The sequence below is a fragment of the Nycticebus coucang genome, chromosome 1, assembly GCF_027406575.1.
Source record: "Nycticebus coucang isolate mNycCou1 chromosome 1, mNycCou1.pri, whole genome shotgun sequence".
In the NCBI taxonomy this organism is placed as follows: Eukaryota; Metazoa; Chordata; class Mammalia; order Primates; family Lorisidae; genus Nycticebus; species Nycticebus coucang.
In genome coordinates, this window is record NC_069780.1 from 96,753,196 (window position 1) to 97,041,553 (window position 288,358).

Genomic DNA, 288,358 nt, shown 5'->3' on the forward strand with positions numbered 1-288,358 from the left:
AAAAATGCTTCCTGCTTGGTGGGTTTTCTGTGAGGAACAGATTTAATATTTACAAAACTTGCAGCCTAGTGCCTGGCACACCCTCGTCTGCTAAATAAATTACATTGACTGTTATTACACTATGCTTAGAAATTATAAATGATGTTCAATACAGTAAAACACAGAACAAAATGAACCAATGAAAACAAGATGTTCTCTATGCCCCTAATAATTCTCTGAGATTTTAGGCTTTTGAAAGGTGCAATAACTGCTGTAGATTGCTGTTTGTCTGAAGGACAAGACCTGTTCCCTGAGGACAGTCGGGGAGTCTGATTTAGGAGGCAGTTCCTACATTTGAAGATGCTGTGAAATCATACATGTTCTCTCTCAGAAACCAATGAAGAGAGAACCACTGATTGACCTCAGAAATCAGGTGCAGGCATCAGACAGCCTGCCCCAGGCTGTAGGGAGGATGCACTTTGGCATGAGAGTATGAGTCGGGAAAATGTTACTTTGGAAGATTCTTCCGGAAAAATGCAACCAATCTGGAGAAGATTTGGTAGGATCTTTGCAACATATCACATATGCTCCTTTTTGTTGTTGCTTCGACTTTGTAATGGTAGGTTCAGTCTGAATCCACAAGAAGAAGTTTGGGTCAATTCAGTTGTTTATGCTGAATCCCAGCACTCTGGGAGACCGAGGCAGGAGTTTGAGACCAGCTGGAACAAGAGTGAGACCCCCATCTATGCTTAAAATAGAAAAATTAGCTGGGCAGATGGCTAGTGCCTGTAGTCCCACCCACTCAGGAGGGAGGCTGAGGCAGGAGGATCACTTGAGCCCAGGTGTTTGAGGATGCCATAGCACTCGACCCAGGGTGACAGAGTGAGACTCTGTCTCAAAAAAAAAGTTGTTTATGCTTGAGTTCTTCACACACTGAACTGGATAGAAAGCAACAACTCATTCCCCAAAGAGAATAGTAGCTACAACCCCAACTGTTACCCCTCAAAAGATATATGGAAGTTTCTAACTCCCAAAGCCCATTTCACCTTGGAAATAGGGTCTTTGAAGATGTTATCAAGTTAAGATGGCTTAAGGTGGACCCTCATCCAGTGACTGCTGTCTGTATAAGAAAAAATTGAATAAGGACACACACGGGAGAATGTTTAGGTGATGATGGAGGCAAGGATCACAGTTAGACTACCACAGCCAAGGAATACCAGAAGCTAGGTAGGTAGAAGCTGGGAAGGAGCCTTCCAGGGAGCCTGCAGGGTGAGCCGGGTCTGGCCAACATCCTGATTTCAGACAAGGTTGAAACCTCTGGAAATGAAACAAAGTTTCTGTTGTTTTAAGCCATCCAGTTTGTGCTACATTGCTATAGCAGCCCTAGAAAGTAAATATAATAACCAAGGCAAAAAAAAAAAAAAATTTCTCACTCTGTCACCCAGGTAGGGTGCAGTGGCATCATAGCTCACAGCAACTTCAATCTCTCAGGCCCAAGGGATCCTCCTGCCTTAGCCTCCTGAGTAGCTAGGACTATAGGTGACTGCCACCATGCCCAGCTAACCATAGCAATTTTGATGAAAAAAAAAAACAAAATGAGGACCGTGAAGGTTAATCACATTGCTCAAGATCACCTGACTAGAATGAGGTGCTCTGAACCTCAGACATGGGGTAGCCTGCAGATTAAAGCTCTTTCCCTTTGGTGGGTGAACAAGTTTCTAAGATCCAATCTGCTGGCTTTACTTGGCCTCCACATCAAACCACAGACAAAACAGCCTGGCTGATTCACATAAAATGTTTCAATTTCATAAATATGCGACCTTGATAAAGACCAAATAAAAATTGCTTTGGTGCCTGTATTTCTTCTGTTCTTCTTTCCTCTTACTACAATTTGCAACTAATAGCACTTTCCCCCTGGTCTCATGTAAATTGAAAAAGTCATAAAGAATTAAAAATTTCTTTACAGGTTTGGGGTTTTTTGCTTTTCAACCACATTTGTGACTTGGTATCAGACTTTTGGATTCTAGTATGTGTACCATATCATAAACATGGGTTACTACGAAAGTTTTGAGACAGACTGTTATGGTCCCTTGTTTCCCTTCCAAGAAACACAGTGGGTGGTGTCCTTTCTGATTCACTTCTGCAAGGTCCAACTTTTTCAGGTCCTCGCTGTTGCTGGATCCACGCAGATTTTACGTGTCTCAATTTTTGTGTATCTCAAAACTTTCATAATGACCTACATGTTATTTAGGCCCATTATAATTTTGATAGATGAATCTCACTGAATAATTAAAACCAAAAATGCTTCTAAAGGGCAAAAGATGCGCCCTCTAATTTTCCTTTCTCTGGTATTTGCACATTTGGCTGCCGAAGGCTTTGGTATTTGCCTTTATAGAGTTTACAGAAGCTGCCAAGTTTCGCCCTGTGCCTGCTGATTTGGTCCAGTGGTTCAGGTGAAACCAACAGCATTTGTTTAAAATGCTTCTCACCAGGTTTTGTTTGCCGAAGCTGATGTGTTTTTTGTCACTAATTCAATAATGCTGTGACGGCAGAGCTGGGCATTGTGGCACTCTGCCTGGAAGTACCTGGGAGTCACTGTTTCCACAGGACACAATGCTGGGTGGAAAAGGTCACTGGGGATACAGTCTCCTAATTTGGTCAGAGAGTCTCTCTGGGGAACAAAGCATGGCTCCTCACAGGAAGGGGAAAGCCACCTGTCCTCTTTCCAGGTCTCTTTTGAAGCTCATTGTCATGACATACAAACAATCAAATTCCTTGGAAGCAAGGGCAGCCTTCTCTGTATTGCTTGTAGTCTGTCACCCTGTGGCTTAATAAAAGCCGAGAGGGCTTTGGTTTAGCTGGGACAGCAAAATGTACATTAGAACCTCTGTAAACTGACCACGTAAGGGACTGTAACAAGCTGGTCAGCATACAAGGGTGGTCACCATAAGGAACTAGCCCTAGTGTACTGAAACAGGCACGTGGTATATGTCCAGGCTATGAACATTAGGTCGACTTAAGGTGGTGGTCAGTGGAGGGAGGTGGTCAGCTATGGAGGTTCTACTATATTTGGGCTTGGGGGTAGTTAATAGGGTTGTAGATATGGGAGGGCTGTAAATTGTTAGTTTTTTTCTTTTTTTTTTATTGACTAACACCATAATTTCCCCCCATGGTACTCACATACATTAATGTTTATCCGAAAGTACTTATTGTAAATTGCTGCAATCACAGTCATTTGCAAAACTAGAGTTTGATAAATGTGAAATGTTTTAAACAGCATTGTCATTATTAATCAGTCAAGACCAGTTTCTCCAGATCAGGGCTAGCTAAGCCTTCTTCCTACATCTCTTGGCATACTTCCCCTATTCCTCTTAATCTAGAGAAGATACCAAACTTCTAGGGGTTCCTTCTGGGAACTACTAATGGATTTTTCTTCTATGATGCACCTATAATATTTTCATGTTAATAGGTTTTACTTAATTTCCAGTTTGGGGAGTTTTTTTTGTTTTTTTTTTTTTTTTTTTTGCAGTTTTTGGCCAGGGCTGGGTTTGAACTCGCCACCTCTGGCATATGGGGCCGGCGCCCTACTCCTTTGAGCCACAGGCGCCACTCTAATTTCTGGTTTTTAAAAAAAGTTCTATATTGCTGACATTTACATTCTTATTTTTCCTCCGGTGAAGTTTTGTTCTTCTGCAATCATTTTTCTCATTTTTAATTCATTCGCTAAGTGGATTTCCATCCACCCTTCACTCTGCTGGGTTGGTTTTGGTTTCAGATCCCTCTGATTCATTAAGGACATTCTGGATGCCAATCAGGGTCAGACTTTCTCTGAGGATATGAGGGCATTTGATTCATTGACTGGGGGCCTGCCTGCTTTCCAGTACATTTTGGAGAATAACCTTAGAAATAACCCAGTTTGCTTTACTGAGATTATTCCAATTCTCTTCCTAACCCTGTCCAAGGTAGTATCACACCTACCTCTATGGTCTCATTTAGGGACATCTTGTTCACGTCATTGAGAAAATAACTAACGATGCAAAGTTTAGGAACAAACTTCAGGATGTTTTATTTTATTTGTTGTTAGAAATTAGAAAATTCAGTCTAAGCTTTACAAAAGTCTGTGCTACCCCATATACAAATCATGTTTAAATTCCATTCTGCAAGTCATACAAAGAGTTCCTTCGTTGTACCAGAGACTGGATTCTTTGGTGGATGCCAACTGTGGAGTCTACAGAATTAGATGTGATGGAGAACATGTTGCTCAAGCAATGGTGAGCTTGTTGAATTTTTACAGCAATGAAGGAACCAGACTTAGGATTTCAACATGGAGACCAGAGACAGACAAGTGACTTATGATCAGGCTACAGGGAAGGAGTAAAGGGGAGGAAATAGCAAACTTCTTTCAAGAACATGTAAATGCTTCTAGTACTTTCTACTATGGTAGTCTCTTAATAACAATAATAATAATAATCCCTGGGGCGGTACCTGTGGCTCAGTGGGTAGGGCGCCAGCCCCATATACCGAGGGTGGCGGGTTCAAACCCGGCCCCAGCCAAACTGCAACAAAAAATAGCCGGGCATTGGGGCGGGCCCCTGTAGTCCCAGCTACTTGGGAGGCGGAGGCAAGAGAGCTGTGATGCCATGGCACTCTACCCAGAGCGATAAAGTGAGACTTTGTCTCTAAAAAATAATCCCCATAGTTACTCCCTAACTTATCAACTTCTTTAATTTCAACTCTAATAAACAGTCATGTCCCTACCAAGTCATCTGAACCTTGAATCTGTGTGTTCTAAATGCTATTTTTGTTCTCATTTTATTTCATTCTTTAAAACTCTTTATCTTGAAAAGAAAAAACTTCAGTCTTACAGAAAAGGGGAACGAATAGTAAACTGGAAATATTTTTCACCTAAGGTTCACCAGATGTCATAATTTTGTACATTGTGCTTGCCCTCAATAGATGACGGATGATGGCAGGTGAGCCACAGATTGATGTGTGAGTGTGCACATGGTATAATTTAACTCTTAAAGTAGAAGACAGATAAGAGCTATATATATTCTAAGAGCATTATATGTGCTTGAAAAATATTTCTAAACAGATATTATATATATATGTGTGTGTGTATTTTGAGACAGAGTCTTACTTTGTCACCCTCGGTAGAGTGCCATGCTATCACAGCTCACAGCAACCTCAAACTCTTGGGCTCAAGGGATTCTCTTGCCTCAGCCTCCTGAGTATCTGGGACTACAGGTGCCTGCCACAATGCCTGGCTATTTTTTTGAGACAAGGTCTCACTCTGGCTCAGGCTGGTCTCAAACAAGTGAGCTCAGGGCAATCTACCCTTCTCAGCTTCCCAAAAATATTATATTTGTTTGAGAAAGTCATGTTGGCTTAGCACCCGTAGCACAGTGGTTATGGCGCTGGCCACATACATGCAAGCTGGTGGGTTTGAACTTGACCTGGGCCAGCTAAACAACAAGGACAACTACAACAAAAAAAATAGCTGGGTGCTGTGGTGGGCACCTGTGATGGCTGAAGTAAGAGAATCTCTTAAGCCCCAGAGTTTGAGGTTGCTGTGAGCTGTGATGCCACAGCACTCTATTGAGGGTGACATAGTGAGACTCTGTCTCAAAAAAGAAAGAAAAGAAGGAAGGAAGGAAGGAAGGAAGGAAGGAGTGCTGTGTGCTTTCACCCGGGAAATCATTTCTGGGTGGAGTTTTTTCACCCATATTCTGCATTTCTCTTTCATAATAAATACCAAAATAATTAGCGATGTGAATTATAGGGTTCTCTTTGTATGTCGATGGACATCTTATTAACTTTTAATCATATAACAGATTTAATTATAGGGTTTAAATATACAAAAAATTTTCAAATACTGTTTATGACCATTTTCATTTAAAATTCCACACTGAGGGGCTAGGAGCAGTGGCTCACACTGGCACTCCTAGAACTCTGGGAGGCTGAAGTGGGAGGATCACTTGAGATCAGGAGTTCGAGACTGGCCTAAGCAAGAGACCGACATCCCCCCCCAATCCTCCACCTCCCACCTCCTATGTCCCACCAGTCCTCGTGCTTACTATCCCTTACACCCCACTTTCACATACCTCCACCCTGTCTCTGCTAAAAATAGAAAAACAAGCAGGGCCTGCTGGTGGAGCCTGTAGTCCTAGCTACTGGGAAGCTCAGACAGGAGGATTGCTTGAGCCCAGGAGTTTGAGGTTGTGGTGAGCTATGATGCCATAGCACTCTACTGAGGGTGACAGAGCGAGAGAGTGAGACTCTGTCAAAAAAAAAAAAAAAAAGGAAAGAAAAGAAATGAAAAGCCCCCCTAAAATAGCAAATGAACTTAAGAGTTTCGTTGATATCTATTTGTAGTGTGCCAACATTTACTCAAGAACGCTAAGTTCTTCTGCAGTGATAAATCAACAAATGTTGGGATAGTGAAAAGATGAACAAACACAGACTTCACGCTATCCAGTCATTCAGTACAGGGCTGTGTGTCCTCAGCCAAAATCTTTTGAAAACTTGGAAAATTCCAAGCATGGAAGACATATAAGACATGGACCAGGTTGGCTTTCTGGGAATTGGATGTAAAAGAAAAATTGCTCACAAGTCAACAGGGCATGACAAGTCCTGTGAGAGTAGAGACAGGTCCCCTCTAGAGGGGAGGAACACCAGAGGCCTCTGCCAACTCCACCCAAGGGTGTCATGAATGAAAGTGACCCCTCTGGGAAAAGTTTCAAAGACAAAGGAGAAGGCAAATCAGGATGCAGGTGAAAGGTCTGATGGAGAACCTTCTAGATAGCAGTGTTCACACAAGCAAGGAAATGCCTTATTTATAAAACGCGAAATCAGTGACTACTAGCAAATGAAAGAAGGGCAAAGTATTAACACGAGTCTGTCAAACAGACTGCTAGAAACAAAAATAAATGGGGCAGTGCCTTGAGACTTCTATCAAATAGAATATGGCAGGTAACACAGTATTGAAAGAGAAGAAAGAGCCAGGGAGTTTACGGAAGATTTAAATTGTTTATGGCATTAACCATGGGAGATTCCCTGAGGAGGAGAAATTTTAAGGAAGGGTGGAATGTGATCCGTCTTACTAAGGAAGTAGTTTTATTCCTGCCTTGAAGGTAGTGTTTAAGGTGGAAGGATGTTTAATTAGGTTTGGTTTAAGTATTTTTTAATAACAAATAAATTAAAATTGAGTTCAAGAATCATTTTCTTTAGTAGAAACAACAGGTATTTTTTAAAAAAATTAATTGTAGGGCTTGGGTGAGGTGGCTTAGGGCTGTAATCCCAACACTTTGGGTGGCCAAGGTGCATAGATCCCTTGAGCTCAAGAGTTCTAGACCAGCCTGAGCAAAAGCGAGACCCCCACTCTCTACTAAAAATAGAAAAACTAACCCGGTGTGGTGGTGAACACCTGTAGTCCCAGCTACTCTGGAGGCTGAGACAGGAGGATTGCTTAAGCCCAGGAGTTTCAGGTTGCTGTGAGCTATGACGCCATAGCGCTCTAGCCTGGGGCACATAAATAAATAAATTAATAAAAATTGTAAATTGTATAACAAACATATTAAAACAAGCAGGTAAATGGAACCATAAATAAGTGGATGCTAAAAGATCTTGTTAAAATGCCCTACCCAATTTGGTTATGATTTTGACCCCATAAACAATTCATACGACTTTGTTTCAATTAACTGGCTACAAAGATTGTCCTTCAAAACAAAACTGCCTCCACTTGCCAGGCTCCTCCGTACCCGTTTTCTGCCTTGAAGGTAGACCCTGTTTTGACAATGCTTCCAGTTAGCGTCTCTCAAGTGATTTGCATATTATTAACCTGGATTGGCACTAATAGGTCTGCATTGGATTTCCTTTAGTAAATAGCAGTGGGTCCCAGAACAAAAAGTTCTGCGGGAAAGCCGGAAAATCAAAGCGCTTGCTGTGGATGAAATGCACAGAAAAAGATTAGGGCAACTACCCTCCTAAAAAATGGTAAGTTTGATGAAAAAAAAAAAAAAAAACCAAACGCCCCAAAACCCTCCCGGGCTGTGCGCGCGCTCGCTGCACTTGACCTGCGGCGCCCGCGGCCCGGGTCTGTCTGTTGGGTGTTGCTATGACAACGAAAAGCCGGAGGAACCCAATGAGCAGTCTGCGCTGCGCCGGGAGGACCAGCCATTTTACTTATGGAAAACAGTGTGGCATATTCTGCTGAGCTTACCCCTGCAAGAGCGTTTTTTTTTGTTTTTGTTTTTTTTTTAAACATCTATTGGCCGGGGGCATGTTGGTGTACAATTATGACCGCCACGCATGCCTGCAGGAGGCCGCGTGCACCGGCTGCTGACTGCAGTTGCAATTAGCTGATTGGAGAAGGTGGAATGCAGGGCGCATCTGCATATCTGCTCTCGGGCGGCAGAAAGGGGTTTTGTCTGGTGAAGGCGAGCCTCCTCTGCCTGCACTGTCATCTCCGCGGCTCTCCCTCAGCTCCCTCCCCTGAAAACTAAGGATCCAAAGGCAGGGTGTTGCCTTCAGCTAACTGTGTGCTCCCGGGGCGGCGCAAGTGTGGCGGGTCTGAAAAAGCAGGTGTGTGCCTGCGGCCGCTGGACTGGAACGCAGGGGACGCGCTCTGGGTTACCTGCTTCCTGGTAGCAGATTGCTGGCTCCCCAGGACATCTGCCTGCACGGCGGAGGCCGAGCTGGCGAGAGGGCTTCGCGGCCATCCCACTAGACGGACAGAGGTAAGCCTTTTTTGCCTTTTTGAAAACACAGCATTAAAATAATAATAAACGATGATAATAATAACCGGAGCAAAACTTAACCTGAAAGATTTACCTTGATTGTGTGGTCTGGATTGGCCAAAGACAGACAGACAGACAGACACACATGTTTTTACAAAATATTACTAGGGGCATAAAGTTGTTTCAGCGAATTTAGGTTCTGGAAATTATGTGATAAAAAACATTATTGCTGCTGTGCCTTGGGGTTGAACAGAAATAGGTGTTGTTTGAACAAATTAAGATGGCTTGCCATTCTGGGCGGTCTACATAGCCCACAACATTTCTCTCTTTCAAACAATGGATTCTTTTATGACCTGCACTTTGACATGTGTTAAGGGAACTGCATGGAATCAGCCGGGAAGCATTTCTTTTTCTGCCTTGTAAATGGTTTATTTAACTCTTTACACGCCTATGTATTGAAATTAAGAAATTGCTGTCCCTAGGCTGGTCTCAGTGGCTGGTGGGTTTTGTACTTGTTTATTCTGGACGGAGTGGCTGTGCTGTGCTGTTTGCTTTAGTCCTGGGTAGCTGCAGGGCGCAGACACACTGTGGATCCTGGAAGCTGTTTGCACCTCCGTTCCCAGTACCGTGCGCGCCACGCCAGGCCAGAGGACAACACCCCCATTGTGTCCCCCAGCTCAGAATCCAGGGAAAGAAAGGAAGTGAAGGCTTGGCCTTGAGTCCAGCACAGCTATAATATGTGGCGGCAAAACTTCTTTTATTGCAGGATTTTTCTCCCAAGCAGATGAGTTTCAGAGGTAGTGAGACCCAAAACACCACACATCTCCTGCATCTGTGCACGAATATTTGCAGTGGATCTTTGCTGTCCGTTGCTTGGTTAGACTAGGACAGACTTTGAAAATGCCATAGAAATTGCCCTGTTGTGGGTATTTCTTTGATTTATAGACTCTTAGGAACAGAGCTATTATGGTAGATTGAAACTGTTCAGTCAAATCAAAGTCCCCGGTAAGGAAGTGACTAAATAATGATTAAATTCCCTTTCAGCAACATTTCAGCTTTACCTAAATCAATTCTTTACTTTTCTTTAGGGGGGATGGGGGGGAGGCTGGGTGGTCTACCAGAAATGTCAGATCATTTATAATGCTATTGAAAGTATTTGATGAAAAATATTTGGTTGAAAACTTTGAAGAAAACCTCTCACCTGCTAAAGGTGAACTCTACCATGAAATTTAAAATAAGTTAAATCTATTTTAATTGCAACTGAGATCTGTTTCTAAGAAATGATGTTTTATTTGCTGCCTTCTTCCTCCAAAATATGGGCAACAGAGTTTCTTCAGAATTTTAAGTACAGTGTAATTTTCACTGATACTGTGAGCAAGAATCACTTGTCTCATAGAGATAGCTATACTAATATATACTCAGATGAAGGAATTGTAAAGCATAGGAAGCATATTCAGCAAAACTTTTGTTCTACATGTTACCAATATTCAAGATTTAAAGATGGACTAGGCAACCTCAGTGGAGAGAACCAATTGGAACATTTAATGCTGTCAACCACTAGGATTATGCCTGTGTGAGGATGGTTGTTTGGGGCAAAATGGTGCAGCGGTGGCCTCGTACTTCACTTACGTGTAACTTCCAAAACTGAATGAACAAACTTAGTTTTCAGTCAAATTCTATGAGTGAAAGTATGGGCCAACTACATGACTCTACTGGAGGAGGCTGAAAGGAAGAGTCTTGCTCCCCCAGCCCCCACCATGTAACTCCTTTGGGAGCTGAAGGAATTCTTAAAACTAACACGGCTCAAAAATCTGAAGCAAGAAAATGATTTCGTATAGTTTTTTGTGGGGAGGGGGACTCTGTATTTTAGAAGAACAGGCATAGAAACCCCTAAGGCACCTGGCTGTTGAGCCCTGTTGCCTTTTTTGGTAGTCATAGCTGTCCTTGGCCCATGAGAAGAATGACACACTTTTTATACCTGTGCTATTTTTTCCTACACTAATGATCTTTTTAAGGTGATATGCTGTGAAAAGATGAGCTCTCTAAACCCAACTCTGCACAGCTCTTAATTTAACAATTTTGAGATCCATACTCAGAGATGCTCCTTTGCTGCGTCTGAATCTTACGTTTACAGCACCACACTTTTGTCTCTGCTCAAACCTTCCAGAGTTTACTACCTTCTGATTCTAAAGTACTTTTTCCAGTGTCCAGAACTAGGCATTCAGACCCGACTTCGCTAGCTTCTTATTGGTTACTGTAAATAAGGACTTAATCTTGAAATAGAAGACCTGATACTGTCTTTTATCAAAGAAATTCAAAAGGTTTAAAAATAATAACAACAATGAGGCCTTAATTTGTCTGATATGAAAATGTGGTTTTAGGATCACATTTTAATACAAACTATAAACGTCCTATAATAGATCATAATTTTCTGAGGGAAAAATTTACGACATATAAATTTTAAGCAAAATAACTGGAAAGTTTTAGTATACAGATAATACTACTTTACTATCCTTAGGTATAGTATAAGCATTTACAGGTGAAAATAAATATAGAAAATAATCTAATTTGAAATTTGCCATAAAATCAGACTATTTAAAACTAATGTTGAATTGATGATGATTGGCAGGTGATTATATGGAAGATACTTATGAAATTGTTTTTCATACTGAAACTAGAAAAAAGTAAAGGCAAAGTGGAGACTAAATAATTCAAATAAAATCTGCAATAGCAGATTTTTTTAAAAAAATGTTTTTGAGGGGGCGGTGCCTGTGGCTCAGTGAGTAGGGCGCCAGCCCCATATGCCGAGGGTGGCGGGTTCGGACCCAGCCCCGGCCAAACTGCAACAGAAAAATAGCCGGGCGTTGTGGCGCGCGCCTGTAGTCCCAGCTGCTCTGGAGGCTGAGGCAAGAGAATTGCATAAGCCCAAGAGTTAGAGGTTGCTGTGAGCCGTGTGACGCCACGGCACTCTACCGAGGGCGGTACAGTGAGACTCTGTCTCTACAAAAAAAAAAAAAAAAAGAAATGAGGGAACTGAGTCTCATCAAAAAAAAAAAAATGTTTTTGAGACAGAGTCTCACTCTGTCATCTTGGGTAGAGGGCTGTGGTGTCATAGCTCACAGTAACCTCCAACTCCTGAGCTCCAGCGGTCTTCCTGCATCAGCCTCCCTAAGAAAGACCTAGGACTACAGCACCTGCTACCACACCCAGCTAGTTTTTGTATTTTAATTAATTAATTAATTAATTAATTTTGAGACAGAGTCTCACTTTATCACCCTTGGTAGAGTGCTGTGGCATCATAGCTCACAGCAACCTCAAACACTTGGGATCAAGCAATCCTCCTGCCTCAGCCTCCCCAGTAGCTGGGACTACTGGTGCTCACCATCACACCTGGCTAGGTTTTTTATTTTTAGTAGAGATGGGGTTTCACTCTTGCTCTGGCTGGTCTGGAACTCCTGAACTCAAGGGATCCTCCCACCTCCGCCTCCCATGAGCCACCGTGCCTGGCCAGAAGAATTTCTTTAAATTTCCCTTAATAAACCTGAAGGGTTACTGATAATAACTCATTATATTATACTTCCCTATAACTTGGATTATTCTTATTAAAAAGCATCACTCTTGATACAGACACAGTTGGGGTTGAGGAGACTTTGTGTACCTTGCTCTATATTTGATGGAATGATTTTTTTTTTTTGGATAGACTTAATCTCAGTAGTTCTGTTATGGAAAAAATTGCCACAATTCTATAATCAAAAGTAAGAATATATCAGTAATTTTGTTAAGAAGTAACAAATGGGGCGGTGCCTGTGGCTCAGTGAGTAGGGCGCCGGCCCCATATGCCGAGGGTGGCGGGTTCAAACCTCAGCCCCGGCCAATACTGCAACCAAAAAATAGCCGGGCGTTGTGGCGGGCGCCTGTAGTCCCAGCTACTCGGGAGGCTGAGGCAAGAGAATCGCTTAAGCCCAGGAGTTGGAGGTTGCTGTGAGCTGTGACGCCACGGGACTCTACCCGAGGGCGGTACAGTGAGACTCTGTCTCTACAAAAAAAAAAAAAAAAAAAAAAAAAGAAGTAACAAATGCCTCTAAGATATCCATGTTGAAAGCAAAAGAATGGGTTATAAGGAATCCAACAAGCTATAGCAAAAATAGACTCATAACTAAGAGTTCTGACACTTGTAAAAATCTTTTAAGGGCTCAGCAGGGAACAAAATGAAGAATGGTACATTTTTTTTTTAATGTTCGAAAACCATACACAAATGAAGTTTTGGCCATGTTGCAGAAAGTTGCTTCTCCTTTTTCCCTTTTTTTTTAAATTTATTTATTTTTATTGTTAAGTCATAGCTGTGTACATTAGTGCCAGCAAGGAGTACAATGTGCGGGTTTCATATACAATCTGAAATATTCTCATCAAACTGTTCAACATAGCCTCCTGAGGCTGGAGGTTCCTGTAGCTACAGGAACCCTACAGTTCCTGTAGCTGGAGGTTCCTGTAACCCACACAATGCCCAGGTAATTTTTCTATTTTTAGTAGAGATCGGGTCTTGCTCTGGATCAGGCTAGTCTCCAACTCCTGAGCTCAAGTGAGCCTCTTGCCTCAGCCTCCCAGAGTACTGGGATCGCAGGAGTGAGTCACTGTGTCTGGCCAGAAAAGCTATTAGTATAAATGTTCATTCTGTCCTCCTCTAAAAAGAAGGTCCTATCCCTCCTTGTAGGTGAAGATAGCCTCCTTCTCAATGGTAGGTGGTCCTGTAAGAGGTGAGCATTGCAGAGATAGCCACCCTACTGAGAGAAACCTCAAACTCCTGGGCTCAAGTCATCCTCCTGCCTCAGCCTCCCCCGTAGCTAGGACTATAGGCACCTGCTACCACATCCAGCTAGTTTTTCTATTTTTAGTAGGAACAGGATCTTGCTCTTGTTCAGCCTGGTCTCGAACTCCTGAGCTTCAGGGATCCTCCCTCCTCAGCCTCCCAGAGGGCTGGGATTACAGGCATGAGCCACTGCACCAACCAGAGCAATTCTTTTTAAGTCATCAAACTTTTCCCAACAGGGTAAATCACAACACAACCAAAAATCACTTGGCTTCTTTAAACCACTAAGAGATATTTCCCCTAGAATTTAATCTCCTGAGCAACTTAACTACATATAAGTTATATCCAACAATTATGAAAATAATCAAAAAGTAGGAAGGCACAATTATCTTTGTCACCAGAAAAACCATTATTTATTTATTGAAAATACGTCTGTCTTGGGAAAAGGGCTTTCTTAGGTCAGTAATTCAGATGACTAATAACATATCTTGAATTCCTTCGCCCTGACTTTACTTAGAAGCATAACTTTTTATATGATATGTTGTCTGAAATCTATCATATGAAAACTTTTGGAAATCGACCAATACCTGGAAGTACACCACCTACCAAGACTTAGCCAGAATGAAGTGGAAATATTGAACAGGCCTATATCAAGTTCTGAAATAGCATCAACTATACAAAATCTCCCTAAAAAGAAGCCCAGGACCAGATGGCTTTACGTCAGAATTCTACCAAACCCTTAAAGAAGAACTAGTACCTATATTACTAAACCTCTTCCAAAATATAGAAAAAGAAGGAATATTACCCAACACATTCTACGAAGCAAACATCACCTTGATCCCTAAACCAGGGAAAGACCCAACAAGAAAAGAAAATTATAGACCAATATCACTAATGAATATTGATACTAAAATACTCAATAAGATCCTAACAAACAGAATCCAACAACACATCAAAAAAATTATACACCATGACCAAGTGGGATTTATCCCAGGGTCTCAAGGCTGGTTCAATATACGTAAACCTATAAATGTAATTCAGCACATAAACAAACTAAAAAATAAGGACCATATGATTCTTTCAATTGATGAAGAAAAAGCTTTTGATAATATCCAGCATCCCTTCATGATCAGAACATTTAAGAAAATTGGTATAGAAGGGACATTTCTTAAACTAATAGAGGCCATCTACGGCAAACCCATCTACGGCAATTCCTATATCGTATTGAATGGAGTTAAATTGAAATCATTTCCACTTAGATCAGGAACCAGACAATGTTGCCCATCGTCTCCATTGCTCTTTAACATTGTAATGGAAGTTTTAGCCATTGCAATTAGGGAAGAAAAGGCGATCAAGGGCATCCACATAGGGTCAGAAGAGATCAAACTTTCACTATTCACAGATGATATGATTGTATATCTGGAAAACACTAGGGACTCTACTACAAAACTTTTAGAAGTGATCAAGGAATACAGCAATGTCTCAGTCTACAAAATCAACACCCATAAATCTGTAACCTTTATATATACCAACAATAACCAAGCCGAAAAAACAGTCAAGGACTCTATTCCTTTCACAGTAGTGCCAACAAAGATGAAATATTTGAGAGTATACCTAACAAAGGACGTGAAAGATCTCTACAAAGAGAACTATGAAACTTTAAGAAAAGAAATAGCTAAAGATGTTAACAAATGGAAAACCATACTATGCTCATGGCTGGGAAGAATCAACATTGTTAAAATGTCTATACTACCCAAAGCAATATATAATTTTAATGCAATTCCTATTAAAGCTCCATTGTCATATTTTAAAGATCTTGAAAAAATAATACTTCGTTTTATATGGAATCAGAAAAAACCTTGAATAGCCAAAACATAACTCAGCAATAAAAACATAGCAGGAGGAATCATGCTGCCAGACCTGAGACTGTACTATAAATCGATAGTGATCAAAACAGCATGGTATTGGCACAAAAACAGAGAAGTAGATGTCTGGAACAGAATAGAGAACCAAGAGATGAATCCAGCTACTTACCATTATTTGATCTTTGACAAGCCAATTAAAAACATTCAGTGGGGAAAAGATTCCCTATTTAACAAATGGTGCTGGGTGAACTGGCTGGCAACCTGTAGAAGATTGAAACTGGACCCACACCTTTCACCATTAACTAAGATAGACTCTCACTGGATAAAAGATTAAAACTTAAGACATGAAACTATAAAAATACTTGAAGAAAGTACAGGGAAAACTCTTGAAGGAATCAGCCTGGGTGAATATTTTATGAGGAGGACTCCCCAGGCAATTGAAGCAGTATCAAAAATACACTACTGGGACCTGATCAAACTAAAAAGCTCTGCACAGCCAAGAACATAGTAAGTAAAGCAAGCAGACAGCCCTCAGAATGGCAGAAAATATTTGCAGGTTATACCTCTGATAGAGGTCTAATAACCAGAATCCACAGAGAACTCAAACATATTAGCAAGAAAAGAACACGTGATCCCATCTCAGGGTGGGCAAGGGACTTGAAGAGAAACTTCTCTAAAGAAGATAGACGCATGATCTACAAACACATGAAAAAAACCTCATCATCCTTAATCATCAGAGAAATGCAAATCAAAACTATTTTGAGATCTCACCTAACCCCAGTGAGAGTAGCCCACATAACAAAATCCCAAAACCAGAGATGTTGGCGTGGATGTGGAGAAAAGGGCACACTTCTACACTGCTGGTGGGAATGCACACTAATATGTTCCTTCTGGAAGGATGTTTGGAGAATACTTAGAGACCTAAAAATAGACCTGCCATTTGATCCTATAATTCCTTTACCACGTTTATACCCAGAAGACCAAAAATCACAACATAACAAAGACATCTGTACCAGAATGTTTATTGCAGCCCAATTCATAATTGCTAAGTCATGGAAGAAGCCCAAGTGTCCATTGACCCACGAATGGACTAGCAAATTGTGGTGCATGTATACCATGGAATATAATGCAGCCTTAAAGAAAGATGGAGACTTTACCTCTTTCATGTTTACATGGATGGAGCTGGAACATATTCTTCTTAGCAAAGTATCTGAGGAATGGAAGAAAAAATATCCAATGTACTCAGCCCTACTATGAAGCTAAATTATAGCTTTCACATGAAGACTATAACCCAACTATAGCACAAGACTATGAGGAAAGGGCCAAGGAAGGGGAAGGGAGGGGGGAGGTTTGGGTAGAGGGAGGGTAATGGGTGGGGCCACACCTATGGTGCATCTTAGAATGGGTACAGGCGAAACTTACTAAAGGCAGAATACAAATGTCTACATACAATAACTAAGAAAATGCCATGAAAGCTACGTTGAACAGTTTGATGAGAATATTTCAGATTGTATATGAAACCAGCACATTGTACCCCCTTGATTGCACTAATGTACACAGCTATGATTTAACAATAAAGAAAATAATAAAATAAAAAGTTATGTTTGTAACTAAAGTCAGATTTATTATCAGTTACTGACTTCCTTTCTCCCATGAATTTAATTTTATAAGACTAACATCACTGATTCATATAATAGTAAATATAACATTTTCCCTTAAAAATATTTTTGGCTAAATTTAAAATTAAGTTTTAGATTTATTGACAGGAAAGAGGGGTTACCATCACCTTCTTCTTATAAAAGCAAATGACCATGAAAGCCATAAATAATATAATTTAGTTTGAAAATCACCAATTACCAAATGTACATTCAGAGCTTCATACTGATAGTTATCTGGTAAACATAAATTGACTTGGCCTATATATTATTTTGTGGTCTAATATTACATCATACTTATTTTGAACCCTAAACTTTTGCTTTCTTTGGAATGAATTGGGAAAACACACCCTCAGAACTCTGGTTTGCTTGCTTTGGCTCTGACATTTAATTTTGTTAACTGTCAAGAAAAGAAAGATTTTGACTATAAAATGATGTTTCCTGGGGAAATGTTCCATTCATGAATTGCCTGCATCTCAGACCCCTCAGTTGTTTTATTGCATTCTGCTTCCTACCCTGTGGGAAGAGGGGCTGCATTTCTATGGAACAGATGAGGCCTTTGAGGAGGAGAGAACACAAGCTTAATGACTGAACACCAAGGACTCTGGCCCTGGAATGTTTGTTGTCAAGGGGGTCACTGAACCCACAGAGCTTTTGAATTCACTAAGCATTAGGAAAAGTGTTGATTTGAAATTGAAATGTTTCAGTTTCCAACCAAAAGTTAAGCACCTTCCAGAAATGCATCTCTGAGTAAAGAATAGGTCGGTGACATGGAGGAATGTTACTTCCCCAAAGGTCAGATCATTAATTGGTCAGTATATTCTCTTGGGAAATGAAATCAGAATTTCATCTGACAAGTATAATGCCAGGTGACAAATGACGCGAAGGCTATCATCAAATTATATTTGCCCAACAAACATATCTGGGCTTAACCATAGGATGACAAGTTTTCTCACTTTCCTTTTCCAGACATTCTTAGAGTATTGTCTCAATTTTTAGTACATTAATTAATATAAGTCAGCTGGCTCTAGTTAGGCTTAGAAAAACTCTATAGGTACTCCACACCAGAAGAGAATAGATTACTCTAGGCAGGAGGTTCTCAACGTGTGGGTCGAGACTCCTTTGTAACAATGAAAATACATCGTGGCATTAGGAGAGTTGAGAACCACTGCTCTAGGCCAAGATTAGGATATAAAAATCTAAGTTATTGGGCAGTGCCTGTGGCTCAGTGGGTAGGGTGCCAGCCCCATATACCGAGGGTGGTGGGTTCGAATCTGGCCCTGGCCAAACTGGGTGTTGTGGCGGGCACCTGTAGTCCCAGCTACTCAGGAGGCTGAGGCAAGAGACTCAATCACCTACGCCCAGGAGTTGGAGGTTGCTGTGAGCTGTGACGCCACAGCACTCTACCGAAGGCGATAAAGTGAGACTCTGTGTCTAAAAAAAAAAAAAAAAAATCTAAGTTATTTTGTATTTTAGAAGGGGAGGAGAGAAAAGGAGCGTGCATCCTAAAAGAACACCCACCCTGAGGCCCAGTGGGCAGCTGGATTTAGGGGGGACAATAAAAGTAATCATTGTGAATTTACAATGTATTGGGAAAACTGGTCCATGGGCTTATCTGTGGCAAATTGGAAGACATACGGACACAGAGGAACTACTGGAGGCTTATTGGAACAGATTCTAAAAGACACAGGGGCTCGTGTAAAGAGAATTTACGTTCTCTTTTGGTCTGCAGGGCTCCTCAATGGTTTGTGAAAACAGAAAGAAAGGCAGAGAGATAGATTTTAGTCCTAATTGAAAAAGTATTTTCTCTTATTTCACTACAAAGACGACCATTCTTACAGCCCTGCCCTTTCTGATTTTACCTGGCATTAAAAAGGCTTTAATAAGAGAACCTAGAGAAAAATCCTAAGTTCTGGATGTAACTGAAGGAGAGACCAAGACCCAAGTGTAGACGTCAGAGTTATAATTGTATATTGCATCCTTTATATATTCACTTATCGTAAAACCATCGAGGACCTTCTATGTGTTTAGGTTGAAGGGAGAGAAGAGACAGTAAGGCAGAGAACCAGTAAAAGAACTTACAGTTTAGTGAAGGCAATGACAGGAAGGCTACCACTGAATTACTGCCATTGAAGGTGACAAAGTGCTGTCAGGGATGATCAATGGCTTTATTTATTCCTTCAGAAAGAATAACTTGCCAACAGAAATTCTTTAAGTGCCTCAGAAGGTAAAGTTCTAGCAGGTGATAATGGCTCAGAGAAGGGAGGTATTTAAATTAGGCTTTGGATAAGCAGGGCTTTGACAAAGCTTGGAAGAGCAAGCTCAGTAGCACCAAGAATTGTTTCACACAGCTAGTGTTTACTTAGCATTCCTTCAGAGCTCTCCTGTGAGTTGTTTACTTGGCAATAGGACCCTGTGAGGTGTGTGCTGTCATCACTATTTTGCATGAGAAAAGAAGAAACTGAGGGTCAGTGAAAGGCTCCTTGGATTCTACTGTTACCAAGTTAATTGGGTCTTGGAGAAGCCTTTCACTCCAGGCTGAGGTAAAAGCACATCAAAAGAGTATGTTAGAAGCGAGTATGTTTTTCAACTAAGAGAAAAGAAGAAAACCACACACTCACACACACACACACACTAAACCCACAAATAATTCAGTTAATAACTGGTCAAAGAACCAGCGTAGACCTTTTTTTCCCAAAAAAGACCTACCAACAGGTGCGGGGAAAGGTGCTCACCATCACCAGTCATCAGAGACAGGCAAAGTGAAACAGTGATGAGACAGCCCCTCACACCTGTCAGGATGGCGTCTCAGAAAGGGAAAAGATCACAAGTGTGGGTGAGGACCTAGAGAAAAGGGACCTTTGGTAAGGTATTGATGGCAATGTAAACTGTGACAAAACAGTACAGAAGTTCCTCAGAAAATTCAAAGTAGAGGGCGGCACCTGTGGCTAAGTTAGTAGGGCGCCGGCCCCATATGCCGAGGGTGGCAGGTTCAAACCCAGCCCCGGACAAACTGCAACAAAAAAATAGCCAGGCGTTGTGGTGGGCACCTGTAGTCCCAGCTACTCGGGAGGCTGAGGCAAGAGAATCGCGTAAGCCCAAGAGTTAGAGGTTGCTGTGAGCCGTGTGACGCCACGGCACTCTACCCGAGGGCGGTACAGTGAGATTCTGTCTCTACAAAAAAAAAAAAAAAAAAGAAAATTCAAAGTAGAGCTAACATATGATCTAGCAATTCCTGTGTCTGATTATATATCCAAAGGACTGAAAAAGAAATGGAAACAACACAGGTGTCCACCCGTGGATGCATGGATGAAGAGAACATGGTGTATACACATATGTGTGTGTGGGTGTATAAACACATGGATGTTTATGTCCATACACATTTATTTGTATGTATGTGTACATTTGTACGTACATATATTTATATATACATTTATATGCAGTATATGTACACTTACGCATATATACATACACATATGCATTTATAAATATGTATGCATATATATACACACAGACATTGGAAAATTATTCAGCCTTAAAAAAAGAGAAAATCTTGCCATTGGCCTTAACCTCAAGGTTGCCATGCTAGGTGAAACCAGTTGGGCAGAGAAAGACAAGTACCACGTGGTCTCAAGTCTATGTGGAATGTCAATGTCAAACTCCTAGAAACAGAGAGAAGGATGAATGGTGGTTGTCAGGAGCCCGGGGGTCTTGGGGTCAATGAAAGGTGTAGGTCAAAGGGTACAAACTCTCAGTTCGAAGATGAATAAGTCCTGGGGATCTAATGTCCAGCGCAATGAGCATCGTTAGTGATACTGCATTATAGACTTGAAATTTGCCAGGAGAACTCGAATGTTCTTGCCACGCACACACAAAAGTGACTGAGGTGAAGGATGTGTTAACTAATAGGATTATGCCAATCATTTCAAAATCTAGATGCGTATCAAAGCATCACGTTGTACCCCTTAAATATAGACAATCTGAATCAATCTTAGAGGAGGGACGGAGTATGTTTTTGAGGATGCAGAAGAGATGAGTAGACTGGGAAATGTAGGGAGCAACCGTTCCCAGCTGAGAGAGTAGAAAGAAAAAAGAAGAAAGGGAGAGAGGGCGGCACCTGTGGCTCAGCGAGTAGGGCGCCGGCCCCCATATGCCGAGGGTGGCGGGTTCAAACCCAGCCCCTGTCAAACTGCAACAACAAAAAAAAAATAGCCGGGCGTTGTGGCGGCGCCTGTAGACCCAGCTACTAGGGAGGCTGAGGCAAGAGAATCGCGGAAGCCCAGGAGTTAGAGGTTGCTGTGAGCTGTGTGACGCCAGGGCACTCTACCCGAGGGCAGTACAGTGAGACTCTGTCTATACAAAAAAAAAAAAAAAGAAGAAGAAAGGGAGAGAAATGGGGAAACTGGCTTGCAGGGGCCGGCAAGGATGCCAGAGGGGGTGGGGCTGCGCCAGGAGCTAGAGGGCAGCCAGGAGCGAATCCCAATCCTGGGGACTGACCCTCAGCACAGGCCGGGCGTGGGGGCTCCCCTGTGTTAGCCCAGCACTCCAGCAGGCTGAGGCGGGTGGATTGCCTCAGCTCAGGAGTTTGAGATGAGTCTGAGCAAAAGTGAGCCCCTATCTCTACTAAAAGTAGAAAAAAATAACTGAGCATTGTTGCGGAGGCCTGTAGTCCCAGCTGCTCTGGAGGCTGAGGCAGAGGACTCCCTTGAGCCTAGGAGTTTGAGGCTGCTGTGAGCTATGACACCACAGCACTCTACCCAGAGAGACAGAGTGAGACTCTGTCTGAATAAATAAATAAATAATAAAATAAAATAAAAATCATCAGTGTAAATTGCCATGGTTTTGAACATCTGACAGAGGCGAGATTTCTCCCATCCAGCCTTTCTCGCTGGGTGGGGTATGGTCCAGGCTGGGAGCTCGTGGTTGGCAGCAGGGACTCTGGCCCCGCACAATGTGAGGTGGGAGTTCTGATCTGAGCGCTGACTGTGGGAAGGTACTAGGCCCCCCAATCCCCCAGAACACAGAGGGCGCGTGTCGCATGCTGCTCACAGCTCTGCGTCTGATGTCAAGAAGGCCCGACGTGTCAGGTGCTGCTGCCGTGGGTTGTTGGTGGAAGGTGACAGTAAGCTATGGTCCTTTGGGGTCCTCTGTCATACTGAGAAACCGCACACATTCGTGTGAGGGGAGCTGCCCTGGGGCAAGATCCCGCTCACCTCTGCAATGGTGAGAGATCGAGGGCTCAGAGAGGCTCTCATGTTCACCCTTCAATCTGTGGGTTTGGGGTGTTATAAAACTTGGGCTTCATGGGGATCAGGTAACTGGGCAGGTGGTGATCTGTTAACCAAAATGGAAATGGAGAAAACCTTTCTTTGCTTTGTTTTTGATCTAGGGGAGAAATCGTTCAGGTGGGTAGGACTTGACATGCTTGTTGGAAACATCTAGCTCAGTGTTTTTCAATCTTTTCTATCTTACAGCACACTTGAACCTATAAACTTCCGAGGCACACTTAAATGATTTTGATCCTTCCCGCCCCCCAAAAAAAAGAGTGAAGAAAAGAATATACAAACTGTGCTTTGAACTTCTTCAAAAATAATTTAATGAATGATCTTTGAAAATTTTCGTGGCACACTGGTTGAAGATCAATGATCTAGCTGAACACACCTGGTAGGCAATTGGAAATACTTTTCTAGCTATGAGAAAGAAGCAGGGCAAATTCTGGGATGATTTGGGACATCCAGTGTAGCCTGCATTACCATATGAACTGATGCTGCGTACAGCTTAAGCACCTGCACAAAAGCCATTTTTCTGATAAGAATATATTTAATCAATGATGTCTTTTTAGTCACTTTGCAGAAAAATATCCACTTTTTTAAAATGGGGGGTTTTATAAAGCTATTAAATGTGGTTGTTAAGTACACTTGGGTCAGATGTTTAAATTGTGTCCATGAGTTATTATTTCCCGTTTGTCACACATGAATTTAAAAGCAAGTAATAAATCTTTCTTTGCTTAAAAAAAAAAAAAAAAAAGATAAAGGAGTAGACTGGTCCAAAGGCATTAACTGGGAAAAATAATGCAAATCAACAAAACCCAGCCTATTTGGGGGAGTTTAGTATTGAGCTAATTATTTCCTTCTATGGAAAGTATAAGAATTGTCTGGAAAAGACAAATATGGATTAAAATGATAAATTATTTCAAAGACTTCTGCGGGGATTAAATGAACTGTGCACTTTTTGTTTCTTTTTGAGACCAGAGTCTCTCTCTCTTGCCTGGGTAGAGTGCCCTGGCATCATCATAGCTCACAGCAACCTCAAACTCCTGGGCTCAAGGGATCCTCCTCCCTCAGCCTCCTGAGTAGCTGGGAGTACAGGTGCCCACCACACCTGGCTAGTTTTTCTATTTTTAGTAGAGACGAGGTCTTGCTCTGGCTCAGGCTGGTCTAGATAGCCTCTTGCCTTGGCCTCCCAGAGTGCTGGGGTTACAGGCGCGATTGGCCTGGACTGTGCATTTTAATTGTATAGGAGAAGGCCTGGCATGTAGAAGAGGCCAAAGACGTGTTTAGTGTTGTTATCTTTCTTTTTTTTTTGGCCAATCTACCAGCAATATGTTTTATTTACTTATATTTTTATAAAGAACAGCTTTATGTAGTTATAATTCATATACAATACAATTTATCCATTAAAACAGCAATTCAGTGTTTTTAAAGTATATTCACAGAGTTATATAACAATGTAACTATGTAACAATTTTAAAACATTTTCATCACCCCAAAAGGAAACTATACTCATGACTAGTCACCACCTATTTCTCCTCATCCCCTCCAGCCCTAGGCAATTCCAAATCTGCTTTCTGTTTCTATGTGTTTGCCTATATGGAACAATTCGTGTTAGTGGGATCATATGTTATGGTTATTACATTCTTATTATGCAAATGAGTTCATTGCAAAGGCCACCCCTGTGCACCTCTGTTCCCCAGGCTGTGTGAGTTTGGGGGTTACTAGTCAGAGTTAGTGCTCTTGGGGACTCTTCAGCTCTTGGGAGCAGGGAAGGGCAGCCAGTAGTCACACAGCATCACAGATACCCAGACGGAGGTGAGAAGTACTCCAGGAAAGGCACAGAATAGGGCAGATCAGCGATCCTGCCTGGACAACGCTGGACGTGTGTGAGGCGAGGCAGAGGCAGAGGTGTCAGAGGTGGAGGATGTAGATGGAGAGAACAAATGTGCACATGAACTGGGCATGAAAGAGCACTGGAGGCCGGTTGGTGGATCTGGAATGTAGGAACAGTAGGGGGAACAGACGGCTTCGTAGCCACTTGAACTTAAAATTCATCTCCAGCACTGCACTGATAACTTAGAATATCTGATCTTCCCTGGAACTCTGTTTCCCTGTCTGAGGAGAAGACATAACAGCACTCCTGCTTGAGGATTATTATCTTTACGGCTAAATGAGATTATTGTAAAAGTAACTTTATGGTGCCTGGCACATTGTGGACACAGAATGAATGGTTGCCATGCTTATTTTTATCACCGGCATCAGGAACAGCAATGTGCTAAGTAGTTTGAATTAATTCTTTAGGGGTTGAAAAAAAAAAAAAGAGAGAGAGAGAGAGAACCACTGGGGTTTCTTTCAATGGTAAGAGTGATGGTCATACATGTATATTTTAAAATACATAAAAATTGGGGGTGGGGGGCGGCTCCTGTGGCTCAAAGGAGTAGGGCGCTGGCCCCATATGCCGGAGGTGGCGAGTTCAAACCCAGCCCCGCCTAAAACTGCAAAAAAAAAAAAAAAAAAAATATATATATATATATATAAATTGGTAACAGTGTATCAAATGAAGTATGGGAAGAGAACTGGGAATGGGTATTGAAAGACAGTTTCAGTAATTTGGTTAAGAGCAAAATGTAGGCAGAGCCAAGGCGGTGAGGCAGGAAGAAATGGGTAAGGTGGTTATCCTGTCAAAACCTGCTATATGGGTAACACTTCCAAGTGACTGGGATGGTGACTGATGTCTTAAAAGTCGGTAATTCCAATTCAGTCTGGAATTGAATTGACAGAAGAATAGGGGAAATCTGGGACGAGCCTGTATGGCTTGGAGGCACCACAGAGGAGGTGTTTGAGTGGGGCCCATCTAAGATGTGGGCAATTGCTTTGGAATGTGGTGAGCCCCCACAGCCAGGGGACAGCATGGGTGGAGCGTACAGGCACAAAGGGACTTGGCCCTGAGCACTGGAAGCCATTGGTATGCCTGGAATGCAGATATAGACAGATAGAGAAAGTATAATTAGACAGGGAGACCAAATTGTAGTAGAGTGGAGAAGTCCTACCAAGTTAGAAGGAAAGGCACCGAGGGATTTCCAGTAGGAAAGTGAGAATTTAAGATTGCCTTTGTAAAACTCAGAGTACCCCTGAGGTGGGGTGGGATTGAATTCAAGAATTTCACATAGAAGGATAGTGTGGGAATCCAGGAAGAAAGGGGGAAAGGACTGGACAGGAGGCCTGCAGAGAAAGTACTGGAACCTTGGCATCACAGAGATAGAATCAGTAGGCATCTGGGGTGGGAGTGCAGGCAGGATTTGACTAGTAGGTTTCTATCTTGAGAAAAAAAGATATGGGAATCACATCTTTGGAGAAGATAATGAAATTGGTTTGAGTCTTTCTGAGATGCAAGTGAAACACTTATTTGTGTTACTGGAGGAAGAGGGTCTGGCCACCTGTCACTGTCAGCCAATATGCAGAGATGGGGATAGGTGCACCAAACTTTGTCAGAAGACCGAGATTCTGGAGAACAGCGACACTAGCTGTTTTTCCATTTCCAAAACCACAGTTTTATACATAAAGGTTCAAACCAAAGACCATATTAACCCTTACTTTAAATAAGAATCAGCACAACTCAGTGACCTATTACAGCATTTCCCATTCAGAAGTTAATTTCCTAAATCAGTCCTCCTAAACAGCTCAAGGTGGGCATCTTTAAGGTGGGAGCTAAATTTACAAACAGCAAGAATGGGAGACAGGAGGTGAAGGTCAGGAAGGACCTAAACTGACCAGCCCAGCTGTGTCAAGTTTGTCCCAGCCTGCCTCACACTTTATTTTCACCACATGTGTTCTCATTTGGAAACATGAGTAAAAAATAAAAACTTCTAGACCAATAGAAATATAACTTGAGCAGCCAACAGAAACTGCCTATATAGTTGTAAATGTTCTAGTAGGCACATTAAAAAAATTAAAAAGAAACAGAAACATAAATATTTAGAGCATTGTATTTAGCACAATATATCCAAAATGTTGTGATTTCATTACGGAATATATTTTTTTACTTTTTTTTTCATGTCTGGTGTGTACTTGACATACACACACATCTCATTTTGAGCTGGGCACCTCTCGGGTTCTTGGTACTGAAGTGTGCCCGTGCCTGCCATGGTGGGCAACACAGCCTGGACCCAAGGTCTGGGAGGAGCACTCTACTCAAGAGTGAACAGAATAAAAACTCTTCTCTGAATCTATAGATCAGAGAAGAACACTTAGGCAGGGAGAGCAGAGAGGATGAAGAGAGCTCATCCCAGGGGCAGGAGAAAGAGAGGACTTGCTGAAACTGCCCTTGACTTTGGTTTCCTATCTTTTAAGGATATGGGGGATGAGATCAGTCTTGGAAATGTAGGGAGACTACGTGTTGAAATTTTATATAGCCAGGAACCACTATAAAATTGGCAGGGTCCACTTTACAAGATGAAAATGCACTACCTCTTGGTCCAAAATTACTTTTGTCATTTTGGGTCCTGCTGTCCCGTTGCCATCTTACCCACACGGGCAGGAGGCCATCACCCCACCCTGTATCATATCACCTCCAACCCTGTAGGTTGCATCTGGCCTCTCTTCCTGGTCATTTGACTTCTAGACATCCCTCTTTTCCTTCATGCTAAGGGAGCTGCCCGCATGGAAGTCAAAAGATCAGTCTTCCTCAGAGAGGTAGGGGAAGGAGCGTTGGGACAAGAGAATGCAGTTTGGACTTTTCTGTGCCAAAGATAGTATCTGGACTCGGGAGTTGGGAGTGGGCTGTGTAACTGGAGTTCTTGTCCCAGGTCAATACTTGAAGATGCCTTATTTGGATTTTTATATTTGTGGCTTTCTGTGAATGGACTTACCTTTAAAGTGTAAGTCTCATGATCAATTTCTGAATTTCCCTTTATCATATTATTTGTGGAAATAGGACCTACCTGATGGAATTCGTAAATGCAGTGAGCCTCCCACCCCACCTCTATTCCTTCCTCCCCCTCCTCCTCCACATGTCTCTCCGTGCTCCTTCTGCAGCCTCTCTCCCCTGCCTCATGTCATTATTTATTTATTTATTTCGCATGGCGTCACGACTCACAGCAACCTCAAACTCCTGGGCTCCAGTGATCCACCTGTCCGGGCCTCCCAGAATGCTGGGATCGTAGGCGTGAGCCACTGTGCCCAGCCTCGTGTCATTACTTTACGTAGTTATTTTGAAAATCCACACTATAATTTGGAGTGCCATTAACTGTATTTCATAAACGATTTTATGTTACCTATTCTGGTCATGGAGCTTTAAAAGTCAGTAAATAGCAGTGTATTTTTTCTTTCAAAATGGAAAGTGTAGTAAGTGTTTTTCAACGTCTCTGTATACTATAACAGATTTTCACTTTGAATGTGCCTTGTCACAGACAAGGTCCCTCCAATTTTAGATTAAAGCTCCTCTAATTTTGCAGGAAAGGAGAGGCCATGTTACCAGATGAAGGGGGTCCGGCTGCCTGTCACTGTCAGCCGGTATGCAGAGATGGGGATAGGTGCACCAAACTTTGTCAGAAGGCTGGGATTCTGGAGAACAGTGAGAATAGCCTCTCCAAGGCTGTTATGATCTTCCATTTCCAAAATTACAGTTTTGTTTTGTTTTTTGTAGAGACAGAGTCTCACTGTACCGCCCTCGGGTAGAGTGCCATGGCGTCGCACGGCTCACAGCAACCCCTACTCCTGGGCCCACGCGATTCTCCTGCCTCAGCCTCCCCAGCAGCTGGGACTACAGGCGCCCGCCACAACACCCGGCTATTTTTTTATTGCAGTTTGGCCGGGGCTGGGTTTGAACCCTCCACCCTCGGCATATGGGTCCGGCGCCCTACTCACTGAGCCACAGGCGCCGCCTCAAAATTACAGTTTTATACACTTAAGTTCAAAGTGAAGACCATGTTAACCCTTATCTTAAACAGTAATTGGCAGAATCCATGACCCATAGTAAACTAATATCAGTATAACTCCTGACTCAAAACAACATTTTAATTCAAAAGTTAATCTCTTAAATCAATCCACCTAAACTACTCAACATAGGCATCTTTAGGGTGGGGGCTTACTTTACAAAACAGTAAGAATGGGTGACAAGGTGAAGGTCTGGCCAGACTTAAACCAGCCAGGCCAGTTGTGTCAAATGGGAGACGGGGGTGAAGGTCAGGCAGGACCTAAACCACCCAGACCAGCTGTGTCATGTTGGCCCCAGCCTGCCTGACTCCATCTTATTCTCACTACCGGTGCTTTCACCCTGGTGCATGTGTTGTGGAATCAGTCTCAGACTCAGCATCATTCACTCTGCAAGAAAAATAACTTCCCCACCTTCTCACAACCCCTCTCAGTCTACACAGGCGCCCCTGTCTTGTCGGCTGCCTTTGAATAAGTTCTCTGGCCCTCTGCTTTCCCTCAGGGCTGCTCTCTGCTTTACAGAGTTCCTTCCCTCTGAGTAATAGACGGGCTATTTTTGCTTTTCAGAGAGCCCTTCAAACTCACAGAACAACCTAAAAGAAATAAAAATAGATTTCCTTAGTAGGTAAATAATTCAGTAAAAAAGCTTCTTAGTATAAAACCCACCAGATTTTCCATGATGATGTTGTTCTTAAACTGTTGAAGTCTAACTTAAAACTCAAAGGAACTGGAGGGCGTGGTGGCTCATGCCTCTAATCCCAGCACTCTGGGAGGCCCAGAAGGGAGGATCTCTTGAGCTTAGGAGTTCAAGACCAGCCTGAGCAAGAGAGAGACCCCATCTCTACTAAACATAGAAAAATGAGACAGGCCTAGTGGTAGGTGCCTGTCGTCCCAGAGGCTGAGGCAGGATTGCTTGAGACCCAGGAGTTTGAGGTTGCTGTGAGCTATGACAACATGGCACTCTACCCAGGGCAACAGAGTGAGACTCTGTCTCAAAAAAACAAAAATAAACTCAAAGAAAGTTCACTAGAGTGTAACAACACACTTATGTCATCTTCCAGTCCCAACTGGATTATGTTGAATGGGGACAAACTAATTAATCTTTTGTGATAAATTATGGGGAGTATTAACTGCCAAAATGATGTTAGGATAGAACGTGGGAGATCACTATTTCTAAAGATTCTAATTCCAAAGAACGGCCAGCCTTGACAGTGGCTATGCTGATAGACCCCACAATCCAGTAATCCCAAATACTTGCTTAAGAACCCATTATATGATCTTGTTCCAATAGATTTACCTGCTCAGTTGTGCTTTTCTTGGGCTGATCTAACGTTAGTCATCATGTCACATGGTTCTGGAGCTTTGTGATCTGCGAGCTTAGTTAGGAATGTAAAATAACAGTATTCTTATAAATAATATTAATGCCCACCATTCATTCAGCCCATACTGTTGTCAGGCAGCCAGCCAAATTCTTTAAATACCTCTCATTGACTATTCACACACACACACACACACACACACACACACAAAATATGGTCTGATGAGGGTATTATTCTCATTTTACAGAAGAGGAAACAGGCCCGGAGAAGTTAAACAGCTTGCACAGGGTCACACATGTGGGGAAAGTAGGATTTCAGCACAGGCTGGGCCAGATTCCAAACCCTATGCTTTTAACATTTTTCTAGACTGCCTATTTGTAGGAACCACACATCAGCCAAAAGAAAATGTTATAATTCTCATTTTATCATTCTCTGTATTTTTACTTGTGGGCTCTATGGAAACATTTGTTTATGAGTGAATACCACGTTGCTTTATTCTCAAAGATCAAAAATAGCACCAGAATAAAATGAGGTAGGGAGAAAAAAACAATCTAGTACGTCAATAATGATTTTTTATTTTTAGTAATGATATTATGAACAGTTTTCTTTTTGCTTGTCCATATTTTAAAAATCTATATACAGTTACAAAAATTTCAAAATAATTTGTATCTAGATGGGGACCAAAGGAAATTTCTGCGTGACAGTAATGCTGAAACATCTTACTATATACTAAAAGACTAAAGAGTAGGCAAAATTTTAAAAGTCCGCCGAATATAAAAAGTAATTCATTTCCTTTTATTCTTTTTTTTTTGCAGTTTTTGGCTGGGGCTGGGTTTGGAACCCGCCACCTCCGGCATATGGGGCCAGCGCCTTACCCCTTTGAGCCACAGGCGCTGCCCCTCCTTTTATTCTTAAAATTCGCATCTATTTTAATTTGGGAGATTATTTTGAAGATGTACCTTTGAGAAACTGATCACCGCCAACTTCATTTTCCATTGCTTAACATCGGCCCGTCTGTTTTACTGGAGCCCATGGTTTTACCTCTGGATTAAGAATGATTAGCTCTACTTTGGAACCAAATACGGTTCAACGGGAGTTCAAAAAGAATCAAGAGTCTTGTGGCTGTGTATGTGTGGAAAAATTTCCCTTTGTTGACTATTGACATTCTGATCTGAGAAGAAAATGGTTACAGCATGTAATTTTAGAGAAAACAATCTTACTTTCTGGACATTTTTAGATTGCATTTACATTGTTCTCACTTCCAAGGTAAAGGTCAAGTCGTAGTTGAGCCCTTCACCCAGGGCTGACCCTCACATTGTGCACATTAGGTGAGATCCCGTCCATCACCCTCCCTCCTCTCCCGCTCCTCTCTCCTCTCCCTTGCTAGACTATATTTGTGTATTATCATTCATGTGGGTGTGTAATTGTTTATACATAGATTTCATATTAGCATTAATCATTCACTTTTATAATAAACACCATTTCACAGATTCGTCCTAATATGCTAGGAGAAAGAGTTCACCCATGGCAGTGGTTCTCAACCTTCCCAATGCCATGACCCATTCATACAATTCCTCATATTGTGGTGACTCCCAACCATAAAATTATTTTCGTTGCTACTGCATACTGTAATTTTGCTACTGTTATGAATCGTAATGTGTTTTCCGATAGTCTTAGGCGACCACTGTGAAAGGGTCTTGGGGCCGTGACCCATAGGTTGAGAACCATTGACCTATGGCATTTAAAACAAGAAAAATAAAAAAAAAAAATTCGAAAGGTCATCCCCTAAACATGCCCTGTTCAATATATTAGCACACTGCCCAGCCTGGCCTCGGCTGGCTGTGCACATCCATTATCCCGTCATTACTTTTGATCAGCACAAGGGAAGTCAGGGAGTTAAACACTGCACTATAGAAACAAAACAGAAGTTCTTGCCCTCCTGGACGTTAGAGACTCAAGGTCTGTTTATGGGTTGTCATCTGAGGCTAATTTGCCCAATTCCTGAATATGTGAGTCTGTAAAAACAAAACATGGTCATAGGAAATGTGAACACATTTTTTTTTAGGCATTTAATGTATTTGTAAATATATTTCCCATATTTTGTTCTTGCAAAGGTGGTAAACTTATATATACCACTGGATGATAAAATGTGGCAAGAGTGTTCCTTCTAATTTAAACAGATATAGGTTGTGAACCGTGTACTTTCCCAAATTAGTACTTAGAGAAAATTTTAAAGCTGTTTATGAAGAACAATACTTTATAAGCATCATTCCATTGCTATGTTCTTAAATGCACATTCGTATCTTTTATTACTTTCCTCCTATCCTCATGGTTTTAAGTTCCAGGTTCAAATTTTTCAGAGAACAGACAACTGTTGGAATGTTCATAACTAAGTGGGAAAATCAGTCCTGCTTTCCATTTTTGTGGTGTAGAAGAGGAATAAAATTTCAATGGTAGAAACGATGCTTACTAAAGTGGCTCATTTGAGGAAAATGTGAGCAGGGAATCTTGAGTTGTTCCCTAAGTTAAAGTCAGGTTTTTTTGTTGTTGTTTGTTTTTGAGACAGAGTCTTACTCGTGCCCTGGGTGGAGAGCCGTGGTGTCTTCATAGCTCACAGTAACCTCAAATTCTTGGTCTCAAGCAATCCTCCTGCCTCAGCCTCCTGAATAGCTGGGACTACAGGGGCCTGACACTATGACACTATGCTGGGCTAGTTTTTCTATTTTTAGTAGAGACAGGGGTCTCACTTTTGCTCAGGCTGGTCTCAACTCCTGAGCTCAAGCAATCCACCTGCCTCAGCCTCCCAGAGTGCTGGGATCACAGGCATGAGCCACTGTGCCTGGCCTAAAGTCAGTTTTAAGTGATAAACACATTTTAGAAGTACTTGTCTGTGAAATGACAGAGTTTCTATCTTCCCAAGGGACTATTATATAAAGCAGGAAGTAAACATTTTTAGCATTAAAATACTAGTGTTTCTTTTACATCTATAAACACAGCTGGCTGCACAAATAAATGGAGTAAAATGCGAGCCCATAGATTTCTTGGCTCCTCTGATGTGAAAGCAAGTCCAATTTTAGAGTCACCCAGCGACTCTGGTATCTCATAATCACGCCTGGTGTTTGCAGTCCTTATCCTTCTGGAGGAAACTATTAGTGCACGTCCAACACATGAAATGGCAAAGATACATTTTGCAGAGCCATGGCAATTATCATGTCTAAGTGAAAATCAGGAATGTTTCAGTTATAATGCATCTTTGTGTGTGAATGTGAGTTAATAGGCTGCTTTACTTCATTGTTTTTGTGTTTTACATCTTACACCCCCACCCCCACCCCATATTGCTGGTTCTTCTCAGGACAAAGTTAACATAATCACTGAAGCAGCGAGTGGAGATAAGTGTAATAAGAAACAAAACCCCCAAGCTCCAGCCTCCTCAAAATCTGTGAAATTAGAGACAAGTCTCATCAGCCTGGAAATTAGCAGAGACCATTCATAAACCTCTCAGCACAGTGACAATGAGCATGTTGTTTCTTGATGCAACAGAAGTGGCAAACTCAGACTAGGGAGGAATACTCCGTTTGGTTTGGAAACATTGCAAGGGTTTATATGTATTTATATTGGGAAGAAGAAAGGTCAAGATCAAACTAATTCCCCAATGCACTAAATCGGTAAGAAAATGGTCAAAACAATAGCAGTGAAATTACATAACAATTGCTAACCATGCACATTTTCAAAACCTCTTTATACTTTCAAGGTAAATGAAATACTGCATCCAAAATCAAGACAACTGAAGTGTTATAATGTCTCTCTTGATCGGTTTTGTTGCAAGAAACTCATATATTCTGAAAACACCACACCAATTTATCCTTTCAGAAAAAGAAATAAAGCAGGGATGTAGGATAAAAATACGACTTTATTTGATAAAATTATATTGACATACTTCATTATCTGACACTTTTAACTATAAATACATCTTATGTACAATAATATTTAATAAGCAATTAACATGAAATATGATATATAATTCTATAATACATAAATTGTTAGATAAGTGAATTTATAATTTATTTGATAAATTGTATTTTAGTAAATAGTGAAATTATTATGACTTTTTTTTTGTTTTTTTTGGTCTTTTTTTAAGACAGAGTCTCACTCTATTGCCCTTCGTAGAGTGCCGTGGTGTCATCATAGCTCACAGCAACCTGAAACTCTTGAACTTAAGCAATTCTCCTGTCTCAGCCTCCCAAGTAGCTGGGACTATAAGCAACTGCAATGATGCCAGCTAGTTTTTTTATTTTTAGTAGAGATGGGGTCTTGCTCTTGCTCCGGCTGGTCTCCAACTCCTGAGCTCAAGGGATCCACTGGTCTTGGTCTCCCAGGGTGCTGGGATTACAGGTGTGAGCCACTGCCCCTCCATGATTTTACATTTTATAATTTCTTCATAGAATACCTGCTTACCTTTGTAGTTAATTCAAATCTGGCTAAGATGTGGAGAGATGAATGAGAATGAGTTCTCTAGGGCTGGTTAAAGGATGAGGAAGGCTTTTTCAATTCCTATAAAAAAGAAATGAACATATCTATTAATCATCTCAAGGCAACATGAAAGTAACCTTTAAAATGTTCCTTAAACTGATTTTTGATGTAAACAAAAAAAGAGCACTGTTAGGTTAAAAACCTCACAGCAAAGAATAAAAACATCTCAAACAAGGTAGTCTGACCTGGGCTTGGTCTGTAAGTCAAACACCCCAAAGAATAGTTGACACTCACAGTCTGGGTATGTTCCACCACTTGGGGACCATATATCTCCAGCTGAGGTTCTTAAGTTTATAGGTCACGGTGTTTGTTACTGCTAAAAATTTCCAGCACCTTTGTTGGTTACCCAAAATAGACTGTGGTGCAGAAGTCCAATTTGGAGTCTCAAAGGTGTGTTCCAATGTGTGCAAGTCCTTTTAAAAGAGGCCAAGGGGATAGATCTTAATCTGTAATACAAAACAGAGTTCACGTTACAGAATGGGAGAGCTGCTGCAATTTATAGCCCAGGCTTGGCCGCCAGTGATGGGCACCATTTGTTCAGACCTTTCTGGTTCTTTCTTCTCTTACCAGCGTTGTATATGTAAACCTAAGGGCAACCTGAATTTAGTCCCATTTACCTGTCATTGCAGGTAGGATTCATTACCAAGTATAATTATAAAATTATCAAGTATACCCTGATATAATGCTAGAAAATGAATTGAGGGCAAGTTTCTCCTTTTCAGAGAGTTTGACAAGCCAGGCTTTCAGGAATAAAAACTAATTTACCCCATTGAGTCATTTTTCTAATCATCATAAATGGTGTTATTTTCTTCTGATAGTTGATTGATTCTGCGGTCACTTTACTTGAGTGTCTGGCTACGCCTTAGCTGAAATGTGCCTAATTTTGAACTTCTAAGTGCCAAAAAGTATCTGTTTTTCTCTTTAGTATATAGTGTATTGATTTCTTTCCCCTGCTGAATCCATTCTCACCAGGATTATGGCAAATCTCATCTTCTCTGCTATTCTGTGCCTATTTGCTTTCCTCTGTGAAAACCTCTTTTTGTTGTTCTGTTGAAGCTATCACCTGATACTTAAATGAGCCTACTATTGTGAGAAGCATTAATGGCTAATTTAGTTCATCAGGGCTTTGAATAGCAAAGTTTCCATCAAACTGCTCCTGGGCAAAAGAAAGTAGCAGTTGGCGGTTGAGAAAGACAAGGCAGGACAGGTCACCTGGAAACACCATAGCTGGTCTTTATGCCCTTCACCCCACTGGGACGGTGTTTCTCAGGCCCTGGGTAGAGTGCCGTGCTGTCTTCATAGCTCACTTCAAAGCCATTCATAGGATGGCTTTACCTATAAAATCATCCTCCACTCTCCAATTTTTAAAGTGCAAAAGCTACAATTCCAGGTTAAAGGAAAAGTAAGAAATAAAAGAGACTAATGTTGCTCCCCAAAGTCTCCAGACTACGCCATATCCGAGGAATGCTGCAGACGGGGACGTAGGGAAGGAACCCGTGTGTGAAGTCTGCCCCTCCAGCATCTGTGTCACTGGATTGAGACATAAAACCCACCAGTCCCCAAGGTGGAGACACTCACCCAGGATGGGGGCAGGGGTGTCAGAGAGAGATCAGAAGACCTGAATTTTATATAAAAGCTCCTGCAAATTAAAACAGAAATCAGACAGAGCTCACAGAAATCATAGGCCCAACATCATTCTTGTTTTTCTAGACAGTAAGAAAATACAGATGATGGACAGAAGTAGCCCCATTTGAAGATAATTTTTGTAATCCTCTCAGGTAGTGTGATGGCCAACGTGGCAAGCTTTCTCTGTCACTTATAGTTTGTCTCTCCCTTCTAAATATGTGAGGAAAATTTTGTCTTTCATGTACTTTTCCCAGTGTATCCATTCAATTTATCAGTGTCTGCATCTCTTAACTATTTTCACTTCTACAAGTCAAGGCCTCTGTTCATTATTGCTATTGTTTTATTTATTTATTTATTTAGAGACAGAGTCTCACTCTGTCACCCTGGGTATAGTACCATGGCATCATCACAGCTCACAGCAACCTCAAATTCCTGGGCTCAAACGATTCTCCTGCCTCAGCCTCCCCAGTAGTAGGGACTACAGTTTTTCTGTTTTTAGTAGAGACAGGGTCTCACTCTTGCTCAGGCTGTTCTCAAACTCCTGACTTTAGGTGATCCACCCACCTTGGCTGCCCAGAGTGCTGGGATTACAGGCGTGAGCCATGGCACCAGGCCTATTGCTGTTGTTTTAGTTTTCCATTGAAAGGAAATGGTCTTAGATTTCTTGTAGTCTTACTAATTGAAGGGATAAATATTCAAGGCCACAGTTACCTTTTACTGAGAATTTGGGTAGTAATTCCTAGAATTGGTTTCCCTCCTATTTTTCAAACCTTTTATAAGGTCTGAAAACTGTCATGGTGGTTTTAAGGGCAAAGAAATTTTAAAACCACAATGCAAATAAATGATACTATAGTTAGCCAAAGTCTATGCAAGGTTGTGAGATGGCCAACAAGTCAATAGCAACTGGTTCTTACCTTTGGTAATCAGCCCCTCTTGGGAGCTTCTGCTTGAGAGTTGTTTACTTTGACACCTACACTGATCCCCAAACCTCTGCCTGGTCTCTGTCTCCTACGTTTATACTCTAACACTAGGAACTGGTTGTATTTATATTTTTAGAGGGAATCCTGTCCTTAAGGAGCCTATGGTCCGGTAGGAAAAAGACCAGTAAACAGCAGCAATGATATATTAACCCCTGTACTGCAACAGGTACTTGAGAGAGTAACTGATTCTCACCTTTTATTTAATCTTCTCAAAGCACTCCCAGATAGCTAGATGGGATTGTCTGCTTTTTATAGATAAGGAAATCCAGGCTTAGAGAGATTAATTAACTTTCCCTAAGTGTGGCTTGCTATCAGATAAGCCAAGCCTTGAGGTCAGTTCTGCTCAATTCCAAAGCCTTGATTCTTTTTTTTTTTGCAATGTAATCATTGTTTCTATACAAGGATACTTATACCTCAAAAATCGTTCATTATAGTGGTAGCCTGTCAACATAAGTTAGTGTATGTTTGTTTGCAAGAAGATGGATAGAGTGATAATTCTGCCCCCTCACTCCTTAAGAGAATGGTAGACTTTTGCAGGGCCTAACAAAGTCTCAATCTCTCTTTCTCTCTCTATTTTTTTTAGGCAGAGTCTCACTCTGGCACCCTGAGTAGAGTGCCGTGGCGTTAGAGTTCACAGCAAACTCAAGGTCTTGAGCTGAAAGATCATCTTGCCTCAGTTTTTCTATTTTTAGTAGAGATTGGTGGGGGGTGGGGGAGTGTCTTACTATTGCTCAGGCTGGTCTGGAACTCCTGAGCTCAAGGGATCCACCTGCCTTGGCCTCCCAGAGTGCTGGGATTACAGGTGTGAGTCAGTGCCCAGCCACGAAGTCTCTTTTTCTTGGTTTCTTCTGGGTTGTTCCTTTTACTGCCAGTATCTCGCTTGTTCTTATTCAGCCTCCTTTTGCTTATCACATGAAATGACGATGTCATTGCTTTAAGGAGACTGCTACATCAACCACAGGGCAAAGTTATTAGCAGAGATAGGAATTTTCTCAATCAAGTTGCTTGGTAATTCCTTGAATTCTTTAAAATTGAAATAGAAAACAAACAAAAAAAAACATTAATCTCTGAATGTGACCTAACTGAAATAAATTATAAGGAAATTGAATCCCTCATTTTGTCAGCTGAGGAAACTGAGGTTCAGTGGCCATGCCCAAATCAAGGCACTCAGATGCGGCAGAAGCAGAAATTTAACTCCACAGAAAAGAAGCCAAACTCTGTAAAATAATTTATAGAGATTTATTCTGAGCCAAATTTGAGGACGTGACCCAGAGCCACACCCAAGAAGCTTTCAGCAAGTGGACTCTTGTGGTGGAGTGACAGTTTGGTTTTATACATTTCAGGGAGACAGGAATTATAGGTAAAGCCACCAATCAGTACATGGAAGAAATACATTGGTTTGGTCCAAAAAGGTGGGACAACTCAAAGCCAGGTGGCCCACAGGTTACAGCTGGGTTAAAAGAGTCTTTAGCTGACAATCGGCTGAAAGAATTTGGCTCTGTCTAATGGACTAGGAGTCAGTGAACAGGAATGCTGAGTTAAGATAAGGGTCTGTTAACCAGGGACATATGCAGGGACCCAGGTGGTTTGTTGTGTACATTGAGGACCTGCAGGTGTGTCTTGCAGAGCCTTAGGCCTGTTACTGAGTCACAGAGGACATCACTAAGGAGGGATGGGGGAGGGATGAGGCCTGTCTGGTCTTCTTTCTCATGGCCAGCAACTCAGTTTCAGGGATCCCTTTGGCCAAGAGGGGGTCCAATCAGTCAGTTGCTGTGGGGGGGAGAAGCCTTAAGATTTTGTTTTAGTTCACAATATTTATCCTCAAACCCAAGCTTTGCATGCTCATATATCAAGTCATTTTGTTGATGAGAGAACCAAAGCACAAAGAGATCAGAGCAGCTGCTTATGTTGGAAGCAGATTTGATGGCCTCAGACGGGCGCCCTCGATCCCGTGCTCTAATTCTTGGCAAAGAGGGAAAAAATAATTATACATGAACTGCCTGTTTTAAAATCAAATGTGTTATGATTTACGTTCGTTTCTTCAATTTGTAGTACTTAATCAGGAACCATGACGAAAGAATGCTTAGAATAATTTCCATGTTGCATGTGCCTTTTTAACTTTATTTAGTTCTGAAAAATGATTGGCTTCCTGATCCAACATACCTTGACCTCAGTTTTCGACTGATAGCACTCACCATTTTAAATCACAAGTAAAATTCTTCAAGGTTTTGAAAAAGTATTCAAAGCCAATGCCTTCCCGGCCTTGAATAATCTTTTCAAAATCACTTTTTCTGTATCAAGGACAAATTCCACCATTCAATTTAGATTTCAAAAAGCTCTAAAAACTACACTGAAGTGGCCCTGTTCAAAAGTGTTTGGAACAATGATCTGGCAGTGTTCACTGAGAACAGGACAAACAATGGGCTCCTGTTTTGTTATTTCCTGCGTTCTTATTTCTCTTTCTATCACTGATCATTTAAAGTTTTAAGAGAGAGAACACGCCAACTCCTTTACTATATTTAGAGCCAAAAATATTCTAATGATGCAGCTCCCAGGGCTTCAGGCATGTTGGTGCTATTTTTTTATGGCAGGTTTTGCTCCCTCAAGAAGTGATAATGGGCCTGAAACTTATCGCTGGGACTGGTAGTTGATGCCCAGAAGTTCTTTCAAAACTTCTGGAACTATTTTTTAGATGATTATCTTAATGGCAGGCCTAATAGTCTACTGCTATCTTTCAGCCAGCCTGATGTAATTAAGTTGTTCTAATAACAGGAGATTGTGTTAGTTATGTTCCCAGCTTCACCTGACAGATCACCTCGACAGAGCCTTTCAGTCAGGTGAGAGGGTGGGTTTGCCTCCAACCACAGGACTCCAGGGCCTGGGGGCCCAGGGTGGGTCCTGCTCCATCCCTCTCTTCAGAAAGGAATGCGACTTTCAGTCATCAGTTAGAGGAGGAGGACGAGGTTAAAGGGCAAAGGACAGAAAAAGCCCTCTTCTTCGGAGGTTTTGTGTTACTGTTGTGTATGTGAAAGTTTTCAGTGTGGTGCCCCTATCTGTAGCTTATTGGCCAGAACAAATCACAAGGAAATCTGGAAAGCTGTAAGTTTTTGACAAAGCATATTGTCAAGGTTCTATAACAGGCGTCTTCAAACTTTTTAAACAGGGGGCCAATTGACTGTCCCTCAGACCGTTGGAGGACCGGCCTATAGTTTAAGAAAAAAAAACTATGAACAAATTCCTATGCACACTGAACATACCTTATTTTGAAGTAAAAAACCAAAACCGGAACAAATACAATCATACCGTCTCATGTGGCCCGCGGGCCGCAGTTTGAGGACCCCTGTTCTATAGTGAGGAAGAAAGCAAACATGGATCCCTGGTGGGCAGAAAGCAGTGTCTACAACAACTTTTATATTATTTAGTTATTATTTATTTGTTTGTTTATTATTATTTTTGGAGAAAGAATGTCACTGTATCACCCAGGCTAGAGTACTGTGGCCTCAGCCTTGCTCACAGCAACTTCAGGCTCCTGGGCTTAAGTGATCATCCGGCCTCACTGTAGTCCCTCCCAAGTAGCTGGGACTATAAGCTCTACCATCATGCCTGGCTAGTTTTTCAGTTTTTAGTAGAGATGGGGTCTCATTCTTGCTCAGGCTGGTCTCAAATTCCTGAGCTCAAGCAATCCTCCTGCCTTGGTCTCCCATTGTGCTGGGATAAGTATGAGCCACCACATCTGGCCTAATCTATTTATTTCAAAGAGTCACAGATATGGAAATAGTGCCTTTCATTGTAAAATAAAATAAAGATGGAAACTTTACACTGAAAATGATCCTCAAAGAAAGGAGAGAACTTGCTAGAAGGTAAAAATGTGAGTGTTTACTCTGTTTCAGAGGCCAGCCCATCACCTCTCTGGCTTAACTTAAAATAGCTGCCACTGTGGGAAGGACATGCCCTCCTGGGCCTGCCGCTGCAGACCAGGGCAGTTCTAGCCCAGCTGCATGGGTCTGAACACGACTTTCCCCTCTTAGTTCAGAAAGCTAGGACCTCATTACTCATTTCTTCACTTCTTTCCCATACCTCCTTATTTCTTGGATTTCCTTTTGTTGATGGGACTGCTGATGCTATTTTTAGTAGATTGACTTTGCTGGCTAAAGTGTTCCCTCCCAAACTTCTACCCTTCATGGTATACGTACAAGTGGGAAGATTCAACAGATGAAGCTGCTAATAACCAGTGGTGACTGGTCCAGGGGCTCTACCCACCCAAGGCCTCCCCTGGCCACCCAAGAACTGAGGGGATCAGTGTTGTAGCAACCCCTAGACCAACCCCCTCTGGGCAAATGGGCCACACGGGATGTAGGGAGGAAAGACAACACAGAAAATCTTCATGTATCCAGTCTCAGAAAGTACCTGTCTCCAGGCTGCATCATTTAGGAAGAAGTTTGATACGAGGACTCTGTCGTTCTCCTAACCCCGCATGCTGGTCACCTATCCCTCATTCTTCTTTACCCATCGTTCATCTCCGTGAGTCTCAAGGTCACCTTTCTAGCATTGTGTTATTACATGTGTGCATGACTGTCCTTGCAAAATTAACTTCTGTGGTTATAGTAATTATGAAAATGTGCCATGAATTGTTGGATTCAGGTAGCTGGGACTACAGGCACCTGCCACCGGACCTGGCTATTTTTAGTACAGATGGAGTCTCACTGTTTTGCTCAAGCTGGTCTTGAACTCCTGAGCTCAAGGGATCCACCTGCCTCATTCATTTATGTTTTGAATGCCTTGGAAAAAATATGTCTCATGCCACGCCTGGGTGATCTCAGAGCGTTTTACACTTTGACAAAGAACATGTACAAAACAGCATATCTTAAAACACTGTTAGGCTATATAATAAGTATTCCTCTGCCCACATGGTAGAAGCACATGGTGAAATAAAATATTCCATAGCCCTCAGCCTTTTCCAAGCCAACATGGTGAAGACCATGCCCTTGCCTTTAGCCTTTGACCCCTGCTCTGTAGCCCAGGCCACAACAAACTCTCCTTGTCTCTCCTGTTGATATTACTTGACCCCTTGCCAGAAAACAAGATGGCACCCCTCAGTGAATGAGGAGCAAGTCATTGCTTATAACTAATGCCCAACGGGGCCAGGAGAAAGGGTTTCACAGCACAGGAATGATAGTAATCACCTGACCAGGTAGCACGTGAGATTCATACCTGCCTGCCTGCTCATAAAACTACCTTATAAATATTGACTATGGTTTGCAGGTGGTATACTGATCTAGCGGTATGTAGACAAATGTATCATTCTGTCAACCAGCCTCACTCAAAAGAAATTTGTATGGAAAATGTCCAGAGGTACGATACATGAGCACAGATAACTTTATTTTAAATCTATTTTAAAAGAAAATTTAAAGTTATTAAGATAACAGAATGTATTATATTCCAAGGGGGGAAAAACAAGTGACATCTGCCTCTTAAAACAGCCTTTAAATTAAATGTATACCTATAGAGCAGGACATTCCAGAAAACTGTCTTGCTTGGAAACAGCTACTGAATGGGCTACACGGTTTCTGCTTTACACATATTAAGATACTTTTTATTTCACAAGTTCTGATAAATATAGAACAAAAAAATGTACTTGTGTGATGTCTAACGCCTTGTGTAGAACTTGTTCCATCACCTTTTCATCCCACAACTGCATGGCAAGCGCCCACATTGTGCCAGGGACACACACCACATCTGTGGGAGGAGAACAGCATGAGGGGAAACAGCAGCCAAAAATGCAGCTGACTTGAACTTGGAGGGAACGAGAAATGTGATTCTTTGAGAGGTAAAAATAGCCAGGTGCGGTAGCTCACACCTGTAATCCCAGAACTCTGGGAGGCCAAGGCAGGAGGATCACCTGAGCTCAGGAGTTGGAGACCAGCCTGGCAAGAGTGAGACCCCATCTCGGCTAAAAATAGAAAAACTAGCCAGGCCTTGTGGCAGGCACCTGTAGTCCCAGCTACTCAGGAGGCTGAGGAAGAAGGATCCCTTGCGCCCAAGAGAGAGAGGTTGCTGTGAGCTGTGACTCCATGGGACTGTACCAGGGTGACAGGGTGAGACTCTGTCTCAAAATAAATAAAAAAGAGTTAAAAAAAACAACAACAAAAGCTTGGCCTAGGCTAGTGGATCAGGAAAGTCCTTCCTGGGGAAGGCTGAAGGTTCCAGGGCATTTGCTGATGCAAGGGTTGGCTGCGCCAATTGGGGGTGGGGATGTGGAGAGGCTGCACCAGGGCCTTCAGCTTGGCACATCCCAGGACTGGAAGGAAACGCAGAGAGAGCTGGAGAGGCGGAGCCAGGAGGAGGGTGGTGCACGTGGGTGAGATGCTGCGAGACACCACATCGCGCAGGGCCTTAAATAAGCCACTTTCGGAAGGCTCCTCTCAACGATTTTCCTATCGTATTTAGCAACTGTTGCATATGTTCAATTTCAAACGGAATATAAATGTCAAGAAAAGCTAAGTCATGGTTATATAAACAGCAGACATACTTTTTAAATACATATGGGATTCAGGCAGTACGTTTCAAAACAAAGTTTTAACTCGCAAATTGCATTTCCAGAGAGGTTTTAAGAAGTTATTTCTACATGTGCTCTTGCCTTGGATAGTAGTTCTTTAACCTTTCGTTAAGGTCTCCGTCTCGCTTGGTAAAGCCAGTCCCAGATGGTCAAATATCACGTGCAATGATGACACATCATCTCCTTAAAAACATGTGCTTAATACTGATAACCAGGGGTAGAAGTAATTGAACATACATGATTTGCCAGCTTTCAAATAGTGACACAAGAAAATGTAAATGGTGGGAGATTGCCGAATGGAATCTAGATAAGCCCAGACAAAAGCATAGATTGGAGAGGAAGGGATACGGAGCTCAGTTCCCCTGCCTGCATTTTAGGATCCGAGCTTAGAGAGCTGGCCTGGCTGGTCTCAGTGGCTCCAGAGTACCAGGAGGGTTTCTTTGAGAGTTGTTGAGGTTTTTTTTTCCTAGAGAACTTAGTTTCAGCTTGTAGGCCCGGCACACATGTGCATCCCGCGCCTTCATTTTCCCTGATCATTAAGCATGGTTGAAGCACAGGAACATTAAGTGGAATAAAAGATTTTATTCCACTTAATCAAGCCTTCACTTTGTATCCCTCATGCCTCTTTTCAGCAGCCCACCCCTTCCTTCAATCAGTGTTATCTGATTTCTGTAGTCTCTATAGGACAGCGGTTCTCAACCTTCCTAATGCCGCGAGGTATTTTCATTGTTACAAAGGGGTTGCGACCCACAGGTTGAGAACTGCTGCTATAGGAGGAGAATCGGACGGCCTTTTCAAAACAACTTGGTAACACAGGCCATTGTTTCAGATGGTCTTTTTGCTTCTCTCTAAGCACTAAAATATTTGTCCAGAGAATGACTCGTTGTTCCCCTGGAATATTAGACAATGCCATTGAACTGACCTGGGCCATGAAAACCTTCAAGCATGTATAGCGCGACTCACTTTTCAAAGGACTTTGAGGAGGGAGGAAATGTCTTCTAGAAAACAATATTCATGGGAAAACGACATTCACTACCTTCCTTCTGAGATCCTCTCAAATAGTAGGAAGCCATGAGGAATCGATTGAGAATTTTGAGTTCTCTTGGGAAAAGTCTTAAACAACACTCAGGATATTCAAAAAAAACCATGTATTCAAAAAAACCATGCACATCAAAAAAGTCCCTGGAAATCACCATAGTATCAAAAAAAAAATTACTAAATTTAGCCACATATGGACTGTGCAGCTTTTTGAATATATTTTGATTATTTAATGAACATGTGTATATCACTTACAAAGCACCGAACTCTGAGGTACGGGAGCTGAGACTCAAGCTTTTCTTTCTTTCTTTCTTCCTTTTTTTTTTTTTTTGAGACAGAGTCTCACTATGTCGTCCTCAGTAGAGTGCGGTGGAGTCACAGCTCACAGCAACCTCCAACTCCTGGGCTTAACCATTTCTCTTGCCTCAGCCTCCCTGGGGACTACAGGCTCCCACCACAACACCCAGCTTTTTTTTTTGTTGGGGTTGTCATTGTTGTTTAGCAGGCCTGGGCCAGGTTCGAACCCCGCCAGCCCTGGTGTACATGGCCAGTGTTGTAATCACTGAGGTATGGGTGCTGAGACCCAAGCTTTTCTTTCTTTCTTTCTTTCTTTTTTTTTTGAGACAGTCTCACTTTGTTGCCCTCAGTAGAGTGATAACCTCGAACTCTTGCGCTTAAGCGATTCTCTTGCCTCAGCCTTGCAAGTAGCTGGGACTACAGGTGTCCGCCACGCCTGACTATTTTTTTGTTGCAATTGTCATTATTATTTAGCAGGCCTAGGCCAGGCTTGAACACATCACCTTCGGTGTATGTGGCCGGCGCCCTACTCACTGAGCTAAGGGCGTTGAGCCTTTTTTCAAATAACATGTTACATCCTTTTAAAAACCCAATGAGATAGGTTTCCTTATAGAGGAGGAAACTGAGGCAGAGGGAGGCTAAATGACCCAAGGTTTCACATGTATGAGGCAAGACCAGATTCAACCCAGGCACCCTGGCTTCAGACTTTCTGTGTTAAGAGTTTGGCACTTGAAAAAGTTTTCTGAAAGAAGCAACCAAGGGAGCAGGAAGTAAAGCTGCAGATGGGTCTGCAGGCAGAGTCAAAAGTTTCAGATGCTGCCATGAGCCTAGAGCCTAGACTCTTTCTCACCAGGACAAGGTTATTTTGATGAAGGTGTCTAAAATGCACCACACTGTAGTGTCGCCTGGAAAAATGAAAAGTCATTTGGCAAACTGATGAGGTCATTTGGATGAACTTTTAAAGACTGGCCTGCTTGCTGATTTAAGGGTGGAACAGCGGATAGTGACTGACAGAGGGCTTCTCTCCTCCAATATATGAACCTTTCCCGCCAGTTCTGACTATTGGAGAGTTATTTTTTTATTTATTTTTTTTTTTGTAGAGACAGAGTCTCACTGTACCGCCCTGAGGTAGAGTGCCGTGGCGTCACACGGCTCACAGCAACCTCTTTACTCTTGGGCTTACGCGATTCTCTTGCCTCAGCCTCCCGAGCAGCTGGGACTACAGGCGCCCGCCACAACGCCCGGCTATTTTTTAATTGCAGTTTGGCCGGGGCTGGGTTTGAACCCGGCACCCTCGGCATATGGGGCTGGCGCCTACTCACTGAGCCACAGGCGCCGCCCTATTGGAGAGTTATTTGGGTTAAAAAGATCCTCTCTTCCTTCCTTCTTTCTTTAATTCCTTCTTTCTTTCTCTCTTTCTTTCTTTCTCTCTCCCTCTTTCTTTCTCTCTCTCTCTCCTTCTTTCTCTTTCTCTCTCTCTCTTCTTTCTCTCTTTCTTTCTTTTTCTTTTTCTTGACAGGCCTGTCAGTCACCCTGGGTAGAATGCTGTGACCTCATAGCTAATAGCAACCTCAAACTCCTGAACTGAAGTCATCCTCCTGCCTCGGCCTCCCCGGTAGCTGGGAGTACAGGCGCTTGCCACAACGTCCAGCTAGTTTTTCTATTTTTAGTAGAGATGGAGGTCTTGCTCTTGCCCAGGCTGGTCTCAAACTCCTGAGTTAAGTCAATCCTCTTGTCTCAGCCTCCCAGAGTGCTGGATTATAGGTGCGAGCCACTGTGCCCAGCCAAAAAGATCCTCTCTTGGGTATAAATACCCTGTAGGGTGGTTTGCTCTGTGTCGGCTATCCTGTAATGGACATGGTTTTAATTGGACCAACCTCTGCTCAGAACCATTTCAGTTTTTATTGTGTTAGAGAGGAGAGAAGGAAATGTGTAACCAGTGTGACTGTCGACACTTTCATTCATTTTTCCCTTCTCATCTCTATTTGAAAGATTATTTCTGCTCTGGCCTCTGAAACTGAGCTTGTCATTATGAAGTGTTTAAGAAACTCAGTTACTGTGGCTCTTGGTTCTGCTCTTGAGTTACAGCAAGGTTTGTGAAGCTAAGTCCTCGTCTTATCCCTCTGAGCCTGCATCTCTGCCCAGATAACTCATCTAGTGCTCTGGTTCCTCTGAGACAAGGCTGTGCTTTGAACTCCAAGCCTGGGATGGCTGGGACTTATGTGGGATATGCAGAGGCAGGGCGGTCTCTCCCTGCCTCCCTCGTCAGCTGCCTTACCCACTCGTGGGCCCTTCCTGTATGATTTCTCCTGTCCTTCAACACCTGATGACCCCTCACTAGGACCAGAGGAGTGTTAGTTTCCAGATCCTGGCTTTCCCACATCCGTTCTGATGGGCTCTGCCGTCCCTCAAACTGAGTGCTTTTTTTTTTTTGGAGTTTGCCAGGTAAGTCTTTTATGTACCTAGGGATGAGAGACACAACTTTATATTAACTTCTCTCAGGTTTTAGTGAGCATACACATAAGGATGTCCTTAAGATCCCAAGTGATGACATTGACATTGGTCCATCGACCACTTTTTTAATACCAAGGCTCAGCACTGGTGGTTCTCGAAGTGTGCTCAAGAATCACCTGGGAACTTATTAGAGGTGCAAAGTTTCAGGCCCTTTTCAGGCCCTACTGAATCAGTGACTCTTACAAACCCTCCAGGTGATGGATGCTTACTATGGTCTGAGGACCATTGGCTTAGATGGCACTGCCCCATCAGAAATATAATGCAGGTCACATGTGTAACTTCAAATTTGCTGGTGGTCCTTTTTTTTTTTTTTTTTTTGAGACAGAGTCTCACTTAATTGCCCTGGGTAGAGTGCCGTGGCATCACCACAGCTCATAGCAACCTCCAACTCTTGGGCTTAGGTGATTCTCTTGCCTCAGCCTCCCGAGTAGCTGGGACTATAGGCGCCCGCTACAACGCCCGGCTATTTTCTTTTTTTTTAATTGCAGTTTGGCTGGGGCCGGGTTTGAACCCGCCACCCTTGGTATATGGGGCCGGCACCCTACCTACTAAGCCACAGGCACTGCCCTGCTGCTTTTACTTTTGTAAAAGGAAAGAGATAAAATTAGTTTTAACAAAAGAGCTTATGTCTGAAATACTCTCATTACAACATTTGATCAATATTAAACATTAGTGCCATAGTTCCCATTCTTTTTTTTATATTAAGCCTTGGAAATCCAGCGTGCATTTTACACTTACATCTATTTCAGTTCTGACTAGCCATATTTTAGAAATTTAGTAGCCATGGGGAACTATCATCTTGGAAAACAAGGCTTTAAACTTACAGCTGTGATGATAATATTAACTTTCATCCAATGCTTGCTGTGTGTCAGACGTTACTCAGTTGAGCATTTTATGTGCATTATTCAGATGAGCCCTCCCATAACCCTGGACTGGTGCTACTGTCAGCCTCATTTTATACAGGGCTGGGGTTATGTCAAAGGCCTTTTTTGTGTTTCACCAATGTAAGAAGTCCACTTAATCAGCTGCTTGGGAGGCTGAGGCAAGAGAATCACGTAGCCCAAGAGTTAGAGGTTGCTGTGAGCCATGTGACACCACGGCACTCTAACGAGGGCGGTACAGTGAGACTCTGTCTCTACAAAAAAAAAAAAAGAAGTCCACTTAAATATAAACATGTCCCAACTTCTTTAAAATAAACTTATTTGGGCAGTGCCTGTGGCTCAGTGAGTAGGGTGCCGGCCCCATATGCCGAGGGTGGCAGGTTTAAACCCAGCCCCGGCCAAACTGCAACAAAAAAAATAGCCGGGCGTTGTGGCGGGCGCCTGTAGTCCCAGCTGCTCGGGAGGCTGAGGCAAGAGAATCGCGTAAGCCCAAGAGTTAGAGGTTGCTGTGAGCCGTGTGACGCCACGGCACTCTACCCGAGGGCGGTACAGTGAGACTCTGTCTCTACAAAAAAATAAATAAATAAATAAACTTATTTGGGAAAGAGGAAAAAAGAACAGAAGAAAGATCTGAATAACAGCATTAAATTCGTACAGTTATTAAAACATTCATAGCATGTTAAGATTAAAGTCATGGCTGGGCTCTACCTCCCATAATCCTAGCACTCTGGGAGACTGAGGCAGGTAGATTCCTTGAGCTCAGGAGTTCCAGACCAGCCCAACCAAGAGCAAGAGCCTGTCTCGACTAAAAATATAAAAATTAGCTGGGTGTGGTGGCAGGCACCTGTAGTCCCAGCTGCTCGGGAGACTGAGGCAGAAGGATCACTTGAGCCCAGGAGTTTGAAGTTGCTGTGAGCTGTGATGACACCACGGTATTCTAGCCTGGGCAACAGAATGAGGCTTTGTCTCAAATAAAATAAAATAATAAGAGTCCTACTAGTTGGGTAAGTAGAAAAGTCAGAACTTTCCACCCCCTCTAACCTGGAATATGCCTACAGTCTGACTTATTCTCTTCCGTGCCGTCAAGTCTGTTGGCAGGGCTCACTGACAGGCTGTGTGGGCAGTCGAGAGCCTCCAGGAACAAAGGGGACTGTGGTTTGTCACAGAGCGGGATAGCAGAGTCATCCTCAGTGAAGGCAGCCGGCAGGGTCGTGACCTGTTTGTTCCAGTGCAGAGTTTAGTATGATTATTTCTCTGACAGGTAAAGTGAGGCTAGGGCCATCCCTGAGGATTCATGTGGCAAGCAGGCAGTTCAGAATTGAAAAATAACGATTGGTTTAGTAGTCAGAAATTCATCTTTATTTACTTCGTTAATGCCTATAGTTTCTTATGGAAGGCCAGTTTTACATATATCTTTCATTTTTTTGTTATAAACTACTATAAGGAAGAAAAAGTAAAAACAGCTTTAAAAAAAATGTGTGTGTGCGAGGCTAAGCTTCCAATTTTGGCCAGTTGAATCACCATTCAACATGGTGGCCAAGCAAAACAAATCCCTTGTTTTAAATTGGCAGGTAGTTAAGACATTAAAATGTGACCATTTAAAATAAATGAACAAAAAGTTGCATTATTCTACAGTGATTTATTTTTAAAGCCTGGTGTGTATTTTTTAAATAAAGTTAATTAACCTTATTTTAAAATTCTTATTAGATATTTCAAAGTTAAATTGTAATTCATTATTTTTTATTTTTTATTTTTTGTGATTCTTTTTTTAAGTGAAATATTTGTGTAGTTTTAATGTAAGGTATATTGAGCTGAAGGATTTTACTATTTTAACATGGTACTCAAATGGTTATATAATCCTTTTCTTTACATTATGCATAATCCTTGGTATTTTCCTATAATGGATTCCAGTGGCTGGCTTGCTTGCCTACCTTCCTTCCTTCCTTCGTTCTTCCTTCCCTCCCTCCCTCTCTCTCTCTCTCTTTCTTTCTTTCTTTCTTTTCGAGACAGAGCCTCAAGCTGTCACCCTGGGTAGAGTGCTGTGACATCACAGCTCACAGCAACCTACAACTCCTGAGCTCAAGTGATTCTCCTGACTCCACCTCCCAAGTAGCTGGGTCTACGGCCCCGCCACAATGCCTAGTTTTCTTTCTTTCTTTTTTTTTTTTTTTTGCAGCCCTCGTTGTTGGCTGGATTCGAACCTCTCAGCTCAAGTGTATGTGGCTGGCGTCTTAGCCGCTTGAGCCACAGGTGCTGAGCCCAGTGGCTTTCTTTAATTCCAAAGAAAGAGTTGGATTTGATGTGAGCCTCTAGCACAACCCTTGTATTAATTATAAAATGTATCGAGGCAGTTTTTAATATTAGACTAAGATTACAGAATCTTGTTTCACCTCCTGACTTGAGGCCTGTGCAGTACTTTCTGGTTGGTGAGGCATTCTTTTCGTTAGGGGGAATAGGGAGTTGAAAAGAAACAAAGATTCCATCTACATGGAATAAAGGCTTCCTTGGTAGGAAGCAAGTGATTTTCTTTCTTGGTGGTGGTGCAAAAGGCATAAGGAAGCAATGGAAGCCAGAAGTTGGTGTGAGGACATGGAGCATCTTCTTTCAGTCATAGTAGAAAGAGATCTCAGTCTCACACTGCTATGATTGGAATAGTCTCATGTTATAAAGAGGCTGGAAGACATACCAGATTTCATTTTTATTCTTGCTGCATTGTGGAAAAGGCAAGAATGCTAATTATTCTGCCTGCTGTTGTATTCTCAGAGTGCCCAGCTCATCGTGGGCTCAGAACTGCTTGTCACATAAACATTTGCTGAATGAATGAATTCAGCTTCTAGTTCTTAATTTTTAATTCTTTTTTTTTTTTTTTTTTTGCAGTTTATGGCCGGAGCTGGGTTTGAACCCACCACCTCTGGCATATGGGGCCAGCATCCTGCTCCTTTGAGCCACAGGCGTAGCCCTTCATTTTTAATTTTTGAAACAAAATAAAAGCTTATAGTTTGCCAGTCATTGCTGGTAACCCAATCTGAATTATTTCTTCCTTGGCCTTTGGAGGCTGAGGCAGGGGTCAGCCTCTGCCTGCATCATGTCACTGAGTGGTTGGTTCCCAGTCTCTGCCCACAGATAAGAAATGTCAGCGCCTTAACCAGTAGCTTTCAAAAATAGCATAGTTGATGAAACTGAAAATTTAGGAGGTGCGTGCTGGAAAAAGAAACCATTTGTCTTCCGTCTTTAGAAGAATTAGATGGGCAATGAATGAATATCCCCACCAGAGAGATGGAAAAAATATATTTTTAAGACCCATATAAAGTGAGCAGGTAAATATCAGAGGAGGCCTCTTCCTTCTCCAGAACGCATGAATGGAACATTTTATTTGCTATGAATCCTGCAAAACATTTTGAAAATCGGAGGATTATGGCAACTACACTATGTTGCTTTAAGATTCCAGTCAAGTTGTGGTTTGTTTTGTTTTCTACGGTGCTGGCACTTTTCCTCAAAATTTAAATGAATATTTGCACAATGAACCAAGTTGTGGGTTTCCTGGCTGGCCCCCCTTTCGGGGGTGGGGGGTGCGATTCGGACAAGGCATTTTCAGCCCTTTGCAGACAACCCCGGCTGCTGTTAATGCTGAAAATAGCTCAAATGCTCTCAGAACAGTAGCACCACCCAGCAGCCAGGATTCTTTCCCTCTCTCACTTGCCTCTCTTGCCTTTTTTCTCTTCAGACACTTGGATTGGACTTAATTTTAAACCTTTGGAGTTCAAGACCTTTTAAAAAGGGCTAAATAAACAATCTCTGCATGTAAAAGGCCACTGCCTCCTACTTCCTCTGTTTAGAACAACTGTTGAACTCAGCTGCCTGTAGGTAAGATGTTTCTTTTCTTCTGGAATTATTTAATCATTTTCTGGTATGTTCATGACCAATGTTTTAAAAAGAATTGATTCACGGTGAAAATAAAGAGGGGCTGTGAACAACTGCCAGGTAAATATTGTTTTCCAGAAAACTACAGGAGCACCGGTGCATTTGAGGGGCTGTAATTTTAAACTTTGCCTGAAGCTGTCTGGAATAGTGACCCGCGGTAGAGACTGGACTTTGACCAAGCCCCGAATCAGAACTCTAATTAGCCCTGTTGCCAGGGCAACGAGAGGACCTTCCAGACATCATAATTTTGTTGTTTAGGCTGCTTTCTTATTTTTAACTTTCCAAGGGCATTTTTTTTAAGAGGTAAAAGATATAACCACCTGACCAAAGCAAGTACATTGACAATTGTTCTTTAACGATGACGGGTAGCTGTGTGACACTTCTTTCATCGCTGTTGCTTGCTAGTTTGGAATTAGAACAGTTGCTTTGTGGGTGTATTTTTGGGTTTTGCTGTTGTGGTTTTGTATGTTCCTAGCACATTTTAAGAGACTCAGTTTTGAGAATTTCTTACTAAGCTGAATGACTTTTGCTAGGTACGTTTGCTAGAAAGTTTCTCTAAATGACAATCTCATACTTTGGTTTCTGTGCCTCCCTTCTCCCCCTCCTTATGCGTGCACTTGACATTTTACAAAGTACTTTGATCTGTGGACTTGAACTTCAAACACTTCCATACCCACAATCAGCTTTGATTGTGGGTATTTACTATGTTTAGTAAAAAGGTTTTTTTAATGCTTTTGATAGCATTTCCTTTAAATAATTTATTGAGGCTTTGGTTTTCCTCACTGATGTGTCTTAGATTTTATTTCTATAGGGACTCCCAACTGAAAAAAAAAAGGGTTCTCTGGGAAGGTTGTCCCCCCACGTAGACATCCTGACAGTTCATGGCTCCCCCTAGCAGGTGCCTAACAGCCAGCAGAAAATGACAGTACACAGAGTCTCGCCTGAATGTCCCAATTCCTCAGAGTCACCATGTACCTTGAAACTCTACTGGTGCTTTTTGAACATGGACACTGAAGTGCTTGGAATGGAAAGATTTTTTTTTTTCAAGGAAATTTATCAGCATGTAGACCACATATCAAAAGAAAACATGCATTTTAAACACATAGGGATCATCTGAGTAACAAAAGAGAGAGAGAAGAAGGAAGGAAAGAAAGAAGGGAGGGAGGAAAAGAAGAAATGAAAGAAAGAAAAGAAAGAAAGGGAGGGAGGGAAGGAAGGGAAGGAGGGAGGGAGGGAGGGAGGAAGGAAGGAAGGAAGGAAGGAAGGACGGAGGGAGGGAGGGAGGGAAGGAAGGAAGGAAGGACGGAGGGAGGGAGGGAAGGAAGGAGGGAAGGAGGGAGGGAGGGAGGGAAGGAAGGAAGGAAGGAAGGAAGGAAGGAAGGACGGAGGGAGGGAGGGAGGGAGGGAGGGAGGGAAGGAAGGAAGGACGGAAGGACGGAGGGAGGGAGGGAGGGAGTTAGGGAAGGAAGGAAGGAAGGACGGAAGGACGGAGGGAGGGAGGGAGGGAGGGAAGGAAGGAAGGAAGGACGGAAGGACGGAGGGAGGGAGGGAGGGAAGGAAGGAAGGAAGGAAGGAAGGAAGGAAGGAAGGAAGGAAGGAAGGAAGGACGGAAGGACGGAGGGAGGGAGGGAAGGAAGGAAGGACGGAAGGACGGAGGGAGGGAGGGAGGGAGGGAAGGAAGGAAGGAAGGAAGGAAGGACGGAGGGAGGGAGGGAAGGAAGGAAGGAAGGAAGGAAGGAAGGAAGGAAGGAAGGACGGACGGAGGGAGGGAGGGAGGGAAGGAAGGAAGGACGGAAGGACGGAGGGAGGGAGGGAAGGAAGGAAGGAAGGAAGGACGGAAGGACGGAGGGAGGGAGGGAGGGAAGGAAGGAAGGAAGGAAGGAAGGAAGGAAGGAAGGAAGGAAGGAAGGAAGGAAGGAAGGCTGTAGCCAAAAGTGTGAAGGATAAGTGATTTTTCTTTTAAATGTGTTTCCTAATATGGGTAGAATGTAGCCCTTTCTAGCCAACCAACTTGTTAATATTTTCTCTAGTTTACAGAAAGTGCACATTTGTTTCTCTTTTCTTTTCCCAGCCCCCACACAGGGTATTTTCTGAGTCCCCCGCCAGATACAGAGTTGGTGCTCCCTGGCCTGCCCCTGCGTGTTCTGTAGAAGGGTGGGGACAGACCGGGCCTCGTCCTGTCAGGAGGCTGTGTAAGTCCCAGTGAAGGGCAGTGGCTTCTCTGAGCTGAGCCAGGCTGTCCCTGCACCTCACCTTGTGTCTTTCCAAGTAAGAGCCTTCTGGATGCATTTTCAAAGAGATAGCTATGGAAAATGCTCCAGGAGGGGTCCCCCTGGATTAGGAGCCGACGCAGGGGATGTCTGGAATTTGGATTAATAGTCAGAACACCTCAAGATGCTCAGTCTAGTCTTTTATTTCCCAAACCTTAATTACTGCTTTCCCCCTTCAGATCCACATTGTAAGGAGGATACTAATCATCACATTTCTGTGTATAGTCAGTTTGTTTGTTTGTTCGTTTGTTTGTTTGTTTATTGAGACAAACTTTTGCTCTGACACCCTGGGTAGAGTGCCATGGCCTCACAGCTCGCGGCAACCTCAAACTCCTGGGCTCAAGTGATCTTCCTGCCTCAGCCTCCCGGATAGCTGGGACTATGGGTGCCCTCCACCACACCAGGATAGTTTTTCTATTTTTAGTAGAATGGGATCTCCTGCTCAGGCTGGTCTGAAACTCCTGGGCTCAAGTGATCCTCCCGCCTCACCCTCCCAGACTGCTGGGATCACAAGCGTGAGCCACCACGCCTGGTCTATAGTCACTATTTTAATTCTTTTAGTTATTTGGGGCCTGGGACTTTCATGGGTCCAGAATATTCTCTCCGTCAGTACTGGGAGGCCTTGGACCATTAGTGCTGAGCACAGACATATTGCTAAAGGCAGACAGAGCTCAGGGCAGAGCTATGTGCCACTAGAATGAAATGGATCAGGAAGATGGCAGAGGACCCGGGCAGGCCATTTTTACCCCTGTTCACTGCCCCCCGTCTTGTTTCTCTGTGTCCCTTATTTTACTTTAAAACTTTGGATTGTTTAAATATGAAATTCAAGGAGAAAGCTAGCCAAAGCCACTGAGTTTCACATAGGTTCCACATGAAAGAAGTATTTCTACACAACCTTGCTTGAAACTTGGCCCACACCTGCCAAAAGTTTCATAAATGTGAGTGAGCTTGGATTTGAAACCTAATCCAAAGCCAGGTGACTTCTGGTGACTTTGGGGGTTATAGAATCTGTCAAACAAGGACAGTCCTTATTTCCATATCTTTTACTGTAATTTTATGTGTGCGTATCTTTTTTTTTTTAAATAAACTTTCATTTGTTTCATGATATTTTTAAAGCCAGGTTCAATGCTCCTATGAATTTTTATAGCTGTGGTGTTTAAACATCGGCAAATAGGAGTCTGCATTTTAAATTCAACACGCTGCCCAGCAGTGGTGTGAACATGTTGGTATAATTCAGCTGAAGGAAGGAAGCCCCAGGAGAGTCGTGGAATGCCTTTCTTTGCTTCAATATACCTCTGTGCTGGGAGGAACAAACAGTAACATTTTGTCCAGGTCTATCCCCTTGACAGTATGCCTTTTGTTCCCTTTCCAAAGGTGGTGTCAAATATTTGGTGGAAAAAATAACAAACTTCCACATTTTTTTTTTTTCCTTTTTGGCCTGCTCAGCTGATACTAGGGAACATTGTAAGCATTGGAAAGTTCAGCTCTGTTCTTTGTAATGAATGTATACTGAGAATGAAGGAGTACTCAGCACGGTCAATTTTGCTCAGAGAAGCTTGACATCCTAGAGGTTGCATGGGGTCAGATGGGATCTGGTTGTGAAGAAGGGTGTTGGGCGGCGTGTGTGTAGTGGGTACAGAGGAAGAGGGGTGTATGCACGCTTTGTTCAGCAAACCTGTCACATTAAACAAAAATAATCAAAGCCCAGGATCTGAAAACATTTTCTTTTGTAGGGCACATAAATTTGTGTTGGCTGAGCATTGAAATGTGGGGGTGTCATTTTTCTCATTAAAGACACCAAGCATCGGGCTCAGATGTGGTAAATTATCTCCAATAAAAACAGGACCAATTGGAAGACCCAAATCCTTGTAGCTGGACTCCCCCTAGTCAGGCTCAGAAAGATCTTTACAGTTCCATGGCTGGTAAAAGATGCTGAGCCATTAAGGAAACTCAGATTTGACTTCTTTTCTTGGGTGGGAGATTTCTGAACTCATTTGAAGCATTTTCATAAAAACGAGTTTGTGACCTGGCTAAAGACTTAGCCTAAATGTAGTGCAATGTATACAAACGGATTCATTATAAAATTAAACCAACATTAACTTTCATTTTTAAAACTTTATAGTCAATTTTTTATTTAATAAAATATACTTTTAGGAAAGATACCAGTTGCATTTTAACAGGTAACGTGCAGTTTGTCCACTACTAGGTAAAGCATTTGAAAAGCCAGCAATAACAAAATTGGAGGCGCTGGAATTGGGAGTTACATTTCAGCACTGGCTTTGCTAGTCAGAGTGTGCGTGTACCAGCGTATCTGATTTTAATAGCCCCAAACTTGTACAATGAGCAAATGAAAGTAAAATACTCAACTGGAAGTTCTAGAGAAAATAAGAAAAAGCAATTCTGAATTATCCTACCAGGAGGTTCTTACTGAACACGTCAGGCTATAAGTCTTTTTGAAATACTCACCACCCATAATAAAAAGGAAAAAGGGAAAGGATAGAAATGCCAGGTTGAAAATAAATACCAAACTTGTGCACAAGTAAATGTTTCTTTAAATCATAAAAATACCCTTATTTCAAGAATGATCTCATTTTTGATTTAAGAATGCCAAGATCAGTTCTCATTTTTCATTTAAGAATGCAAATTCAGTGCCTTAAAAATCTTTTTTGTCTGAAAAATGAAGTCCACGTAACACTTCTTCATTCCTCAAGGACATATTATTACAATGCATTCATTTTCTTTAAGGAACAATCATTCTCCACCTAAAATTTTGTCATTCCACTAATAGTCAAATGTTTTTCCTCTGAAATAAGAAGTATCATACATAGGCTGAGCATCTGTAATCTGAAATCCAAAATGTCCCCCAATTTGAAACATTCTGAGTGCCAACTTGCTGCCACGAATAGACAAGATGACAGTGACACTGCAGAAAAGGTGCCTGCAGGTGACAAGGAGAAAGTGTGTGACGAGCTCCCCGCAGGACCGGAGCGCATGCATTTGTAACAGGACAAGAGAGAGTGTCAGTGCATCAGATAGCAGAGAGCCTTGTCGCTGTTGCTAGTGGGGCCGGTGACTCCGGAAGAAACGTTTTAAGAAGCCATCCAGCAGAGGCCTTGTCATCCCTGGAGGACCCACTTCCTGTCCCTTGACTGCTTCTCACGTTTCTTCTCACCTAGAGAAGTAGAATGCAGTGTGCCGTGCCCCTTTCATCCTGACACTGTCGTAGGTGGGGACCGGAAGCTACGTTGTGGGTTGCTGCTATGGTCTGCCTGCTCCTGCAGGTGTTCTGGGGACCATACCACTCGGCCTCGCTAATTAATGGTATGTCATATTTATTGCCATTAGGCACTTAAGTGTGAATAAGTGTAAGGAAGCGATGGCCTGTTGTAGTGTGTAATAAATTCAGCGTCAAGAGTGAGGATGATGCAGAACAACCACAGGCTGTCCCCCTGGGTGGCCGAGAGAGGGACACCTTTGCTTTCTGGTGGTTCAGTGGACACACACTTCATTTTGTGTGCAAAATTATTTCAGATATTGTAAAAATTCAGGCTTTGTGCATGAAGTATACATGAAACATGAATGCAGCTCATGCTAAGCTTGGGTCCCATCCCCAAGATGTCTCACTCTATATATGCAAAAATACTCGGAGAGTATTGGATCTGATATGGATGCCCCGGGGAAGGTGTGCAGGGTTTACATTTGTTGACTGAGGACACAAGTGTCACAGTTAGCCTCATATGTTAGTAATATTGATTCAGGTTAGTCACTAGGCACAGTTTAAAATAAAATAATGTACGCTCTCGCTAGAGGCCAATCCAGTATTAGAAAAGACAGATGAATAAAAACATTCGTCTCTTTATCTAAAGATAAATTTGGGCCTTGAAAAAAAAAGGAAGAGATTGAATTTAGCTCAGGAGAGAAGCACATGTAGCAAATGTGTCTTTAAAGCAGTGCGTTGTGGTCTCTTTGCCCTGTTGAATATGCTGGGCCAAGTACAACTTTGAATTGATTTAATGCTGATGAAGCTGTTGCTTTTGACGTGCACTCAGTTCAACGGGACTTCTTTTGTTCAATTTTGCAAACCTGAGAAATTTCATTGGTTTTGACTTTAGCTCCAAGGGGCATCCAGAGGTTTAGTATTTGTTTGAACTGAACTTTGAAATATTTCAAAACTGCAACAGTCACATTTTAGAACAAACTCTTATTTTTTTAAAAACACCCAAGAATGCTGAAAAAGTTATATATGGATATATGTTATATAAACTCAATGAATATACAATCAAATATTGTTTCTAAATTTAGTTCTTATGCATAAATCAATAATGTTTCCATTCTATATTATCTTTTTGCTATGAAAGTATTCAATTAAAAAAATGGTTGAGGGTGGCGCCTGTGGCTCAAGGAGTAGGGCGCTGGTCCCATATGCTGGAGGTGGCGGGTTCAAACCTAGCCCTGGCCAAAAACCAAAAAAAAAATGGTTGAAGGCCATGGTTAAGAATGAGAAACATTCAGAAACAAATATGCATCATGCTGGTAATTGCAGCACTCTGGGAGGTCAAGGCAGGTAGACTGCTTGAACTCAGGAGTTTGAGACCAGCCTGAACAACAGCGAGACCCCGTCTCTACCAAAAATACAAAAACTAGCCAGGTGTAGTGGAGGGCACCTGTAGTCCCAGCTACTCAGGGAGGCTGAGGCAGGAGGATCACTTGAGCCCAAGACTTTGGGGTTGCTGTGAGCTACGACACCACAGCATTCTACCCAGGGCAACAGAGTGAGACTCAAGAAAGCAAGAAGGGAGGGAAAGAGGCAGGAAAAATGGCTATCTAAATGTGCACTAGGATTAGAAACCACATTCTTGGGCGGTGCCTGTGGCTCAGTGAGTAGGGCACCGGCCCCTTATACCAAGGGTGGCAGGTTCACGCCAAACTGCAACAAAAAAATGGCTGGGCGTTGTGGCAGGCGCCTGTAGTCCCAGCTACTCAGGAGGCTGAGGCAAGAGAATTGCCTAAGCCCAAGAGCTGGAGGTTGCTGTGAGCTGTGACGTCATAGCACTCCACTGAGACTCTGTCTCTAAAAAAGAAAAAAAAGAAAGAAACCACATTCTCTGGCTCTAGCAGAGCCAAGCCCCGTATTGGAAAACATGGCTTGACATCTAGTTGACCTTCACGTGCACAACTTGGGGAGGCACAACAATGAACCTGTGGTAAAAGATTCAGCAGGAAAGTCTGGGACATAAAGATGGAAGGTTAGTGAAAATTCAAAAAGAGCGTTCAGTGTCAGACTAAGAGATCCAGCTCTCATTCTGAAATAGAAAGTGGTTTTTGCCCCTGCTCTAGCCCACACTAAAACACTAACTCTTGGAAGAAGTAAATACTTTACAGAGTGTCACCTTTTAGTGGCAGAGTTTAAGTAAGAAATAAAGTTGTATTTCTGACGTGAAATGACATCTTTGAAATTTTTTTAATATCTACTATGATTATTTTTATTCAAGGCAGAATAAGACCAAAATTAGATGTAAAGAAGTTTCTAAACTTTATATTGACATCATAGAAGATTATGGCTTACGATGAGAAACTCATAAAACCATGTAGAAGAATAAAGAATTGTGTGAAATGGGTGGCACCTGTGGCTCAGTGGGTAGGGCGCCGGCCCCATATACCGAGGGTGGTGGGTTCAAAGCCGGCCCCAGCCAAATTGCAACAAAAAAATAGCCAGGCGTTGTGGCAGGCGCCTGTAGTCCCAGCTACTCGGGAGGCTGAGGCAGGAGAATCGCCTAAGCCCAGGAGTTGGAGGTTGCTGTGAGCCGTGTGACGCCACGGCTCTCTACCGAGGGCAATAAAGTGAGACTCTGTCTCTAAAAAAAAAAAGTGTGAAAAGATAAATTCAGAAGTAGATCTCTTTTGTGGAAAGAATAATGAAAATTATTTTTTGTAAAAAACAATTTGACAATGGTTACTTATATTTAAACATTCATTTTATTTTGTAACTTTAAAAATTAATGGGTATATTTCATGTACAAAATTAAGTTAGAATTGGCACACACACTCTGTCTCGTGTGTTTCAATCCATCCCTTAATAATGATGGCTTGTAAAAACTTGTCTGAAAACAATGATAATTTTTCTGCTAAGGTGGGAAAATCCAATTGCAGTGAGATTTTGATCCTCCTGACAATGTTTTATGTATTTTGGATCTTGAAATTAAAAAGCATTGAGGATTAAATAACACTTGTGTCCACTTCATAACTTTATATATTCTTTTTCTAATCAATATTCTGAAAGATTATATGAAAGCATATGTGTGAAAACACTTGGCAGAAAACCATTTGGCACACTTAACATATAGCTGTGCTTATTAATTTCAAAATGATCTTGCACACAAATCAGGAAGGAAATAAAGAATTTACTAGTAAAACCAAATAGTGGGGGTTTTTTGTTTGTTTTGAGACAGAGTCTGTCTTTGTCACCCTGGGTTGAGTGCTGTAGCTTCATAGTTCACGGCAACCTCAAACTCTTGGGCTCAAGTGATCCTCTTGCCTCAGCCTCCCAACCTGGGTCTATAGATACCCAGCTAGCTTTTCTGTTTTTAGTAGAGATGGGGTCTTACTCTTGCTCGGGCTGGTCTCCAACTTCTGAACTCAAGCAATCCACCTGCCTCAGCCTCCCAGGGTGCTAGGATAGTATTTTCAATGACCAGTGAGAACTATTTTTAAGGCCTTAAGCAATTTCATGTACATTGAATGAAATATTATCATAAGGGTCTTTTTTTCTATTGATTCAATTGTTTATTTAGTAAATACTTTTTTTCTCCATGGTATATCAATCATATGGGGTTGGTGATTTAAAACTTTGCCCTCTGACTATAGACCAATTTCAGTACAAAAAAAAAAAAATTGATAAAATCCACAATAGCCTTTTAAGATAAAAACTCACAACCAGAAAAAGAAAGGGATTACTTTAACTTTAATAATTTAATAGGGCTATCTATTAAATACCTACATAATAATAGGCTAAAGAAATATATAGACTGATAAACATCAAATTCAGATACTGCTTACCTCTAGAGGTAGGAAGGAGATTTCAATTAAAAGAGTGTATAAGAAGCTTTCATTTATAATGTCTCATATTTTAAGATGAAGGGGGGTACAGGGACATTTGTTATATTATTACTCTTCTTTTATCTTTAGACTGTCTGAATAAAGAAAGACTTGCTTGAAAAGTCTTTTCCTTCTATCTCCCATGCCTTAAATTTAAGATGCGATGTATATTCAAAATAAATTGTAAATACCTTTGTCAATATTGAGAGACAGTATTGATTTTTTAACTTAGAATAACCCAAATTTTCTGACAACTTACAAAGAGGAAGTGATACAACAGCTAGTGTAAGGATACTTCCATGTTTTTTGCCTCAGGCCCAAACTCCTATAAATGGTCAATTAGGAGAGAAATGAATTTACCTTCTTACTAGACAAAGATGTTTTGCAGGCCTACATTCTTGTAATGCGTGTCTTTTCATATGCCATTGTTATAAATGTGATTCCTTAAACTATCCAATAATTTGTCATTATGCTATATAAGAACTTGTATGAGGGTATGAATGTATTGGTGAATGAGCATAAATTATCTTACCTCCTTAAGTTTTAGGAAAATAGATTGAGAAGAAAGGATTTTTGTCTTAAGAGGATTTCTGCAATAAATGTGTGAAAAGTGAGTACATAGTACTATCAGTTGCCTGGGACTATAAAAAGGGATGGTATAGTTCAAAATGCAGGAGTCTGGGAGGCTAAGGCAGGTGGATTGCTTGAGCTCAAGAGTTTGAGACCAGCCCAAACAAGACAAGACCCGATCTCTAAAACTAGCTGGACATGGTGGTAGGCGCCTGTAGTCCTAGCTGCTCAGGAGGCTGAAGCAAGTGGATTGCTCAAGCCTAAGATTTTGAGGTTGCTATGAGCTATGATGACACCACAACACTCTACCCAGGGTGACAAACTAAGACTCTGTATCAAATAAATAAATAAATAATTCAGGCGCCACCTGTTAACATGATACCGTCTGTGCAAGGCATGGACTGCCTGTTTTTCATATAAAGACTTCTTTGTGTATATATTGCTTATAATTTAATTTATTTAGAAAAATTTACATACCCACAGCTATTCCTTAATATTTATACTTATTTCTTTTAATATCACAGGAAAAGCTTAAGGACTTCTCATGACCATTTGTCAGGAATCAACACCTAATTTTGAGAATTTTTATGCCAATTTGTTTCTATTTGTTTTATCTGTAGACTAATTCCAATATGCTAAAATGGAAAAGCTGGTAGACACCACTATCTTTTTAAGAGTTTTGACAAATGACGGGTAATACTGAATGGCTTCCTTTTCTGTTTTCCCTTTACAAGTAATTTCACATGTAGTCTGAAAATTTGATGCAAGCCAAAATTCTTCGTAGTTTTCAATCATTAAATTCAAAGAAAAGCTATTTTCTATGTTTCTAGATGTAAGGGGGGATGTAAAATTTCACCTCAACTCTCTTAAGGAATTTGGGGGGCTTGCTGGAGGAGGGCCTGAGAATTAAATTGATGAAAGACAGATTCACAGGAGAAAAAGCACATGTAATGCACACTTATGCACTTAAGCACAAAGCTTCATAATTTGGAAATGGAGATCCAAAGTGAAGTTGGAGCCGGACACTTACATATCCAATTAGACCAAAAGTAGTACGTTGTGCAATTTTGGGCGGGGGGTGGTGGTGGGGGGTTGATGCAGAGGAGAAGTGGCTAAGAAGGTGGGGTTGGTTTAACCAGCTTGTCTGTGCGGCTCCCCCTCAGCCCTTGCTGGTGGGGCTGGTGCCTTCCTCCACACTGGGGGACATCTTTCAATGGGAATTTTACCCCTGACTTACAAAATAGAAGGAAAGTCAGAGTGGGCTGCACGGACCTGGTGTTTTTCGGGAACCTTTAACTCAAAATAGTCAGTACCCCAGGGTGGTATATTTTGAGATGGTATGTTTTTAACTCCTTCATAGGTGATGTCCATGAAGTCATATGAAATATATATAAATAATAAACCAACAAACGCATCTGAGAGACGTTGCATGGTCCTAATAACACAGAAACTAACTTTGTATTTCCTTTCATCATGGTTGTCAAAGCAGAGACATCAACTATCACATAATTAACAAAATAGATTTGGAAACACAGGTGAGGAAAGGTCTTCTAGATCACTGATATTAGGCACTGTTGTCTCCCCAGCTCAATGCCCGTGATCCCAGCTCTTTCCTTTTTTTTATTATTTCAGATTCATGTGAGTGTACACACTATTAGGTTACCCTGTTTGCATTTGTTAGATAAGGTCCCTGTCGTAGTTGTGTCCCACACCAGGAGGTGTGCCATGTCCTCTCACGTTGTGCCCGTTAGGTGGGAGCTCACCCATCCTCCTCCCTCTTCCTTTCTCTCCCTCACCTCCTTCCCCCTCCCCCCAACTTGAGTTGAATTGAGTTTTTCTCTTGCGTGGGCAAGCATCTCATTTGGATGCCTCTAAACACACCATCTCAGTTTGCACAAGATTGTCTCCTGGCTTTGTATAAGTATTGAGTACGTTGGATACCTGCTTTTCCATTCTTGTGATGCTTTACTAAGAAGAATGCATTCCAAATCCAATGTCTTCATCTTTTTTATAGCTGAATGGTATTCCACGGTGTACATATCCCACAGTTTGTTCATCCATTCCTGCATTGGTGGGTATTTAAGTTGTTTCCACATCTTGACGATTATAAATTTAGAGGCAATAAATAATCTAGGGCAAACGCTCTTATGATAAAAGGATTTTTTCCTTCCAAGTAGATGACTACTAATGGGATTGCTATTTCCAGCACTTTTGGAGGCTGAGGGGGACAATTGCTGGAGCTTAGAAGTTTGAGACCAGGCTAAGCAAGAGAGTTAGACTCTGTCTCTATTAAAAATAAAAAAACTACCTGGGCACGGTGGTGAGTGCTTATAGTCCCAGCTACTCGGGAGGCTGAGTCAGGAGGATTGCTTGAACCTAGGAGTTTGAGGTTGCTATGAGCTATGGTGATGCCGTGGCGCTCCACCCAGGGTGACAGAGAGAGACTCTGTCTCAAAATAAATAAATAAAGTAAGTAAGGTAAAATAAAATCTGTTCTCCTCTACCTCCTGTCCCACGGGCGGCTCCTGGTTTTCCTTCAGTCTCTCTGGTGCCATCTTTTGAATATTCCACTTTCAGGGGCTACTTTCTTTGCCTGACTTTACAGTTACTCCATTGGGTTCCATCCTTCTTGTCTGTGTCTCCATAATCTTCCCTGAGTTCAAATGCAAAACCCCTGTCTCTACCCCTGACCTCTCTTGTGAGTTCCAGACTCACATTTCTGAGTAGGCTGCAAGTATCTGGTTTGGGTGCCTCAAACACACCATCTCAGTTTGCACGAGAAAATATGCTGAGGCATCAGATGAATGCCTATAGGTGGGCTCTTGTTTCCATAATTCAGTGTTTGATGTGGTCATGTAAATGTGTATAATACTGTAAATATATTAAAAAGTATGTGAATTTTTGGTTGCTGTAAAGATGCAGTTTTACCTTTTAACATTTACAATTATGTTTGGAAATTTGCACACACTTTCTTCTCATGAGTGCGAGAAGAAAGCCTGGACAGACGGATATGTTGAGATCCTCTACTCTGAGTGAGGCTAAATAAGGTTCTGTCTGGCTGCCTGGTGGGGACATTTTTAAGTGGAACCATAATTGGTATCCTTATGAACTGGAAAGACTGAGAATTGACACATTTTTAAATGCAAGATGGCAGGTGGTTACTGTGAGTGGGGAGCCAAACCGAACCACTGTTTTACTAGGATCACAATCTTCTTGAGAAGAATAAAGTGGCCTTATTTCATTTTCCAGGGTGCTCAGATCCCAGTTCTCCTTGAGTCCATTTAATTTCAGTTGTGTTATTAAGCAGAATTTCTGAAGGGAATTCATTATTGAAAACCATTCATTTTTCCTTTGGCTAGAAATGTATAATGGTCATGAAAGCTTTAGGGTCATTTCAACTATTTTAAGCTGCATATTTCTTTAATCTGCTTACTACTTCATGGGGAAAAATCAATAAATGTCTCAATTTACAAAAATGAATAAATAAAATGCACCATCTCCCAGCTCCCAGCCTGCTCTTCCTTCCTGGGGCTGTATCTTGACAATAGTGTCACCCAATTTCTCAGAATTACGATCTTAGACAAGCATTCCCATTTTTCTTCATACCAAATTAGTCCCCACATATTGATTCTACCCACACACACAGCTTCGCCATCACTCTTTGCAACCTTCCTGCGAGGCCTTCCCCCTGGTATCCATTCATTCTCTCCGCCTTCCAGCTTAATCCCTCACAGCCCGAGTCATTTTGCCAATGAATCAGCTTTGCCCGTAAAACTTCCCATCTGTCAAACTCTCCTATCATATAGCAAGTATATGCACTTTGCTTTCTCTTGAAGCTTTAGAGAGGAGGAAAAATGGATCGTGTCAACTGACAGACATAAATTCCGTGCAACGTATTTGGGCATAAATAGCCCTGTGTTTCCCAAGATAAAAGGCAGAGCTGGCAACATTTCCAGACTCATTAGCAAGGAAAGGGTGTGGCTAACTGCCCAGCATGGAACAGAGAGAGATTCAGTGTCAGCCCTGTTACCCAGTGCAAAGAATCCTTTTCCTCAGACTTTTTTTTACAACACAGTATTGACAGTAAACCACTGGCTTCATTGCTGCTTACTGTGTCCTGACGGAATAGCTGTAAGAACAAATGCTAAATGATAAAAGTTTTGTTTAAAAAAGTCACTCTATTCAAAAATTAAAAAATTAAAAACCACTACATAGTCAGACAGCAAAGCTCGAAACCATGAACTCCACATGATTTATAGATGGTAGTGAATTGAGTCTGAGAAATAAATGACCAAAGCAACATAAAGAGATCCTTATGGCAATCCTCATTCAGTGAATACAGCACTCCAGCAGTATTATTACAAGCAGTGATCCGTGCTCACTCAAAATACTATTTGGCTTTACACGTAACCTCCTAATTTCCTTCTTTTCTGATTCATATGTAAGTTTAAATAATCAGCACAATAATCATTTGCTGGGAGCTTATGTGATACTCTGTACTAGTCTCTGTGACAGTCACTGGGGACATGTCCCCAGTGTTATCACCACAAACATCCGCTCTCTACGTGCAGGTGGATTTATGAGATGGCCTTTGTCCCTAGGAAAAAATATCTTTAGAATGATACTGATCTGTATGAGTGCACATGTATAAATTATCAATGGATTGTAGAGATATTGTTTTACCTGCCCCTACTTAAATATCAAGGGGATGTTATTTCTGAAATAATCCATGCATCATCAATATGCCTTTGGGGAAAAAAAAAAACTTTTTTGAGCTTTCGGTATGGATTTTTAAGATAAACATCCAAGAAAAAAGTCTAACAGGGGAATATTGAAACAAAATTTCTCAATGAATAAAGACATTACTGATTGCAGCTATGAATTTGAGTATTTTAACATATGTTCAGGTGTTTGCTTTGGGACATGAAGGAGTGAAAAGTGAAAGAAAATATTTAAAGTTTTCTTCCTCTTTGAACTGCATTTCAAATATATAATCTTAACATAAAAAATGTATTTCTTCCATGGACCAGTGTAAAATGTGTGTGAATGAATGAAGTCTTGTGTTTGAGGTTATCCAATAACTTATGGATAATTATGTAACTGAAATAGCTATCATTTAAAATAGTGTTTTTCTGTTTTACTAGTATGGGGGAAAATGATTCAGAGTAGGATTGATCATTCTTTCTTCTGCTCCTTAATATTCATTCACTTTCTTGAAATCAGAAATAAGGCTGATTTATTTTAAGAATGTCAATTATTTGAATACGAACATCCAAGTGCAGCTAATGAGAGGGAAATGTATGTTGTTTTTTTTTTAAATTACAGGTTAATGTGAAGGTACAAATAACTAGGTTACAATGTTTGCATTTGTTAGGGAGAGTCCCTCATGTGGTTGTGTCCTGCGCCCAGGAGCTGTGCCAGGTACCCTCGCACTGTGCCCCGTAGGTAGGAGCTCACCCACCCCCTCCCTCTTCTTCCTTCCCCCTAACTTGAATTGAATTTAGTTTTTCTCCTATGTGGGGTTGTATTAGATTGTTTACTGGCTTCATATTAGCTTCGAGTACATTGGATACCCGCTTTTCCATTCTTGTGTCACTTTACTAAGAAGAATGTGTTTCAACTCCATCCAGGTGGATACAGAAGATGTAAAGTTTCCGCCCTTTTTATGGCTACATAGTGTTGCATGGTATACATATTCCACAGTTTGTTAATCCATTCCTGGGTTGGTGGGCATTTAGGTTGTTTCCATAATGTGGCATTTGTGAATTGAGCTGTGATAAACAGTCTACTGCGAATGTCCTTATGATAAAATGATTTTTTTTCTTCTGGGTAGATGCCTGGTAATGGAATTGCAGGATCAAATGGAAGGTCTATTTTGAGTTCTTTGAGGATTTTTTTTTTTTTTTGAAACAGAGCCTCAAGCTGTCACCCTGGGTAGAGTGCTGTGGCATCACAGCTCACAGTAACCTCCAACTCCTGGACTTCAGTGATTCTTTTGCCTCAGCCTCCCAAATAGCTGGGACTACAGGTGCCCACCACAATGTCCAACTATTTTTTGGTTGTAGTTGTCATTGTTGTTTGGCAGGCCCGGGCTGCATTCAAACCTGCCAGCTCTGGTGTATGTGGCTGGCGCCTTAGCCACTTGAGCTACAGGTGCTGAGTCTCTTTGAGGATTCTTCATACTTCTTTCCAAGAGGCTATATTAGTTTGCAGTTCCACGGTGTTCCCTTCTCTCCACATCCACACCAGCATCTGCAACTTTAGGACTTTGTGATGTGAGCTAATCTTACTGGGGTTAGTTGATATCTGTGGGTGGTTTTGATTTGCATTTCTCTGATGATTAGGGACTATGGGCTTTTTTTCATATATTTGTTAGCCATTTGTCTGCCTTCCTCAGAGAAGAACTCTGTTCATGACTATTGCCCAGTGATAGATGGGATTGTTTTATGTTTTTTTATTCATTTCAGTTCTCTGTAGATTCTAGTTATCAACCCTTTGTCAGATTCATAATATCCAAATATCTTTTCATAATCCGAAGGTTGTCTATTTGTTTTAAGTTGTGTCCTTAGCCGTGCAGAAGCTTTTCAGTTTAATAAAGTCCCATTTGTTTATTTTTATTGTTGTTGTAATTGCCACTGAAGTCTTCTTCATAATATCTTGCCCCAGGCCGATATCAGCAAGCATTCTCCCCACACTTTCTTCAGGATTTTTGTTTCGGGTCTTGGATTTAAATCTTGACAAGTATGGTTTTTGACACTTTGCACATTTTTATTTTCCTGGATGTGTTCATGAACTCCTATTTGTGAGGGGCAGCTGAGCCCTTTTGTGGTATTTTTTCCCCAGGGATCAGCATTGTTCTAGTAAATGCTGCTGTAGTCTCAAAGTCTGTGCAGGTGCATTAGACAGACCTAGGGATGCCTGAGCAAATGCACGTTGCATAGAGTATTCCTTCCTCCTGTGGGTCCAAATCATGATGATTAATATAGAAGATAAATCACCTCGAATCCAATGGAAACACAGCACGTGTGGTTGTTCCCAATCTGAGAGTTGAACCTGGGAGCTGGGAAAGCTGGGCATGGGCCGGGAGAGGGAATGTGTTGAATAAAGTAGAAATCGAACGGCACTCAGAGGCACACCATTGCCTTGAGCCAATGTGAAATGTATAACAGAAAGTGCTGTGATGTAGAGTATTTTATAAAAGTTGAAGATCTGACCTTCATTCATTGCTAAAATTGGTTTAGAATATTGAGAATAAGTAGAGGACTTCACAAAATGGGATAAGCTTTGAAATAATGACCATAATAGTAACATAAGACCAGGAGAGCAATTAATAGAATTAATCTCACAGATTAATTTAATTCTATTAAGAACAGAATCTACAGACCCATTCTGTTACCTTCTATCTAAAAATAAGATCACCATCTGTCTTTGAATACTTGTCAAATAGACTTCTCAGAGCATTCATTCAAAACATGGCTGTCCATTTTCCATATTCTTTTAAAACTGTAACCATAAAGAGAAAAATCCCTCCCAACCTCTAAGAAATTTACCTGTTTCAGAGATTTCTTAGGTGTTCTTTTCACTGTTAGGAGATTTAGTGAATGGCTGTGCCTCTGTTCTCTCTGCCCATGACCATTTAATATCCTATGTAAGTATGTCATATAGTCATACAGCTCCACCCTTTGAAAAAGACATCCCTTCCCCTCCATCCCACATTCATAAACTTTATTCTGTTTCTAGATACATTGAAATGGAGCATTTTGCCTGGGTGCAGTGGCTGACTCCTGTAATCCCAGCACTCTGGGAGGCTGAGGCAGGTGGATCGCCTGATCCAGAGCGAGATCCTGTCTCTACTAAAACTAGAAAAACTAGCTGAGCATGGTGGCAGGGACCTGTAGTCTCAACTACTCGGAAGACTGAGGCAAGAGGATTGCTTGAGCCCAAGAGTTTGATGTTGTCGTGAGCTATGACGCCATAGCACTCTACCCAGGGTGACACAGTGAGACTCTATCTCAAAAATAAAAAAAATAAAGGTGGCGCCTGTGGCTCAGTCAGTAAGGCACCGGCCCCATATACCGTGGGTGGCGGGTTCAAACCCCGCCCCGGCTGAACTGCAACCAAAAAATAGCCGGGCGTTGTGGCGGGCGCCTGTAGTCCCAGCTACTCGGGAGGCTGAGGCAAGAGAATCGCTTAAGCCCAGGAGTTGGAGGTTGCTGTGAGCTGTGTGACGCCACGGCACTCTACCGAGGGCCATAAAGTGAGACTCTGTCGCTACAAAAAAACAAAAAACAAACAAACAAAAAATAGAAAAGAAAAAAACAAATAGAGCATTGTATCCTCACTTCTAAAAAGATGACAACAAAACTTGACATTGTATGGTCTTGTGAGAATTACTGAAGAAAAAAACAATCAATCCTTGAGGTCATTACTTGAAAAGTGTTCTTCTTATATTAGGCAGAAATCATTTTTCTAACTCCTACTTCATATCATTAAGCAAGAGGCTTCTATCTCTTCTGCAGGCTTTAGGCATACCACAGAACCTGCTTCATTTCTCAACTTAGAAAAACCAACATCCTCATCACTCGTGAGGTAGTGATTTAGCGTGTTTGCTCACATAAATCCAATCCGGGTACGTTCCAAGAGCAAAGCACTTTCCCAAGTGCACAGGACATGTTAATGAACAACCCTGATAAAAATTCCTGGCCCCACAGAGCTCGCTTTCCCAGGGGAGGAGCAAATAATAAAGGATAAACATGATAATGAATTATGTAGCAAGTCAAGGAGGGCTTTAAAAATGGAGCAGGGCAGAGGGGATCTGGAGAATGTCTGTGTGGAGGACAGTGTAGCTTGGAATTTTCTTTTCTTTTATTTGTTTAATTAATTAATTAATTATTATTTTGAGTCGGTGTCTCATTTTGTTGCCCAGGGTGGAGTGCCATGGCATCATAGCTAACAGCAACAACCTCAACCTCAACCTCACCTCAAGTGATCCTCCTGCCTCAACCTCAACCTCAACCTCACCTCAAGTGATCCTCCTGTGGTGGTGCTTGCCACCACCACGCCCAGCTAGTTTTTCTATTTTGGGGAGAGATGGGGTCTCATTCTTGGTCAGGCTGGTCAGGCTTGGTCAGGCTCCAGTTCCTCAGCTCAAGGGATTCTCTCACCTTGGCCTCCCAGAGTGCTGAGATTATAGCGTGAGCCACTGTGCTGGCTGCAGCTTGAAATCTTAAATGTTGAGCAAGCAACTTTTCTTGTTTTTTTGAGAAGGAGTCTCACTTTGTTGCTCTCAGTAGAGTGATGTGGCATCATAACTCACAGCAACCTCAAATTCTTGGGCTTAACCAATCCTTTGTCTGGGCCTCCCAAGTAGCTGGGAATACAAGTACCCACCACCATGCCTGGCTACTTTTTCTATTTTTATTTTTATTTCTATTATTATTATTATTTTGGCTGGGGCTGGATTTGAACCCATCACCTCCAGCAAGCATATGGGGCTGGCGCCCTACTCCGTTGAGCCACAGACACCGCCTAGTTTTTCTACTTTTAATAGAGACAGGGGTCTCATTCTTGCTCAGGCCAGTCTCGAACTCCTGAGCTCAAGGGATCCACCTGCCTCAGCCTCCCAAAGTGCTGGGATTACAGGCCTTAGTCACCACACCCAGCCAAGAGCCAGGAACTTGAAGGGGGTTTCCCAGCTGCCCATCAGGGGGACATGTGTCTTAGGCAGAAGGACCTGTCTCTAAGATGCGAGGGGACAGCACAGAGGGCAGGGTAGCCTCAGCCAAGAAAGAGAAGGGGGGGATACTAGATGATGAGACTAGAGGCCTTTGCACTGCAAAAGGATCACCGCCCTCTGCGTTAGAAGTAGGCTGTAAGGAAGGCGGGAAGGGCAGAAGCCAGGAAAATAATTAGGAAGCTGTTGCAATAGCCAGGTGAGAAAGGTTGGTAGCCTGGGACAGGTGGAAGTGGAGGAGGCAGCAAGAAGGGACTGGCTGTCCGTAGTGTCTGAGCCTAAATGATGCAGTGAGTGTAGAAAGAGGAAATAAAGACTAAGAAGTGAGCCCCCATGCACTCCAAGAGGAGAAACCTCTCAGTGACACTGAGAAGTCTTGCCCAGGGAGACAAGAGGGGAAAGCGAGAGGGCGCAATATGCTAGAAACAAAGAGAAAAAGTGTCTGGGAGGGCAGCGTGTTCAAATGAGAGGGCCACTACGAATAGACCAGTGAAGTTTGCAATATGCAGCTCACAGGGGACCCTGCCAGGAGCAATCGTGTAGAGTGGTATAATTCTTGACAGTCCTTTGCGTGATAAGTTGATAAAAAATCGAAGCACAGCACAAGTCAAATGATGCTGATTTGAGCTATTTGTAAATTATGGTGTCGGACCTGAGAGTTTCTGCTTCTCCTGCCTTAGTGATCGCACACTTTGCACACTCTGGCGTCTGCAGGGCTCTGCGGGACAGCCCTGACACAACTCTACATATACCAGATATAAGAATCGATATTCTGGTCATCAACCCTTATGTTAAAGATCTATAGCCATTTCATTTATTACACCATCACGTCAGGAGGCCAACTAATTTGTATCAGCTACTCTTTGAAAATAACTCCAATAATAAAAGGAAAATGGGAGAGCCGTGGCAGAGATCATTTTTAAATTTTACAAAACACCCGAGGCTGATCTTCACCATCCAGATGGATAGAGCTAGCAGGAGAGAAAGCAGACGTTTTAAGGAAATAGCTGACCCAGCTTACACCCTTGTCTCTGGGATACATCACACACGAAGCAATCTCACACCGTGTAGGTTTCTCTCTGCTACGCTGTCATGCCTTGAAGGACTTGAGATGGTGGCTTCATTTCCCAGGACACAGAATATCTCTTAAAACAGAAGTATGATGTTGGTACAAAGCAAGTGGCATTGAAGATAAACGGCTATTGACTCGGGACAGTGGTTCACGCCTATAGTCCCAGCACTCTAAGAAGCCAGGGCTGGTGAATCGCCTGAGCTCAGGAGTTCGAGACCAGCCTAAGCAAGAGTGAGACTCTGTCTCTACTAACAATAGAAAAATGAGCTAGGTGTGAGGCATCTGTAGTCCCAGCTACTCCAGAGGCTGAGGCAGGAGGATCACTTGAGCCCAACAGTTTGAGGTTGCTGTGAGCTATGATGATGCTACCACACTCTACCCAGGACAACAGAGGGAGACTCTGTCTCAAAAAAAAAACAACAAAAAACTAAAAAGTAAAAAACAAGCAAACAAGAAAAATAAATGGTTATTTTAATATCTTGAAATTATTTTATAAAGGCGTTGGTTCCTAAAGTTTCTTGAATATCAAGTTAAAAATAAAAAGGAACATTAATAAAAGTCTTTAAAACTTAAATATAAAAATTAAAGACTAAAGTTTAATAGGAAGTTGAGTTGTGTGTTTCTTCTACTCAAGAACCAACAATTTGGAAAGGAGTAAAGTTATTTTGCTCGGCCCTGCCTTCATCACACAGATGGATTTTCTTTCTCATATCTTAGGCTAACTGTGAAAGGACAACATAATCGATTGGATGTTTGTCTTTATAAAAACAAGCTTCCTGCAGGGCCTTTGCATCATCTGTTTATGTGATAATGAAAGCCACTGAGGTCCAAAGAAATGGCCAACACTTGACAATCTCTTACAAATCTAGTAGACAGGTTTATATTGTATTTATATTTGATATTCTATCTCCTGAATGTGATTAAGGAGAAACTCTTCCCAAAACTAGAATAATGAAAACTGATTGAGGATTCAGCCTGGATGTTACCTATATTACCTATAAGCACATGTACTAAATAAATTTTTATATGCTGATTATATAGTTAAAATCATGCAAAGTTCCAGTTAAATTCAATGGTGAGTAATACTTGAGTTTGGGGATGGCTTAAATATAAATTTCTTCAGTTTTGTGGCCTAACTAGTATGATTTCTTTCCAGAGAATGAGCTACTTAGAACCAAGACCCTAGGAGAGAAGGGCAAACTTAGTAAAATGGTCTCCTTAACAAATGGACTGCCTAAGTTTTCAGAAAATGTAACTTAAAATCCAGCTGACCTGGACAGCAAATGGATAGAGGTCATCAGGGGAGAAAATTTTCAAAATTTTCATGATTTAAGTAATCTTTAAATTGTACATAGCTACATGTTCTAATATGAATAATGACTTGTAATGACAAAGAAAATAGCATCACAATCTGGACAGAGAAAAGCTGTTGTTGAATATCTTATATTTGATATTCTATCTCCAAAAGGGTGTACATGAGGAATTCAGCTGATCTAACATCGGTGTGGCCAGCTATACGTCCAGACCATTTGTACACTATTAAAATGCTTGGATGTCTTCATTGGTTTCAAATCAAGTTGCCCCTAATTGTACGGTTTCTATAACCCTATAACATTTGTAAAGATTTGGGAATTTTTTTTGTTTTTGTTTTTTTTTTTGCATCTTAACTAATGTTTTCTTTGAATCTATTTTCTGGCATTCGAAGTTAAATTTCTTCTTCTAATAACAATAAGTAGGTATGAAATTAAGCTAAATGAGATGAACTCATATTAGAAGATTATATGCCAAGTAAGATACGTAGTATGGGAAGGTATTTCTTTTCTTATACACAGTTAACCACCTCCCTACACTGCCTGCCTCCTAAAGTTGACCTAATTTTCATTTTTCTTTTCTTTTTTTTTGAAACAGTCTCACACTGTCACCCTCAGTAGAGTGCTGTGGCGTCACAGCTCACAGCAACCTCAAACTCTTGGGCTTAAGCAATTCTCTTGCCTCAGCCTCCCAAGTAGTTGGGACTACAGGTGCTTGCCACAATGTCTGGCTATTTTTTTTTTTTTATTGTAGTTGTCATTGTTGTTTAGCTGGCCTAGGTCAGGTTCGAACCCGCCAGCCTTGGTGTGTATGGCTGGTGCCTTAACCACTGTCTGCGGGCACCGAGCCTGACCTAATTTTCATAGACTGGACATGCACCACACATACATCTCAGTATAGCAGGCCTGGTTACTTATGGTGACCACCTGTGTGTGTTCACCAGTTGCTTGCAGTCCCTTGGGTGGTCACCTTACAGAGGTTCTACTGCATAATTAAAAGGAAAGGTCTTGAAAGAATGAATATGATTATTCTTCTAGTTGTGTGACCTTTAGCCCTTGCAAGCTGAGTTCATGTGTGGTCTGGCCCCTGATCAATCGTCAAATACGGGTTTTCAAGACTTGGGGCTGCTTCCAAGCCCTGTGACGGTTTTCACTGTGCCACCTCCTACCTGCTAGTAAAAATGCAGCTGGCTTTACTCGGGATCTGATCGTTATAACAAATTTCAAGGTGTGTATTTTATGAGTAGAAATCTGTCTTCTTTGCCAAACTCCTCCGGTCCGTGTATGCTTCCGTTCCCTCTTATTTTCTTATGACAGTTTCTTCCATGTCTTTTAAAGGAAGGGACTACATAATTCTGATGTAGTCTGAGGATAGTGGGGTCTAGGGTCTCATTCCAAGTGACAGCGACCTTCCCTGGGTTCAGATGAAGGTGCAGGTGACACTAAACATCTTCCCTGTAAAGCCGTCATGTCTGCAATGGGAAGCAAGGGTTTGGATGACAAAGTGGAACAAGGGATGGGACTGCTTGGAAGACTGGGGGGGTGGTCTGGGGGCGGCTGCTGTTGGATGGGCTTTCGTGTTAGCCTGCTAGGACCCGTGCTCATCATCTCAACACAGCCTAATGCTGGCCTTGTCCAAAGCTGTATTTCAAATCAGCGTTCTGCCAAGGGAGGAGAACTCATTGATGAGACATCACCCAAGTATACAATGACGCTGACAGGGATTTTTTTTTCTGCCAGTTTATCAACTCTGTGCATTTTGACAAACTCTATATCCTTTCCTCCTGGGCACACAGTTAGTTACATCCCCAGCCTCCTTCGTCTGCAGTGAGGAGGAACCACGTGACCGATTTTTGGCCAGTAGCAGGGACGTGTTCCCCTTGCACATCTGTCTCCGAAAGCCTGCACATCACCCTGCCCGTCCCTCTCCCCTGTATGTCTCCCTTTCTTCTCCATTTCCGGCCAGACTCAGAGGTGTGAAGGACTCTGAGACCCACTGCACGCTGGAGAGATGCCTCATTTCTGGAACAGACCCCACACACACACACTCACCTGTGCTGGACATTTACTTTCTAGAATTAAGCCTCTCGGATTTGGAGGTGGTGCGTTACAGCGGTTGGCCAGCCTTACTCAGTAGGTAAAACTGCGTCTTAATGGATTTTGTGATTATACACGTATATGAAGATAGATTTCTCAAGGGTAAAGTTTTTTTCAAAGATAGGTTAGAAATTCACATTTGATGGCGCTATAACTTTAAAAGATTAGGAAAAAACACCAGAGAATTTAACTTTTCTATTACATTCAAAAGCATTTAACTTACCTATGTGTCCGCTTCAATATATCTGCGTCCAAAGAGGATTGGAGTTATTCTATTGGAACTAAAGAATGCACGGACATTTATTTTTTAACATCCCGAAATAACAAAATTGTTATCTTTTTTTCCTGTATCTGAGAGGAGCATTTTAATAAATAATCCCTAAAAATAGACTTGAACCTATTTACCAAATTCCAAATCGGCAGCCCCATTAAAATTTGCCAGATTATATTTTTAGAAGGCGGATTTTACCTTGAACTTCTCGGTAAATTAAAATAAGTTAAACGAGGAGGTTAACATTTCTTATTGCAAAGTACTTTTCATTGAATCCTTACGCAATTTCTAATTCTCCTGGTATTTTTTTTTTTTCCAAATCGCATCTGTCTTTTGAGAGAGACTTGCAGACAATTCTTCATCCTTATTTAATGACTTACGGAAACGACACCTGTTCACAGCAGTGTCAAAGTGACCATAGTTTGAGATACACTTCACCAACACTTTTTCTTAAAAATTGTATTTGTGAGTTGCTGTTCTCCAAAAGCGTGGTGAATACAGAATTAAAATTCATTCATTAGGTCTAATTAGGATCAAACATTTATTATGCACCAGTAGCTCTGCTAAGTGCACTTCCTAGGATGGAAATTGTTTGTAGCTAATGTGCTGTTGGCCTGTTACCCGCTCTGAGATCTGTCTCCGCCTGTGGAATGTCTTTCATCTCTGTAGCTGCTTTATATGTTTGGCGGGCGTTTCCCTTTGTACTCTAAATGTGGCATATGAATGTCAATTTAAAGCTCAAACATTATGAATAACAGACCCATCATACTTCCATCTGTGCTAAACATCCATTAAGGACCTCGAAAGGGATACAGATTCTTCAGGTTATATATTTCCCTATGATTACATGTGTCAGAATTCATTAGCAGTTTGGAAAGAGAAATATAAAATGAGACTGGGAGCTGGGTTTAATTAAGTAGTTGCTTCTTTCCATCTTTTCTCTCTCTAAGGTAATTGCCACTCATTGTATCCGAATTCTTTCTAAAAGGACTGTGCTCGGCCTATCATTGCTCACCATTGGCACGATTTTGATGGAAGTATTTTCAGTTTATTAAAACAGGGTGATGAAGCTGAATATATTCTTTTAAAAGTCTGCTGTGGTATAGGTATTTGTTTGAAAACTCTTAATGGCAACAGTAAACCTTGCTTAAATTCATTTTTGATAAAGGCACAATGTTAACGTTGCTCAGTCGTACAATCACTAAATAATGTAGTTCGTGTTGAAGATTCTTCTGTTTTGCCTGGGATCCTTGGAATTCGGTTTCCCAGCCTTGGCACTGTTAGCGTGTGGAGCCTGTGGCTGTGCTGGGAGCCATCCTGTTGCACTGTTGCGCACTGTTAGCAGTGTACCTTTCCTCTACCGGCGAGATGCTATCCAACACCCCTCACTCCCACCCCTACTGTGACAACCGAAACTGTGTCCAGATTGTCAAATGTTCCCTGAGGAGTGGAATCACCATGGTTGAGCACCACTGTCTTAGATAATAAACATTCCCAAATTTTGCCCCAGTGGAAAGGTGGTTTTGCTTATGTGCAGATGCTGACTCTAGCAAACACCCTCTCCAGTGTTGGGGGTTTTCTCCTAATTGTTCCTGCCCATCACCCCTTGACCTCCTCTTTCTGTCTGTATTTCTTCTCCTCCCAACATCTTTGTTTATGTGTGTGCACGTGCACACACGCTGTCTGCTGTTGTCAGCATTGATCTCCTTCCTTCAGAGTGGCTTAACCATCTTCTGAGGACCAGCTGTATTTGTAGTTAATGCTACAAACAGTCCTCTACCTTTGTCGAGCTTAGTCAGAGACTGACTCTGCCTAAGGACACCAGTTTTTTGCCTTTTTGCTACTTAGTTTAGCAAAATGTCTAAGAAGATCCCCAAATTTCTGTTCCTCTTGTTTCTCCTCAGGCCTGTCTCATTTTGTTTTGTCATCAATCTTCCTCATCTCTCTCTCTCTCTTTGCTTTTTTTTTTTTTGCGACACTGTCGCCCTGGGTAGAGTGTTGTGGTGGCATCACAGCTCACAGCAACCTCAAACTCTTGGGCTCAAGCAATCCTCTTGCCTCAGCCTCCCGAGTAGCTGGGACTGCAGGTGCCCACCACCATTATACCCCACTAATTGTTCTGTTTTTAGTAGAGACAGGGTCTCACTCTTACTCAGGCTGGTCTTGAACTCCTGAGCTCAAGGGATCCACCCTTCTCTGCCACCAGAGTGCCGAGATTATAGGCGTGAGCTACTGCAGGGAGCTTCCTCATCTCTTGATCCTTAGTCCTAGCTCTTACAGCCAAACTGACTTAGCCAGCCATGTTCTCTTGGAATAGTTCATTTGGCCCCTATCCTCAAATCCTAACTGTAAAGTTCCTGGACTCTGTTCCAAATTACATTAGTTAGAGCTAATAGCATTCCTTTAGCAAGTAACACAAGTGGCCATGTTATGGAGCGATTCCCCTATCGTTTGCTTGAGCCCTGCTTAAATCCTGTATCATGAACTTTTCATGTGCTATGTTTTGTCTCCCTAAACAAGGTTATAAACTTCTCGAGATAGAAACTATGCTGTAACATGTTTGCCTTCCTTGAAGAATCTTTCTTACGTGTGTTATGGAAATCTGATTACTGTTCTCTCATGTAATTTGAATTCCGGCACCCATCGAAGGCCAAGGAGAAAAAGAGAGAAATGATAGCAAAAGTGGGGGAAAGGGAGAAAGAAATAAATGCTACTAAGTGGCTTGCAGTTCACCCCCAAGTTTAAAAATCTACATGAAAGCCATTTTCTCATTCAGATTCTCCATCACACAAAGCATTACTCACCGCACCGAGAGGGAACATTTTATGCTCTAACTAGCGACTCATTAGTAGATACGCTTGAAAGCAGTGCATTTATTTGTTACTTTGGAATTAGTTCATCTATCTTCAATATAGTACCAAATAACTCTGTAATACCGATCTTACCGGTGAACTTCAATAAAGACCAGATACACAGCTGCGAATGACCCACTCTAGAACCACCTGTGGGACAGTATCCTGGTGACACTCAAACTGAGCATTCTGATATCTTGGCTGTTGTCATGGGCAATATGATGCTTTAAAAAAAAAAAAAGGTAATGATGCTACTGAATCTGCCAGGGTCTTTTCAAATGTCTGAATGGAGGAGTGTGGATTCTGGATGCAGATGTTTGCTAAGTTCTTGATGTTTTCCAGGGGGGAAGAGACAGTGTTGTTGGGATTATGAGCAAATTTAAGTCCACAGTTAGACAGTTTAAATTTAAACAGGATTTTACAATTTATCCATAATTAATAGACATATAGTTGACACTGAAAAATGGCAGGTGTCTTTTTTTTTAACACATAGGGGAAAGCATCAAAAGAGTTTTTTAAAAGATTTTCTCTGAGTCATATTTTCTAGTGAGTAGCAGAGCTGGAATTCTAACCTGGGCTTTTGAAACTCTGGCACCGGGCACAGGTCCCCTGCAACATGGTGAAGATGACCTCAGAGGGTGGTGTTTGCACATGTCCACATGGGGGTTCACATTTGAACAGTTAATCATTTACCCAGTGAATCCACTCAGCAACCACCCCAACCGGTGTTTGTAGATGGAAAATAAAGCCACAGCACCCAGTTGGGGCAGCAAGCAGGCAATGATCCCCAAAGAATAACTTCTTTTTTTGAGACAGAGCCTCAAGCTGTCGCCCTAGGTAGAGTACTGTGGTGTCACAGCTCACAGCAACCTCCAACTCCTGGGCTCAAGTGATTCTCTTGCCCCAGCCTCCCAAGTAGCTGGGACCACAGGCCCCCACCACAACGCCCAGCCATTTTATGGTTGGCGTTGTTATTGTTGTTTGGCAGGCCCAGGCTGGATTCGAATCCGCCAGCTCTGGTATATGTGAGCTTGAGCTATAGGCGCCAAGCTACCAAAGAATAACTTCTAATTTCTTGTTTATAAAAAGCTTAATGGGTGTACACTTACTAGGTACACTTTCTTTTTGGTTGTATTGAGAGCTCTGGGGTCTGTTTCTATACTTGTTTTGTCTAAATGGGCAACTAAAACTTATACCTGCCAATTCCTGACAAACCAGTCCTTTCCGGCCCACCCTACTTTTGCCCCATTAGCATCACCAAGATTATTTCCTTGTACATCAGTGTGTGCATTGGACTCACTTACCTTTACTGTTTCTTCTCTCCGTAAGATTCTACTGGTCTAAAAGTCCATATACCTCCAGGTTACACAGCTTTGGAATTCTGGAATATCTGGAATTCTGAGCCAGAAGGTGTATTTTTGGCTCAATGTGACTAATTGATTTCCAATTTCAGATAAAAAGATTTTCTTTTCTTTATTTTTGTTGCTTAATACAAAATTATTAAGCCTTCTCCCTCCAGGCTGACTCTCAATGGAAACATCAGGAAAGGTCAAAGTCATTAAATCTTCTCTGACAGTCTCTGCTGTTCTCAGATGTGGCTCAAAATAGGGGCGATTCCTGGGAGCTGCTCTTGGCAATAGCATCAGGATATCACCAGACTACTGAGTTTGTGACAGTCCTAGTCCCCATTTGCTTTTGCTGTAGCAACTTTTGCTGGCTGCTCCCTCGCCAGGCAGCCTCTGTATTCTTGAAAGGCTGGGTCACTCAGCATCCTCCGTGGGCACCACCTCCAGTGATTAGCTAATGACAATGTGCCTGCTGTGGCTGGGCCCTCCTGGCATCTATGGGTTCCCGTGGCTTTATCCAGGACCAGTTTTATGAGAAGTTCTGGAACTGTATGCATTTAGAAAAGCAAGCCACAGCCATAGCAAGCTGAGCCATACTATTTATTTATTTATTTAGACAGTCTCACTTTATTTATTTAGACAGTCTCACTTTGTCACCCTCTGTAGAGTGCCATGGTGTCAGCCTAGCTCACAACAACTTCAGACTCCTGGGTTCAAGCAATCCTCCTGCCTCAGCCTCCTGAGTAACAGGGACTACAGGTGCCTACCACCACGCCTGGCTAGTGTTTCTATTTTTGGTAGTGAGGGAGTCTCGCTCTTGCTCAGGCTGGTCCTGAGCTCAGACAATCCACCTGCCTTGGCCTCCCAGAGTGCTGGGATTACAGGCGTCAGCCACCATGGCTGGCCTGTGAGCCATACTTACAAACACCCTTCTGGCCCCTTGCTCACCACGTTAGCTTGGAATTCTCCTGCATTCTTCCCCAGTTCCTCTTCCAAGAATTATGATGTTGGGGGAGAACTTTCAGACACAATTAAGTGTGTTTGAGTTATGCCATTGGGGAATCATCTTTCTATGACTCTTTGAGCCACTTAAGTGCAGAGCAAACATTCTGTTCTGTAAATCTTACCTAAAGGCCATCTGGTGAAAGGCTGCTTGCTGTTTCTCCCTCCCAGAAGCATATGTCTGTCATTTTGTTATTCCTTCCATTATTTCTTCCTCTGCTTCCTTTTCCATAGTTCACAAGTGTAAGTAGACAGAGTTGGAGTTTTGCTGATGAATGGAGAGGGCCAGAAGATGACTGTGAAGGCGTATCTGTGATGGCTGAGTTGGCCCCACTTTTGGGGTAGGCCAAAATGGCAGCAAAGATCATGGCCAAGAGATAGTAACTCCAGGGATCCATGAAACAGGCTTTCATCTTGAAGCAGCCCAAGCTATGTCTTCAAAGTGGATTTGGGGTGTGGGGGGAGAATGTGCTTAAAAATGGAATAAATCATCTGAAGAAAACCTAAAAGAGAAATGCTATTTGCCTATGACTACTTTGTTTTTTACCTATGAAAATAATACTTAAATTTTTCCCAAGTATTAAGCCAAGTAGTCTATGAAATATGGCTATCAAACCCTGCGTGGTTCCTTGCAGTCTAAGCAAGTCGTTAGTACGTCACTGTGCTCAAATCACTCTCCTGGGTCTTGAGTGCAGAGGTGTCCGAGGCAGGCTTGCTGTGAAGCAGATGAAGCCTGCCATCCCCAGGTCCTCTGTTCTACTGGAGCACAACCTGAAACACGATTAATTAACTCTCAATGGAAGTAAACCAGATATTTTTCGAGATATCTGTCTAAAAATTGTGGAAACCAAGAATGAGGGCAGTCCCTAAGCCCCTGTGTTCCATGGGGACTTCTGGGTACCCTGGCACGTGTTGTCACTGGCCGTGCTCAGGGTGGCATTGCTCCCACCCCCGGCATCCACTCCCTGAAGGAGAGGACCTCTCGGGTACCTCTGTAGCAGCTCCTCCCTTCTCCATTCCCACCTGTCCTCCAGCTGCAGCAGAACTGTGTCCACTTCCCACTGCATCACACAGGGAGCTGGTCGCCCTTGACTTTAGCCCTCGCTGCTTCGCGAAAGTCAGAAGGGAGCTGGTGAGGAGCCATCTAGGAGACCTCCATTCTGACTCTCCTCTGAGCCCCTGGTCTAAAGGGGAATTCACCATTAGTGAGCAAGGACTGGCGAGGCAGAGAATGCTTCACACATGTCTCTCTGTTGTACTCTGCCTTCCTCCTTCCTGATGACCCTGCTCTTTCTTACGTTCAAGTTTCTAATGATGCTTCTCTTTACCATCTTATGTCATGTTACTCCTACTTGTATTTATAGTGTCACACTCAGGCAAGGCACTGACCACAGGTCCCAATTTTGCAATTTTTAGTTAGACTTTCTGGATGCATTTTCGGGCTCCGTGTCTCCACCAGAGGATGGGCACGTGCAGCTTGTGCTGGTCTGAGCTGCCGTGTCTGCAATTTGGGCTCCCAGGATGACTCCATGCTATGACATGCACTAGATGACCTTCAAACCTCTATTTCACTGACTTTCAGCTTTCCTTACCAGAGCCACGGAGCATCTCTTGAGTTAGAAATTACCTTTTTGCAAAAGCAAGGAGGAAAACCAAAATCACCATGAATAACTTGGCCTGCCCACCCCTACAGGCTCACACGTCTGTGCCAGGTGAATTCTAACCAGAGTTCATGTGTTTGGTTCCCAGCCACTCTGCCTGTGCCCGCAGCAAGGAGCATCCTGACAACCCGTGTCCACTGAGCACATGCTTCTGCTTGTCAGAGGGTGTGAAGCCCAAGTTTGATATAAAGACAAGACCACCACTTCTCCCCACTGCTTTCCTGTACAAGCTGCACACAAGCAGACTTGTATTTCTGTCAAGCGCTCTGGTTTTCCATCATCTATTTTTTATAGCTCTGATACTAAACCAATGGCAGCAAATGAAGGGTATTATTTCTGGCCTGGGCGCATCACCTGGCTGATTTGCCCTTCCTAGGGAGCAAGCTCTCTGCGTGGGGTTCTATCATTTTACCATGGGAGACCCGACTCAACAACACGTAAGTGTTTTGAGATGCTTGATGTTTTCAGATTTCCCCTGCAGCAGCAGGGGGAGAGGGCCGTGCGCTCAGAAGATGGGAGGGAGGGGAATTTTCTTTGGTGTGATTGGTGTGGCAGGAGGGCAGTAGGTTGAGCACAGGCAGGATAATTTGCTGCCGTCTTCTTTCTCAGTATAGTGTTAACCTTTAAGAGAATTTTGGTATATACTGAAGCAACTTGGTGGCATTTCAGACTCAAAGTGCCATGTGCTCTTTCTGATATTCTTCATGTCCTCATCCGGAGGTGTCTCCAAATATAATTAGCTGGCATTTTTAGATTTTAAAAAGAGTCAAGATTTGCAAGCCAGGAAGTGAGAGGGAACCATTTATAAAGGACAAGAAGGCCCCCTAATCTGTTAACTAGGGACAACATTATAGAGCAACTTAGAATGCTGTTTGCTTATAGTAGGTTTACTTTAATGATTAAATATCAGTAAAACATGACCATATTTTAAGTTGCCCAATGTTAAGCTCGCAATCTGTAGTGTGTTCGTAGTTTCCTAGGAGTTAATGGCGTGAAGCTTATTTCTCTGGGAATATTTATCACATTTTAGGTGTTACAGGCATGACTGTTTCTTCAAGCATGTTTTTTTTTTCGTTGTTGTTGTTTTGCCCTATATTTATTTAAGACTATTCAGCGTTTTGACTTTGTGAAAGTGCAGTAATTACTGCTTTAGCTGGTAAAAAAAGAAAATACCAAGCCAACCCATTCAGATTGCTACTTTTTTGGTGATCCCACTTGCCCGTGCTTTTACCTGGCAGCAAGATCAGGAGGACACTGGGAATGCAAACAAGTTGGTTATTCACTTTCTATGAAATTTGACAGCTAATTTGCAAGGTCACACTTTTTTAATGCCGGAGTTCCTGAAACCCTGGCAGCTGACTCTCTGAACTATGCAAATACAGCATGGAGCTCAGAGGGTTCCTTTGCATTGGTACCGCTTCCAAAGTATTGTTTCCGTGAAAGACAGAAATTAATTCTTATTTAAGGCTTTCTAGTAAAAGGGAATAGTCTAAGGATAGTGGGGGGAAAGTAGAACCATAAAGTGCCATAGAACAAGCCTGAACTCTGCAGGAGTCACGAAAAGAATATTGAATCAGAATTAATTCAACAAAATCACAGTAAGTAAGAATCCTTCCCGAGATCCACGGAGGGAATGTTTCAAATACTTTTTCTATATAAAGATATGTTTAATCTGATAAAGCACAGTGGCATTTTTATAACCCAGAAAAATTATTTATTCTTAGAAAAGAAGAAATCTTGAGCATGTGGCCAGATATGGGGAAAAAAATATTTAGGAGGTGACATTTTTTGGCACGAAGCAGAAAGAAAATAGTTTGTTTTTTTTTTTAATGAAACACTTGGCAAAGCAGAAAGTTTAAGAAATATTTCTAAACTTGCTCAGTCTTAAAAACCACCCGGCATGTTTTGCTTCCTCAGTGAGGGAAGAAGGCAAAGCCCTCAGCGAGGACGTGGCTTCAGGAATCCCATCACTTCTCTTCTGACAGGAATTAGTTAAATGAACTAATTTAACTTCAATGGACTGTGTCGCCTGTCCTCTCTCCTGCACAAAAATGAAACACATGTTATTCTGAGAAAGAACTCAAAGCAGCCAATTTCTCAGAAAATATTCCAATGACCCTGGGAGGTGAATGGCACGATCATTTACACGGAAATTGCTTTAAGTGTGGAGGGCGTGTTCTTCTAGGGTCAGAAAAGCACTAATGTCCACGAAAAGCGACCCCAAAATGGGCTGTCTCCACCCAAGTAGAAGAATAGGCCGATGTTAGACAAGAAGCAGCAACAGCCAGAGAAATCACAAATGTTTTCCATCACATGGAGTGTTATTTTCATAAAGCAGTTTCTCTGAAATTGTGAAAAAACTAGTGAACTTGTTCTTCCAAAGTAGCCAGCCTCTGTGCTCTTGGAGTGTCATGTTTGGAGTCCGCAGAGTGTGTTTCTGGAGACCGAGTAGAGAGTGCAAAGGTGTGTTTCTTGACAGGAAACTTCACCAGACTATTAAAACTTTTTCCCATTTATTTATTTATATATATTTTGAGACATAGTCTTTCTCTGTCACCCTGGGTAGAATGCCGTGGTGTTACAGCTCATAGTAACCTCAAAACCCTGAGCTCAAGTGATCCTCCTGCCTCAGCCTCCTGAGTAGCTGGGACTACAGGCACCTGCCACCACACCAGGCTAGTTTTTCTATTTTTAGTAGAGATAGGGTTTCGCTCTTGCTCAGGCTGGTCTCCAACTCCTGAGCTTAAGGGATCCTCCACCTGGGCCTCTCAGAGTGCTGGGATTACAGCTGTGAGCTACTGTGCTCGGTCAATTTTTCCCCATTTTACCTCAAAACTCAACAAGAACTCTAGGTAGTTTGTCAGAATCTGATTTGGAGAGGATTTTGCTTTATCTATGGGGGTGCTCTTCAAGTCCTCCACCTGCCCCCCAACACGTGTGCAGTGGAAATCCTCATAGAGGCGTCCATCTCCTCCATGGCCAGGGTGACACCTGTACCCCGAGTCATCTCCCTGCCATGCTTCAGAGTTAGGACCTTAAGTACTCAGGGGTGTTAGGGACTACCTAGTTTTCAACAGGACATTGTTTCCGGTTTTATTTTTTAGAATAGAATTCACTTCCTCTCTCCAGTCTCAACTCATAAAAATAAATATAGAATTTATTTGAATTACACTTGTATTGTTGGTACACATCTCCCTAAAACAGTACAGCTAATCCAGGGAAGGCAAAGGTTCAATTCAGGAGACACTGATTGAGGAAAGAGGAGACCACTAGCAGTTGACAACTGTCCCCTTGGCTCCAGCCACCTACCCTCAACCCCGCTTAGTTGGGGGGTACAGCTGCTGCTCTTTCAGCACCAAACCTCTTCACTCCCCCAAACCTGAAACTTGAAAGCAGTGGAAATTCTAAGTATGAAGGCCAAGACAGAGCAATCGCTGGAAAATCAACCTCTCCCAACAATGAAGGAAACTGTACCTTTAAAGCACTTAAATAATTGCTGAAAAGGGAGAAACCGGGCAATCTCAATGCCAATCGATGTTGCCAGTTCTCACCTTGATTACTATTCTTACCTAGTAAAGGAGGTTAGATGCCAAGATTAACAGACGTCGCTAAGAGCAACCCACCCTGTACCTGGTGTGCTAACCTGGAGTGTCAGCCTGGGGCAGAGGGATTGATTAGGCCAGGAAGAGTGGTACTGCCGGTGCCATGGCGCAGACCCCTCAAGTCACCTGAATCAGTTTCTGATGTTCCCTGTCACTCTGGAGGGGACATGCTCTGTCTTTGTTCTGGGGCAATTGTGGGACAAGCAAGTGGCAAACAGGAGTGAATGAGCCTCCGGCACCAGCTCGGTGTGCCCTGGTGTCATCAAGTGGGTGGTATCAGAGCAGGCCTGTGCTAAGGAAGACCCCAGAGTTAATTCTGGTAAAGTGACGGGCTTGTGCCAGTAACTAAGCAAGCATAGGCTTCACGTGGAAAGGTGTTTTGCCAGAGTCTCCTTTTTAGATTGTTACAAGTGTAATAACAGAAACTAATTCTGTGGTCATGAGCCGGCATTGGCTCCAAACTTTGCTTCAAATTCACCCTCCCTTCTCCCCTTCTCTTGGGTCCGAAGGTCTTCCCGGGAACCTCCAGAATCCTCACATATCTCACTATCAAACTTCTTACCTTAATTGTCCCCTGGGCAAGGCTTTTAAATGAGAACATCAACTTGTCAATTGTGTCAATCCTATGGTTGCCTGGGGTGCAAAACATACTTTTTCTTTTTTCTTTTTACTTTATTATAAGCCCAGGCTTGTACTAACTACAGTGTTATTTCTCGAGACCCGGCGTAAGAGAGGGACCTCTTGTGACTCTGCTCAAGAAGGGAGAGTTGACCTGGGTGGAAATGGTGGGAAATAAAGAAATAAAGCCCGAGAAAGACAGAGAGACAAAGCAAGACAGGAGATAAGAGATAGGATGGCATTGGGAGGACTGATGCAGCTGATGGCTGCAGCCAGCACCTGAACCCTGGAAACAGCTTTACTTATACAGTGTCTTGACAAGGTCATGTAAATCCTAACATATGGGGCAGAGATCAACCTTAAAAAGGGAAAACTGTGTGCTGGCTGATAACAAGAAAGTATGCATGGGCTTCGTGACTTCTGGCAGGTGGAAAGGTGTTGTTAAAGGAGGAGAAGTGGTTGGGGGTCGCTCCCAGATCATTTCCCCAGCTGTGGGGGCCCTGCTGCCCACAGCCTGCTTCCCAGAGTATTGTCATTTTTGAGGATGACAAACCTATAAAGTGTATTGAAGTTGCTTCTTCACTGACAGTGTCCAAACACTCAAAGAACAATGACGAGGCATTACAACAGGTCCCCTGCACAGTGGCAGCAGCTGGGAGTGCCTGAGCCAGGCTGCCTGTGGGATACCCCACCCCCCTCTGGGACGCCCCACCTGCCCTTGAGACCTGGGTGATTGGCACCTGTCCATGGTGCCACCCATCACAGAGCCCACCTTGTGTGTTATTGGGAGGGTAATCTGAGCTGATAGAACTTGGAAAAGACTCTGCCGTATAGTAATGATGCTACGTGTTGCCTACCATAAATACTATAATTGTGTGGCTGGGAACTCAGCAATGCTTGGATTGTCTTAAAAATAGAAATTCTAAACATTTTCCTAGGCATTTCTTCATTGCAACTGTTAAACTGAACTTCTTGAAGGCACATTACAGACTTTTAGTTTGCTGTAGGGGAGCCATTGATTTTGATCCATCATAGGCTAAGGGGACAAAACCACACATTCTCTCTCTCTCTCATGCACACACACACACACAATCCAATATTTTAAGGGTATGGTCTAGGGATGTCAATTTAACAAAAGCGTGACATAGAAGCAGACATTTATTTAGTGAGATTATCATCAGGTCTTATTTATAAACAGACAGTTTAAACAGAATGAACTCTAGAAGGGATATGGGGGTTGCATGTGTGTGTGAGTGAGAGTGTACACACAGTTTGCCCTTTTTCTTTTTTTCTCTCTTTTTTTCTTATTATAATAGTTTGATTTAGGGGGGGAAAAACTCCTTTTCCAAGTTTTCAGATACCTGCAAATGATATTCTGATTCTGCCGGAAGGGAAAAAAATGGAAAAAATAGTTTACCATGATTCATTGGAATCAAATCTTCAAGAATGCCAGAATTGTGCATATATAGGTCTCCCTGCAGTAACATGCATTGTTTGTTGTCACCATAAAACCAGGGCCATCCCTTCAACTGGGCTGATTAGGCAGCTGCCTCATGAGGGGCAGGGAGGACCCTGACAAGTTCCCACCAGCCCTCCCCAACCCCACACCCAGCAACTCCTCACCTCCTGTGACCCTCATTTCCTACTGGTCTCAAATTCCTGTCCAAAAGGGTCAAATCAATCTCATATTTTGAAAACACAATCAGTTTAAAGTCTCTCATAATTTACCTGAGACAGGAGAGATTGTGCTCAACTCCTATGAGAACATTCCAGAGCCTTACGAAGTCAGATGAGCCACTGCAGCCCTCTGTGCTGTAGAGGACAGCCCCTGAGAAGGATTCCAACTCTTGCAAAGAGTCTGGTGACAGAAATGTGAGCGGGAGAGAAAGTAGGGAGCCTCGAGAGCTGGTGTAAGAGTCAAAGTTGCAGGGCACACTGGGGCACTTCCTCGCACAGGTGGAGGGAGGTGGGGGTTACCCTGGTTTGGGGAGAGAGGAAACAAACATGCTTCCCTCTTACCTGTGCAGACTTGGACAGAACTAGAAAAGCAAAGATGTGGCAAAGGTGGCCACACGGGGGGTTGGCCCTGGGGTCTTCGATGTTCAGTATGTTTCCGTTCCATTAGAATGCTGACATGTGTTCACCCAGGATGGCTTTTTTGTTTGTGTGTGTGGGTTTTTTTTTTTTTTTGGCTGGGGCTGAGTTTGAACCCACCACCTCCGGTATATGGGGCCGGCGCCCTACTCCTTTGAGCCACAGGTGCCGCCCTGTGTGTTTGTTATATGAGACAGAGTCTCACTTAGTTGCCCTGGTAGAGTACCCTGACTTCCACAGCTCACAGTAACCTCAAACTCCTGGGCTCAAGCGATCCTCCTGCCTCAGCCTCCTGAGTAGCTGGGACTTCAGGTGTCTGCCATGATGCCCGCTAGTTTTTCTATTTTTAGTAGGGACAGGGTCTCACTCTTCCTTGGGCTGGTCTCAAACTCCTGAGCTCAAGGGATCCTCCCTGGTTCAGCCTCCCAGAGTGTTGTGATTACAGGTGTCAGCCACCATGCCTGGCCACACATGAAGTTTTATTAGAGAAATCTTGTGTTAAATATGGGCCAGGAAAAGGGAAATGAATCAGCAAAACAAATCAGGGGCTGCTGCCAGGGTCACGCTGCTGACTTCACCTCCACCTAAAACCAACCCTGGTTTTCCCTTTCCCAGGTGATTACCAAATGGTGACTGATTGTTTTGTAACAAACTAAAGATATGTATATACAGTGGAACCTCTGAAGGGTGACCACCCAAGGGTGAACTGTCACACACTGGTCAAAACACGGAGACCACCCTGAGGAACTAGGCCTGCTGTCGGGGCAGGTGGGCAGCGGTGGAGGGGCTGCTGTATTTGCCTTTTTTGTATTTTTCCTTTTTAGATTTTCCCCCCTCCCCCCCGAGAAGTAGATATTAAACTGTGTAAAGGAAAAAGTCTATAATGATGAAGCGAAGGTAACCATTTTGCTGCTATTTGGGTTGTTTCTGCAATTGTGGGGACAGGTCCCGCCCACCTATTTATTGTGACATTTCTTTTCTAGAACCAGACTAGGACAGACTCATATACCGTTCTGATCTGGGTGCATTTCTTCGGAAGGTATGCCGTCCTCGTGGGGGAGCAGCCTCTGCCGGGCCTGGTGCTGACAAGGCTGGGAAGGGACTGAATACGTGTGCGAAAGATTGCTCAGTGAGACGGAGAAAATCAGGTGGGGGACTCCAGAGAACATGAGTGTACCCCGACCTCTCCTTGACACTCATCTCCACGCTGTTCCCAGCAGCGGGTCTGTCTTGAGATTCTGCACGGATAAGCCCTGACTTTAGCTCAGTGGATTTATAAGGATCCAGTGGGGAGAGCTAAGAGAAAGTGAAGCAAAGCAGAAGCGAAGAGACAGAGGGCTGTGCCGCTTCTCCCCGGGAGGGACTGTGTCCAGTGTTCCTCAGTCTGCCCTGTCCACAGTGGGCGGCTCGCTGTGGGGCTTAGGGGCGTTGGGGAGACCGTGACCCTGCTGCCCTTTGTCCTGGAGCTCCTCCTTTCTTGCTGCTTCTCCTTACTGTCACTCCTCTGTGATCTCTGCTTGTTCTGGGGAGGGTCTCGGGACTGCCCTTAGCACCACACATGCACCGCATCCCAGCCCTCTGAAGCCCCCCACACCAATGATGTTGAGTTTTCCTGGCCCTGCTCCCCTGGGCTCCCAAAATGTCTGGATAGCGCCCCTGGCGCTAATGTCCCTGCCCACCGAGTGAGTGGCCTCACCTGCCTACCTGCTGGCTCCCAGCTCAGGGGCACTCTGTTTTCCTGCAATCACCTCGGCCCAGTATTATCTGGACTGCACTTCCACCAGGCATTACTCCTCACTTACCCTAGAGGAATCTACCCCAATTTAACACACACACACCCAAGAAATGCAGAATTGCTTAGTTCTCTAACCTCTTCCAGTCACAATGGTGCAATCTTTGGTTTGCAAAAGAACAGGCATCTAGAAGCTCTGTTGAAGTCACTATAGCAGCCTCCTAGGGCTGCAGTCACAAAGCACCACCAACTGGGTGGCTGTAAACAACAGAGAGACATTGTCTGGAATCCTGGCGGTCTGGAAATCTGAGACTGAGGTGTCAGCAGGGCCATGAGGTGAGGGAGAGAGTCCTTCCTCACCTCTTCCAGGCGTGGCCAGCAACCCTCGTCATTCCTGCGTTTGTGGTGGCGTCACTCCCATCTCAGCCTCTGTTGTCACATGAGGTTCTTTCTCCCTCTGTGTCCACTTGTCTCCAAATCTCTCACCTTCTAAAGACACCAATCGTTGGATTTAGGGCCCACTCTGCTCCAGCGTAACCTCAATTTACTTGACTACATCCGTACGGATCCCGTTTCCAAATAAGGTTGCTTCCCTAGGTATGGAGGGATTAGAGCTGCTACACAGCTTTGGGGGGTACATAGCTCACTCACCACAGTTACTATTGGTCATTGGGTGACACAAGCCAGGAGCAGCTCCACGGTATGTACTGGAAACTCAAAGCATACCTGTCAGTCCTCAAACTCCGCACTCACCCCCTTCCCACCATGGAACTGCCCTGCTCTTCAGGGGTGAAGCAGGTTGGGGCTGGTGTCTCCCTGGCAGGGCTGGCCCATCTGGTCCAGACTACTTCTAAGCAAGGCCGGACCCCAGAGGAATAATCACTATCCATGGTCATCCAGGCACTTTGACCTCCCTTTGAAATCATGAACCCTAAAGTCCCAGGCAATATCTGTATGAGTATCTACCCAGCCATTTACCCTTCCCTGAGTACCAGGAGCACCCTTGTCATAGATTACCCTTTCTGACATTCTTTCTGCCATGCTAGGATGCCCTTCCCGTTCACACACGGTACTGAGATTACCTTCCGAGGGGATGAGTGTGTCTCAAGCCCGATGTGTCTTCTTGACTGTTCTGACCTTGGGGAGCTACAGAAAGCCCCAGACATACTCCTCCCATGTGAACAATTCAGATCCCCAGCTTCCCTGGACCTTCCTATTTTCCACTGATAAATTACTTTGAAAAGAGAAAGTGTGACTTCTTCTACTGGAAAATCAGGTTTTACAGGTGCTTATTTTTCAAGATAAGAGGTCAGATATGGGGGCACAGATACCATCTAGTGGAATTTATTATCCACAATTTACAATATAACCTGTATGATAATCTCGGTCATCTCTCTGCCACTGCTTTGATTGTGTAAGTAGAAAGAGAGACGGAGAGAGAAAGGGAGAGATCATTTTCTAAAAGCCAGTTCTTGGTTTTTGCCTCAGCCTTTGTGCAAAGAGAGAGTCTTACTGAAAAACTAAATGCCAGGAGGCTTAGTTAGGCATGACAGTGCTAAGACATTTTATAAATATTTTGGTAAGTAGATAAAAGAGAAAGTGATTTGCAAGGTAGTTATTTTCATTCACAGCTAATTGAAAATTCCTCATTTGCATTAACCATCTGAGCTGTTTTCCATTTGGAAGAACGTTCTATTCTAAGTCCCAGCTCCTCCCACCATAGGTGGGTAGCATCTGCATTTGAACCTGTCAAGATGACACTGTGTACTGGGAGGGAGCCCTAGGTGTCACTGATGACAGAAAGGATTTAAATTAACCATTTGGATTCAATGAAAGGAACAAAAAACCATTTAGAGAGTGTGGAAGCTTGATGATGAGAAAAACCTACAAAATAGTGAGTGGTGGGCGTCCTTTGTTCCCGAGAAGAACAGCAGCTCTGTTTAGTGATCTCCATGGGAAAGGTACTCAGTAAGCAGATAGCAGAAGTGCTGAGTCATCAGTATTCTGTTACAATTCACTGGCTGCATATTGTTCCTTTATCCTGAAGATTCACACATTCTGAAACGTCTGACTTAGTAAATTTTCTTGATTGTCTTAACAGTGTCCCTGGGAGTGAGAAGGGGGCATATTTCACAAAAGAAAGAAAAGTGATGTTGAGTGACAGTGGTGGGGCCAGACCCCTAATAGTGAGGATTCTAGGTCCCAGCTCAGTGCTACATCCAATGAGGGACACCAAAGAAAAGCTTCTTTAAAGTAATATAGAATGGCCAGGTGCGTTGGCTCACTCCTATAATCCCAGCACTGGCGGAGGCCAAGGCAGGTGGATTGCTTGAGCTCAGGAGTTCCAGACCAGCCTCAGCAAGAGGGAGACCCCCATCCCTCCTAAAAATAGAAAAACTAGTCGGGTGTTGTGGCAGGCACTCATCCCAGCTACTTGAGAGGCTGAGGCAGTAGGATCATTTGAGCCAAAAGTTTGAGGTTGCTATGATATATATATATAGAGAGAGAGAGAGACTGTAATGAAGAAATTAAAAATTACAAAACTCCAACCCACTCTCCAGATGATAAAATGAACATCTGGGAACATTTCCCTCCTTTTCAAGAAACCAAGTTGGAATTACGCTATCTGTGCTGGTTTGTATCTTATACTTTCACCTTATTGTTTTGAGAGTATTTTCCCATATTATAAAAGTATTCTTTGGAAACATAAATTCATTAGCTGCACAAGGAATTAGACAGTAAATAAGTCACAGCCCACCCCAATGATAGAATACTAAAACTTGACATCTTCTAATGTCAAAGCCAAAAATTCTTCTCTACTGAGTGTTAAATTTTTCTCAGTTTCTTGAAAAGAAATTACATAACTTGTACTGTACATGATTTTTTTTTCTCTCTACAAAGTAGATGATGATAATTCCAAAATTGGGATGAACCATCTGGAATATGAGTCATTAGACGAAGTAAAAAGAAAAAAAGAGAAAAAGTAATATGAGTAAAGCCTTCTCCCAGGAAACTGAAGATCTGTGCTACTCCTTGCCTTTCATATCTGGAAACTAGTGGGGAACCTGAGTGAATGGCAGGCTGGTTCTTTTCTGAAGTTAACTGACCCTGAGCTGTGTTCATCCCTTGTCTGGCTGGTGAAGAATGTTCTCCCCACACCAGCTCACAGAAAGGATGAGGCAAGCAGGGAAGTCTCTAGGCACCTGCTCGTTACTTATTCAGAAAATAGAAATACAGAAGAACGTCCTGTATGTCAACGGCTTCCTAGTGGGGAGCCCTCTCAATGAATGGGGGTTTGCTGAGCTATCCCAGAAAGACGTAGGTAGAAAGTCGATGAAAAAACTCTTAATATATTCCTTTTCTTTTTCATGTCTGCAGACTTTAAAGTTCTTAGCAGCTTTACCCTGAATAAGAGTCTTTACTTGTTTAATACCAGCAGAATTTAACACTTTACCACATAAGAAGACAAGGCGAGTGGGAAATAAGAACCAGCTTCTGTGACTCAGAGCTCTGGCTTTCTGGTAGGAAGGTGAACAACTCCCATTCACAGGGTTCTTGTCTGTGCCACTCACTGGGCTAACTGCATTACATCTACTATTTAAGCCTCGCGACAACCTGTGGCAAATAGACATCATTACCCTATTTTACGGCTAAGGAAAGAAAGATCGGAAGGCTGACTTCATTCATTCTTCCACTTCACGCCCCTCAGGAAACATGTCTTGGGCTCCTAACGGGCGGCCGGCACAGTTCCCGGGCTGGAGGTACTGTCAGGAGCACGGCTGTCATCTCTGCTTCCTCATGGAGCAGACAGGACACACAGCTGTGGTTTGCACCTGCTCTTTAGAGGTTCCGGCCTCTAAAGGGCTGGAACCCAACATTAACAGGGCAATTTAAGGGGAAACCTGGGAGATGTCACAAGGCACCAGAACATGGTGTTGCGTCTTCATTTTTTTCCTGTTTTGGGAATCACCATGATTAACTGTAGAATGAGGAATGACTCCCTGATTCAAATCATTAGTGCTCTGGTGCCTCATTTTGTGATGAGTAGGTGGGTCCGTGAAGCATCTGGCTAACCAGATTGAGAAAAAATGCCCTGTGATTTTGCCGCTTCATGGTCCCGACACCGAAAGAAGTATTTTTCGGTATTAATGATTCTAGAACATTCCACTCACCGAGATTACCAGAGTTAATGGTAGTTAATTTGCCAGACAGAATGGCAAAGACAGGATTCTACTGAAACATTTTCAGGTGGTTCCATCCACAAATACAGTTGTTTTGGCAAGACAACAGCCCTTTCCAACCACATAGGCAGGTGAAAATATTTTCCCAGGTGACAAATGGCAGAACCAAAGCTTGAAAGCATTGATGCCAGCATGAGACACAGTAGACTTCTTTAGGAACACAGTCACCAGCCTGATGTAAAATCTTCCAGTTCCCATGATAGAAAAAGAGCCCTAATTGAATTCTATTCCTGGGCTGGATGGATACTCAGAAAGCAAGCCCTTTTTGGTTTTGGAATTAAAAAAAGTTTTTGAACATTCTAGTAATCTTCACAATAGTTATTCTCCATGGGTTTACTAAAAATCAAATGAATTATAAGAAACCAATCATATTTTAAGTGTTTTTTCAATCTACAACCCCTAGTCAAGGATTATACCATGGAGGTGGCTTTAATCTTACAAGCCATATTGCAGTGAGAGTTAGCTCTCAAAGAAAACACAAAACCTGCCTGGAGTAGATTCATAGGCTAATATTAACGAGTAATAAATAATTCAAAACAGTGCTGGAGAGGGTTTTCCTGAGGTGTAATTCTTTTTCCTGAGCAAGCTGTTCATTTTGCTTTATGTTAAAATGCATAGCAAATGTGGTTTTACCAAAATAAAAGAAGGGGCATTATTTCTGTGGAACATTTTTGGAAATCATATTTTACTGTTACATAATGATTTTATAACCTTGACACATAAGACCTGTTTCCCAAAGAAAATATACTTCTTTAAAGAAGTTAATATCGTCAGGCTTTTCTTTTTCTTTCTTTCTTTTTTTTTTTTTTTGTAGAGACAGAGTCTCACTTTATGGCCCTCGGTAGAGTGCCGTGGCATCACACAGCAACCTCCAACTCCTGGGCTTAAGTGATTCTCTTGCCTCAGCCTCCCAAGTAGCTGGGACTATAGGCGCCCGCCACAACGCCCAGCTATTTTTTGGTTGCAGTTCAGCTGGGGACGGGTTTGAACCCGCCACCCTCGGTATATGGGGCCGGCGCCTTACCGACTGAGCCACAGGTGCCGCCCAGGCTTTTCTTTTTTTTAATGTAGACTTTGTATGATAAAAGCTTAATTTGGTAATCTGGCAGCAAACTGTTTAACTTTTAACTAATTTCAAAACAATCAAGAGAAATGAAATAAATAAGATTTGCTAATTGTAAATACTATTCTCTTTATGAAAATCTTTCTAACTTCTGGCCAGGTGCAGTGGCTCACCCCTGTCATCACAGCACTGTGGGAGGCCGAGGCAGGTGGATTGCTTGAGTTCAGCAGTTTGAGACCAACCTGAGCAAGAGTGAGACCCCATCTCTACCAAAAATAGAAAAATTAGCTGGGTGTTGTGGCAGGCACCTATAGTCCCAGCTACTCAGGAAGCTGAGGCAAGAGGATCTCTTGAGCACAAGAGTTTGGGGTTGCTGTGAGTTATGATACCACAGTACTCTACTTAGGGTGACAGAGTGCAGCTATGTCTCATCAAAAAAAAAAAACAAAAATCTTTGTAACTTCTTATTGTATTATCACTTTGATGGTAAGTCCTAAGAAAGGTCTGTCTTTGCTTAGCTGTAATTATGACCACACAAGCAATAGAGTCATTAATGCAAACTGTGGAGATGCCTTAGTATCTGTCCACATTTCAGGGGCATGAGAATCTGCTGTGACGAAGCTATTTTGATCATATCAGTGTTGATTGAAGTGAGTGACAAATTTAGCAGCCCCAGAAATGCTGCCAATCAGTGTGAGGAGACGAGCAGGTGTGTGCCCGTCGAGATGCTCTGCCTTCATGGAAGCATCTGCTCAGGGCCTGTAATCTGCAGGAGCATACTCATGTCCCTAAAACCAAGATCATCTGGTTTTTCTTTCCCCTCACACTTCTTGATTCTCTATAATAGCTTCAAGCAAACATAAAACAGGGCAACCTAATACTTCACCCACAGGACCCTATGTTCTTTCCAGAAATATATCTCATATTTAAAGAGGCATTGCCAAATGTGCTAAAAAAGGCCCTGCTCTCAGACACATTTCTACTTCTTCTATTTCTGAAGTCCCTGGTCCATCTCCAGGCTCCCATACTATATTTATGACTTTCTATTTCTCCTGCATCTGTTTCCATAACTTTTTAATATACTAATACTTACATACTCAGAGAACAAACTGTACACAGAAAGAAAAGAACATCAAGGAAAGTAAGGAAACCCAAGGTGGGTGTATTTCCTTGAGCTCAGGAGTTCAGCCTGAGCAAGAGCTAGATCCTATCTCTACTAAAAATAAAAAAACTATCTGGGTGTAGTGGTAGGTGCCTCTGGTAGCTACTTAGGAGGCTGAGGCAGGAGGATTGCTTGCGCTCAGGAGTTTGAGGTTCCTGTGACCTATGATACCACAGCACTCTACCCAGAGTGACAGAGTGAGACTCTGTCTCCAAAACAGAAAGAAGTTTGGCGCCCGAGTTCAGTGGTTAGCATGCCGGCCACATACTCTGGGGCTAGCGGGTTCAAACCCCATCCAGGCTTGTTAAACAACATTGACAACTATAACAAAAAAATAGCCGGGGGTTGTGGTCGGCACCTGTAGTCTCAGCTACTCGGGAGGCTGAGGCAAGAGAATTGTTTAAGCCCAAGAGTTCGAAGTTGCTGTGAGCTGTGATGCTACAGCACTTTACTGAGAGCGACATAGTGAGACTCTGTCTCAAAAAAGAAAGAAAGAGAGAGAGAGAAAGGAAGGAAAGAAGCAAATAAGTAGTCTCCTTAATCAGGTCTAGTGCAGTAAAATCTATACATATATATTTATAAAGGATAAGTTTATAAAGGATATATATGTATATCCTTATGTTTCCTTAAATGTGATTTTTAAAACTACCATTTGCTCGACTTAAATAGCACATAATTCGTATCAAGTCACCTTGGTAGATTAAGTATCTTTGGGGGTGTGCAGTCTTTTAAATGATGGCCCATGAAAACTTTGGGCATTTTTTTCTATTTAAGTCAACAGCTACTACCACAGCCCTTTGATGTATTTTTTGAAAGTTTAAGGTTCAATGAAAAACTCAGAAGTGAGTAACAAAGCACAGCCCCGGTTTCCTTGAGTGAACACAAACACAGGTGATGAAGTAGGACAACAGAGAGTCGCAGGCCAAGGAGCCGTACGAGTTTAGACGACAGAAATGTAGATCTTTACACGGGGCTGCTTTGAGACAGCTCTCTAAGAATGTCTTAGAGAGTAATTAGGAGTAATTCCCACGAAGAGGGGATCATCTCATAAATGATGATTCAAAATCACACCTGCCTCACCACATTAGTCACAAGCTTGGGGAAGACGGGGACTTTTCTAGATCATCTTGACACCCCAACACCCAGAACACCTTAACTGGGTAGGCACCTGATTGAAAGTCCTTATTAAAACTCAAATGCAGTTTGAGGAGCTGGGGGCTAAGGTGATGTCCCCTCTCAGGCGCTGGGCACTAGAAGGGGGCCCCCAAACTAGCCCAGCACCACCCAGCAATAATATTTACGACCCATGCCTACATCCCAGTGTTTTAACTAATCATCTCATGCGACCCTTAACCCACAAAATTGTTATTCCCAAATTTGTAGGCGAGGGAATGAAGACTCAGAGATTTAGTAACTTCCTCAAGGAAGTTCCTGGGGCAGGTGCCAGAATCCACATGTAGAAGCTTTTTCAAAAGCTGCTTCCCCCTTGGAACAAAAATGAGCAGCTGAGACAGCCAGGGCCTGTGTCACCGAGTCCAAACTCTTGTAATAATCGCCGAGATAGAGCTGGATTGTGTGGATTATAGCTGTTGCCCCCCAAAGGTTGAAGTTCAATGTAAATATTAACAGAGATGCTCAAAAATAGATTTGCCTGAATCTTTTTATGGAACTAGTCAAAGATGTGTCCTAATCACTCAAAGATAAAACAAAACAAAACAAAAAACCTCTTCATTAAATTATAAGCCAGCAACATAATCTTATAAATATCTTATGTGTCTTATATGGAATTCTTGTTTTTGTTTGTTTGTTTTTTATGTTGATCATGGTACAAGATGTTGATCCTGGAGCAGTGAGAGAGAAATGGCAAAAAGAAAAGAAAAGAAATATCCTGAATCTCCTAGTGAGGGAGAGAGGCAGACATGAAGGAAACAGTGTTCAAGCAGTGTACAAGGAAAGTGTTTTTGAGAACACACAAATAGTCATTAATTCAGGGGGAGGGAAGCCTTGAAGGATGGGGAGGATTGGGTAAATAAAAAGATGAAAGAAAGTTCATGTCTAGGTTTGGGAAGCCGCGTGAGAGCCCAAGGTGGGTGTTAGGAAGAGCAGGTAGAGGAGGCTGAATGGACGCAGGTGGGGAAATGTGAGGTTGATGGTGGAGAATGGAGGCAGGTCAGGGGGTGGCTTTGAGGTCACACTAACTTCTTAGAAATTGTCTTCTTGGGGCGGCACCTGTGGCTCAAGGAGTAGGGCGCCGGTCCCATATGCCGGAGGTGGTGGGTTCAAACCCACCCCTGGCCAAAAACCACACACACACACACAAAAAAAGAAATTGTCTTCTTGGACAGCAGAGTACCTGCATAATCTCCCTGGGCTTTAGGAAGAGCCCTGTGGCAACAGTATGTAGAAATGACAGTGTAAGAGAGGTGGGGACATTAAGTGAGGACGTCACTTTGAGTTCTTCAAGGCAAACTCAATCTAAAACCAGTTGGCTCACTTAGGAAAGTGTTTCAGAAGCTAATTCTGCAAATATCGCAGCCCTGTAGAAAATTCTCAACCTTGAAGGGAAGCTGCCCAACTGGCTTCCTCTGGTAACTATGAAAACTATTAATTAGCTCAGGGGCTTTCAACTCTTTTTTATCTCACGGCACTTGAACCTATAGTTGAACTTCCTCAGCATACTTCAATTATGTTGATCCAAAAAAGAGTAAAAAACAATACTTACTGTGCTTTGAATTTCTTTTGTAAACAATGAATGGTCTTTAAAATTTTTTCAAGCACATCTAAGATCCTCTTACGGCACGCCAGTTGAAAATCACTGAACTAGCTGCTCATCCTTTTGTTTTCTTGACTCTCTGGCAGGGAAACATCCCAAGTATTCAGTAAAAGCACATGACAGTTGTCACAGCAATTTAATTTCATTTATGACTTAAATTTACATTTAAGATATAATTTTATGATGCCCCTGCCCCCCAAAATACCCAAGCAGTATAAAAAAAATCCAAAGCCTGAAATAAAATGAGAGGCTGTAAGTAAGTTAAGAAACCCAGGTTCTTTTGAACACTAAGTTTCTTGAATTTTTAACTCTATTTGGAAGTTGAAACAATGAAAGGCTAATAACTTATTAGACCCTCGAATGTCCATTTGTGAAGAAAATGGCAGTCAGAATAGTCAAGTGCTAACCGGTAGGTTCTGAAAACCCGGGAAATGATTATTTCTTGGGTATCTATCCTTTGTGTACAAGGTATTCCAAGAAAAGATTAAAGTGATTGAAAAATGTACAGTAATGTGGCTGGAGTGTGTGAATCAATACACTGTAGTCTTTCTCCCTTATTCCTTTATGAGCCTGGGACTCTGACATTCCCTGAAACAGGGTCAATGTCACGTTCTGTGACTATGTACTCTACTTGATTTTTCCCCTCGACTCTACTGAGATAGCTGAACTAGAAACATGCATGCTTAGAAAAGAAGCATTACAAACCCCCCTACAGCTGTGATGTGTCCAGTGCAGATAAGACACACTCCCTCCCTGAAGCCCTCAAATTCTGTATGCCTTAAAAAACACTAGAAATTATTCTAGGGAAATGAATAGAATAAGACCCAGAGTACCACTTGACGCAAATTGACGTCTCTGCTCTTTCTGGTTTTTGGTTTTTTTGTTTGTTTGTTTGTTTTAAGACAGGGTCTCCCTCTTGCTCAGGCTGGTCTGGAATTCCTGAGCTCAAGCAATCCTCTTGCCTTGGCATTTCTGGCTATTTGAACACACTTGTACTGGTGTAATTGGATCTTTTTCTCCTTCTTACAGCCCCTAAGTTATAGTCTCATGATCCTTCTGGAAATACATTTCTCTGGAACATACGTTGCTTAGGTTTTATTTAGCCCATTGAAACACACTCTGTTCTACGTGATCCATAATACAAACTAAATAGGCACTTTCTCTCCAAAAATGCCAGATTGTTTTCAAAGTTTAAGGGAGATGGAGCAAAAGAGTCCTTGTCTCTGTTTTCAGCGAGACCAGAGGGCCATGGCCAAAGCGTGCCCTATGGGAGTTGGTAATTTCTCACATGACTTCTTTTCTTCCCACTGTCATGATTAAGCACAATCGAATTATGCTAAGATGTGAAAACTGGTTATTTTCCTGGGCCCTTTTGGGCGGGTTTTGGGGTGACACCAAAGAACGTTAAGAAAAACTCATGTATTTCTGGGTGGTAGGCACTTAATACCCGATATCGATGCTTCAGCCTTTAATAAAAGCTGAGACAAAGTTCACAGCCAGGGCCTGGGTGTGGGCAGGATCCATATGTGAATTCATGCCGTACTCTTTCAGCAAGCTTTCTTAAAATTCTGTCCCGGAATAACTAATAATCGATTCCTAATTATTTTTTATCACCAGACACAGATCCATTGTAGGGTACCATTCTTCAAAGCCCAGAGTAATATTTAGGGGTTTCACAGCTCTAAAAATATCCCACAAAGCAGTGCAGCTGCTTCATGGTAAACCCCATTAGAATAAATTGCAGAGACAGTTTTCCAAATAATGCCACTTTCTTACTAAATACCCATGTGAATGATAGTAATTTAAAATCAGAGTAACTGCTCAGAGCTAATTAGGACTGAAAAATCATATTGAGATCTAAAGAGTTAGGAACTCTCTTGTCTTAATAATTTCACAGATGATTTTCATATTTTTATACAAAATTCAGAAAGATGTTACATATACCCCTGATTATAGCTTATGTTGATCACAGCTATTCCTCGTTCTGTCTGGCCCTCTTTTTCACTTATGTTTGTGGATAGTTCTATTTGTTCCAACATCTCTTAAGGGAACTCATGACCCTTTAACAGGTATTAATAAGGACTTGAGGATTAAGTTATTGTTGTGACTGAAGGCTAAAGAACTTCTCATTTTCCCACCTCCCTTACTACATTTTGCTATGCACTGAGAAAGTTGTTTAGGAAAAAAATATTCTCTCACATGATCACTCTAAATTATTTGGAAGTTGAGCAACACAGGACCAAATTACAAGGAATAAAAGTCTGTCATTTCTAAGAGGTCAAATTCAGCCCTCTGGAACGCTGCAGTTCTTCAAATCATTGATTTAGTCTCCTAATCTCGTAAAACAGCTTTTGTTTCCCCCTGGGGAAAGGGAGATCTGGGTATTTTCTTCTTATTTTGCAGTAAGATAATTGGCTTCTTTGAAACTGTGGCCTAGGGTTCATCTTCTGGTTATCACCAAAAAAACTTACTTCTCCATTACGGTTGCCTTTCAACCCTATTTGCATTTTACACTTGGAACAAAATTCTAATTGAACATGACCAGAAGAGGGGAGGACAGTGACTCCTACCAGGAGTTTGTTTGCACAAACTCCAAAGGGTTCCCTGTCACCTGTTCCATGATTCTCTTAGGAAGGTGGAAGAAGGATCCAGTCACTGGGGTGACCTTTTCTACAAATAGAGAGATCAAACGTTCCTAAACTAATCACGGTTAAAATGGGAGGGGGGAAATTAGGAAATTAGCTTTTATTGTAATTTCCTTTTGCTCGCCCTTGTACTTCATGATACATTATCTCATGTCATCCTCTGAACAATCTCCTGAGGTAGGGAGACCAGGAAGTTTAGCATCATTCCCACCACAAAGGTGAGACCCTAGGACCCAGGGGGACAAAGTGATGTGGCTGCATCCTGAGGGTATGGGCCAGAGCCCTGGGTAGAAGTTAAGATTTCAAGTTGCTCACCTGACACTACCTTCACTATAAAAAGGCAGCAGTTTCCGCTTTGGGGTGATAATGTAAAGCTCTTCCCAAAGCTGCAGTAAATGTATTCTTGAGGTGTCAAAATCAAACAATAATAAATAAGCAAAATGTCTTCTGGCACCCAGTGAAGTTTGCACATGAGATAAACAAAGTGAAGCACCTGGTATAGGCCAACCACTCACACACATGGAAGATTTTGCTTTTGCTTTATGTTTTCCCCCAGAGATAGATGTGTGAAATATTTTTAGAAAATGTCTGAAAGCCTTAACGTTTTCCATATTTCTGCATTGCAAAGACAGCAGGTATCCTGTACACAGCACAAGATATACAAGGCTTCTTCATTTGGTTGTAGCATTCCTGTAATTCGTAAAGAATATTCATATTATACGTGAATAACTGGAATTGACTGTTACAATATAAACTCAGGAAAAAATAAAGAATTCAGGAAAAATGAGGGTTTTGAGGCATTTTTTTCGATTTAGTTTCTAAACCTCAGAATAAGTAATTTTGAGGCCAGATACAGTGCCTCACTCCTGTAATTCCAGCACTCTGGGAGGCCAGTGCAGGAGGATCCCATGAGCTCAGGAGTTGGAGACCAGCCTTAGCAAGAGTGAGACGCCATCTCCACTAAAAATAGAAAAACTAGGTGGGCGTGATGATGGATGCCTGCAGTCCCAGCTATTCAGGAGGCTGAGACAGGAAGATCTCTTGAGCCCAGGAGTTTGAGGTTGCGGTGAGCTATGATGCCATCGCACTCTACCCAGGGTGACAGAGTGAGACTCTGTCTCAAAAAAAAAAAAAAGTAATTTTCTTCCTATAAGACATTCTGTAAACATTTTTCTCCTGTTAGTCCTTTATGGTTTTAGACTATCTTAGTTGTCAGATATTTTTGCTAGAAATAAACAATAAGGGAATAAATATTGGATTTCAAGTACTCTGTACTTAAAGGCTTTACAGACTCAGAAATTCTATATTGTTACCTATATATCAGGTTATTATTTATTGTGCCAAAGGCAGTTTCTTGGAGTACTGAATCTTTTAAAACTCCACTGAAATTTCTCTTTAAATGTGTTGTTATTGCTCTAATGAATAATGTCTGTCTGGAAACCTGGAAATTAAATTTTATATTTTAATGTGATCACTTATTTTCAAATTGTTCATTTCAGGCATTGAATTGAATGCATGGTCATGGTAAAAATTAATATGGCTCTGTGCATGTTTTTTGAATATTTCTATAACAAAGGCTAGCTAAGAAGTTTTTACATATAAAATGCCGTGTTAAGTCTACAGGATAGAAAACAATGGAATGTGGAACCTCAAGGAGCTTACAGTCCAAATGATGATGATTAGGCCAGGAAGGAAAAGAAGGAAGGAAGGAGGGAGGGAGGAGGAGGAAGAGAAGGAAAAAGGTCTTTAAAATAGGCTTTAAAATCTTTAAAATAGGCTAGTCTTTAAAATAGTACCAGTAGGAATGTGTTTAATAACCAACATTTCACTCAATTTGTAACAGTTAGAAACAAAATAAAATGTCATGTAAAATGGGGGGCTTTATCCTTTTAACTATGCATATGTATAAATTTAATGGAACCACTACAATTTTCTGGTTTCTGACCATGGTAGTGCATTTATTAGGATAAAAACTCAGCTGCTGTTACAAAATCCAAAAGTAGCAGAGGCTGAAGTAGAAGAGATGCTTATTTGCCACTTCTGAAAGTGTGGCGGGGCAGTGCAGGTGAGCACGACCCTCCACGGGGCAGAGGCCTAGGCCCCCTCCATTTGTTGCTGTCAGACTCTCAATCACACATGCTTCCCTTTGGGGGTCAAAGTGGCTGCTCCAGCTCCTAACATCAGCTCTGTATTCCAGCCAGAAGAAAGGGGGAAAGAAGACAAGGGGAGCCCTTCTCTTTAAAGCATCAGCCCCTTGGAGGATTATACACATCATGGCCTCTCACATCCCCTGGCCAAAATTAGGTCATGAAGCAAGAGAAACTGAAAAGGGTAATCTTAGCCTGCCTAAAGCCAAGCATCCAGATAAAATGTCTGTAATAAAGTAAGAAGGGGAGATTGGGTATGAGAGGATCCCTAGCTCCTCTGTCCCGTGTGGTGGCCGTGCCACGATTCCCTACCGCAGAACCCGGTTACAGAAGAGAAGAGAATTCTTACTGCGCTTTACTGTGGCTTCTGTTTTCAGAATGTAGGCCAGAAATGCATGTTGGGTGATTTCAACAATGGAAGAAAGATTTCTCACCTTGTCAACTGCTACTCACTGGCAGCTGAAAGCTGGCACCTTATGCTAAGCTAGTCAGAGCCAAAAATAATTAATCTGATTAAGCTTGTCACTAAAATATCAAGACACATGTTCTCAAAACATGGCGCTCTGTCTCTCTCTTTGCCATTTTCCCCCTTGTCTGGTCTATTTACAATAAAAAAGTAGGTTGAGGGATGAAGTTGCAGAAACTGATCCTTATAAACTGTTACTCTATATATCACACAACAGATAAGCAGATGCTGGAGAGAAAACCATGTCTGAATTGTGTTCATATAGACTGTCCGAGCCTGGATCACATTTAATAATTAATCACAGTGTACAGTTCATGCTGTTTGAGAGTCTCTGTAAAAATAATACTACTGGCAAGACTGGCTACCTCATTCTGCAAGGAACTTTCTCACTCTCGTTCCAGCACTGGGACTTGTACCTGCTGCTTCTCCAAACCAGAAAAATGGAATTTTCCTTTTCATTTTCCCTAACCTTTCTCTAAGAAAATAATATGCTAGAGTAGTTTTTAAAATGCACAATTGAAAAAATAAATGCACAATCAAATGAAGCTATCAAATACCTTTCTTGATACGATAGACAACAGATAGGCTGATTTTTTTTTGAAAACCAGATTCGACTTTAGAGTCATTGGGAGAACTTGCTATTTAGTAGCATTCGATAATCCATTTTGTAGAGAGTCTGACTCATTTGCTGAGCAAAACTAAATCATCTACTGGTTTCTAATTTATAATACTGGGTTTTCAGAGCTGGGTGGAGATATCCTGCAAAGGAAATTACAGCACACACCTGCTCTCACAAAGATAGATCAGAAAATATAAACATAGGGAGATGAAGGAAACGTCTAAATGTCTGACTCTTTCACTTTGGAAATGACCTTGTCCTATTTATATAAACTCGTCTTTTCTCAAGACGAGTGACTTGATAATTTTTTTTTTTTTTTTTTTTTGTAGAGACAGAGTTTCACTTTATTGCCCTCGGTAGAGTGCCGTGGTGTCACACAGCTCACAGCAACCTCCAACTCCTGGGCTTAGGCAATTCTCCTGCCTCAGCCTCCTGAGTAGCTGGGACTACAGGCACCCGCCACAACACTCGGCTATTTTTTTGTTGCAGTTTGGCCGGGGCTGTATTTGAACCCGCCACCCTCGGTATATGGGGCTGGCACCCTGCTCACTGAGCCACAGGTGCTGCCCGACTTGATAATTTTTTGAAACTGATCCTTAAACTCTCAAGAGCTATTAAGCTACATTCAGGGCGCAATAAAATACGGCTAATGATGCTAAGAATTATAGTGAAGAGGGCAGTTTACATTCCTTTAAACATTTGTTCTTTTCTTAAGTATAATACGTGTGTTATTTCATTCCATCCTCTCACTGATCCCGTCAGTTAAACATTCCCATTTTATACTTGTAGAAACAGAATTATGCTGCTAATAAGCAGTAGAGTTAGGATTTAAACCCCGGTTATGACTTTTTATTATATTGGCTATTATGTATCTCATAACTGTATGTATAGGACACAGTGTGGCAGAACCGAATGTCTGGGGGTCAGAAGGGTTACAGTCTTTTTCTGTTTTACCTAATTGTTATATACGCCTAAGTTTTTGGTACTTTATCTCTTTTGACCCATGCTGGGTCTCTGCATGTATGTGCAAACACTTCCTTCAAACCAGAAGTCACCCATCAGACCTACATATTAATATAATACTGCTATAATTTTAAGAAATTACTAAAACATATGATTCAGTTTGATTAAACAATGTGTTGAACATTGAACCACTACTGGAGGATATACTGGCCTTACCCAGATACCAATTGTATTTCTACTACAGAGATATTCACGTTCCTTTTGTGCAAATCAGTCCAGGCTTTAATATTTCACTGCAAGTAACAGGAAAAAATTATATCCAGCAATCACTGCCTTTCTTCTTTTGGCATTTTGACAGAGGGACAGTTATGCCCTGTAATCAAAGGAAAACACAAACCAGCCATCGCCTAGCAACTCACTGACGATTACTCCCAGGGAATAATTTATGTGGCTGAGTGTCAGGCATTCCACTTCCAACTTTGAGCCCAGCAGAGCTCCCACACCACCATTAACAATTTTCTGTACACTGCAAACATGGTTGGACCTGTTTTGGGTGATGGCGTTGCAGAAAGAAAAAGCACTGAAATGCCCTAAGCACTGGCAGTTCTACATGAAAAGTTTTATCATCTTTTTGTTGTTAAAAATCTAATTGAGATTAAACATCACTAGTAGTCAAAATCATCTTGCTACTCTGCTGTTTCCCTCTGCCGAAGCCTGTTTCCCACCTCTTCCCTGTAAAGGGACATCTGTCATCCTCCCTTCCCTGGTGTGCTCTCCAGGGGCTCCGATCCACCTCTGCAGTCTGTGTGCCCGCCAGACCGATCAATCAAAACGGGCGCCCACTCAGTCCTGGGAGGCTGCCACTCTGGGAGCCTTCACGTACCAAGCGAAGGCGCAATCAACACAGACTTTACTCCGCCATCTGGGTAGGAAAGAAACATATGTGACTCCAGTCTAGAAGAATTAATTTCATCTCCCCAAATCAAGATTGAGTACACTCCTTTAAAACATGATTTTGTCCATAAGGATAGAAAACCTGACTGGAGAATTCATTTCAATGAATGACCAAGGCAGGAAAGGGACGATGTCAGAAGTGACTCCACCATCCATCACATCACAGGGACCAATACCAAGGAAAGAGTCAGCATTAGTAGTTATGGTGCTTTATATATTTTGATCCATTGTGCCCTTCACCAACCCTAGGAGGTCGACACCATTGTTGTGTCTGTTTCTAGAGGAGTTAACTCAGTCAGGTTCAGAGAGATAAGTAACTTTCTGAAGTTACCCATCTAGATGTGGTAGAATGAGCTTTTCACAGAGCTTGCTGTGCTCTTGATGGTGGCACCTGCCATCGGCACATGGTACACCATGCCCATTCTTTCTGGAAACTGAAGCCAGCAGGTGATGCTACGGTTCTTAAAAATAGCTCATAATCGGGATCATAAACCTTTGTTATGAAATACTTTTTCTGCAAAATCTTCGGATGGTATAGATATTGTCTGTTTCTATTTATTATGAAAAGGAAGAGCACCACTTTCTTCTAGGTCTCTTACTGTGTGGTTTTCTATAGAAAAGGATCTTTACTCTGATCAGGCTAAAGAAGTGTCATAGATCTTAGGTTTGCTCGGTGCTCTCCAGTAGTAATATCACAGGACATGGTACAGGGAGGGTCACTGTTAAGAATATTCTGTTTTAGCTGGGTGAGGTGGCTTAAGCCCATAATCCCAGCACTCCAGGAAGCTAAAGCAGGTGGCTCGCCTGAGCTCAGGAGTTTGAGACCAACCTGAGCAAGAGTGAGACCCTGTCTCTAGTGAAAATTTAGAAAGTAGCCAGGCGTGGTGGCAGGCACCTATAGTCCTAGCTACTTGGGAGGCTGAGGCAGGAGGATCACTTGAGCCCAGGAGTTTGAGGTTGCTGTGAACTACGATGACATAATGGCATTGTACCCAGGGCAATAGAGTGAGACTGTCTCAAAAATAATAATAACAAATAATATTCTGTTTTAAAAATATTTTGTGACACGTTCCAGCAGCCGCTGGTAAGCAGTCTGTGTTTATTTTATCTATTGAACACTGACTATTTCTCACTCTTATGATCTCTGTCTTTAAGCCATTTATGGTCAAGGGACAGGAGCATGAATGAAACTGTCACTCGTGCGCACTTCTGAAGGGTTTAGATTCTGTCTGCGTTTTGGGTCTGTTATCTTTTAAATTATCAAGCTCCAGAAGTTTTCTCACTCACTACATAGAATAGCTTTAAATATATTTTTATCAGAAACAATTTTTTCAAAGTGCAGTAGAGTTCTTTTAATTCTGGTAAATTAGGGATTGGGAAAAATTAGAGTTGATTTTATCAATGCGTTTACTGATTTTAAAACTTCAGTCACATTTTTCTTCACCCTTAATAATTTAAATGTTTTTTGTTTTAACTGAATTTTTATTTTATTTTATTTTATTTTACATCTATCCCTGTGACTTTTATTCCTTTTCCCAATTTTATCGCCTTTTTAGAGGATTGGAATATTTTTTTGAAGAGAAAAGCTAATTAATAACTCAAGCTAACTCAATTAATATTGAAATTGAAGGAATTTTGTCATGGCTTTCCGTTTTTGCCTTTCTGCCTGGGATAATCCTGTTTTATCCCTATTCTGTCAGCGTAAATACTGATGACATCTACTTTTACTTTTAACCTCACCTATAGGCCCCACACATTATCTAGTCATTCCATCCAAAGTCCAAATAAAGCTAATGACTAAGTAAATTTGTTTTTCTTTGCAAACAAATTCACGTACATTTACTAAAATATTTTGATATTTCCAAAATCTGTCATGAAAAATGACGCTCTGTATATTTTTTTAACAAAATGATTCGCAAGCCTTTAATTTACAGCCCCCCCAAACACAATTCCTTATCTCTTCATTGAACCATGTATTCTGAAAAAGACCTAAGTGAAACTTTAAAATGATTTGAGAAATTTAGGGAGCAAGACTGCATTATAGGCTCGGCGCCCCTAGCTCAGTGGTTAGGGCGCCGGCCACATACACTGGGGCTGGCGGGTTCGAACCCGGCCCTGGCCTGATAAACACCAATGACAACTATAACAAAAAAACAGCCTGGCGTTGTGGCGGGCCCCTGTAGTCCCAGCTACTTGGAAGGCTGAGGCAAGAGAATAACTTCAGCCCAAGAGTTTGAGGTTGCTGTGAGCTGAGATGCTACAGCACTCTACCGAGGGCAACATAGTGAGACTTTGTCTCAAAAAAAAAAAAAAAAAAGACTGTACTACTTATTTGCTATCGCAATGCCTGTTTCCGCACAAATTTTAGGCTACAAGTTTTGTGTGCTGATGAGGTAGAAAAAAGACTAAACCAAATTTAAATTAGATATAGAAGCATTGTATTTGTGCAATGTGTCATTATTCTACTTAATGCTGGCTTAGTGTATTTATAAAACTTAATTCTGAACCTGGGATAGACCAAGAATAGGGTCAGAGGGCCGGCTGGGGGCTGGGGGGGAATGGTACATTGTGAGGCTCACTTAAAGACACTGCTCCCAAATATCCTATATTCAGCCTGATGTCTTCTTCCATTATTCAAGATACTTCTTTAGAAAGAAACTTTTAAAAATCTGCAAATGTGTTATTTTGATAAGGCACTATATCATCACTCACAATTTTTTTTTTTTTTTTTTTGAGATGAGAGTCTCACTCTGTCACCCTGAGTAGAGTGCTATGGTGTCATAGCTCGCAGCAACCTCAAACTCCTGGGCTCAAGTGATCCTCCCGCCTCAGCCTCCCAAGAAGCTGGGACTATAGGCATCTGCCACCACGCCCAGCTAGTTTTTCTATTTTTAGTAGAGTCAGGGTCTTGCTGTTGCTCAGGCTGATCTCAAACTCCTGAGCTCAGGTGATCCCTCCGCCCCCAGACTCGCCGAGTGTTGGGATTACTGAGCCACCATGCCCAGTCTGTTTAAATAACTTTTGTAATGAACATGTCCAGTATTTAAATAATCTATCTCAAAGAGTGTATTCCCAAAGTGTTTTTGCTAAGACAAGAGGAAGATTGGTTAATAAATCTGGACAACAATAATATGGCTATTTCTCTGAGGCTTTAACATCGGCTAACTACGAGGTGGTCATATACTGAAGTAGGGAGATAAAGTATCCATGAACAAGTGACCTTTGGAAAAACAGGGCAGAGACCTCACTCTGTGTGCTTATGTACCACGTGTGTTTGTGTGTACACACCGCTTTTCCTCCCATGTTGGTCCACCAAGTTACCCAACCTGCCACCTCTGGAAGATCATCCGCTTAGTGTCTTTTGCTGTCACGGGAACAAGAAGCACACTATCCCCCATTCTGCCCAACGTAAAACCAAAAGGACTGGAAATGCTTCTTTCCCGTGCCCATGTCTCTTAGCCAGAGGAACTGTGGGGTGAGACAGAAGCCCAGTGCCTTTTTCAGAACTAAATTTTTCTTACTCTACTTCTCCAGAGTTGAGGGAGAGCTAAATGTCCAGGGCAAACCCCAGGGCACAGCTGTAGTAAACGGGCCTCTGGAACTTTTGGCTTAATGAATTAAACAATGAATGAATGATACCATTCTCTGACGTGGGGAATGCTGGAAAAATGGGGTGAAGTTTGAGGAGAGGGGAGTATCGTGAACCAAGCATGAAATGTTAAATAAATATGGAATATGTCTGAATTGTCATTTAGACGTGCCAATTTAGAAACTGGGATAATTCACTGAGAGTCTAGGCTGTCTTTACTTTTGAGGATATTAAAAGCTAAGTTTTTAAGCAAAATGCTAGCGTGAACACTCAAACTGCCCTATCATTTTTATTAGCCTTTTAAAAACATTGTATATAAACTGATGGTGTAGGCATGCATCATTCTTGGGTATTCATTAAACTAGGAAGCTGAAGGATTCCTCTCTGGCTTTATTTCCTGGACCTAGAGTTGATCTATGTTTTTGAAGGAAAATAAATTGTTTCTTCATAAACAGTTCGTAATTCATACTTATTTTTAATTCAGATTAACCCCCTCCATCATTTTAATGGTACATTTATCACACAGTAGAATACCCATAATATTAAATCATGGTTTATGTTATTTAAACATTCTAAACTTCTAAAAACAGAACAGACTGGTTGAAGTTTCTGTGGGTCATAAGACTTTGGCAATTGTCTGTGAGCCTGATGCCAAAATTTTCAACAGTAACTAAAGCAGGGAACAGCAGTCGTCCACATGAAAAAAATTATTTGAAATGGCATTATACTTCCCGTGCTGTCATAATTTGACTGATTCACTCAATAAGAAAATGTGATGAAAATATTGGTTAGGAATACGATGTGCCTACAACGTTTACTCAGAAGTCAGTAGACTTTGGAGTAGGAATTATGCAAAAGACTAACATTTGGTGCTACACTACATTTGTGATTTATGCTTTGAAACCCTTTTCTACTATAAACTCTAATAGAATGAAATAAAATGATTCTCATCAGCCTTAATGTCACCGTCAATCCCCATGATGAAAAGAAGCTTTAGAAAGGGATGATCATTTTTAGGCTGACGGTCTATTTGTTTGGGTGTAGATTTACAAAACGGATCTCATTTAAGGAATGATCAAATTCTACAATTGACATGCTCGGTGGAAAGGCTCTTGAGATCATATGGACAGGCAAGTTGTCTATAGATAGTGCCCCAGATCTTACTTCTGGAGTTAAGTGAAATAGATGGCAAGGGGAAGACAAGCTGGGGTGATGGCCTGGACTCCTGTTAATACATCTCCCATCTTATGCTGCTGCTGTCAGGGACATAGATAACAGTCTCTTTCTTCTGAATTTGAATATGTAAAGAAGCCATTAAACATGCTGACTTCCAGTCTGCTCCGTATATAAAAGGTCTGACAATTACATTCCTAAACTCATCGTAGAAAAAGTGCTACATACCTCATTGCTGACTTTCATCCCTAAGGTCACTTTCAAGGTCCTCCCCTTGGGAAGCTCTGCACTGACACCAGTGCCTAGTCTTCAGAGCAGTTTTGGAACTCTTTTTCTGGCATGGCCTTCAGAACTGTCATCACACAAGGCCAGACAATTCACTTTGCAAACTCATTCTGGAAAAGTGCTTGAATTATCTGACCTTGTACAATCCTGATAGTAAGCATGATGGTTTGCACATTAAAGGTCAATAAATATTTGTTGACTAACTATACCCTTCCTAGATTTTGCAAAATTTCAGACCATCAACGGCCCAGATGTGCTTTTGTACCTTAAATCAAGGGTTTTATGTTATAAATTTAAAAACTCAGGCTCGTCTGGGCATGGTGATTTAACCCTGGGAGGCTGAGGCAGGTAGATCCCCTGAGCTCAGCAGTTTGAGACCAGCCTGACAAAGAGCAAAACTCTGTCTCTACTAAAAATAGAAAAACTAGCCGGGTGTGATGGCACCTGTAGTCCCAGCTACTTGGGAGGCTGAGGCAGGAAGATCCTTGAGCTCAGGAGTTTGAGGTTGCTGTGATCTATGACAGCATGGTACTCTACCCAGGGTGACAGAAAAATAAAAAAATCAAAACTCAGGTTTGTAGAAGTGAAGTGCTTTGCCCAAGCACACTTTTGCATGCAGGGTTAATGCTGATACCCATTTTAGTACAACAAAAAAATGCAATGCAAAGAGCATGTTCCTGAAAGTTCTCTAAAACACGGATTGTTCCCCCCTGACTCTGCCACTTACTAGCCAATGCTGTTCCCTATGGTTTGAATGTTTGTCTCTCCAAATCTTAGGTTGAACTGTGATCCCTGATATTGGAGGTGGGGCTTAGTGGGAAGTGTTTGGGAGGGATCCCTCATGACTAGATGAATGCCCTCCCTGGGAATGGGGAGCCCCTCAGCCCCTGAGGACAGGTCGTTGTAAAGAACTTGGTATTTTCCCCCTTCTTTCTTGCTTCGTCTCTCACACGGACCTCGGCACATGGCAGCCCCCCTTCCCTTCTGCCAGGCGTGGTGGCCACTTGAGGGCCTCCCAGAAGCCGAGCAGATGCCAGAACCGTGCTTCTCCCACAGCCCCCAGAACTGTGAGCCAAGCAAACCTCTCTTCCTCATCAATGACCTAGCCTCAGGTATTCCTGTACAGCCACACAAATGGACTAAGATAATGTCCCACACAAAAGGAAGCTGCTGATTTTTTGGCCCCTCCATTGCCTTTGGCTCCTTCCCAATATAAACAATATTTCCTTACCCTCAAATGTGGTACAGGGAAGGCAGACAGACAACATCCAAATATGCTGGAAGTTTTCTGTGTCTTATATAAAAATGGTGACTCCCCTCAGACATATTCGGCTGGAATCAGTGTGACCACTCGTGGTCCCAGTGTGGTTTCTGGGTCTCCATCATTAAACGCTGCAGCATAGACAAGAAAATGCTTTTACCTGCCATTCAAAAAGACGAGGTGGCAGAGAGTCAGTGTTTATCAGATTTCTGCAAAGCAGACTTCTGCAAAGAGCTGCAAAGGTCTAGGATAAAAGGAAGAAAGTTGATGGCTTGTTTCTACAGATAAAAAAGGAAAAATGGCTAATAAAGATCACATTAAGTAAGATTTAATTACGTTTAAAATATACCCTCCAATAGTATTAGCCACCATGTCATGTAAGTAAGGGTCCATGAAATGATAAAAACTTTGTTCAAATAGATGTCGCTGTTCTTCACTGCTGAAGTATAAATTTGTGTGTTGTTTTCCCTGCCTATTTTTGGTGGATTGAGTGAAAGTTTTAGCTTTAAATAGTGGCAGGGTATAAAGGACTATATTAGGTATAAAAACTGAAGAATGCTGGGAGTATGTGCCTTGAGTAAGAACTTGAAGTGAGGTCAGTCGGGTTGGCATTTTGCTGAACAAAAGGGCAATAGATACCCAATCCCAGTTTGTTGTACAATTCAAAGGTCTTAAAGCAGTTGTTTCTAGAACGGGCTAGTTTTCATTCTTCCTGATGAGCGTCATAAACCCAGCACCAAGAGAATCTCATTTGGATATCACATTTCTTACATTCAGATGCATCTTAAGGGAACAGCGAAGCTTCTGGTTGCAACTGTCATCACTGTTGTCTTCCTGTCAATTCAAAGTATGAATGTGGGTTATTTGAGAACATTAACCCTCAGGGCCACTGGGCTGAGTTTTCCAAGATGAAAAAAGCAAAACAGCAACAGTGAAAAGTTTGTGTCCGTAATTTTTCCCCTTGCTGCTATTACTCACCTGATATCTGCTGTGATGTTGGCTGTGATGCTTCCGCTCTCTGGCTCTGTGACCTCCCCTGCCCTCCTTTCAAAGCCTGGATAGAGACTCCACTTCACACTAATCTGGCTTGTGCACAAATACACAAGGAAGAAATTTTACACATGAGGCAACCAGGCCCCCATATGACCATTAACGTGGATCATGGCCAGGCAAGGCTGTGCACACCTGTAATCCCAGCACTTTAGGAGGCCTAGTCAGGAGGTTCACTTGCAGCTAGGAGTTTGACACAAGCCGGGGCAACATATTTAGTGAGATCCCATCTATTAAAAAATGTTTTTAATTAGCTGAGCATGATGGCACATAGTCCCATCATCTCTCAGGAGGCTAAGATGGGAGGATCACCTGAGTTCAAGTTCAAGGTTACAGTGAACAATGATGAGGTAGCAGAGCAAGACCTTGTCTCACAGCAAACAATCAAAAACCAAGAAAACATGCTTAAAAAATAAAGTGGCATTGCAATCTTTCTTGTCCATTTATACATTGATTTAATTATGTTTTTTTGAACAACTGTGTTACTCTGAACTCACAGTTCACGGAAACGCCTAGACTTATTTTATATACATTTTTGGGAAGCCAACCCCTGCCACCTAATCCTGAAATATAGTTTATCCAAATGGAAGGATTTCATATTTATCCCTGATTATGTTTAATTCAGCCTGTCAAAATTGCCTTTCTCCTTATTACTTATTCTTCTCTTGTGTGTATTTTTTGTAAAGCAGTAAGCACCTTATTTCACCTTATTTTTTCCCCAAAATAAAAATGTTGAAGACACACAGCCAGAAAAAGTACTCCCCGAAATTAGTTTCCATTCACCTATGATTCTACCTATCACTTTTACATTTAGAACCTATTTTCATTAGATCCAAAAGAATAGTATAGTAAACTGTCCACTGTTCAAGAAAAATACCAAGAGTTTCCCATTTCTAATAAACTTAAAATTTTCATCAAAGGTAGCATTTTTTCCCATTTGGTCCATTATTTTCCTGTTTGGATTTTTTTAAATGAGTCAAATTACCTAAAGATGTATATGAGGTGATTTAAGATACATTTTTATCCTGAATAAACTTTGTCAACAATGTATTATTTAATTTAATTTTTAAGATTAAAAAACCCAAATTAGAGAAAATGTCTACCTTAAGTTAAAATTCCACATAGCAAGTGGGATTTCACCATTGCAGGGCTGAAACATATACAAACACAAGTTTATAATCATAATGATAGTAACAAATTTGTACACCTCTAATCTATAGTAATGCTATTTCAGGGGTTCAGGAAGAGGGTGTATAGAAGAAAAATGTGGCTATTTCTTTGATAGTCAATTAACAATAAGCAGGATTATTTAACTGTAGTAATCACAAAAAAAACCCATTGCCATGAAAATAATTTTAAATAAACATACTTATTAACTTAAAATTCTTAGGTTTTCAGAAAAAAATAGTAATAGCTATTGGTCTGGACTTAGAAAATCTGAATAATGCTTTCCATTTGGACTTGTGCAGTAATTGAGCAGAAGGAATTCTTGTCCTAAGCAATCATTACTTGTCTATTAGCCTGAGAAGAGTAACTATATGGTAATGTTAATAGCTTTTATTTTATTCATCAGCTTAACCACACTGTCTCCTGAGATTTTATTCTTTTCCCTAATCCTGCCCCATATGATTCGGCACTTAATTAAGCATCGTGCTGTAGTGTTTTGAAGGGAATGATGCTGATCATTTCAAATGACATATTAAGATTCCTTAAAGGAGGAGGCCTATTGTTTGCTAAGAGCTGGAACAGACACGTGACTGTTGGGCATCAGCTCGCTACTATTTAATCTGGGGGCAGTCATTTATCTTATCTTCAAATGTCTAACCTTTAAAACAAGGTGACTATTCTAAAGTCCCTTTCAGGAGTAAGAATTGAAGAAATAAAATACACATAGATAACCCTCTATTCCTACCAGGGCATTGAATGTTTGCTTCCACTTAAATTTGAAGTATGAAACATGCAATGCTAGATTAGAGGTGATTTGTGTGTGTGTGTATCAATACATATATAAAAATTAAAATGAAAGATTTTAAAATTAAAAGTAGCAAGAAACTTAGTAAAGTACAAACTTATTGAAAAGTGATTCCTTAAGAAGATCAAAGATTTTTGTCCTCAAAATAGAAATGTATGCGTCTGGCTCGGCACCCGTAGCTCAGTGGGTAGGGCACCTGCCACATACACTGAGGCAGGCGGGTTCAAATGCGGGCCTGGGTCTGCTAAACAATGACAACTACAACAAAAAAATAGCCAAGTGCTGTGGTGGGCACCTGTAGTGTCAGCTACTTAGGAGGCTGAGGCAAGAGAATCACTTAAGCCCAAGAGTTTGAGGTTGCTGTGAGGCACTCTACCGAGAGTGATATAGTGAGACTGTCTCAAAAACAAGGAGAAATGTATGCTTCTTGGTGCAGTGGTGAGAAGGGGAGATAGTTTGAATTAGTGAACTGAGCAGGAATGGGCTACAGTTTGTCCCACAATTCATTATGTGACATTTTATAGACATTACTTTTCCCCCAGCCATCACTTCCAGCTAGAAGCTGACAAAGATAACGGGAAAGATGTTTTTTTTAAGGCTAATCATGATCACAACCTGTTAGGGTCACTTTCTTGGAGACTCAGCAGCAGTGAGGACAGGGAGGCCAGGAGGCAAGCGTCTGATCAACTGTTTCCCGGGGTTTGTCTTTGCTTGTTTACTACAATGTGTGGGGAGACATTCTCAAAGAAGGATCTGTTTAAGGAAGAAAGATCTGCCTGGAAAGCAGAATCCTTTTTCCATTCCAACATGTTGCTAACTTGGGGGTGGGAGACTTGGGGGATGGGAGAATGCATACAACTCAACTCAAGAAACCACGAGGCCTACTTCAATCTAAAGCAGTACAATAATGTTCTGCGTATTTTCAGGGAAGTCTAGATTATCTTCTTAAACTCAATCAAAGGTAAAGATCTTCTTTAAAATAATTAAAATATTGGTGGATGGGAATAATGCCAGTTTGCCAGATTGGGGATGGTTTGCTCTTGGTGGGCATAGGAGATAAAAAGAAAAAAAAGCCTTTGGTATCTGGCTTATTTTCAGTAGGAAACCTTTTGGTTTTTTCTTTCCATGACATAAGCCAATGGAATTCTCCTTGTACCATCCCATCAAGCTGAATGGATGACTTTCAACTTGAACGTTGGAATAGAGGGGTATCCAGATGTATTTTATTTTTTTATATTCTAACTTCTGAAAGGGACTTTAGATCAGTCACCTTGTTTTAAAGGTCAGACATTTGAGGATAAGGGTGCAGTTGTTAAATGTTCAGCTGTATCCTGTAATTATACGTAAAGATAGCAATGTAAAAATAAAGAACGCCATGAAAGCAAGATGCTGGAACAATGTTAAGTCACATGACCATTGAAAGGGAAATGAGTGATTTGCTGTCTTTTAGGCTAATCAGAAAGACAGAATTCCTTACCAGGTGATCAAATTCTAACCAGTAGAGTCTATAGGGAAAATCTGTAAATATTTTGAAGAGCTTGCATTGTAAAGTCACAAAAAGAAAAATGTTAGTTTCCTTAAAAGACACATAGTGCTCTTTTTTCAGGGAATTTGTCCAGGTGTCAGGAAGCTGAAAAGAACACTTTGTATATTCTCATAAAAATAATCAGCGTCCTCATATTCTTTTGTTTCTTTACTGTGCGTGGTAATGATTTCTCTCAGTTCTTGGAAGCGGGGTTGAATGTGTTCTGACCTCACCATACATGAATAAATGGTGTGGATAATTTGGCTTCTGGGTACTAAGGACCATTTTCAGGCACCATTAGCTCAGGAATGTGGGGAGGGATTCAGCGTTTATGAGAATGGACAATCGCGCCCTTCCTACTGACAGTGATGAGGTTCGTGCCACCTGCACAGGGGCACAGGAGTCTCTGACTTGGCACCACGTACAGGCAGCCAATTTAGAGAAACTAGTCAGAAAAGCCGTTGAGGTGGATTCTTCCATTTCCAAACTCAGGGACTGCAAAGGACAAAATAAACTACGTGGAGTTTTCCTACAAATGTCTCAAAGCAGTACGTTGACGTGTTAGAAATCTAGATAAGTAAAGATAAATGCCAACCTGAATTAGGTCATTTGACTGCCATCGAAAGGTCAAAGCAATTGGCATTGACAAGTATTTCTAATCTTACCGCAATCAGAAAGAGAAAGACAGAAAGGGGCATTGATACTTGATCATTTAGGAAATTTATCGAGAAAGGGTGGTGATACACACGATCCTATTTCAAAGTAAATGATTTGGGTTAAAATCTGATGCCTAACTTTAACATGCATCATATTTTTATTCTTGTGTTTAAAATGTATCTTTTTAAAAATTACGTCTTGCAATGTTTTCCCACCACTTAGACTATCTATGTGTCCTTTCTCCTGAATAATATATGAACTGTGAATAGATTAATTTCAAAATAACTGCAGCAATTTTTATTTTATTATTATTATTTGGTTGTAGTTGTTGTCATTGTTGTTCGGCAGGCCTGGGCTGGATTCAAACCTGCCAGGTCTGGTGTATGTGGCTGGCACCTTAGCCGCTTGAGCTACAGGCGCTGAGCCAACTGTGGCAATTTAAGCACTTAAATTTACTCAATGGAAAATCTTTTGGGCAACTCCTCACATTCACTGAGCTACAATTTAGTCCTGTGGTTTCATAGATGATCTTGGTGCTTAAATTCAGATCTACACAAATGAATGACTTACAACAGCATTCTTAGCCAAAGCTGGGAGAAGGATTTTGCCTCTGCTCCTTTTTAGAATGGGACACTTGATAATCAAAAGAATTCAAGACAAATTATAAACCTGTGGGCAAAAAGGCATGTTGGCACGTGCACATTCAAGCTTCCTAGGCTCCTCATTCAAAAGTTAAATTACCCAATCTCTTTTCCCATGTATGTTGAGAACAAAGTCTGCTCTGATCTATAAAAAAAATGAAGTATCTGATAATCAAAAGAACTCCAAGCAGAATTAAAAGACTCAAAGTCATATTATTGAACACTCACACACAATCAACATCATTTATTGCCATGTTGGCAACGAAGGCGAGTCTGACCCATATGTAAAACAAACCCATTACTATCACTAATTAAGACTCATGTAAAATTGCTTTTTATCTAAAACTCTGACAGGAACTGAACTTAATAAATACAGCCCCACCACCCCTCCCGAAAGTCATTTTGACACCTTCATGTACAGAGACTGCTTTGCTCTGTAGCCTGTCTGCTAAGGTTCCAGGTAGTCTGAATTTTATGGTTGGTTTTCATAGCCATGGCCCCAGTTCAAGTACTTTAAGTATGTAAGAGAATACTTGAAATACTGTCTTCTTCCACTAGCATCTAAACACTACAGGAATGTGATGCCTTGTAGAATAATCTGTGCTGGTTATGTAAGTACCATCAAGGACACTTTTTCAGAACAGAACGAAAGAGATTAGATTTTGCTTTGGTTTAAATTGTTTAAAGAGAGTTCTCAGGTGTGGATTTGTGAGTAACTTTATAGCACAAATACTGGAAACAGAATCATGCATTTTTATGAGTCACCAAGAAACCTTCCAGTTTCAGGTTCTTCTCCAGGGTTCTGTCACTGGGCCTCTTCTCTGAACAACTTAGAAGTATCTTGCCTGCTTGTATCTGGGCACCGTGAGTCTGGGGATATAGGACTCCAGGCACCTCTGGCTGGTGGGATCTGCCTATCATCACCCCTGAGAGGATACAGGGAGTCAGCGAGAGACTTCTGGACCCCAAGAGGAGGACTAAAACAGTGGAAAACCGGCAAGTGGTCGTGTGTGTTCAATCCGTCTAAATCCGCCCGCAACTTCCACAGGCACAAGAACTTAAAGAGCAAGAGGAAGTGAAAGGAAAATTAGGGCAAGGAAACAGATAAAAGAAATCACCCATGAGGAAGAATCAGCAGAAAACTCCAGGCAACATGAAGAACCAGTCCAGAACAACCCCGCCAAGGGACCATGAGGTAGCTACTGCAGAGGATTCCACCTATACAGAAATGTTAGGAATGACAGAAAGGGAATTTAGAATACACATGTTGCAAACAATGAAAGAAATGATGGAAACAATGAAGGAAACTGCTAATAAAGTGGAAAATAACAAAAAGGAAATCCAAAAACAGAATCAAATCAGAGATGAACGATATGAAGAATATAAAAAGGATATAGCAGAGGTGAAGGAACTGAAACAGTCAATTAGGGAACTTAAAGATGCAATGGAAAGTATCAGCAACAGGTTAGACCATGCAGAAGAAAGAATTTCAGAGGTAGAAGACAAAGTTTTTGAGATAACTCAGATAGTAAAAGAGGCAGAAAAGAAGAGAGAGAAAGCAGAACGTTCACTGTCAGAATTATGGGACTTTATGAAGCATTCCAACATACGAGTTATAGGAATTCCAGAAGGGGAAGAAGAATGCCCCAGAGGAATGGAAGCCATACTAGAGAATATTATAAAAGAAAATTTCCCAAATATCACCAAAAATTCTTACACAATGCTTTCAGAGGGCTATCGGACCCCAGGTCGCCTCAACTCTAACCGAGCTTCTCCAAGACACGTTGTGATGAACCTGTCCAAAGTCAAGACAAAAGAAAAGATCCTGCAAGCTGCCAGGAGTAAGAGCCAGTTGACCTACAGGGGCAAATCCATCAGAGTGACCACAGACTTCTCTAATGAAACTTTCCAAGCAAGAAGACAATGGTCATCTACCTTTAATCTACTTAAACAGAACAATTTCCAGCCCAGAATTCTGTACCCTGCTAAGCTAAGCTTCAAAATTGATGGAGAAATCAAATCATTTATGGATATACAAACATTGAGGAAATTCGCCACAACAAGACCAGCTCTACAGGAAATACTTCAACCTGTTCTGCACACTGACCACCACAATGGATCAGCAGCAAAGTAAGAACTCAGAAATTAAAGGACAGAACCAAACCTCCACACTGATGCAAAAGATAAAACTAAGCAATGGACTCTCACAAAATAAGACGAATAGAATACTACCACACTTATCAATTATCTCCATAAATGTTAATGGCTTGAATTCCCCACTGAAGAGACATAGATTGGTTGACTGGATTAAAAAACACAAGCCATCCATCTCCTGTCTGCAAGAAACACACCTGGCTTCAAAAGACAAATTAAAGCTCCGAGTCAAGGGTTGGAAGACAATTTTTCAGGCAACTGGAATTCAGAAGAAAAGAGGAGTTGCAATCTTATTTTCAGATACATGTGGATTTAAAGCAACTAAAGTCAAAAAAGACAAAGATGGTCACTTTATATTGGTCAAGGGAAAAATACATCAAGAAGACATTTCAATTCTAAATATCTATGCACCGAATTTAAATGCTCCCAGATTCTTGAAACAGACCTTACTCAGTCTGAGCAATATGATATCTGATAATACCATAATAACAGGGGACCTTAACACTCCTCTTACAGAGCTGGACAGATCCTCTAAACAGAAATTAAACAAGGATATAAGAGACTTAAATGAGACCCTAGAACAATTGTGCTTGATAGACGCATATAGAACACTCCATCCCAAAGATAAAGAATATACATTCTTCTCATCACCGCATGGAACATTCTCCAAAATTGATCATATCCTGGGACACAAAACAAATATCAACAGAATCAAAAGAATTGAAATTTTACCTTGTATCTTCTCAGACCATAAGGCACTAAAGGTGGAACTCAACTCTAACAAAAATGCTCGACACCACCCAAAGGCATGGAAACTAAACAATCTTCTGTTGAATAACAGATGGGTGAAGGAAGAAATAAAACAGGAAATCACTAACTTCCTTGAGCATAACAACAATGAAGACACAAGCTACCAAAACCTGTGGGATACTGCAAAAGCAGTTTTGAGAGGAAAATTCATCGCTTTAGGTGCCTACATTCGAAAAACAGAAAGAGAGCACATCAACAATCTCACAAGAGATCTTATGGAATTGGAAAAAGAAGAACAATCTAAGCCTAAACTCAGTAGAAGAAAAGAAATATCCAAAATCAAATCAGAGATCAATGAAATTGAAAACAAAAGAATCATTCAGAAAATTAATGAAACAAGGAGTTGGTTTTTTGAAAAAATAAATAATAGATAAACCATTGGCCAGACTAACGAGGAATAGAAAAGTAAAATCTCTAGTAACCTCAATCAGAAATGATAAAGGGGAAATAACAACTGATCCCACAGAGATACAAGAGATCATCTCTGAATACTACCAGAAACTCTGTGCCCAGAAATTTGACAATGTGAAAGAAATGGATCAATATTTGGAGTCACACCCTCTCCCTAGACTCAGCCAGGAAGAAATAGAGCTCCTGAACAGACCAATTTCAAGCACTGAGATCAAAGAAACAATAAAAAATCTTCCAACCAAAAAATGCCCTGGTCCAGATGGCTTCACTCCAGAATTCTATCAAACCTTCAAGGAAGAGCTTATTCCTGTACTGCAGAAATTATTCCAAAAAATTGAGGAAGAAGGAATCTTCCCCAACACATTCTATGAAGCAAACATCACCCTGATACCAAAACCAGGAAAAGACCCAAACAAAAAGGAGAATTTCAGACCAATCTCACTCATGAACATAGACTCAAAAATTCTCAACAAAATCCTAGCCAATAGATTACAGCTTATCATCAAAAAAGTCATTCATCATGATCAAGTAGGCTTCATCCCAGGGATGCAAGGCTGGTTTAACATACACAAGTCTATAAACGTTATCCACCATATTAACAGAGGCAAAAATAAAGATCACATGATCCTCTCAATAGATGCAGAAAAAGCATTTGATAAAATCCAGTATCCTTTTCTAATTAGAACACTGAAGAGTATAGGCATAGGTGGCACATTTCTAAAACTGATTGAAGCTATCTATGACAAACCCACAGCCAATATTTTATTGAATGGAGTAAAACTGAAAGCTTTTCCTCTTAGAACTGGAACCAGACAAGGTTGTCCTCTGTCACCTTTACTATTCAACGTAGTGCTGGAAGTTCTAGCCATTACAATTAGGCAAGACAAGGAAATAAAGGGAATCCAAATGGGAGCAGAGGAGGTCAAACTCTCCCTCTTTGCTGACGACATGATCTTATACTTAGAGAACCCCAAAGACTCAACCACAAGACTCCTAGAAGTCATCAAAAAATACAGTAATGTTTCAGGATATAAAATCAATGTCCACAAGTCAGTAGCCTTTGTGTACGCCAATAACAGTCAAGATGAGAAGCTAATTAAGGACACAACTCCCTTCACCATAGTCACAAAGAAAATGAAATACCTAGGAATATACCTAACGAAGGAGGTGAAGGACCTCTATAAAGAAAACTATGAAATCCTCAGAAAGGAAATAGCAGAGGATATTAACAAATGGAAGAACATACCATGCTCATGGATGGGAAGAATCAACATTGTTAAAATGTCTATACTTCCCAAAGCAATCTACCTATTCAATGCCATTCCTGTCAAAATACCAACATCGTACTTTCAAGATTTGGAAAAAATGATTCTGCGTTTTGTATGGAACCGGAAATAACCCCGTATAGCTAAGGCAGTTCTCTGTAACAAAAATAAAGCTGGGGGAATCAGCATACCAGATTTTAGTCTGTACTACAAAGCCATAGTGCTCAAGACAGCATGGTACTGGCACAAAAACAGAGACATAGACACTTGGAATCAAATTGAAAACCAAGAAATGAAACTAACATCTTACAACCACCTAATCTTTGATAAACCAAACAAGAACAGACCTTGGGGGAAAGACTCCCTATTCAATAAATGGTGTTGGGAGAACTGGATATCTACATGTAAAAGACTGAAACTGGACCCACACCTTTCCCCACTCACAAAAATTGATTCAAGATGGATAAAGGACTTAAATTTAAGGCATGAAACAATAAAAATCCTCAAGGAAAGCATAGGAAAAACACTGGAAGATATTGGCATGGGGAAAGACTTCATGAAGAAGACTGCCATGGCAATTGCAACAACAACAAAAATAAACAAATGGGACTTCATTAAACTGAAAAGCTTCTGTACAGCTAAGGAGACAATAACCAAAGCAAAGAGACAACCTACACAATGGGAAAGGATATTTGCATATTTTCAATCAGACAAAAGCTTGATAACTAGGATCTATAGAGAACTCAAATTAATCCACATGAAAAAAGCCAACAATCCCTTATATCAATGGGCAAGAGACATGAATAGAACTTTCTCTAAAGACGACAGACGAATGGCTAACAAACACATGAAAAAATGTTCATCATCTCTATATATTAGAGAAATGCAAATCAAAACAACCCTGAGATATCATCTAACCCCAGTGAGAATGGCCCACATTACAAAATCTCAAAACTGCAGATGCTGGCGTGGATGTGGGGAGAAGGGAACACTTTTACACTGCTGGTGGGACTGCAAACTAGTACAACCTTTCTGGAAGGAAGTATGGAGAAACCTCAAAGCACTCAACCTAGACCTCCCATTTGATCCTGCAATCCCATTACTGGGCATCTACCCAGAAGGAAAGAAATCCTTTTATCATAAGGACACTTGTACTAGACTGTTTATTGCAGCTCAATTTACAATCGCCAAAATGTGGAAACAGCCTAAATGCCCACCAACCCAGGAATGGATTAACAAGCTGTGGTATATGTATACCATGGAATACTATTCAGCCATTAAAAAAAATGGAGACTTTACATCCTTCGTATTAACCTGGATGGACATGGAAGACATTATTCTTAGTAAAGCATCACAAGAATGGAGAAGCATGAATCCTATGTACTCAATTTTGATATGAGGACAATTAATGACAATTCTGGTTATGGGGGGGGAAACAGAAAGAGGGAAGGAGGGAGGTGGGCGGGTCCTTGGTGTGTGTCACACTTTATGGGGGCAAGACATGATTGCAAGAGGGACTTTACCTAACAATTGCAATCAGTGTAACCTGGCTTATTGTACCCTCAATGAATCCCCAACAATAAAAAAAAAAAAAAAAAAAAAGAAATGTCTTGCCTGATTAGGAAGTTAGTCATTACACATTTTGACATCTAAAACAATGGGACGTCAAAAAACCCTCACAAATTACATTTGTAAGCAACAGGATACATCACCTTAAAGACGAAAGCTCGAAGCGGGGTGGTGCCCTGCTTTGTTCTCATTAATCCCAGTTTCCTTTTGAGTGTCAGGTGCATTTGGGTTCCAACAAATGTGGATAATTAGTTGTCTAACTTGGTATAAAAACATCATCATTCTGTACGAGCAGGTTTTGTGTTCTGAGAGTTACCTTCCTTCTGTGTGTGATGTTTTCTTTATCAATTGGTATTATTCAGCCCAAATCCTGTCTTTATCAGTCAGTATTAAAACTGAAAGCAGTTTTACACACAGCAGTTGCCTAGTTGCAGAGGCAGTGATGAAGTTGAATTCGGGAAATGTCCTCACAGTCCTCGTTTTCTGGCGATTGTTTATCCTTTCTTGTTTTAGACCAAGCCTCAGCCTGGGTCACAGACATCTCCTGAGGCTTTTCTTTTCCATTTATTTTGTCCATTTAAGGTTAACAGATTAGGAGTTTTGCTACTGTGGAATTAAAATAAATATGTTTGCAGGAGCTCTCCTGCCCTGACCACTGCCTTCTTTCCCGGCTTCACTGGTATCCCTTCAAGACAGGTGGCAAGTTGAGTTTTCAGAAATGTGCTGTATTTTTCTGTGTCATTCTGGTTAAAAAAAGAAAAAATCAACAGAAAAACAGAAATGAGTCTATTGTATACACTGAAAAATAAAAGATAAAATTCGTCATGATAAAATCTCCCTTCCAGGTCAGTTAGCCTGTGCAGTGCGATTGTGGAAACTCAGGCAGAGGATGGCGGTGCTCCTGCCCTGCCTCCTCCTCGGCATGAGTTGTCCTGGGGCAGATGGGCAGGACTAGGAGAGGGCACACAGACAGGCTAGACAAAACTGAACTCTACATAGGCGGGCGCCTGTAGTCCCAGCTACTTGGGAGGCTGAGGCAAGAGAATCTCTTAAGCCCAAGAGTTAGAGATTGCTGTGATCTGTGACGCCACAGCACTCTACTGAGGGCCAAATAGTGAGACTGTGTCTCAAAAAAGCAACAAAAAAACCTGAGCTCTGCATAGTGAGGTCATCATCTATATTGTCTCCAGGTTATAGCTGTAAAAACTGCATTGGTGTGATACTTACCGGGCAGGTGGTTTTCCCAGGGCATGGCTCATCGTCACACTCCGGATGTGCTGACCCCTGCGATTTCCCCAAATGCAGGAAACTCGACTGCATAATTTGTGGGAGTAGGAGACTGCATTCACGCTATCCCCTTAAAAAGTAAAGTGGTTGGTATTTAAAAAAAAAAAATACATGGGGATGAATGTCAATACTATGATTTTACCCATTCCATAAGTTCATTGATTCAGTATTATTGAGTCCCAACACATTAGTCATTCAATCTAGGGGAAACAGAGGTAACATCCCTCTCTTCTTGGTTCATAATTACATTTCATGTCATCTAAGTGCAGTTTTTTCATGCTATTTTATTTCATCATTTTCTCCTCACTGGGAGAGAAGATAAGTATCACCTTATTTAGCTGATATTTACGTTTTGATTTTTTTTTTTTTTTGAACCAGAAGTCTCACTTTGTGACCCTAGTTAGAGTGTTGAGGCATCATCATGGTTCACAGCAACCTCCAACTCTCAGTTGGTCTCAAGTGATCCTCCCGCCTCAGTCTCCTGAATAGCTGGGGCTACAGGTGCCCACCACCACACCTGGATAGTTTTTCTATTTTTAGTAGAGATGGAGTCTCACTCTTGATCAGGCTGGTCTTGAACTCCTGAGCTCAAGCAGTCCACCTGCCTCGGATTCCCAGAGTGCTGGGATTACCAGCGTGAGCCACTGCACTCAGCTTTACATTTTGATCGTATTTATTAGAATTTCACAGGAAAGCCAGGCTGAACTTTGGTGGCTATATATATGTATATAAAATAGATGACAAATTGAGCAGGAAAAAAATGGTCAGAAAGGAGAAGAGGGTGAGAACTCCAATAAACAAGACAGGAAAGCCAGGAAGCAATTTCTGTTGCACTTTCTAGAGACTGAAAAGAAAAACGTTTATTAAAAGTTTTTACTGACAGGCAATCATGTCAATGACTTTATTTCAACCCTAACCCCACTCATTCATAAGGTACAAATAAAAATTTTTTAAATTTGGGCGGCGCCTGTGGCTCAGTCGGTAAGGCGCCGGCCCCATACACCGAGGGTGGCGGGTTCGAGCGCGCCCCGGCCAAACTGCAACCAAAAAATAGCCGGGCGTTGTGGCGGGTGCCTGTAGTCCCAGTTGCTCAGGAGGCTGAGGCAAGAGAATCGCTTAAGCCCAGGAGTTGGAGGTTGCTGTGAGCTGTGTGAGGCCACCGCACTCTACAGAGGGCCATAAAGTGAGACTCTGTCTCTACAAAAAAAAAAAAAAAGATTTTTTTAAATTTTCAGATGTTAGGTGCTAATGTGCGTGGAGAGAATGAGTGTGTTGTTCTGGAGACATTCACATGGACATCTAACTAGGCCCAGTCGGGAGCTCAGGCAGCGTCGTGGCCAGGGCCAAACATCTTCCAGGGAGCTCTTTGTCTTAGGTTTACTTTCTTATCAGCAGGCCCTTCCTTGTGGGTGTTAGGACATGGATGAATAAGATATGAGCTAAGAGAATATGCCAGGGAAAAAACCAAGACATCTCATATGTCATAAAATAATACACACTATTAAAAATTGTTCTGAGACAAGTACCATTCTGCCAAACATTTCTAATGAATTAATCTCGATTGCTACACTCCAAATGCTTTTTCACTGGGGAAAGCACCATGATCATACTAAAACAGAAATGGGTTTTGTGGTAACAATTTATTTCTTGTGTCTTAGCATAAAAACAGAGGTGAATCTTACCTTTCTTGACTGTGTCCTCAAAGTATGTACTAAAGTCATCACATACTCCCTGGTCATAAATTGGTCCCCACGTGTAAGGAAATGGTTTTAAAGTACCAAGGTAACTTTAAAATTCTGGAAGAGGAAACAACAACAGATGATCCTTCCAGGTTTAGAGAACTAAAGCTGTTCACATAAATGTTTGTAAAAGAAATAAAATTTTTATTTATTTATTTATTTTCTTATTGTTAAATCATAGCTGTGTACATTAGTGCAATCAAGGGGTACAATGTGCTGGTTTCATATACAATCTGAAATATTCAAATCAAACTGTTCAATATAGCCTTCATGGCATTTTCTTAGTTATTGTATGTAGTAAGTTGTATTCTGCATTTAGTAAGTTTCGCCTGTACCCGTTCTAAGATGCACTGTAGGTGTGCCCCCACCCATTACCCTCCCTCCACTCTAACCTCCCCCCTCCCTTCCCCTCCCTTGGCCCTTTCCTCATAGTCTTGTGCTATAGTTGGGTTATAGCTTTCATGTGAAAGCTATAATTTAGCTTCATAGTAGGGCTGAGTACATTGGATACTTTTTCTTCCATTCCTGAAATACTTTGCTAAGAAGAATATGTTCCAGCTCCATCCATGTAAGCATGAAAGAGGTAAAGTCTCCATCTTTCTTTAAGGCTGCATAATATTCCATGGTATACATGTACCACAATTTGCTAGTCCATTCGTGGGTTGATGGGCACTTGGGCTTCTTCCATGACTTAGCAATTATGAATTGGGCTGCAATAAACATTCTGGTACAGATGTCTTTGTTATGTTGTGATTTTTGGTCTTCTGGGTATAAACCAAGTAAAGGAATTATAGGATCGAATGGAAGGTCTATTTTTAGGTCTCTAAGTATTCTGCAAACATCCTTCCAGAAGGAAACATATTAGTGTGCATTCCCACCAGCAGTGTAGAAGTGTGCCCTTTTCTCCATATCCATGCCAACATCTCTGGTTTTGGGATTTTGTTATGTGGGCTACTCTTACTGGGGTTAGGTGATATCTCGAAGTAGTTTTGATTTGCATTAAAGAAATAAAATTTTTAAAAATGAAAACTCTTCTCCATTAGCATCCATATATAATAACCATTAAATAAAAACATAAATTTGTGGTCATGAGACCAAAGCAGAGTTTAACTTAAATAGAATTATAAATTATGCCCACCTTAATAAACACTGATTTCAATGGACTAAGGATAATGTGATATTAACTTACAGGTACACCGAAACAAAAACAAAAATTCCCTTTAATGATATTTTATTCCACATGGCTAGTGAACAAATTATGCATCATTTTTTTTTCTACAGGAAAACTGAAGACTTTAAAAACAAACCCTCCAAGGTCAAAATGAATACAGGTATGCTGTCTCTGTTAGTATTAAACTCTTTAAATTTCACCATTAGCCTTTCTGTCTGAAAATCGTCTTGTCCCCAAATCATCAGTTTAGCACTTTGTCAGTCCTAAATGTGGTAGTGAGTGTCTTGCTAGGTATGTTGTCTAGATTCATGACTTTATTATTTTTTTTATTTGTGCTCCAATCTTATAGTCATCAAAAGTAGACTTTTTTCTTTTCTGTTAACCTTCTCTTATTCTCTTTTCCTCCAATCTTATTTTGGACTGAATTCCTATAAGCTCTAAGAAGAAGCAGTGTGCTTCTTGAATGTGAACATTTGGAATTCTTCACTTAAAATAGGCTAAGTTCAAAGGCAAGTGGCTCTGCCGGAAAATATTTGAACTTCCTCATTCTACCAACTCTTCATGTCGACAAAAGTCAGCAGCTAGAATGCCAAAACTTCATATGTGAACAGTTTAATTAATCTACAGTCACAATAAAGCCACAGGTATTGTATTGCCAAATGTGACAACAATATCTCCATGTAACTTCACAACATCCATGTCTCTGAACTTGGCATTGTACACATTTTAATTATAAAACGGTTTGTGATACGAACTATGGACGTATTAATTTTTTTTCCATAGTAGAAATATTTAGATTTATAAGTTTACATCCCCCGCCCTGAAATATACATCATTAAGTAATTCAGGAAAACAACTTATGAAGTAAAATTTTGTAACTTGTGTTTGAATGATACCATTTCCTATTTATGAGTATCACCCTGTGGCACAGAAGAAAGGACGGCCCAAGTTCTCTCACGTCAAGCTGGTGGGCTTTTTGCTATCTCTTCTCATCCCCAAGTACCTACAAGGAGGATCAGCATCTGCTGATGAGAACCAATACCTACTCCCTGGGTCACATGTGAAGTTTTGTACCATCTTCCTATGACCTAACCCCTTAGCAGAAATTTGTTTTAACTGTGCTTGGAGAGAAGAAGGCTTTGTCGCCAGGTCCCAAGGATGCAGTCACCTTGCAGATAGGTGGCGCAACGGGAAGACGAGGATGTCAGAGATAGTCAAAGTACATTAAGGAAGCCTCAGAAATCAAGAGAACCGATAACTCTGCAAATGAACCACGCACGTAGGCATTTTGATGTTTGAGGATGTCAGGATTAGATGTGAGAAATGCAATAAGAAATATTATTAGGCAAAGGAGATTGAACCAAGCAGACAGAACATAGGATCCTTGGCTGGGCTGGATAAGGCATGTCCTGGACTCCAGTCACTCCCCAGAACATCCACGTGGGGCATTTACTGTTCTGGGGCAGCTCTTTGCAGACTTAATTTGAGCACAGCTTCCCAGTACCCCCCTTTTGTTAAGTGTTGCTTGTCCGATTTACTACAATTCTATATAAATATATTGTATTCACATGCAACATATTCAGTAATAGGTCATCCTAGTCATATAATTCCATTCCTAACAGCAAAGTAGGAACAGAGGGATTTGGAGATTCATTTAGGTCTCTAAGGTACTAGAGCCAAGTTACTCCTTAGCAGCATGAATATAATGCTCTAAAGCATCCTCTCATTTACAAAGACTGAGCATGACTCTGACAATGCTAATTTGCATAGAGTTATTTTGCTTATGTAGGTGAATTTACATTTGTGTGTAATACATGTAAAATATGACATTCAAACTTACAAAAATTGATTAGAAGTAACTGAAACTTTTTTTAAAATTCCAAAGTAATACTATAATGTTGTTATAAAAATATACCACTTTTGAAAATAAGATTGCAACAGCCAAAGCAAAGAGACAACCTACACAATGGGAAAGGATATTTGCATATTTTGAATCAGACAAAAGCTTGATAACTAGGATCTATAGAGAACTCAAATTAATCCACATGAAAAAAACTAACAATCCCATATATCAATGGGCAAGAGACATGAATAGAACCTTCTCTAAAGATGACAGACGAATGGCTAACAAACATATGAAAAAAGTTCATCATCCCTATCTATTAGAGAAATGCAAATCAAAACCACCCTGAGATACCATCTAACCCCAGTGAGAATGGCCCACATCGCAAAATCTCAAAACTGCAGATGCTGGCGTGGATGTGGAGAGAAGGGAACACTTTTACACTGCTGGTGGAACTGCAAACTCGTACAACCTTTCTGGAAAGAAGTATGGAGAAACCTCAAAGCACTCAACCTAGACCTCCCATTTGATCCTGCAATCCCATTACTGGGCATCTACCCAGAAGGAAAAAAATCCTTTTATCGTAAGGACACCTGTACTAGACTGTTCATTGCAGCTCAATTTACAATCGTCAACAGCCTAAATGCCCACCAACCCAGGAATGGATTAACAAGCTGTGGTATATGTATACCATGGAATACTATTCAGCTATTAAAAAAAAATGGAGACTTTACCTCCTTCATATTAACCTCGATGTAACTGGAAGGAATTATTCTTAGTAAAGCATCACAAGAATGGCGAAGCATGAATCCTACCTACTCAATTTTGTTATGAGGACAATTAATGACAATTAAGGTCATGGTGGGGGTGGGGGAAGGGGAGAGCAGAGAGAGAAAGAAGGAGGGAGGGGTGGGGAAAGGAAGAGCAGAGAGAGGGAAGGAGGGAGGGGGGCGGGGCCTTGGTGTGTGCCACACCTTTTGGGGGCAAGACACAATTGCAAGAGGGACTTTACCTAACAAATGCAATCAGTATAACCTGGCTTATTATACCCTCAATGAATCCCCAACAATAAAAATAAATATAAATAAATAATCAAAAAATATATACCACTTTTAACATATAGATAGATAGATAGATGTGAATATTGCCTTAGGAGGTTGACAGCCTTGTTAGTTGTATTTACAGAATGAAGCAGAGATTGGTACCTAAATTGTACCTAGCTAGTAAATAAAATTGGCCTGCATTATCTACCTAACAAGTGTTAAAGACACTTCTTACTATTTAAACTTGTCAATCACTAAAGTTTTAAAAATGTCTTTTAAATGAAGTCTTCCTTTTAAACAAAATACATAATACATTAGCTAAAGGGAATGTGTGGTTTGTTTTTCTTACTAAATTACCTGAACAATGTAGAAAATATGTAAAACATGTTATATCTCCACTCTCAGAATTTGTAAACCATTATTTTCTAAGGTATATCTTAGCTATTGAAGAAAGAGAAAGACATCAAGTATTAAATGCAGTGTATGTGAGTTACCCCGTAAGAGCGTTTTCTAGCAGTAGAAACAGTTTCCAGGAGCCTTGCAGCTCCGTAGAATAATAATCTATAAAGGTGGGTGAATGTAAAGTGAGCTATAGGACGTTTTCGGAAGCACTGACCTGCCATATGAAAGGCAAAGGCAGGATCCCCATTTTGAGATGTTAAAAATACCTTTCTTTCTTTTTTTTTTTTGAGCCTTCAGGGTCTGCCAGAAAGTATTACCACATAAGGAAGTAGGAACAGAATATAATAGATCACTCTGTCCCAGCAATTTCACAAATGCCTCAACTTTTTGAATTAAGCTGTTTATTAAACTGTTAATAAAGATAGATTCTCCATGTATTTGATCTGGGTCTTAGAGCTTCCTAAAGTATGTAAATTGTTTAACCCAAACAGTCTAAATTTTTTTGGTTTACAGTGACCTTTGATGTCTCAGTAAATTTCTCATGGTACCCCCAGGCGGAATGAAATACCAAACACTTCTATTTGTTAAATATTTAGGTGCCAACAACTTAATAACTTAATAATTACTTAATAAGTATTTATGTTCTGACAACTTAGAAGCCATTGACAAAATAATACGTGTAAACTGAAAGAAAAATGATCATTTTATTTCATCCTTTAGAACCACAGTTACTTGCTAATGATATGTGTGTGCCTGTCGAGCTCTGGAAAAGTTCTCAGACCTTGGAATTGGATCATACATGGCATTCTCATTTACTGGTCCAAAATGATTTTCAGAGGGTACTTGCTTTTTGTCATAGCAATTACCAAAAATTCAATTTTTCAAAGATGTGATATCATCGAAAGGAATATAGCACAATCCATTAGGTTGAAACTGTGCACTGCCTCCATGTAGTTGTGAATTCACAGAAGTCGCCCGGGACATGTCACCTCACAGCCTGAATGCCAGAGGTTTAGCCAGTCACTCTGATTTTCTTATTCTGGGACTTTATCTTTTCATCTCTATGCTTGTTTTTTGGATGTTCGAAATGAAAAGAGTTAGAAAATAAAATCCTTCTTATAGTGATGTCAGTTTTCACCGTCAGCACCCTTGGTCGACCTCACAGCTCACACCAGCTGCCTGGTGGATACCCTGTGCTCGCTGAGGTCACCTCCATCTGCTCTGACACACTTGCCTCATAGCTGTCTTCAGTTTGCTGACTTTGCTGAAATCCTACTGGGCCTCTCTTCAGTTCAAGTTCCTACCATCGCTGTCTTTTTCCTTGTCTTTTTCATCATGCCAAGTCATGATGAAAGCCTGAATGATTTCTCCAGAGGATCGTAAATAGCATAGGCATGTCTGCTTTCAATATTTACACTTTATATACTCTTTGATTTGTTTGATTTATTTTCTCTTAATGTTCTTTCAAGTCAATTATTTTCTACATTAGGAAGTTTGCTTGTTTGTTTGTTTGTTTATTTATTTTGAGACAGAGTCTCACTCTGTCACCCAGGCTACAGTGCCAAGGCTTCAGCCTCACTCACAGCCACCTCAAACTCCTGGACTCAAGAGATCCTCCTGCCTCAGCCTCCCAAGTAGCTGGGACTATAGGCACCCACCACAACATCTAGCTGGTTTTTCTATTTTTAGTAGAGACGGGGTCTTGCTCTTGCTTAGGCTGGTCTAGAACGCCTGAACTCAAGCAACCCTCCCACCTTGGCCTCCCAGAGTGCTGGGATTATAGGCGTGAGCCACCACACCCAGCCTACGAAGCTATTTTAAACATGTATTTTAGGAATCATATTTTGATATGAGAATCTTTCCACTAACTTTGAGACTTATTGACCTCACTGTTTGTAATTTTTACCAATAATTAATTCAAATCATATTTCCAAGCATCTTGACTAATCTAAATTCTCTCATGTTCAAGAAACAAACTGAGTATTTTCCCTATGAAATTAAGAAAGAAATGAAAGAAAATGAGAATGTGACACTGTATGATTATGTTATCATACTAGTGGTTATATTATTTGTCTATTTCCTTCCATAACTTTGAAAAAGACTTAATTTGTTTTGACCTAATGAGCAAAATGAGGGGAATGAGAAAAACTATTTATGACACATGCCATATTACAAAGGAATGTTGGAATGGAACAGGAGTCTACTCATAAATAGAACTTTAGCCTTCCAATATTAGAAGACTTCTCTTCCAAATGTAGAAGTCTAAACTTACCATACCACATTCAAATGGCTGATGCATTTGCCTTTATTTTACTTTAATTAAACTAATCATTTCCATAACTTATAATAACTTTGGAAAGATATCTTTCCATAGTATGTGTTTTCTTCATGAATCTTGTTTATCAAATGTATCGTACCCAGCTTGAGACTCTGTCTCAAAAAAAAAAAAAATTTACTTGATTTCTAAATACTGTATGCTTTGGATACTACTGTAAACAGTTATTCTTTTTAAATTTTCATTCTTTTACTCAAAGAATTACCCAAGCTATCTGTGGAAATTATAATAGCTAGGATATGGTAAAATCTAAATGTTAGGTATAAAATATCTTAATCTTGAACTACGCATAATTCATAACTCTGAAAGCCAGCGACACCACTTGTGTGTTTAGTGTGAATTGAATTTAAGTGGGATAAACAAAATTGAGTTCTGTGTCTGACTTTTCATTAAAGAAAAACTATAAAATGGTCATGATAAAATCTGCCATTCTTTCAGTAAAGCATTGCCATCCACGTCTGAGGCAGACCTCCTGTTTTTCTTTTGTTCCGTTTTGTTTTGCTTGTTTGGGTTGGGGGTGGAGAGGGAGTCTGCAGACACACGCCATGCTCATTAATTCTGCCTGCCCGTCTTTCTCATGGTTAGCTGGCACACTTGGCTTAAAATGCATGACGTTGCACGCGCTGTCCACTTGCCTTGGCCTCTGCTATTTCATTTTTTTGCTTCCAGATAGCGGTGGGTGTTCCCGCAAACGTGCCGCCATGTCGGTCACCTTAACATCTGTGAAGAGAGTGCAAAGTTCTCCAAACCTCTTGGCTGCAGGTATAATACCACTAACTCACAGAATGTCATGTTGGAATGGCTTTACCTGACCTTTCTCACTTTCCAGAATTATCTTATTTGGATGAAAAACGTGGCCGTAAAGACCTTCGAGATGCCCCACAGGTTCTTGTTCTTCTTGTCCCATGAACAGCTTCCATTTCTGACTGGTTTTGGTCTACTCGTAAAAAGCAAAGGAAAATGATGTCATGTAGAAAGGATTTTAAAAATCTAATTAAAAACAACAGTCACTTGCCAAAAATATGTTGAGTAACTGCAAGTCTTAATGACTAAGTTTTTGTTATCTCATGAACTAATATAATATTTCGCCAAGATAATACATAGGTTCCTCTGTGGTTTTTTTTTAACCTAAAAACTGTTGAGCATGGGGCCACAGAGGATCCAGGAGAGAGAGACGCAGGAAACTGAATCTTCATTGTCAAAGGTTGCAAACGTGTTAACAAAATATTCGTTTTGAAAGAGCCCTTCACCTACCTTTAATCCAATCAACAAAGATCCTTCTAACATATATTTTTAAACATATCAAAAAAATTTTACAGCGGCACCTGTAGCTCAGTTGGCAGAGTGCCAGCCACAAACACCGAGGCTGAAGGTTCGAACCTGACCCCAATTCAGCTAAAACAACAATGACAACTTCAACAACAACAATAGCCGGGCATTGTGGCAGGTGCCTGTAGTCCCAGCTACTCGGGAGGCTGAGGCAAGAGAATCGCTTATGTCCATGAGTTGGAGGTTGCTGTGAGCTGTGACAACCTCACTCTACCCAGGGCGACAGCTTGAGACTCTGTCTCAAAAAAAAAAAAAAATTTACTTTATTTCTAAATACTTTATGCTTTGGATACTATTGTAAACAGTTATTTTTTTAAATTTCCATTCGGCGAGTGTTCATTTCTAACATATAGAAATACAACTGATTTTTAACCTTGTGTTCTGAGACCTTACTAAATTTGCTTGTTGGTTCTTTTTCATATATTCTTTTTCTTCCCCCTCCAGAATTTTAGGGGATACACACATTTTGTTTGCAAACTTTGTTTTTGTACAGATTGAGTGAAAGTTATACACAAAAGTGTGTGTTTTGAGCAATGAACAATACTGAACAATAATGTGCACCCACAACATAAATATTCTTTAGAAAGTAATTGGGGTGCGACATCTCAGCACCCTCTTCATCATAGATGCCTGTCATGACCATCTACGCCTGCAGGTGCGGTCTGCACTGGAGCAGTGCAGCTATAAGGAAATCAGAGGGTACCAGGCCACCATAATGTCTTGAGACCAGTTGGTTCATCTGATCATTGGTTGGTCAGTTGCAGTTTGCGGGTCCATTGTTTTTCTATTTATAAGATTAATGGGGTTTAGAGCAGAAGTAGGAAAAGAATGGAGAGTCCTTAAATATTTTAATTCTCACTGTGCATATCACAGCCAGCAGTTGACTAAATATACTCAGAGTGTCTTTAATTTTAAAGCCACTTGATCCTCAACTACCCAGCTTTGTTGAGGTAAAAACAAACTTCTGCGTGGAGAACCCCACCTCCACCCACTACCTCCAATCTACAAATGGATTTCAATGTCCACCTTTAAATACCCAGCCAGCAGTAAGTTCAAAGAAAATGCAAGTTGCATTGTAATGTATATAATATGATAACATTTTGGTTTTTAAAAAAGAAACCTCTATGTGTATGTATTTGCATCTGTTGGCTCATGAGTGTAAGAACTCGAAAAGGTGTTAGAAAACTATAGGGGAGTTTACCTTGGGTACCACAGGGACATAGCCATGAAGGGAAGTAAGAAAATTAAGTTTAGAACCTGATACCATGTAATTAGAATGCCTCTACTTCGAATATCATTGACATTTCAACCTGAGTTACTAGGATGTGGACCATTCATGCAGACACAGGGAATGTATATCACACTGCTTCAACAATGCCAATTTGCTATTATTTACGAAAGTAACCATGGATGAAATAGGGTAGATTAAACTGAAGACTGCCATTTTGAAGGTTCAAAACCAGAATAGCAGCAATGTCATATCATATAAGTTAGTATAAAAGATTGAGTGCTTCATTATCAAAATAGTCAAAAAGATTTCATACTTCAAAACATGAAACATTCTTCAATAAGAAGAGTATGTTGTGGCTCTGGGATATTTTAAATTTTATATCACTAGGAGGAAGATTTCTAGTGAACGAAGTCTCTTGGATTTTGAACTTAATTGTTACACTAAAAACAGTCTCTTCCATGTTCATCGGAGATCTGAAGTATGATCCCTGTTTCAGAGAAGTACTGGTTACGTTTTGAAGAAGTCGGAATCTTGTATGGTGAATCACATTCTATATAGTAGATTTCATAAGAATGTATGTGACACAGTGTTTTTCTATGAATCTAAAGGGAATTCATAAGTATGCATGACCTCTGATGTAGTTAAAATACAACAGCCTCTCTCTGGAGGTTAGAGGACCTCACCGAAAGTTTCAAGCACACTCATTCCCCTCTCAGACTCGAAAGTCAGAGTCATCAGCTATTTGTCCCTTGAGTCAGTGTCTTTCTCTTTCCTTCCTCAAAAAATAAATTCCTGCTGGGCAATTCATCACAGCACACACTAATGTTTAAACCTAACCTAAAACCAAAACCATGACTATCAAAGTGCCATTGGCAGGCTGAGGTAACACGGGTGACAATGGTCTGTTGCAGCATGTGAAGACCACCCTGCCAAGAGACAGGGTCTTGCCAAAACCTCCTGAGTATTTTGTGACCTTAGGAAAATTACTCTATTTATACCTCCAGTTTCCTTTTTTTTTTCTTTTGAGACAGAGTCTCGCTCTGTCGCCTGGGTAGAGTGCTGTGGTGTCCTCATAACTCACAGCAATCGCAAACTCATGGGCCCAAGGAGTCCTCTTGCCTCAGCTTTCAGAGTAGCTGGGAGACAGGTGCCCACCACCACGCCAGGCTAGTTCTTCTATTTTTAGTAGAGACAGGGTCCTACTCGTGCTCAGGCTGGTCTCTAATTCCTGAGCTCAAGCAATCCATCTGCCTTGGCCTCCCAGAGTGATCATCAATAATCATTCAACATTTGAGACAAAACCATCTTCCTCATGCATCTGCCAAGCCCTTTACTTGATTGACTTTTTTATGTACATATAACCTATTTTCCCATCACTTGACATGGATCCAGGGCACTCTCTGTTCCCCAAAGCACAGGGGCCCTCCCTTCCCAGGGCTTCCCTGGCAGCAATAAAGCATCACTGGCCCAGGGAACAGTCTCCACACAGGAAGGCCCTTGTCTCTTAGTGCCTCTGAACACTGTTACAGAAGAGCAAATCAGAACGTTGGATTGCATTTATTTTAAAGAAACTGAAATGTCGCGTACTTCTATATGCTTAAGAGATCATCCAATTCAGAATAGCCCATCATCATCAATATAAGCCTTATTAAAATATTGGCTCATCTTGAAGTTGAATGCACAGCCATTTTTTCTCCTTTCTCTGAATTCTACGCACTCGCGTCCACTGTGTGACTCAAGGCTGTTTGGTAGAGCTCACCATTATGGCTAGCCCACGTTTTCTGCAGCACAGGGACAGTTCCATTTGGAGAGCTCTGTCTATTTCCTTGCCTAGAAATCCCGGGAAGGGGCCCATACTTAGCCTAGAGTGACTGTCCCCCATTCTCCCTCTTCATGTCTCTTAAAGTTCCATAATCTTCAAGGTGGTCACAGTGGGAAGAAGCTGAGCTGGTCCTCTACCATCTACCAGTTACAGAGAGTTTATTCCAAGTGTTCATTAAACCTGCTCCATGCACCCTTTTCTTCACCACGTCCACGCCCTGCACACCGCCAAGCATCGGGCCCCAATTACCTCCCTCCCCTGCACACCCTCCTTTTTAATCTTGGTTTTATCAAATGATTATTCTGTATGTAAATAATAGTTTTAAAGCTGCTTCCCTTTTCATTATCCTTTCCCAGAGTCCCCAAATGAGTTCTCTATCCACAGTGCGTGCCCTGGTGGTTGATAACTCTGTCTCCCTCCTTGAGTGCTGCAAAGCAGAACTCTGAGGACGGCTCTGTATCGCCAAACTTTGTACATTTTCTTTATAGAGTCCTCACCGTCATTTAAGAATTTCCATCATTTCTGCTTCCATCACACCCTAGAAGTAGGGCCCCATAAACACTTCCCCTGTAATTCTCCAAAGTAATTTTCTCCATGTGGTACTCGTTTCTTACTCCAACGTCGCCTTCCTTGGAGCAGTGTTTTTCAACATTTTTAATCTCATGGCACATTTGAAACTATAGTTAAACTTCTGTGGCACACATAAATTATGTTGATCAAAAAGAAAGTATACTTACTGTGCTTTGAACTGCTTTTGAAAATAACTATGATATTTAAAATTTTTTCAGCATACCCAACATCCATCCTCTCACAGCACACCAGTTGAAAATCACTACATTGGAGATAAAATCTATACTTCATTATCAGTTATAAAAATAGAGAATTTCTTAGAATTCTCAACTCACTGGAGCTGGAATCCTTCTAAGGTGCTCTGTGCTGACTCACATTTATTTTTCTTCCTTTGATTCAGAAAGAATACATAGCAAAGCTTTCATCTAAACAATCAGATGCTTGCATGTCCCAACTCATTTTTATCATTACAAATTCCTGTGTTTAAACTTCAAAATTACTATTCCTAAAGCATTAAAATAAACACAAAGAATCCTTTTAAGATGCAAGGGTTATATTTTATTAGGCATTGAAATAACAATTTAAAAATGGCCTCAGTGAAAATGTAGCAGGAATCTCAAGAACTGGATGGCAGGTTGGGCTAAATGACTCAACCTCGGGGTCTTTTCCAGAGTTAAGGTTTTATGAGTCTAAGTGAATTTGATCACTTGATATAATAGAACCAAGAGTTCACACTGATTCCCTCAAATGGGCATAATATAAATGTGCAAATTGGTTGCCACAAGTGTGCATAATTGATAATCTCAAAGATCCTTGAATGGACAACTCCAATAAAATTGATAATAAATACCTGTATATTATTGATCCACTTAGCATTTCATATGTCATTGACTGATCAGTATTACCAAAAGCAATTTGTTAGTACTGAGAATTTTTTAAGCTTATTAGCTAAAAGACAATGCAATGTATTATAACAGTAATAGCTTTCATATATGAGTATTAAACAACTTCTGTATGACAGTAAGAAGAAAACTCAAATCTAGGGAATGATTTTAAAATATCACATGGTATGGTAGACACATTTATAATTTCTTAAGGTTAAAAAAAAGGAGGCCTGGGTGGCGCCTGTGACTTAAGGAGTAGGGTGCAAGCCCCATATACCAGAGGTGGCAGGTTCAAACCTGGCCCCGGCCAAAAACTGCAAAAAAAAAAAAAAAAAAGAGGCAACTACAAAAAATTGTTCTCCAGCACAGGAGTTAAATATAGTGAGCGACAAGAAGGCATTAAAGATAAGGATCTGGTGGTTTGATTTACTTCTTGGAGAAATAGTCATTTTTATAAGCCAGATCCCTTTTGATCTTTTCATTTGATATTTACAGATTAATTTACCTATCTTGGGCAAAAAATGAGATTAAAATTATATGGTTGCAATATTATTGAAAGAAAGAATCAGTATTCGATATACAGGTATACATTATACATCATAGATATTTAATGAATGATTAAATGATATTCTATTTGAAGTAAAAATAAAGGCACAAGCTGCTTCTTTGTATATTTCATATACCCAGAGTTTTAGAACTGAGATAATGTTTGTAAAAATAATGCATGTGATTCTTTGCCAGCTGATTTTTACTAGATTGTTCATTCATTTCACCCTAGCTTTAATTTCAACATTTCTTTTTTTCTTTCAGGACGTGATTCTCAGTCACCAGACTCAGGTACAGAAAAGATATTCTGAATAACTATTACATTTGTAGTGAGTTTTAAAAGCATGTCTGTAGCCCCCAGTAAGCTTAAATTACGCATATTCAATTAAATCTCTAGTGAGGTCACTTCAGTTTTTGGAAATAAAAACAAATTTTATTTTAAAAAGTTTCAGTGAACGTAGCTATTTTTGTATCCAATTTGTTTTCCCTTAATAAAAGCTTGGAGGTCTTACAATGATCGAAATCAAGAGGCACTGAACGGAGATGCTACGTATTCCTCTCTTGCAGCAAAAGGTTTTAGAAGCGTTCGACCAAACCTACAAGATAAAAGATCACCGTCTCAGGTAAGGCTCCACACTCTTGTCTCTGTGTCACTTTAAAGCATGGTTGTTAGATCGCAGCTTTGGAGCCTCTTTCCTAGGGTGCGTGTTTTAATTCATGTTTTATTTTTAGTGTGTTTTGGCTTTTGTATTTGTTTTGCCCGTCAGACTTGTGTTTGTAACATGCAGAGTAAGTTTTAACTTCCAAACAGGTGTTCTTTTTTTTTCTGATTAAGTTCATAAAAGTGGGTCAGTTTCTTAACGTAATGTTTTGAATATATTCTAATTCTTAAAATGCTGACTGCTGATGTTTTGGGTTTAAAGTTATGAGATCAGCAGTATATTACGTATTCAATAAATATGAGTTAGGCAACTACTCATTAAATTCACTAAAGGAGCTCTGTATTGAAGATATTAGTAAAATTGTGCCCAAAGCATGAAAAGATTTATAAAACAATCTGACGAAATAAACCATACATATATATATATATATATATATATATATATATATCAAAGTCTAATAAAAATAGGCCAAGAAGATGTATGTTCGCTTTTAACATAATTTCCCGGAATGTAGATGGAGCAAACGTTAAATGTATTCTCTAGAAAAACTATGAATATTTTTCCCCTAAGGGCAACTATTGATAATAAATTAAAATGCATTCTAAATTAAATAAAAATAGATAGCATGATCACAAGGGCTGGCATTGCTTTGTCTTCTTTAAAGGCAAGGTTGACGCTGTTTTTCTTTTCATGACTAATTTTGACTTTCTTTCTGTTTTTCCCTCAACATTGTTTCTTTCTCCGGATGCTTTTGACAGTCCAGGCACCCCTTCCACCAGCCAGAAAAGAGAGCTTTCTTAGCTCTTCCACAACCAATCACACGAAGGGTGACATTCTAGACCAATTAGTAACCAAGGCACAAATTCCCTCCCAGTTAGAGTACTTTACTAACAAAAAACTTCTTCAGGGAACTATGTCTTCTAATGAGGATTCCAGACAGACAGTTGTATATTCTGAGGAATCTAACACAATCGTGTCATACACACAAAAAATCACTAACTCGCTGCCAGTAGCTTCCAGCATAGACCCTGCATCATTCACTGATATCGAGCCCCCATTTCTACAAGAAGACTACATGCAAAATTCTCACACTCGGAGAATTTCTACCTTGCAGCTAACCCATAACCAGGACCTAGGGAGTAGCTCTCCCATTAACACTGCACAGTTTCCCAACCCTGTTGAAGTACCATCATTTCTCAAAAGCCCTGGCGTAGCACCGCCCAATCCAGCGCCTGAGATACACACAGCATCTCTTTCTATTCAGATAGCTCCCTCAGGACAGGGTCCAGAAAGCCACAGACAGCTACCTGACCTGTCTCCAGAGACTACAGAGACACCTCTTCAGCAAGAGACACAAAAATCTGCAGTTCCCGCGGCTTCTCAGTCCTCAGACTGCCGGGTGGTACATGGCACTTCCTTGTCACGCGCGTGTTGTAGAGACCCTAACGCCTTACATTTGGGCATCTTGTATAACCCTATGCTGTGTTAATTTCTAAGCAGGAAGGGAAAGGAGAAAGAAACTATCTTCCCATTTAAAACCGTGCTAAATTCACCAGTAAATTTCTAGGTGTTTTTTTAACTTAAATATTTATATGCACACACACACATATATATATGCAAATATATATATTTAAGTTATATATTTGTATATATATTTATATATGTATAAATTTATATATATATTTAAGTTATATATTTGTATATATTTATATATAAATTTTTTAATTCTTAAATATATATTTAAGTTTATATATTTGTATATCTGTTTACATTTGCATATATATTTTTTTAATTCAGAGATTACATTCTAGAACAGGCATCCTCAAACTTTTTAAACAGGGGGCCAATTCACTGTCCTTCAGACTGCTGGAGGGACAGACTATAGTTTAAAAAAAAACAACTATGAACAAATTCCTATGCACACTGCACATATCTTATTTTGAATAAAAAAACAAAACGGGAACAAATACAATTACACCGCTGTATGTGGCCCGCAGGCCGCAGTTTGAGGACCCTGTTCTAGAAGTTTCTTCCCTTCTGGATATTTATTAGAAACAATTGGTGGATCAATTATCATTTAAGACACTGCAAATCACTTCAGCACTTAAAATACTTCCAGGTTTCAGAGAAATATTTTTCATACCACACCTTTTCATACCTAGATTTGCTTTGTTTGCAGGTACAGAATCTCTTAAAATCATTTTCGATAATACATTTGTCAGGAAACGTCAGTCTTAAGCAGTGTCTATTTATTGCTCTGTGGCTCAATATCCATTTCCACTGAAACATCATCAGTTTATCATTTCAGAAAGTATGCTGCTCAACTTTTATTACTCAGACTTTTAGGAAGTGAGTCTTTATTTCCATAGATGTGGAATTCTCTCATAGCATCACTCTACTGACATTATCCTGTTAGAAGAGAAATATGGTTCTATGATTGGCTTTCCTGCTAAATAATGTCATGTCAAGAGCATATGCCTTGAAGACGAACTATAGATTTTAACTCCATCACTATGAGATGAGACAGTTGTCCTAACTTTAAAGGTTTTATTAGAAGGAAACCAGGGAGATGGAGAGGAAGCGACCAAGGCATGGAAAGATGAGAGGTGAAGTTGGGGGTGACAGAGACAAGATGACAGGACTCCTTATAAGCCATTGCAAGGATTTTCACTTTTACAATCAATAAAAATGGGAGTCATTGGAGGAGTTTGGGCTACCGCTATTATCTGTCTTATGTTCTATCCAAATCCTTCTGGCAGCTAGGTAGAAAACTATAGCATGAAGCACAGAAGGGAGCAGGCAATCCAGTTGTGTAACCATTACAGTTATTCAGGGGAGAAGTGACGGGGCTCAAAGCAAGGTGGGAGCAGAGGATGTGGTGAGACTTCTGCCAGCCAAGGTGACTCACTCCTGTAATCCTGACACTCTGGGAGGCCGAGGTGGGTGGATTGCTTGAGCTCAGGAGTTGGAGAGCAGCCTGAGCAAGAGTGAGACTCCATCTCTAAAACTAGCTGGGTGTGGTGGCCAGCACCTGTAGCCCCAGCTACCCAGGAGGCTGAAGCAGAAGGATCACTTGAACCCTGGATTTTGAGGTTGCTGTGAGCTGTGATGCCACAGCACTCTATCCAGGCCATAGAGTGAAACTCTGTCTCAAAGAAAAGAAAAAAGGAAGAATCAGCAAGGGGGGGCTGAAAGCAGTCCTCCAAGGAAGGAAGAAATCTGGGAAAATGTACACCCCAAAAGTCAAGTGAGGAAAACATTCAGAGAAGGGATACTTAACTACACAAACACTGCTGGTAGGACGAGCGTGAGGCACAGTGTGGACACTGACCATTGGCTCAGTAGTGGGCAGAGGGGATGTCTTGGGTGGAAGTAAGAGAACAGAGGAGAGCAGTCAGCTCTTTCAAGGTGTTATTAACGTAAGACCATCCATAAGTACTCACGAGCTTCAGTTTCCTCATCTCTAAAAAAGCGATAATAATGGCAGTTATCTCACAGAGTTGCTGTGAGTTTTGAGTCAAGACGATGGATATAAAAAGCTCAGCAGCGTGCCTACCACGTAGTCATTCCCCCACCTAGCTATTATTATGTTAAAATACAGTCATATCGATTTTCCAAATCATGCATCTTGTGGGAAAAGAAAACATAGTCTTTTCAACAATACTTTCAAAAATACTTTATTTTATTTTCTGGCAGATGAAAACTTATTTCATCAGACTAGCAGTTTGTTCCACAATGGTGTGCCATCTTATACAATGGTTTGCCAAAAGCAATTATAGTTTTAATTAATGATTAAATTTTTTAAAATTTTAGTAAAAACATTTAACATGAGATCTAACTTCTTAACAATTTTTTTAAGGGTACAGTATTGTCAAACAGAGGTGCAATCTTGTACAACTGATCTCTAGAATGTGTTCACCTCACATAACTAAACCTTTACCACCATTGGATAGCAACTTTCCATTTCCCCTGTCCCAGCCCCGGCCACCATCACATCTAGTCTTTGGTTCATGAACTTGACTATTTTATATACCACATCTAAGTGGAATCATGCAGTATTTGTCCTTCTGAGACTGGCTCATTTCACTTAGTGTAGTGCCCTCCAGTTTACCCCATGGAGCGGTGCATGGCAGGACTTCCTTATCTTTTAAGTCTAAATAACACACTATCGTATGTATATGCCATATTTTCTTTATCCATTCAGGCACATATGGGCATTTATTTTATTTCTACATCTTGACTATGATGATGCATTTCATTTTTTAGTCCCTTTTGTCCATGTAATGACCATTGACAAAGGTGCCCTTTCCATTTTTAATACTTGCATTCGGCATTCTGGCATACCTTGGTAAATTCCAAACACTATACACTTTGAATCAGTCAAATGTATGCTTTAGTAGAAAGAATAAGTCTCCGAGGAAATCAGCAGATCCAAGGAATAAAAATACACTGACAAGTGAAAAGTAGATTTGGGGTGCACAATCTTTTTTTTTTTTTTTCCTGCTGCACATTGGAAGGATAAGAGTTGTCTTGGGTCACACATTAAATACACAAACACTAATGAAAGCTGATGAGCAAAAGAAGAAGTCTGTACATACTTTTCACAATATCCGCCACCGCAGATAAGTGAAACAGGCCTCAGATAATCTACATGAGGCCTATGGGCCGAAGTTTAGACACCCCAGGAGACCTTTTATTTATATACTTTTATTGTTATTATTAAAGTCTGACCATTAGTTAAGGAGGAAAACTACAGTCCATGGTTAGGAATTATCTCCAGATTTGACGATTTTACATATTGTTCTATAAGCTACCTGTGTTTCAATTTGCCTTCTATGAATAGATCACAAAATGAGGCATGTTATCCTTCTGCTACCGGGGGAACAGATATCCTGTTGCTAAAAATGTCGCATTGTTCTCAATGTCAGATAAGTAAAGATATACACCAGGCGCTTTGGAAAGACAGCAAAAAACTACACCCCAAACGGTTCCCTACAGCATTGGTGAGCACTGTGACCTTCACTTCAGAAGGACGAACTTGCCCTGTCTGTTAGGAAGCAGCGTAATCAATCATTGGCCAAAACCAATGGTTTCCCATCTGCCACTGCACATATGTTGGGGTCTCAAAGGGAAATTTGACTGACTGGCAGGCAAACCCAAGAGAGAGCTCATCTCCTGTGCTCCATGGGATCAGGGTGTAGAAGCAAAGGAAGGCAGTGTGGGACGGCAGGAAAAGGTGCAGAGCCTCAGGGGACACTGCCTGGCTCATTCCTATCAGTACCAGCCCCATCAGTGATGTTCTCCACTGGCATGGTCAAGAAATATCCCATCACTTCCATGTGGGTTTTTTTTTTTTATGCTATTAGTTGATTGTGTGACAGAGTGACACTCTTGTCTCAAAAGACAAAACAAAATAAAAACAAAACACAGAAAGAGAACATTTGGGAGCCCAATATTAATTTAAAAAATCACCTCAGATCCCTTCTGGACATTTTCCCGTAGATGGCCATTTGGCTTCTTTTTCAATATACTTAATGGAAAGCTCAGATCTAATTAGTACAGCTGATTATTAGAAAGTATTTCTAATATTGAGACATTATCCACCTTTTCTTAAGTTCTACCAATTCATTCCATTGAGAAAAAAGAGACTAAGTTTCCCTTCTGTCCTCCCTGGCAGTCTTCACATTCCTTCCTCCTTCCTCCCTGCTGTCTGCCTTGTGCAGAGCACCCCTGTGCCCTGTGCGGTGTCATCATAGCTCACAGTAACCTCAAACCTCAAGTGATCCTCCTGCCTCAGCCTCCCGAGTAGCTGGGACTGCACAACACACGGCTAGTTTTTCTATGTTTAGTAGAGATAAGAGTCTCACTCTTGCTCAGGCTGATCTCCAACTCCTGAGCTTCAAGGATTCTCCTGCCTTGGCCTCCCCGAGTGCTGGGATTACACGTGTGAGCCACTGCGGCCGGCCATCTAATTATTTTTTTTTTAATGGCTCACATCTATTGAGAGCTATTACAAGACACCCAACACTGTACTTTACCTACATGATCCTATGTAATGTTCATGATGAGGAAACCAAGGCCAAGGAAAATTAAGCAACTTGCCCAAGTCTATTTGATTCAAGACCCACCACTTGACCTCTGCTGCTTCTGTTTTCTCATACGGTCTCTTAAACTTGACACTCTTAAAATACGTCACCTTCCCAGATGCAAAACCATGTTCCCAATCTGAGTACCACAGAGGAGAGTGGAAACATCTACTTCCCTGTTCAGATGCCTCGTTCCATCAGTGTGCCCAGATGTGTGACTGTTTTAGATCCCCTGTGACGCAAGTCTGGGGTAGGACTGGTATAGAGGTTTATGTCTGTAGTTGTTAAAAGGTTTTTATCATGAGGCTACAGGACATTCTCATGTCATGAAAATGCAAGCCGTCCTGCCAGGCCTGGACCAGCTAGCCGCTCTCTTTCTTTGTTAGTCTCAGGCGCTGCAGAGTTCCTGCCCCTCTTTTCTTGGTTCCTGTGCTCTCATTTCTCCAGGTTGCCTGTGGATTCCACCACATTTTCTGGTTTCTTGTTTTTGAGTACCCCACACACAGCTACCTGACGGTGTCACTTCATTCAAATTCCCAAGAGGGAGGAAGGGCCCAGTTGGTCCAGTTTAGGTCAATTATTCCCACTCCTGAACAATCAGCTGTGGCCAGCAAAATGGTATCGCCTGGTAGACACATGGCTGCCGGGTTCTCCTGCCATCCCGCTTCTCCTTCCCCCTGCCCCACCGTGAAAGGCTGTGAGGAGAGGAGGCAACTTGTCATGCAAAGATTGGGGTAGGAGGCAAAGCTTGCCTTTATATATCTCCCTTCCAGATTTTTTTTTCCAAGTAAATTATTGTCAATTCCATGTAAAAACAGAGAACAAAAACCTGTCAAGTCCTTTTGCTAGATAGTTAATGTATAACCTGTGTATTCTTTGAGAAATGAGGCCTTGAAGCTCAGTAATCAAAAATGTGGAAGAGGAAGATGTCAGGCCCACAACATAAGTGTCACGACAAGGCACTGGGAGCCCAAGGCAGAAGGAAAAACACGTCCCCCCAACAAATACATAAATGTATAAAATACATAAAACATTTGTTTTGTTTATGTATTTTAATGAGTTTTCTCTAGAACATTTAAGTCATGTAAAAATTTTGAAAAATCAAAATGTAGGTTTATTAACACACCCATTACTTTAATTTTAAATATTTTATTTACACCCAGTCAGAATTTACTGTATGTTTACTTTGTTTTACTTTAATCAAAAAATTATTTAAGATCACCACTGGTTAAGTGGAAATTGTCAAGCATGTCTCTTCTCTGTATCAAAAATGCATCAGCGAAAAAGGTAGTTCAGAAAATATGATTATTGAGTTTGCTTCCATTAAAAATTCCAGATACAGTCTTGGCACCTGTTGCCCAGTGGTTAGGGCACTAGCCACATACACTAGGGCTGGTGGGTTCGAACCTGGTTCCAGCCTGCTACACAACAATGACAATTACAGGGCGGCACCTGTGGTTCAAAGGAGTAGGGCGCTGGCCCCATATGCTGGAGGTGGTGGGTTCAAGCCCTGCCCCGGCCAAAAACTGCAAAACAAAACAAAACAAACAAACAAGGACAACTACAACAACAACAAAAATGGGCCTTGTGGTGGAGCCTGCAGTCCCAGGTACTTGGGAGACAGAGGCAAGAGAATCACTTAAGCCCAAGATTTTAAGGTTGCTGTGAGCAACTGATGTCATGGCACTCTACCGAGGGTGATATGGTAAGATTCTGTCTCCAAAAAAAAAAAAAAAAATTTGTTTTCCAGACACAATTTTTTTTCTTTTTTTCCTCACTTTTCCAATATAGCTTGTCACGGCATTGACTTTTTTATTTAGATGTGAATATTTTGTTCAGCGTGGATTTTGTTTTTTGCATTGATATTTGTTTTTTTCCCTATGACTACATTAAAATATAATAGTAATCTTGATTACTTTTTGTCACTTGTTAAATTTTGTACCCGAATTAAATGCTTCACTCACCTCCCCCTCAGCTTGGCCTCTTATTCCCAACATCCCAGCTCTGTCCTGGGCCCACACCAACTGCTCTCTTTTCCCCATCAGCTTCTATGCTGAGTCAACAAAATGATGGTTCAGGCAGGGGTGTCCAACCTGCAGCCTGCAGGTCACATACTGATTTTGTGAGGATTTTTTTGCTTATCTGTGTTGTCACACATCATGAAAAGTATGCACCAACCTTTTTTTATTGGCTCGTCAGCTTTTGTTAGTGCTTGTGTATTTAATGTGTGGCCCAAGACAACTCTTCTTCTTCTGATGGGCGGCAGAGAAGGAAAAAGGTTGGACACCCCGGCTTAGGGGCTTATGACTATGAATATGTTGTGGTTGACAATGAGTTCATTTTATTTTAATTGTATTTAATTTTAATTCATTTATAATCAAAGGAATGATCATGTTATCCCTGACGATGGTGATTTTAGAGAGAATATGCTTTAGGTTTTGATATGTTTCTAGTCAAAGGATCTGGGCATATCAGCCCTCTACCTGTCTCCCTTCGGCCACAGCTCCCTGTAGTCTCATACCGGCTTCAGCTGCACCTGCCGGACACACTTGGTGGGCGCTCGAGGCATTAGGTACATCCAACCCAATATACTTTTTCCCCTGCTGAAGTTCATCGTCCCTGGACTCCCCTTGCTTTTCTCATTTCTCAGCGAGCTCCTGCCTTGATGGAGTGATATCCTTCATCCACAGGTTCTCTTTAAAGGTTGGGTTGATGTCACTCGGACCACCAGGCTCAGTGCTAGTTTGAAGAACCGGGTGCTCTTAGTGTATCAGGTTTGCAGTGTTTAAGCCTCATTCCTTCCTTTGCGGGGAACCAGGCAACAGCATACTGGTGTTTCTGATCGCCCCCACCCTTCTAGCCCAACAACTGAGGTTGCTGTGAACTATGATGCCACAGCACTCTAGTCGGGATGAGGCAGTGAGACTGTCTTGAAAAATATATAAATAAAAATAAATTTAGTTTTCCCTGCTTCAAGGTAGTCCAGAAGTAACTTTTACCCACAAAACGTTGGGGATGCTTGATCTCTATTTAAACACCTTAGCTTTACATGGTCTTGAAAAGGAGGCACAGTATAATGAGAATGATTTTTCGGCCGTCATCTGTGTGCCACTAAATGCAATGAGGGGCAGGGATTGGGGACTGTGCTTGTTTAGTTTTCCCAGCCAAGCATGGTGTCTCATGCCTATGATGCTAGCACTCTGGGAGGCCGAAGCGGGAGGATTGCTTGAGGTCAGCAGTCTGAGAATGGTTGAGCAAGGATGACATTCCCTCTCTACTAAAAACAGAACAACTAGCCAGGCATTGTAGCAGGTGCCTTAATCCCAGCTACTCGGGAGGCTGAGGCAGGAGGATTCGCTTGAGGAATTTGAGGTTGCTATGAGCTGTGTCCACGATAGTGTAGCCAGGGCAAGGGAGTGAGACTCTATCTCAAAAAAATAAATTAATAAAAATAAAGTTGATTTTCCCTATAGTAGTCCAAATTGGGAAAATACTTATTTATTCCCTTTTCCCACACTTTTCCTGCTACTCTTCTCTCATTTTCTTCAGGGAAAACACGGATAATATAATTCTCTATCTTACTAGATCTAAAGGGTATGTCATTAATGGGGAGATCAGGATCTTGTAAAAGGAGTCCACATACTCTAAGAAGTAATTTAGATTATCACGGCAAGACCTTTCAAAGCTTTTTTCATGGGTGACCAATATCCTGTTGAATTTAGGGATGTTTATCTATAAAAATTTAAGTGTGATATGACTCATCAAGAGGCATTACACACACACACAGAGACTCAAAATTGTGAACATGTCAGAGGTAGGGAGAGAAATTCACAAGGTGAAATAGTTCTGTTTTCTGTGGATGTTTTCTTTGTAAGAATGAATGGATAAGGACCATCCCTAAACACAGTGGCAGATAAACAAACTAATAATCATATTACCCACGACGATGGTAATTTGGAAAAGAATATTCTCTAGCTTTTGATGTGTGTCAAGTCAAAAGGATATAGACAATTCCATGAGAGTTGAATTCATGAGGTTTTTCCTTTTGATCTGAAAGAAAAAAACCTCATTTTAGCAGATAATTCAGATCCCTTTGTATGATTTCTATTATTTAATGGAATTTTCATTTAGCATCAGCAAAATTAAGAAGAGATTCACGTTGCATGGAAACTTCCTTAGTGAAACTGCCTTATGATGAGAAATTCCATTGGCCTATCCAAAGACTGCTTTATACTGCATTCCATCCAGACGTGTAGCAAAACTTAAATGTTATAATTATTGTAATTTCAAAATGTTATAGTTTTACTGCCAATAAGATCTACAATTATTATAAGTATTTGCTAGTAAAAAGGATGCATTTCTACAAAAACTGTCCAATCTGGGTAACAAAAATGTCTTTCAGTTATTCTAGAGATCGTAAAACCATAAACGGTAAAAAGAAGTATCACATTTAAAATGACTGTGTTAAAACAGCAAGAAAATAAAATCTTATTAAACAAAAAATAGAGTAAGAGAATCTGTCTTTTTGTCTAGGTCCCTTAACCTATTAGGTTAAGGATGCTCTTTGGAGTATCCATGCAGCTCCAAAGTTTATGCAGAAATGTATGTACATATAAATCTATGCATTTTTCCCTAAGAGAAGGATTGATAGCTTTTTTATCAGATTTCTAAGGGATCTATGACTTAGAGAGAACTTTTTATATGGTGGACTTCTTAAGTGTTCAATTAAAAGTCTGAGGGAAAAATATTAAATTATAACTTTTATGAGGCCAACTGCCTACATGACGTCAACTGTTATGAATATTACGCTGGCCAAGAAAAATGGTACCACTTAAATCTTTCTTTACAAGGCCATCTTTCTAAGTCCTTACAGTTCTCTTTAATTCGTTTTCCAACCTTTTACTAATAATCCCATAATATTTCTAGCCATCAATCTTAAAACTGTCACCTCCCCCCAATAGCTCTATTCTGAAAAGGTGAAAGGGATAAGGGAGAAAAATTGCTTCGGAGTTTTATTCCTTCCTGTTGATTTTGATCCTTGTTCCCTTATTTGGCATCAAAGTTACAACAGATGGCTACAAAAACGCTGACTGCACCGTCTTCTCTCCTCCCCTGCAGGCAGCCCCCCACCACGGTTAGCCTCTTGGGTTATGCAGAGGCTGGGGGTTACCACACCTTCTATTTTTCCTTTAGTTTCTTTCTCCTTTACCTAAGACTTAATGCCAACCATCATTCTAATCAACCAGGGTGGGGTCTAACCATGGTCAGTGGCTGGTTTTCGTTCTCACCTTATTTTCACATGTGTTTGTCTTTGTTTGCACTGCTGGGCTATTTCGAAGGCAGTTTTTTTTAACATTTTGTAGTTCAACCAAAGAGCAGATTTCATGAATGGAAAGGAAACAAAATACCCTTCCCACTTTGTTGTTCTTAGTTTGATTAATATTTAGATCCTTTAAGTCTGGGGAAAAAATGAAGCAAACTGCTTTATATTTTGGGGACATTTTGGCAGGGGGGAGGTAGGAGGGAGAAGTTTGGCTACAGGATTTTCTAGTGAAGGCCTCACTAATTCTGCTGTCCAGTAGACAATCCGATACCATTTCACTGTCTCAAGTACACAAAAACTAATACTTATGGGGCAGGAATTTTATTATGCCAACACCCGCAAGACCCTGCCTGGATTCTGTTGCAGTGCTGTGTGAAAACTGACCTTGTTTCCAAAATACACTGACTGGATTCATCTTCTTCATGTTTTCATGGATTTTCTGTACCATGTTTTTGGCGCCTTATCCATCCGAATGTGTGTCCTTAAAGCGCTTGCAAATAAAACCAATGCTTTGCCTTTTCTGGCACACTGCAAAAAAAAAAATGTTTTTAATTAATTGGATAATATCTCTTCTTGTTATTTTTTTCCCTCGAACTCAGCTTGGAAATCAGAACTTCCCAGCCAGTATGTTGGAGGTAAATGCTTCACAGACACATAGACAAACCACTCCAGAAGTTTCTCCGTGGTGCCCGTCTCCCGTGGTGCCTTTGAACAGAACCGCTTTTCCACCAGGCAGTGGCTCCAGCCCAGCCTCTCTTAGCCTTCCACCCTCTGAGGGTTTGGGGGTTTCACAGGTGCATAAGCCGCGGAGCTGGTCACACTGTTCATACAAACACCCGCTCCTAGTTCCTGAAAGCGTCACCCGCAGTCCTGATACAGGCCCTCTCAGGGCAGACTCATCCCTGGGAGAACCCTTGTGCTACTCTGAGAGTGGGGCCTCCACGACCCTGATGGCTGAGCTGCAGATTGGTGACTATGACACCAGTGACCGTTCTGAGACACCCTCTCCACCCCCCGGGGGCAGAGGTCTGCTGTAACAGATGGTGTCACCTTAACCACTCCTGCAGCCACTCATGTAATTATTCTGCCTTCCTTTATCTCCACCTTTTCCTTGAAAGGACTCATCCCTTACATGCCATTTTGCCGCTGAGTATTTTCATCTGCATAGGTGTAAACCAATTCTGTGCCATCTGTTAGGCAAATCCACCAGTCATCAACATAATCCTGCTTACTCAGGGCTGAAAAGGTCACTTATGGTCTCTGCATTCATTTTAGAATTATTTATGGTTGCTCTAAAATGGTTTACTTGGCCGAGCATTGGTGGCTCTCGCCTATAATCCTAGCACTCTGGGAGGCTGGGGTGGGAGGATTGCTTGAGGTCAGGAGTTCAAAACCAGCCTGAGCAAGACTGAGACCCAATCTCTACTGAAAGTAGAAAAACTAGCCAGGTATGGTGACAGGTGCCTGTAGTTCCAGCTACTTGGGAGGCTGAGGCAGGAGGATCACTTGAGCCCAAGAGTTTGAGGTTTCTGTGAGCTATGATATCACAGCACTCTACCCAGGGAGACAGAGTAAAAACAAATAAATAAATAAAATGGTTTACTTTTGGTTTATTGCATTACTGTAGCTAAGGAGTTGTACAGTGATTTGCCTCGATAAAAACTTGTCTCCACAATTTAGATAAGTATACAACATCATATGGTTGTGATAAGACTAGAAAAAAAGAAATTTTTTTTTTTTTTGTAGAGACAAGAGTCTCACTTTACCGCCCTCAGGTAGAGTGCCATGATGTCACACGGCTCACAGCAACCTCTAACTCTTGGGCTTACGCGATTCTCTTGCCTCAGCCTCCCGAGTAGCTGAGACTACAGGCGCCCACCACAACGCCCGGCTATTTTTTTATTGCAGTTTGGCCGGGGCTGGGTTTGAACCCGCCACCCTCGGCATATGGGGCTGGCGCCCTACTCACTGAGCCACAGGCACCGCCCTAGAAAAAAAAGAAATTTTTCAAAAATTTTAACCCAATATTAATAATAATGTAGATAACAGTTTTTCTTGCAGACTCTTAACAATGTGTCCTGTGTAAATAGTTTATATTCCTTGTTTCTCACATAAGTTATTACTGACTGCATGATCCTAATTCTTCTTACTCTTCTCTCTCTAAAAGCTACATCTTTTGAACTCATCTGTTGTACAGGAGTGAATGATATAAATAATCTTAATTTGCATTACAAAGATGTAGTCCTCTGGGGGGGTGGGGAGGGCATTTTTCCTGAGCCATTCCAGTATAGAAATTTATGCACACATTTTTTTTATTTTATAAGTAAATAATTTGTCTTCTGGTGGCACCCATAGCTCAGTGGGGTAGGATGCCAGCCACATACACCAAGGCTGGTGGGTTCAAATTCAGCCCGGGCCAGCTAAAACAACAATGACAACTATAACCAAAAAATAGCCAGGCATTGTGGTGGGTGCCTGTAGTCCCAGCTACTTGGGAGGCTGAGGCAAGAGAATCACTTAAGCTCTAGAGTTTGAGGTTGCTGTGAGCTGTGACAGCACTCTGCACTGCACTCTACCGAGGGTGACATGGTGAGACTCTGTCTCAAACAAACAAAAAATAATAATAATTTGTCTTCCATTTATAGCAATATATATTTTCCATACATACTATATGATTTAAACATATCTATATGATAAATAGTCCCTAATAAATGGTTTGTGGATGGCAAAGATGCTTCAAAATTCTATGGCATAGATTCTCAACTGACATAATGTATAGATAATGTTCTTTGTTTGAAGGGCACATAGCTTCTGACAAAACATAGGATTCTTTTTTCCTAAAATGAATTTTATAATGAAGTTCTAAATAAGCATTATCATAGACGAAATTTTATTCGTGCTACATAAAAACTTTATTCTATCAAGCTCATAAATCTGCAAATTACATGCAAAAAAAATGTTATAATGAGCCATATGTTTTATTAAGACACTGCAATTATAGAAAACAAAAGATATGTTTTGGGGAATGGGATTTAGTATTCCTCCTGTGGCTGGGTATTACACTTTGCATTGAAATGTTCTGTTCAGGCTAGATGTAGTGACTCAGGCCTATAATCCTAGCACTCTGGAAGGCTGAAGCAGGAGGATCCCTTGAGCTCCAGAGTTTAAGAAATGCTCTAGTCAGAGTCTGGTAAAGAAGAAGCTGCATTTCCCAGGGCTCACCACCAAGAGTCCCTCCCTGGCCACAGGTGACCAGCCAGGGGCTCGAGCTCAGCAGGAGTGGGGCCCTCCCAGGCAGTATTGTGTTTTGACTGGTTCTTAACTTTAAAAAATGTTAAGGGCTATTATCAGAACCTTTAGCCAAAAATGCAATGTAGTGGGAGTATATCAGTTCATGTCCTAACCTGTCCAATTTTCCCTTTTTAAGACTCTTCAGGGGTCCAAGAGTTATACATATAGTCTGGTGGGCACAATTTGAGCTACCTGCCACTCAGATTAATTTAATTATCAATTTAAAATTGTACACAGGTTCTCCATGAGATGTTCTCATGGAGAATAATTAGTTCACTATAACAATAAAGTATCTTCTCAAACTCTAACAGTATTACTAGTAAAACCCCTTTTAACATGATAAAAGAGTAAATCCACTTTCAGTGGGTTTTTTTTAACCCCTATTCAATATTATTGAAACCATCAAAATAGAAATCGGAGAAAATTTCCTAAATTTAGTAACATAATTATCTGATGGCTTTTAATAAGAAGGATTCTCCTGCTTTTAACATTAAATTGTAATAGTATAATTCATTGTAATAGTATTAAGATGATATTTACGAAGATCCACCAAACTTGATTTGGGCAAGGTAGTAAAAATATTCTCAAATCATTCACCAGAGGTACATAAAGGCTCTGAAGATTTGGGCAGGTCTGTGCCTCATAGTTTCTTTACAGACTCTCACTACATCGCCCTCAGTAGAGTGCCAAGGCCTCACAGCTCACAGCAACCTCAAACTCTTGGGCTCAAGCAATTTTCTTGCCTCAACCTCCCAAGTAGCTGGGAGTACAGACGCTTGCCACAAAGCCCAGCTATTTTTTTTTGTTGTTGTCATTGTTGTTTAGCAGGCCCAGGCTGGGTTCGAACCCACCTGCCTTGGTGTATGTGGCCAATGTCCTAACCACTGAGCTGTGGGAGCCAAGCCATAGTTTCTTTAAGCCATAGTTTCTTGAATGTCCACTTCTATTCAGCTAGAAGATCTTCAAGATGATCGGTATTGGTCAGGCATGATGGCTCATGCCTGTAATCCCAGGACTCTGTGAGGCTGAGGCAGGTGGATTACTTGAGCTAAGGAGTTCGAGACCAGCCTGAGCAAGAGCCAGACCCCCATGTCTACTAAACAGAGAAAAACTAGCTGGGAGTGGTGGTAAGCACCTATAGTCCCAGTTACTCAGGAGGCTAATGCAGGAGGATCACTTTGCCCAGGAGTTTGAGGTTGCTGTGAGCTACAATGCCACAGCACTCTACCCAGGGTGACAGAGTGAGACTGGCTCAAAAAAAAAAAAAGAAAAGATATGGTTGGTTTTAATACAACAGCAACATTCCATCAGCTTAAAGAAGAATTTCATCCGTAAGCACAATTCTTGTAATGAAATGTTTATTGATTTTAGGACATACGTGGTATGGCTTATAAAGTAATGAAATTAGATTTATTCTAGGTCAGTAGAACACATATCTGCTTTAAAGTGAAATTGGGAATAAGCAATTATTTGTCTGTGTTTCAAGCTGGCGTAAAAGGAGTTTGTTTTAAAATAAGCATAAAAGGTTCACAAGCATAAAATTAATGTCTCCGTGTATACGTGCATACGTGTGATCGTGTGTAATTAGCTAGGTGGTATAATGTAATCTTAACGAGATGTTCATACTAATGTTTTGCTTCATTTGCATGAGTTATATACACTTTATAATGCTAGTCCTGTGCTGCAAATGGACAGGAGAGCTACAGTTCTGAACACAACCTCTGAACTAAGCTAATTCCTTCAATCAGAATAGTTATCTCTTGGACATCTGCTAGGTCATTAGCGCCAGGTTTCATATTATAAAAAGTATAAAAGAAACATGTATATGACCATCTCCAACAAGAAGTCTGAGATACGGCTAGGGCCATAAAATACTCAAATATGAAATAATCAAAGCAATCAATTATTAAGAAACCAAACGAAGGCCCCTAAGCACTGAATGAGGGTGAAGTAGCACTCAGCCAGTGGCTTCCATGTAACAGTTCTTTCAGATGCTTTACCAGATGTTTGATCCCTTTAAAATAGGCTGCTTCATGGTATGTGTCTCCAAACTGCTGTGCTCCTTGGGTAGTCACCTTGCTCCAGAAAGATCCATTCACAAGAAGCGAGCTCTGACTAAGTCTGGGAACTAAGCCCTCTCCTCATGTCCAAATCCTGCATGCCCAGCAGTGTGGGGGTGTTCTGACAACTTGAGCTGTGATTCTAAGAGGAAAGTTGTGCTCCATGCTTATTCAACACTGACACATGTTGGTGCCGTGTGGCACCTGGAATGGCAAAGCGGCATGCCCACTGGCCAGCAGCTTCCCGTCCTCCTAATGTCCCCACCCCAGGCCCTTGAATGTATAGAAGAGAGTGATTTTCAGAAATAAAGGAAGAGAGACAAGACCGAAAGAATGTACCCTGCCTTCTGACATCTGTTTTCAAAATAAATTTTAAAACTTTGGCAGCTGATTATTGTCATGTGATTAGAAATCTTTTATTTTCACATAAAGGGGTGATGTTGACAGGGAACTATGTGTTTTAACCGGATGCCTGTGCACTTTCCTCAGAGCCAGATAACAGTGAATGGAAACTCTGGAGGTGCTGTGAGTCCCATGAGTTACTATCAAAGGCCATTTTCCCCCTCGGCGTACTCCCTCCCGGCCTCACTCAACTCCAGCCTTATCATGCAGCATGGCAGATCCCTCGGTAAGTAATGACCGTAGTGATTTTCATGACAATTTCAACATGGTGGGTACAGATTTCAGGGGAAGAATATAAGGCATCCAAGTGAGACAGGTGCGTTGGGCACCCTGTGGTATGATGGAAGGGATTGGGGCAGAGGATTCCACCTTGGAGAAAATAGTCTCTGAGCAAAACTAGCTGAGTGTGGTGGCCGGCACCCATAGTACCAGTTTCTCAGAAGGCTGAGGCAGGAGGATTGCTTGAGCACAGGAGTTTGAGGTTGCTGTATGATGATGCCACAGCACTCTACCCAGGGTAACAGAGTGAGACGCTGTCTCAAAAAAAAAAAAGAAGAAAGAAAAGAAAATAGTCTTTGAGTTATCCCAAGACCGCTGCACTTATAGTGAAGCCTGGAAAAGGTTATTGGATGTTTGAGGTGGGGGTAGAAATTAAAAGGAGACAACCAGTTAGCTGACTCAATAAATGAACAGGATGCTTTTCCATTGAGGCAGCTTGTTCCTCTGTGGAAGAGCTTTCACCATGGAATATTCTTTTGATGTATATATAAGGAAGAATTTTCAGTTAAAATGGTGTAACGGAGACAGCATTAAAGCAGTAATCCACCGGCTCACAAAGTAGAAAACTACCATTCAGACTGAGTCTAGAAGGCCTTCCGTCAGGGACGTGGTAATAGAAGCCACACAAGAGAAACTTAAGGATTACTTTAAATGACAACTCCATAATTTTACAGAACGATCATTCTTAGTCTTAAGAATTTGGTGGAAGGCAGAGTTATCCTCCAGAAAACAAATGAACGTATGTGTGAACATTCATCATGAAATGTTTGCATGTAATTTCATGGGGCTTATGAACTCTTTGGAGCCTCTTGGAAGGGAAGTTCTGCCATATGATGCTACAAATCTTCTTACCAGGTAAAATATACCTCAGAAAATAATGTAATAAATTGTAATACTCTTAAATTGGAAGAGATACAAGATACAATATGCAAGATAACAAATGTTATGCTCATATACTGAGTATTACAAGTTTAAACAGTTTTTGGCTTTTAAAGTGCGTATCCATTGTTCTGACACTCTCAGCTCTCGGCTTATCTGTGTATTCTCTAATGCTACTCTGGGGATCGTCTGGGAATCTTATAATGATGTTCCACTGGACTGCAAGAAAGCAGGACTCCTTGTGCCAAAATTTTGTCCTTTAACAATCAGTCCATGGTGTATTATGGGAGTCCACTCTATATTTTTTAAGAATTAGACTACACATTATTGCACATACAAAGTAAAACTCTCTGATTATTCTAGTGATAGAATTTCCCTGAATAGTTGTTATCAAAGTCTGACTCTTTGTCTCACTGTCTGAGTGATCGCTTTTTTCCCTACTCTACCACATGAAAGTATAAATACTCAAATACAGACAGCCTTTGATTTTAGAACCATGAGTAGATTTTACATGGGAAGAAATTGCCTATATAAACAGTGAACAGATTCCAATTGCCCAAGGCTGCGATACGTCCAGAGGAGAATATACGAATATGCCGTGTCATTGATGAACTTTTATTTAGATGAAAATAAATACAGTAGAACCTCTGTCAGTTGACCACTCAAGGGACTGTAACAAGCTGGCCGACAAACAGAGGTGGTCACCATAAGGAACTAGGCCTGCTATACTGTACTGACATGTGGTCTATGAAAATCAGGTCAACTTAAGAAGGTGGTCAGTGTAGGGAGGTGGTCACCTATGGAGGCTCTACTGTATTGCAAAGATAAGAATTAGTAGACTATGAAGAGAATGATAAAATGAAGGGCTACCTTCTACTGCGTAAGCTATAGGTGCGTAGAATCTTATGAACCAGATACCATGACAGAGCTGACACTGCCTGCTTAGCCTAGATCTTTGCACATACTAGGTGTTCACAAAATATTCGTTCCTGATAAAAATAGTAGCATCATGGTTGCCTGATCAAATCCTTTTGGGAATTAAACAGAACATCAATAAGAGTCAAACATCATATTGCATCTTAATTTAGAATAACTGAAAAACATGTTACTTTTACATTTAATAGCACATAAGGCAGTTTTAATTGTAGCCTTATCTACATTAAAAATGTATTGAAAGGAGCACGGTAATTTCAAATTCTCCTATGCTGTTCTCTCCACAAGCTGAAATAAAGCCTTTCCTCTAATAAAAAAGGAAAAAAATGTATTGAAAGCTTTTCTGAGTCAAAATAAATTGGAAGTAGCCATAATAAAAGTAATAGCAGTTATCAATGTTACAATATATTTTTTCTTAGAGAGATGTTAACTCTAATGATCTTTTTAATAATGAGTTGAATTTCTTAGAAAGCTTACTTATGATGTTCTATACAGATTTGTCATGAAAACCATATTTACATATGATGTATCATACACATACACCAATATGAGTGAATCCTATTCTGAAACTTATGGACTTTTCCATCTGCACATAAAAGAACTTTCTGAGTGGCAATCCTGGCAGACCCTGACATAAAGAATATTGTGTCTACACAGTGTCATTTTGGTCACCAAATTTTGAAAGTAATTGCAGAAAAACAAGAAGTCATATTAATAAACCTAACAGGTGAATAGTAATAATGTTGATTTTCAAAAATAACTGTGAACTATCCAGCCCCATATACCAAAGGTGGCGGGTTCAAACCTGGCCCTGGCCAAAAACTGCAAAAAATATATATATTTATAACTGTGAACTAAGAGTGAATGGGATAGGATTCAGAGGCAACAGAAGATAAATGCACCCTGTTGCTTCTGAAAGTATCCTAGAAGTTAATAAAAATAACGTGGGCCGGACATTGTGGCTCATACATGTAACACCAGCACTTTGGGAGGCTGAGGCAGGAGGATCTTGAGCCAGGAGTTGGAGGCTGCAGTGAGCTGTGATCCACCATTGCACTCCAGCCTGGGTGACAGAGTAAGACACTGTCCCTAAAAATAAATAAATAAAAGTGACATGAAGTTAGAAACTTGGTAAGTGTCATCTAAATTATATTCTTAGGGCAGTAAAAAATCATGAGTTTTGGTATTGTAAAGTAAAACCAAAGATATTATGATTATCGTGGCCATCTAAATAAAAATTAATTAATGCTAATAACTTTAAAGGATTTATTTATTCATAAGCTTTCAGATTCAAATACAGTATGTTTGGATATGCAGATTTTTTTAAATTTTAATTATATGGTTTCATAATAGCTGTTTATCTTTGTAGAGCACATGTGATGTTTTGATACAGGCACACATTGTGAATTAATCAAATCAGGATAACTGGGGCAGCCATCATCCCAGGCGTTTAGCATTCCTTTGTGTTATGGATGTGAACATTTCTTTAAAGTGACTTTCACTTTCCTTTCATTTTAATGAAATCACTGCCACTGACTCCACAGTCCTATCTTTTGTCTAAAAATACATTTCAGAACTTACAAATAATAGTAGTTAGCAGTATTACAAGAATGAGATTCATGGAAATCATAACCTGAGGGAAAAGTACTGAACTTGTCTCAGCTCCTGACCCCTCATCTACACAGCTGATTCTTGCTCTCTGACCCTCTCGCCTGCTCCCCCACCCCTGCCCACCACCAGCCCCCTAAGATTTCTGGAAGGGTAAGTTGATGTAAGGCATGTCTAGCCTGACTTGGCCCAGCAGCTGCTACACAGGCTTTTAACACACATCATCCTCCCTCCTCTCAGTTAGGGACCAAAAATGAGAGGTTATTCCAAGACCTCATGAACAAAAGGAAGCAGAGTCCAGGTTCTGTGTGGGAAATGTGGCCTTTATTCACTGGGGTACAAGAGGGCTGAGTTAAAAAAAGAAGTCAGCATGTGGGTTAAGGCGGATGGGAAGGTGGGAATAGAAGAGTTTGGGGGGTAGGGATTGGTGCACTCATTCCTTCCTGGGCGGGACTTTCATGCACTCATTCCTTCCTGGGCGGGACTTTCATGCACTCATTCCTTCCTGGGCGGGACTTTCTTGCACTCATTCCTTCCTGGGCGGGACTTTCTTGCACTCGTTCCTTCCTAGGCAGGAGGTTCTTTCCTGGGCAGGGTGGTTCTATTTGGGCGGGTCCCTACATTCAGCCCTATCATCCCGGTCTTTTTAGTCTATTATAAGGAGGCAGAGTAATGGGAGTGGTGTCTCTTTGACTGCTTCCTGTGGGTTGAGGATAGGCAAGGGCTGCCAATAAGGGAGGGGGAGGGGAATGGTGTTTACAGGAATGCTCCTGGGTCTTCAGTCTGAAGTGGTTGATATCCACATAGGGTGAGGATATGAGCAGTTGTTTTTTGGATGACAGCCTGATCAATAAATTGGAAGATGAGGCAGAGGATTACTGGTCCGAAACTGAGAATGAGAAAGATGATAATTAGTGGCCCTAAAATAGGAAACAACCCGAAGAGGCCAGGAATCGAATAAGGACCAGGGACCAGAGGATTCAAGATCTGTTTGTCTGTTTGATTTGTTCTCGGAGTTCCTTTACACTGCCTGTGATTATTCCTGACTGGTTTACAAAGAAACAACATTCTTCTCCCCAGAAATGCATGTGCCTCCTTTTTCTGCTGTCATTAAATCTGAGGCTCAGAGATTTTGAAGGACTACTGCAGCTAAAGAATTAATTTGAGATTGTAGGGTGACTGAGTCTGCTATTCTTTCCATGTCTTCATGAAGCTCTAGGGAGAGTTGGTGGTAAAAGTGGGTTGATGTACTAATGCCTGTGCCTATTCCAGCCACGATGCCTGTTCCAGGGAGAACAGGGAGGACGACGCCTTCTTTTTGTCTGGAAGTAGGGGGATGCATCAGGGCCTGAGTCAGGGAGGAGTTTATTCACAAGAGACTTGTGGGGAAGGGGGGAGGTGAGGAAAACTCGGACGCAAAGACTGGAGTGGTTAGCATTCAGGCACAAATAGATGGAGCAGCTGCAGAGGAAAAATATCCCTGGAGGGGCACAGGAGGAGTCAGATAAGGGGAAAGTTGAGTTGCGGTAAAAGAGATCAGGCTTTATAAAGCCTCCTGTACCGGTGAGACTACAGTAGGTTAAACTGGGGGAGGCTAGGAGTAGGAGCTGGTCTATTGTTTTCCTAAGTTCATTCCTGGTTTCCTGGAGGATGGGAAAATAGTTTCCTACAATACAGTCTGGAGGGGGTCCAGGGCCCAGAATAATAGTTCTGCTATACACTATTTCAAAGGGCTATAAAAGAGGGGTTTGCAAGGATAGAGCAAATGTAGAGTAAAGCAGTGGGGAGGAGTTCAGTCCAATCTTGTTTGTGTTGGAGTACTAATTTGGTGAGATGTTGTGTAAGGATGTTGTTCATTACTTTCCCTGATGATTGGGACCTGTAAGGCACATGTAAGCACCACTGGACTCCTGGGGCTTGTGAGGTTTGGGAGGTGATCTGGCTAATCAAAGCTAGGCTGTTGTCACTCTGAATGGAGTTGGGGAGGCTGAATCTAGGAATAAAGTGGTGGAGGAGAGTGGAGACAACTTCATGGGTTTTCTCGCATGTTGTGGGGAAGACTTCGGCCCACCCTGAGAAGGTATTGACCCAAACTAGAAGTTTATATTTTTGTACAGGAGGCATGTGGTGAATTCAATCTGCCAGTCTCGTCCCAGGGTTTGGCCCTGGGCCTGATGTGTGGGAAAAGGGGGGTGTTTTTATGGTTCCCTGTGGCAAGATCTGAGTGCAGATTGTGCAAGACTGGGTTGTCTGTTGTAAAAGGGAAGATAGTCGTGTGGGAGAAAGAAGGGTGTGAAGAGGCTTGAAGCCAAGGTGGAGGCTATTGTGAGGGAAGAGAGAGACTTTGTGCTTGGGGGGAAGGAAGAATAAATTTTCCCTATTGAAGGAACCATCCTCCCTGTGTGGGAAGATGTCAGTAATTGTCCTATTCTTCACATGTATATACTGGAGAGGATTTACTGAAGGACAAGTACAAGCCATCTGGGGTTGAGGGGTGTAAGGGCACTGAGCTGCCTGCTTTGGTTGCCTTTGTTTTATTTTGGTGGCCTTGACAGTGGATGTTGGCTACTTCCTTTGGGAGAGTGGCTGCATTTAGGAGGTTTTTAACGAGTGTGGCGTTGATAATAAAGGAGCCTTGGGTGGTAATGAATCCTCTTTCTTGCTATATGGCTGGTAATGGGTTATATGCATTTTTTCTTTTTTTTTGGTTTTTGGCCGGGGCTAGGTTTGAACCCGCCACCTCCAGCATATGGGACTGGCGCCCTACTCCTGGAGCCACAGGCGCCGCCCCTGGTAATGGGTTATGTGGAAAGTGTACTTAGAATCTGCGCATTTGTTAATGGAGGAGCCTCGTGCGAGTTGTAAGGCTTTAGTGAGGGCGAAGAGTTCTGCCTGTTGTGAGGAGGTGCCCGGGCAGGCAGAGTAATGGAGGCGACAATGTGGGAAGAAGACATAATAGCAAAGCCTGCCTGGGCACTGAGTGAGCAGTGGGCTTAGAAGAACTGCCCTCGATAAATCAGGGGTCTTCAGAGGTTAGGTAAGGGAAAGAGGGAGATGTTGGGGGAAGAGTGTAGTGTTACAATAATTATAGGCCAGCAATCATGGAATGAGTTCTGGGAAGTGTGAGGGTCATGTGAGTGGTGGGCAGCTAATGGAGCTGAGGGGTTGTAGGCCAGGCCAGGGAGAAACTGAAGGTCTGGGCTTTCTATAAAGAGGATTATGAGCTGGAGTAAATGAGGCGTGGAAATCGAAGATGATAAGTGTTGGTGTTCTAAAGGGGATGGAATGTTATGAGGGATAAGTAAACATGTGGGGGCATGATAAGTAAGTTTCTGGGTCTCCAGGAAAAGGAGGGACCTGGCTGCCACTGCTCAGAGTCAAAGGGGCCAGCCTGGGGCTATGAACACTATATGTTTTGAGAGGAATGCTACTGGGAGGTGATTGTTGTGAAGTTTCTGTGTTAGGACTCTGACCACACCTGCTTGGTGTTCTGACACCGAGAGGCAAAATGGATAGCGGGGATCAGGGAGGTGGAGGGAGAGTTCTGGGGACAGAGAGTATTGTAGGAAGAGGAAAGAACTTGACCAAAGCTGGTGTGGGTCTAGGATGTTGATTGGGGAACCTTTAGCAGCAATGTATAGAGGTTGAGCCAAGGCCAACGAATTGGGAATCCAGGCTCTAAAATATCCTAGAACCCCCAGGAAGGAGAGGAGGTCATTTTCTGTTTGTTGGAAGGGGTAAGGCGGAGGTGGCTTGAATGCAGTCAGGGGCAATGAGTTTTTCTCATTCCTGTAAGATGATGCCGAAGTATTGGACAGAGGGAAAGGATAACTGGGCTTTGGAGGGGGTTGCTCTATACCCCTTGATGGTGAGGAAGGAGAGTAAACAAATGGTGTATTACTGGGACGCAGTGGGGGAGGGGCTGCATAAGAGAAGGTCATCCATGTACTGAAGAACTGTGGGATTTTTCTGTAAAGTTAACTGCTGGAGATCAGCCTGAAGTGCCTGACCAAAGTAGTGAGGATTGTCTTGCAGGAGAACTGTCCAGGTGAGTTCTTGGCTGGTGGAGGAATCAGGGTCAGTCCATATGAAGGCACATAGGGCTTGGGAGAGCTTATGAATGGGAATGGTAAAAAAAGGGTCTTTGAGATCTAAAACTGTGTAGTGGGAGGTATTGGAAGGAATGGTAGACAGGAGGGTATAGGAATTAGGGACTACTGGCTGAATAGGCTGAACAATTTCATTGATGGCCTGTAAGTCTTGCACTAACCAATATGAACCTTTGGTGTTTTTTATAGGAAGGATGGGAGTATTATAGGGCGAGTTAGTAGGTTTGAGAATACCAGCCGACAGGAGTTTGAGGATGAGTGGTTTAACACCCCTGAGGGCCACCATGGGAATTGGGTTTTGTTTAAGGGAAGGATATGAAGGTTGGGGTTGGAGGTCAATGAGAATGGGTGAATGATGGGAGGCTATAGAAGGAAGAGAGGTATCCCAGACAATGGGGTCTATGGGGAGGTCGGATTGAGAGAATGGAGGGATTGTAGGGGAGGGGTTAAAGAGGAGCAGGATGGGGCGGCGCCTGTGGCTCAGTTAGTAAGGCGCCGGCCCCATATACTGAGGGTGGTGGGTTCAAACCCAGCCCCGGCCAAACTGCAACCAAAAAAATAGCCGGGTGTTGTGGCGGGCGCCTGTAGTCCCAGCTGCTCGGGAGACTGAGGCAAGAGAATCGCCTAAGCCCAGGAGTTGGAGGTTGCTGTGAGCTGTGTGAGGCCACGGCACTCTACCGAGGGCCATAAAGTGAGACTCTGTCTCTACAAAAAAAAAAAAAAAAAAGAGGAGCAGGATAGGTAGTGAGAGTTGAGAGCCAGCAGGAATCGTCAAGGTTGCTTGTAATCTTTAGAGGCTATCTCTGCCTGGTGGGGGAATGCTGCATGAAGGAAAGATAAGGAATGAATGTGAAAAAGAGTACCTGGAAAATGAACACCTCAAGGGTGGAGTAGCATGAGGGCATAGCAGATTGCCATCGATACCCACCACCAAGCTCTCTGTTTGTTGTAAGGGACCCTTGTAGCAGGATAAGGTGGAGTATGTGGCCCCCAGTATCAGTCAGAAAAGAGATTAGCTTACCTTCACTAGCAAAGATACCCGGACTTCAGTCCTGGTGATCATCTAAGGGGCCTGCCAACTCTCCAGGAACGGTCAGTCTTTAGTACCCAAGCCCAAGAGGTCGGGGAATTTAGCCAGGTCCTGGAGTGACTGCAAACTGGGCAGTCAGACTTCCAGTGAGGACCTCCACAGGCTGGACGTGGCTTTGAGGGGGTGGATTTGGGCATTCCTTACCCGGTGGCCAGTTATACTGTACTTGAAGCACGGTCCCAGGGGAGGTTTTCTTTTCTTGGACTGTCCAAAGGAGTTTTGAGAAGTAGCCAGGGTTTGTCTAATGGTGAAAGCCAATAACTGGAGCTCTAAGAGGTGCTGATGCTCAGAGGCCTCTTCTAGTTTATTGAAGACCTTGAAGACCAGGTCAATGAGATCTCCTTGGAGCCAGTCTGAAGGCCCTGGGGAGGTTTTTGGAGTTTTTTCTAGATATTAGGTGCAGACTGGGAGATAAAATGCATGTTGATAATGAGCCTGCCCTTGTTGCTCTTCAGCAATTGGGTGGTATAGTGATGGAGTCTTCATTAAGATGGGCTAAAACTGGGCAAGATCCCCATCCCATTTCTGGGTTATTTCTTTTAATTTGTCATATTTCACAGCCTCATGGGCTGCTTTTTATAGTCCTTCTAAGAGACACTGGACCATGTGGTTACGGAGACTGACTCTAGGAGCATCGGTTTGGTAATTCCAACTGGGGGTCTTCCTGGGGATGGCCCTCGCACCCTCCAGCAGGGTTTGGCCTGTGCTCCATAGATCTTCAACGTGAACCTGGATTTGGGTCCAGACCTTCTCCTTCTCCGAAGTTGGTGGAGGTGAGGATGACATACAAATCATATCAGGTCAGATCCTATGACTGGGTTAGATATCTAAATTCTTGAGAGTATTTTGTGGAATCTGTGGAGAATGAACCTAGTTTCTGACTTATGTAGGACAGATCTGAGAGAGAAAAGGGGACTTGAACCTTCCGTTTAGGCAACTTCTCGGAGGGGGCATAGAGGTTGTGGTGGTCTGGAAATGTGAGAACCAAAGATCTGGCCAGATCTAGTATGAGGTAAGGACATTGGGTCTGACGTCTTTTTCGTCCACGTGCGGCAGGTGGTGGGCAGTGGGGAGGGGGGTGGAACTCTGTAGGTAGGGGGAAGGTTGATGAGGGGACTGTGGAGGGGCAGAAGTGGGAGGGTTGTCTGCTGAGTCGAAGGAAGACAATGGGGAATCGGGGGGTTCAAGGAGGGCTGGTTTGGCCCGTGCAAGGAAAACTTGAGAGGGTTTACAAGACAACATGAAGAAGGAATGTTCCAGAGGTGGAGGAAGGCCTGGATGTAAGGGAGTTCTGATCATTTGCCCAATCTCCGACAGAAATTGTCCATGTCAGTGAGGTTTGAAAGGTCAAAGGTGCCATTTTCAGGCCATTGTGAGCCCTTGTCTACTTTGCACATAGGCCAAGCAGTATTATAGAAAAAGATGAGGTATTTAGGTTTAAGGTCAGGATAAAGGTGTAGAGACTTATGGTGAGTTAAGAGGCAGCTTAAAGGTGAAGAAGGGGTCGTGACTGAATGGTCCCCATATCTGAAACTGGAGGTAGAAAATAAATGAGGTTAAAGCGGAGATAAAGAAACTTACAAGGGGGAGGAGGAAGGAAGTCGCTGAGGCTGGGGAGGGGGGAAGGTTACCAGGTGTCCCTGTAGGACCTTTAACCAGCCTGAAAAGAGTGGTCCAGGCCCACAGCAGGGTGTCCCCACTCATGAAGCACTGGACTGGTGAGTCTGACCCGCTGGGGTTAGTCCATGACTGGCGCCAGATTTAGGACACACACTAGCAGAATTTATCAGCCCAAAGTGGAGAAAAGGAAGAGAAGTTAAAAAGACTCAGAGAGGGGTTATATATGAATGTTTAAAAGGCCTAGAAATGGAGGAAGAGAAAGAGAGAAGTTGGGTTGGCGTTTAAAAGGCTCAGAAAGGGTTATAGACGAAGGCTCACCTCACTATTAATTAAATGGATGAATTCTGGGTGGGGATCCCAGGGGGTTCCTGTTTCCCTTTCTTTCTTTGGAACAAGAGTCCGTCTAGTTGGGAGTGGGTTCGAGGGGGTGTATCTTGGCACCCCTGAGGTGGCGTCTCTGCGTCCTGGGTTCTCGGCATCAAAATGAGAGGTTAAGGACCAAAAATGACAGGTTATTCTGAGACATGAACGAAAGAAAGCAGAGTCCAGGTTCTGTGTGGGCGACATGGCCTTTATACACTAGGGTGCAAGCGGGCTGAGTTCCAAAAAGAAGTCAGCACATGGGTTAAGGTGGGGTTGGAATAAAAGAGTTGCAGGGATAGGGATTGGCACGCTGCTTCCTTCCTGGGCGGGTCCCTACATTGGCCCTATCAATGGTGAGTGAGAGATTTGGAAAATGCTTTGTTCCTCAGTTGGTGCTGCTCATGGGAGGAGAAAAGAATTTCCCTAGGCTGAGAGTAGTATATAAATGTATAAATTTATTTTATATTAGAGAGGGGGAAGAGATGGGGAAGAGAGAGAGAAGGAAGCAGTGAGCAGGGAATGAGAGAGGAGAAGTCAGGGAGAGGAAGAGAAGGGAGAGGATGGGCACAAGGACAGGAGGGAAGAATGCCAGCCCTGAGGGCAGTGGGTAGTGAATTTGAGGAGGGGGAAGGTAATTGTAGCTGAATTCACAAAGTATTGTGAATGTGAATGCTGGGTTTGTTTGTTTGTTTTGTTTTTTTTAAGATTATAAACAGATACTCTTTCTGGTATTTCCAATCCCGAGGCCTGATCCTTCATCTATCAGGCACACTCAGGGATCACTTGAGGTTTAAAGGAACAAATTCTAAAAGACAAAGGAGCTGGGGAAATATAAGGAGAATTTACATTTTCTTTGCATCTGTTGGGTTCCTCCATGGACAGAAATCCCCAAGGGTGGGGAGCTGGGGGTTAGCAAGAGAAAGAAAGCAGGCAGAGAGATTTTATGCCTTGTTGAAAAACTATGAGTTGGGCAGCGCCTGTGGCTCAAGGAGTAGGGCGCCAGTCCCATATGTCGGAGGTGGCGGGTTCAAACCCAGCCCCGGCCAAAAAAAAAAAACCACAAAACTGTGAGTTAATAATGTTCTATTATTTCACTATAAAGACCCACCATCCTTACAGCAAGGTCCTTGTGGCCACAGACCTGGCCCTACACACCCACACAACACCCACTACCCATGGAAGGGGAAAGAGTGAACAGCATAGTGTAGGGATGGGAAGGTGGCATCTGAGCAGCAGTCGCTTAAACAGACAAGGAGAGGCACCACTGGTCTGAGATTCCCTGTGCATCAAATTTACTGTTTTGCTACATTTCCCGCACAGATTCCGCAGAGACATATCCCCAGCATGCGCAGTCTCTGGACGGCACCGCAGGCCCCCTGTACAGGTCCTCAGAGGAGGAGAAGAGAGTGACAGTCATCAAAGCCCCGCACTACCCGGGCATCGGGCCGGTGGATGAATCCGGAATCCCCACGGCAATCAGAACGGTAGGAGACAGGCGTCTCTTTGGGGCTGTGCTCCAGGTCCACAAAGGGCGGATTGTCCGTGGCTTTGTGCATTCCTGGGGTCTTACGTAATGGGGACTGCCCCTGTGCCATCTGAGTTCTCTGAGTGTTGTGAGAAAGAAAACTGTCATTGAAGAGAATGGTACAATCTTTTTCCATTTGAATTAAAAAAAAATCAACAACACTGATTTTGCTAAACAATAAAACTACGTTTTGCTTTTTTACCTTTTACCAAAAAGGGTTAGAGCAATAGAAAAGAGAAGGAACGGGAAAATGGGAATTCCTCAGCTGCCCTGAAGTCGGTGCATTGCAAATAAACCAGTGATGTATTCGCTTCCTGAAATGGATGTGTGTTAACACCAGGAGATTGGGAGCTGCGAAGTGGGAGTTGGGAGGTGACATGATCGCAGAGAAGGGAGTTAGTGTCATGGAAAGGAACAATTGTCTGAAGAAAAAATATACACTTTCGAATCCCTCCTCAGCTGCGCCTCTTGGGACTCCAAAGCTCTCCCGGGATAAGTGAAAGCGTTTGGATTTTTTCCTTCGTCTTTAAACTCTGCCAGAGCGTTGCTAAGTGCGTCGGGGCAGCCCCTTCTGGCAAAACTCAGCAGTAGCAGAGCAGCTCCTGAGCGGCTGGGCAGGCAGCGGCTTGCTGCCCAAGTCCACTTGAAGAGGTTTGCTCCGGCAGGGAGAAGGAAGCCCAGGCAAGCAGGATGAGAGCAACAACACCTGTGCAGGTGAAACTGGTGGGGAGGTGCAGGGATGAGCACCAGCTGCATACGCTTTGCCTGCAACAAGAGTTGGGGCGTTGCCAAGAGCTGCTCCCCTGGAAGGCAAACTTGGGGAGCTAGGGACGATCATGGATAGAGAGAAAGAATGGGAAAGACATAAGGACAAAAGCAGTGGTGGGACTGGAAATAGCCACAAAGATCTGAAGATGAAGTGTGGGGGCTTTCTGCTCTCCTTGAATTTGCATTTATTGAATGGGGATTATGTTTTATATACAGAGAGAAGAGGATTATTCTAAGCGTCTGTGTTACAAACTGGAAACCTAAAGGCAAATCTGTGCCCTCAATTCTGCTGTGGTTTTAGATTGTAGTGATGTCGAATGTGACTAAATTACGAAGTCCCCACAGTCTGTCCTGGAACAGATGATGGTCGTATTTAAGTGACCAAACAGTTCAGAGATGATGAGTGATACTCTTCATCTTATGATGATTGCATGTTGCTGAGGAGAGTGTTTTGTTGATTGTTTCCCTTTTAAGATCTCTGACTCAAAATGGTTAAATTTGAAATTTTTTTCCGAATAATATAAGCATAGTGTCCAGACAGGTGTGGTGTCATTGGTTTTGTCTAATTGACGGATCAGGCATAGTATATACACAATTTAAGAGAACCCTGGTTCTAAGTAGTTATAGATTCTATCTCAGTGGGTTTTATCTGCGCTCTCTGGGCATATATTAAAGGCCATAAGTGATGTATAAAAATGGACATGCAAACCTGATCCGTTTTTTTTTTTTAATCTATAAGATGTCATTTTCTTAACTACCAAGGCTTTGCTTTGATAGTTTTTAAAAGGAAAAATAGAGATGGTGGAAATCATTAATTGAAAGTTTTATATTGTCTATCTCTTGCCAAATCAAAGGCATGCTTAGGTATGTGTAAACAAACACATGCACTAAACATTTAATGCTACTTTTCCTTCTATAAAATAGAAAATAAAATAGAAGCGACTCCAGAGTTCCTTATAAGGAACCATATTTTTATGCATAACTGTACTCTTACTTAGGACCTTTAGAGCTTTACAGAAAAGGTCTGGATCTGTGAAGACTCCTCTCTTATTCTCAGTTACTCTTTACAGCCCCACAAAGGACATCCCCAAGTATAGCTGTGTTTATAAATGTCAAGTCAGGCCCTCTCTGAGCCAGGCTGGCCAAGAATCTCCAAGGTTGTTTTTCTTCTCATCCATGTAGAAAGTAATCATCAGACTCCAACTGCTTCACAGTAAACCTTCTGCTCCATGTATATGCCAAAGGCAGAGCTGTGTCAATGTGCCATGCCGTAGCATTATTTTAAACAACCAACATATCCTAAGGAAATAGGATTTTCATAAAGTAATCCAGAAACTCTGGAAAACCAAGAGCCAGCAACCAGTACTTTTGAGTTATATTAATGAAGAGGAGCAGCTGTCTGGCTGCCCTCTGTGTAGCCTGGATGTCTCTGTCAGCCTTTTACTGCCATTTCTTAAAAACAACAACATCACCAGGGTACAGATCCCATAAAATCATGTAATTAAGGCTAGCTAGCAAAATGAAATGAAAGATTCTACTTCAAATAGAACAGTTGTTCAGGCATTTTCAAAGCTGAAAAGGAGCAAAAATAGAACAGAATCACTGTATACTGGTATGTAAAAAATAACATCTTTTTTTTTCTTTTTGGAAATCTTGGCATGTTAAATCAGTGTATAGCTCTGATGTTTTGTAAACTATAGGAATATGCGAATGCAGATGTATTAGCCAAAGTTACAGAAAACAACTGCATAGTGAATTACTGTAGTTATTTTCCATGCCAAATGATTTTGAAGAACACATCCCTCAAATCTGAGTAGATTTCTATTTTCTTAATCTCAATATTAAGACACAGTATCACAATTTGCAGGATGGTGTTTATAAAAGGGACTTTAAATGCTTAGAATACCTCTTTTAGGAAGAGATGCAGAATTTTAGCATGCCTGTCTTGGTAGTTTCATATTCTTCTGTGCCAACCGACTGGGCATTTCCCAGCACGTCTGTGCTCACCATATAAAGCTGGCAGACGGCATAACTGTGAACCCTACCTGATATAGGCCCTCCAGTAAGTGGAGAAGAAAAGAGGCATGGCCATATACAGCGATGGAACTTACTTATTAGGCTTCCTTGTTGCCATTGGTTGTGTCCAGGTATGGTTAGAAAACATTTCCACACACAGTTACATCTTCATTTCTGTTACGTTACTACTATAAAAGAAATGAAGCTTAATGACCCCAAAAATCTCTTTTATAAAAAATAAACATTCCTTAAAGATACAAATTCAGCTACTTTGAACCAGCAATAATAGATTCCTGCCTCATCCCTGCAGCCCCTCCTACCAGCCTCCTACCACGTGATTATGTATTCAGTCAATAATCCCCTCAATTTTTCCATTGTAGAAAGAGCCTAGAATGAAGAAGTGATTTGCAACAAAGTCAAAAATAGCCCTTAATGTTAATCTGTATTTGAGGTGATTGCCAGAATTGTATATTCTTAAGGGATTAAAATAAATGTAGATATAGTACAGAACCCTCAATGGCAAGATGAAAAATGCAATGACCACATCTTCAAAAAAAAAAAACAAATCAGGAAATAAAATCTAAATCAAAGCTCAGTCTAACAAATAAAAGAATGTTTTTGGAACAGTCCTAACAGAATTTTTTAAGTCAAGAGAATTAGAGGGGTGCAGGCTTTAAAAAAAATTAAGAGAACTGACTTAGAAAATCTGGCACATTTAGTTACTGTTCATAGATTGGTCAAATTATTGTCCAAGTAGCTCTCGCCAAGCAAATCTTTAATTATGACTATAAAGGTTTTTGTCTATTTTCACATGTATACAGTGAAGTGTAGTTCGATCCAGTAAGCTGGATTGATTCATTATTTCATTCTACAAATACCTAAGCTTCCCTACTGTTATTATTTATTGAGCATTTATTATGTTTTAGACACTATTCTAGGCCTTTTTGTATACATTTTCCCATTCAATTCCATAATATTCCTATGACTTAGATACAATTATGTTATTTTACAAAGGAGAAAACTGAACCTCAAAATGGTAGACAACTTTCTCAAATTCATATCGCTAGGAAATATTAAACATTAATTAAAGAAACCAAGATTTGAATCTTAGTTCAAGATTTAACATTAATCTCATTTTTCCATAGCCTATTGTTTTGTATCACATCGATTTGACTTACAATTCAGCAAGGCAAATGTGTGTACACTCTGTCATCACATTTAAAACGTTGTGAAACTACATTTTTAGATTTGCTATAGGACTCTGGATTGTCTACTACATTCAGTATTTTAGTAACTTAGACTAATAAGTATGTATTTAAATATTTATTAATATTCATTTAAATACAGGTGAAATTAATTCATCTAGGCTGATCAGCATACACTTTGGGTCACAAATATTTCCTAGTTAATTCTAAAAACAATTTCTTGATAGAACACTCAATACAAAGTGTTTAAGATAATAATAATTATCACCAAAAGGATTTAAGAAAATGATGACAAGGCTGGGCACAGTGGCTAGCACTCTTGGAGGCCAAGGCAGGTAGATTGCTTGAGCTCAGGAATTTGAGACCAGCCTGAGCAGGAACAAGACCCTGTCTCTTTTTAAAATAAAAAAAAAAAAACTAGCCAGACATGGTAGTGGGCACCTATAGTCTCAGCTACTTGGGAGGTTGAGGCAGGAGGATCGCTTGAGCCCAAGAGCTTGAGGTTGCTGTGAGCTGTGATGCCACAGCACTCTACCCAGGGAGACAGAGTGAGACTCTTGTCTCAAAAAAGAAAAAAAGCAAGAAAAGAAAGAAAGAAAGAAAAAATAAACTATTACAACAATAACTTTTCTTCAAAGAATTTTATATAAATATGTTTGTGTAAGTATCAACCGTCTAGTCCTGGGCACAGTTATGATTTGAAAAAATAAAACCACAGCTTCGAATGTTCCAGTTTAGCTTAACTCTAACATGTGTACATAACTGAATAAATTGCTGAAATTGTCATCCAATAATAATAAAGAGTGAGAAAATGTTAACATGGAATAGAAATCTGCTATTAAAAAGGTGAAAGATGGGAGGAGGTAGGGCAATCAGTGGGCTCTCCCCTAAGGTGCACACTGTGAGGGGCTCAGCACGCCCCCCCGGGTGAAGGGCTCAACTTCAACTTATACTTTACCTTAGAATTGAAGACAATGTAACCTAAACATTTGTACCCTTACATTAATTTGAAATAAGAAAAAATATATAGAAATGGAAATATCAAGGAGCTTCTGAAGCTAGTTTTGTAACTCTTGGACTTTCTCTTTGTCACAGACGGTGGACCGGCCTAAGGACTGGTACAAGACGATGTTTAAGCAAATCCACATGGTGCACAAGCGGGGTATGTACGTTCTCCTTGCTGACTCACTGCTGTGGGTTGCACCCTGTATTCGTATTCCTCTTGTGTACAGGCATTGCTCATACAAAACATCAAGACCCCAGCGAGCTGCATGCTTTTCAGCATTCCTCCTGTCTCCTCTTCCCCCTCAGATCACAGATCCCTCTGCCTCTGCCTCCACCCCACCCTGGAGCTCAAGCCTCTTCTGAGGGCCCCTGGGATGGCCAGTGCTCCAATCTCCTCCTAACATCCCTCCCTATCCACAGTCTAAACCCAGGCATTGTCTGTGTCAACAGATGCTTTGTTCCTGCGTCCACCCCTGTCTGCTGCTCATCAAGAGTGAGTCCAGGCAGGTCCCACTGAGCCTGCCGTCGGGGCCAAGGGAAAACTTCCCCTGCACTCTGATGGGTTCACTGAAAGTCCCCGACAAGAGGCATACACAGTTTACTTGATCATGGTTTTATGTGACATGGGAGGACACAGGCTAAACTGTCCATTTTTAGGATGAAGTCCAACAGTATTGAGGCAGCCATGTAGAAATATGATTAGACAGAAAGGGCACGCCCCGATGCTGACAGACTGAGTGGGAAACGCAGCAGGGCCCGTGTGTCTGGGCTCTTCCCGGCTCCTGAGAGCATGCCTCCCTTCCCTCTGGGTGTGGGGCAGGACCCTACCTGGACTGGGGGTCTTAGGGCCTGTAGTCCAATAGGAGAGGTCAGAGAATTTCTTTCTGTCAGTTTTTACACAGGAAGGTGGGGGAAGGGTAGAGTAATGTTTTTAGGTTTTATGTCTGGCTGTGGAGAAAAGGGCTTGTGGTTTCTACTCCCCACCTCGGGGAACAGGGATTCTATTTTCTATGGCTGGCCTTGGGGAAGAACGGCACTGAGAGAAGGGAGGACAGAAGGTCAGAGAAAAGAAAACCTTCTGTTTCTGAGACCTTCATTTGGGGGATTGTTTTTGGAGCCCCGACATTGTTCAATGCAGCTGACAAGTGCTCTGTGAAGCACTTAGTAAAGGAAATCCATGACCCAGAGGAAACAGTGGCCTTGGGAAGTGAGACAAGGGACTGACTTTGTGATACCATTGTGTTACAGACAAGAAAGGGTGGCCTGCGGGGGGTGCCCAGCAAAAAGAAATACAGTAGAACCTCCACAGCTGACCACCTCCCTACACTGGCCACCTCAAGTTAGCCTAATTTTCGTAGACCGGACTTGTGGCACGTGTGCGTATCAGCACAGCAGACCTACTTCCTTATGTTGACCGTCTCCATGTTTTGACCAGTTTGCTACAGTCCCTCAGGTTGTCAACTTACACAGGTTCTACTGTATTCGAAACTAAAAAGTGAACCAGGAAAAAGACATTGCTTTTCTAAGAAATTTCTGATATGTCCCTGAAGCTCTGTTGTTTTGTTATGCCGTGGTGACTAAATCTGTATTACCATTATATTTATGTTTCGTTTTCTAGATGATGACCTGGACATGTATAATACTCCTTATACATATAATGCAGGTAGGATGGGTTTCCTTGTTTGCGATGAATATTTTACATTCTACGATATTTGGAAGAACTACACAGCCCTTTTTTTTTAATCCCTCTGTTGGAGCACATGTTTGCAGTTCATATATTTGCATAGCAATATTTGCATGGCATACAAATAATACATATAATTAGGAGGATACTTTCTTTTCTTGTCTCAGAGCATGTATAACAAAAGGATCAATCTTTTCTTAATGGAAATGAGAACTAATACTGTTTTATTTCATTCATCCCCCCCCCCCCATTATATAGTTTGTTCTTCAGCTTCAGGAATGTTTAACCAAAGTGTGCAGGACAGGCTGAAAGAACACACTGTAACCCAGGGCACAAAATAAGATAAAGATCTTTTATCAGCAGAGTTGAGCAAGATTGTTCAGATACACGTCACAAAAAAACAAGTCAAGCAAAGTATTTTGTGACCATGTCCTTGCTTTTTGCTCCAAAATGCAACCCATTCATTGAGAGATTTTAAAAATCCCACTTGGCTGGGTTACTTTCGTGACTCAGAGTTGCCAGGGATCATAATGGAATGACTTCAGTTCTGGGCATTTCCAGTTGGATTCCAGGGCATTGGTACCTTGTGAAATGGTCTGCAGCCTGGAGGGGAGGGACCCCTTAAAAAATATTTCCCTTCCTAGCTTTCTCCTGAATGTTGACTCAGGAATTCTTTCTGAGCCTCTTCAGCAGTGGGGTCTCCTGGCCAGGCTGGCCCTGGACCCCCATGAGGCTGTCCTCTCCCACACACCTGGAGACCAGTGCTAGGCCCTTTAACTATTAGGGATGTCAGTGCTATTCTCTAGCAACAAGCTGAGGAAAAGGAAACAAGCCCAGCAAGACCTCTGGGTTTATAAGGCCTGGCTCCCTAACCACAGCAGGAGGCCTACAGAGATGTCTCCCTCCAACTTTCATTCCGGGTCCTAGGTCCACCAAACTATCTTTATTTAACTCGAAAGTTGAAGTCTGACCATGGAATCAAGGCAAGACTGTTACCTCTTCATTTGCCCAGGAAATTGGCAGACACTTTCAGGAGCGGCAGATGAGTGCAAACAGACTTAGCCCAAAAGACTGAGATTGTGAAAAATTCAGAATGTTTATAATTATTTTTATATTGAAGTTTGCGTCACGTTAGTAATTAGTAAATGGAACAGCAGTTACATGTGAGCCCCTTCAAGTTTCATCATTTAATCAGTAGACAGAGCTACTGCAACTAGTCTCTCCCCTTTCCACTAACCCTCCATCCCACGGCTTCACGCCTTGCACTTCTCTGCTTTTATTTTTCTGTCCCATCCATCCCTAACTAATCGTTTAGGGCTAACTCTAGGTGCAGGTTCTATAATATCTTCTCTGACAATCACCTTTGACACCCTATAATTCATAATATGTAATTTCCTCACTTGATCTTTATTATATGTTACCAATTAATTTCAATCACGATTCTTTTTGCGTCTCATTTCCCCAGATGGGCTTATGTAGCCCTTGTGCGTCCTTGTGCCTGGCACAGCCCTTTTGCAATATTTTATTGGGCTGCAATTAACATATCAGTTGTCATGTAAATCAGAGAGGTTTTTTTTAAGTGTTAAAAGATATTTGGAAGCAGTTGTATTTTTAATCTTCCTCGGAAACCTTCACTCTATTATTCGTTTATGTGATTCAAAGAGAAAATTTGCCGAGTGCCTGTAAATTGACTCCTAGCGCTAGTCTGGATTACTGCTAATGCCTAAATAATTGACAAGGATTTCTTGTAATTGGGGCTTGTGTGTAGGATAAATTAATAATTAACTAATTAAGATTGGTAAGTTAATGTTATTAGTACATTAATAAAGAGCAACCATCTGATGCCTGCACTCTGGATATGCTTATCATTAAGATGTTTTTACACAGTCCTTGGATATTTAGCAGAGAATGAATAATTTAGTCTTCTAAAATGTTATTTGCCCCTTTTTTGTGTTTGTCTGGGGGTGTTTTCCTGATAGGTCTGTACAACCCACCCTACGGGGCACAGTCACACCCCGCCGCAAAGACCCAGACCTACAGACCTCTTTCCAAAAGCCACTCTGACAATGGCACCAACGCCTTTAAGGACGCATCCTCGCCAGTGCCTCCCCCACATGTGCCACCTCCTGTCCCACCGCTTCGACCAAGAGATCGGTCTTCAACAGAAAAGTAAGACATTTTCCCCCAAAGTGGCCCATATTCAGCTTAGGATAAACATAAGGCCACATGACATCCAGGGGGCAAATCTCCCCTACAGAGAGAATAAACGCATGACCCCGTTAGTCCCCACATTTAGTCCCCTAAGTTAGATTGAATTAACATAGGCACAGTCTCTACTTTTTGATCAATAAATGTGTATCAGAGACAGATAAGTGGGACTAATGGGCATAGACATGCTTTAGTATACCAGTTAGAGACTGAGCAGTTGGTTTTCAGTTTCCGCAGATTTGAAATGTTAGACCTATTCATAAAAATATCTTTTTGATGGCAGGGGAGGTTATTCATAAGTCATAAATAAGGCATTAGTGAGTCAGTGTCTATCTGTGACTCCTTCCCATCAGTTTTTTGAGCTGATAGTTTCCATTTTTCCACTGAAATATTTGAATATAGAAACTACCCACACAAAACTAAAACTTTAGGCACACACTTCTATTGTGTCATTTTTATTGAGATTATGACTAATATTTTTACTTGTAGGTAACCTTTACTGAAAGGTCAGCACGAGGCAGGGCACTCTTTCTGTATCATAGCACTTGATTCTGAGAACAACCCAATGAGATGGATTCTATTTTAAAGAGAAAGCAAAGTTCAGCTTAGAAAATTGAAGTCACTTGCTCAGTTTGCTAGTATGTCCAAGCCAGGATCCAAATTCAGCTCTTATTAAATCCAAAGTTTATGCTCTTCTGGTAACTAACAAATAAAAATATGAAAATTACTCTTTAGTAATACCAGATACTAAGCATCATCTGCCATACCCATCCCAGAAGTATTATTCAACACCCCATTGTATCATTAAGAGTAACCAATGTTGACATAGGGTTCAAGATATCATGAAAACAGACACACATCACCCGGGAAGGGGTTCTCATTCTGATACTCATGCCCTCATGATAAATTATGTGACATCTGAAAACTGAAAAAAACAATTATCTGGAAAAAATGGTATCTTTGCCATCAAAAAGAATTAAAATTAACGTTTAGATTTAAATGTATCGTTTGTCTTAGTTAAAATAAACATCTCACTAAGAGATATAATAATCCCTTTTAAAGTTCCATGTATATTGTCACATGTAATGTTCAAAACTCCTCTGCAAGGAAAAAGAGCACAATTTTGCTATTTGTGCATAACACAGATGCAAAAACTTAAGAATGAAAAGTTTAAGAGGTCGGGGCGGTGCCTGTGGCTCAGTCGGTGGGGCGCCGGCCCCATGTGCCAAGGGTGGCGGGTTCGGGCCCGCCCCGGCCAAACTGCAACCAAAAAATAGCCGGGCGTTGTGGCGGGTGCCTGTAGTTCCAGCTACTTGGGAGGCTGAGGCAAGAGAATCGCTTAGGCCCAGGAGTTGGAGGTTGCTGTGAGCTGTGTGAGGCCACAGCACTCTACTGAGGGCCATAAAGTGAGACTCTGTCTCTACAAAAAAAAAAAAAAGAAAAGTTTAAGAGGTCACAATTAATGACAATTAAGGTTATGGGGGGGAAAGCAGAAAGAGGGATGGAGGGAGAGGGGTGGGGCCTTGGTGTGTGTCACACTTTATGGGGGCAAGACATGATTGCAAGAGGGACTTTACCTAACAATTGCAATCAGTGTAACCTGGCTTATTGTACCCTCAATGAATCCCCAACAATAAAAAAAAAAAAAGAGAGAAGTTTAAGAGGTCTGCTGAATTTAGTAGAAAGCTGGGACAGGCCTCTAGTTCTTCCTCTTCGAGCACTTTGATTCCAGCGTGGCCTGGTGCTAGAATTACTCCAATCTATAATCAGAAAATTCTTGCTTCTAAAAACAATGGCCCCATGGGAAGCCTTGTTCTTCACTCCTAGCTGCCTAGAAAAGCTTTACTTTTTCTTTCTTTGGCAACTTCTTAAAGGATATAAATTCAGGAAAAAGTGTTGATTCCCATGAGCTGGATGTTTGACTCTGGGTTTTCAGTTGACACCAAAAGATGGCTTCCCATGCCACACAGCTTACTCCCAGCCCAATGACATTTTCAATACTTTTCCCAAACTATGATGCCACTTACAACACACAAGATCAAACATAGTGTGTGCATTACTCCTTGTCACTGTGGATCAAGGATGTCAAGCCACAGACTGGTGAGTTAAACTCACAGAGCTCAGTGGAGCATACTGCCCCTTATTTTAAACACAGACATACACAGCTACCATTACTGACTCAGAGGCTTACTAATTGGTCACCTTCTGCATGTCTGCAAACCTCTTCTGTGAGTTTTTGAGCCAACAGGATAGTTGCATGAAAAAGACAGAGAGAATAATGTCATATGAAATAAAAGAAATGCTTTCTTAATTATTAATGTAGGCCAGGTGAGGTGGCTCACGCCGGTAATCACAGCACTCTAGGAGACCAAGGCAGGTAGATCCCTTGAGCTCAGGAGTTTGAGACCAGCCTGAGCAAGACTGAGACTCCATCTCTACCTAAAGTAGAAAAACTAGCCAGGCGTGGTGGTGGGCACCTGTAGTCCCAGCTACTTGGGAGGCTGAGGCAAGAGGATCACTTAAGCCTAGGTATTTGAGGTTGCTGTGAGCTTTGATACCACAGCACTCTACCCAGGGTGACAGAGTAAGACTCTGTCTCAAAAAAAAAATCATTAATGTAAAATAAAACATAAATATGTTAGGTTTTGCAGATTAACATTTTATTCTAGGAATTTTTAAGACCTCTATATTAAAATTAACTTTGACAACAGATAGCCAGTGGTTTTTATATAGATGTTTTGAATTAAGCACATGGGCTTATTTTAATGCATGATTTGTTGTTTATTTCTAAGGCATGACTGGGATCCTCCAGACAGAAAAGTGGACACAAGAAAATTCCGGTCTGAGCCAAGAAGTATTTTTGAATATGAACCGGGCAAGTCATCAGTTCTGCAGCATGAAAGACCAGTAAGCACTTGTCATTAAACAGAATACCAGCTCTCTAGGTCTCCAGGGATTCTGGATAAACCTGAATTTCATATCGTTTAGCAATTTTTGTTACAAAGATAATTGATTTATTTGACATTATTTGGACATCAGGATTTATTTGGTTCATGATTTGTGCATCTTGTCTCAGAATTGAAAGATGCATTCTCTAAAATATTGTGCCTATTCACTATATATATATGTGTGTGTATATATATCTAATTAAGTAGGACTCATTTGCATGTAATTATAGTTGTGCCCAATCACAAACCTGAACTCAATTTTTTAAAGACCACCACTCATAAATGCAACATTTAATTGCTATTATAGATTGCTGATGAAAAAAGTCATTAATTAATCTCCTCTATTGATACACACGGACTCAGAAAGTTCCATCTCTTGGTCTTCATATTGGTTTTTTAATATTTCTTTGGCTTATGGGGAAATTTTCCAAATGCCCTTTTTATAACAAGTTGTTTTAATTGATTCTTATTAAATCCCTCTCAGGTTATCAAGCCTCAAGCTTCCTGATTGATTGTCATTCTAATGGATCAAGATTATATTTCACTTTGCAGTATTTTTTCCTTTTACTTTAATTATATGCAAACAAAAAGATAGATGCCTCCTCAAAGTGCAGGTTACCAAAGAGGTTCTTCCAGGCCTTCTTGGTTTCTGATTTCTCGAGCCCTTTTTTCTGTGTCTTTCTCTTCCCCGCAGAGCTTGGTGCCCTCAGATCTTGAAACTTTACAACTTCTCTGCATCTCCATCCAGACCTGCTTATAGGAAAACATTTTATTTCAATTGCAATTTACTCTCCTTTTTGCTTTAAAAGAATTTTAGGGGTCAGTGAACAAGAAAAAGAGCTCTGATAGCTCCTTCAAGAGTATCCAAGAAATCTCACTACTATATATGATGTGAGGCCATCCCTGAAATTTACTTGGAGCCCTTGACTCACCACACCCAACCTGAGCGTCCTTAATTTAGTTTTTGAAACCCTATAATTGTGGTTATGTTCTTGAGAAACATGTTCAAAAACTTATAATCACATAATTCATACGTGATTCAAAAAAACATGTTCAAAAACTTATAATCACATAATTCATACGTGATACTTCACCGAGCCATGTTTGCACTTTGTCTTCAAAGTAAGGTTAACAACTTCAATAGAGAAAACAAAAGGGAAAAAAGGGACATCACTGGTTTGCAGCTCCACTGCAAACTTAGAACCCATTTTCTAGGTTATCTGATAGAATATAATGATACTTTCAAATTCTCCAGGATAAGAAATGAGTGAACCACAATGTCACCATTGCATAAAACTGAAAATAGCAAAATAGTAAATCTCAGATTTAAATGTAAGCAACAAAACTTTCATAATCATTCTAACAATTCATGAGACTTTTAGGAGAATGAACACTGTGACCAGGATGCTTTCGTGGCTGCAGTGTCAGGAAACAGGGTTGATTTTAGAAGCTTTCTCAAGAGGATATTTCTGTTACTTACTAATTCAGCAAAATTGATTGAGCGCCAGCTTTGTGCCGGAGTTTATATTAGGTGCCGGGGACACAATGGTGAACAAAGCAGAGTCTTTACCTCAAGGGACATCAAGTCTATCATTTCATGTTTATGCACAAGGAGACCTGCTTTTGTGCAAACCAAACAACCTCTTTAGGGTTAAAACACACACACATCATCTGCACATGCCTGTGTGTCTCCACAAGTATGGAGTTGGTACCCTGTTCAGCTCCAGCCCTAGTTTTTCCATTGATGCAGTTAGGGACATTAATTTAAAATCCTTCTTTTGTAAGGCTGATGCCTTCAAATATAACTGCTACAACATTCTAATAAAGGCTCATTTAACTCCAAAAAAAAAAAAACACACACACACATCTAAGAAACTCCCCTTTGCCCCCTCACTCATCCAGAGTCCTGTCATTGTGCCTGAAATCCCCATATTACTCGTATCTTTGGGTTAAAGCTTTGAAATATCCTAATTTAAAGATAGCAATAATTTTATCACATGCTGGGATCATTAAAAAAAAGATAGCAATCATAATAATAAGAACAGCAATAACAATGGTTGTAAATATTCATTGAGCACTCACTGTGTGCCAGGCTCTGTAATAAGTAATTTACGCCTTATCTCATATAATAATGTTTCCCACACCCATAAGAAGTAGATCCATGGTATTCCCATTTTACAGATGAAGAGACTGAAGCACACACTGGCTAACTGTGTCCTGGGTCACAGCGCTGGTGGCAGCAGGAACTAGGCTGGATCCCTATTGTACTGCTGAGAAGGAACCACATTTAGCTACTAGTCATTATTATCACCTTAACTAGCATATCAGATCCTTCTGCAGTATAAATTTGTTTACTTATTGAATAATTTATAGTTAGTATATTTGATTTACTTCACCAAAAACCTAGGCCCTAGGTATGGATAGTTAGGACACAAGAGCAGAATACTTGACTAGTTCTAGAGAGGCAAGAAGATCTGGACCTAGGGGCATTGCCTTGTGAGCAGAGGTCTCTTGGGCCACTGGAAGAGATAAGTGGAGGGAACCTAGAAACTTGGACAGAAATGAGAACTGGCATCTTATGGAGAAATGGGAAGAATGCTTAAGCCTTCTGAACAATTTGTGGAGGACCAGCCTCAAGCCGAATGGTTTGAGTTGGTCCCATGTATTACTTCGGCCAGCTTTTTTAGTGTAGGAGTAGTCTGTTATCTTTTTAAAAAGTTATCATTGAAAAAAAATAATCAATCCTAGGGGTAGCACCCTGGCTCATGTCTGTAATCCCAGCACTCGGAGACTGAAGTGGGAGGGTCACTTAGGCTTAGGAGTTGGAGACCAGCCTGAGGAAGAGTGAGACCCGGTCTCTATTAAAAATAGAAAAATGAGTTGGTCATGATGGCGGGCACCTTGTAGTCTCAGCTAAGTGGGAGCCTGAGGCAAGAGGATCCCTGGGGCCCAAGAGATTGAGGTTGCTATGAGCTGTAACGGCACAGCACTCTACCCAGGGCACAGAGTGAGATTTTGTTGCATTAAAAAAAAAAAAAAAAAGCAAAATCCTGAATTGATTCTAATTTATAGAAGCAGAAAAAAACAAAGGGCAGTGGAGTTGGAGAGAGTGGCTACCTGTTGACAGAGTTTACGTAAGATTCTGCGGTGCCTTGAGCACAGAAGACAAGATGAAGGTTTGCTGAAAGTGTGATGTGGCAGCAGGTGGGCGGGGCCCAGGGAGTTCAAAGCCTTCTTATCTGATGCACGCAGCCTTTGCCTCCAACATGGTTTGGGAGGATTCCTTTGCTCTTTTCATGGTTAATTTTTGAAAACTATACACAATAGCTAAGCAATTACATGCTGCTCTTTTGAATTCCTAGGTGACGCCACCTCCATCTGATTTCCTAAGTGCTGTCTTGGATCCCCCTTTCCCCTGAGCACTCAGAACCCTGCCCCTCCCCTCTGCGGCCCACAGTGGGCCAGTGCCTGGGCTACAGTAATGGCCACCTGCCTGTCATCCCCCTGATTCTCAAATCTAGTGTCCACATGGCAGCGAGGTCAGTCATTAGAAAAATCATTCTCCTGGCTCTTCGTTGTCAAAATCCAAATCCCTGAACATAATTTAGAAAAGCTCTTGGGATTTGGCCCCAGCTAACCTCTCCAGCCTCATCTCTCTTCTCTCCCTCCTTGGTTCCAGCTACAGGGAGAACTTTAAATTCCCTCCTTGCTGGGCCTTAGCACAGCCTGTTTCCTCTGCCAGGAGAGCTCTCCCCACCACCTCATCCTTCACACAGAAAGCTCTCTCCCATGCTTCCCGTCTCAGGATAGTCACACTCCTCCTAGAGAACTGTCCCCCCAGCTCCTCCACACTAGACTTAAGAACTCCACCAGCTGTGGGCCGGTGGCAGGCTGCCTTCCTCCCAGTGCCCTGACTACACTGAACTGTAAAGGCCTTTTACCTGTGAGTGTCCACAGGAGACCTTAAGTTGCTTGAAGACAAGGAACATGTCCAGGACACCACCTGTATTCCAAAAACCTTAGCACAAGGCCTGGCACTTGGTTAGTGTTCAGCGAATATCCAGCCATGAAACTTACCCTTAGTAAGTTTCACCCTTGCAGGAAGGGAGAAGTTGGTGATAGACACAGTCTTTGTTTTGTTGCTTATCTATTAAGCCTAAATATTTCTAGTTACAAAAAGCCAGTGGGTCTCTGTCAAAACACTGCGGAGGGATTTGACGCGCTGCTATTGGTAACTGTGACACTCCCTACCCCCAATTCCGTGATTCCCTGGGATACAAAGGAGGCAGGAGGAGCAGCACTGTCTGAACAGAAGTTCCCCAGACCCTGGCTAAGGGTCTTCCTTAAGAAGAAGAGGCATGGGTGGTGCCTGTGGCTCAACAGAGTAGGGCGCCAGCCCCATATGCCGGAGGTGGCGGGTTCAAACCCAGCCCTGGCCAAAAACTGCCAAAAAAAAAAAAAAAAAAGAATCAGAGGCATTACTTTTATGGTCTTTAACAGGGAAACAAAAGTAAAGGCACTTTTTTTGAAGCTCATAAATATTCATTGACTATAAACTTAGAAATATTGACTAAACGGGCCTAATGTTTGATCTGGAAAATTATTTTGCTTCATCTGATGGTTAAAAAGTTTCATCTGACACTTTGAACCATAAAGGATTATTCTAACTAACAACGTATAGATCATGTTAGCATTCCTTTTTGTTGGGAACAACAACTAGAAAACCTATGCCTCAATAAAATACTGAGGACAATGGAATTTTTATAACCACAAAAGCAACCGAATGTTTTTTAATCGTAGAATACGTAAACATTTTTTAAATTGCTCACCCTTGGTAGCTTTTAAGTAAGAATCCTATGTGATGTATAGTTTTAGCTTTCCTTGAGCATATTCTCAATGGTGCAAAGTTAGTTTTAAGCAGAGGCTTGCTGAGTTTTTTTCAGATGAATAGAAACAAAAAAAAAAATGTTATAAAGAGTGTTAATATTCCATGTTACACATGGTAAGTGTTGGATTAGGGAGATTGCTAGTATGCGTATACATACACCTGTTGGCTGACCATCTGTGTGTGCGTCACTGACTATCGTGACTCTTCCTTGACCTGGGCAATGGCTCCAGATGACTATACCTTTGATTATTGCACAACTGAAAGCATCCCACAGCAAAGAGAAAATTCTAGTTCTGCCACTTAACACTTACTTGCCAAGTCTGTGCCTTTCTTTACATTTTGAAGTCATAAATAATTGCCAGCTATAATTGCTCAGGTTATTTTCTCTGCTCATTTTTATTGGCATACGTTCTAGAGAGCTGCCTATTTTGACTATGAATTGAATTTGTAATTGGCTAGTTGTTGCCTTTCTAAGGGCTGGTGCAAGATGACTGATATTCTGCTCCCTTTTCCGTGTTCTAGAAATAGAAATAGCATAGAAATTTATTTCTATTAATCAGGACTAGTATATCCACTTGTTATATATTTTCTTATAGTGGCAATCTAAGTAAACTCATATTATAGCTAAAAAGTATACTTATTTGTTTAGTAAATTTGGTGCCCTCTGCTGTTCATGTTCCATAGATGGATTGTTTTCCTCTAGAAGTTTTTATCTCCTCTTAACAAAGCACTGTAATTGAGAGCAGAGGTTATAAAATCAAGAATTAGTAATATGTTTATAACATTAAAACTATGACATTTTAAAAATCCAAGGGTTAGTTTTCCTGTAGAAGAAATAGTATGCCTCTATAAACAAAAAAATTACTGGAAAATTCTCTCTATGGTCAATTGCCCTAAACCAAACATCAGCTCCACCAAAACCATTCCATGAAATAATCATAGGCTGCATCTATCATGATCTAAATAATCATTAGAGAAAGCTGTCTCAGCAATATCAAAATCTCAATACTTTTGCAACTATTGGCTGGAACATGAATTGAATCAAAGCTTTCAGTCAAACAGAAAATAGTTTTAAAATTAGTTCCTAGACTATTTTCTTTTTACCAGTTTCCATGTTACTTCTGAAAGGCAAACCAAAAATAATATTGACATAAATAAGGGCAAATATCTCAAGATCCCTACATTTTCTCATACCTCACAGTAGGTGGGTCTCTCTGACTTTTATTCATTGGGGAAAAAAAAACAAAAAAACATTGTAACAATAAAACAAAATATTATTTCAAAAAAAGAAAAAAACCAACAGTCCCAATGTCAGAACACCATTGTAGTCTTTTGTGTATGTGAACATTTCTACACTGTAGTCATCCAGGATAAGCTTTGTAATACCATGGTAACTACTGTCCAAGTGCATGTTCATATTCTATTTGCATTGCTTAGCATCCCACCACAAACATTTACCAGGGTTACTAAAGTCTCCATAATCATAATCACACATATTTGGGGTAACTTAGGCCCTGGCACTATTTTGTAATGATGCCTCAATCTTCTCTATCTTTCTCTGTAATTACTATTATAATCTTTTATTTTGAAATAATTAAACAAAACCACACCAGTCAAATCACTTTGGGTATAATTCACCATTAAGCATAGTCTCTATGTCATTAATAAAACCATTGTGAATGCAATAAGTCAATAAAACACTAGAACAAGATCTCGTTAAAATAGTGGCTTTTGTTGGAACATGGTCTGCTTCAAAGCTCCCAACTTTCCAAAGTTTTTAGAGCATTTCTTTTAGACCTCAGATGTAGCTGCTCAGTAGAAGTCATTGAGCTCCTTTAAGAATTGTAAGAAACTGGCGTGGTGGCTCATGCCTGTAATCCCAGCACTCTGGGAGGCCCAGCTGGTGGATCACTTGACCTGAGGAGTTTGAGACCACCCTGAGCAAGAGTGAGACTCAGTCTCTACTAAAAATAGAAAAATTAACTGGGTTGTGGCAGGCGCCTATAGTCCCAGATTCTTGGGAGTCTGAGACAGGAGGATCACTTGAGCCCAAGAGTTTGAGGTTGCTGTGAACTATGACGCCCAAGGTACTCTACCCAGGGTGATGGAATGGGACTCTGTCTTAAAAAAAAAAAAAAAAATTATTTAGGGCGGCGCCTGTGGCTCAGTGAGCAGGGCGCCGGCCCCATATGCCGAGGGTGGCAGGTTCAAATCCAGCCCTGACCAAACTGCAACAACAACAACAAAAAAAAAATAGCCGGGCGTTGTGGCGGGCGCCTGTAGTCCCAGCTACTCAGGAGGCTGAGGCAGGACAATCGCCTAAACCCAGGAGTTAGAGGTTGCTGTGAGCTGTGTGACGCCACCGCACTCTACTGAGGGCAATAAAGTGAAACTCTGTCTCTCCAAAATAAAAAAAAAAAATTATTTAAAAATGACATGGAATTGCTTTGAAGCAGGGATTGCTTAATAGCCCTCTTGGACAATGTCTGTACAGTCTCAGCCCCTCTCTTAGCCAGGGTGAATGGCTTTTAGGGAACCACATAATTTTCTTAGAATTTTTTTTCCCTGATTTGAAATACAGAACTGATTGATGGGACCACATTTAATTAGTGTGATAATGTCAAAGAAGTGATAACCCAGCTGTAATATAAAACCAGCTCTCATCAGACACGGATCATTTGAAAGCATTAAGAGTCTGGCTGGTGAAGTAAATGCTCTGTGTCTGTTTTCTGTTACTAAAATAATTGTATTTCCTCAAACTTTCATATAAACTCTCTGAGTTTCCTCATCATAAATACAGCATTCAGAAACCACTGGAGGATAACCAGTCATTAATCAAAACTTGCTTTTTCTCTAAATTATAATGTCAAGGAAAACAAGGCGGGATTTCACACACACACTCCCTCTCTGCCTGTCACCCACAGTAAGTGAAAAACTCTGACCCCACCTAAATCCCTTCCTCAGCTCAAAGTAGGCCTGTGGCAGGTGGATCTTGGGGTGTGTTGTTAAATGCAATCTGTCTTCACATTCCGAGAGCCTGGTGACCGGCAGGTCTTTACAGTGATCTGGAATGTTCCTGAACTGTCTGTGTCACACCCCACCCCTCACCAAGGAGTCATTTCTCCTCCCACCCGGCCTGCCAGCTGGTTTCCCCTGCGCTCTGTCAAAAGCCTCCATCTAATGCCTCAGTTTTTCCTTCACTCCTCTTTCTTCCAGCCCCCTCTCCCAACATCTCCGACACCCGTCCCAAGGGAGCCCAGCCGGAAGCCTCTTTCAATCCCCAGCCTTGGAGAAGCCCTGGGCAGCCCCTGCCCTCCACCCCGGAGCGGCGCCCCCACGCCTCGCCCGCGCACCTCTGCGCTCTCTCCCACCCGGGTGAGCTCTCTCTGCCTGCACCCCGCTAAAGCCAGGATGCCCAGCACGGCCCTCGCTCTCACAGGCCAGGAGTGCAGCGCCCCCAACCCCGCCCGGCCACCAGGGGTCCCTACCTGTTCCCGCCCAGGCCCAGGTCCCTAATGGCCACATCCCTTAGCACCTGCCCCCAGGCTCTCCACGTGCCCGCACCCAAGGGGATGTCTGCGCACTGTGGTCACCCAGACCGGGATGCTAGTCACCAGCGAGAGCAGGGAAGATGCAGTGACGCTCTGGGCTCTGGACTTGGACACTGCCCGGGAGTGCTGTCCAGGCCCTCCCGGCGGCCAGGGAAAGTCATCCCTAGTTTATGCATCGTGCTGTTGAGCAGAGGAGCTAACTAGGGACCTAGGCAATCCATCGAAACTCACCTCTGTGTCCTGAGGTCACTTGTTTTCCTTTGCTCGCTGCGTTCTGTCCTGCGCGGCGGGTTGGGCGCGTGGCTGCCGTGTGCCTGGGACGCGCGTGGGTTGGCCCTGCGCGGCGGTTCCCTCACTTGGCTCAGCGCGCCTTTTCCTTCCCTTTTCCTTCACGTCTGCTCTAGACTGATCGCATAAATCCAGATGACATAGATTTAGAAAATGAGCCCTGGTATAAATTCTTTTCAGAGCTGGAGTTTGGACGCCCGGTAAGTGAGGCTAGACTATTCATCTAAGAAAAATAGGAGAATGTCGTTTGATTTGTAAAACGTAACCGTTGTCGGAAGAGTTGGGTGTCGTGGAGAGGACAAAAGCTGAATGCATGATGTAGACACAGATTTGGGACGGCTTAGTTTGCATTTATTTCTGTACCAAATGGTTTAATGCACTCAGACACTTATACGTGCATTAAAATTCCTTTATATCTAATGAATTGCAAATTCAAAATGTTGAGGGAGTTTCTGTCCTGGAATATTCAGATAATTATCACATCTTTAAAGAAGATTTGTATTTGTTTACAGTCCATTTTGGTTTAGTTCAAACAGACATTGATAACAAAATTATCAATGCATTGCTTTGACATTGATAATAAAAATCATTACTATTAATTACCATGTGGTGAGGACTCCCCCACCTGGAGCATGTACCCATCATCTCTGAGAGTCCTCATGCTTCTCGAATAAGAAGAAAACCCAGACCAGAAGGGCTAAGTAATTTTCTCAGAATAATAAATGGCAAAGTTAGAAGTTAAACTCAAGCTTGTCAAAGAAAAAAAAATCTCCAGCCAGTTCTCACTGTAATATTCTGCCCGAATATTCCTGCTGTGGAATATAGTCAAGTCACATGCCATTGAATGAGGGGGACACGGTCTGAGAAATGCATTTTCGGTGTGTTTGTCACTGTCCCAACATCATAGAGGGCACTTACCCGAACTTAGGTGGCCCAGATCACAACACCTGGGCCGTCTGGTACAGCCTGCTGCTCCCAGGCTACAAACCTGTGCACCATGGGACCATCTGGCATACTGTAGGCCATTGTAACCTCATATTTGTGTATCTAAACATATGTAAAGATAGAAAAGGTACAGTGAAAACACTATATTATAATCTTAAGGAACCACCACCATAATGGGGTCTGTCATTCACCAAAACACCATTGTACAGTGCATGACTATGCCTAGTTTCCCATTAGGGATATAAGGAAACGAAAAAATTGGGTAAACCTAGGGACCTTTATTTCCAGACTTGCTAGTGGAAGCCACCCTCACTCCTCTAATCCCCACCGTCTCACCAGTCCCACTGTCTCAGCAGAGGAAGCTCCTCTACCCCCCAGGTTGGGCACCATTGCTTATCTTGTTTGGGATAAAGACTCAACTACAGCTTCAAGTAACAACTTGATCAGCTCAAGTTTTATTTAAAACAGTCTCTACCAACAGCAGAGCCTTTCCTGTGTGTCAGTTACATATGTTTTATGAATCGTAGACTCTTAAATAACATGCCAGTTACACTCCACAGCGATTTTTATTAGCAATCAGTTATCAGCCTTTTGCTATATCATATGCTGCGCTGTATACTTGTATTTTCATCACATATGGCTTCCTGATGGTAATGTAGTCCTGTAGGTCCATTAAACTGCAAAGGAGACTTGATTTGATTTATTCTCTTTTACTGAACTCAATCAAAAGTGACTGTAAATGAATATAAACCAAATAATTTTTTTCTAGAATTTCTACTGCATAATCAGAGGAATGTTTTCTTCCATTTTTTTCTTTCATTCTTATCTTAGTATTAACATAAATGCATCTTATTTCAGAGGAAAAACATTCTCTATCTTTATTTTGTGTGCATTATTATTGTCTATTAGGGAGCTTGCAGGGACAGCACCGATTTTTGTGCTAAGGCTGAATTACCTGCATTTCCTATAATCATTTCCAGCCACACCTGCAATTCCCCAGCATGCCGTTCACTTGCTCCTTGAATGTTCCTCTAACGTACCCTGCATTCCTCGGTGGCCAGAGTAGAAGTGCTAATTTTGACCTGATGAAATGACTTCATAAGTATACCAATTGAGTGAGCACCAGCAGTTTTGCCCAGTACTTGGGAATATTTGCAAGCATTCAGTCTTCCTCCGTTCTTGTCACTCTGTATGTGTATCCAGTGCTGTTGTCACTCCGTCTAACTGTTGTCACCTTTTCCACATGTCCATTCCTTGCTGCCATTGATTCTCCTCATTCCATCTCTACACTTCTGCTTATGTGGTGCACCTACACCCAGCCTCCTAAAAAGGCTCTGGACTATGTTCAAGATCCTTCTTCTGGTGTTTCCAATGAGGTAAAAACCAGTTATTCTTTCTTTTTCAGATTTCTCCCTTACGGGCTGTGACTGTGATTCTGAAAGGCTGTGTTTTACATTTCACTATAGTGCCTAAGCTATTTTTGAAAAATCTATCTTTGCATCATTGTGTTGTATCTATTATCATGGCCCTGGACGTCAATTATACCAAAAGACCCTGGCTGTTTCTGAACTCTAGGTGAATTAACAATGTATAGTCACACCATTCAGCACAGTTCTGGTATTCAGCAGTATGAAAATCAAAAATCAAAATTACTAGTGAATGGATTAACCATCTGTTTTCATTAGGCTGAGTGAAATACTATTAGAAGGCTTCTTAGAACCATTTTATAATCATGCTGAAAGGTGTGGATTAAGAGTCTAGATTCTTACATAGTCAGATGCCCGTATCCCACATGTTCCTAAAATTTATTTTTACTCTTTCATTTTCCTAAAGACTTAGGACTTGTGGATTTTATCATCCATTGAGAATGGGGCTAGCAAATATCTGGAAGTTGTGTGTCACGACTTCCCAGGTCCACACGCTTGACAGACATTATTAATCCTTCTGGACATTGCAACAGACCATCACTGGAATGTGAGGTGAAATGTATTTGCAACCTCTGTTGAAGAATGCTTATGACAATCAGGTGAAAAATTATTACCAAGAAATGTAAATTTTATTGAAATGAGACAGAGGGTATGCAAAAGGCAGAAATGACCCAGAGTCAGAAGCTTTTTACCTTGATCTCTGCAAAGAAAAATGGAAAATTATTTTGGGAAGCAAATAAAGGCCTCAGTAGAAGACACAAGCAAATATGGTACTTTACTGTACTGCTCACCATCAGCTGTCTAACAGCCTCCTTTCAGGGACTCTAAAAGCAACTAGCAGGGGAGCAAAGCAAATGAACTGATTTTCACACAATGGTTTGCTCTGTGGGTCTTCACTGAATACAGGAACACAATAAATATTTCCATTGAAAAGTCGCCATTAAATTGGTACAACTAGAACACACTAGTAGAGCGCTTGTGTTATTGGTGGTATTACTGATACGTGGTAGTTAACACTAGAGTTGAGAGCACAGAGTCTCGGGGGAAATAGGCAGATTTTTAGAGCTTTCGCTTTCCAAACATTTTCCCCGGTGGTAAGCATCAAAGTGTGTGTTAAAATAAGGAAGTGATACAAATATTTATATATTAAGTAAAAAGTAAAATAGGGTCATCAGAAACATTCTGGGTTATTTAATCCAGTCATTTTTAAAGGTTTATCTTTTATAACCAGGCAGCCAGTCCTATAATCTGAGGAAAATACAATCAAACAAGCAGTTCTATTCTGCATGTTGTGTTACCCTCATATCTGAAGGAAGGAAATCATTTCGACACATGAACAATCCAAAAGTGTATTTTGAAATTCAGCATGCTCAGATATTTTTCTCGGATATTTCAGTCAGATATTTCTAGGATGTTTTAAGGTAACTACGGCAATTGGTTCATGGAGACCTAAAATGCAATTTAGAGAGCAGCATGTCTGCGGTACCCATTTTTCAGTGAAAAGTGTACGGCAACAATTTTAAAAAGTCCAGAAGTCACATGGTAAGATGATGGTGAAAAAGAAAGAACACACATCTCTCAGCCTGCCTTTCAGTGCGGTTTCCTTCATCTCGTACTTTTTAGTGCTTGCAAGAGACATATTTAGAAATGAAGTCAAGTTATTTACTTAATATCATTCCTTATTAACTAATGAATTTCTGTGAAATGAGTGCTATGAATTAACATTGCATAATAATACTTGGGTATAAAATAATGAAAATATAATTCTATGCATTCTATAACGTTACGGTAATGCACCAAAAATCACATAAAAAAGCACTTTGCTGGTGGTTATAACTATTTGTCATTATCTCTTTGGGAGGGAGAGAGAATGTTGTCTATTATTAATTTTGCATCATGGAGGAGTGTAGAAAAACATACTCTTACAAGGTATCTGGATTTTGTCTTTAATAACCTTTTATGAAACATTTCTGGTAAAAATTGTAATTGGTTAGACATTACCCCTTAACTACCATTCATTAAGTGCCTAGTATATGCCATGAATAACATTCTTTTAATCCATAAATATAATTGAAAACTGACATTAATGAAGGACTTTAAATAATTAAATAATTTAAAAGTTAAGGGCTTTTTAATTATTTACATTTGAAACATAAGCCACACCCTTAAGGACTTTTAAGTTTAGTCACTTGATTACTTATGAAAAAGAGTGATTTAATGTCCATATTTCATTAAAATGATGTTCTAGGTATGTTCAAATAATGATAATATGTCAATACTCAGTAAATCATAATAAATCATAAAATGGGTTACCTTTATTCTGGAGACAATCTCCATTTCAGAATGAGTACCCTTCTTATAATTAGTGTACAAGTTTTTCCCTTAGTCATCAATCTGCCTAGACTTTTTACTCTTCCCTTATCATTTAATACTGAACTTTTCTCTGAGTTTACATAAAGTCACAGACCTGGTTTTAGTTTATTTTGTCTGTGGAAGCCAGCACAAGAAGGAATAACTACAGCACAATTAATTCGTCAGTTCTTACAGTAGGTTTTATTTTACATTACAATATTGTTTAGGATTTTTCTAAGCTGATAATTTAAAATTTCTGATCACTCTGGTGGTGTTCTAAGAGTGTCCCGAATTGACACTTTTTGATGATATGCTGTGTGTTATGTGTCTCTAGAAAGCCATGATCCACACGAATGGCAATGCTCCTCTGCAAACATGTAGAATTAATATCCCTAACTTGTCATATAACTTTCTGGGATGTATTTTTACTTGTCTGCTTTCCTTCTGATTTAGTACATATTTTCCTACCTTTCTGGTGTCCAGTTCAGATTTCAGCAAATTAAAATAATCATGTAATCTTACTAGACTATCAAACTGAACTTTTTTTCTAATTTATATTTGTTGAGAACTTAGGAACCTAAATATTTTCTAAGAACTAGAAGCAACAGCAGATGCTGTTCCGGTCTGACAAGAGGATGGGGAATATTCGTGTGTGCAGAAGGAAGTTTTTGTTTGTTTCTGGGCAAGTTTCCATTCTCATTTTATAAGATAGAATTAAGTTAAAATACTAGTTAATATGGGGGTTCAAGGAATTGGGCGCCGGCCCCGTATACGGGAGGTCATGGGTTCAAACCTGGCCCTGGCCAAAACTGCAAAAATAAAATACTAGTTAATAGAAGCAAGTTTAGAGTTATGCATGGGAGCTTGTCAGGCTGATATACATAAAGAATTACAAAATCATATACTAGTGTTTTAATTAGTTAATTGGTGCTAGTTTACCAATTAATAGAAAACAGTTATAGTTTGTAAAGCGAGGTTTAATTTCCACTACATAGAATTTTAATATTCTGGTAAAATGTTTCTGTGTGATAGCAGCTTAAGATAAAATGTATCAAAGCTTATCTTTCTGGCTGACACTTTTAAACTTTCATAATGATGAACACTTTTAAATAGCATTTCCGTTGTTCGTAGAAGCAAAGTTCATCCATGATGATGAATTGATCATCAAATATGACCAAAGCCAAAACTACATCTACTTGGTACCCATTTCCCTACACTTTCTAGATATCACACCACAACCACTTTCATCTGCATTGTTACTGCGAATATTCTGGAGCTCAGTAATTATCCTCTCTTGCTTTTTAGATATTTCAGCAATTATCACAGTAGCTAGCCTTGGAAAATGAAAAATTCATATGTATGATTTTGCTTAGTATCAATATCAGTGTACTGTTCAGAATGAAGAAAAATGTTTAAAGTCTGCTTTTTAAAAAAAGAAAGGTCATATTTTAATTTGATAGTCATTTATTTTAAACTAGCCCTGAATTTACCTAGTTAGAAAGATATAAATCTATACCTAATTAAAGTAGCAATTTGTTCAAATTAAATTCTGTGGGTTTTATTGAAATGACAGATGGAAGATGTCTCAAGTTCTCTTTATATTTTAAATATAACACCTGGCAACAAGAAAAACACATAGAAGATTTATGTTTTATAAAGATCCAATGATGACAACATATATGTTTTTTGAGGAAGAGTCCTTTTTTAAATTTTAGATAAATACGAGGGTACAAATGTTTAGGTTACACTGTTTTCATTTCTAAGTTCAAGTTGTAGGTGAGCCCTTCACCCAGGGGGCAGGGCCGCTGGGTGCATATATATATATTTTTTTCAACATCAAATCACTCCTGTAGGTAGGAAATTTCTGTTTACCAACCAATGGACAAGATTCTGAAGTTAACGTTGTATAGAAGCGTTAGCTCTTACTCCAGCATTCCTGTGGAAATATTACTGGTTCCCATCCCTCACACAATGCTTAAGTCCTGAATAATTTGATCTGCCCAGAGAAATGCAATACCGTGTATCAAGAGGAAGCAGATAGGAACAAAGAATAGATCAGATTGCATGATTTCTCTTTGGGAAGACATTCATATGATCATAATAAATGTTTCCCTCAACCTCAATTTTTATAATATTCTTTTTAGGGTACCTTGTTTAATGTTGACAGGTAAATGAAATGTTGCCATGATACAAATTTTCATGGAACTATTTTTCTATTGTAACAGGCCTCCTTATATCAGTCCTCTATAGACAGAAGCCTGGAAAGACCCACTAGGTAAGAATCTCATTAACATTACAAAAGTAGAATATTCTATACCTGTGGTTCCTTTTTCAATAGTAATATTATAAACACCTCTAATCCTAACACTCTAGGAGGCGGAGGAGGGAGAATTGCCAGAGCTCAGGAGTTTTAGACCAGCCTGAGCAAGTGCAAGACTCCATCTCTACTAAAAAATAGAAAAACTAGCCAAGCCTTGTGGCAGGTGCCTGTAGTCCCAGCTACTTGAGAGACTGAGGCAGGAGGATTGCTTGAGCCCAAGAGTTTGGCACTATACCCAGGGTGACAGAGTGAGACAATATATATATAAAAAAAAAAAAAGTAATATCATTCAGTGAAATAGTAATGAAAATAAGGATCACTCGTTTTTATTTTAAAAACCATGCCTCATGAACTTTGTTTTATTTTTGTCTCTGCAATATTTTATATGATTATATTTAAGAATTTATTTCAAAATGAGTGAATAATTCTGGATTTCTTTATAGAATGAGAAGTTCTTCCCTATCTTTGCTTCCTGTTTTCTTTAGATGGGGATTATAAGTAATTTTCAATGTTAGTAGGTGGCTTTTATGGTAATATATTTGAAAAATGTTGTAGATTAAAAAGTGTTATGTACATATTCATTAGTTATGCGCCGACCACACAAACCAGAAATGCTAATACTACCAGGAAATAAGAATTTCCTATGCGGGCGGCACCTATGGCTCAAAGGACTAGGGCACCGGCCCCATATACCAGAGGTTGTGGGTTCAAACCCGGCCCTGGCCAAAAACTGCAAAAAAAAAAAAAGAATTTCCTATGCGTACCCTAGCCATGCTAGGAACATAAACATATTCAATCCTAAAACAACACTGCAGATTAAATTCTATTGTCCCCACTTTTTCTCTGAGAAAAATTAGGCTCAGTAACGTTACCAGCTTTACACAGTTGGCAGGGAGGGAGATAAGACAGAATGAAACCAAGATAGTTTGTGACCATCAGGCCTGACTGCCCTTAGAGTCTGCCCCAATACTAGTCCTGCTAGTAAGCTTTAAATATCACACTTACTTTAAAATACCGCAAAACCCAGCTCCAGGGATCCTCCCAGCTCAGCCTCCCAGAGTGCTGGGATCACAGGTGTGAGCCACCCTGCCCCGCCCCATTCTATCTCTTTCAAAACCCCCAGCCTGCTTAACACCAAGCACAAACCCAATGGTTCCAAAGAAATCAAGGAGTGAGTTGCCAACGGTTTGTTTTTTGGTATTGTTTTTTGAAACCGAGTCTCACTATGTCACCCTCATAGAATGCGCCATGGTATCACAGCTCACAGCAACCTCAAACTCTTGGGCTTAAGTGATTCTCTTACCTCAGCCTCCCAAGTAGCTGGGACTACAGGCGCTCACCCCAACACCCAGCTATTTTGTTGTTGTTACAGTTCTGATTGTTGTTTAGCAGGCCCCGGGCAGCCTCGCCAGCTTTTTTTTGGTGTGGCATGTGCCCTAGTCTCTGAGCTACAGGCGCCAAGCCAGTTCCTAATGGTTTTGAAGTGGGGGGCTGGCAATTGTACCATGTCATTTGCACACTCCCTGGGTCCTTCTGGTGCACAGGATAACTGCCTCCATCACCAAACTAATGCGACTCCTTCTTTCAGTTCTGCAAGCATGGCCAGTGACTTCAGGAAACGAAGGAAGAGTGAGCCCGCAGTGGGGCCGCCGAGGGGCCTGGGAGACCAGAATGCAAGCAGGGGCAGCCCGGGTCGGGCAGACCTGCCAGGATCAAGTGCCACCCTTACAAAGTCTTTCATTAGCTCTTCTCCTTCTTCCCCCTCGAGAGCAAAGGGTGAGTAATAAATAATAAATGGACATGCAGGCCATTTGCCAGCTTGAGTTTTAGCCTGGAGCACTCTCTGAGAGCTAGGTGGGTGAGAGTGGCACATGCAGGACCTGGAATCAGTCTAGTCTCAGTAGACTATTGAAATCAGTATCTTCCTTCCCACCAGGCTGACTCAGGCTGGACAGCCACTCGTTGCTTAAGGGACTCTGTCTAGCAAGTGTCAGTATGTTTTTTCCAAAAAAAAATTTTTTTTTTTTTTTTTTGAGACAGTCTGACTCTGTCACCCTGGATAGAGTGCCATGTGACTCAGTGGCCTATTCCCAGCAGTCCACAGAGTAAGAACTGGTTTCAACCAATAATTATAAAACATAGAAATCACCGTGACATTTTTCTAGATGGCCCTTCTCCTCTCCGGAACTTGAGTGAGCACAGCGTGGAGAGGGAGAAAGTCATTCCTGTTGGTGGTATCACTGCCTTGGGGACAGGGCTTGTTTCCGAGACAGAAAGTGAAGATTGAAATGGAATCCATAGGGAAACAGGGCGGACACAGGGCTAACCCAAATTTGGGGCCTACAATCTTCCCCAGTCCCTTGGGGTTGAAACAGAAGAAAGAGGGATTTTGAGATGTGTGAAGAAAATGAGCTCTAACAGAAGTTTCCATGAAACAAGACAGATTCAGCTACACGTTATCAGCTATCGATACTAAAAGTGGTGGTAGTAAAAGCTAAGCAGTAGGTGATTTGTGTGCAAAGAGAGATGGTGAGCCTTGGACTCTCGAGTATGTAGAAGGCTTAACCTTTCTAAGGCCCAGTACAGCTGTGTAAAATAGCTAATGGTTCAGAGGGAGGGAGCCCAATTCATTACACCTTCCTCCTATTAACAGGGATGCTTTTGTAAGATTCTGCTGGTTCATGCAAACGTATATCTTAAGGTAACAAGTAGGTCATGAAATACCACTGATTCATTTTTCTTGGATACGTCTCAAAAGTTAAAAGAAGTCTGATGAATTCAGTTTTGTTTTTGTTTTTTGAAATAAGAGTCTTGCTGTGTGTCTCTGAGTAGAGTGCCATTGTGTCATCATAGCTCATAGCAACCTCAAACTCGTGGGCTCAAGAGAACCTCCTGCTTCAGCCTCCCCAGTAGCTGGGACTGCAGGCACCCGCCAGCATGCCTGGCTAGTTTTTCTGTTTTTAGTAGAGACAGGGTCCTTGCACAGTCTTGCTCAGGTTGTTCTCGAACTCCTGAGCTGAAGCAATCCATGTGCCTCGGCTTCCCAGAGGGCTGGGATTATAGGAGTGAGCCCCAGTGCCTAGCCTAGAATTTTTTTTTTTTTTTTAAATCGGCGGGAGTGTAAAATTAACTTCCTTTCCCAAACCCTACATATTTACTTTATGTGCTTATCTGCTTTTGGAGAATTTGTAGAAGATTTTAAGGCCATGAGTGTTAAATAGAGATATTTTTCCTTTGCTGGATTTTATTTCTAAGAATTAAAATGTCCCAATAGATGTAATTTGGCCTCTCATTTATTGCTTAACTCAGGAGAGTAAAAGAAAAGAATATTTCCACACATATTCCAAATTAAGGTCAAGTTTGGCTCTCTGTTATACTGCAGGTGATTTAAAAAGAAAATAAAAGCCTCCTCAGAATAAAAACAAGTATTTACCTTCTCTTGATACCAGTTATCCTGTGAAAACAGTAAATCTAATAAGGGGTTAAGGGTAAATAAATAGGTAAATTTGTTGAAAAAGGCTGTAGCTGTCTTTTTCTTGGAAAAATACAAGTGCAAATAGTTCATAGCATCTTGATTTTGCAATTTTTTAAACTACTTTTGTCTTTTAGCTTTTTCTACTCCATGCCCGTAAAAAAAGTATTTGATACAATTATGGGAGTATTACCGGTAGTTAAATGTAAATTTATAAATTCTTCTTTACTTACGTATTATTTATAAGCCAAACAACACTCACATCCTGACTCTATTATGTTGATTAAGTCTATAATACTTCTGGCATTAATTGTTGCAGTTTTAAATCACTACGAAGTCATGCTATTTGCTGAAGATGTGCCATCGTGCTTTGGCAAACCATATTGGCAGAAAGATGTATGAACTGTGTAATCAGAATAGATGCGTTAGCTACACCAATTACTTCCTTTACATGGTTTTGTTAACCCTTTCTGCACAACTGTGTTCATTGAAAAGGTATTATCTTGCCTTAGAATTAGACATTTTTCTCAGGCTGCGTGTGTTAACAAGGAGTGTCTAGATTGAACACACTAACTGCTTTCTCTTTGCTGTGCTGTCTGACGCTTTACTGACGTGCTCTCCTCTCTTTGTGAACCTTTTAACTTCTCCAAATGTCTCTCTTCTACCACGCTGCTCTGGACTAAAAGGTGAGGATGCTAGCAAAATGTGTCCATCCCTTTGCAGTTACTCAGGGCTCAACGGCCACCCCTGCAGTGAGTTAGATTACTGTAGCAATTACAGACGGCACCTGGACGTCCCGAGGGACTCCCAAAGGGCCATTACTTTCAAGAACGGCTGGCAAATGGCCCGGCAAAATGCAGAAATTTGGAGCAGCACCGAAGAAAATGTTTCCCCCAAAATCAAATCCCGGAGCTGCGATGATCTCCTAGATGGTGACTGTGACAGCTTCCCGGACCCGAAAACCAAGTCGGAAAGCCTGGGCTCCCTGCTGTGTGAGGAGGACCCCCAGGAGAGCTGCCCCATCCCCTGGGCGTCCCCCTACATCCAGGAGGGTCGCAGCAATGGCAGGTCAAGGGTCAGACACAGGTCAGCCCACAACGCTCCTGGCTTCCTAAAGATGTACAAGAAGATGCATCGAATTAACCGCAAGGACCTGATGACCTCGGAGGTGATTTGCTCGGTGAAGTCCAGGATCCTACAGTATGAACGGGAGCGACAGCACTCCAGCCTGCTGTCCAGCTGGAGCCAGTCGTCCACTGAGGAGGTGCCCAGGGACATGGTGCCCACCCGCATCTCCGAATTTGAAAAGTTGATCCAAAAGTCAAAATCCATGCCAAATTTAGGGGACGACATGTTGTCACCTGTAACCCTAGAGCCACAACAAAATGGTTTGTGTCCCAGGAGGCGATTTTCCATCGAGTCTTTGCTGGAGGAAGAAAATCAAAGCAGGCGCCCTTCTCAGGTCCCACTCAGCTGCACATCCAAAGACCTGGTGCCCATTCATATCGAGGTCACCAGCGATGAGCAGCCGAGACCGCACGTGGAATTTTCTGACAGCGACCAAGACGGGGTCGTGTCTGACCACAGCGACTATGTTCATGTGGAAGGCTCATCCTTCTGCAGTGAAAGCGACTTCGATCACTTTTCCTTCACATCCTCTGAGAGTTTTTACGGGTCCAGCCACCACCATCATCACCATCACCACCACCATCACCGGCACCTCTTCAGCTCCTGCAAAGGCAGGTGTCCTGCCTCCTACACTCGCTTCACCACCATGTTGAAACACGAGAGAGCCAGGCACGAACACGCCCCCACCGAGGAGCCTGGGAGACAGGACATGGACCCTGGCCTCTCTAAACTTGCTTTTCTAGTGAGTCCTGTGCCTTTCCGGAGGAAAAAAAATTCAACTCCAAGAAAACAGACTGAAAAGGCCAAATGTAAAGCATCCGTATTTGAGGCCCTGGACTCAGCCCTTAAAGACATCTGTGATCAAATCAAAGCTGAAAAGAGAAGGGGGAGTTTGCCAGACAACAGCATCCTGCACCGTCTCATCAGCGAGCTGCTTCCAGACATTCCGGAGAGGAATTCGTCCTTGCACGTGCTGAGAAGGAGCCCCAGGCACCAGCCCCTCCACCCACTGCCTGCAGATGGTGCTACCCATTGCTCGTCCTTCCAGCACGAATGCGGGAGGATCCCTCCTAGTCCCTCTTTCCAAGACATGGACACAGCCAACAACCACTCCCACCACCAGGACCGTGACGGTGCGCTCCAAGGTGGATGAGCTTTTCTTTCTTTCCCTTTGGGGTTCAGAGACCCCCCTCCCCTCCGGCTCTTTCATTTTCCATCCCACCATCTCATCATTCCTGAGCGGTGAGACCACTTGGCATCGTTATGTGTCGTGAAGCAAGTGCTTGTGGTATGCACGTGTCTTACTGAATCGCCCTCATGTACCCAGGTGGCGTTTTGGGAATGTGTGGCTTAAAGGGATCACAAAAATTGTAGTCTTTCAAAAAAGCGAGAGGGAAAAAACCATTTAGGAGCTTAATGTTAGGAATGAAACAGCTGTTACATTGAGATGACAAAATAAAAATCTACTAAGTTAAAGAGACTATTTGACAACGGAAACTATCATTAAATATCAGGATCCTTCAAAGGGCTTTTATTTCATTATCAAATGAATCAAAATGATAATTTAACAAATGGCCTCTTCTCTGATGATATTAACTTTAAAATTTTATACTCATCCCCTCAATAAGTAATTTGCTCACTATATAAAAACATTCAGGAAGCAGAACTGAAACATGAGATTAGTACTTGATAGACAATCCAAGAAATTAGGACTTGTTAAAAACTTTCTCCATTTGAAGGACACGATTGTGATAAAAAAAAAATTTTTGTGAGTGTACCTTTAAGCTGTACATGTAAAAGTCCCATTTCTGCCAATCAGTGTATTTATTCATTGTCTCCTCTTTTCCATTACTTAATTTGTTTACTTTCTATTTCTGCTAAAAACAACCCTATATGGAAATTTAAATTAGGCCATCTAAATTAAAAGCGACTCAAATCTCCATTTTCATAGGTAATTTTGAAATGTCAACACAAGGACAAATGGCAGTTCAAATGCAGGGGACTTTTTTTTTTTTTTTTTGCAGTTTTTGGCCGGGGCTGGGTTTGAACCTGCCACCTCCGGCATATGGGGCCAGCGCCCTAGTCCGTTGAGCCACAGGCACCACCCCAGAAGACTTTTTTGAGATGTAACTTAAAAGCTCAGGGTGTTTTAATATTTTTCTCTGATTCTTTTCATTAACTCTTAAAGTACCTCTGTTTACTATGTCAATTTAAGTGACTAAAAGGAATATTTCAGGCTTAAATTTAGTCACCAGAGAAGCTTCCATGCACCAGGCACTCCAAAGTGCTTTACATGCATTATCTAATTAAATCTGGCATAAAAAGAGGGGGTGGGCATTATTGTAAGCATTCTATTCAATTTAGAAAACTCAGGCCTAGAGTAGACAAAAGATTTGCCTAAAGTCACAGAGATAGGTGGTGACAGAAAGGAGATTCAAACCCCTAGTAATTCAGAATTTATAGTATAGAATATAAACTCTATAGGCAAAAAGAATTAATTCAAATTTCATATGAACTATAATATGTATGGCTCAATAATTATTATTACACAAATTTACTTGTAGTATTCAACTTTGGTTTATACTATTTTTTTAAGCATGTTACATAGCAACATGCTTTAAAAAAGGAATTTGGTCAATCAAAATGTTTAAAATCGGTTTCTACAACTGGAAATGTTCACTGATTAAAAGATGTCAGAATCTGATTTTTTAAGAAATTGGCTACCTTCTCCAATTTTTCCCCCCCTTTTGGAGAGAGAGTCTCACTCTGTTGCTCAGGCTAGAGTGCTATGGTGTCACAGCTCACAGTAACTTCAAACTCCAGGGTTCAAGCCATCCTTTTGCCTCAGCCTACAGAGTAGCTGGGACTACTGGTATCTGCCACAATGCTGGGCTAATCTTATTCTATTTTTAGTAGAGATGGAGTCTTGCTCAGGCTGGCAAACTCCTGAGCTCATCCACCTGCTTTAGCCTCCCAAAGTGCTAGGATTACAGGCATGAGCCCCACCTGGCCTCCCTCTCCAGTTTTTTGTTTGTTTGTTTTGTGTTGTTTTGTTTTTTATATCCTAATGCAATCACCTCCAATTTCTTTCTTTCTTTTTTTTTTGAGACAAAGTCTCACTATGTCACCCTGGGTAGAGTGCCCTGGCATCACAGCTCACCCCAACCTCAAAAGCTTGGGCTTAAGTGATTCTCTTGCCTCAGCCTCCCAAGTAGCTGGGACTACAGGCACCCTCCACAACACCCAGCTTTTGTTGTTGTTGTTGTTGTTGTTGTTGCCATTGTTGTTTAGCAGGCCCAGACCTGGTTAGAACCTGCCAACCCTGGTGTATGTGGCCAGTGCCATAACCACTGAACTACGGGTGCCAAGCCTCTAATTTCATTAAAACATATTTTGAGAGGTCTTTGAAGAGCATTTAAAGAATATTTTGGTTTTTAATAAAATATTTTCTTTCCAATTGTGTTTTGCCCAAGTGAAAAAATCGTTTATATTCCATTGTTTAGTAAAAGTAATTTAAAATTTATGGTTATGATGAGACCCCTAGATCATAAAAGTATATTTACCTGTCTATTTCACTTGTTATAAACAGTCAATTCTTTCATTCAGTCAAAGCAGTCAAAACCTTTAAACAATGTTTTCTTATTATGGATCGACATTTTTAATTCTTTCACAAGTGAATAAAATCAACTATATTTTTAATGCTTCTTATTATTCAGCATAACTAAATTTATTGAAGGGATAAAAGAAAGGATTGACAAATTTTATCCAACTATGCTGGTAAAAATTCTATAACATAGACTATATTTAACCTCTAGTTAAGTTTTCATATATAACACACATAAATACAACAAGGTATAAGATACTGTTAAGAACTACTAGCAATCATAACCTTGTAAGGTAATGATAATGATTTACACTTTGCTTTAAGATGAACAAAAAGAATTCAGTAAGTCACAAGCAATTTGGCAACTAATAGGATGCTTTATATTTATTCCTTTGCTTCTCGGAATGATTATTAACTTTCTGATAAGGTAGTTCATCAGCTGGGCACAGGGAAAGCCATGGACATCTTCTGACTCATTAAGTATTTAGAAAAGGGAGCGGAGAGAATGGACGTGACCATACTCTTGTCATCAACATGCTTTCTTTGGTTTTGTCTCTTTTCCATTACAACATTGTAAAATTGTTCCACAAAATGTTTCCGCACCTACAAATTGTTGCTCTTTTCAAATTCTCTATCCTTGGTGGGCCTTTATAGTTATTACAAACTGGAGGGGCAAAAAGAATAGAAATAGAAAGTTTAAAAAAAAAATGAGATGAAAAAAATCTCTACAAGTTGTCTATGACGGGTGTGGCGGTATGATTAGTCAGCAAGATAACAATTACATTTCTATATGCAGTTACTTCTGCAATCTGGGATATTTTCCCTTTAGAGATGCTCTTGTTTTTGTGTCTTGTACCATGACTTTACAGTTACCTGTGAGTCATACCCATGTCTCTAATAGTGCTGCCTCTCTCTAAATTTGGTGGGAAAAAAATAATTACCACCAGGGAAAATGGCTAAGCAAGTCTGGTTGGAATTAAGTGGATACTCACCCTGCCTGGCCCTGTTCTTTCCAATAGACCGAGAGTCCCCAAGAAGTTACTCATCCACCTTGACCGATGTGGGGAGAAGTGTGCCAAGGGAAAGAAGAGGAACTCCAGAAAAGGAGGTAGGTAATTCAATGGCACTGGAGTCTTTTACCACAATATACTTAAAGCACTTACCAGCCAAGCTGACACTCCAAACCAGTAAAATACCCCAGACTGAAAATGTGAAAATATTAATAAACACCAAGGAAGTAGAAACAGTTTTCCTGGCCTGAGCAGAGGACTCAGAGAGGTTTGGCACCCTGATCCTAGCCAGTTGTGGCCCAGCCCTGGCAAAAAGGCCTCCCCAAGTCTTGACCTGATGCCCGTGAATTAACAGCTGTGGTCTGCAAGAGTCCGGAATTGGGCCTCCTAATGGAGGGAGGAGATTTCCACTGTGCAGTTTCCTGGCCTGCTGGTCTAAGGAAGGTCAACCATATTGCAAATCAATACGAAATTCTACATAAAAAACTTTTTCTGGCTTATCTTTTGTAGGAGAAGATTCTTTTAAAAAAAAAAAAAAGCCTTTAAATCAGCTCAGTTCTCTGGGGCAGTGCTCCTGGGGACCACGTGCCTGCTGACTTTTCCATGGCTCTGAGCCAGGGCTGGAGTTCTTCCTCTTCCTGTGTTGGAGCCATGAGGGTTTTGACTAGTGTGCACTCCGGGAGGATAGTATAGTCCCTATAGGATCCCTTCCACAAAGAAGGTCCAGATTTCCTGAAGGAAAGAGAATGAGGCGAAGGGACTACTAGTTGGTGGGAAGGAAGAGCTGGTGTGTGTAGCCATAGGACACGTACAGAGTGACTCCGGGAGAGATTTGTGGGCTCCAAAGTCAGAGTGGGCACTGCCATGTCACGTCATGGTGGACAGATGACAAGGTGCTGAAGGATTCCTGAACCTTCCAGGGAAGGCAAGATCATCACACCTGTACTTTTGGCCACTAACCAGCCTCCTGGCGCTTATGGGGCTAATATTTCTTTGGTAATGTGTTAGTAAGTGTTCAGTGAATGGGGTGATGACTTTCTCCATGACTTTGATCTTCTTATTATGATTCAGAGGGAATTGTGACTATCTATAATTTACAGCAACTGACCTTCCACAGTTATCCTAAGAAAAGTCTTTGTTTCTTTGTTTGTTTGTGAGATGAGTCTCACTCTATCACCCCGGGTAGAGTGCTACAGCATCATAGCAACCTCAAACTCCTGGGCTCACGCAGTCCTCCTGCCTCAGCCTCCTGAGTAGCTGGGACTACAGGAGCCCACCACCACATCCAGCTAGTTTTTCTATTTTTAGTAGAGACAGGGGTCTCGAACTCCTGAGCTCAAGTGAGCCTCCCACCTCGGCCTCCCAGAGTGCCGGGGTTACGAGTGTGAGCCACTGCACTTCACTTCTTTGTAACAGTCAAAATGACATCCAGGACAGAATCCTCTGAGGCATTTTATTCCCCCATTATGGCATTAATCGACCTTATTACCTAAGATGAAATATAATGGCAAAAAGTTTTATATTCCTGCTTAGCTTAAATGTCTAAATACAAAGCTAATTGATTTACCTGTTACTTGAATATAGGATTTACTTTATATGTGTGTAATAATTCCTTGAATTTTCTTTAATGCTTGTGAAACTGCTTTCTTGAAGAAAATCAAATTTTTTAGTTAATGTTAATTGTCTACCTTTCTTTCCAGAAATTGCCTGCAAAAGCGGTTTATGATTTTAAAGCTCAGACATCTAAGTAAGTAAGATAAGTATTCCTTATATGCTTTAAGTTAACTTTAAGTAAGTCAGTAATACTTTCATAAATGAACATGGCAACATTGTGATTAGACCTAGTAAGGTCCAATTGCCGATGTGCCCGTCTACTCTTGATTAAATGGTTCCTTTAGAATTAACTGGGATGGGACACTTGTATTTTCATTTTGAGTTTAGCTGAAAAACACTGAGTTTTAAATTATACTAAGCACATTAGAGCATAATACATTCAAAAGGAGAGGAAAAACAAAAAGAAATGAAAAAGCATTGTTTCTAGAATTTTTATTTCAAGGATGAATTACAACTTCATTAACCCTAGATGGGGGAATTAGGTAACATGCATTTATCCAGCTGTATTAAGGATTGTGAATAAGTATAAAGCTTCATCCAGTAAAAAACTCTACCTCTCAATCTTTAACACTTAAAGACTGTGAGCTGATGGAGCTGGAACATATTCTTCTTAGTAAAGTATCTCAAGAATGGAAGAAAAAGTATCCGATGTACTCAGCCCTACTATGAAACTAATTTATGGCTTTCACATGAAAGCTATAACCCAGTCATAACCTAAGAATAGGGGAAAGGGAGGGGAGGGAAAGGGGGGGCGGAGGGAGGGTGATTGGTGGGATGACACCTAACGGTGCATCTTACAAGGGTATATATGAAACTTACTAAATGTAGAATATAAGTGTCTTAACACAATAACTAAGAAAATGCCAGGACGGCTATGTTAACCAGTGTGATAAAAATGTGTCAAACGGTCTATAAAACCAGTGTTTGGTGCCCCATGATCACACTAGTGTACACAGCTTTGATTTAATAAAAAAAAATAAAAATAAAAAATAAAGACTGTGAGCTCAGTTTCCCCTTGTGCTCTAGGGTTGCTGATGCTTTCCTACTTCTGTGTGGCAGTATCTCTTCTGCCTTTTTTCTCTAGGGACTTGCTCATCAGATAGGCCTGTATTGAGGAAGTTAATATTAAGCCCATTAGTAGATTTAAAGAGAAGGGAGCTGTCTAGATCTTTCATGGCCCATGGGCACATACACACACCCCATTTAAGAAATTTTGGTCTCCAGTAGAATTTGAGATACATGTTGAATTCACTATAAATTGTTGTTAAGTTATACTATGTTGTTTAAACTGAATATATATGTATGCTAACCAAAATATTTATTCATAAAAATGTACACAGTATGAATTAATAGTTTCAAAACCTGTCTCTGGCAGAAGACATATAAAAAATAAAACTACTCAGAATTTGGTAACTCTGCTGAGATTAGGAATGAACAATCCTATTAATTAGAACATCAAACACAGCTTACATCCTATGTAAAAAATAAAATCCTGGGTGGTGCCTGTGGCTCAGTGAGTAGGGCGCCGGCCCCATATGCTGAGGGTGGCGGGTTCAAACCCAGCCCCGGCCAAACTGCAACAAAAAAATAGCCGGGCGTTGTGGCGGGCGCCTGTAGTCCCAGCTACTCGGGAGGCTGAGGTGAGAGAATCGCGTAAGCCCAAGAGCTGGAGGTTGCTGTGAGCCGTGTGACGCCATGGCACTCTACCTTCAGGCAGTACAGTGAGACTCTGTCTCTACAAAAATAAATAAATAAATAAATAAATAAAAAATAAAATCCTATAGAAAATCTTCCATCTTATGGGCAGCGCCGGTGGCTCAAGGGGCTAGGGCACTGGCCCCATATACTGGAGGTGATAGGTTCAAACCCAGCCCCGGCCAAAAACCGCAAGAAAAAAAAAGAGAAAATCTTCCATCTTTTTATTAGATTAGATAAGTAACATTTGCTTTGTTTCTCTTGCACTCCCTCTGGTCCTAATTGCTGTTCTCTGGACAAAGTGTGACAATTTATATGTCAGTTTTAAAAAAATGATGATCTAGAGCACGTGTATTTCATTTCTTCTTTGTGACAATCCGTCAAAGCTTCCTTAAATATATAAAGCCCCAAGGAATGGCAGCGGATATAAAATAGCAAGGGAATCCACCCATGGCCCACAGAGGCTTTCAGAAGGCTTAACAAAAATCAAGCTTTGGCCAGACTCAGTAGCTCACCCCTATGATCCCAGCAAAGTGCGTACACACCTTTCTAAACCAAGAATATCTTGTTTAGAGATAAACAACAATGGAGATGAACCAAAAGGGGCTGGGTTTTCTGTTCTGTTTACCTACTTCTCTATATGATTAACTGAAAGTTTTTGTGTAAATAGAGGTAGGGGATTAAGTGCAACGGTCCATTGCCCGAGGCAGATGCTCCGTCTCCAGCTATGACTTGGCGAGAGCCCTCCAGGATATTCTTTCCTTTAAGGCGTGACTGCATTTTTCAGCAAAGCCGCTTGTGTGAGCTGGGGAGGAATATCCCCCAAAACTCATATCTAGCCCAAATACTGGAAATGTCCCTTCTCAGGGTCTCATAACTTCAAGGAGCACAAATGAGACTGATTCACCTACAAGGGTACAGTGGACTGTGCCCCTTCACTACTCAAAATGAATGTCTTTATAAATTAAGATTATAAATACCAAAATGTAACTCCTGTCTTCTTTGAAACAGCCAAAACTGAAAAATAGTTACTGTCTTTAAAATATGTTTCTTTTTTAAAAAACGGTGTAAAAAAGACAGTTAGCATTGATGCGTGTCTTCCCACTTAAAATATATTTATCTTTGCACTCCATTAAAATAATAAAAATAGGGCGGCACCTGTGGCTCAGTCGGTAAGGCGCCGGCCCCATATACCGAGGTGATGGGTTCAAACCCAGCCCCGGCCAAACTGCAACCAAAAAATAGCCACGTGTTGTGGCGGGCGCCTGTAGTCCCAGCTACTCGGGAGGCTGAGGCAAGAGAATCGCTTAAGACCAGGAGTTGGAGGTTGCTGTGAGCTGTGTGAGGCCACGGCACTCTACCGAGGGCCATAAAGTGAGACTCTGTCTCTACAAAAAATAATAACAATAATAATAATAATAATAATAAAAATATATTAGCCTGGTGTTGTGGCAGGTGCCTATGGTCCCAGCTACTTGGGAAGCTGAGACAGGAGGATCACCTGAGCCCAGGAGTTTGAGGTTGCTCATATGTGTGTGTGTGTGTGTGTGTGTGTGTGTGTGTGTGTGTGTGTGTGTGTGATTTATTTTGATCAAGATATTCTATGTAAATACCTGTCAACTAATTTCAAAGATCCACAAAGAAAATTTTTTCCAATGTTGGCAATTCTGTTCAGAGACTGCACAATATTTATTTTCAGAGGGTTGCAGGGATGGTAACTAATCAGCTAACTAGTTTGAGAAGAGAAACTTCAGTGCAAAACGAATCCATCATTTTGCCAAGTTTCACAGTGCCTCTACTATAAATAAATTGATGATTAGATAGCAATGGTCTATCCCCTCCTTTAAATTGCATATTTGATTTAAAGCTGATACAATGCTTATACTTCTTCTTTTTGAAATCATTTCTGGAGCTATAATTTTATAAGTGAATTTGAAGAATTTGCAAGGAAAATCCTTATTGAACTGGGCTCAACAGATTTTTGAATATTGGAAGTATATTTCCCAAACAAACAGCAGATCTTTTGAGGGTGATGATCTTAAGAATAAGTATAATGCAACAAGAAAAAGACTATTTCAACATGTCTATTTCAGGGAGTTGTCATTTAAGAAAGGAGACACTGTCTACATCCTCAGGAAAATTGATCAAAATTGGTACGAGGGGGAGCACCACGGTAGAGTGGGCATTTTCCCAATCTCCTATGTTGAGGTACGTCTTTCCCCCATCCCTCTTCCCTCTTGGGTGGTGGTGGTTTCAAATGTCACCCTAAAGTTCAAGAATAAATGTCTTTTTGTTTTCTTTCATAGAAGCTCACACCTCCTGACAAAGCACAGCCTGCAAGACCACCTCCCCCAGCCCAGCCTGGGGAAATCGGAGAAGCAATTGCCAAATACAATTTCAATGCAGACACCAATGTGGAGCTATCACTGAGAAAGGTAACCCGGGCCGTGTCTTCACGGGTACATTTAAGAAGATTGTATGTTTTCAAAACTAAAATAGGTGATCTTCTTCCTTAGACATTTTTGTGTTTCCTGCATTTTCTGCGTTGGCTCCTGTAGGAAGAGCCACCAGATGTGCACACGGCCCCCGTGAGGGTGGTCTGGAATGGGCTGCAGAACCAGCCTCTAGATGGGACAATGTTGAATCCGCCCTCTTTCTTTTTAATCTGCATGTGCTAAGTTATGACGAAGAGTGGACTAAGAACATTCGTATTCCTGGCCGGGGCTGGCATCCACCTGGTGTGCATTGCAACAGGGTGATGCCAGCAGCCCTTTTGATTGGGTGGGGCCCAGGCCATACCGCTCACTAAATATTCCGATAGAATTCTTGGCTTTTGCAGTAATAGAACTTTCTATAATCACTATTCCTGCTACCTACAGTGATCAAACCAATACCATGGAATCCAGTTTAAAATTTTGAATCAGGCTGGGCACAATGGTTCATGCCTATGATCCCAGCACTCTGGAAGGCTGAGGCTGGCGGATTGCCTGAGCTCAGGAGTTCGAGACCAGCTTGAGCAAGAGCATGACCCCATCTCTACTAAAAATAGAAAAACAAGTCAAGCATTGTAGCGGGCACTGGTAGTCCCAGCTACTGGAGAGGCTGAAACTGGAGGATCACTTGAGCCCCAGAGTTTGAGGTTGCTGTGAGCCGTGACACCACGGAACACTACCCAGGGTGACAGAGTGAGACTCTGTCTCATAAAAACATAAAAATAAGATAAAATAATAAAGTAAATAAAATAAGTTAAAATGAAATGAAATGAAATTTAAATCAGAACCATAGCCCAGAAAAAGGTTGTTAATGTTATCGCCAAACAGCAAAAACTGGGGCTGCACTTAGCAGGTGACACAAATTTGGGCAACAGCACCTGATAGCTTGACAGGTGTGGTCACTTCCGGTAGCTCTTCCTATAAGGCAGTGGTTCTCAACCTTCCTAATGCCGCAGCCCTTTAATACAGTTTAATACAGTGGTTAAGAACCACTGCTATAAGGCCAAAGCACTGAGTCTGTTAAGATAGGATGATAATGCTGTTACTGAGATGCTACCGGTTCTCCTAAGCTGCTTTATGAAAAACTTACACAGATCATTTCACGGAGGACCAGTAGGAGCCCTTCTCATTAACCAAACATCCTCGGGGAAGACTCTGATGTTATGAGTGGATAATTTTAACTGCACATATGTTGATAATCTATATTTTTCTAGTAAACACCAGGACCTTACTTGCATTCCCCTGATTAAACAAAATCTGGAGATATAAAATGTTCCCGATTGGAAAACTATTGTTTACTAGAAAACATTGACAGTTATGTTGTTTTTTGTTATCACGTCTCTGTGTCTGATGCCATTTCCTAACATTCATTGCAGGGAGATAGAGTTATTCTTCTCAAAAGAGTTGATCAAAACTGGTATGAAGGTAAAATCCCAGGCACCAACAGACAAGGCATCTTCCCGGTTTCCTATGTAGAGGTCGTTAGGAGGAACACAAAGGCTGCTGAGGACTACCCGGACCCTCCAATACACCACAGCTATTCCAGTGATAGAATTTACAGCTCAAGCTCAAACAAGGTAAGAAGATTTCCTCTCAGATTACTGTCATATGGGGAGCTGAGAGTAAGAGAACCAGTGTGTGATTTTAGGATATTAGAGAGATTAGATTAGAACATCATGTCTATTGCAAAGAAAGGGATTTGCATATCATCTTTCTACATCTGTGAGTACATGTCAGTAGATGCAATTTAATTTATTGCAAACAGGTTCTGGCATAAAAAATTGACCAATTGATCCACTGATTGGCCAATTTCATTTTCAAGTTAAAATATTGAAAGAGAAAGAGAAAACATTAGTAATATAAAACTTTATATGATATACATCTGTATTTCTATGTATCTAAATGTTTTCTGAAGCTTGATTTTATATATATAAATTTTGTTCATATAATCGTATATAAATAAATAGAATTATATATACATATGTACCTATAAAATTATAATTTATATTTATGCATCTATATAAACATATACAACATAACATACTATATGTATCCCCAAAATGATACCTCTTACGAACATGTGGTTATTAGGCTGACAACATTTTATAAAAGTCCGGGACTTTTTTTTTTTTTTTTTTGGCTGGGGCTGGGTTTGAACCCGCCACCTCTGGTATATGGGGCCAGCACCCTACTCCTTGAGTCACAGGCGCCACCCCAGTCTGGGGCTTTTTTTAATATGGAAGGAAAGTTAGAGTAAAATTTTTTGATTAAAGTCTATAAGTCAGTTTGTTCAATAGTTTGAATGAAAATGTTACAGGTTATTGGGTTATTAGAAGATTTCAAATTTATTTCATTAGTTTTAGAGTAGTTCTGTTGTTATATTTGAATGAGTAGCTAAAGATGACTACTTTCTCAGTATGTAATTTGAAAGCGAGTTTGCTTTCTCAATTAGTTAATTAGAAAAGGCTATTCTACTTTCTATACTCATAATGTGAATTGGTTTTTGGAGGTTTTTTTTTTTTTTGAGACAGACTCTCACTCTGTCATCCTAGGTAGAGTGCCGTGGCATCAAAGCTCACAGCAACCTCAAACTCTTAGGCTCCAGCGATCATCTTGCCTTAGCCTCCCAAGTAGCTGGAACTACAGGCACCCAACACAGTGCCCAGCTCATTTTTGTATTTGTAGTAGAGACATGGTCTCGCTCTTGCTCAGGCTGATCTCAAACTACTGAGTTCCAGCAATCTACCCACCTCAGCTCCCCAAAGTGCTAGGATTATAGGCATGAACCACCATGCCCAGTGGGTTCTTTTTTTGAGACAGAGTCTCACTCTGTAGCCCTGGGTATAGTGCCATGATGTCAGAGCTCACAGCAACCTCAAACTCTTGAGCTCAAGCTATCCTCCTGCCTCAGCCTCCTGAGTAGCTGGGACTACAGGTGCCCACACCACACCTGGCTAGTTTTTCTATTTTTAGTAGAGACAGGGTCTTGCTTTTACTCAGGCTGGTCTTGAACTCCTGAACTCAGGCAATTCACCCACCTCAGCCTCCCAGAGTGCTGAGATTACATGCATGAGCCAGTGCACCAAGCCTGAGATGACCTTTAAAAGCTAAATAAATTTAACTGTGCTCCATTTCTGTTCCAGGGCCCAGAAGTCACAAGCTAAGTGGGGAATGTGCTATGCGCTTATAAAAAGGCAGGCCCAGAGTGCTGGCTCCATGAGTCACGCTTTGTCCTAAACAATTAGCTAGAAAGCACATCTCCAGAATCTTTGTGAAGATTCTTTTTCTTTCCAAACCCAAGTCATCTCCCTTGAAAGAACTAAAGTGAAAGGTCATCCACCACTCTCTCAAGGCCTTTATACTTACAGCATGTAGTATTTTCTCTAGTGCAGCAAAAATAGATAAATGTATTAGAATGTTAGTGGCATTTCTAGAACTACTTGTAATGACTTACATAAACACACGGATTTACTGTTTTATTTAATATTTCCAAAATGTACTGATAATATGAAGACATATACAGATGTATATTTTTACTTCAGGAGATTAGACTTCATAAATTATACCTCCTTCCTTTTACATAAATGTCAACCTTTCAAAAAAGAACAAGAATCTTAGCAGAAGTCTTCCCCTTCCCTTCACATCATACCTGCCCTTTCTTTGTAAACACTTACTTTGGATTTTTTATAAACTTTGAAGCAGTAGTTACATAAGTTCAGTTTCGTTCCCATTATAGCATTCTGTTCTTGAAAAACATTTTCCAGAACTTAGTCACGTAGAAAGTGTTCATGTACAATGGCCTAAAATATTTTGCACCAGGTAATGTCATCACCTCACAAACATGGCGTGAGAAGATTGTGAAAGTTAAAAGACTGGGTACTACTGCAGGAAGCAAGAGCTCTAAACCAGTTCAGGAAATAAAAAGGACTTCTCTCTTGGCTTTCATGCTGCACTAACATTTCTTCAGAGTCATTGACATGACTAAATCAGTATCTGGAAACCTGCAATGTCTTTTAGACATAGTTCCAAGGCAGACTATTCAATCAGGTCTCGTAAGGTGTCTGTCATCCTAAACCCTGTAACAGCTTTGTCCGGCTTGATGATTAAGACCCCTTTCAAAACTAGTATCTTTATTTTTGAGGTAACTGTTCTAATTAAGAGAAATTATTTCAGGCAATTAAATTTCAGCAAAATATCTTCAAATCTAGAGGTCTTGAAAATATCTTCAAACCTGTGTCTATGTTGTAACATGAAATCATTGTTATTTTCCCTCCCCCATCTTTCCTGCATTGCTCCATCGCTGGGTTTCTCTGTGTTATTGTTATTTTCTTGGGTTTTTGTTCTTTTTTAACTTCGTAATCCCTGCTCATTTCTAAGCTGGCTTCCAGTGATCCGGCCCCTCCTCTCATGCACAAAGCGTCGCCTGGCTCGGGAACGGCAGCTGTCCCGGGACCTGCCCAGAGCTGTCTGTCCCTGACACCCGCACACCCGCCTTTGGTCCCAACACCATCTCTTTTTCTGGACAACTTCTTGGATGAGTTGGAGAAGCTTGGCGCTTTAACCTTACTGGGTGACCAAGCCAAACCAAATTCCCTAGAGGAGATCATCCTCGAGATTAGGGAGGAGCCCTCTGTCCTCTTCCCGTTGCCCCCAGCCTCTGTGCCTGCCCAGTCGCCTCCATCTCTGTTACCTGTCCCCCGTTTGGCACCAGCCCAGCCTTGTGCCGCAAAACCACTTCAGGACCCTGGCAAGATGACTCCAAGCAAATGTACAGACTTAACAAGAATGCAAAGGGGTTTTAGAGACGCTACAAAGGTGCCTGAAGTCCTGGGTGATAAGTTTGTGGCCTCCACGTGTACCAGTGTGGGTTCTCTGCCTGTAAGTCTGCCCGCCATCGGAGAGGAGGATGAGGAAGTCTGTGAGGGAGTCACGTGGCTAGAATCTCAAGAACCAGACACCTCGGGGTGTGGCCACGATGGTGCAGAGGTGACACCAAGCCTGCACATCGAAGAAGAAGAAGAGGAGAAACCTGACCACTTAAAATGCCCAGTAACTGCCCCCACACATCCTAGAATCCCCAAGGACAGCGGTGCAGCGAAAACCAGTACTGAGGTATTTTAGTGTTGCCTGAAGAACTAACCGGTCTCGATCTGATTAGCTAGTCCAATTAATCACATTAATCAGCATCTACTTTGACCCTGCCTTAACAAGTTTTCTTACTGAAAAACCACACATCATATAAACTCGTGATGGAAGGGTACATGAAAACACATCTTAATGTTGTAAATATACACTATCATTCCGTTATCCCATTGTTTCCTCATGAACTATTAAATTCAGATTTAAATCTTTATAATTTACATATTCTTTCTGATGTCTCAATATTAATAATGACAGCTAATAGACGAGCTCTCACTGAGTGTCAGACGGTATTCTAAGAACCCTCCATCTGAAATTTTCAAAGCCCTCTGAACTGTGGGATGTTAATATCTCTGCTGTAGAAATGATGGAATTAATGCACAGAATGAGAACACTGTACACGATACGTTTGACGTAATGGCACATCAAAAAATAATAATAATAAAAAGAAGGAAAAAGAAAGCAAAAAAGAAAAATAGCACTGCAGCTCCCTTTTGACATTTCTGAAGAGATCATTCTCTTCGGGTTAGTAACTATTAATACTTAAGAACAGGGTCCTGTATCCTCTTTGAACAACAGTTTTAATCAACAAAGGGAGGAAGTAGCCTGAAGCCTGAAACTTTTTCTTCTAAATGTCTCTCAAAAAAACAAAAAACTCTCAAATGTATAGCTTGTGAATTAAAAAGCATGTATAATTACTGGCGGATACTGAACTTACGGAATAATAAGAATGGTTCATATTACGACACTATACAAGTCATTTCCCCCACAGTCCCTCTGTTTAAAAATAACCCAGCCAAGCCTGCATTTGTGTAAAACGCACTGTTTAATAACCGAGATCACTCACTGCAGTAAGTCGAATATGTCCCTAAGTCAGTTATTTCAATAACTAATTTTCCTTGGAATGAATCACATTCAGAGGCATCTCAGCTCTGTGCCTGTCACTCCCTCAGCAAGGAGAGACTTGCGGCCTCCCCTCGTTCCCACTCTCAGCAGGCTCAGCAGAGGCTACGGACAGGGCCATCTCTGGCCCTGACTATCTTGAGCCTTGTTCTTCTACAAAAGTGACATAAATTAGTAGGAGGATTCTTTTGTGGCAGTTGGCAGATTCTTTTGTGACACTTGCAAACTGGCAACTCCGCTGGTGTTTAACCTTGCATTTCTTCAGTAAGCACAAAGAAACAGGTTTAAGGGCATCTAGAACCCAACCGTATTTCCAGGGTATGTTCTTTGGCATCTGTGTTGCATTCGAGCCTCCTCTCTGTGCTAACTTCCCTTTGCTGCGCCTGTGAGTCCCACATTAAAGTTGCAACTGATGCCTGTGGTGTGGAACCCCGTGAGCAGCTGGGGAGCCGAGCTGTGTCCAGACTGCGCCCTTCAGTTACTCATGCAGAGTGTGGCATGCTGTGTGTGCACGGAAAAACCAAAACAGGAAAACGCTTCCTGAGGGCTGTAGAATGACCACAAGACTAACTAACTTCTTATGCCTTTTCCAGGCTGATTTTAAAAACGAGATCCTTGTCCTGGGTAAGCCACCTCGTAGCCCAGTGATGTCTAGAAGATCTTGCAGCCCGCCGGTCAGAGGGCTCAGCGGTTCCCACAGGGTAGGGTCAGCACATTGCCGCCTTGTGGCAGACATCCTGGCCATCCCCCACACCCCTTTCAGTGGGCAGACTCTTTCTTAGTTGTCTTCGCTACCTAAGAACTGGCTGTAAAGCGGGGCTGGAGAAGCCTTGACATGAAGTGAGCATCATTTCATGATGAGCTGTGAAATCAGGTCAGCACGAAAATCTGATCCTGAGTCTTTTGGGTAACATGCTTCCCTTTTACATGTGCATGAGGTTTCCAGAATCCAAAAGGACATGATCAAATTCTCCACTATTCAAACATGAGGGTCCTGTGTGTGTGTGTGTTGTTGTTTTTTTTCCCTACATCTGTCTCCTGTTTCTCCAAATCACTGCTTTCTAGACACTTTGCAGTGCAGAGAGCAAAACCGCTGCCATTTACAGTACTGAATTCACATGCTCCAGTGATGTTTGCTTCTTTGTTGCTCATTAGATTTTAATTTATTTTATTTTACTTTACTTTTTTTTTAAACAGAGTATCACTATGTCACCCTGGGTAGAGTGCCATGGTGTCACTCTACCCCAAACTCCTGTTTTCAAGCAATCCTCCTGCCTCAGCCTCCTGAGTAGCTGAGACTATAGGTTCCCATCCTAATGCCTGGCTAGTTTTTCTATTTTTAGTAGAGATGGAGTCTTGATCTTGGTCAGACTGGTCTCCAACTCCCTGGTTCAAGTAATCCATTCTCCTGGTCCTCCCACAGTGCTGGTATTAGAGGCATGAGCCACCAGGCCCAACCTCACTTGGTTTAGTTAGTTTTTTTGTTTGTTTGTTTTTTGTTTTTTGAAACAGAGTCTTGTTTTCTTGCCCAGACTCCAGTGAAGGGGTACAATCATAGCTCATGGCAACCTAAAACTCCTGGGCTCAAGCAATTCTCCTGCTTCAGCCTCCCGAGCAGCTGGGACTATAGGCACCCAGCACCAGGCCTGGCTAGTTTTTGTATTTCTAATAGAGACAGGGTCTTGCTCTGGCTCAGGCTAGTCTCAAATTCCTGAGCTCAAGTGGTCCTCCCGCCTCAACCTCCCAAGTAGCTAGGACTACAGGGCCACACTACTATGCCTGGCTAATTTGGAGGTTGCTGTAGAGATGGGGTCTCACTATCTTGTCCAGGCTGGTCTCAAACTCTCAACCTCATGCAATTGTCCTATCTCAGCCTCCCAAAATTCTGGGATTACAGTCATGAGCCATTGCGCTGAGCCTGTTTGGATTTTTTTTAATCTATAATCCTTGTTTCAAAGTATTGTTGCTCTGTGGTAAGTGTTACTTTTACTTGATCCCCCTTTTCTCCTCATACTGCTCCCTGGACTCTTCATATTCCCAATTTCTTGACAGCATTGATTAAAGTTAAAGGTCAGATTACTTTCCCTTTAACTGCTTAATTCTATAACATCCACAGCTCTTTAGAAGAAATGGACTCAAAAGGGTACTGAGGAATGCAGCCAAGGAGTTTGGAAATTTTCATCTGTGCATATAAGGCAGGATTGCTTTCACCATTTCTGTTTTAATGAACCCTGGTTTAATCTTAACTGATTTATCACAGAGCTATGGTTCTGCACTTCAGGTTTTCAGGGCTTGATTTAAAAGGCATTTTTCTTTTCCATTTTTTTTTTTTTTTTTTTGTGGAGACAAGAGTCTCACTTTACTGCCCTTGGTAGAGTGCCATGATGTTACAGGACTCACAGCAACCTCCAGCTCTTGGGCTTCTGCGGTTCTCCTGCCTCAGCCTCCCAAGCAGCTGGGACCACAGGCGCCCGCCACAACGCCCGACTATTTTTTGGTTGCAGTTTGGCGAGGCTGGGCCTGAACCCGCCACCCTCGGTATATGGGGCCGGTGCCCTACTCACTGAGCCACAGGCACCACCCTTTCTTTTCCATTTTTTAAAACATAGGTACTGTTTGTATTTATGCCATTTTGTGCTTTTTGCTCTGCATAGTCAGACCTCACTTTGTTGCTGAGGCAGAGATTTGTGTTGCCGGAGAGAGAGAGGAAATGTCGGTTTACAGAGATTCTTGAGACTCCACTGAACTACCTTCCAGAGCCAAAACCAAAAGAAAGCTCTTTCTGCAGTTGATAGGCCTATCCATAAATTTCCCATGGGTCAACGAGGTGGTGTGCTTTGGGTCACATGAGGTTTTATCTTTGCCACATTTTTACATTATATATTTGTGTTTTAGGTTACATATCTTCATATGGACTATAAATATTCTGTTTTCTTTAAATTTATGTGCAGTTATATCTTATATGAGATATCTTATATCTCATAAATTATGACGGAAAAATAATCCTATAAACATAACCATGGTATTGTTATTAGGAGAATTCCGTCTAATTCTGGTTGCAAAGCACTACAACAAACATTCTCTGGGGAAAAAATTGTGTTAAGAACGTTAGAACTGCTTATAAGGCTTTCAAAGATTTTTCCTCATTAGTATTTAAAGTAACAGTCAATCCTTATTTAAGAAGTATCTAGCTTTGCACAGGGGCAGAACCCTAGCCGATGTTTATCCCAGGCACCATTCAAAATTACTGCGAATTGAAAACTTCTCCCAATACCTAGCTGTGACAATTTGAAGTATAGTAGGCATTGGCAATTTTTGACAGTCTCTATGGAGACAGTTTAAGCAAAGGAAAAAAAAAGGAAAGAATTACCAAATACTGTATACAGCTGGTTATATACGCAGGTAATGCCGCAGAAGCTCACATAAATAGATGGCTTTCAGATGATCTAGATCTCACTATCTGAGCTAGGGGAGTATGTATTTTACTCATGTCAGAGATCCTACGGTATTAAAAACCGCCTTCCTTATGAACAGTAGCTTGTGACTGCTTCTGGATTTCAAAATTAACATATGTCCAAAATTTGTCTCTTTGGTTTCAATTTTTGAATAAAAAACAAGAGCTGCACTAAAAAAGCAAACATAAAACAGGATTGCCAGTCTGCTAAGGAAGAAAGATATTTAGGATAGCATGGAAATAGCAGGATGCTTCATTGGCTTTTGTAATTTTTATTGTGCTTCTAAGACTTATCAAGGAATTATGAGCATAATATAATTCTTGCTCAAAAATTTCCAGCACAGTGATCATAAGGCATTCACTTGAAAAATGGATTCTTAAGTTCACGTAAAACTTTCTGAATGTCACACATGTACATTGTCCTATATTTATCTTTTTAAATTTCAGAATAATATGAGGGTACTAACAATTAGGTTACAATATTTGCGTTTACAAGGTAAGGTCCCTGTTGTAGTTGTGTCCCACACCCAGGAGTGTGCCTGTCCTATATTTATCTTAAAACTCTTAAGAAGTTATGAGTAATAGGGCAGCGCCTGTGGCTCAGCGGGTAGGGCGCTGGCCCCATATGCCGGGGGTGGTGGGTTCAAACCCAGCCCCGGCCAAACTGCAACAAAAAAATAGCCGGGCGTTGTGGCAGGCGCCTGTAGTCCCAGCTACTTGGGAGGCTGAGTCAAGAGAATAGCCTAAGCCCAAGGATTTGGAGGTTGTTGTGAGCTTTGTGATGCCACGGCACTCTATCGAGGGCGATAAGGTGAGACTCTGTCTCTACAAAAATATATATATATAAAAGAAGTTATGAATAATAGAAATGCCCAAACAGATAGTTAAAATGAAATGAACACATATCAAAAATACTGATGCCTTAGGAGGAATTCTTCCTGGAAAATTGAAAATATAGGAAAGGAAGAACATGGTTAAGAAAACAGGTGAATATCTATTCCACATTACTCTGTGGGATTTTAAATATTCTTCTAGACTTTCCCTAAAAAATCAACATCGTTGATTTTACCAAACATCGTAACCTAATTGTTTGTACCCTCCTATTGATCTGAAATTTTAAAAAATATATATTCTTCCCAAATTAACCGAGGCAAAAGTAGAAACAACTCTCAGCTTGTTGCTGCACAGTTCGCCATTAGGGGGCGACAGAGTGCAGACACAGTACAAGGTCCGCTGAGAGCGCGCAGAGGTGCAAGGTGGGGAAAATCCAGAGCGTCTTCTGAGAGAATTTGCTGGAATACCCGTGTAGAACATAAACACCTACCTGAGAGACACAATAAGCAACTTGAACCATGTTGGGCCTTCTATTCACCATAGTAATCTCTTTTGCAATAGAGCGTGAACCAAAATTATTGTTTCTTTTTTGGTTTTCCCCTATTTGTCATATTAAGAAAAAAGTATCCAGTATCTTTGATGTTTGTTTACTAATTTGCAAAATGAAGCTGAATTGTTACCCTTATTGTTTTTCCATGACTGAGACACGTGAGAATTAACTGATCAATGGGAGCTGTCCCAGCTCCCAGACATCTGAAAGCGTCAGGTGGGCGTGGGCACCTTTACCCAGCAAAGGAAACTGCTGTGGCCCCTGCGGGGGATCCCCGAGGGGCCGGACTGTCCTCTTGTGCAGTTCACGGATCTGAGGTGCCTCCCCAATGATCAAGGGTAAAAACAGAAAGACAAATATGCCCTCATAAATAACGATTAACACTACTTATTCCTCTATTGGTCAAATACTTTTAAAGGAAATTAATTCAAATACAGTGATTGGTCAACTTTCCTTAAAACTGGCTTCTAGTCATCCACATTAACAAGGAGGTGGTTCCTGTTAAGCTTCAGACAGTTCTAGAACTCACCATTACAAAAGATGTACAACTTCTCTGTTCAGAAAAGCTGTGATTAACTGACCTGAGGATGTGAACAGCCTAGAAAACAGATGATTGAGGGGGGCAGGGTTTGAAGCATAGAAGGGAAGGAAAAAGACATATTGGGAGTGACAGGTAAGAGCCAGCTGCCACGCCCTGGAACACAAGACCTATGGGACTCAGGGAGCCACACTCTTGCCACAAGGGCCCAATTTGCATAATTGTCAAGGGGACAGTTCATTTAAATGATTTATGAGGTGGGTTGAATTAAAGCAATTAAACGGGTAAAACTATAATGATGATAACTGAAAGGGGATATACAGACTTGGAGTGTAGATTGTCTTATATTCATTGAATAACTTAATTTTTAAAATAGTATTCAAATCTTAACATAAGGGACCAATGAAATGAGACCAACCAGTTTGGCCAAGCACTTGATGCCCTGACAGAAGTTAAAACGTTTACTCAATTGAAAAATACTAGGATGGGGAGGCGCCTGTGGCTCAGTCGGTAAGGCGCCGGCCCCATATACCAAGGGTGGTGGGTTCAAACCCAGCCCCGGCCAAACTGCAACAAAAAACAGCCGGGCGTTGTGGCGGGCGCCTGTAGTCCCAGCTACTCGGAAGGCTGAGGCAAGAGAATCGCTTAAGCCCAGGAGTTGGAGGTTGCTGTGAGCTGTGTGAGGCCACGGCACTCTACCCAGGGCCATAAAGTGACCTTGTCTCTACAAAAAAAAAAAAAAAGAAAGAAAAGAAAAATACTAGGATGGCTTAAATGGGTAGAAAGAGACACACCACTTTTAGAGTATAATAAAGTATATTTTATGAAACATTTTCTCTTAAGTACAAATCACATTTTCTCATTTATGACTTTGCTACACGTTGCAAATGGTGTTGGGATTTTTTTGTGAGAGAACAGTAGCTATCTTGGTATATCATATGAAATATGGCATATTAAACATTTTTAAGTAACTTTGTGTACACAGCATTTTTCAGTGGCTAACGTGGGTATCTTCAAAATCCTGTGACTTTAATATATACTCTTGAGCCAGAAACTCTACCCCTGGGAATGTATTCTAAGAAAGAGTTTAAAAGAAGAAAACAGGTCTTTGTATTAAATGTTTATATCGTTGTCCTTCATGATAGTATAAAAAAGACTAAATAAATCTTAACTTCAAAAACAAAAAAGAGAGAAATGGTAAAGAAAAATATAATATATAGGCATAAATGTGAAGGAACATGGTTCTTCAGTAATTTAAAATGAAAAAACTGAGGAAAACAGGACAGGGTGATTAATACAAAATATTAGTGGCAATTGATATACACATATCTTACTTCTGCAAAAAGTTTTATCCATATATAAACTTTTTTTGGATTGGAAGATAATCTGAAAGAATGTTATAAGCTATAGGCTTATGATTAACTTGTATATTTAAATTGATTTAATAATGTCTTGAATTAAATGACCTTTAAAATGACTGGAAAATGATTCAGTCTTTATCATTTTTAAAATATAATAATTTTAATAATAGATACATTGTTAGTAGTTTTATATTGATTTATGGAAGTAAACCATTTTACCCTCTTAAGTCACACATGGCTAGTAATTCTTACCCATTCATTAGTTTTAAGTTATTCATTACATATATTTTTAAATTTAGAAATTCATGAAATTTCTAAAAATACTGTTAGTATTAACAAATATTTCCAGTTACCAGACTCAAACTCTGAAATTTTAGTAACATGAATGCCTGTCTTCTGATCAAAAGCATGGATAGAAAGAGGGTGGCAAAGAGTTTAGGAAGGGGCCAGATCATAGACTGAAAACAGCCTCCAGCAGGTTGGTCTAGTGGAGTTTCTATGATAATTTGCAGGGAAAAAAAAAAAAGTTCTGACCTGTCAGTAATCTACTCGTAACTATGAAAATCCAAGAATTGGTCCTGATATCTGAGCACATGGATCTAATAACTAATTAGTCGTCATCAAAAAGTCACTCGTAGAATTGCCACGCAGATTCTGATTTTATTTCATGATGTTTCTATCATTTGGAAGAGAGAATGCTTTTTAAATCTATCGTAAATGAACTGTATGCATTTTTTTTCCCTAAAAGGTAACATTTAGGTGGTCAATATAAATTACACTGAGTTTATGTATTCAACAAACATGTTAACTTTCATTCATTGAATTTTTAATGTGGATATGTGGGATGCTAAGGCTTGTCATTTCCAATATTATAAGTATCTATTACAGATACTGGTCTTGATGCTTAGTTTAAAAAGAAAAGAAACTCTATTGAGAGTTCAGTGCACGGGGAATTTCTACCAATATTTCTCTTCTAAGGTAAAATGTTACATGTTACCTGCATATTGTTTGTTGCATTCTAAAGTTCTCTGCTTTCTCTTCTTAAAAAATGCATGTGTTTCCCCCACACTGAGAACGGAGAATGTTAACTCAAATGTAGCATGGGATGTCTGCCTACCGATATTTCCATGTGTACTGTATGTGAAAATTGTTGTCTGTGAAGGAAAAGTTTAAAGAATGAATGTGGATACCTTGCTGTTAAACTGAATGTGGTTTATTTTCTGCTTGTCTGAGAAATTGCTGGAGAACAACGTTGTAGGAAGGTGTCTGTACTTCCTATACTGGTAGTTTGCTCTCTGTATTCTTGCCGTATTCCTGGCCTTTGAAAAAATCAATGGGACAAAACCCTAACTCTTCTTTAAAGCTTGAACAGACTAGATTGTAGATGTGCTCAAACCATTTGGACCTTGGTTATTTTGATTTAATTTAAAGCACCCGTCAAAATATTTTAATTATGAATCCCACAGAAAACCCTTTTTATTTGTTTTCTTTCCTTCCTCTTGGTTTTTTACAACAGGAAATATTAAATGTCAAGAAAAGTGCCATGCCATTATCCAAATTATCTTTTAATTAGTACCAGTTTAAACATTGATTACATTGAAAATCATTTCATTTCAGCCACAGCGTCCTGTGTTCACTCATGAAAACATTCAAGGTGGGGGGGAACCGTAAGTATTATTCTTATCTTCTAAATTCAAGACTAACCTTGACCCACAAAAGGGAAGATTGATGTACAGAAATGTTAAGGTGGTGCAGCTGGGCAAGGGGAAGAGATCAAAGAAAAACTCCTGAATACAGAGCAATTGCAATAGTCTTCATCTTTTATGACAGGGATCAGAGCTAATTTTAAAAAGAAACTCGTGGTTGTACAAGAAGGTTTTAATTTATGTGTCAGGAGAACATTCCAATGCTGCAGTGATTCCTAAGGCTTGTAGGTCTGTGTCCTCTCCTTTCCTGGCCACGTAACTAATAACTACAGCTTTAGAGACACGCAGAAATAGTCTAACATTGTTTTTATATCCATTTGGAGATGGTTAAAGTAAAAATAGACCTAAGGTGACATTAATAACATAATTCCAAAATGACATACTCAGAAGGGTCTTTCGAAAATGGCAGTATTAAAATGCTCACTGTTACGGCCGGCACGGTGGCTCACGCCTGTAATCTCAGCACTCTGGAAGTCTGGGCAGGTGGATTGCTTGAGCAAGAGAAAGACCCCGACTCTAAAAATAGCTGGGCACTATGGTGGCCGCCTGTAGTCCTAGCTACTCAGGAGGCTGAAGCAGGAGGATTGCTTGAGCCCAAGATTTGAGGTTGCTGTGAGCTACAATACCATAGCACTCTCCCAAGGGCAACAAAGTGAGACACTGTCTCAAAATAAATAAATAAATAAAAATCCCTCACTGTCACTCAGTGACACGAAAATTCCTTCCACAACACCAGGAAAATGCCTTTTCAAACTTGCCTTTCAAATTCTCTTTCCTTTCTGATACAGAAGTTAAATCAACCTGAAGAGTATAACACGTTGTCTTTAAGATTCTCTTCGTGTGTGTGTGTGTGTGTGTGTGTGTGTGTGTGTGTGTGTGTTTGGCCCCATTTTGCCCATGACAGATGTCCACGGGTTGTGTGCTTCCTGCTGGCTACTGCCTGTCCTGTGCGTCAGGAGCTAGACCCCCTGGATGGTGCTGTCATGGACCTGGGCCTTGCCAGGCGTGCCTGAGATACACGGGGTATCCCAGTCCATTGCCACACTCTGCTGGCCCAGAACGGAACAGGTTAACAAGACCCCTCCTCATGGCAGGTCCTGGCCAGTGGCCGGTGACTTCATCCTCCTCGGGTCCTCTCCTCACTCCTCATAGACCTGAAACTTAGTGACTGTCACTGAGACTGGCTCTCCCAGAGTACAGCCATTGTCCTTATTAAGGGACAGTCTTTATCGTGGAAAGAACAGATTGGAAATAATAATCACTTACAATGCCACTTAACTGGAAAACTTTAAATACAACTAGTAATTCTAAAGTTTTTGTTTTTTTCTCCTATGAATACAAATGGTGATAGGATCATATCACAAAAAATAAATTCCAGGGCTATTTAAGTTGATTGCACTGCCAACACATTATGTTAAACAGCTTTTAAGGAGTTTATGAATGAAAGGGTATGTTATATTATGACACTGTCTTATGTGACGTGGAGTTGATATACCCAGCCGTGGCCATTTTGTTGTTAAGAAACCACAGAGTCCACACAGGTGGGAGGGAGGCACATTTCCACAGTCCTGCTTTGGATATTACAGAACATTCTTTGTTAAATTTCTATTTGGTTACGGCCTGAATTAGTGGGATTACAGGGTATTGTTTAATCTCTTTGATTTAAAATCTCTTTGCGCGAAAGTAGGAACATAGGTTATATCACTACAATTCAGAGTTGAGGAAAAATCAGTTCTGGGGAAAAAGTGCAAGTTCTAGAGAGGGTTTCCATTTGGCCCAGCAGTTCCTACTGGAAAAGACAGATTTCTTTCTGAGCCATGCTGACCCCACCACCATCAATCATGTCACCACCACATCTTCCAGAACAGCATTTTTAATTGCAACAGACTGCGTTTCCTGTTGTGTAGACTGATTTTGAAACTCAGTGGAGGTAGGAGGATTTCTGGAGGGTTTGTTTACATTTACATAAAGCTCCTTTTTTGTTTTGTTTCTCGTTTTTTCTTTTTTGTGGTCTAATTAAACCAGAATGGTGAGTACATTTTGACAAACAGGCTGGCTTTCGTCACTTAAAAATGAGGTATGAATCCATGCCAATTTTCGTTTCTTAGCTTTGGAACTTTTAGCTCCTTCAAGCAGCTGGTGTGTGTGGTCTGAAGCAGGCCTGCCTCCCTCCCTACGTGGCTGACTCCTGAGAAGCTCAGTCACAGAATCGGTTGTTCCCAAGTGAGAGGTGCCATTGAAATAGCAGCCCAGGCAGGACCAGCTCTCTTTGAAAGATGAAGTTAGAAAAAGCACCATGTAGAAATCAACTGCTCAGTCTCTTGGACATACCAAAGATATCACCCCTCCCCCCAAGTAGCTCCAAAATCAAATCCTTGACACAAACCACAGGATAATTTACCCACTGCTATTGAGGCTGGTTGGATGCAAACATCTGAATCAGGTGCCATGGACATGCAATACCTCCTGGCTTTTTTCACCACTGCTCTGGGGTTCTGGTTAACTCTTCTCTTCCCTTCCCCAAAACCAGAACACTCTCTCTCAGCAAAAGACCTCAGAAGGTCAGAAGAAGAAAAGTGAGCCAAAAGGCTTACTAGAAGGACACAGTATTAACAGGGGAAGAAATCTCTGCTGTAGGAATTTCAAGCTTTGGCACAGGCTGGGGAAGGCAATGTTTTCTAAGAGAGGGTGTGAGCCCACATCGTACTCTCTTTTTTTCTAGACCCCCCCAAAGTTAACTTTTCCAAGTCCATTAGTTCACAGAGAGGGAAGCCAATGGATCAACATTTCTTATTAATGATGTGAATACAAGTAATACTATAGTTTTGTTCCACCAAAATATGATATTCTGACTTAATAAAGTAATTAGAAATAAATTATTCTTATTTCAGAGCAGTATTCCATATTATCAACTTTTTTTTTGAGACCTATTCTGTCACCCCAGGTAGAGTGCCATGGCATCATAGCTCACACCAACCTTAAACTCTTAGTCTCAAGCTATCCTTTTGCCTCAGCCTCCCAAGTACCTGGGACTATAGGCACCCGCCACCATACCCAGCTAGTTTTTCTATTTTTAGTAGAGATGGGGGTCTCACTTTTGCTCAGGCTGATCTCAACTCCTGAGCTCAAAGGATCCACTCTCCTTGGGCTCCCAGAGTGCTGGGAATACATATGTGAGCCACCTCACCCAGCCTATTATTATCATCTTTTTGAAGTTTCCATAAAAAATATATAATGCTCCCTAGAATGTGGTTCATATTTCCTTGCATTAGCAGAATCACATAACTGTTGTGAAAAGCAACAGAAACAAATTCACCAATTTTTTAAAATATCCTCCTTACAGTACTATTGTTTTAGTAAAATTAGGAAACAGTTTTCATGTTAGCTGCATTTGAAATTCTTCCTGACCTTCTCAATTGCTCTAATTTCTGTCTTTACTTTCCTAAATGCCAGTCCATTTGTTAAATGCTATTTTATTACCACAAATCCAATGTCTGAATTCATTACTTACTGATGAATGTCACCATAATATATGTTCTCAAAGAATTCAGGCAGGGAATGTAAAGTGGTAAAATTCCATCAGTAATTCTTCTTTTTTTTTTTATGTTTCTTTTTTTTTTTTTTTTTTTTTTTTGTAGAGACAGAGTTTCACTTTATTGCCCTCAGTAGAGTGCCGTGGCCTCACACAGCTCACAGCAACCTCCAATTCCTGGGCTTAGGCGATTCTCCTGCCTCAGCCTCCCGAGTAGCTGGGACTACAGGCGCCCGCCACAACGCCCGGCTATTTTTTGTTGTTGTTGTTGCAGTTTGGCCGGGGCTGGGTTTGAACCCACCACCCTCGGTATATGGGGCCGGCGCTCTACTCACTGAGCCACAGGCGCCGCCCAACCATCAGTAATTCTTTATATAAAGTTAACACAATTTCCCCAGAAACCATCTAAGAAGGAACTTAGGTCCATAATCTGCTGTTTGAGGCTGACTCAGAGATAACTGTACATGGGATTCAAACACTCGACTTCATAGGTGAATTGCATCAAATTTTCAAACTCTAAATGTTCAGAAAACACTGAAATAAACTGATTTAAAGCATTCAGCTTGGTGAAAAAATAATCTTCCCTTTTCTAGTGATTCCCATGTAGCGATTTAGAACAAGTGTGTCTGTGATGTGTTGTACACGTAGATCTCAGTCCGAACCATTTGGAATTTCAGAGTTGTTAAGCCTCAATTATTTGCTTCTGTTTATGGCTAACTAACGCTGTGATTCCTTTCTTGTTTTTCTATAGCTGAATAATGTAAATGTCACTTATTTTATGTTCTATACTATCATTTAATGTCTAGACAATGGATATTATATTGGACCATTGAAATGCAGGCCTGACTTATGAACGTTAAGATATGTTAATCTGATTCATGAATGTTATGAGCTTTCATGAATATTCCTCATTGTGATTCCAAAATCTTATCAGAGTGGTTTAAATTCCTATGAAAGTCTAAATATTGGTATTTATTTTACACGCTTGCCAGACTTTCACTATCCAATATAATGTTACTAAAAATAGAAGTGATAAGGATAAAATGAATACTGTTCTTTCTTCTATAGTTTTGCAAAGGTGCAAAGTTCTTTTCTTGACACCTCGTTTTTCCTGTTCCAGGTTTCAGGCTCTGTATAACTATACTCCCAGGAACGAAGATGAGCTGGAGCTTAGAGAAAGTGATGTCATTGATGTGATGGAAAAATGTGATGATGGATGGTTTGTGGGTATGTGTACGTTTCTTTCACACACATTTGGCTACTGCGTCATTTGCTGAATTGACTCACTCACGTGGTTTGCTGCGATAGTTACGCTTTTTTTTTTTTTAATTCATAAGGCCCTCGATCTTTCTTTTCTTTTTTTTTTTTGTAGAGACAGAGTCTCACTTTATCGCCCTTGGTAGAGTGCTGTGGCATCACAGCTCACAGCAACCTCCAGCTCCTGGGCTTAGGCGATTCTCTTGCCTCAGCCTCCCAAGTAGCTGAGATGACAGGCACCCGCCACAATGCCCAGCTATTTTTTTATTTATTTTTTTGTAGAGACAGATTTACCGCCCTCAGTAGAGTGCCATGACATCACAGGACTCACAGCAACCTCTAACCCTTGGGCTTACGCAATTCTCTTGCCTCAGCCTCCTGAGTAGCTGGGACTACAGGCGCCCGTCACAATGCCTGGCTATTTTTTGGTTGCAGTTTGGCCGGGGCTGGGTTTGAACCTGCCACCCTCGGCATATGGGGCTGGCGTTCTACTCACTGAGCCACAGGTGTCATCACCCAGCTATTTTTTGTTGCAATTTGGCCGGGGCCAGGTTTGAACCCGCCACCCTCGGTATATGGGGTCAGCGCCCTACTCACTGAGCCACAGGTGCCACCCAAGGCCCTTGATCTTTCATACATCACATGTACAATGTAATCAGAAGGCTACTGCATTTTGCATAGAGTTCAGTATTTACTGCTTCTGGTATGTATATGTGATTTTCTGCATGTTTTATTTCCAACTCAATGAAAAGAAGAAATTTTCTTTACATAGCAATGACCAGAAAAGACCGAGTTCTAAGTCACCAAAGTGGTCCCCCAGTGAGCAATATCAATGCTCTGTCCAGTGGGAAATGTCAGCTGCCAGCAGGGAGGACCCAATGTGAGAGGGGGCAAGATGAAGTGAAGAACCCACTCACTTACTAGGTCCACTGTAGGTTCCCTGAAAGTCCAGTGATGACTCTGAGTTTTAATTTGTGACAGGAGAGAGACGTTCCATTCTCCCCACTTAAAAGGAAATCCCATTCTTACAGTCTTCAAAGAAGACTAGAGGTTTTCTGAGAAAACATTTGTAGATAAAGATACCATACCCTGGGATGTAGAGGGAAAGGTGAAAAAAATACAGGCACAGGAGGATTTAGGAGAGCAAAAGAGGGGGAAATGAAGCTTTCTCATCAGTGGCAAAATAATGAAAGAACTGATGCCTCACTGCAGACACAAGCCCCTCGTTCTCTCAATATTTTCAAGAATTCCCATCTAGCAGAAGAGTAAAGTGGTTTACCTACCAGGGAGAAAGGAAAACTATCATCAAAGCAAGACAGTCAATTTCAGAATATAAATGAGAGAGGAGACCCCATGCTCTGTATCTATGCTGGAATCCTAAGGAAGACTTCAGTGTGCCTTAACTTTCCATAGACTTTTGCCTACGTAGAGTTTCCAAGGATAGCGCCATTTGCGGCACCAGGGGATTATGATGCTGGAGTGCCCAGTGACAGAGCCCCCTCCCACAACTAGTAGTGAAGCTGCTTTTCTTTTCATTAGCAACTTGGAAAATTGTTCTATTACCTCATAAAATTTCTCTATTTTATGAGGGGCTCTGTCGGAGCTTTTTTTTTTTTGTCCACTTATAGAATTAGAAAAGTCAAGTGCTATTTTTAAATGAGTGACGTAGCATTGAGCATCATCTTCTATGAGATAATAACATTGTTTTGACAGTGACAGTGTCCCCGCTAATGTCCTCATGTCATGCCCATGTCAAGGGACCTTCTGGCCCCGGAGTAGCCCTTGCTGTTAGGATTTTCCAATGCTCCTGTCACCCTGCCAGCCCAGCCACCTCGCTCCTTCCTGCTCACTGCTGTGTAGCAGACAGGGCTGAGTTCGCAGCTGGCTTCCTCAGCCTGGTGACTCACACCTGTAGTCCCAGCACTCTGGGAGGCCAAGACTGGAGGATCTCTTGAGCTGAGGAGTTCAAGACCAGCCTGAGCAAGAGTGAGACCCTGTCTCTACTAAAAATAGAAAAACTAGGGTGGCGCCTGTGGCTCAGTGAGTCGGGCGCCGGCCCCATATACCGAGGATGGCGGGTTCAAACCCAGCCCCAGCTGAACTGCAACCAAAAAATAGCCGGGCGTTGTGGCGGGCACCTGTAGTCCCAGCTACTCGGGAGGCTGAGGCAAGAGAATCGCAGAAGCCCAAGAGTTGGAGGTTGTTGTGAGTCCTGTGACGTCATGGCACTCTACCGAAGGCGGTAAAGTGAGACTCTGTCTCTACAAAAAAAAAAATAGAAAAACTAGCTGGGCATGGTGGTAGGCACCACAATACCCTGGGTAACTAAGATGGGCATGGTGGTAGGCACCACTATACCCTGGGTAACAGTCTCAAAAAAGAAAAAAAAAAAAGACTTTCATTTCCTAGTTTGCAAAGCTGAGTCTGGGTTAGCCTGCTGAGGGAAGCATACCACTTAGGCCTAAGGCTCAGGCAGCTGAAACTGCATATTACTCTGTCCTCCTTGCTTCTTTTTTTTATTTTGAAACAGAGTCTCACTCTATCACCCTAGATAGAATACTGTGGCAACATCACAGCTGATAGCAACTTCAAACTCCTGGGCCCAAGCAATCTTCCTGCCTCACCCTCCCCAGTAGCTGGGACTACAGGTGCTAGCCATCATGCTCAGCTAGTTTTTCTATTTTTAGTAGATACGGGGTCTCGCCCTTGCGTAGGCTGGTCTCCAACTCCTGAGCTCAAGGGCTCCTCCTGCCTCAGCCTTCCAGAGTACTGGAATTACAGGTGTGAGCCACCACGCCCAGCCTCCTCCTGGCTTCTTGACTGAGTTATCTTCCTTCTCCCAAATCCCTGGGGAGTCACTCTCTTAGTGAATCCATGTAAGAGGGTGCCCAAGCCCACTCATATGAACCGATATTCCACCCTTGTCACACCGCCTCCCCATTTCATTTATTGCTTCTATTTTTAGGAACCTCAAGAAGAACCAAATTCTTTGGTACTTTCCCTGGAAACTATGTCAAGAGGCTGTGAATCGCTCCCCTCCTGGTCTACGCTGCCTTTCAGCCTTGCGTCGTCATACACTCACCTGACACATCCCACAGGCCATTGTCATCCTGTGCCATCACCAGGGCCACCCACCACCAAACCACCAGCAGAGTGCCCACTGCTGTGGCCTGGGAGAAACACCGGCCTCCAGGGGAAAGTGCAGAGTCCTGCTTTCTGCTGGAGACTTTGAGAAGTCAAAATGTGGGATCAGGAAAAAAATCACTCTATTTAAAAAGGGTAAAACATTTAAGGATTTAAAGCAAAAAAAAAAAACAGAGTCTCCGATCTCATGGCTGTGTCTCAACATCTCCAGAAGATGCTCTTCTCCCAGGCAACCTGAAGATCGTTTATTAGGAAATGCTGTGGTTTGCATTTTCACATTTTTAGCTTGGCAGTTTATTTTCCTTTCACGAGTTTGCCTAGTGTCTTGGTTTACACGATATGACAACTGTACTTCTGCTATTGTTTGCCTGCACTTACGTATTATAATATGCACAGTGATTACAACCTCTAAAGCCAGAGTAGGAAAGTTAATTTGGGTGAGTGTGATTTTGTTGACTGAATATGAGTTTTCAAATAGGAGTCTTTTCCTGCAAATTTTTTTGTACTTTTTAGAAGTGCAAAACAGCGAGTGTTTAAGAGCCTTTGGTAATAATCAGAATACAAGAGGATTAGCTAGAATACAGTGGGGGGACAAAGCTATTGTGTTGTAAAGTTGCATTGCTATTTTATATTAAAATGTAATAATTAGCATCATGAGCAACTCTTAGTGTTTTATTTATCTGACAAAATTTAAGTATAAGCAGTGTTAGTGAGAGGTGCAAAGAATTATTCTAGCATAGACACTTGAAAGTATCAGTAAGCAATACTTGTAGGTGAGATTTCACTGTGTGTACACATACACATTTGCGATTGTATGAAAACATATGATTCATATGATATGTTGTACATTTTATGGAAATGTAAAAGAAGCCGCGCATTATTTTATAGAAATAGAGTATAGAAACATCACAAGTATTAAGGTTGGTTTTAGCAAGGGTTATGATCAACACAATTATTTTTACTATGATAATTATTTTTCTTCTATGGAACTCAGAATCCTGGCTACATTTGAGGACAGGAATAATGTTGAGGCTGATTTTCCTGGTGTGTGTAAAAATATTTCCTAGGAATAAATTAGGCACTTTTTAGAGATGATGTTAAATCATTCAGGTTTTGTTTTCTGCCTTGAGGCAGAAATTTGCAAAATGATATTGGGATCTGAAAGATTTAATATGCTTACCCGTGCCTGAATTACACATACTCTGAGAACTAGCTTTGTATTTCTTATGACTTTGCATAAGAACTGTTCATCTTTGGATCTTGAGCACCTTATAGCAAAACTTTTTATGGCATTTTTTCCGTGGACAGTGGTTGATCTTTTCACAATGTACGTAGACTTCGGAATTTTGTACATATGTTTGCTCTTTTTTTGTACAGACTATTTAGTTATTGAGAAAATGGGAATTTCCTAATTTGGTCTTTATCCTGCATTTAAACTAAGGTAAAACATTTTCAGCATATTATCTTTACATTGTCTCACAGATCACAAGCACCTCTCCGTGGTGTGTTTCTGTCAGATTGCATTTACATAAAAGTTGATGAATTTAAGGGATTTTAGAAGCCAAATTAAAATGCACATAAGTACCGATTACAGAGAAATTTCATTAGGAAGAAGGTAAAGAAACATCTTTGAGTAGCCTGCCTTGATCACTGTCAAGTTCACAACCAGCTTTATATTTTAAAGGCTTTGGGTTTGAAATTAAGTCAACTGCATGCAGCTTTGCTGATAAATGAATAATTCTGTCTGATGCCATTTATGAGAAAAGACTTCAATATCCGTTGCCTGTCATATTTAAGAAAATTACTGTTTCTACTTCTGTATCTGATTTTAAAAGAAAAAATATTCAGACCTGGCTTTCAGGTATTTAACTTTGAATTCTTACAAGCAAAGGTCATTGTGTTTTTTCTTGAATAGACATATCTAATAAATTTTGCTTGGAAGTATACCTCAGTTTTTCTTCTTGACATTTCTCCTTACCTAAGTCTTGTATTTCATTCCAAATTCTTAGTTAAGCTCAGAGAAAATGCATTTGCTTCGTGTCGTCTTAGCACACAAATGGAGAAAAAGGGTCTATCACCATTAACTAAGAGGAGATGTTTTTAAACCCACCACCAAAGCTTGATTGCTAAACGCTCTCTGGCTAAAAATTACTCCTCCACTAAACTAATACATTTTAAAATATTTCCACCTTGAAACCAGCCATTTTTTTCCCAGGGAGGAGTAATTACAAGAAGTCCTAAGCACCTTCCCAGATTTATCAGATAGTTGATAAATTTCTATCATATATAATAGAAAATATAATGTATATAAAGTGAGACTCTCTCTACAAAAAAAAAGAAAATATAATGTAAAATAACTATCTTAAATTTAAGATAATATAAAATAACGATCTTAAATTTAAGCTTCAGTATGGTTGGTATAGCAACCTCCACAAATACCCTGAAGATTTAGGGAATTTCAGATAAATGGTTACAGTGGGGACCCCTTTCCGTCACACACACACACACGATACGCCCAGTTGGATCCTTTCTCATACACCTTAATCCCTTCTTGCTCTGTATTTAACCTTTCTGTACATCTTTCAAATCCTCTCTGGTCTCCTCTGTCCTGCTGGATAATTTCCGCTCTATATGAGCATTCCACCAAAATGGGTTCACTCTGTCCCTCTGTGTAAAGAACATAGCCCATAATATTCTGTTTTCACACAGGCCCCTAACAGTAATACCATGGATCAGTCTGAATCTGGCCATCAGTGGGGTGGATGAGCGGTAGGAAGGAACCTTCTGTCACTCAGGTGCCCAGTTTCCCTCCCTGTGTTGGCTGCACCCTCACGGAAAACAAGCACATCAATTTCCTACTTGATCAAAAGCAGAAAGAACCTGTGTGAGTAACTATTTCATAAATTATTCATTGCTCCATCTCTCTTCCTAGGTGGTCTGTTTATGTGGCCTGAGAATCTCTTCCTACTGTTTCTAGATTGCAGCCATGAAGCGATGTATTCTTCAAACAAGCATTTGCTCAAAGAAGAGTAAACACTCTGTTAGCTTCCAAGTGCCTATTTATTCAAAGATTTACTCATTTCACCCCCTCTCCAGAGTTGTTTAATATGTCAATGAGAATTCCAAATTTTTCACTTTTTGTCAATGATGAGAGTCAGAGCATAAGCAGAGAGTGGCATTTTTGATGAACAGACTATAGCAAGGATTGGCACACTATGGCCTGTGGACCAAATTCAGGCTGACACCTGTTTTTCTATGCCCTGCAAGTTAAGGATGGTTTGTTCATTTTGCACCAGAATGTTTATTGTAGCACAGTTCACAATTGCCAAGACGTGGAAGCAACCCAAGGGCCCACCAACCATGAATGGATTAACAAACTGTGGTATATGTACACCATGGGAATACTATTCAGCCATAACAACAGGTAGAAACTTTACATCTTTTGTGTTTACCTGGATGGAGCTGAAACACATTCTTCTTAGTAAAGTATCATAAGAATGGGGGGGCTAAGCGGTCCAGAGCAAGTGGAGGCCTTATCGACGTAGTCGGTATTTCGGGAGTCTTCAAGCGTTAAGTCTTTCTCTAAGTCAAGATGAGTGATAAGCCAGATTTGTCGGAAGTGGAGAAGTTTGACAAGTCAAAATTGAAGAAAACTAATACTGAAGAAAAAAATACTCTCCCTTCTCAGGAAACTATTCAGCAGGAGAAAGAGGCTGTCCACAAATCATAAAATGGAGATCCTCTCTCAAGAAAAATTTCAACATTGCCTGAGATCCTTGGTTTTAGGCTTGTTTTTTGTAAACCTGTGTGTTTAGAGATTTTAGGCTTCTTGTGATGTCCTCTTACCTATAGTTCTTGGCTAATAAGTTATGGGTAACCAATGTTTTAAGTTCATTTTAAAATGCCCATTGGTACATAAATTCTAGGTGGCAGATGCTGTCAGTCTCATCATTGAAGACCTTAGTGTGTGTAGTCCTTACACCACCTACTAGATGAGCCGATTTTAACCTTCTACAATGGGTGCCTCCATTGCTTCATAATCTTCATGAGATTTCATGCTTTTGCAGCTTCTTATAGTTTATTTTCATTTTTAATGTAGCAATAAAATATGAATGTGAAGTGAAAAAAAAAAAAGAATGGGGGAAAACATCCAATGTATACTCAATACTAATATGAAACCAATATATAAACAACTATAGGCTCACATGAATGATAAAACACAAATATAGTCTAGCAAGGTGGAGGAGAGAGGAAGGAGAGGGAGGGGGAAAGGTGGGAGAGGAGAAGAATATGATGGAGAGGGCAGGGGGAGAAGGGAGGAGGAAGAGGTGGGACCTCATCTAATGTGTGCAATGTGAGGGTGTTCAGCACACACCCTGGGAGAAGGGCTCGACTTCAACTTGAACTTTACCTTAGAATTGAAAACAAAGTAACCTAAAAATTTATGCCCTATTAATTTGAAATTTTAAAAAAGAATGTGGCTCCGCACCTATAGCTCAGCGGAAAGAGTGCTGGCCACATACACTGGGGCTGGCAGGTTCGAACCCAACCTGGGCCTGCCAAACGACAATGACAACTACAACATAAAAATAGCCGGGCGTTGTGGCAGGCTCCTGTAGTCCCAGCTCCTTGGGAGGCTCAGGCAACAGAATCACTTAAGCCCCAGAGTTTAGGGTTACTGTGAGCTGTGATGCCACGGCACTCTACCAAGGGTGACATAAAATAAAGAACGTTTTGTACAGATGAACGCTGTACTGTCTCAAAAAAATAACGTTTTGTACAGATGAACGCTGTACTGTCTCAAAAAAATAAAGAACGTTTTGTACAGATGAACGCTGGCAATCAGTTGATGACAGGGAACGCTAACTTTGAACCCCAACTACGTGAAATATTATCTCCCCAGGAAAAGAATTTCTTTTCCTTCAGTAGATTTATATTAGAAAACACTATATTATAATGATTATTTTCTTAATTTAATCCACAAAAATTGATGCAAATGTGTGTTCTCTTTGTTAATATGTACATAATACTTTAATTTTGCCTCCTGGCCCACAATACCTAAACTATTTACTGTTCCTTCACAGAACAAGTCTGTGAACCCTTGAGCTATGCTAGTTGCCAGCAACCAACTTGGAAACCAACCAGGGGAACAAGAGTAGGGGACACCTGTATGTATATGCCGGGTAGTTCCTCACATATGTTCTGTGTCTTTATCCTCACAACACCTCTAAGAAGAAACCTGCCTTGTGCCTATTATATAAACGAGGAAGCTAAGGCTCTGAAAGGTTAGATAATTTATCCATATGTAAAATGTATTATACATAATATGTGATGGGAATAGGATTTAGAATCTCAGTTGCCCATCTCCCAAGCCCGTATTCTTTCTTCTAAACCACCCAAGCTTGGTGCCGAACATGCTGTTGATCAAACTGTGTGCTCAGACCTGCATCCATCCACCTCTTTCCCTTTCCAACATTCTCACCAAGCCAGCATCTGCCCCCCACCTTGGGGAAGTGGGGAAGTGGGAATTTTTTTTATTGTTTCAGGTTAATTTGAGGGTACACAGAATTAGGTTACAATGTTTACATTTTTTAAGCATATCCCTCTTATAATTGTGTCCTGCCCCCAAGAGGTGTGCCACTCCTAACATTGTACCACCAAGCAGGAGCACACCCTTCCCTCTCCCACCTCCCCACAGACCCAGCATGTTACTGCACACTAGATGGCAAGAAGGAGATACGTGAGTCATTAGGAAAGTTTCAAGATACATAAAAATCAAGAAACATAAAAAGAAGCAAATGAATCCTTCCCAGCAACCGATGAGCTGAACAAGTTGAAACTTGGGTAGGTGAATCAGAAAGGACGCTGTTGACCATGTTTCTTGGAAATGAAATAACGGACCATAACACAATCTATCTCAAAACTTTCATAGTGACCCACATATATGCCCAGTTCAACACAATAGTGTGTCCTTAGTCCTAGGGAACTTTGGTTTCCAAGATTGAACAGTGAGCAGTGAGACTATATTAATAGTTCAATTACTAACATGTGTTAACTGAGCATGAGCCTGGCCACGAACTAAGCTGTGGTGGTGCTTGGGTGAAGCACATGGTATTGTCCAGTGTCATGGAGACAGGCAAGGCCGGCATGCTCTAGGAACACTGTGTGCTTATTGGGCACCTTGTAAGCATACAAAGCCCCAAGATGACTCATGAAGTGACCCAGAAACTTAGCTCCCTGCTAAATATAGCCCCTCTATAGCTCAGAAAAGTTCTGTCTGAGCTCACACATCTTGACCCAAAAAACTCTCAGGGCAAGACAGAAATCTGCCTGGCAAATCTTCACCTGTTCCTTTGGGGTTTCTTGTTTCATTCTTTTCCCTAAAATATGATGGGTGATTCAGTCGTCCCTGAGTCTTCCAAAAATAAGTGTCATTCAAATACAAGTTTTGTTACCATTAATGGCACCAGGAAAAAAGGGCCAGGTTGCACACTGACACCACAGAAAGCTTGAGAATGACTTTTTTAAGTGTCTTTTTTTCTTCTTTTTTAATTCTGAAATCAATAAGATGCTTACTGTAGGAAAAGTTAGAAAGCTATATGTGAGAGAAAGGAAGAAACAGATTTATTCAGAGTCCCATTTAGGATAAAGACTGCAGTTTGGAGTGTTTTTCCTCCTGAGTATTTTTCTGCACGTGTGCATTAGTGTGTGTGTGGCATGTAGGTAAAAATGGGATTATAGTGAACATATTGTTTTATAATCTGCACTTACTCCTGAGTAGGACCCTGAAATAAATACATAAATTATATTTTTAAGTCTATTTGACATTGACAAATTGTCCATGAAAAGAATGAGGAAAGATCAAAGCCAATCCCTAAGATTCATAAAAATGCAATTAATTCAAAACGCTAAGGCAAGAAATACAGAACACCAAGTTAGAAAATCTAATCCAGGGGCCAGGTGCAGTGGCTTCCACCTGTAATCCTAGCACTTTGGGAGGTTGAGGCAGGTGAATTGCCCTGAGCTCACAGGTTCAAGACCAGCCTGAGCAAGAGCAAGACCCCCATCTCTAAAAATAGCTGGGCGTTGTGGCAGGTGCCTGTAGTCCCAGCTACTCAGGAGGCTGAGGCAACGGAATTGCTTGAATCGAAGAGTTTGAGGCTGCTGTGAGCTATGATGCCATAGCACTCTACTATGGGCGAAAAGGTGAGACTCTGTCTCAAAAAAATAATAACAATCTAATCTAATCTGAGTTGGTAAAGATAAGAAAGAGAGAAAAGAAAATTATATTTATTATCTTCCTACCCTAAGCCATTGCATGCATGGGGCATCTTAGCAGATAAGGTTTGGCTGAGGAAGAGATTAAATTGAGACATGTGTGAACTGCAGAGAGGTTGGCTGTCACATCCGAACCATCCTGGGGGGTAGCAAAGTGCACAGGTTTTGAATCAAACTGACAAAGCAGATGATAATTTATTTTGAAATTAGATATATTCCAGAAAAGTTAGTTCTAAAATATTTTTTATAAAGTGCTAGCACAGTGTTCCTCACCCCTGGCCAGTAGTCACTCTCCCAGGTGACATTTGGCAATGCATATGTAGTAGTCACAATGGGGGGTGGCAGGGGAGAGGTGCCGACGTCCCACAGCACCTGGGACAGCTGAGAATTATCCAGCCCAGAGTGTCTGCAGTGTGGAGGCTCAGAAGACCTGTCCCCAGCTAACTCATGCTACTGAGGAGACTCATAGTGGAATTTATTTTAGGAAAGATTTTTTTTTTTAAATCTAGAATTAAAGAAAGGAGAGTCAGAGCCCTAATGGTTTTGGGTGGTTTCAAGGCCGCTGCTTATATCCTAACACATCAGGGTTTCAGGCAGCTGTCTGGGACCTCAGTTCTCAGAGCACTCTTGGTTAAAAAATGACCAGACACCTCAAAGTAAGGCGAGTATGAAACAAAGCTCATCGAGGAAGAAAAAGACAGGTTTGCAGGGTAAGAGCAAGGTAGAGACTTACAGAGCGAGATGTGTACGTCCTGGACAGCGAAAGAGCCCCCATTGTCATGACCGAGAAAAGGCCTGGCTTACGGCCACCATTCTCCTTTCCACTGTCTGGATCAGGCTCCCTTCCTGGTTCACTTTGAAACCAGAGTCTCACTGGGCATGGGACCTCCTGTGAGCCTCTCTCAGAGCCCATGGGGAGGTGCGGACCCCTAGGTAGATTTAAGCTAACAACATGATAATTAGCCTTAATGCTGCTCTAGGTCACCTTCAAGACTCTGCCGGGCCTGTGGGCTAGAGCAAGTGTTTTTCCACCTTTTTACTCTCACAGCCCACTTGAACCTATAGTTAAACTTCTGCGGCACATTTAAATTATGTACGCAGCTATGATTTAATAAAAAAATTAATAAAAAAAGTAAAAAAAAGAATACACTTACTGTGCTTTGAACTGCTTTCGAAAACAATTTAATTAATGACCTTTAAAAATGTTCGAGGCACACCTAAGATTCTCTCACGGCACACCAGTTGGAAATTAATGGGCTAGAGAGTCTGCTGCGTCCTCCGCCAGGTGGCAGCTAAGCTCTGATTGCTGCCTCCTCCCAGGTGTGAGCCATCACCTGGGACAGGATTAAAGTGGGTGGCCCTGAGATGGAGGCCTGGAGACCTCTCCTTGTCCTTCTTCCCCTGGGAGAGTAGGATTTCTAACTAACTGCCTAACAGTGCCTCTTCTGCCCTTGGAGTGACCCATTGAGATCCTCTGGCAGAAAGCAGTTCCTCGTCCCAAATTCTGGAGGTAAGGCCAGAGCATAGCCAGGAAGGAGGCAGATAATCATTATGGAGTGATGAGGCGCAAACTGGATGAGTGCTTAAAGGCAAATGTCAATCTCTGGACGAAGTCTCTGGGCCGGTACTCAGGACGGCCCTGGGGCAGCGAGGCCATTTCCTCCCTTGGGGATCTCAGAGCCCTGGTAGTGCAGTAACTTTCAACCAGTGTGCTGTGAGAGGATCTCTGGTGTGCCTTTAAAATTTCTAAGGATCATCAATTAAATTATTTTTGGAGGAAATCTAAAGCTCAGTAAGCATATTCCTACTCCTTTTTTGATCAATATCATTTAAATGTGCCACCGAAGTTCAAGGGTGCTGTGAGATTTAAAAGGTTAAAAAACACTGCTGCAGAGAGTCCAAAGACAGGTATGTGAAGGAAGATGGCTCAGGTATTAGTTAGCTGGAGGCAGGTTGCACGGATGGGGTAGGAAGATCCCACTTTATTCCAGGAGATGTGCAGACTACAGAGCACGCAGAGGAGGCTAGCCTGGGCTAGGGTGAGAACTTCCAGGACGCCACTTCACCCCACAGCACTCACGCCATCTACTGCGCGACAGCACGCCCGTGTCCTTAGTGAACAAAAGAGTAGGAATGTACAGGTGACATGCAAATACAAAACCAGGAGCTCAGGCCTTGTTCCTGCTGAATTGTGTCCCCATCTCCCCAAAGTCATATCTTCTAATTGGAAAACCCTGCACCTCACAAGGTATTGGATTGGTAATAGGGCACTTAAAACAGGTGATTATGGCTGGCATCGTGGCTCACACTGTACTCCCAGCACTCTGGGAGGCTGAGGCAGGGGATCCCTTGAGCTCAGGAGTTTGAGACCAGCCTGAGCCAGAGTGAGACTCCATCTCTACTAAAAATAGAAAAACTAGCCAAGTGTGGTGGTGGGCACCTGTAGTCCCAGCTTCTCGGGAGGCTGAGGCAGGGGGATTGCTTGAGCTTAGGAGTTCAAGACCAGCCTGAGCAAGACTGAGATGTCCATCCCTATTAAAAACAGGAAAACTAGCCAGAAGTGGTGGTGGGCCGCCTGCAGTCTCAGCTACTAGGGAGCCTGAGGCAGGAGGATCACTTGAGCCCAGGAGTTAGAGGTTCCTGTTAGCTATGATGATGCCACGGCACTCTACCGAGGGACAGGGTGAGACTCTGTCTCAAAAAACAGAAGGGAAGGGAAGGGAAGGCAAGGGAAGAGACAATCTCAAACGCACAAACAGAAGAGCCTTCAAAGGAAGGGTTAAAAACAGTCTGGGGGTTCCTTTCCACCAGGGGCAGAGGATGACCCTGAAACATTCCATCAACTGTATTTGCCTCTGAGTACATAAAGATCCGGATGTATATTATGAGAAGTGGTAAAAGAAATAGTAAAAAGAAAATGAGTTAGTACATCAGAAGTTGTTATATTTATACCTATTAGAACCGAGTAGAACTTAAATAACTGTCCTAAACAAAATGTCAAAAAATATTCTAAAATAACTAACTGTACTTGTATTTTTAATTTTTTTAAAGAGACAAGGCTTCATGAAGTTGCCTAGGCTAGTCTCAACTCCTGGATTCAAGCAATCCTCCTGCCTCAGTCTCCCAAATACCTAAGACTACAGGCACTAAACCTGGCTTAAGTGAAGTACAAAGCAAGTATGTCAGGCTGGGCATCCTGGCTCACACTGTAATCCTAGCACTCTGGGAGGCTGAAACAGGAGGATTGTTTGAGCTCAGGAGTTTAAAAAAAAAAAAAAATTATATATATATATAAGAAGTTGTTAGTTGCCGGGTTACACCAGAGTACAAGCGTAGGTGAGGCCACAGTGAGGTACAAGCATAAGAATTCAAAGTTCATAGCCATCCAGGAAAAAGCCCCTTGGACAAAATGGCAAGGAATTGGTATTACCTTTTTTGACAACTCACTCACTATTCTTTAATCACATCAAGTAAAATTGGTCTCAGTATCAGACTGGCATAAACACTCATTTGTCTGAGTCTATTCTGCAATGCTGACCTGCACCCTTTTTAATTATCAGATTGCTCAGACATAAGCCTATCTTTGAACCACTGCCACTATTTTTTTAACAGATGAATTTCAATACAAGGAATAGGATATCAAGACCAGAATTCCACTCAAGCTCAGCATTCAGGGCGCTCAGGCTTGACAATTTCTGCCTGAATGTCACCAGCACCTCAACTAAGTGCCCTGGGGGCCGGGACTTGGAGATGCTGACAGCAAGACAGGACTCCTTCTGATAATTCCAGTGAGCTCATCTTGACGACCCATCTCTCAATATTGAGAGAGTATGTTTCATTCTAAAGAAAAGAAAGCACACACAGTGACATCAAGCCATTCAGAACCTGATACATCACCATAGACCAGACCTGGAGCATCAGATCTGCTTACTTTAAAAAAAAAAAAAAATGCCCACCTGGAGGGCTGCTCCTGTGTGAACTAACCCATTGTCAGCTTATCAGAATCACAGGCATTTTCCCTCAACTCCTCAGCAAAGAAAGCCAGTTCCTGGCAGACAGAAATGAGCTGAAACTAGCAAGTTTATCTTTGACCTGTTCCCTAGGAAAAACACAGTGCTATTTATTCAAAGTCTATATAATGAGGGCCCTAAAATATCATCTTCTCTCCCCAACACACACACTCTCTTTCCCTTCTCTCCCTGCTAACAAAGAAATCTCAAAATGTTTATGAACTCTGAGCTCATGGCTGTCTAGAACTCCCACCCACCCAACCAACATCCCTTAACACGCACACAAGTCCCCCTTTGGTCAGCTGTCCCATGACATGACAAACAGCTTAGCAGACATCTGCTCATGCATTCCTGGGCTTGGTATTTCTTTCACCATCAAAGATGAATGGCTAGACAGCTGTGTTGAAAACCACCGCATCCTTCTCAATGCTGATGATACAGAGACGAGATGACCAATCTTCTAAACAAGGTCACGACTAATCTTCCTACTTTAGGAGCCCTTTTTTTTTTTTACCCAACAAGAAAAGATTTAAAGCAATAAGAAGGATCACTATGTAAACTTCTAATCCCAAAGCATCTAAGCCTTCTTTCTGATTGCATGTGGGTGCTGATAATGACTTTTTATTTGAGGATTGTTCTGGAATTCAGAGCTTACAAAAAAGAAATGTGTAAGACAGTGAATGCCTTGCTTTTGCCAACACGACTCTTGCAAACAGTATGATAAGCATATTTTTCAAACTCACTGGGGGGTTTTAAGGAAGTGGCCCTGAACTGGTGACAAGTTTAGTTAGTGTGTAAAATGGGTGTAATAAAAGAATAGCATGTAATGTTTATCTGAGAAGTAAATAAGATAAAATACACAGGCATTCTAACACATAGTTGGCAGTGAAAGCCTGCTTCCCTGACTTCTCTTCCCTTTTAGGCCAATTCTAATTGGCGTCAAATATTTGAATGTCTTTAGATCCTTGTGGCTACACTGCCAAGTTTTATCAGTTTAGATGTTTGACGAAAACAATCAGAATATGAGGGAGCTAAATAGTTTGAACACACGAAGCTAAAGAGCTGGAAGAGTAGATAGTGAGACAGGGAAGAGTGAGTGGGGGGAGGGAAGAGGATGAAGGGGGGGTAGGCTGAAGGGCACACACAGGGCCAGAGAGAAGGGATAAAAGCCGCGTTTGATGGCAGAGTGGGATGACTGTGCTCAAGGGAAAATGTAGTGTGCTACGGGGAGGGACACCCTGAATCCCTGGACGAGATCACTGCACATTGTATATGTACACGTAACAAAGTTTCTCATGTACCCCACAAATCTGCACAAATAAAATTCACATATAAATAAATAAAAATATCTTTTAAGTCAAGGATTTTTAAGGCAGGTATCCAAATTTTTCACACTGTGCTGATTTGTTCTGAAGAAGGAGGTGACATAATGACAGAATTAGAAGTCAGAAAAGGAACAGACCAGGAAAGTTGGGTAAGGCCTGTATCTGCTTGCTTAGATGGTTTCCCCACAGAGACCTGTCCTCTGGAGCACTGGGCACACCCACCATGCCTGAGGGGTCCTGAGCCCACAGGCCAAGCGGGAGTTGAGGGATCCTGGCCCCCTGCCTGCGATCTGTGTCAGTGAGGAAGTTACCAGCGTGGCCAGCTGTCATATATATCCTTCTTGGTAAAATGAAGAAAATCAACTAAACCATCAAGATCCTTTCATTTCTAAACGTCTGTGAAGCCCTTATGGAAAATATTTTGTGAAAAAAATACCAGCAGTCTGAGTTGCTAAGTGGAATGGGATCTTGAAGAAATAGAAATTCATGCCAAGCTGAGACTGGGACCCTGCGTTAGAATTAGTGATACGCCCCCACACGGCAGCTTCAGGCAAGAAGTGCACAAGGGCACAGAGGGAAAATTTCTTAAAAAAGATAAAGACAGGGCGGCGCCTGTGGCTCAGTGAGTAGGGCGCCGGCCCCATATGCCGAGGGTGGCGGGTTCGGACCCGGCCCTGGCCAAACTGCAACAGAAAAATAGCCGGGTGTTGTGGCGGGCGCCTGTAGTCCCAGCTTTTCGGGAGGCTGAGGCAACAGAATCGCGTAAGCCCAAGAGTTAGAGGTTGCTGTGAGCCGTGTGACGCCACGGCACTCTACCCGAGGACCCGAGGGCTGTACCGTGAGACTCTGTCTCTACAAAAAAAAAAAAAAAAAAAAAAAGATAAAGACAAAGGAAACGTGCAACTACCAAGTATACGAATAATTATCCAATCCCAGGAACCAAAAATAAAACGTTACAATTTGTCACCTTCCAAATTGACAACTAGGCAAAGATCGGTCTCCATATCATGTTCATGGGGATGTACACTGATAAATTTGGGAGACAACAATTGGACAATTCATGACAAAAACTGTAAACACGATATATCCATTGATCTAGCAATGTCATTTCTTTATATTTATTCCAAGGAAATAATTCTGAATGTTTAGTTATACATGGTATTACCATGTCATTTCTGGTAGTAAATAATTATTATTATTTTTTTTATTGTTGGGGATTCATTGAGGGTACAATAACCCAGGTTACATTGATTGCAATTGTTAGGCAAAGTCCCTCTTGCAATCCATGTCTTGCCCCCATAAAGTGTGACACACACCAAAGCCCCAACCCCCTCCCTCCATCCCTCTTTCTGCTTCCCCCCCCATAACCTTAATTGTCATTCATTGTCCTCATATCAAAATTGAGTACATAGGATTCATGCTTCTCCATTCTTGTGATGCTTTACTAAGAATAATGTCTTCCACACCCATCCAGGTTAATACGAAGGATGTAAAGTCTCCATTTTCTTTAATAGCTAAATAGTATTCCATGGTATACATATACCACAGCTTGTTAATCCATTCCTGGGTTGGTGGGCATTTAGGCTGTTTCCACATTTTGGCGATTGTAAGTTGAGCTGCAATAAACAGTCTAGTACAAGTGTCCTTACGATAAAAGGATTTTTTTCCTTCTGGGTAGATGCCCACTAATGGGATTGCAGGATCAAATGGGAGGTCTAGCTTGAGTGCTTTGAGGTTTCTCCATACTTTCTTCCAGAAAGGTTGTACTAGTTTGCAGTCCCACCAGCAGTGTAAAAGTGTTCCCTTCTCTCCACATCCACGCCAGCATCTGCAGTTTTGAGATTTTGTGACGTGGGCCATTCTCACTGGGGTTAGATGATATCTCAGGGTTGTTTTGATTTGCATTTCTCTAATATATAGAGATGATAAACATTTTTTCATGTGTTTGTTAGCCATTCGTCTGTCATCTTTAGAGAAAGTTCTATTCATGTATCTTGCCCATTGATATATGGGATTGTTGGCTTTATTCATGTGGATTAATTTGAGTTCTCTATAGATCCTAGTTATCAAGCTTTTGTCTGATTGAAAATATGCAAATATCCTTTCCCATTGTGTAGGTTGTCTCTTTGCTTTGGTTACTGTCTCCTTAGCTGTACAGAAGCTTTTCAGTTTAATGAAGTCCCATTTGTTTATTTTTGTTGTTGTTGCAATTGCCATGGCAGTCTTCTTCATGAAGTCTTTCCCCATGCCAATATCTTCCAGTGTTTTTCCTATGCTTTCTTTGAGGATTTTTATTGTTTCATGCCTTAAATTTAAGTCCTTTATCCATTTTGAATCAATTTTTGTGAGTGGAGAAAGGTGTGGGTCCAGTTTCAGTCTTTTACATGTAGACATCCAGTTCTCCCAACATCATTTATTGAATAGGGAGTCTTTCCCCCAGGGTATGTTCTTGTTTGGTTTATCAAAGATTAGGTGGTTGTAAGATGTTAGTTTCATTTCTTGGTTTTCAATTCATTCCAAGTGTCTATGTCAATATTTTTGTGCCAGTACCATGCTGTCTTGACCACTACGGCTTTGTAGTACAGACTAAAATCTGGTATGCTGATGCCCCCAGCTTTATTTTTATTACTAAGAACTGTCTTAGCTATACGGGGTTTTTTCCAGTTCCATACAAAACGCAGAATCATTTTCTCCAAATCTTGAAAGTACAATGTTGGTATTTTGATAGGAATGGCATTGAATAGGTAGATTGCTTTGGGAAGAATAGACATTTTAACAATGTTGATTCTTCCCATCCATGAGCATGGTATGGTCTTCCATTTGTTAATATCCTCTGCTATTTCCTTTCTGAGGATTTCATAATTTTCTTTATAGAGGTCCTTCACCTCCTTTGTTAGGTATATTCCAAGGTATTTCATTTTCTTTGAGACTATGGTGAAGGGAGTTGTGTCCTTAATTAGCTTCTCATCTTGACTGTTATTGGTGTATACAAAGGCTACTGACTTGTGGACATTGATTTTATATCCTGAAACATTACTGTCTTTTTTGATGACTTCTAGGAGTCTTGTGGTTGAGTCTTTGGGGTTCTCTAAGTATAAGATCATGTCGTCAGCAAAGAGGGAGAGTTTGACCTCCTCTGCTCCCATTTGGATTCCCTTTATTTCCTTGTCTTGCCTAATTGTATTGGCTAGAACTTCCAGCACCATGTTGAATAGTAAAGGTGACAGAGGACAACCTTGTCTGGTTCCAGTTCTAAGAGGAAAAGCTTTCAGTTTTACTCCATTCAGTAAAATACTAGCTGTGGGTTTGTCATAGATAGCTTCAATCAGTTTTAGAAATGTGCCACCTATGCCTATACTCTTCAGTGTTCTAATTAGAAAAGGATGCTGGATTTTATCAAATGCTTTTTCTGCATCTATTGAGAGGATCATGTGATCTTTATTTTTGCCTCTGTTAATATGCTGCATAACGTTTATAGACTTGCGTATGTTAAACCAGCCTTGCATCCCTGGGATGAAGCCTACTTGATCATGATGAATGACTTTTTTGATGATAAGCTGTAATCTATTGGCTAGGATTTTGTTGAGAATTTTTGCATCTTTTTTTTTGTTTTTTTTTTTAATTTCTTTTTTTTTTTTTATTGTTGGGGATTCATTGAGGGTACAATAAGCCAGGTTACACTGATTGCAATTGTTAGGTAAAGTCCCTCTTGCAATCATGCCTTGCCCCCATAAAGTGTAACACACACCAAGGCCCCACCCACCTCCCTCCTTCCCTCTTTCTGTTCCCCCCCATAACCATAATTGTCATTAATTATCCTCATATCAAAATTGAGTACATTGGATTCATGCTTCTCCATTCTTGTGATGCTTTACTAAGAATAATGTCTTCCACACCCATCCAGGTTAATACGAAGGATGTAAAGTCTCCATTTTTTTTAATGGCTGAATAGTATTCCATGGTATACATATACCACAGCTTGTTAATCCATTCCTGGGTTGGTGGGCATTTAGGCTGTTTCCACATTTTGGCGATTGTAAATTGAGCTGCAATAAACAGTCTAGTACAAGTGTCCTTACGATAAAAGGATTTCTTTCCTTCTGGGTAGATCTGCCCAGTAATGGGATTGCAGGATCAAATGGGAGGTCTAGCTTGAGTGCTTTGAGGTTTCTCCATACTTTCTTCCAGAAAGGTTGTACTAGTTTGCAGTCCCACCAGCAGTGTAAAAGTGTTCCCTTCTCTCCACATCCACGCCAGCATCTGCAGTTTTGAGATTTTGTGATGTGGGCCATTCTCACTGGGGTTAGATGATATCTCAGGGTTGTTTTGATTTGCATTTCTCAATATATAGAGATGATGAACATTTTTTCATGTGTTTGTTAGCCATTCGTCTGTCATCTTTAGAGAAAGTTCTATTCATGTATCTTGCCCATTGATATATGGGATTGTTGGCTTTTTTCATGTGGATTAATTTGAGTTCTCTATAGATCCTAGTTATCAAGTGAGTGGGGAAAGGTGTGGGTCCAGTTTCAGTCTTTTACATGTAGACATCCAGTTCTCCCAACACCATTTATTGAATAGGGAGTCTTTCCCCCAAGGTATGTTATCGTTTGGTTTATCAAAGATTAGGTGGTTGTAAAATGTTAGTTTCATTTCTTGGTTTTCAATTCGATTCCAAGTGTCTATGTCTCTGTTTTTGTGCCAGTACCATGCTGTCTTGAGCACTATGGCTTTGTAGTACAGACTAAAATCTGGTATGCTGATGCCCCCAGCTTTATTTTTGTTACAGAGAACTGCCTTAGCTATATGGGGTTTTTTCCGGTTCCATACAAAATGCAGAATCATTTTTTCCAAATCTTGAAAGTACGATGTTGGTATTTTGATAGGAATGTCATTGAATAGGTAGGTTGCTTTGGGAAGTATAGACATTTTAACAATGTTGATTCTTCCCATCCATGAGCATGGTATGTTCTTCCATTTGTTAATATCCTCTGCTATTTCCTTTCTGAGGATTTCATAGTTTTCTTTATAGAGGTCCTTCACCTCCTTCGTTAGGTATATTCCTAGGTATTTCATTTTCTTTGAAACTATGGTGAAGGGAGTTGTGTCCTTAATTAGCTTCTCATCTTGACTGTTATTGGTGTATACAAAGGCTACTGACTTGTGGACATTGATTTTATATCCTGAAACATTACTGTCTTTTTTGATGACTTCTAGGAGTCTTGTGGTTGAGTCTTTGGGGTTCTGTAAGTATAAGATCATGTCGTCAGCAAAGAGGGAGAGTTTGACCTCCTCTGCTCCCATTTGGATTCCCTTTATTTCCTTGTCTTGCCTAATTGTATTGGCTAGAACTTCCAGCCCTACCTTGAATAGTAAAGGTGACAGAGGACAACCCTGTCTGGTTCCAGTTCTAAGAGGAAAAGCTTTCAGTTTTACTCCATTCAGTAAAATATTGGCTGTAAGTTTGTCATAGATAGCTTCAATCAGTTTTAGAAAAGTGCCACCTATGCCTATACTCTTCAGTGTTCTAATTAGAAAAGGATGCTGGATTTTATCAAATGCTTTTTCTGCATCTATTGAGAGGATCATGTGATCTTTATTTTTGCCTCTGTTAATATGGTGGATAACGTTTATAGACTTGCGTATGTTAAACCAGCCTTGCATCCCTGGGATGAAGCCTACTTGATCATGATGAATGACTTTTTTGATGATAAGCTGTAATCTATTGGCTAGGATTTTGTTGAGAATTTTTGCGTGTATATTCATGAGTGAGATTGGTCTGAAATTCTCCTTTTTGTTTGGGTCTTTTCCTGGTTTTGGTATCAGGGTGATGTTTGCTTCATAGAATGTGTTGGGGAAGATTCCTTCTTCCTCAATTTTTTGGAATAATTTCTGCAGTACAGGAATAAGCTCCTCCTTGAAAGTTTGATAGAATTCTGGTGTGAAGCCATCTGGACCAGGGCATTTTTTGGTTGGAAGATTTTTTATTGTTTCTTTGATCTCAGTGCTTGAAATTGGTCTGTTCAGGAGCTCTATTTCTTCCTGGCTAAGTCTAGGAAGAGGGTGCGATTCCAAATATTGATCCATTTCCTTCACATTGTCAAATTTCTGGGCATACAGTTTCTGGTAGTATTCAGAGATGATCTCTTGTATCTCTGTGGGATCAGTTGTTATTTCCCCTTTATCATTTCTGATTGAGGTTACTAGGGATTTTACTTTTCTATTTCTCATTAGTCTGGCCAATGGTTTATCTATTTTATTTATTTTTTCAAAAAACCAACTCCTTGTTTCATTAATTTTCTGAATGATTCTTTTGTTTTCAATTTCATTGATCTCTGATTTGATTTTGGATATTTCTTTTCTTCTACTGAGTTTAGGCTTAGATTGTTCTTCTTTTTCCAAATCCATAAGACGGCTTGTGAGATTGTTGATGTGCTCTCTTTCCGTTTTTCTTTTTTTTTTTTGTAGAGACAGAGTCTCACTTTATTGCCCTCGGTATAGTGCTGTGGCCTCACACAGCTCACAGCAACCTCCAACTCCTGGGCTTAAGCAATTCTCTTCCCTCCAGCCTCCCAAGTAGCTCCAGCACCTGCCACAATGCCCAGCTATTTTTTGGTTGCAGTTTGGCCGGGGCCAGGTTTGAACCCGCCACCCTCGGTATATGGGGCCGGCGCCTTACCAACTGAGCCACAGGCGCCACCCTCTCTTTCTGTTTTTCGAATGTAGGCATCTAAAGTGATGAATTTTCCTCTCAAAACTGCTTTTGCAGTATCCCACAGGTTTTGGTAGCTTGTGTCTTCATTGTTGTTATGCTCAAGGAAGTTAATGATTTCCTGTTTTATTTATTCCTGCACCCATCTGTTATTAAACAGAAGATTGTTTAATTTCCATGCCTTTGTGTGGGGTCGAGCATTTTTGTTAGAGTTGAGTTCCACCTTTAGTGCTTTATGGTCTGAGAAGATACAAGGTAAAATTTCAATTCTTTTGATTCTGTTGATATTTGTTTTGTGTCCCAGGATGTGATCAATTTTGGAGAATGTTCCATGGGGTGATGAGAAGAATGTATATTCTTTATCTTTGGGATGGAGTGTTCTATATGCATCTATCAAGCACAGTTGTTCTAGGGTCTCATTTAAATCTCTTATATCTTTGTTTAATTTCTGTTTAGAGGATCTGTCCAGCTCTGTAAGAGGAGTGTTAAAGTCCCCTGTGATTATGGTATTGTCAGATATCAGATTGCTCAGACTGAGTAAGGTCTGTTTCAAGAATCTGGGAGCATTTAAATTGGGTGCATAAATGTTTAGAATTGAAATGTCTTCTTGTTGTAGTTTTCCCTTGACCAATATAAAGTGACCATCTTTGTCTTTTTTGACTTTAGTTGCTTTAAATCCACATGTATCTGAAAATAAGATTGCAACTCCTCTTTTCTTCTGGATGCCATTTGCCTGAAAAATTGTCTTCCAACCCTTGACTCGGAGCTTTAATTTGTCTTTTGAAGCCAGGTGTGTTTCTTGCAGACAGCAGATGAATGGCTTGTGTTTTTTAATCCAGTCAGCCAATCTATGTCTCTTCAGTGGGGAATTCAAGCCATTAACATTTATTGAGATAATTGATAAGTGTGGTAGTATTCTATTCATCTTATTTTGTGAGAGTCCATTGCTTAGTTTTATCTTTTGCATCAGTGTGGAGGTTAGGTTCTGTCCTTTAATTTCTGAGTTCTTAATTTGCTGCTGATCCATTGTGGTGGTCAGTGTGCAGAACAGGTTGAAGTATTCCCTATAGAGCTGGTCTTGTTGTGGCGAATTTCATCAATGTTTGTATATCCGCAAATGATTTGATTTCTCCATCAATTTTGAAGCTTAGCTTAGCAGGGTACAGAATTCTGGGCTGGAAATTGTTCTGTTTAAGTAGATTAAAGGTAGATGACCATTGTCTTCTTGCTTGGAAAGTTTCATTAGAGAAGTCTGCGGTCACTCTGATGGATTTGTCCCTGTAAGTCAACTGGCGCTTACTCCTGGCAGTTTGCAGAATCTTTTCTTTTGTCTTGACTTTGGACAGGTTCATCACAATGTGTCTTGGAGAAGCTCGGTTAGGGTTGAGGCAACCTGGGGTCCAATATCCCTCTCAAAGCAGTGTGTCAGAATCTTTGGTGACATTTGGGAAATTTTCTTTTATAATATTCTTTAGTATGGCTTCCATTCCTCTGGAGCACTCTTCTTCCCCTTCTGGGATTCCTATAACTTGTATGTTGGAACGCTTCATAAAGTCCCATAATTCTGACAGTGAACGTTCTGCTTTCTCTCTCTTCTTTTCTGCCTCTTTTACTATCTGAGTTATCCCAAGAACTTTGTCTTCTACCTCTGAAATTCTTTCTTCTGCATGGTCTAACCTGTTGCTGATACTTTCCATTGCATCTTTAAGTTCCCTAATTGACTGTTTCAGTTCCTTCACCTCTGCTATATCCTTTTTATATTCTTCATATCGTTCATCTCTTATTTGATTCTGTTTTTGGATTTCCTTTTGGTTATTTTCCACTTTATTAGCAGTTTCCTTCATTGTTGCCATCATTTCTTTCATTGTTTTCATCATGTGTATTCTAAATTCCCTTTCTGTCATTCCTAACATTTCTTTACAGGTGGAATCCACTGTAGTAGGTACCTTATGGTCCCTTGGCGGGGTTGTTCTGGACTGGTTCTTCATGTTGCCTGGAGTTTTCTGCTGATTGTTCCTCATGAGTGATTTCTTTTATCTGTTTCCTTGCCCTAATTTTTCTTTCACTTCCTCTTGCTCTTTAAGTTCTCATGCCTATGGACTAAGGGTTAGATGAGTCCTTTTGGTACAGGACCAGAAGGGTTAGAAGGTTGAAGAGCAAGAAAGGGATGAAAGAAAGGAGGACTGAGTGAAAAGAAAAAAAAGAAAATAGAGAAAGGAGAGGGGATGGGTAAAAGAAATATTGACAAAAAGAAGAGAGGCACAGAAAGAGGGAGACAGAGCAATATAGGTGTACAGTAGGGTACTTTGACACAACCTTAAAAAAAAAAAAAAACACCTTCTGGGGGTGCCCAGTTGGGTGGTTCCCTTAAGGTCAGCAGCTCTTTGCTAACCTGATCAGACACAGTACCCCACCTCCACCAAGTAGAAAGGAAAGACAAAAATGCTATAAATCAAACCAAAACAAGCAAACAGAAAACTTTACGGGATAAAATTGGGTGAAAAACCAAATAATAGCAGTAGAAACAGTAGCAAAAATGAAGTTCTAGTTATTAAAAGAGGCAGCAATGGGAAATTATAATTAAACTAGAAAAATTGAGAAAGAAAAAAGATCTGTATGGAAAAGGTTGAAATTAAAAAGCAAAACAACATCAAAATAAACAAGAAAACAACCAAACCAAAAAAAAAAACACACACACACACAACCAAAAACAAAGCAGTATGTATATATTGTTGAATATTGTCTGGCAACATGTGGTCTTCTGGGATATGAGATGTTAATCACAGTTCTGATACAACTGGAGGCTGCTGATTTCTCAAACCCCAGCAGGTAGACACCCTAAATCTCTTTTCAGCCCACTTAAAAGGCACTTTGAACTTGTAAACTTGCTGAGCAGAAGCCTTCCCAGGAAAGTGCTTGTCGCTGGAATCACTGCTGAAGTGGCTATCCACTTACCCAGTGTGCCAAAACCGGTCTCACTCTGCCCCTGAGGGTTAGGGCTGCAAGGCGGCTCAGACCCCACCTTTAGGCTACTCAGTGCTAGGTTACCAGCTCCCACCCGATTCTAGCTCTGTGACCCTGAGGGCGGAGCTTGCTGGGGCAGATCACTCACAATGGCTCCCTGTGGCCCACAGCCAAACACTATTAGCTCGGTCTGGCTCAGAGGCTCAGACTGGGGCCCTAGACAACGGCCAAAGTTCTCCGCATTCCCGCTCAGACTCTCCCCAATGCAGCTCAACTGAGTGCCAAGTCCAAAGACACCAAAACAGTTCACAGGTAAGGCCTTTCCGGTTTGCAGTCTTGCTGCTACTGAACTTACAGTTGCGGGTGGGTTTAGACCGATTGAACACACGCGACCACTTGCCATTTTTCCACTGTTTTAGTCCTCCTCTTGGGGTCCAGAAGTCTCTCGCTGACTCTCTGTATCCTCACAGGGGTGATGATAGGCAGATCCCACCAGCCAGAGATGCCTGGAGTCCTATCTCCCCGGACTCACGGTGCCCAGATGCAAGGAAGCTGTTACTTGGCCGCCATTTTCCACACCTTCGTAAATAATTATTTTTAAGATCATAAATAACTAACACTAAATATTTAGATATTTATCTAATAGATGTTTTGATATGATTTATCTAATGAATAAACTACAGCAATTTTATTGTGAAATATGTAATTGTTTAAAATGGCCTCATAGAAAAATAGTAAATGATATATAAAGATGTTTACAACACATTGTTAAATGAAAAAATGTTACATCGAAGCAGTAGCCTGAACCCTATAAATGCATCAATGTACAAAGTTATGATTTAATAAAAAATAACACAAAAAAGAAAAAATGTTACAAACTAATGTGACTTCATGTTTCTAAGGAAGAGTGTGTATTTTCTTTTTTTTTTTGATTTTTGGCCAGGGCTGGGTTTGACCCTGCCACCTCTGGCATATGGGACCGGTGCCCTACCCTCGAGCCACAGGCGCCGCCCAAGAGTGTGTATTTTCATGTTTGTGTGTACATACCTAGAACGTACATATATTTATGTGTACATGTTTACATGTGTATGTATGTCTGACTGAAAGTATTAGGTTGATCCTATGAAATCTCTAATTTTATAAGCCAAGAACAGTAAAATGCCAACAATTTCATATGGCCCAATCTGGTAAGTGAAGACATTGAAATAATGTTTGAAAAATAGTCATAAAAATGTTTAGTATGGCCTTATCTTCAGTGATTATGAATATTTTTAATTTTAAAACTTTTTACTATTTATATGTATTGCTTTTAGAAAAAGAAAAACGTTGTAGTAAGGTCAAATATTTAATTTACACACAAATCAAATAAGCTTCAAACATGTAATTTCTTACACATATGCAAAATATATGTATATATACAAATTATACTACATATAACAAAAACTTATATATAACAGATAAAATTATCCAAATGTCTAATGTTGTTCAGCATAATCTATTCCAATGATTCAAGTACTTATATTTGGAAATAATCGCTCATCAAGATAAATGATGAATAGCCTTCCCTCCTGTGCTTCCTTCCTGAGATGGTTCTCAGGGGAATGCTAAGAAGTAGAGCTTAACATATCATGGAGGTGGGAAGAAGCTGGGCATGAAGGCCTCTACCTCTTCTGCTCTCCAGAGCTGTGTCCCTTGTCCCCTGGGTGTTTCCTGGCCTGCAATCTGTAGCCAGTAATCTCATCTCTTTGGATCTGGGCAGGATTATCCCTTCCTGCTGACTCAGCCTCATGGTAGTGCCTGCAGGCTGCCAGTCCCTGCTGAGCCCTCCCCCCAGCCCCTGGCCCAGGCTCTGCTGTGCGTCCCCTCACCTTGCCACCCTGTGCATCCCACATGTTGCATCCCTTCCCTTTCTCATTCTGCAGCCCTGCCCTGCAGAGTGAGGGCACCCTGGAAAGCAGAGCTCCACGTGCCCACTCCCACCTGACCACACCTTTAGCCCAGCTTGTGTTGAGCCTGAGTCCAGATTGTTCTTGAAGTAATTCACTTAGAGCACAGACCTCCACTCACTGGGCCCTAACCTCATTCCTCCCTCCCCTAGCTAGGTATGCAGGGTCTCTTTCAGTATTATGGGGGTGAAAGGGGGAAGCTCTCTGAGCAGGGCCCTTGCTGCTCAGTTATTAATTTGATAAATGATGTAGGAATCCTTTCATAATAGCTTCCATCATCCTTTTTTTGAATTTATTTGTTTATTTATCTTCTGAGGAAGAGTCTCACTTTGTCACCCTAGGAGAGTGCCACAGCTCACAGTAACTTAAAATCCTGGGCTCAAGTGATCCCCTTGCCTCAACCTCCCAAGTAGCTGGGACTACAGGCACTAATTACCATGCCTAGCTAGTTTTTCTATTTTTAGTAGAGACAGGGTCTCACTCTTGCTCAGGCTGGTCTCCAACTCCTGAGCTCAGGCAATCCACACACCTTGGCCTCCCAGAGTGAGAATTTCTTTTTTTAATTTCAGATAAATATGAGGGTACAAATGATTAGGTTACAATGTTTGCATTTGTTAGGTAAGGTCCCTGTTGTAGTTGTGTCCTGCAACCAGGAGGTGTGCCACGTACCCTTGCATTGTGCCCATTAGGTGGGAGCTCACCCATTCCTCTCCCTTCTCCCCTCCCCCTTCCTTGTTCCCCCTACCCCCATCTTGGATTGAATTGAGTTTTTCTCTTATATGGGCATGTATTAGATCGTCCACTGCCTTCATATTAGTATTGAGCATATTTGGTTATTTGCTTTTCCATTCTTGTGACACTTTACTAAGAAGAATGTGTTTCACCTCCATTCAGTTGAATCACAGAATATTAACAATGAATACCTTGGTCTTCCCTCTTGGAATTTCTCTTACAAAAATTATACCCAGATGGGGCGGCACCTGTGGCTCAGTGAGTAGGATGCCGGCCCCACATACTAAGGGTGGTGGGTTCAAACCTGGCACCGGCCAAACTGCAACAAAAAAAAAACCCAACATTGTGGTGGATGCCTGTAGTCCCAGCTACTTGGGAGGCTGAGGCAACAGAATCGCTCAAGCCCAGGAGTTTGAGGTTGCTGTGAGCTGTGACGCCATAGCACTCTACCGAGGGCGACAAAGTTGAGACTCTGTCTCTAAAAAAAAAAAAAAAAAAAAAAAATTTATACCCAGATGAATGCCAAGGGCAGAAAAGACTAAGGTTTGGGGCTTAAAAAAATTTTTTTAAACCTTTATCTTCATTATAAAGTAATTTAAGGAAAAGAGGCAGCCTAAATAGGTACCTAACACAGGAAGGCACCAGGAGAAGGACAAGGAGGCTTTGAACTGTAGCTTGGAAGATGCTGAAATCTAATGAAGAGAATTCACAGAAAGCAGCACAAAATACCAAGAAAATTCAAGAGGTAAAAATTAAACCATCTGGTGCATTTTCATGAATGATATTTGACATTTCTCAAAGTACTCTAGTCAGAGAGAGGCAATGATGCTCACAAGCTTTCTGTCATGAGCATGAAACTTAGGGAGGACAAAGATCAATGATCAAGGCTCAGCACCTGTGGCTCAAGCGACTAAGGCACCAGCCACATACACCTGAGCTGGTGGGTTCGAATCCAGCCCAGGCCCACCAAACAACGATGGCCGCAACCAAAAAATAGCTGGGCGTTGTTGCGGGCACCTGTAGTCCCAGCTACTTGGGAGGTGGAGGCAGGAGAATCTCTTGAGCCCAGGAGTTGGAGGTTGCTGTGAGTTGTGATGCCACAGTACTCTACCCAGGGCGACAGCTTGCGGCTCTGTCTCAAAAAAAAAAAAAAAAAGATCAATGATCAAGACACCAACCAGCAGGAGCGATGGCTCCTGCCAATAATCCCAGCACTCTGGGAGGCTGAGGTGGAAGGATAGCTTGAGCCTAGAAGTTTGAGGTTGCAGTGAACTGTGATCAAGCCCTATTTCTTAAAAAAAAAAAAAAAAAAAAAAAATGGTAAATGAATTTACCAAGAAACTTCCAAAAAAAGAAAAAAATGATTCTTTGAAAGTGCCATTTAAAAATTGTAAATAGGTCTCATGCTACCAAACTTCAGACCATACTATAAATCTATAGTGATTAAAACAGCATGGTACTGGCATAAAATAGAGAGGTAGATGAACGGAATAGAATTGAAAACCAAGAGATGAACCCAGACACTTATTGATCTTTGATAAGCCTATCAAAAATATAAATTGGGGGAAAGTTCCCTATTTAACAAATGGTCCTGGGTGAATTAGCTGGTGACTTGTAGAAGACTGAAACTGGACCCACACTTTTATCCTCTAACAAATATTGACTCTCACTGGTTAAAGGACTTAAACTTAAGACATGAAACTATAAAAATTCTTGGAGAAAGTGGAGGGGAAACACTTGAAAACATTGTCCTGGGAGAATACTTTATGAGGAGGACCCCCTGGGCAGTTGAAGCAACTTCAAAAATACATTACTGGGATCTGATCAAACTAAAATCTTTTGCATTGCCAAGAACACAGTAAGTAAAGCAAGTAGACAGCCCTCAGAATGGGAAAGAATTTTTGCAGGTTATATTTCTGACAAAGGTCTAATAACCAGAATCCACAGAGAACTCAAACATATTAATAAGAAAAGAAAAAGTGATCCCATTTCATTGTGGGCAATAGACTTGAACAGAAACTTCTCTGAAGAAGACGGGCACACGGTCTACAGACACATGAAAAAATGCTCATCATCTTTAATCATCAGAGAAATGCAAACCAAAACCACTTTGAGATATCATCTAACTCCAGGAAGATTAGCCCACATGACAAAATCCCAAAACTACAGATGTTGGCGTGGATGTGGAGAAAAGGGAACACTTCTGCATTGCTGGTGGGAATGCAAGCTAGTATGTTTCTTTTGGAAAGAAGTTTGAAGAACACTCAGGGATCTAAATGTAGACCTGCCATTTGATCCTGCAATTCCTCTACTAGGTGTATATCCAAAAGACCAAAAATCACTTGGCAACAAGGATATATGCACCAGATTGTTCATTGCAGCTCAATTCATAATTGCCAAGTCTTGGAAGAACCCCAAGTGCCCATCGACCCATGAATGGATTAATAAATTGTGGTATATGTATACCATGGAATACTATGCAGCATTAAAAAAAGATGGAGACTTTACCTCTTTTGTGTTTACGTGGATGGAATTGGAAAATATTCTTCTTAGTAAAGTATCTCAGGAAAAAAATCCAGTGTACTCAGTACTATTATGAAACCAATTTATAATCACTCACACTTTCATATGAGAGATGAATCACAACTATAGCCCAGGATGAAGGAGGGGGTGGTTCAATAGAGGGAGGGTTAATGATGGGACCACACCTATTTCAAGGGTACAAGTCAAATCTATCAAGTATTGAACACAAATGTCTTAACACTGTGATTAAGTAAATGAGGTGAAAGCTATGTTAATTACTAGGATGTAAGCACTACAATTTGTACAAATAATCAACACACTGAATCCCAGGCATAAATGTATTCATGATCTATGTATATGTGACTTAAAAAAAAAGAAAAAATAAATTTAAAAAAAATTGTAAACACCTGGCCAGGCCCAGTGGCCAACACCTGTAATCCTAGCACTCTGAGAGGCTGAGACAGGAGGATCCCTTGAGCTCAGAGTTTGAGTCCATTCTGAGCAAGAGTGAGACGTCCTGGCCCCTGTCGCTACTAAAAATAGAAAAACCAGTAGGGTGGAGTTTGAAGTTGCCGTGAGCCATGACACTACAGCACTCTAGCCAGAATGACAGAGTGAGACTCGGTCTAAAAAATAAATAAACAAAAAATAAAAATTATAAAGTCCCTATTTAGCAAAGACAAGATAGAATTATGAAAAAAAAGAAAGTGGGATCTGTATTTTCTTACAGATATATATCATTGGATATAGATCTAACTCCAGTAAGATTAGCCCACACCACAAAATCCCAAAACTTCATTGGAAGTGATATAGATCTGTAAAGAAAATAAACTTAGGTGCAAAAGAAAACAATGATTTTATCAGAGTTAGACACGGTGACAGCACACAAGAGGTGACCCGGACACCAGGAGGCTTTGGAAGATGGTTCTACAGGCTTCCAGAGGAGCACAGCCAAAGCCAAGAGCCAGCTGTCCTGGTCCAGATCAGGGGAGCGACAGTCTGAATCAGGGTAGTGCTGGCATTACAAAAATAATAAGCAAAACATGGCCACTGGTTGGCTTTAGGGATTGAACGAAATGGTGTTGGTGGTGGTGATCATGAGGCTTCAGGTGAGCCAAAGGCAGGAGTGATAGAAATAGCACAAGAAGGAGGCGGAGCAAGATGGCAGCCGAGTAACAGCTTCCTTGCATCTGGGCACCGTGAGTCTGGGGAGATAGGACTCCAGGCATCTCTGGCTGGTGGGAACTGCCTATCATCACTCCTATGAAGATACAGGGAGTCAGCGAGAGACTTCTGGACCCCAAGAGGAGGACTAAAACAGTGAAAAAACGGCAAGTGGTCGCGTGTGTTCAATCCGTCTAAACCCGCCCACAACTGTAAGTTCAGTAGCAGCGAGACTGCAAACCAGAAAGGCCTTACCTGTGAACTATTTTGATGTCCTTGGACTTGGCACTGAGTTGAACTGCCTTGGGGAAGGCCTGAGCGGGAGTGCGGAGAACTTTGGCCTTTGTCTAGGGCCCCAGTCTGAGCCGCTGAGCCAACGGAGCTAATAGTGTTTGGCGGTGGGTCACACGGATCCATTGTCAGTGATCTGCCCCGGCAAGCTCCTCCCTCAGGGTCGCAGAGCTACAAACGGGTGGGAGCTGGTAACCCAGCAACCAAGTAGCCTAAGGGTGGGGTTTGAGCCGCCTTGCAGCCCTAACCCTCCGGGGCAGAGTGAGACCGGTTTTGGCACACTGAGTAAGTGGATAGCCACTTCAGCAGCGATTCCAGCGAGAAAGCTGGGAAAGCTTCTGCTCAGCAAGTTTACAAGTTCAAAGTGCCTTTTAAGTAGGCTGAAGAGAGATTTAGGGTGTCTACCTGCTGGGGTTTGAGAAATCAGCAGCCTCCAGTCGTATCAGAACTGTGTCTAACATCTCATACCCCAGAAGACCACGTGTTGCCCAGACAATATTCAATAACATATACAAACTGCTTTGTTTTTGGTTCTGTATTTTTTTCTTTTTTTTTTTTTTTTTTTGTTTGGTTGTTTTTTTTCTTTCTTTATTTTGACGTTGCTGATGTTCTTTTGTTTTTTTAATTTCAATCTTTTCCACACAGATCCCTTTTTCTTTCTCAATTTTCCTAGTTTAATTATAATTTCCCATTGCTGCCTTTTTTAATAACTTCAACTTCATTTTTGCTAGTGTTTCTACTGATATAATTTGGTTTTTCACCCAATTTTATCCCCATAAAGTTTTCTGTTTGCTTCTTTTGGTTTGATTTATAGCATTTTTGTCTCTCCTCTCTACTTGGTGGAGGTGGGGTACTGTGTCTGATCAGGTTAGCAAAGAGCTGCTGACCTCAAGGGAACCACGCAACTGGGCACCCCCAGAAGGTGGGGTTTTTTAAGGTTGTGTCAAAGTACCCTACTGTACACCTATATTGCCCTGTCTCCCTCTTTCTGTGCCTCTCTTCTTTTTGTCAATATTCCTTATACCCACCCCCTCTCCTTTCTCTATCTTTCTTTTTTTCTTATCACTCGGTCCTCCTTTCTTTCATCCCCTTTTTTTGCTCTTCAACCTTCTCACCCTTCTGGTCCTGTAACCCTTAGTCCACAGGCACAAGAACTTAAAGAGCAAGAGGAAGTGAAAGGAAAATTAGGGCAAGGAAACAGATAAAAGAAACCACTCATGAGGAAGAATCAGCAGAAAACTCCAGGCAACATGAAGAACCAGTCTAGAACAACCCCACCAAGGGACCATGAGGTAGCTACTGCAGATGATTCCACCAGTATAGAAATGTTAGGAATGACAGAAAGGGAATTTAGAATACACATGTTGAAAACAATGAAAGAAATGATGGAAACAATGAAGGAAATTGCTAATAAAGTGGAAAATAACCAAAAGGAAATCCAAAAACAGAATCAAATAAGAGATGAACGATATGAAGAATATAAAAAGGATATAGCAGACCTGAAGGAACTGAAACAGTCAATTAGGGAACTTAAAGATACAATGGAAAGTATCAGCAACAGGTTAGACCATGCAGAAGAAAGAATTTCAGAGGTAGAAGACAAAGTTCTTGAGATAACTCAGACAGTAAAAGAGGCAGAAAAGAAGAGAGAGAAAGCAGAACGTTCACTGTCAGAATTATGGGACTTTATGAAGCGTTCCAACATACGAGTTATAGGAATTCCAGAAGGGGAAGAAGAATGCCCCAGAGGAATGGAAGCCATACTAGAGAATATTATAAAAGAAAATTTCCCAAATATCACCAAAGATTCTGACACACTGCTTTCAGAGGGATATCGGACCCCGGGTCGCCTCAACTCTAACCGAGCTTCTCCAAGACACATTGTGATGAACCTGTCCAAAGTCAAGACAAAAGAAAAGATTCTGCAAGCTGCCAGGAGTAAGCGCCAGTTGACCTACAGGGGCAAATCCATCAGAGTGACCGCAGACTTCTCTAATGAAACTTTCCAAGCAAGAAGACAATGGTCATCTACCTTTAATCTACTTAAACAGAACAATTTTCAGCCCAGAATTCTGTACCCTGCTAAGCTAAGCTTCAAAATTGACGGAGAAATCAAATCATTTACAGATATACAAACATTGAGGAAATTCGCCACAACAAGACCAGCTCTACAGGAAATACTTCAACCTGTTCTGCACACTGACCACCACAATGGATCAGCAGCAAAGTAAGAACTCAGAAATCAAAGGACAGAACCTAACCTCCACACTGATGCAAAAGACAAAACTAAGCAATGGACTCTCACAAAATAAGACGAATAGAATACTACCACACTTATCAATTATCTCAATAAATGTTAATGGCTTGAATTCCCCACTGAAGAGACATAGATTGGCTGACTGGATTAAAAAACACAAGCCATCCATTTGCTGTCTGCAAGAAACACACCTGGCTTCAAAAGACAAATTAAAGCTCCGAGTCAAGGGTTGGAAGACAATTTTTCAGGCAAATGGAATTCAGAAGAAAAGAGGAGTTGCAATCTTATTTTCAGATACATGTGGATTTAAAGCAACTAAAGTCAAAAAAGACAAAGATGGTCACTTTATATTGGTCAAGGGAAAACTACAACAAGAAGACATTTCAATTCTAAATATTTATGCACCCAATTTAAATGCTCCCAGATTCTTGAAGCAGACCTTACTCAGTCTGAGCAATATGATATCTGATAATACCATCATAACAGGGGACTTTAACACACCTCTTACAGAGCTGGACAGATCCTCTAAACAGAAATTAAACAAAGATGTAACAGATTTAAATGAGACCCTAGAACAACTATGCTTGATAGACGCATATAGAACACTCCACCCCAAAGATAAAGAATATACATTCTTCTCATCACCCCATGGAACATTCTCCAAAATTGATCATATCCTGGGACACAAAACAAATATCAACAGAATCAAAAGAATTGAAATTTTACCTTGTATCTTTTCAGACCATAAGGCACTAAAGGTGGAACTCAACTCTAACAAAAATGCTCAAGCCCACCCAAAGGCATGGAAATTAAACAATCTTCTGTTGAATAACAGATGGGTGAAGGAAGAAATAAAACAGGAAATCATTAACTTCCTTGAGCATAACAACAATGAAGACACAAGCTACCAAAACCTGTGGGATACTGCAAAAGCAGTTTTGAGAGGAAAATTCATTGCTTTAGATGCCTACATTCGAAAAACAGAAAGAGAGCACATCAACAATCTCACAAGAGATCTTATGGAATTGGAAAAAGAAGAACAATCTAAGCCTAAACTCAGTAGAGGAAAAGAAATATCCAAAATCAAATCAGAGATCAATGAAATTGAAAACAAAAGAATCATTCAGAAAATTAATGAAACAAGGAGTTGGTTTTTTGAAAAAATAAATAAAATAGATAAACCATTGGCCAGACTAACGAGAAATAGAAAAGTAAAATCTCTAATAACCTCAATCAAAAACGATAAAGGGGAAATAACAACTGATCCCACAGAGATACAAGAGATCATCTCTGAATACTACCAGAAACTCTATGCCCAGAAATTTGACAATGTGAAGGAAATGGATCAATATTTGGAATCACACCCTCTCCCTAGACTTAGCCAGGATGAAATAGACCCTCTGAACAGACCAATTTCAAGCACTGAGATCAAAGAAACAATAAAAAAGCTTCCAACCAAAAAATGCCCTGGTCCAGATGGCTTCACTCCAGAATTCTATCAAACCTTCAAGGAAGAGCTTATTCCTGTACTGCAGAAATTATTCCAAAAAACTGAGGAAGAAGGAATCTTCCCCAACACATTCTATGAAGCAAACATCACCCTGATACCAAAACCAGGAAAAGACCCAAATAAAAAGGAGAATTTCAGACCAATCTCACTCATGAACATAGACGCAAAAATTCTCAACAAAATCCTAGCCAATAGATTACAGCTTATCATCAAAAAAGTCATTCATCATGATCAAGTAGGCTTCATCCCAGGGATGCAAGGCTGGTTTAACATACGCAAGTCTATAAACGTTATCCACCATATTAACAGAGGCAAAAATAAAGATCACATGATCCTCTCAATAGATGCAGAAAAAGCATTTGATAAAATCCAGCATCCTTTTCTAATTAGAACACTGAAGAGTATAGGCATAGGTGGCACTTTTCTAAAACTGATTGAAGCTATCTATGACAAACTTACAGCCAATATTTTACTGAATGGAGTAAAACTGAAAGCTTTTCCTCTTAGAACTGGAACCAGACAAGGTTGTCCTCTGTCACCTTTACTATTCAAGGTAGGGCTGGAAGTTCTAGCCAATACAATTAGGCAAGACAAGGAAATAAAGGGAATCCAAATGGGAGCAGAGGAGGTCAAACTCTCCCTCTTTGCTGACGACATGATCTTATACTTACAGAACCCCAAAGACTCAACCACAAGACTCCTAGAAGTCATCAAAAAAGACAGTAATGTTTCAGGATATAAAATCAATGTCCACAAGTCAGTAGCCTTTGTATACACCAATAACAGTCAAGATGAGAAGCTAATTAAGGACACAACTCCCTTCACCATAGTTTCAAAGAAAATGAAATACCTAGGAATATACCTAACGAAGGAGGTGAAGGACCTCTATAAAGAAAACTATGAAATCCTCAGAAAGGAAATAGCAGAGGATATTAACAAATGGAAGAACATACCATGCTCATGGATGGGAAGAATCAACATTGTTAAAATGTCTATACTTCCCAAAGCTATCTACCTATTCAATGCCATTCCTATCAAGGTACCTACATCGTACTTTCAAGATTTGGAAAAAATGATTCTGCGTTTTGTATGGAACCGGAAAAAACCCCGTATAGCTAAGGCAGTTCTTAGTAACAAAAATAAAGCTGGGGGCATCAGCATACCAGATTTTAGTATGTACTACAAAGCCATAGTGCTCAAGACAGCATGGTACTGGCACAAAAACAGAGACATAGACACTTGGAATCGAATCGAACACCAAGAAATGAAACTAACATCTTACAACCACCTAATCTTTGATAAACCAAACAAGAACTTACCTTGGGGGAAAGACTCCCTATTCAATAAATGGTGTTGGGAGAACTGGATGTCTACATGTAAAAGACTGAAACTGGACCCACACCTTTCCCCACTCACAAAAATTGATTCAAGATGGATAAAGGACTTAAATTTAAGGCATGAAACAATAAAAATCCTCAAAGAAAGCATAGGAAAAACACTGGAAGATATTGGCCTGGGGGAAGACTTCATGAAGAAGACTGCCATGGCAATTGCAACAACAACAAAAATAAACAAATGGGACTTCATTAAACTGAAAAGCTTCTGTACAGCTAAGGACACAATAACCAAAGCAAAGAGACAACCTACACAATGGGAAAGGATATTTGCATATTTTCAATCAGACAAAAGCTTGATAACCAGGATCTATAGAGAACTCAAATTAATCCACATGAAAAAAGCCAACAATCCCTTATATCAATGGGCAAGATACATGAATAGAACTTTCTCTAAAGATGACAGACGAATGGCTAACAAGCCCATGAAAAAATGTTCATCATCTCTATATATTAGAGAAATGCAAATCAAAACAACCCTGAGATATCATCTAACCCCAGTGAGAATGGCCCACATCACAAAATCTCAAAACTGCAGATGCTGGCGTGGATGTGGAGAGAAGGGAACACTTTTACACTGCTGGTGGGACTGCAAACTAGTACAACCTTTCTGGAAGGAAGTATGGAGAAACCTCAAAGCACTCAACCTAGACCTCCCATTCGATTCTGCAATCCCATTACTGGGCATCTACCCAGAAGGAAAAAACATCCTTTTATCATAAGGACACTTGTACTAGACTGTTTATTGCAGCTCAATTTACCATTGCCAAAATGTGGAAACAGCCTAAATGCCCACCAACCCAGGAATGGATTAACAAGCTGTGGTATATGTATACCATGGAATACTATTCAGCTATTAAAAAAAATGGAGACTTTACATCCTTCGTATTGACCTGGATGGAAGTGGAAGACATTATTCTTAGTAAAGCATCACAAGAATGGAGAAGCATGAATCCTATGTACTAAATCTTGATATGAGGACAATTAATGACAATTAAGTTTATGGGCGGGGGGAAGCAGAAAGAGGGATGGAGGGAGGAGGGTGGGGCCTTAGTGTGTGTCACACTTTATGGGAGCAAGACATGATTGCAAGAGGGACTTTACCTAACAATTGCAATCAGTGTAACTGGCTTATTGTACCCTCAATGAATCCCCAACAATAAAAAAAAAAAAAAAAAAAGAAATAGCACAACAACAGACCCACTTTTAGTCTTCTGTTTTTGTTTTTTTGAGACAGTCTCAATCTCTCATCCTGGGTAGAGTGCTGTGAGATCATCCCAGCTCACAGCAACCTCAAATTCCTGGGCTCAGGCAATCCCCTTGCTTTAGCCTCTATAGTAGCTGAGACTATAAGCATTCACCACCAATCCTGGCTAGTTTTTCTATTTTTAGTAGAGGCAGGGTTTTTTTTTTTTTGTTTGGTTGGTTGTTTTGGGTTTTTTTGAGACAGAGTCTTACTTTGTTACTCTCAGTAAAGTGCTATGAAGTCATAGCTCACAGCAACCTCAAACTCTTGAGCTCAAGCGATTCTCTTGCCTCAGCCTCCCATGTAGCTGGGATTTATAGATGTCTGCCACAACTCCAGGCTGTTTTTAGAGATGGGGTTTCACTCTGGCTCAGGCTGGTCTCGAACCTATGAGCTCAGGCAATCCACCCACCTCGGCCTCCCAGAGTGCTAGGATTACATGTGTGAGCCACCATGCTTGGCAAGTGACAGGGTCTTGCTCTTGCTCAGGCTGGTCTCAAACTCCTGAGCTCAAGCAATCTGCCTGCCTCAGTCTCCCAGAGTGCTGGGATTACAGGTGTGAGCCACTGCATCCAGCCCTGGAGTTTACTATTTTAGTAGACATAATGTAAAGCAACATATAGACTATTATCCAATATGCTACAAGATTAGGATATTTGGAAAATCAATGTTTGATTGATTATTATCAGATAGGGTGGACTTTACTCAACAACCATTCAGGTGTGTGAAGAAAATCAAAATTTCCCTATTTTCTTTAACCAATCTAACCTTTTTTGGTATTTTTTATTGAGATGTGATTCATAGGTCATATCCCTTTCAAGTGTACGATTTGAAAGGTTTTTGGTATACTCACAGAGCTGCTTGGCCATCACCATTATGTAATTCTAGAACATTTTTATCACTCCAAAAAGAAAGCTCCAAGGCATTTATAATCACTCTGCCCTTCCACCCAGCCCCCCAGCAACTACTAACTACTCCCTGTCTCTGTGGATTCCTTACTTGACATATTTCATGCAAATGAAATCACACCCTAAGTAACCTGCTAATATGCCCCTATGAACTCCCACCTAGCCAGGTACAGTAAAAATTTACTTGAGCTTGGGCAACACCTGTGGCTCAGTCGGTAGGGCGCCAGCCCCATATACCGAGGGTGGTGGGTTCAAACCTGGCTCCGGCTGAACTGCAAACCAAAAAATAGCCGGACGTTGTGGTGGGCGCCTGTAGTCCCAGCTACTCGGGAGGCTAAGGCAAGAGAATCACTTAAGCCCAGGAGTTGGAGGTTGCTGTGAGCTGTGTGATGCCCTGGCACTCTACCAAGGGTGATAAAGTGAGACTCTGTCTCTAAAAAAAAAAAAAAAAATTTTACTTGAGCTCAAATTTAGCAAACAATATCATCTCAGACCTTTCCGGCTTAGGACAATTTGATTTTGGCACAGGGTTATTAAGCTTGAAGTACACGCAGTAACAGATGGTTTCTCCCTGCCCTTCTTCCAGCCCAAGTTGATCTGGCTGTAGGAGAAGCCTGAGGTGTCCTCCTGGCAGGGGAGAGAGGGTGGGCTGTCTTCTTTGCTGTCCCCTGCAAGGGTGGAGGCCTAGTCTCTATGGTCGCTGGGTCAGTGGCCCTCTGGTCCTGACGGGACGCTTGGCAGATGACAGCTTCTCCTGCCGCTAACCTCCCTCAAGATCACTACCTCAGAAGTCTCCTCTCGCCAGCTCACGTCCTGTCAGTACCTCGGCTTTTACTCTGGAGGTAGCCTGGGTCCTTTTTCCTCCTGCACCTGTCACAGTGGCTACCACATAGCATGCATTCAACATTGTTTTTGGAATGAATTAATGAATCCTTCAAAATTCAGCTAAAATATGATCTCCTCTGTGCCCACTCTTCCCCTGCTCTTCCTCTGTACCAAACTTTTTGATTGCATGGCATACTTGAACCTATAGTTAAACTTCCATAGCACACGTGAATTAAGTTGATCAAAAAAAAAGAGTAAAAAAAGGAGCATACTTACTGTGGTTTGGATGTCTCCCAAAAATAATTTAGCGAATGATGTTTAAAAATGTTCTCAGAATACCTAAGATCCTCTCAACACACCAGTTGAAAATCACTGCTCTGCGCCCTCATCAGAAGATACTCTCGCTGCTAAATTAGACATTTGTGCCTCCATCTCTAAGGAGTTAGGGACCCACCTCACTGCCCAGGTGAGGAACCTCCTATGGTGCCCTCGGATCCTTGCCATGTACACAACAGGTCCAATGAATATTGAAATTAGTCTAAGTTTTGTTATTCCTATTTCTTTTGGATTTTTTTTCTTCTTGTTATTTCTAATTAACTAGATTTCTGTTTTAAAATAACACCATGTGCATTTTATAAAATAACCAAGTGGCACAAGAGAATACGAAATGAACAGTAAGTCTCCACTCAGCCCCAGACAGGATCAAGTAGTCTTCTATTCACGAAAATGTATGCGTTTTCCATTATTTTGCTCTTCCCATTTGTTTTCTGAATAAGCATAGAAAGTATTATGTGAAATTCTGAGTTCCTACAAGAGAAAAACTACACTAGAAGTTTCTATGGGAAAGTGTCAGGTGGAATTACCGACAGAGAGAATTACATTTGCAAAATCTCCCATCAGAGGTTAAAAAGGCAAGGAGGGGCCCTGCCAAACAGGAGTATGAATTTCACATTGAAGGCAAGGACAACGTCTGCTTTGTCAGCTTTCTACTGACATACATGCGTCTCAGCTCTTCAGCGGGGCTGAAGCCTGTCCAAGAGGAACGCAAGGATTCCTGCTTTGATGACTGGTGGACACCCCGCCTGCCGTCATTGCCTATGGATGGTTTCAGGTGGGGGACCCACAGCACTGTGCACACGGGCACCAGTTCTGACCCACACCGGCTGGGCTTAGACCCTGGCCCTGCCATTTCCCGTGTATTTTGGGCACGTTATTGATGCCATCTGTTTTCTCTACCTGCTGGTGCTATGCTGAGCATCAAATGAGTTGACATATACTCAAAGGGCATTTAGAGGACAGGCTGGAGCCTAGTCAGTTGTCCCTGTGTCATCCACTATCATCAGCTTGGTGTCATTCATTGCTGTTCTAATCTCGTGCTTACTCTTGACTGCAGGCAAGATGCTTGTGTCACCTCCCCTCGGCCTCCTTTTCAATAAGCATCATTTCGGAGCCTTCCATTTTATCCATTTCTTACACACTGAAATTCTGAAATGAAGAATCCAAATACTCTCTTGTATGTTGGTGTTAGAAAGACACCATTATTTTCTCTTTTCTTTGCAAAATGCTTTTCTGAAACTCCAGCCCAATTACCCCCATTCTGCCCCCAGGGCAGCACCACCAGGGCAGAGTAGATTCCCCCTACAAAGTGGAGGGGACAAGAAGGGTGATTCTGAAGGAATCCACCCCTGGCTTCCCTTTCTTGGTTTGTGACACTCCAGCCTGTGACCCAAAAGTCAAAGAATCCTTTTTGGAAATGGTTACAAATCACACTGTGTTTTGACCTCTGATAAGCAAAAGCTTTGGGATTAAAATAAACAAAAACAAAAACAAAGACTATGTCACATTACAATCCTATTGAGTTATATAACCCTGGCTGATTTCTGAAAATAATGTTGTCATTGAAAGAAAGCAAGAGGCAAACACCTTTTTTGATTATTTCAAGCAATGGTGGAAGCATAAAGCCAGGCCAGCTCTCAGAGGCCTCACTGTGAACGCTTGTGCCCTGCGGCTGCTGGGGCTGGCCTGGGTCCATCCTCCTGCAAACACAGCACCATATTTGTCTTTCAGCTGTCGCTATTTGTTAGGAGTCTATAAACAGAGGAGATTCTTAGCAACCACTGTGAAAAAGTAAAGCCACACACACTCTCCCCCTCCTACCTACTATAAAAAGCCCGCAATGGACAAAGAAAAATGAACTTCCCAAAGTTCCTTGTGAAAGTCAAAATGGCAATCCAATGTTGGGTCCTGCTGGCTACCCCTTGGCTTGGGGGGAAAAAAAAAACTCTGAAGAAGCTGTCAGAATCCAGCTGCCGGCAGACTCAAGGGCAGCTAGAAATGATCTCATCGCCATTTGCAGACACCCAGTCACACGGATATCTGCAAGATAACTGAGGATGTTCCAGTTAAGTGATTCAACTCGACTTCTTGGAGAATGCTTTAGACTTCATCTTACTATTTTTAGCCTTCAGCGGCAAATGCCAGGGGAAGCATTGCCAGGAACACGTGTTCATCCAAAACAGGTAAAAGTTCTGGAAACCAGAATCACCGAGGAAGTGGCCAGAGATGAAAGCGTCAGGACGAATCGGCAGAAAAATGGGCATTCTGTTGGCAGCTGCCAAGTAGCTTAGGGTGGAAGTTACCTTTCAGAGAGAGAGTGACCAAAAAATCATCCAATTTGTAAAGAAAGCATGAACCTTGACCTTATCAAAGAACACAGCAGAGGGTCTGTGGGAACTCTCATGGCCATTTCATCTTTCAGGAAGTTTAAAATGTTTCTGGAGTGAAGTCAGCTCACTCCTACCAGCCTGACAGAAGGCTGTTTGGAAAACAGGACTCGTAGGCATGGAAACACCAGGCATCCTGGTAACAAAATGCAACTCATTACAGGGTTTGCTGGAGAAAGACTATGGAGAATCCTCGAGGGGGAAGAATAGGTTTGGTTCAAGTCTGTGAAGCCAGATAGTTCTAGATCTAAAACCAGGGTAGCTAAAACACGCCAGGCTGTAGTCGTAAATGGAAAACATTAAACTCTCAAAGGATCACTAAGTTATTATCTTTCTCCTTCAAGTGCTGCCCACCTGAAAGCATCAGTATTGCTAATAATTAAAACTGTAGGAGTAAAGATACACATAGAATTGTTTTTAATCCTGCATTCCCATTACACTCTTGAAAACTCATGGCAAACAAGAGATGGTTCAACTCTCATGAATACTGTTTCAAAACTGGAAAATGTGAAAGTGTGGTGAGCACGAGCCTTTCTCCAGGTCCAACTCTCACACTGCCTCATTCTGATCTTCCCAGTAGCTTTTGGATGAGGGCATTATCTCCACTGCATTACAGAGAGGGAAACTGAGGCCCAGTGAAGCTGAGGTCGGCAAGCAGCAGACCCAGGCTCCTGGGCGCCTTCTCCCCTCCACCCAGCCTCACCCTACACCTGTTGGGACCTAGATGAGGTCTGCCACAGGTCCTAAGGTGCTGGTACTGCCTCTCATCCCCATTAAAATGTCATTGAAGTTGTGTGCAGAGGTTATTAGCATGTTTTATTTTTGCTATAAAAAAGAGGAGCTGTTATGTATCACTTTTGCATTTTTATAAAGTTCTCTTCCTTGGTCATAAAAGTTTCCCTTTTGTTTTCTTTTCCTCTCTCTTCCTCTCTCCACTTAGCAGATTCACCTTATAAGGGATCTAGACTCATCCTTAAACTTCAGACCACACTGTGCTTTGGAGACAGTACCTCTAGCAAAGTGATTTTCTTTATTTTATTTTATTTTAAATTCAGGTTAACATGAGGCTACAAATGATTAGGTTACATTGTTTGTATTTCTAAGGTAGTTGAGCCCTTCATCCTGGACATGTGCTGTCTACCCTCACAATGTGTCCATCAGGTAAGAGCTCACCGATCCCCTCCTTTCTCCCCTCTCCCCTCCTCCTCTCTTCCCTCCCCCCACTTGAATCTACTTGTGGGTATGTAGTTGTTTTTCTTCCCTGGATACTTGCTTTTCCATTCTTGTGGTACTTTCCTAAGAAGAATGTGTCTCAGCTCCGTCCTGGTTAACATAAAAGATGTAAATTCTCCATCTTTTTATGGCTGAATAGTGCTCCATGGTGTACATATACCACAGTTTGTTAATCCATTCGTGGGTTGATGTCTTAGCAATTATGAATTGAACTAGCCCAGTGATTTTCTTTCTTTCTTTTTTTTTTTTTTGAGACAGAGTCTTACTATGTCACCCTCGGTAGAGTGCTATGGCATCACAGCTCACAGCAAACTCAAACTCTTGGGCTTCAGCGATTCTCTTGCCTCAGCCTCCTGAGTAGCTGGGACTACAGGCGCCCACCACAACGCCCGGCTATTTTTTGGTTGCAGTTGTCATTGTTGCAGCTATCATTTGGTCGCAGCTGTCATTTAGCAGGCCCAGGCCGGGCTCAAACCTGCCAGCTTCAGTGTGTGTGGCTGGCACCCTACCCACTAAGCTAAGGGTGCTGAGCCTAGTACAGTGATTTTCAACTTGTGTGCTGTGAGAAGATCTTAGGTGTGCTGCAAAATTTTTTAAAGATCATTAATTAAATGATTCTTGAAAGAAGTTCAAACTATAATAAGTATATTCTTTTCTTTTTAAACTCTTTTTGGATCAACATAATCTAAGTGTGCAGCGGAAGTTTAACTATAGGGTCAAGTGTGCTGTGAGATTTAAAAAGGCTGAAAAACACTGCTCTAGCATCACACCATGGTAAGCAAAGCCTTGTAGCAACCACAAAAGTTTTCGATGCATACAGAGCAATAAATGGTTTCTGAATTAGTTCTATTTGTTAATGGAACTAATTCAAATCCTTGGTTATCCTCTCTTATGTAGGGCGGGGCAAGCTTTCAAGTCCTGAACACCACTGAAGGAGGAGGTAGATGTCACCTCCCTTCTGCCCTTCTCCCAGGTGCCATTTGACAAACAAGAATTTACAAAGGGGCAGAGGACCTAGAAGGAAAAAGATTAGGAGCTTGACCCTTTCTTTTTTTTTGGCCGGGACTGGGTTTGAACCCATCACCTTTGGCATATGGGGCCGGCACCTTACTCCGTTGAGCCACAGGCACTGCCCAGGAGCTTGACCCTTTTCATTGAAGGGCTAAAAATATCAAAACATGCCTAATAAACTAGCATAACCCTGAGTGAGACCCCCAAACAGAAAAGGACAATGGGGACATTCACCATAACAACAGGGCAAGGGATCTGAAAGACGGATCCAAACACAAAAATGGCAGCAGGACCTCAGTAGTGCAGGAAATCACCTGGCTTGGGTCAAGTGCACAGCTGGTGCTGACACCTCATTGCCCCAGCCACTTGGCCAAAAGGAGAATGGCTACACATAGGAATGGGCAGGACATGTCACCAAAAGCTGTGACACCAACAGATGTGTCACCAAGGCTTGGGGGCCAAAGTGTTTTGTCATGGGGTATTCTTGGTGGAACATGAGCATTAGGGACACCAGGAGTGCAAGCCCATGCAGCTCCCTTGGCCACCTCAGGTAGGCAGAGGTGCTGGTGAGAGAGGGGACGCAGAAGTCTAGGAACCAGCCTCACAGGGCCAGTCTCCAGCTTTCCGAGAACCCTAAGGAGTTATGCAAATGCACCCCCTATGCATCAGTAGGGCCCAGAAACAGGTGTTCTGTTCCCTCAACCCTTGCATCTGCACTGCTTTCAGATTAAAGGGAAGAGACTGAGTAACAGGAATTTGAGATACCAGAATTTCGCTCTTCAGTAGGTCCTTGATCTTGGGGATTCGAAGAATGAACCCACGGACCACAGATCAGTGGTAAGACAGGATTTTTATTAGAAGTTAGAAAAGAATACAAAAGTAGTAAAAAGCACCAGAGCTGGAAGGGGGAAAGAAATAAAACTAACTGGGGAGTCTCTATGTGGGTTCTTTTATCTAGGGCAGTGATTCTCAACCTTCCCAATGCCACAATGTATTTTCATTGTTAAAAAGAGGTCGCGACCCACAGGTCGAGAACCGCTGATCTACGGTTCAGAATTACAGTCTTGAGAATTACACGTGGCCAGGACTTGGCAAATAGAAACACATTTTCATCATTAATGAGTGTTATTGACAAAGGAATGAATGCAGCCCCTCCAGCTCAGGGCAAAAGGTCAGGGTGTTCCCTTCATGAACTTGCCCAAGCCTAGGAAAACTGGGGTCCCCTATCCAGCCTTGAATGGGGGAGAATCCTGTATCAATCCTCCCTCTCCAAATAGAAGCTCTAACTGCTGTTAGGGAAAAGGGGCACTGATGGCTCCAAACTGCTTCCTGCTGAAGATGGATGGTGATATGGGGAAGCAGTTAGAGGCTCCTCAAAAGGAGGTTGATCCAGGGTTCACAGTAAATGGAAATCTGGATTGATCTTTCTAGTTTGGAGTAAAATGTTAGGGTATTTTCTTCATGAAATTGCCCAGGCCCAGAAAACTGGGGTCCTTTGTCCAGGCTGGAATGAGGGAACCCTACATTAATAGAAGGGGAGAGTTAGAATCTCTTCAGATGAGCAGTGATCCAGGGGTCTGCAATAGACTCAGGTCTGGGCTGGAACCCTTTTCACTGTTTGTGGTTTTATGATATTATCTCTGAAAGACATAAATCTGATTAGTACATTAAAAGGCAAGGTTACAACAGTGAGAGGAGGGGGTTAATAAAGTTTGTGATTTTGAGAGAAAACTGTATTAACATTTTTCTTGCTGTCTTCTAAATAATAATTTTAAATTTTCTTTAGGCTCACAAGTGTAGATGGACTGTAGTTGATTCTCTTCCTGGTCTGCTTCCATAGAAGATGGTGGGTTCTAGGATTTTACTCGTGAATGATGTATCCAGGAATCTATCCCATAACTTTAAAAGCTATAGAAGACAAGATAACAGAAAAGGGACCTTCCCAAGTAGGGGTTAGGGAAGGTGAATTAGAGGGAAGAGTTTTGATCATGACCAGATCTCCAGGATAGAAAAGCTCCTTGAGTGTTGAGTGTGAAAATGTAGTTGGGAGGTTTTTAAGGATTTGTTGAAATTGAGCTAAAGAAGTCATATGTTTTACTAATTCTGTAGTTTCTTGATCTAATAATAAGTCATTAGTTAAAAAGGGTCTTCCATATAATAATTCCAATGGGCTACACCCGAGTTTCTAAGGTAAATTTCTTATTCTAAGGAGAACAATGGAAAGCAATTTTGTCCAAGGGAGATTAGTCTCTTGAGTTAGCTTTCATAACGGTCCTTTGATTTTATCATTCATTTTTTTCTACTTTCCCAGAGGATTGGGGCCTCCAAGAGCAGTGTAGATGATATTTTATGCCTAGGGCTTTAGATAATCCCTGCGTAACAGCTGCCTTGAAGGCCGGCCCATTATCACTTTGCAAACTCCAAGGGAGTCCAAACCTGGGGATAATCTCATGTACTAAAGCCTTTACAACTTCCTGGGCCTTTTCTGTCCTATAATGGAATGCTTCAACCCAGTTAGTAAAAATATCCACAAATACCAGCAAATATTACATACCATGTACCTCAGGGACATGAGTGAAATCCATTTGCCAATCTTCACCTGAATATTTACCTCGTTTCTGTATACCTGGGGGAGGTAGATGGTTAGTTAAAGGATTGTTTCTCTGACATACCTCACAAGTCCTTGTTATCTGTTTTATGGTTTTCAGAAAGTTTTTTCATTAAAGAGAGCATTAGCCATCTGATGGGTACTTTCAGAGCCAAAATGAAAAGACTGATGTAAAGTTGTAAGCGGCAGGTAATAGCAAAAGTCCACTTCTATTTTGTAGCCAGCCTGATGGAAGTAGTGAACAGTCTCTGGATAAAGCCCATTCCGTCTTCTTTTGGGTATATTGAGGTGCATGGCTCTTAAGTGATCCCTCCCAAATAAGGGGTGCCACAAGGGGAATTATTCCCTTCTCTGCTGCTATTTTAGCCTCTTTATCAGTAAGTTGGTCACCTTTAGAAATCTCATGTAAGGCCTTTTGGTGTCCCTTACAATGAATAACTGCCACTTCTTGTGGAGCATGAACGGCTTGTAACAACCTATTTCATGATTATATTTTATGGGAGAGCCATTGGAAGTAGATAAGTCTTTCCTTCCAAATAGCAGCATGGGCATGTAAAATGAGGAAGGCATATTTTGAGTCAGTGTATATACTGACTCGTTTGTTTCTCCCAATTTCTAAAGCACGGGTCAAGGCTATTAGCTCAGCTAATTGCGCACTGGTTCCTGGAGGGAGAGACCCACTCTCAATTACAGCGTACTGAGTAATGACAGCATAGCCTGCTTTTCGGGTTCCATGTTTTATGAAAGAACTTCCATCTGTATATAAAACCATGTCAGAATTAGAGAGGGGGGTTTCTTGTAAGTCTTCTCTAGCTGCATAGGTCTGTGCTATAATTTGTTGGCAATCGTGCCCTATTTCCTTGTTGGATTCAGGGAGGAAAGTGGCAGGATTTAAAGCAGCACAGGTGCATAATTGTAGCACTGGTCCTTCTAGTAATAAAGCTTGATATTTCAGAAGGCAGGTTATCTGACAGCCAAAGATTACTTTTTGAATTTAAAAGTCCAGTAAAGTCATGAGAAATGTAAATAATTAGATCTCTTCCTAAAGTTAGCTTGGTTGCTTCTGGGGTTAAGAGGGCTACAGCTGCTACAACCCGTAGACGATGTGGCCATCCCTTGACCATGGTGTCAATTTCTGTACTAAGATATGCTACAGGTTGTAAAACTGGACCCCGGTGCTGGGTCAAAACTCCCAGGGCAATTCCAGTTTGTTCTGTAATGTACAGATTAAATGTTGTCCAGTGGTAAGATTCAAAGCAGGGGCCTGCAAAAGAGCTATTTTCAACTGCTGGAATGCCTTAGTTGCTTCTGGTTCCCATTCTAGAGTGACTAGACCCTCTTTTTGAGCATTTTTAATTAAAGAATAGAGTGGTCTAGCTATTTCACTATACCCTGGAATCCAGAGTCTGCGAAAGCCAGTAATTCTTTTTTTTTTTTTTGTAAAGACAGAGTCTCACTTTACTGCCCTCGGTAGAGTGCCATGACGTCACAGGACTCACAGCAACCTCCAGCTCTTGGGCTTACACGATTCTCTTGCCTCAGCCTCCCGAGTGGCTGGGACTACAGGCGTCCACCACAACGCCCAGCTATTTTTTTGCTGCAGTTTGGCCGGGGCTGGGTTTGAACCCACCACCCTCGGTATATGGGGCCAGCACCCTACTCACTGAGTCACAGGCGCCGCCCAAAAGCCATTAATTCTTTTTTTTTTTTTTTTTTTTTTTGTGGTTTTTTGGCCAGGGCTGGGTTTGAACCCGCCACCTCCGGCATATGGGACCGGCGCCCTACTCCTTGAGCCACAGGCGCCGCCCAAAAGCCATTAATTCTTAAGAAACCTCGAAGTTGTCTGAGAGTTTGAGGTTTGAGGTGAGCCAATATTGGGTCTATTCTTTCTTTGCCCAAGGTTCTCTTCCCCTGTGAAAGCTGGAGACCCAAAGAGTGAACTTCAGGTACATTTAACTGGGCTTTATTTAGCCTTGGAAACTTTGTACCCACAATCAGCTAGACAGTTTAATAGAGCTTGGGTAGCTTTGTGACATTCCTCTGCATCTGGCACTCCCAAAAGAATGTCATCCACATACTGAATAAGAGTCACTGTAGGACATGAAAAACAACTCAAATCTTTGGCTAGGGCTTGTCCAAACAAGTGGGGACTGTCCCTAAATCCCTGGGGTAACACAGTCCATGTGAGCTGGCTGTTAGAGTCAGAGGGGTTTTCAAAAGCAAAAAGGTACTGGGAATTTTCACGAACAGGAATGCAAAAGAAGGCATCTTTTAAGTCTAGGACTGTGAAACAGGCAGCCGTTTCAGGGATTAGAGATAATAACATACACAGATTGGGAACTACAGGATGGAGAGGAATGACCGCTTCATTTATAATGCAGAGGTCTTGGACTAGTCTCCAAGCTCCATTTGGCTTTGGCACTCCCAGAATAGGAGTGTTACATGGACTGTTGCAAGGTATTAATAATTTCTGTTACTTTAGATTCTGTATTATAGGGATTAGTCCATTCTTAGCGTCTGTTTTTAGAGGATACTGTTTTTGATTGGGATAGATAGCAGGATTCTTCTTCTTTTTTTTTTTTTTTTGTAGAGACAGAGTCTCACTTTATGGCCCTCGGTAGAGTGCCATGGCATCACACAGCTCACAGCAACCTCCAACTCCTGGGCTTAAGCGATTCTCTTGCCTCAGCCTCTCGAGTAGCTAGGACTACAGGATCCCGCCACAACACCCAGCTATTTTTTGGCCGGGTTTGAACCTGCCACCCTTGGTATATGGGACCGGCACCTTAACGACTGAGCCACAGGCACCGCCCGATAGCAGAATTCTTTAACTTAATTTGGACAGGTTGAGAGGTTGAGCATATCTTGCTCTTCCCACCTGTCCCTCAGTAGCCCACACTTCTGGGTTAATTTCTGTCTCTAATAAGGGAAGGCGTAGTATAGGTTCCCGTCCCATATTCATGTAAATGTTTGTTCTTGCGTTAGTTAGTATGTCCCTCCCCAAAAGAGGAGCAGGATTTTCAGGCATGATTAGGAAGGCCTGAGAGAACAGCCAGTCACCCCAATTGCAGCTTAAAGGCTGAGAGAAAAATTTGGTAACTGGCTTTCCAGACACCCTCTGTATAGTTACAGATTGGGGGGATAAAAGACCAGGGTTAGAGAAAAGTACAGAAAAGGTTGCTCCAGTGTCCAGAAGAAATTCTATCTCCTGGCCCTCCACTATGAGGCAAACCGGGGACTCTTGAGGGGTGATGACACAAGCTGGAGCCATGAGAATCTGCCCTGGGCACCCTCACTCCAGTTTGGGCACGGAGGGGATTACTGTCCCAGGAGGCCTTCGCCTCTGGGGACAGGCTACCCTCCAGTGATTACCCTTACACTCTGGACAGGCACCCGGTGGCTTGCCCGACAGGCGGTTCTGCCGGAAGCAGTCTTTCTTGAAGTGGCCAGCCTGACCACATTGGAAGCACTTGTTCTTAGCGCCTTTGGCTTCCCTCTGCCCCTGAATGGTGCCTGTTTGTTCGAGTGCCATTACTAGAGCTGCCATTCTTTTTTTTATCTCTTCTCTCTTTTTCCTTCTCTTCCTCCTGATCTCTATTATAAAAGACCACAGTGGCCGTTTTAAGAAGATTCCTGGTTATGACCTGGGCCTAGAGCTAATTTCTGGAGTTTTCTTCAAATGTCTGGGGCCACCTGAGTCATAAATTTATCTTTTAAAATAATTTAGCCCTCTAAGGAGTCGGGTGTTAACTGGATGTGCTTTCTCATTGCCTCCCTAAGCCGCTCAAGAAAGGTTGAGGGACTCTCATTTTCTGGTTAATAGTAGACAACTTAGGATAATTCGTAGCCTTTTCTTGGATCAACATAAACCTTCCAGGATACGTGTTAGGAAATGTTTATGTCACCAGTCACCTTGTTTCTCAGGGTCCCCTCAAAGGGAACTGCCTGCCTTCCCGTGGGGTACCTGTCCCTTTCCTCAGGAGACATACTGCCATCAGTATTGGACATGAACCACAAATCACCCCACTTTCTAGCTTCCTCTAAGACTTCATTTTTTTCGTTAAAAGTTAAAGTTTGATCTAGTAGTAGCCTTACATCTCTCCAAGAGAGGTCAAAGCTTTGTCCTAAACCCTGGAGAAAATCTGTGTACTTATAGGGGTCATCAGCAAATTTTCCCAAATCAACCTTAATTTGCTTTAAATCTGCTAGAGAAAATAGATATACTCACGCACTTCCCCTTTCACCACCCACAGTCTCAATCAAGGGACACAAAGAAGGATATGGTTGCCTTCTGGGGGTCCATGGAGGACCAGAAAAAACTCTTGGGGCAGCCTCCCTCCTGGGGTTTTCTGAGCACACGGAGGAAGGTGCAGGAGAAGTAAATGATGGTTTTGAACTAGGTGGTGACAGCATCTCTCTCAGGGATCCCTGACCATTTGGGGAAGTTACTACAGCCAGGAAAGCTGAAAGTTGAGGGTTGTCCCTGAGGAAAAAGAAAGCTTCTACATATGGTGCTTCAGACTTTTCTTCTTGTTGACACAAAGTATCTAACTGAAAAAATGGTATTATAGTTTAAAGTACCCTCTGGGGGCCATTGTTCACCAGTGGAGAGTTGATACTGAGGCCAGGCCTGGGTGCAGAAGAAAAACATACATTCTATTTTTAGCGTCTGGGGATCAAACATGTCCCAGTGCTTCAAAATACAGCCCAGCGGGGTGTTCTCTTGGCCAGAGACTATGTTACCCATCTGTGGGAAAGAACAAACATCCAGCGTCTTAATCAGTCCCACCCCGTATTCCTGGGTTGTCTAAGCTTCTGCTGACCAACCCAAAAAGCCTCCAGGCCACACAAAAGAAAGCATCCTTCCAATGCTTTGGGAAGATACCTGAGGAACCACTCAGCCTTCTCAGCCCCTGAGCTTGTCTGGAATTAGCCACTCTTAACAGTGTAGTGCTTAGTACCTGCTGGTTCTCCAGTGCTTATAACATGCCAGCAGCACAGCCCGAGAAATCAGATATAAGGGAGCCTGGTTCCACCTGATGCAAGTTCTGTCCCTTTCTGCACCTGCTCCAGAGTATCAATCAAAGTGGGGATGAGCCCTGCCCTGGAGAAAATGGCTGTGCGGTGTTTGCACATTTAACCTTTCATTATTTCTACATGTTTCTTCTAAATTCCCAGTAACAAAGGAAAATAGGCTTTTTATCACAAGCAGGTTTTAAATGCTAAGCTTTCCACACTCCTTTCTTCCCCCAAATGTTAGCAAGGTAACTGTAATTAAACTTAGGGTTGAGAGACACTCTAAAATGTTTGCATTACAATTAATTACAATTAGCTGAAGTTTTAAAGAAACCTGGAAGTATTTTAAACTTTCCCATTTACACCAATAAACCAAAAGAAATCAAATACCCAGGGTTATTTTCATTGCCTTCCTTAATTTTTAAGAGACTAAACTGTAGCTGAGGGTTTAGGGCCATTCTTGCCTTGGGGAGTTGCCCCCAGGCTTCCCTCCATAGGCCTCTAGCTGCCCAGAGAAGCTGTGTAGGGGAGTCTTTTTGCCCTTTGTTTGGAGCTGACTTGTAGTTAAGACAGTTTAGCCTT

The 288,358-nt window shown here is 41.5% G+C and overlaps 2 protein-coding genes, 1 non-coding gene and 1 pseudogene across 12 annotated transcripts; all 4 read left to right on the plus strand.

Moving 5' to 3' along the window:
* The first annotated feature begins 8,117 nt into the window (after positions 1-8,117).
* SORBS2 (sorbin and SH3 domain containing 2) lies at positions 8,118-240,046 on the plus strand. Of its 10 annotated transcripts, XM_053584190.1 has the most exons (25): positions 75,119-75,188; positions 90,487-90,542; positions 130,938-130,987; positions 137,120-137,212; positions 143,097-143,123; positions 143,331-143,455; positions 160,744-160,882; positions 172,858-173,021; positions 178,147-178,213; positions 179,675-179,719; positions 181,720-181,909; positions 184,741-184,855; positions 193,001-193,159; positions 193,740-193,823; positions 195,888-195,944; positions 200,573-200,622; positions 202,256-202,443; positions 204,826-206,412; positions 209,891-209,979; positions 211,582-211,628; positions 215,284-215,398; positions 215,497-215,625; positions 217,059-217,259; positions 220,060-220,794; positions 222,318-224,085. In XM_053584190.1, the coding sequence occupies exons 3-25, from the start codon at positions 130,978-130,980 to the stop codon at positions 222,504-222,506; spliced, it is 4,605 nt and encodes a 1,534-aa protein (XP_053440165.1). In that variant the 5' UTR covers positions 75,119-75,188; positions 90,487-90,542; positions 130,938-130,977; the 3' UTR covers positions 222,507-224,085. The 10 variants fall into 10 exon arrangements, with proteins under 10 accessions (XP_053440176.1, XP_053440184.1, XP_053440192.1 ...); XM_053584201.1 differs by lacking the exons at positions 75,119-75,188; positions 193,001-193,159; positions 193,740-193,823; ... (1 more) ...; positions 220,060-220,794; positions 222,318-224,085 and adding exons at positions 8,118-8,717; positions 51,714-51,853; positions 230,079-230,128; positions 234,820-234,926; positions 237,922-240,046 and having other exon boundaries at positions 90,487-90,651; XM_053584209.1 differs by lacking the exons at positions 75,119-75,188; positions 193,001-193,159; positions 193,740-193,823; ... (1 more) ...; positions 220,060-220,794; positions 222,318-224,085 and adding exons at positions 8,118-8,717; positions 51,714-51,853; positions 230,079-230,128; positions 234,820-234,926; positions 237,922-240,046 and having other exon boundaries at positions 90,487-90,651; positions 143,400-143,455.
* LOC128591661 (uncharacterized) lies at positions 127,850-127,990 on the plus strand (annotated as a pseudogene).
* On the plus strand, positions 224,914-225,058 carry LOC128591941 (U4 spliceosomal RNA). The gene has a single exon (XR_008381711.1). It is a non-coding gene; the product is annotated as a U4 spliceosomal RNA (small nuclear RNA).
* Positions 240,047-241,663: 1,617 nt separating the features above from the next.
* On the plus strand, positions 241,664-241,888 carry LOC128588944 (thymosin beta-15A-like). The gene has a single exon (XM_053595762.1). It carries the CDS (start codon positions 241,693-241,695, stop codon positions 241,828-241,830), a length of 138 nt encoding a protein of 45 aa, XP_053451737.1. The 5' UTR covers positions 241,664-241,692; the 3' UTR covers positions 241,831-241,888.
* The last annotated feature ends 46,470 nt before the right edge of the window (positions 241,889-288,358 follow it).

Coding starts and splice junctions, on each gene's coding strand:
- SORBS2 (XM_053584190.1), top strand. Junction 200,623..202,255: donor AGCCTGGAAAGACCCACTAG/GTAAGAATCTCA, acceptor TCCTTCTTTCAG/TTCTGCAAGCATGGCCAGTG. Junction 220,795..222,317: donor CAGCGAAAACCAGTACTGAG/GTATTTTAGTGT, acceptor TGCCTTTTCCAG/GCTGATTTTAAAAACGAGAT.
- LOC128588944 (XM_053595762.1), top strand. CDS start 241,693: ATGAGTGATAAGCCAGATTTGTCGGAAGTGGAGAAGTTTGACAAGTCA.